Consider the following 288,358-nt stretch of genomic DNA (forward strand, 5'->3'; position numbering starts at 1 on the left):
AGAATTCTGCATTTTTGTCTCCATAGAAGCTGACAGACCTATTAAGTTCCTCCAGCACCTTCTGTTTTGATTTCAGATTCTTCAGACGTAAAAAGGTTTTTCTCGATTTAATTGAATTCAGAACTTAATGTTTCAAACATATTAAAATAATATGGTTAAACAGAGGGTATATTTTAAATATCTTCATTCTGGATCATGTCATTGCCCTGAACAATACTTTGGGCTCTCTTTCCAATCTATTTTTCAGACTCTGTATTTTGCCATGTCCTGATCACAGTGCAGACTTTTCTGGTAGTTACAAATTCCAACCTCTTTAATACTGATTGTATTTCACTCTGTAGCCTTCTAATGTCTTTTCAGCATTGGCTGTTGGTTTTTCCATGATCTATTATCTTCCTGCAACGGTGCATCTTTGTGCACTACACTTTACTTGTCTCTTCCATACCTGTATCAATGATAGTTTTTCATATTTTTCAGTAGTCTCTGCTCCTGCACCATTAAAGTTCTTTCTCAGGCAATGCATTTCAGATTCCTACCACCTGTTGAGTGAATGATTTTTCCCAATTCTGCTCTGAATCTCCTGCCTCGATCCTAAAACAGTGCCTCCTTGTGATTGACCCCTCAACTAAGGGAAACAGTTGCTCTCTATTCACGTTGTCCTTACCCCTCCTAATCTTATACACCTTAATCATGTTCCCACCCAGCCCCTACTCCCCTTTCTATAGCCTACAATCATTTTCTTCATTATTAACCGCTCTACCAATCTTGGTGTCATTTGAAAATTTACTTATCATTCTCCCCACATTCTCACCCATGTCATTTACATATATAAAAAACAAAGGTCCCAGTACTGATCCTTGTGGTACACCATTGAACACTGGCCTCCAGGCACTCAAACAGCTTTCTACAACTACACTTTTTGTCCTATTACTAAGGCAGTTTCTGATCTATCTCACCAAATTTCCCTCAGTTCCATGTGCTTCAACCTTCTCAATTAATCTCCCACATGGGACCTTGTGAAGAACTTTGCTAAAATTCACATAAACTACATTAATGGAACTTCCCTCCCCTCCCATACTTTATTCCATTTTCAAAAAATTCCAACAAATTTACTTGGCACGACTTCCCTCTGATAAAGCCATGCTGACAAGCCTGAATTAACCCATGCTTTTCCAAGTGGGCATTAATAACTCTTCCTCAGTATTTTCTCCAATAATTTCCCTACTGGCAACATGAGACTTACCGGTCTATAATTTCCCGGTTCTCCTCTCCCATTCCTCTTAAAAATTGGAACCACATTTGCCGTCCTCCAATCATTGAGTCATAGAGTCATACAGCACAGAAACAGACCCTTTGGTCCAACCAGTCCATGTCAAACAAAATTCCAAACTAAACTATTCCCACCCGTCTGCTCCTGGTCCATATTTCTCCAAGTCTTTCCTATTCATGTACTTATCCAAACATTTTTTAAACATTGTAATTGTACCCACATCTACCACTTCCTCAGGAAGTTCATTCCACACACAAACCTCCCTCTTGTAAAAAATTGCCTGCCATGTCTTTTTTAAATCTCTCTCTTTACTTGGAGTACTGTGTACAGTTCTGGTCACCGCATTATAAGAAGGATGTGGAAGCTTTGGAAAGGGTGCAGAGGAGATTTACTAGGATGTCGCCTGGTATGGAGGGATAGTCGTACGAGGAAAGGCTGAGGGGCTTGAGGCTGTTTACATTAGAGAGAAGAAGATTGAGAGGTGACTTAATTGAAACATATAAAATAATCAGAGGATTAGATAGGGTGGATAGGGAGAGCCTTTTTCCTCGGATGGTGACGGTGAGCACAAGGGGGCATAGCTTTAAATTGAGGGGTGAAAGATATAGGACAGATGTCAGAGGTAGTTTTTTTTACTCAGAGAGTAGTAGGGAATGGAACGCTTTTCCTGCAACGGTAGTAGTTTCACCAACTTTGGGTACATTTAAGTCGTCATTGTACAAGCATATGGACGTACATGAAATAGTGTAGGTTAGATGGGCTTGAGATCGGTAAGACAGGTTGGCACAACATCAAGGGCCGAAGGGCCTGTACTGTGCTGTAATGTTCTATGTTCTATGTTCCTCTCACCTTAAAAAATGTGCCCCCTAGTCTTGAAATCCCCCATTCTCAGGAAAACACAACTACCATTAACCCTATCTATATCCATCATTATTTTATAAATTTCTATCAGGTTGCTTCTCAAACTCCTTTGTTACAAAGAACAATGTCCCAGCCTATCCAACCTTTCTTAGTAACTCAAACCTCTATACCCAGTAACATCCTGTTTAATCTCTTCTGAATTCTCTCCAGCTTGATAGTATCCTCCCTATAACTGCACAACCAGAACTGGACATGGTATTCCAGAAAAGGCCTCAACAATGTCCTGTACAACTTCAACATGACTTCCCAACTCCTGCCCTCAAAGTACTGAGCAAGGAAGGCAAGTGTGCTAAGAGCCTTTTTAACCATACTATCTGTATGTGACACAAACTTCAAAGAATTATGTACCTGCACCCCTAGGTCCCTCTATTCTACAACACTACCCAAGGCCCTATCATTAATTGTATAAGCCCTACCCTTGTTTGTTGTACCAAAATGCAATACCTCACATTTTTCAAGATTGAACTCCATTTGCTATTTTTCAGCCCTTGCTGATCAAGACCCCTTTGTAATCTGAGAAAACCTTCTTCACTATCTACTGTGCCACTAATTTTGGTGTCAACCACAAACTTACTAACCATGCCTTTTATATTCTCATCCAAATCATTCATATAAATGAAAGACAAAAAGAGGACCCAAATTCTATCCCCATAGAATACTCCTGGTGACAGGCCGCCACTCTGCAAAGCAACCCTCCTCCATTACTCTCAGCCTCCTGCCATTAAGTCTTTGTATCCAATTGGCAAGCTCACCCTGAATCCCATGTTACCTAACTTTACTAATTTGTCTATCATGCAGAACCTTGTCAAAAGCTTCACTTAGAGCCAAATAAACAAGGTCTACTGCCCTGCCATCATTAATCTTTTTGGCGACTTCCTCAAAAAGCTCAATCAAGTTTGTGAGACACGATTTGCCTCACACATAGGGGAGGCAATGGCCTCGTGGTACTATTGCTGGACTGTTAATCTAGAGATTCAGATAGCATTCTGGGGACCTGGGCTTGAATCTCAAACCAGAGCAGATGGTGGAATTTGAATTCAATAAAAACATCTGGAATTATGAATCTAACGATGGCCATGAATCCATGGTCAGTTGCTGGATAAACCCATCTGGTTCACTAATGTCCTTTAGGGAAGGAAACTGCCATCCTTACCTGGTCTGGCCTACATGTGGCTCCAGACCTGTAGCAATGTGGTTGACTCTCAACTGCCATCTGGGCAATTAGGAATGGGCAATAAATGCTGCCTGGTCAGTGATACCCTCATCCCGTTATTGAATAAAAAAGACATGCTGACTATCCCTAATCAATTTTTCACACGTGAAAAGCCCATAAATCCTATCTTTTATAATCACCTCCAACAACTTACTCACATCCAAATTCAGACTCACAGGTGTCTCGTTCCCCAATTTCTCCTTACAACCTTTCTTATGCAAAGGTACAACATTAGCCACCCTCCAATCATCAGAAACCTCATCCAAGGTTATAGATAATGCAAATATTTCTGCAAGGGAACTCCTTATTTCCTCCCTTACTTCCCACAACATTCTGGGATACAATAGATCAGATTCCAGAGCTTTATCCACCTTTATATTTTCTAAAACTTCCCAAACCACCTCTTCTGTAACGCGTGCTGTTTTTAAAACATTAATGTTTATTTCTCTGCATTTTCTAGCCTCTATTTCTTTCTCCACAGTAAAAACTTACATAAAATATTCATTTAGTATCTTTCCCATCTCCTGAGGCTCAACGCAAAAACGAACTCCTTGATCGGTAAGAGGCCTAACTCTCTCTCATTATCCTTTTGCTCTTAATATATTTGTAGAATCTCTTTGGATTATCCTTAGTGTTACCTGCTAATACTTCTCATATCCCCTTGCTGCCTTCCTGATTTCTCTCTTAAGAATGCCCCTACACTCTTCATATTGATTAAGAGATTCATTTGAACTAAGTTGTCTCTATCTAAAATAAGATTCTCACTTATTCTCGACTAGAACCTCAATATATTTATTTGTCCATTGTTCTTTAATCTTACCAGTCTTAGCCTTCACTCTAACAGGAACAAAATGCCCCTGAACTCTCGTCAGCACACTTTTCATGTCTCCCACTTGTCAGCTGTCTTTTTACTTGTGAGCAGTCTAGTCCAATCAACTTTTGAAAGCTCTTGTCTCATAGTATTAAGATTCGCCTTGCTCCAATTAAAAACTTTAACTTTTATGGAAAGTTTCTCCTCTTCCAGAACCATTTTGAAACTAAGAGATTTATGATTAATGGGCCCAAAATGTTTTCCCCACTTTTACTTCAGTCGCCTGCCCTGCTGTATTGCCCAAAAGAAGGTCTAGTTTTGCTCCTTCCCAAATAGGAGCAACCATATATTGATAAAGATTTTTTTTTGAACACATTTGACAAATTCTTCACCATCCAAGCCATTAACACTGTGGCGGCCCCAGTCAATGTTTGGAAGATTAAAATCCCTCATTTTTGCAACCTTTTTACGCTTACATATATCCCATCAAATCCCATCAAAGTGATCTTTCCTTTCTTATTGGTAATTTCTACCCTTATATTTTCGCTGGACGATTTTTCTGAAATACCTTCCCTGGTTACAGCAATAATGTTTTCCTTAATCAAAACTGCCATCCTGCCCTCCTTCCTTGCCTCCTTTTTGATACCCTCCCTTTGGAATCTAAAACCTTGAACGTTGAGCAGCCAGTTTTGTCTATCTGTCAGCCAAGTTTCTGTAATAGCAACGACATCCTAATCCCATGTTCTTAACCATACCCTGAGTTCATCAGCCTTACCTGTAAGACCCATTACATTGAAATAAATGCAATTTCATTCTTCAGAGTTAAACATACTCTGAATCTTCCATATCTTTCTTTTCTAATTGACGTGCTCTCCTCATATTCAGAGCCTTACCCATCAATCCTTCCTCCGGCACTTTCCTTCTGACCAGAGAGGAATTAAAAAATAGTGTCAGAGCTCCTGCAATTTCCAGATGCCTCCCACAGCAGCCTGGGGTGCAATTTATCTGGGCCAGGGGATTTGTCTGTTTTTAAGCCTGACAGAGCCTCAAATACCTCCCCATCTCCTATATCAAACAATGTAAGTTCCTAACAGTTCCTTTGCCTGAATTCCATACCTACATTCTTCTTTTCCACAGTGAAAACTGAAGAGAAGTATTCATTCAACACCCTTCCAATTATCTGCTGCTTCACATACAGGTTAGTTCCTTGGTCATCAATGGACCTTACTCTTTCCCTGGTTAACACTTCCCTTCAATGTATTTATAAAATATCTTAGGATTCTCCCTAATCTGGTTCACAGGTCTTTTTTCATGGCCCATTTTTGCTCTTCTAATTGTTTTCTTAAATTCTCTCCTTCACTTCTTTTATTCCTCTCGGGCTGTTTTTGGATTTTCTACATCCCTACTCTTCTTCCTCATCCAGTCTTGAATTGCTCTAGACGGCCAGGGTTCTCTGAACTTATTGCTCCTACATTTCCTTCTGAAGGGTGCATCTTGGGCCTGTACTCGCTGCAGCTGTTTTTCTGAATGCCCTCCACTGCTACACTGGAGACTTACCTGCAATAAACTGTTACCAGTCAATGTGGCTAGATCCTGCTTTATTACCATAAAATCTACCTCGCCCCAATCCAAAGCCATATTTTGTGGCCACCTTTTCCTTGTCCAGAACATATTTGAACTGTATTGCATTGTGGACGCGATTGCCAAAATATTCCCTCACTGCCACATTGAATACTTGTCTGACTTCCTTCCCCAGAACCAGATTGGGCACTGCACTGTCCCCTGTTGGGCCCTCTATGTCTTGATATAAAAAACTCCTCTGGTTATATTTCAAGAAATTTGCACATTTGAATACTGTGACTAGTCCAATTTATGTTGGGAAAGTTGAAATCCCCAAGTATAATTACACAGTTATTACTCCAACACACCTCTGTGAGCTTTTTGTATATTTGCTCCTCTATTTCCTGTTGAATCTTTGGGGGCCTATAATACTATCCCAGGAAAGTAGCTTCCTCCTTAACATTCCTAAGTTCTACCCACAAAGTTTTATTTGAGGACCCTTCCAAGATATCATCTCTCCTTATTGCAGTAATTGACCCCTTAATTTATAATGCTACACGACCACCCTTCTCACAACCTTCTCTGTCTCATCTAAAGAACCGATACCCAGAACATTGATTTGCCACTCCTGTCCTTCCCTCCACCATGTTTCTGTGATGGCAACAATATCACACTGCATTGTGGTGATCCACGCCAATAACTCATCAGTTGTATTTATTAAGTTTTGCCTTAGTCTCTTAGCGCCTCAACATAGCTGAAAGCACTGTGGCTTGCTTCTTTTGCACTCGCGAACCTACCTGTAAGGATATTGGTCCCAGGGTGGTTCAGATGAAGACTGTCCCATTTGTACATGACCCACCTTCTCCAAAAAATGGTCCCAGTGATCCAGGAATCTAAAACCTTCCTTCTTGCGTAAACCCTGGAGCCACACACTTACCTTGTCCTGCTTACTTATTTCTAATCTTGTTAGTGATTGGCACCAGGAGTAATCCAGAGATTACAACTATTGAGGTCCTGCTTGTGAATCCACCACCTAGTTCCTCGACCTCATTCATCGCTTTGCCGATATGATTGGTACCAACATGTACCACAACCTCGAACCCATCACCCTCCCTTTCAGGAGTCCTGTAGCTGTTCAGTGACATCCCTGATGCTGGCACCAGGGGTTAACATGTCACCCTGGAATCACGTCTTTGGCTGTAGAAACACCAGTCTGCTCCCCTGACTAAAGGATCCTCTATCACTGTTGCTCTTCCTTTCTTCTTCACTGACCCAGACATTCAAGTTGCTTGTGGTGCCAGAAGGTTGGCTGTGTTTGCACTCCTCTGTGGTACCAGCACCTGCATCAGCTTCCAAAATGGAACACTGGTAAGTGATTGGGAGCCCCGGGGTCTCCTGTATTATTTGCCTGTTCTTTCTTGACTGTCTGTTGTTCACCCTTTCCCTTTTTTCATCTAGTCCCTTGAGCTGTGGTGTGAGCACCTCTCTAAACATGCTATCCAAGTAACTCTCAGCCTTGCGGATATGCCACAGTGTCTCCAGCCACTGCTCGTGCTCCAAGACCTGGGGGTCCAACTTCTACAGCTAGGAGCGTTTTCTTCACATCTAGGAAAGTGACAGCATCCAGTGGTCCCCACATGGTACAGCTTACACATTCCACTCAGCTGGCCTCTCATAACATTTCTTAAATTTACAATTACTGCCTTAGACTAGAATTATTAGCCTTATTTTGTTAAACTTCCTACTCCGTCAGTAAGTTTATAAGAAGATTAACTGTAGCTAAGTTCCCATGACTCTAAATCTGTAGGATAAGAAAGAGTTAACCTGTAATTATCAGACAACCAGTACTCACCAATCCAGAACCTTCCTCACCTTTTGAAGTTATGATGTCACCAGGAGCCATATGGAAGATTCCTGCGGTGTTCCTGTTTTATCTGCACTGTGCTAGATATATAAGCTTACCTGTTATGGTGTCCCTGCTTCCCAGCTGCTGCTCCAAACTAAGTGCCTTGTGAAGACTAGACCTAAATCCACACTGCGTTAGATTTATAGGCTTATCTGTCACTACACCCCCGCTTCCCAGTTGCTGCTGCAGGGTTTCCACTATGTTCCCTGTAAAGTCTTTGTATCTCTGCATTTGACATTATAAAAGAGTGAAAACTAAGGTTGCCATCGTATTACCAGACCATAGGGCTGTTCTCTCATTAGCGACAGAGCAGGCTGGTGGTGGTTTAAACTGAGAGTCACCACACCTCAGGTAAGGGGAGATGTTGAGAAGAAGAATCCTTCATGTTAACCTCAGTTGGTGCAGGAATTGAACTTACAGTAATGGCACCACTTTATCTTGTAAACCTGCCATCAGGCAACCGATCTAACGGACTCCCTACACTGTGAGATACTCACTTGCTGAAATTCAGGTCAAACCTATTGCTGCAGAAGTCAGAGTTCAGTTTCTATCCCCATGTATTATGATCAAAACCAGCTTCATTCAACTTTTCAGTATTTCCCCCTCCACAACCACTGGGGCTCAAATTCTTGTTCTCATTCCCTTCCAAAACCTCTAATGACTCCTTGTGAATCTTCCCTGTACCAGCATTCATAAAGTTGCAACAGCACTTTGAAGTTGAATTTGAAAGTGGTTGCTGCAGAATTTTGATGTTTCTTGCACGTAAATGTTTTGAATAAAAATTCTGCCTCACGATGATCTTACAGCCAGTACTTGCATGAGTTTTGTTCTTAAAATGTCATTATTTCTTCTTTTAATTCCTTATTATTAACTATTATGCTCCAGGGGATAGACAGATATATAACTTGTGTCCAAGCACATGTGAACTGAGTATGGAGGTGGTAACATCACGGGGTTAAGAAGCCAAAACCATCATCTAAAGTTCTCAGGGCATTGGCTTGATATCCACCATGGCAGATGGAGGCATTTCAATTCAGTGAAAACTCTTAATAGAAATCTACTTTCTTAGTGACCACCAAACTGCTGTTCCTTTTTGTAAAATCCCACCTGGTTCACTAATGTCCTTTTACAGAAAAATATCCGCCATTCTTAAGTGGCTTATACGTGACTGAAGATACACTACAATGCAGTTAACTCTTAACTACCCCCGGGCAGTAAATGTTGGCCGACATCGCATAAAAATATATTATAAACAACAAAGTAAAATGTTTCTGTGCAGATTGTCATTCATATCACTACCGCAATTACTGTTGAAGCATCTAAAAGCATTTTATACAATGAGTTAATTTTCAAAACAGATTAAATAGTGTTATCCAGAAAGGAGAATACCAAAGTGGATTGACTTCTCATGTTATATCTGTGCATTTCCTAATTCTGATGGGATAAACTGGTGTTGGTAATTAGTGTTATTCCCTATTGAAGTACTACTGAGAAATTGTTTGTACAATTTTTTTTTACCAAATCTGAGTTTATTAGACCTAAATATGATCATGTCACTATGTGTGTCATTTATATTACTGGAATGATCCTTAACTCATTACTGTTGCAGATCATACACACGGATAAATGTAATAACGTATGACTGGAATTGCTTGCAGGATTATTTCACACTGATATTACTCACTGACAAAACACTGAAACTTTCCAATTTTTTCTGATTTGGTTGATTTCCAAAGACAATTCACACTTTTTCAATTTTGAACACTGTGGTAGATGAGCTCTACCAGTAGCATCCCTCCTATCGGGACAAGATAAGGAACAGTTTTGGAGAAGTTGGAACTGCCTTAGATTAAGATAAAAGATTTTTAGAACAAAAAATCACTTTCTACAGAGGCAAAAGTTATAAATTAAAACTAACAAGAATTTCAACTTGTAGAGAAGCTTACCTTCTTGACCTAAAAGTACAAAGACTCTTATTAAAGTTCCCTGTGGGGGAGTTAACAAGGCGAGTAAGTAGGTACAACTTTTAGGAACTAAAAGCTTTTGCAAGAAAAAGCAAATAAATCACTGCACATCCAAGTGTAATAGGAAACAGATTTCCTTGCGTCACATCTGTTTAATGTCATCTCTGAAGCTGAAACCAGTGCAAAATCTTTATTATGCACTTATCCTGCCACCTTGACTGGTCCAGCACCAGAATGTTACTCAGGAATTGTATTTCTTTTTACTTTGTTAATCGGTTCCCCTACAATATTATTGTGACTTTTTTGTTAACATGATCTGAAGATTCTTCCAAGTCCCCAAGGTTTTCGCAATGGAAGTGTAATTTGTAAAGTTACACAGAAATATCTTAATTTTGAGAGAAAACCCTGCATTTGCGTTGTTGATCATTTTAAAATGATAAAGTTCAGTGAAGTTCATCTCTGAAGAAGAGTCTAGGCCTGAAATGTCAGCTTTCCTGCTCCTCTGATGCTGCTTGGCCTGCTGTGTTCATCCAGCTCCACACCTTGTTATCTCAAAGTTCAGTAAACATTGAGTTTTAATTACTTATTTCACGAAAGGGGCACAAGAAAATGTTTACCTTGTCATGACACAGCAGTTTCACTGAAATTCCTCCTGAGTTGGGTTAGGGTGAGGGTTGGATGTAAAATTAATGTGATTTGGGTGAGCAGGTGAGGAAAACCTGATATAACGTGTTCATCATAACAAAGTGTGGAGCTGGATGAACACAGCAGGCCAAGCAGCATCTCAGGAGCACAAAAGCTGATGTTTCGGGCCTAGACCCTTCATCAGAGAGGGGGATGGGGAGAGGGAACTGGAATAAATAGGGAGAGAGGGGGAGGCGGACCGAAGATGGAGAGTAAAGAAGATAGGTGGAGAGAGCATAGGTGGGGAGGTAGGGAGGGGATAGGTCAGTCCAGGGAAGACGGACAGGTCAAGGATGCGGGATGAGGTGGTAGGTAGGAAATGGAGGTGCGGCATGAGTTGGGAGGAAGGGACCATGGATGTCCAGTCCCTATACACCTGTATTCCTCATGCAGCTGACCTCAAGGCCCTCCGCTTCTTCCTGTCCCGCAGGCCCAAACAATCCCCCTCCACCGACACCCTCATCTGCCTAGCCAAACTCGTCCTCACCCTCAACGACATCTCTTTCGATTCCTCCCACTTCCTACAGACAAAGGGGGTGGCCATGGGCACCCGCATGGGCCCCAGCTATGCCTGCCTCTTTGTAGGTTACGTGGAACAGTCCCTCTTCCGCACCTGCACAGGCCCCAAACCCCACCTCCTCCTCCGTTACATTGATGACTGTATTGGCGCCGCCTCTTGCTCCCCAGAGGAGCTCGAACAGTTCATCCTCTTCACCAACACCTTTCACCCCAACCTCAAGTTCACCTGGGCCATCTCCAACACATCACTCACCTTCCTGGACCTCTCAGTCTCCATCTCAGGTAACCAGCTAGAAATTGATGTCCATTTCAAGCCCACTGACTCCCACAGCTACCTAGAATACACCCCCTCCCACCCACCCTCCTGCAAAAATTCCATCCCCTATTCCCAATTCCTCCGCCTCCGCCGCATCTGCAGGCGGAGGCATTCCACTCCCGCACATCCCGGATGTCCACGTTCTTCAAAGACCACAACTTTCCCCCCGCAGTGGTCGAGAACACCCTTGACCACGTCTCGTGCATTTCCCGCAACACATCCCTCACACCCCGCCCCTGCCACAACCGCCCCCAGAGGATCCCCTCGTTCTCACATACCACCCCAGCAACCTCCAGATACAACGTATCATTGTCCGACTCTTCCGCCATCTACAATCCGACTCCACCACCCAAGCTATTTTTCCATCCCCACCCTTATCTGCCTTCCGGAGAGACCACTCTCTCCATGACTCCCTTGTCTGCTCCACACTCCCCTCCAACCCCACCACACCCGGCACCCTCCCCTGCAACCGCAGGCAGTGCTACACTTGCCCCCACACCTCCTCCCTCACCCCTATCCCAGGCCCCAAGATGACCTTCCATATCAAGCAGATGTTCACCTGCACATCTGGCAATGTGGTATATTGTATCCATTGCACCCGATGTGGCTTCCTCTACATTGGGGAAACCAAGCAGAGGCTTGGGGACCGCTTTGCAGAACACCTCTGCTCGGTTCGCAACCAACAACTGCACCTCCCAGTCGCGAACCATTTCAACTCTCCCCCCCCATTCCTCAGACGACATGTCCATCTTGGGCCTCCTGCAGTGCCACAATGATGCCGCCCGAAGGTCGCAGGAACAGCAACTCATATTCCACTTGGGAACCCTGCAGCCCAATGGTATCAACGTGGACTTCACAAGCTTCGAAATCTCCCCTCCCCCCACTGCATCACAAAACCAGCCCAGCTCATCCCGTCCCCCACGGCATCCCAAAACCAGCCCAGCCTGTCTCTGCCTCCCTAAACTGTTCTTCCTCTCACGCACCCCTTCCTCCCAGCCCAAGCCGCACCTCAATTTCCTACCTACCACCTCATCCCGCCTCCTTGACCTGTCCATCTTCCCTGGACTGACCTATCCCCTCCCTACCTCCTCACCTATACTCTCCTCTCCACCTATCTTCTTTTCTCTCCATCTTCGGTCTGCCTCCCTCTCTCTCCTTATTTATTCCAGTTCCCTCTCCCCATCTCCCTCTCTGATGAAGGGTCTCAGCCCGAAATGTCAGCTTTTGTGCTCCTGAGATGCTGCTTGGCCTGTTGTGTTCATCCAGCTCCACACTTTGTTATCCTGGATTGTCCAGCATCTGCAGTTCCCATTATCATTATGACGTGTTCATCAGTTTACTTTTCTCCCCATTGACAATTCCAGCATTTTCTCTCAACCAGTACAAGATACATATGGGAAATCATAGCATAGCTAAATGTAGAGAAGGGAAATCTGTCATAATTCCCAATATTCACCCCAGACCCATTGAGTACAAGCGTGTACATATTTTCATCAGGATTGCTCAGGGAATTTTGAGAGACAACTTTCACCAATCGAGTGAACCAAGTCAATTGCATGCTAAAATACAACCTTTGTGGTTTTGACTGATTTAAGCCATGGCAAGTATCTCTAGAGTTTTACCTTCAGCTGTCTACAGTGACTAGTTCAGGATTGTAAAAGACACCAATGCATTCCCAGATATGAAAACAGACCAAGTTGAGGTGGCAGCTGACAATCTTTGATATACTCCTCCTAAATTCATACCCTTAAACGGTAATTTATATAAAATAAGTCTGTGAGCCAAGCCGCCCCATTTCCACCAGGGTGGGCTTGGTTAATGTCAGGATACACATTGTCGTATATGGGTCAGAAAGAGATTCTGGCGATTAGTATTGAGGAGTGCCAAATGCATAGCCCACTATAATAATGCAATAAAAAGTTTTGGGAAGAACTGCTCAAAACTTCTATAACATCCACAATATCAACATCAAAGCATGAAATATACAATTCCTAATAAATGCAAGACTCCTCTAGTTAGATCTACAGTGATTTCTCCTGCACCACTCAGAGCAAGCAGGTGCTGTAGTTTCTTACATTTAAAGAGGTTGGGAGCAGATACCATCATCATGAGCAATAGCTCATACAGTGTCGTGAGCTGATATGACCATAAAAATATGGTGGGCAGTGATGTGGATTTGATTTGATCCCTCATGGTGAACAACAGTGTGAGATCTTCAGACTCAGCTTTAAGCCTACTTATACAGAACAGTCAGCAACAGAGAAGAACCCAAGACTTAAAAGCCCTGCAGAAGAAACCCCACCATAAGCATTGACAAGGAATAATACTTTACAGAATAGTAAAAGAATTTCAGACCTGGTAAGCGCTGTACTGCAAGAGGAAAGCTAGGAATGCCCTGGAGTAGGGGAATGAGTAACCCTAAGGCAGAAACAGGTTGCAAAGTCAGGCAGGTATCTTTGGGAACTGTCCCCATTCAAAGATCAACCATGAGCAAGCAGACATCAGAGTCTCTATCAGCAAGGTTTAAATCCCTGAAGGAACAGTGGGAGATTTTAAAAAGGGCAATAATTTGAGCTGGAAAAGTGAGAAGTTAAAAACTTATTTGCTTCATACTGTGTGGATACCAGCATAACTACCGAATGGAGGTAACGGGTCATGAAAGAAATAATAACCTGAGCTTGTGTACCCTGGGAATTTTACAAAGCCCGTAGTTAAAGTGACAGTATTGGACAGCCTAAGCAGACTGGTTCCAATGAGGACGCAAGGTTTAGGAGGATTTATTCAGACCACTGAAAAACCAGAAGACCCTTCATAAGAGATGCAATAATGGTTGGATGAATTTATTCCATAACAGACAGCAGGAATCAATCAAACTATGCAAGAAGTGGTATTCAACAATTAAGCTACGAACAGAGGGATTTGTGTAGTGAAGCTGCAGAAAATGTGACAATGATCCGTTTTTATCTGTGAAAGATGGAAAACTTCCATTTTAGGTGTAAAAGGCAGATATCCTTCATTTTACCTGTCAGAAGATGGGTATCCCCCATTATTAAGGGGAATACATTAGTATGACAGCAAAGAGCAGTGTGAGTACTGTGACTGCAAAATTAAAATTGTCAAACTAAGCCAAATGTATAATCACATTAGAAGACATTGCATCAGAAATAATATTGCTGGACAGACTCAAGTTCAGAGATGGACCAAATAGAAGATGTCATTCAACATTGTGGTGAGAAAAAAAAATCCCTGGTGCTAAAGGGTTTCCAAATTAACTAAATCGGAAGCTGAATAAGTATCTGTAACTCAATGCACAATTGGAAGTGTAGCTGATGAAGATACTGTTCACCAGGGGGCAGGTCCAACGCCAGAATATTTGACCTCCTTATCTTCCAAAAAGAAGTTATTAATAATTGTGAAAAAGGACAGGCTGAGCAAACCTCAAAATAGCAGAACTGAGGAATGAACCTGTTGGTTTGACCAATAACGCAGCAAGGGGAGAGCCCAAACCAATCAACATACTTCAGTAAAAGGTTGATGTGCTCCAGCACAAGGATATAAGTAGATGAAGAGTAAAAATGATTATGGAAGATGTGGTGTATTCAAATCTGTGAAAATCATCACTAAGAAAGAACAACCAACGTCAGCGATTCAGCATCACTCAGAAGCACGGATGAGGTGAGGACCCTGAGACAGGAAGGTAGCAGTACGAATGGAGCAGGTGAGAGGAGTACTCCAAGATAGGCAGTGATCATCCCCAAGAGGAGCAGGTCGAGTGATGAAACTGAGACAGGCAGTCAGGGTCACTGAGAGAAAGAGGTGAGAAATGTAGCCTTTGGCAGCCAGTTGGGGTTATGGCTAGATTCCTTGGAACTGGTTAGAATTTGTTCTTGCTCTACGACAAAGAGAGCAGCCAGCTGTTTTGTGAGTCCTGGTAAGTAGTTACGGTCTTTTCAGGTTTTGACTTTAAACATAGTGCTGACAAAGGCCGGTGTGCGGAAACAGTCCCAGATGAAGTTTACCTTGGAGAAGCGGAGAGCCAGTGCGGAGAGGTCTGGAGGCTTTGAGTGGAGCAGGGCCTGGCCTGAGTGGCCAGACCGAGTGTGGAAGCCCTTTCGCTGAGCTACTGCAATGTAATGTTTATGTATAATTTGTTTATCTGTCAATCTTTTTAACTTTGTCTTATTTCTAACTTATTTGTTAAACAATGTAAGGTAACTTCTTTCTTCTTATTCCTCTTCTGTATTTTAGATTTGCTCCTAGGTACTTGTACCTAAGATAGTGCCATAAGAGGCAGCATTGTAAAACTTTTCACTGTATTCCTGTACTTCTGTGCTTGAGTATATGTGATAATAAATGATATTCTATTCTACTCTATTCTAATTGGTGATAAACTTACTAAAATATGTAAGTGCTATAATTAAATAATTAAAACTCAATTTTGAATGATGTGTGAATGCTGTAGCATGTGAGAATTCCTATGATTTGAAGCAGGTTTGAAACAAGAATTTAAAGTCTGTCCGTAAATGTGACCCCAAATTCCTGTTGCCTGCTATTTCAGCACATCACTGTGCTCTTTGATCAACATGTCTGTCTTGGGCTCATTGCAGTACTCCAGTGAAGGTCAGTGCAAGCTGGAAGAACGGCAATTCCTTTTCTGCTTGGGGATCCTGCAGCCTTCAAGACTCAATATTGAGTTCAAAGGACCTGAGCACCTTCTCCCATGTCCTTATCACAGCCCCCATACACCAGACCTTTGTCAGCACATTGGCTGCTACCACAAACAACTCATTGCCAGTCACTAATAATCCCCATTAGCAGCTATTCATTCTCCCAGACTGACCTATATTGCTCTTTTGATTTTTCCCAACTATTTTCCTCTCTCTCCAGTCTCCATCTCCACCTATCATTTCCTCCTCCTCCCATCTTCGGCATAAATGCCAACCTTATCCTATCAACGGTCATTGGACACGAAATGTTAACTCTGCTTTCTCTCCAGAGATGCTGCTAGACTTTTTGAGTTTCTCCAGTTACTTCTGTTCCTGTTATCGAAGATTGTGCAGTTCCGGTTGTGATGAGGCCACACTACAGACACTGCGACACATCAGTGAGAGAGAAAATTACCTGGATTCTTTGTACCAGGACTCAGTCTCACTATTTACAATAGACTTGTCTGTTTTGGGCAGTCGTCAGCAACAGGTTTGTGTGACAGTCACACAATGAGACTGATCAAGGGGCAGGAGTGTCTGTCCCTATAATTTCCAAGATGTTTCAGGGCTCCTCAACTGGTGTAGATGACAGAAGTTCCCATAGGGTGGATGTGAAAATGGACCATGGCACCTCGGTGCAGGAAACCATTTAAATGGGGGAGCAGCAATAATATTTCAGACAACGATTCACACTGTTCTCTGCAGTAAAGAACAAGAGCTAAGACAGCTGTGTTATCAGCCAAGTGCCAAGGTGCAAGACATCTGCTCAGGGCTGGAAAGGAACTTGTACTGGAGAAGAGTGGAACTTCTGTGGTTGTAACTCATTTAGGTTCAATGTAAAGAGAATGTGGGGATCTAGGCGTTAAATTAAGAGGCAGAACTCCAAAGTTTATAATCTCTGGATTATTGCCTTAGCATCAAGCAAATTGGCATGGGGTGCATGACCATTTTAATTGAATTTTATGACCGGGACAGTTGACACCAAAGCCATTCTGAGGCCAGTGTTCTCAAAAACTGCATAATGAGGGAAGTTTTGAGAGTTTAAAATTAAATAGTTTGAGAACGATGTCAATTTTGGAAAGCTTTAATATATCAAAAAATAGGCATAAGGCAAGGGATAAAGGCGTTGATGCTTTTAATTAAGGTCAGAGATTAGCAGGAAGGGGCAGAGAGTTAAGATAAAACCTAGAAACACGCCAGCAACCAAGACTGAATATCACAAAGATACCACAAAGACAAAGCTAAAGGCCCCATTTCTGAATATGCACAGCATTCAAATCAAAGCAAATGAATGGGTAAAGCACATTGAAGTAAATAAGTACAATCTGATAGCTATTATGGAGATTTGGCTTCAGGATAACAAGGATTGGGTCCTGAATATAAAGCCGTATATGGCAGTGAAGAAAATTAGGAAGCTAGGTTAAAGTGGAGGGAATAACACCATCAACAATGGATGGCATTTGTGCAAGAGTTAGAGATGACTCTGGTTCAGGTCAGGGTGCAGAAGCAGTTTGGGTAGAGATGATGAATAATAGGAAAATAAGTCACTATTGGACGTGGTATACAACCATCTAACAGTAACAGCAATGTAGGACAATGTTTACAGAGGGACTGATAGCACCGTTGTAGACCAATACTAGTGTCATTTTGACTGAGCCAGGAGATCTGGGTTCAAGTCCTAACTGCGTCACAAGGCATGCAATATTACCTCTGAAGCTGGTGAACCTAGTCAGACCAAGTGTGGAAGCTTCCTGTGCCTACTGGACATCCTTTATAGCAAGATTGTCCTGTTTATCTTTTTAAATTTATTTCTAATTTTTCTAACTTATACTATGAATAACTGTAATGTAACTTTTGTTTCTTTATTTCTCTGTTTGGTATCTAAGATTTATACCTAGACACTTTGTACTTAAGGTAGCACCACATGGGACACCATTGTAAGCTTTTTCACTGTACTCCTGTACTTGAGCACATGTGACAATAAACCTAATTCTAAGAACAAGTTGATTAAGAAAATATCTACAAGAATAATTATTGGACACATCTGATAAAGGAAGGCCGTAATCATGCGTGACTTTAATTTGCATATAAACTTGAAAAATTAGATGGGCAATATTAGCCTAGATGAGGAGTTTATGGGTTGCTTTTGAGGCAGTCTTATTGAGTAGGTTATTTAAACATAGTAGAGTGAAATGCGGCAAGATTAATGAATGACTTCACAATTAAGGCCCCCCTGGGTAGCAGCAACAACAATGCTTTTGAATTTCATGCCCAATTGGAAAGGGAGAAGATTGGGGCTGACTAGAATCTTAAACCAAAATAAAGATGACTGTGTGCATTTGAAAGTTGGACCAGCTGGAGAGAACATGCATCCTGGGCAAGGGCAGAGATAAGCAATGGTTCAGTGGCAGACATTTAGGCAACATTTCAAAATACCCAGAATAAACATATTCCTACTCTGGTGAACAATTCTAAAGGAAGGGCCTAGTAACTGTGATAGATTAAAAAAATTAGGAAAGCATCTAACTTAAAGGAAAAGCATTTGAATGTGTGGAGATGTGCGGCAGTTCAGATGAATGATCAGAATATAAAGAACATGAGAGAATTAATCAAAAGTTAACCAGGAAAAAGAAATTAACTCATGAGGAAGCTAGTGAGGAATTTAAAAACAGATAACAAAACTTTCTACAGGTTTTCTAAAACAATTCAGTAACGTGAATATTGGTCCTCTAGAGAGTGAGAATGGAAAGTTAATAGCAGATAATCAGGAAATGGTTGACAAAATGAACACTAATTTTACTTTTCTGCCTTCCCTGCTGAGGATACAACAAAATTACAGTCATAGCTGCAAAGCAGAGGTCAGAAAGGAGCTTAGCTAAGTTGCAATAATGAGGGAAGTGTTCTAACAAGCTGATAGAGCTGCGCCCTGACAACTTGGAACACCTTGATGCTCTTCATCTGAGGGTCTTACAAGAGGTTGCTAACGAGGTGGTCTTGCATTGATGCCAATTTTCTGTAACTTCCTAAGGGAATGAAAGGTTCCGTAGAAAGCAGCAACTGCGTCCCCCTACTCTGCAAGAGATAGAAGCAAAAAAACAGGACACGACAAGCTAACAAAGTGCGGAGCTCAATGAACACAGCAGGCCAAGCAGCATCTCATGAGCACAAAAGCTGACATTTCGAGCCTAGACCCTTCATCAATCTCACTGCGAAGCCTCTTCCAGGGATGCCTAACCTGAAGAAGTTACCCTCCTCCCTCAGGATGTTCTCTGATGAAGGGTCTAGGCCCTAAACGTCAGCTTTTGTGCTCCTGAGAGGCTGCTTGGCCTGCTGTGTTCATCCAGCTTCACACTTTGTTATCTTGGATTCTCCAGCATCTGCAGTTCCCATTATCACTGACACTACAGACTATTTGGCTGGACATCTACCATGGGGAAGGGAGTTAGAGTCGGTTGTTAAAGGGGTTATTGCTGCACATTTGAAAAAACTCAAGATAATCATGAAGAGTCAGTACAGTTTTGTCAAAGAGAAATTATGTGTAACCAATTTATTGGCATTCTTTGAAGTATACAAAACCAAGAAAGGTAGGAAAAGATATTGTGAAGAAGACATGAGCAAGTTGTAGATAGGTTGAGTGAATGGAAAAAGATCTGGCGCTGGTTCATAATGTAGGAAAATGTGAAATTGATCATGTTGGTAAGAAAGAAGATACAGAATATTGCTTAAATAGAGAATGACTGAACAATACAACATGCAACTGGAGTTAGATGTTCTAGTGCAGGAAACACAAAACGTTAGTATGCAGGTATAGCATTTAACAAGAGGCTAATGGACTGATATTCACTATAATGAGTGGAATTTAATATTTAAATAAGGAAGTTATGATTATATTTAATTATACAGAGGTGTTACTGAGATCTCATTACAAATACTGTGGGCTGTTTTGCCTCCTTATTTAGGGAGGAGGTTCACTAGATTGATATGGAATGAATAAGTTGTATTTTGTGGATAGGGTGGGAGGGGCTGGGCTTGTTTTTATTGGAGTTTAGGAGAGTGAGGAGTGACTTGTTTAAAGAACATAACATCCTAAATGGTATTGATAAAGCGAACATGGAAGAGATGGCCTGTTAGGAAATAAAGAGTCTTGTTTTAGATTTAATTATCACCCTTTCATGTCAGGAATGAAGGGAATTTTCTTTTTTCTCCCAAAGGGCTGCGTGACTTTGGAATTCCCCAACTACTCAGATAATAAAATTCTTGTTAGAAAGGAAAATCGAAGGCTATTGGAATCGATAAGAATCTGAGATTTGGAATACAAATTTCAATTACAATCTTATTGAATGATGGAGCAAAGCTGGTTAGACTGAATAGCACACATCTGCTCTATTTTGTACATTCATATGCTTGAAATTTAAAATAGAAACCATTTCCAATAACCAGTCAAGCTACCTCAGGCGAAAATGTTCATGAACATTGAAAACCTTAGGATGACTCATCTGGTTTATGGTCTCCTACCATTAACATCACTGGGTGCCCCATTGCACTTAAAAAAAAATCTTCTTGGATCTGGATACAAGTTACATTTCCAATGAATTTTTAAAAATCTGCGCTTACAGAAAGATATGTCGAGCACTATCTTTTTGGGAATCAAAGAAATATAATTAGGCTGAAGAAAATACCCACAAGACCACAAGTACAATTTGAAAAAAACTATTGGCCTTCTTGATTTCATCGTTAGAGTGATGTTAAAATTAGTACAGTATTCATACAGATTTGTAAATTCAAATCAGCAGAGCATGAATTCATTGTGTGCATTCCTGGAACAATATGTTTTGAATCCAAATAGGAATCAGGCTATTATGAATCTGGTAAAGTGTTATGAGGCAGTTTTAATAAAGGATCTCAGTGCAAGAGATTCCCTACAGAACAGACACCATAACATAGTTGAGTTTCGCATTTAGTTTGAGAGTGCTGTAATCAACTGTGCTTCCCTTAAGTAAAGATGGGCAGATAGGGATGAGAGCTGATTTAGCTAGAGTCGAATCTGAAAGGGGATTAGCACAAATGACAGGTGAGGAACAATGGTAGACAATTAAAAAGATGTTCATGACCACAATAATGATGTTTCCCAATGAACCATAGAACTCCTATAGTGTGGATGCAGGCCATTCAGCCCACTGAGTCCACACCAATCCTCCAAAGAACATCCCATGCAAACCAACCCTGTAACCCTGAATTTTCCATGGCTAATCCTGCTAGCCTCCACATCCCTGGGCAATTGAGTGTAGTTAATCCAACTAACCTGTGAGAGGAAACCAGAGCACCTGGAGGAAACCCATGCAGGCACCAGGACAATGTATAAACACCATGCAGACATTCCCCCAAGGATAGAATGAAACCCAGGGTCCCTAGTTCTGTGAGACAGCTGTCCTAATCACTGAGCCACTGAGCTGACAATGAGGATGAATGTTTACAAGAAGGGATAAAGGCAACAACCCTACTAATGTTAAACAAGGAAGGTATCCAATTGAAAGAAAAAAAACGTATATTGTGGCAAGGATTAGTGGTAAAACAGAATTACCAGCATTTTAAAAATGAAAACAAGATGACGAAAAAAATTGAGAGGAAGAAAACAACCGATGAGGGCAAACTAGTATGTAATAGAAAAGAGGGCAGCAAAACTTCTTCAAATAAATATATGAAGAAAGAAAAGTGAGCACAGGCCCCTTAGAGAATGAGGGCTGGGGAAATAATAATGAGAAACCAGGAAATGGCAGAGGAGTTGAACAGCTATTTTTCATCAGGTTTCATGATACATAATATTAATAGCATTCCAAAATTATTAAATAATCAATATGCATAAAGAGGTCGTGTGAGGGAAAGTAATGGAGCCAAAAGTTAATAGTTCCCCTGGAGCTGATGGGTTGCATCCTAGGATTTTAGAAGAAATGAAAACATAAATAATGGATGGTATCTGGTGATCACATTCCCAGAATCCTTAGATTTCAGAAAAGTCCCAGAAGTTTTGAAAATTGCTATTGTAACACACTTCTTCCAAGAGAGAAAGAAGCAAGTAAAGCTATTTACAGGCTAGTTAGGTTAACACCTATCTTTGGTAAATGGTAGCCTTTGAAGCATTAGCAGAGCATTTCTAGCTACACTATATGATCAAACAGAATCAATGTGGTACCATAGAGGGGCAATTATGCCTGACAAATGTATTACAGCTTTCTGAGAGGTAACCAACAGGATAGATAAAGATGAACCATTTGATGTATCTTTTTTATTCACCTCATGGCAAGTGGGCATTGCTGGCTGGGCAGTATGCATTGTCCATCTCTAGTTTCCCTTGACAAGATGGTGGTGAGCTGTCTTCTTGAACATCTGCAGTCCACATGCTCTAGGTTGACCTACAATGATGTTCGGAAAGGAACTCCAAAAGACATTAGACAAAGTAATGTAAATAAGGTTACTTAATAAGTTCTCATGGCACTGAAGGTATTAGCATAGATTGAGGATTGGCCAACTAATACAAGACAAATTTAGGATAAAAAGGGCATTTTCAGGATTGCAACCACGTAATTGATGGAGTGCCACAGGGATCAACGTGAGACCACAACTATTTACAGTATATATAACGACTTGGTTGATGGAAGTGAATGTATTGTTGCCAAATTTGCTGATCAAGAGAAAACAGTTGGGAAGGCAAGTGGTGAGGATGACACAAGAATCTACAAATGCACATGGACAGTTGAAATGAGTGGATGAAAAATGCAGATGGAATATAATGTGGGAAAACGTAAGGCTATGCACTTTGGCGTAAAGACTGGAGCAGCTGAATTTCATTTAAAGAAAGAAAACTTCAACACAAAAGTATTTCAGGATCCTTTGTGCATGAATCCTAAAAAGCTAACATCCAAATTGTGCAGGTACAAGAAGGTTCACTGGGTTGATTCTTAGTATGCAGGGAATTTCTTATGCGGAAAGGCTGAGCGGATTCTGCTTGTACTAATTGGAGTTTAGAGGAATGAGAGGAGACGTTATTGAAATGCAAAAGATTGTCAAGGGGCCTTGACAGGATAAACACCGAGAGCTGGTTACCCATTATGGGAGAGTCTAAGACCAAAGAGTGAGGAGGAGGAGCCATCCATTTCAAACAAAAATGAGGTGGATTTTTTTCTGAAAGCTGTCAATCTGTGAAATTCCTTATCACATAGAGTGATCAAAGTCGGGTCATTATATACAATTTCAATGCTGAAATTGACAGAATTTTAATTAATAAGGCAACCATGAGTTATTAGGATATGGCAGGAAAGGGGTGTTGTGGATTATCAGATAAGCCATGATCTCGTTGAATGGCCAAACAGTCTGCCTCTGCTCCTGCTCCTATATCTAATGGTCTTATGAAAAGCACGTGAATTACTTTCCATCACTTTTCAATTCCAACTTTTCTTCTTTTTTGGTTTGACATCCTTCCCCCGTTCGATAAAACTGGTACTTCTTCTGTCTACAGATCTTGTATTTCTCTAATTTCCTTGTGCATTTCTGTATGACCATTTCCCTACTGATGATTGTTTAGTACAGATTATATAGATATCTGAGGTATCTGTTAAAACTGTTGCTTCTCTGATCTTGAATATTTCATGCTCATCTAAATAGGATTTCAAATTTGTGGGAATACTATTTCAGAATTCTTCCACAATCATAATTTCCCTTATTCTCAGAACTTTTCTCTAACCTGAGTGATGTAAACCACTAATCCCACAGCAGTTCTTTCTCCCTGGCAAATTCCACAAATATCTTATTAGCATTTTTATTCTAGTTGCTCCAAATTTCAATTGATAAGCTTCAGGCAAAAGCTCACAAGCATTGAGTATTGCCTCTTTGACAGTTTCATTATCTGCAGATTGTTCTTCTGACAATCTGGCATGCCTGAGTACAGTTATACCTGTCAAAGCACATAGCATTAAGTTCCAAATACCTTTGACAACTTCATCCATCCACCTATCTTGTCAAATTAGGTAAAATACCTCTTATCCCCATCCTCATTATTTGTTGTAGAGATAGCAGGAACTGCCAATGCTGGAGAATCTTAGATAACACAGTGTGAAGCTGGAGGAACACAGCAGGCTAAGCAGCATCAGAGGTGTAGGAAAGTTGACATTTCGGGTTGAGACCCTTCTTCAGAAAAAGGGTCTCGACCCAAAACATCAACTTTCCTGCTCCTCTGATGCTGCCTGGCCTGCTGTGTTCCTCCAGCTTCACACCATGTTATCTCCATCTTCGTTAATGTTCAGCACTAAGCATGGCCTTTTGAGTAAATCAGATCCCTTGTTGTGAATCAAATTATCATTGAAACTGCTACCTCTTTCCTCCACCGTTGTTGAAAGATTTTTCTTTTGCTAAATCATGATCTCTAATTAAGTTCAGAAGAAGCGTTACACCAGGCCTGAAAAGTTGATTTGTTTCCCTATTCACAGATGCTCCTGAAACCAGACCTTCTAAATTTCTCCAGTGCTTTCTGTTTTTATTTCAGTTTTCCCATGTTTGCAGAATTTTGCTTTCATGCCTCTAGCTTCTTTCCCTACTAGGAGTTTAAAAGTTCTTAAATCCATTTGTCTCTCTGTTATTCAAGCATTTTCTTCGTCCTTTTGTTTCATTGCTCTCTGTTTCTCATTTTCTTTATTTTTTCTAATTCAAGTCTTTATATTTCTATCTCTCCCTCTCTCTTAAATCAGTTTTGTACTCATTTTGAATTGTAGTTCAGCTATTTTCAGCTGTGATATCTCAATTTCATGTACATTTTCTACCAATCCCTAACTGTTGTATAATCACTTGAAGCCCTTCATCCTTACAAGATCTTGCTTTTACTACTATCTTTAATGTACCTGCTGAATTCCCCAGTTTGGCTTTCATCAAAGATGTTAAATAATTTACTGTTACAAAGTTAGAAACATAGAAAATAGGCGCAGGAGTAGGCCATTCAGCACTTTGGGGCAGCATCACCATTCATTATGATCATGGTTGACCATGCGATTTGGGTCTCCCATTCCCACTTTCTGCCTATACCCCATGATCCATTTTGCCCCAAGGGTCATGCCCAGCTCCCTCTTGAATATATCCAATGAACTGGCCCCAACAGCTTTATATTTTCCAATTTCAGAAAACTCTCAGCAACATATGAACCTATCTTCAAATTTTTGCAATAAATTTCACCACAGAACTGTTTTATGCTCAGCACTACACCATAGTGATTACTTTAATAAGAAAGATTCCTCTTAAATCCAACAAATTCTAAAATCCTGCCAAGCACCTGCACTTATGATCCCAGTTAATTTTATTAACAACCAATTTAAATCCCAGGTAGAAACCAGACTTGATCGATCATGATTTGTTTTTAACTTTTGGTTTTAAAGAAGTAATCTCTTACTGAAACATAAGCACTGTAGATTTATCAATAAATAAGGAGATAAGGAGAAACTTTTTCCAGACAGAGAATGGTAAATCTATTGAATTCATTGCCACAGAAGATATGGAGGCCAGGTCATTGAGTATATTTAAGACAAAGATAGGTAGGTTCTTGATTTTCAATGGAATCAAGGGTTACTGGGAGAAAGCAGGAGAATGGTGTTGAGAAACCAACCAGCCATCATTGAATGGATGGCAGACTCAATGGGCTGAAAGGCCTAATTGCTGCTCCTATGTTTTATGGTGTAATGGTCTAAAACATATGCTATTGAGGTATGAAGTGAAGGTAAAACAGAATTGTATACAAATAATTTTATTTTTTCAATCTTGCATTAAAAATATAATCTCATTATTCTAAAAGCACTCCTTTATAAATTGAAAACAAACACAACAGATTTCAAATAGTACCCAAAACACCAACAATACAATACTCACAGCAGATTCACTGCATTCAACACCTCAGCAGGCTCTGAATAAGAATCATACGGGACCTAAAATATTAACTCTGTTTCTCTCTCTATGGGTGCCAACAAAATTTCTTGAGAATTTTTTAAAACATTATTACATTTAAATCACTATAACTTCATCTTTTTTGTCGACAGGAACTACAGATAGCTCCAGAAAGAAGCTATCAAACATGTATTAAATATATGCTGATTAATATAACCTCTTCAGGGTTTTACCCCAACACCCGTGATCTGGGACTAATATTAACAATTCACACTAAGGTAACCTTTTTTATCATACAAATGTGCCTTCTCAGCAATGCAGGTTTATAGAATCATCCTATTCCAAGAAACATTTGACTCAAATAAAACTGAACCTAAAAGCCTCTCTCACTGGGGTGTGGATGTTTCCCTTAAGATCAAAGACAAACAAGAAAATCTCTAACAAACTTTGAGACTCCATTATTTACCATTTTGTGTCGCATAGCAATCGAACCTAAGCATTAGTATAGTTGTATTGCACAAAGCCCATTTACTCCTAAGCCAGACCTCAAATCATTTTTAAAATAAATCACCATAGCTGCAGGAATAGTTACAGATTAATTATTAACATCAGATACACAGAAAGCCCACTTCTTTCTAACTTCAATGCCAGGAACCCAAAGCAACTATAAATGATTATTTAAAAATATGTAAGTATCACATAGTTTACATCATACCAACTTTCACTACTCTGCTTCCTTAAAGGAAAAGGGTACCTGAGTTCAGGTCAATAGATACATCGGCAGCTGCCAACTTCTGCATGGAGGCAACCAGACATGGCATTCCAGAGGAACCATGCAACAAATTATGTTGTTTTACTCCTCCAACCCTTGAGCCAATTGGCTAAGTGCCTCTGATAAATCCACCTGCTGCTTCTATGTCAATGTGCACACTTCAATGAAGTGGCAAATGCTAGGGCTGAGCAGGTACCTGGTCTCCGGAAATTCTCAGGCCCCTAGCACCCTAAGGTGTTCCTTCCTTGATCAGCTATAGAGACACACCAGTGAGGTAATCACAAGAATGTGCTTCTGACTGGGTGGTTGATATTATACCCACAGAGGTGTCATTCTCGGAACTGGTGACAAGCACAGGAGACAACATTGCCAGTTCTTTCTCTATGTGATCTGAAGTTTCTTCCTCAGAGATAAAGACAGGAGTGCTGGTCTATACCTGGCGATGACTATACACCTGTAACTGGTGCTACAGTAGATGAGAGAGAGTGAGTTGTAAAATGGGGGTAAATGTTTGAGCATCTCTTCATTGGGCTCATAGGAGCGTAGCACAATACACGACAATGAATCTTACTTGGTGCTGAGACTTGGAATTCTTGGCATCATTATATGAATGTCATGGTTGTCTCCACTAGGGAAGGGTTCTCTCTTTTTCTGGGCTTCGAAGACAATGCCAAGCACCCCATTGCCCATCTTGGATCTCTCTGTTCTATTGTGGGGCCTTGTTTCTTGAAATTGTTATAAAGGAATGGCTGAGTTGTGGCAGAGTTCTTAGTTCTGGTACAGGTGGAAGAAAAGTGGTGGGATGCTTTTTAGAGTGAGTAGACAGAGGGGCATATAGGGTAATATGTCGGGGTGTGGAGTGAATGACATCAAATGAGGAAAGATGTGGTAGGCCATGAAACCTGGTCTGACAAAATTCAGTTTGGATTAGTGTGATTGTTTAGTTACAAAGTGGAACACTCAGCAGACCAGGCAGCATCTGTGGAGAGTAAAACAGCATTCACATGTTATGTTCATTACAACTGTTCTTGAGCTGAACTAAGTTGCTGTATTACTTAGAAGGTGCTTTTGGGGTTTTGGACAGTGAGGAGGGAGGAGTCAAATGGGCAAGTATGAAATATGTTCCAGTATTGCATGGGAAGGCACTGTGGTTTTGGGGAGGATGGCAGTAGTATTGAAGAGGTGTTGAGGGTGACAGAGGAGTGGGTCTGGGAAAGGCCCCTGCTGGTAGTGAAGGTGAATGGAAAATGGCTTTGGTGGTGGCATCCTGCAGCAGGTGGGAGAAATAGCGGAACTTTTCAAATGCAGAGTCTTATGAGAAGGCTAGGGAGCGTACTGATCATGCCATTGACTTCCAGTTCAAGCAGGTATTGCTGATTAAATCAGAGGGAATGCTGCTCATGTTCCTGAAAACTTTGGAAGGAAAAGGTAATAGTTCTGAAGGTATTGAATGAGATAAAGAATGAAATGGAACTGAAGATCAGAAGATAGTGCGAGGTAGTGCAGGTGGGGAGAGGCAGGGAGAGAAAGAGGGAGAGACACTGAGAGTATGTGTAACGGAGCATGATGTTGAATGTGAATTTCTGGATGCAACAAGAACAGCCGTCTGAGGAACAATGAACCTGTAATCCCTGAGTGCATTTCACACACTAAGCATAGTTCTTCAATCAGAGTCCACATGGAGTAATTCAGAACCAGAGGCAGTTAGTGAAGAAGGAAATGAGTTAGGGTGAAAGCAAAATGTCAAACTCTAGGAAGGAAATAGACAGAATTGAAGGTGAACAAGCTGAAAGATTCAAATGGGGATCCTGTCAGAAAAAAGCGGGCCGTCCTTAAGGTAAGCATACCAAGACGTGAAGTGTCAGTGAATTGAACGATATTTAAATGAAACTTGAGGTTAATTTGCTGAATTGTTTTAAGGTGTCTCATTCTGACAGGTTACTGGCTGTAATTGGTATTCCAACCTCTGAGGGGGATACTGCCGGATTAGACGTCTACTGCCTTGGAACAATTTGGTGTGAAGCAGTCAGTTTTTGTAGAACAAATGGGACATTCCACGGTGTCACAAAGAATAGAAAAATGAGTCATTGCCAGATTTCATAAGGGCTCAGATACTGGATACATATCCCAACACAGTGAAAGGATTAAAGGCAAGCAATATTAGGATAAAAGTGCTTTTGTAGAAGTGGCTTTAACAACAGAAGGCAGAATTGGAAAAACCACAACACATCACTGAATCCCCAGAATGCTAAATAAACAGCTAATACGTGCTTCAGATGTGAGCTGAAATCCCTTTGTGCAAAGAATTACCCAAACAGAGAGGCAAGGTCCTCAAAATGATGCATAACAAATGAACTCTGAAGCAGAAAATGAACATAATAATAAACCCAACTAACGTACACTGGTCACGAGGAAATTTAATCTTCCATTGAATGTGTTATCCATGGATGAGTTTACATTTGCAATGCTTTGACTTTTATATTTCAATCAATTTGTTCCCTGTATTATTATTTTGATTCACTAATAGTCAGAGTATGAAATAGAAAAATATGATTTACTTTGGATTTGGTGATTGCAATTCACTGAAGTGACTAAAGAGAATTGTAGTTCCATGGAAAATAACTGGAGTAAGCCTTTTTTGAGTCGTTGAAGCAGATTCTGTTAAGATACCTGTGAGAAGAGCACAAATAAAACTTTTACAGACCGTGAAGAAGTTATTTATGGAAAGACATTGGCTCTGCTCTTTATTACAGCAGACCATTATTATATCCTCTTAAGGAAACTAAATAGCCCGGAATTTCTGACTAGTAACAGCACTCTTCCAACAGGTGCCAATCACAGGAAGAAATATCCAATTATATGCCTGTGTTTTTTTGCATTCAGTCTTCTGACACTGGTCTCTCCCTGGGGCTTCCATCACAACAGGCTCAGTCGGCCTCGATACAGTGAGAGGAAGCTGAACCATGCTCCCCACTGATCCTAAAGGAGCTGGGAATGCTTTTTAAAGGTAGCAGCAGGCAGCGAAAAGTAAGTTTAATTAAATATCCATTGCAATGCTCAGTTAGCACTTTGTTTTTTTTTCCTTTAAAATCTGTTTCTTTTAAAGATTTAACACTATTTATATCAATTAATTCCAAATAGATTGTCAATCTTTTAGTGAAATGTTTAGAGGTATTGATGTTTAATAATGCTAAGAATTTCTTTTTCTTATTTAATGCTCATGATGATTGATAGCAAATGAAAGTAGTTGAGAGAGGTAAGCATGTAGGAGGGGAAAGGCCTGTAGTTAAGTGAGAGGGTAGCCCCTTGGGTATTCATGTAGCTGGGAAGGGTGATAGGTGAGTAAGGTGTTATATTGCTAGGACAGTAAGTTGTCAAGTGGGTGGAGGGGTAGAGAGTTGGGGTGGTACTGTCAGGTCGGGCGGGTAGAGATGGGTGAGGTGGCAGGTGTGTAGGGTGGCAAGGAGCTGTGGAGACATAGCTTGCGAGTTGCTGTAGAGGTAGCTGGGTTGGTGGGAATCACACTGGGAAGGTGTGCTGGAGGATTGGAGGGGTTGTTGTGCTTAAGTTGTTCATGTTTGGTCATGTCAATGGGGGTGGTATTGGGAGGTTGGGTCAGAGACCCAGGCAAGGGTTGGGACGGGGTCAGAATTGAATCAGATCATAGATAGGAAGTGAGGGAGAGAGTTTGCTGAAGCATAGGTGAGTTCCGGAGGTCAGTAATCTAGTTACACAGCACTCAGAGCATGTTTAAATCTCCTAAATATTTCCTTCGATACTTTCTAGGAAATTGAGTCAGATCCATCAAAAGTCGCTAACTGTGTCTCAGAACTGGAGACCTCTTTGCATGGTTACTGATACCCAGTAATTGCCCATCAGAAGTTAAACTTCCCACATAGTCAGGTTCACTGGGATTCCTGCACAGTTCTAGCGTGCATCTCCAGTTTACAATAGCACAGCAACTTTCTTTCCATTAGTAAGTTTCTTGTTATGGCACTAAGCAATTATTAATGACTATCAATTGATACAGAATCAGAGAGGTAAATGCAAATTGTCCCAAAGATTCATAGACAAATTTGTCATCTTCCTTTTCAAAAAAATGAAAAATCCTGCTAAAAGAAGCAGGTCAGGTTGATGACAGGTATAGTGAAATATACAAGATCTATAAGAGAAATGGTAGGGTGCTGCTATGTTCTATTGTACAATGTTAGTAATGGAATCATAGTTTTGTGGCAATACCGATGGACTAGCAAGCCAGAAATCCAGGCTAATACTTGGGAGACAGTGGCCGGGGGTGGGGGGGGGGGGGGGGGGGGGGGGGTGGTGCGGTGGTGGTGCAGTGGTGTCAACTGCTAGAATTTAAATTAAATTAATTAATCAGAAATTAAAAGTAAACTGTCAAGGTGACCATGACATTTGTAATGGCTGTAATGTTTAACTTTTAACTGTGTTCTTTATTTCTTTCTAACCTGTTCTTAAGAGTTTGTGCCTAGGTATATGTACCGAGGATGGTGCTGCATGTGGCGCCAATTTCTCTGTACACCTGTACTTCTGTACTTGAGTACACATGACAATAAAGTTTAAATCTAAAAATCTAATATTTCATGCAAGTTTGATAGGTTAGACACTGGGGAGGTTTTCTTTTGTAGAGAGAATAAGTTTAAAATAAAGGTGAACCATTAAAAACTGAGATGAAGATAAATTTCTTTTCTGAGAGGATTATTGGTATTTGGAATTCACTTTTTCAATGAACATTGAGTGGAGGCTAGGTTACTGATATATTCAAGTCACCATCATAAGGTCCAAGGAAAACTGAACAGCTAAACAATATAAAAGACCTTGGATTGGTAAAGCATGAAGAATTCCCAATTATTTCCTGGATACACTTTGCCAATAACATATTGGGGATTGATCGACGTATTTTTCTAAGTCTCAAGTGAAGTAATTTCAGCAATAAAGAAGTTTATGAAGCAAATGTTGATAGTTCTGTTCACCTTGATTGTTTTTTCATAGTCAAAATATGAATAACAATTATTAAAAGTCAAAAATGGAATTAACTGTTGCCCATCTCACTCTAGTGCCAGCAGGGACACATCCACAAGTGTGAGCCCTCAGCCAGAGATTTGCAGATGACAAATTTTTTTTAATTGTCAAAGGTTTCTTATGAGATTGAGTGTAGGAAGTTATGTGCAATAAATCAGGGCAATTAATATGACATTTGTTTGACCATTGTTTGCCTGTCTGGAAATGTAATTTTAAATCAGCAGTCTTCAGAAAAGGAAGAGTGGAAGTGGCGTGTTTGTAGCAATTTTATTACGCATTGGCTACTTTAAACAATATTGTTATTTTGGTGACTAAGTTTAAAGGATGGATTCATTTGCAAATTACTAGTTACCAATTCTCCACAGCTTTTACTGCTAAACAAACACATTCAAAGGATAATGCTATGCTATCAAATAAATGATTATCCTTAAATCCCATGTTCATTTTCTTCTAAGTATGAACTTCTTGTGATTTCTACAACTAAAGAAATTAAGCTTCATTCACTATGAGGTAATTACAGAGGAATGTTAGCATTTAACAGCAACCAACAATTTTCTTTTTAATCCATTAACAATGATCATATTGAACAGCTGTCCTCCAGGGAAAATTCTACTCTTCAACCTGCAATCCACTTATTGATTTACATGAGATAAAGAAAGCCCCTTTTGACACTTGTCATTGTCAGTAAGTGGCAATTGAGATGTGACATGTTCCATTGCACTCAAGAGAGTAAAAAGCATGTAAGGCTCTGCCTTTGTATAATCTTGTTTCCTGATAAAGTTCGGGGTGGGTTTTGGCTTTGGTGGAGAGCACTGGCTGTCAAGAAGATATATCTGTTGCTGGTTATGGGGGTTTCAGGTGATTGAGGAATATTGATGGGAAAAGGAAGGCAGAACCAAAACAGTGGATTCTTGTCGAATTTAAAGTGACATTCCCCTCTCTGTCAAAATCACTAAAGGATCTTACGTAAGCCAGAGGATTCTGATTGGCAGACTTTAAAAGATGTACCTACTGACTAAATAGCAGGTACAGATTACCCTGGATAACAAAGTGTGGAGCTGGATGAACACAGCAGGCCAAGCAGCGTCTCAGGAGCACAAAAGGAGAAACCACTCTCTCCGTGACTCCCTTGTTCGCTCCACACTGCCCTCCAACCCCACCACACCCGGCACCTTCCCCTGCAACCGCAGGAAATGCTACACCTGTACCCACACCTCCTCCCTCACCCCCATCCCAGGCCCCAAGATGACATTCCACATTAAGCAGAGGTTCACCTGCACATCTGCCAATGTGGTATACTGCATCCACTGTACCCGGTGCGGCTTCCTCTGCATTGGGGAAACCAAGCGGAGGCTTGGGGACCGCTTTGCAGAACACCTCCGCTCAGTTCGCAACAAACAACTGCACCTGCCAGGCTCAAACCATTTCCACTCCCCCTCCCATTCTCTAGATGACATGGCCATCATGGGCCTCCTGCACTGCCACAATGATGCCACCCGAAGGTTGCAGGAACAGCAACTCATATTCCGCCTGGGAACCCTGCAGCCATATGGTATCAATGTGGACTTCACCAGTTTCAAAATCTCCCCTTCCCCTACTGCATCCCTAAACCAGCCCAGTTCGTCCCCTCCCCCCACTGCACCACACAACCAGCCCAGCTCTTCCCTCCCACCCACTGCATCCCAAAACCAGTCCAACCTGTCTCTGCATCCCTAACCGGTTCTTCCTCTCACCCATCCCTTCCTCCCACCCCAAGCTGCACCCCCATCTACCTACTAACCTCATCCCACCTCCTTGACCTGTCTGTCTTCCCTGGACTGACCTATCCCCTCCCTACCTCCCCACCTATACTCTCTCCACCTATCTTCCTTACTCTCCATCTTCGGTCCGCCTCCCCCTCTCTCCCTATTTATTCCAGTTCCCTCTCCCCATCCCCCTCTCTGATGAAGGGTCTAGGCCCGAAACGTCAGCTTTTGTGCTCCTGAGATGCTGCTTGGCCTGCTGTGTTCATCCAGCCTCACATTTTATTATCTTGGAATTCTCCAGCATCTGCAGTTCCCATTATCTCTAGTACACAAACTAATGCTGGTTAAACACTAAGATGCTAAACTGAAAAAGTTACAAGTATTTTGCTTTCTCACAAATCTGAAATCAAACCTAATTATGAGCGATCTTTATATATCACTTAGATTATAGGTAACATGTCTTGCATGACTTTGGTCATGAAAAGAAAGAAAAACAACAAAAGCTGCCAAATTTTTAATTGGGAAAACCAAAAATAAACTTGAAGTAAAATTTAACAATGTCATTTCACACTGTATCAGACACACCTTCGCACTCCAATCTGTCACTGTAAGTTTTGGAAGGTAGTGCACAAATACTTCATACAGGTAATCTTCCTAAATCGCTCGCCATACCCGGTCTGGCCTACATCTGATTGCAAACCCACAGCAATGTAGTCACCATCTGAAATATTCTAACAAGCTATTCAGTTATATTGACCAGTGTAAAGCAAAACAAAAGCATGGAAATGGATCCCACATGACATCAACAAAATCACCAGAAATTACAACTGCTGAAACAGCCCTGTCGATCCGGCAAAGTCTTCCTTACTAATATCTGGGGGCTTGTGCCAAAGTTGGGATGCTGTTTCACGGACTAGTCAAGCAACCGCCTGACTGCCACATTCATGGAAACATACTCTAGAGACAATGTTTCAGACTGACATCAGTACCATTGCTGGGCATGAGGAGGACCGACCCAGCAGACCCAGTACAGTGGCATACTGTCAGGAGGGAGCTGCCCTAGGAGACATCAGACCTCATGCAGTCTCATGGCATCACATCAAACAGGACAACAAAAACACTTGCTATAGATCCACAAACGCACTCCTCCTCAATGATGGGTATGTCCAGCATGTCAGTGCCACTGCCGCATCCCCCTCCCTTCGCCGTTCAGAACCAAATGCAGTAAGACATGACCAATATGCAGGCTTGGGTTGACAAGTGGCAAGTAATTTTCATGCCACACAAGCACTGGGCAAAGACTACCACCAACAAGATGTATTATAATTATTGTCCCTCGAGATTCAATGACATTATTATCACTGAGTATCCCACTATCAGAATCGTCGTGTTCACTGTTGAAATGTGAATTAGACTAGCAATCTGAATACTGTGGCTCCAATAACATGACACCAGAAATCCAGCAGCAAGGACCACACCTCTGATTGCCCAAAGCCAGTTCCCCATTGACAAATCACAAGTCAGGAGTGTGACGGAATATTCCCCACTTGCCTGGATAAATGCAGCTCCAACGACACTCAAAAAGATTGGCACCATCCAGGACAAAGCAGCCCGCTTGATCAGCACTATATCCACAAACATTCTCTCCATCCATCACCTACGGTCAGTAGCAGCAGTGCATTTAATCTACAAGATGCACTGGAGAAATTCACCAAAGATCATCAGACATCTCCTTCCAAACTCATAACCACTTCCATCTGGAATGACAAGGGTAGCAGGTACATGGGAACACTATCTGCAAGTTCCCCTCCAAGCCACTCACCATCCTGCCCTGAAAATATAGTGCTGTTCCTTCACTGTTGCTGAATCGAAATCCTGGAATTCCCTCCCTAATAACATTTTGGGGCTACCTGCACCAAATGCACTCGAGCAGTTCACTACCACTTTTCAAGGGTCAGCTAGGGACAGGCAGTAAATTCTGACCCAGCCAGCAACACCCAACTTTAAATAAACTCGGATCAAGATGTCATCACAGCACACACATTCAGCCCGGGTGCAGATAGCAGCATAAGTCCATGCTATAGCTCCTAGGAAGGGAATGAGAAACGGGACCAGAAAGAAGTTAACAATCTCTTGCATTCTGTAAGGATAAGAAGCTCTGTGGATCATCACATTCACAGGATTGTTGCTCACTCTGACTCTATCACAAAGCACCAATCTCATCAATAGCGATAAACCCTGCCCCTGTTAAGGACAGGGCAACAATAACTTGTTACCCCCTCTTTGAGACCACACCATCCCCTGCAGCATACCACATTCTTCTTGACCTACTGTTTATAACTGCTTCCTATTTATTTTGACCATTTCCTGAACGACTCAAGCCCTGATGTGCCCACAACTCTGATGGTGTCATGAACTGACACCAGCAAAGCCCCAAGTTCAGGTTCAGTACCCCCTCCTCCCTTACTAACCATCATTCACTCTTCCTCACTGACCATGACGCTCTCTCCCTGACTGATCATGAACCCCTCTCCCTGACTAACCATTGTCTCCACTCTCTGATTGTGACCCACTATCTCTCACTGACCATGACCCCTTCTCCCTGGCTGACCATCGCCCATTCTCCCTGACTGACCATCACACCCCTCCCTGACCGACCATCACCCACTCTCCCTGACTGACCATCATTCCCCTCCCTGACTGACCATCGCCCCCTCTCCCTGACTGACCATCGCCCCCTCTCCCTGACTGACTATGACACCCTCTCCCTGACTGACCATCACCCACTCTCCCTGACTGGTCATGACACACTGTCCCTGATTGACCGTGAATCCATCTCCGTGACTGACCATGATCCCCTCTCCCTGGCTGACCGTGACCCAATCCTGAGCTGCAAGGCAAACAAGCCTACTCCCATATTGTAAAAAATGCCTTCTATGTCCTCATCTCATACCAAAGGTCAGCAGTGGGAATATTGTTTGCTGATTGTGCAATGGTTAACATCATTCACAGTTCCTCAGATCCTGGATTTTGGATCCATGACCATATGCGGCAGGGCCTGAACAAAATCCAGCTCTGAGGAAGGGTCACTGGGCCCAACATATTAACTCTGATTTCTTTTCATCACAGATGCTGCCAGACTGCTGAGCTTTTCCAACAAATTCTGTTTCTGTTCCTGATCTACAGCATCCACAGTTCTTTCAGTTTTTAGTTTATTTAGCGTTGAGGAATTTTGCCGTGAGCAACTTGTCTTCTGACTCCTTAAAGCCTGTAAGTCATCTATAAGACACAAGTCAGGAGTTTGTTGTTGATGTACCTATACTATAGGGACTGTAGCAGTTCAAGAAGACAGTTCATCATCACCACCTTAAGCGCAATTTGAGACAGGTAGTAAATAAATGCTTAGTCAACAATGTCCACATTCTGTCAATGCGTTAAAGAATTGATGGTCAATATTTTAAAGTAACCAGCAAGAAGTACTTGCCAATGCTACTTCAACACCATCTTTAATCATCCAGTCTGCAGCACACAGAAGGACAAAGACAGCAGGCATGTGGAATTTCACCATCTGTACATTTCCCCCCAGCAACATGACATCCTGACTTGCAACTCTATCAGGCTACAAAATCATAAGAAATAAGAACATAACTAGGCTGTTGGGCTCCTCAAACCTGCTCCAACATTCAATAGATAATAAAATGTGAGGCTGGATGAACACAGCAGGCCAAGCAGCATCTCAGGAGCACAGAAGCTGACGTTTCGGGCCTAGACTCTTCATCAGCTTTTGTGCTCCTGAGATGCTGCTTGGCCTGCTGTGTTCATCCAGCCTCACATTTTATTATCTTGGAATTCTCCAGCATCTGCAGTTCCCATTATCACCACCATTCAATAGAATCATGTCCGATCCAACATTCTTCTGCTCCACTTCTCTGCCTTTTCTCTGTAACCTTTACTGATCAAGAAATGAAGTAGGGAGGATGTGTGCACCAAGCCTGCTACCTTCGCATACTAAGCAAGCTGTTTACCATTTGAGCTAATCCCCTGGACACTGTTGGTCCCTCATTGCCCCTGGGTCAAAATCCTAACAGCTTTCTCCACACAAAATGGACTCTATATATATATATACACACCATCTTCTGAAGGACATAAGGCCAGATGATAAATGCCAGCCTTACAAGCAACAGTCACATCCTGAGAATTACTAACAACAAAAACAAAGGTTAAGCTTTTACAAAAATGAAACCTCAGAAGATTCCTTACAGGAGTACTACAAGATCAAATATATTGTCATGCAACATATTGGGTCAGATGAGGAACTGTTTTAACATAACAGCACAAACTGGTTCAACGTCTCTGTGTTCCTGTACTGAGATGTCAAGATGACACTACAGTAAACATTTTGAAATAGGCTGGACTGTCAAATAACTTTAGTTAATCAAACATAACAGTTGAATAGGAGAGAGATAATGGGAACTGCAGATGCTGGAGAACTCCAAGATAATAAAATGTGAGGCTGGATGAACACAGCAGGCCAAGCAGCATCTCAAGAGCACAAAAGCTGACGTTTCGGGCCTAGACCCTTCATCAGAGAGGGGGATGGGGAGAGGGAACTGGAATAAATAGGGAGAGAGGGGGAGGCGGACCGAAGATGGAGAGTAAAGAAGATAGGTGGAGAGAGTATAGGTGGGGAAGTAGGGAGGGGATAGGTCAGTCCAGGGAAGACGGACAGGTCAAGGAGGTGGGATGAGGTTAGTAGGTAGATGGGGGTGCGGCTTGGGGTGGGAGGAAGGGATGGGTGAGAGGAAGAGCCGGTTAGGGAGGCAGAGACAGGTTGGACTGGTTTTGGGATGCAGTGGGTGGGAGGGAAGAGCTGGGCTGGTTGTGTGGTGCAGTGGGGGGAGGGGACGAACTGGGCTGGTTTAGGGATGCAGTAGGGGAAGGGGAGATTTGAATAGGGGACAGTTGAATAGTGGTGGGAGAGCAAACATTCTCATGTAGCTGAATGCATGCTGAGAGTCATTAAGAGAGGGCGGTAAAACACTTGCATTTACAAATTTGTAATTTTATTGAGCCTCTGAAGTGGGCTAAAATCTTGAAGCACACTTCCAGCAATCTCCTTGCACAAGTTTTTCTTACTGCAAGTGGAATCAGTTCTGAAGATTCCAGCTAAACACTGGGAAATGTGTTTAAGAGAATGAACATATATGAATTCCAAATTGTTGCTTGTAAAGTAAGTTTAGTATTTACAGTAAATTGCTTTGTTAATTGTCTTATACTGAGCAAAGCATATGTACCTCTGATAAACAGTGGAAAATATTGAATGTTGTGATTAACTGTAAACAATAGCTGAAAAATTTGAATGCATTATTTAGCACGGAATCTTTAAATGAATTGTTTAATATTTGTAAATAATTAAATAAAATACAGTGTGTCCATCTGATTAAGAAGTTTATCATGCATATGAGCTTAGATTTTATCAAAACCACATGGTTATCCAGTGTTGAAAACTAGTTGTATGCTAGAAAAGTGATAAAGTCAGATTAAAGTGATAACATCAATAAAAGTGCATTGTTATTCTGAATAAAATATTGATTTATTTTAAAAAATCTTTCCTTCTATTATAAATGGATGGAATATGATTAATGCAACATTCTGTTTTTTAAATGAAAATGAATTTATTATATTAAAATAAAGGCCTGCTGTTGGAATGTTGATATGCAAAGGGTTTAGTCTGTTTTATATCAGAAGATACACTAAACCCTAAGGCCAATTTCAGAAAAAAGTAAATATTAGTTTAACTTACCCAGCTGCTGTTAAAAGGAGTTGTAGCTGTTAAATTCACACATCTCAATGTATAGCAAATGTTGACTAACAAATTAATTTAATTTTTTTTTGTTAAGGTTTGTTTAATGCAGAATATGAGTTGATATTGTTGGCCAAAATCAGCAACCTTTTACAATAAGTTTTCTGAAATAAAGGATTGGGTACATCTATTGGAAGAGTGACAGTTAAAATTATGATTTATATTGTTAAAATTTCATTTATTACATTTGAAAGTGTATCAAATGAGAATGCAAACATTTCAGTATCTCTGCCCAGGACGTAGAAATACAAGATGATAGGGGCAAATGGATGGAAAATGTGTAATCAACTCAACAAAGTCCAGCTCACCTTTGTATGAATTTTATGTTAATATTTATTATAGGGTACCGTTTTATCAATATTAACCATTTTTATTAATATCATTAACAATTTTGTTTTTGACATATAATTAACATTTTAAAATAAATCCAATAACTAATTGTAATATGTTCCTCATTATAATCTTTAAATAGCACAGTGCAATTAAACTGAACAAAATTTCTAGTTTACCTTATTTGTAATCCCTTTCTCTCTTTGACTGAGACTTTACTCCGCTTGAAATATAAATATGTTTACATTGTAAATATTTTGCAATGTATTTCTGTCATAAATTTCACAAGACAGATTAAGAAATTAGTTTCACATAAATTGTTACCTGTTCCAAAACAATGAGGACCGGGTATAGAAACATATGGTTGTTATTAATTTTTGCTTTATCATTTTTCATTTTGACATAAAGTTGTTATGTAGTGAGTTTCACACACTGTGCTTTGTAAACTATAATATGAAATGAGGCTTATGCCTTCATGCCAAAGGAAATGTGATACAGAAATAATTCCAGCCAACTGTAAGGTGATGCGGTACAGAATACCAGAAGCTGTTGAAACTTTCAATATGACTCCTGGACAATATAATACTTACTACAAAGAGACTCATAAAATAAGTGAAAGCCACCCCATCTCCCCATAAATAATTTGAGGATGCTCTAATCTTTAGGACTATACATTCCATTCTGAATTCAAACTATTCCTCCTCTGCACATAATGTCAGGAGTTAAACATGTTTGCTTGGAAAAAAGCAAATTAGTTTCCTAATGTACCTTAAAGTAAATGATCATTAGCAGACCTGATTTTTACACCATTACACTATTAAGTGTCATTTGACATGATATAAAATGAAAGCTGAAATGGTGGAGTTCGTCAATAACTAGCACTAACATCTTTGTATTAATTTTCAGGCACTATTTCATACTTAACCATTAAGTTATGTTCTCAGAAAAGCAGGCATTCTATTTTAAAAATGCAATAATACTGTAATGAAGGGTTACAACACCTTATTTTCTTTCTGATTCTGATCAACTTTCTGTACATTACCAATGGTACACGTTTCCTCTTTCAGATTTGCAACATCTGTTTTTGTCATTCTGTGGGTGTTGTGACATCTCTTTGTCAAGGCCCTTGTCAGCTGTCTTGTATGGTGGGCTCGCAAGAAATGATATTTTAGTGATAGCTGTCTCTGGTTTTCCAATTGTTTTCCTTTTTATTCTTTGTCTCCTAAATGCATTGACCTCACTGCAGGGATTCCATAGCCTCTCTTATGAGCGAGGTCTTGCTGAGGGGTTGGCATCTCTCTAGCTGGTAAGCTGGTGAGAGATCCCTGCTGCCTTTTGTTGGCAAGGCCAGTGAATTGCTCAGGCAGTGATGATGCCAGTGACAGACCTCATGACATCAAGACCCCAGGGACAAAAATCTCACCCACTGCTGGTCAGTCAGAGGCCAGTAGCTTTGTGATCAGCAGCACCACAAAGGAGGCTGAAACTTCTGGCTGAGCAACAGGGTCCAGATTCCCAGCAGTGCGGAGCAACGCCAGCCCAGAAATACATAAGGTCAGGGGGATTTTGTTGTCTGGGATCTTGGGAGAGTGTGTAGAGTTGGGGTCATGCTTGCACACTGACTGGAGGTGTTCTGCAAAGTGGTCACCCAGTCCGTGTTTGGTTTCTCCAATGTAGCGTAGGCCACATTGGGTGCAGTGAATATGATACACAAAATTGGAGGAGGTACAGGTGAAACGCTGCTTCACCTGGAAAGACTGTTTAGGCCCTTGTACGGTGAGCAGGGAGGAGGTGAAGGGGCAGGTGTAGCACCTTCTGCAGTACCATGGGAAGGTGCTGTGAGAAGGGGCGTGGTGATGGTGGTCAAGGAATGGACTAGGATGTCCTGGAGGGACCGATCGCTGTGAAATGCAGACAAGGGGAGTGAGGGAAAGACGTCTTTGGTGGTGGTATTCTGCTGGAGTTGGTAGTGAGGACATGGTGTGCAGAGTGTCCAGGGTCCCCCACACTTCTCCGTTGAGTCCGTCAATCAACCCTTTTCACGGACGCTGATAAGTTAGTCAAATGGTTGTCGTTACCATGTAAGCCAATTGGCAGTAGGCACATGTACAGCTGTGTAAAACTATGGACAGTGGAGTGAGACCCTTAAATGGTCAGGGTTTGGCTCAAATGTCACGAAAACTAACATATGCCTTCCTATAGAGGATATAATATGGTGGGGGGGCGGTTGTGGGAAAGGGGAGTAGGGGAAAGATGTCTTTGGTGGTGATCTGCTGGAGTTGTTTGAAATAGCCGAAAATGATCCTTTGAAGGCAAATGCTGATGGGATGAAAAGTGAGGACAAGGGGAACCCATCATGCTGTTGTGAGCAATGAGAAGGGGCAAGGGTGGAAGCATGGGTAATAATTCAGATACACTTAAGGGCCTTGTCAACCACACTGGGTGGGAAATCATGTTTAGGGAAGAAGAAAGCCATGTTAGCAGCATTGTTTTGGAAGGTGGCAGCATCCAAACAGATGCGATGCAGACATAGGTTGCAGGACACAGATCTGTCACCAGCCCACTGAATTATATACCCTTCCCTCTTCCAGACGTCCCACCACAGGGAGCAAAAGATTCTACTTTATCTCTCACTGTACCACCTTGATCAGTAGGATCATGAATGAAGGAAAATAGAATAAGATTTCAACTTACTATCCTCACTCATGACCAAGAACTACCATCAGTATAGAGACCAAAAGCATGGTCTAATTTCTAGTACAAGGTCAGTTTATAGCAATTATGATATTTTAACCACCACCCTAAGAGCAACTACTAGGGCCCAGAAATCAGACCTGGAACCTCCTAAATTGTAAAGGTTACACAACACATTATTCCACAAAATGATTTGGGAAATCTGGTGATTATTGTCCTTGTGAACCAGAAATTGTTAATTTAGCTCTAAAATAAAACAGCCTTGCTATCTCTGAATTTAGTTCCAAGTTTTGTTTAGTTTTCCTTTGTGATTGCTTACCATTGTTTTGATAAAGTTTTTTTTCTGGAATCGCAAAACCACAATGTAAAATGTTTGCTGCAACATAATGTAATGCTGCAACCCACTCAGGATTACTTAACAATGCAATTTTTAAAAGGCCCTCTCATTTCTCTTTGTGAATCTTCAGTCCGATTACGGTACTGCTTCATTTTATAGATGTTGATACAAACATTAGGATGACACTCAAAGCTAATGGAAGCATAGAATTGTCAAAAGTCAAATACCTCTTTTTGCTGCTTATCAACTACTTGTCAAAACAGCAAGCTGTTGATATTGGCTACATAGATCATCTTTTACAAGAAAAACTAAACAAATATTTAGCTCTTAGATGGTTAGAGATGGTGTCATCTTTTACCAGCAAAATTTCACCACAGAAAATCCAAACTCATGAACATAGAAGCCATTATGCAACTGGTCTGCTGCTTTCTTAACATTGACCTTGATAACAATGGCATGGAAATGTTATGTCACTTTTGTTTATTTCTGACTAACTAACAGCTATTACTTTGAGACAACAAGTTGTAGAGCTGAATGAATACAGCAGGCCAAGCAGCATCTTAGGAGCAGGAAAGCTAACGTTTCGGGCCTAGATGCTGTCTTGGATTCTCCAGCATCTGCAGTTCCTATTATCTCTAGCTATTACTTTGTACTGATTGGTTAGTCTGCAGTTGTTAACATATGTAACATTAGTTCATTTGAACCTTCACTGGAAATTCTGATTAATAAAATCTATCTCTCTTTTATTTTGTTTAAAGTTTGAGTTCTAGCTAGGAAGCTGGAAGAGAGGAAGGAAATTTTAAACAAAATCACAAAGAGAAACATATGAATGTTCATGAATCAATTTGGTACTGTCAAGCTATTGATAAATTTCCTAATCAAATTGACTCATGCAGAATGCAAGACATTTGGCAGAAAGTAGCAATTAACCAATGGAGATAGCAAGAAAGGTGACCATCGTTCTGCCAATCTGAGTTTTCTAGCTTAGATTTATTTTCATGAAAAATCTTTTTTTTATGGCACATATAAAACCAACAATTTCAACACCTAACGAGAGACAAATTCAATCATGTTCAGACATTATATGATATTGTTCCCCAGTGTCACTACTTACATTCACTTGATATAGAATTAAAATCTTACTTTGTTATGATTGAATCCTACAAGAATACTAGAAAGTGCTGCTTTGATTTGAAATTTAAGTCAACTTTATCATATACATTCACATTGCTATTTCCCAATATAAATAGTTACGTTGGTAAATCAATGAGCCTCATATGCATTGGTGAGTGTTAAAATTTCACAACGTAAATCTTGTCAGTGCAATTATACTGCTCTATTACTAGGAATGACCATTTTGTAACATATGCCCATAGAAATTTATGAGTATGACAAATAACCACCCTCTTTGAAAATAGTGCAAAAGAAAATTTATGGGTATGACAAGTAACTTATATTACAGAAGAGGTCCAATTTAAAACACCTGCTACATCATAATGCTCATTAAGGCAAAAGCATAGCATAAAACAGAGCCATATGTGGTAGATGATTTTGGGAACTGTGTAGGTGATACCCAGTAGGCTCTGTATGACCTAGTTGAAGTAATCATGCTTTTCAATATGAGATATAGAAGGGATAATGTAACAACGATTAAAGAAGAAGCAAAAGAGAAGAAATAATAAGTACATCTGTGTTATTCCAAAGGCCAAAAAAAACTCTTAATAGTAAGAAAAAATTGCATTCATTATGTAATTTTAAACTTTACCACATGAGTGGTACAATTTGGAAAGTTAAAAGGAAGCTGGAAGCAAATGTTGGAAGAGCAGGAAGAGTTTTCGCAGATGTAGAAGCAATATTAAAGGTATCAGGGCAGTTATCCAGAACTGTGTGATAACAGTGCCTGCTAAAAAATGTAATAAGTGATGGGTTCTTTAGGTAGTGAACAGGAAGCAATCACATTGATTTCTTTGAGAATCTTTTGTGAATTTTGTAGTTTATGAATTTCTGTCGTGTTCCACCAAATTATTCAAGACATTTTAGTCGGACAATAAGTACTAATAGTATAAACAGAATACACCACAATCTTCATAATAATGACTACTTTCATTTAGTTTCAGCCATGTAAGATTTAGGATATTTCAATAGAGATTTTTAGGAATTTCATTCTACATCAAATTTTCATTTAATCTGAAAGCTAAGAGTCACAGCCACCAGGAGCAGTGTTAAATATTATAAATATCAACACATATAGATGTTGGGATGCAGGTGGAGATGAAACAAAGTATTTCACTAGTGATTAAAGGTTAACACAGAGAGTTTAACAATAACTTATAAGTACCATACTGACTTGATATTCTATGGAAAAGTGAATGACAATCAAAAATGACTTCATTGATTAAATTATAATGAAAGGAGACATGGAGCAGTTCAAGAATGCTGAATGAATAAGCAAAGTAATTGTTGAAAGCTGAAATAAAAACAGAAAGTACTGGAGAAACTCAACAGATCTGGTAACATCTGCGGAGAGAGAAACAGAGGTAATGTTTCATGTCCAGTGACCCTGATCCAGTCAAAGGTTCTCCAGCATTTTCTGTTTTTGTACAATTTCCAGCATCAGTAGATATTTGATTTGTTTTAATTGTTGAAAATTGTTGTATTCAGGTTCTGGGCTATTTTAGCCCTGTTCCATTGGGCTGTTTCTGGAATTATGGAGGGAGTCTGCTGGATTTTCAGCTCTCTATTATTTATTGAGATGGCAGGATTGTGGGAAAGTGAAAGAAATGTTTTCTTCCATAACTTCTCCTTGGATCCAGAAAGAAGAGAATATGTAATCAGAGAAATTTAGAAATTTACTTTATTGTGTACCATGTTGCTACATGATGGATGCGTTTAACGTTTGCGTTCGGCTTGGTATAAATCGTATGGCATTTGGTGGAATGAGGCCAAGTGAACTTTCTCAAGAAATTGGACCAAACTTGCAGCCCTATGGCATGTATCATGTCCAATTTCTAGACCACCTTATCAAGTGCCATTCCTGGAAGAACATGCCACTCAGGAGATTACTGTCCCAGGAATTGAAATGCTTGCTTCCTCCTCATTTCAGAATCTTCCCTGGAAGAGTGCTGACATCTGGGAGCTGTCCTGCTTCATCATGTAACTGCTGAGGGGAGGTGCCGGAGGAGGGGAGGTTGCTAACTTGCTTCTTAGATAGAGCCATGCTTGTCCTGGCGGAGAGGCTGGTAGAGCAAAGAAATGTTTTCACTACAGAATCAGTCTGCCAATGATGCATTGGACATCATCGCTCAGAAGCAGCAGCAGTGCGGGTTTGTCCAGGGTGACAGCTGCCATGAACGGATAGGGTCAGCACCCTGAGGAAAGCCTCAGACTCCCGCAGTCTGTCTCCTTGGCCATTGCTCCTCAGGACCCGAGGTAGGGCAAGGGTGTGGCAGGGAGCCTCAAATTCAGTGTAGGCTCCCCAACCTCACGTGGAGACAGGGCAGGGCCAGGAGGCACCCGTCAGAGGAAGGGTGTCACACATTTTGGATGTGTTCGACAATATCACAGCCAGAATCTTAATAAGGTGGTACTAAATACAACTCTAAATAGTAATTGTAGATATTACAGACTCTGATCTTATAGCTACGTTCAATAAGGACTCACCTATATCCTTCATGTGTTCATGTGTATGTGCTCTCAAGATTCTCTCTCTTTAAGAGTTCTTGAACTCCATTCACACTGTGACGTTCTTTCTCCGTGATCTGAGAACATTGCAATCTTGTCCCAGGGCCCCGAACCGTTTTTCAATCATAATTTTCAGTAAGATGCCAATTTCACTGATCAAAACAAAATCACATGTAGAAAAGATCTAAAGAACTGCAAATAATCTTATTCTTTGCTCTATAAAGTATTGGCATGTACCATTTATTTATTGCAAAATAATAGTTTTTTTTCTGTATCTTTCAGGGTTCCTTTACAGCCCTGAGCGATTTGTTTTGGCAGCATGATGGCTGTTTTCCAAATTCAAATGCAAAATATGCATCAACAATTTATATACTGTCATTTATTATGTAAACTATATTTTGGGGCAAGTTTGGCTTGTAATGAAATTACCAAAGCATTGCTTTCTGTTTGAACCAAGATGCATAATTCTTCATCGACAAGTATAGTGTATCACTCAGTCTTTGCTCAATTTGTGCAATCCTGGAAAATGGATAAAAATAACATTGGCTGGTTTTGTCCTCATGTCACCAAACACTGAAATGAAGCTGTGTTTGGCTGAAGGATGCCTCAGGTAATCAGCCTTCACAATCATTGCATCTTTAAACAATTATGGATTAATTGGATATGCCGCTTTAAGATCAGAATGCATACCATACTGGCTCTTAATGTGGAATGAATTTTACCAAAAAAAAAATCCTAGTGTCAATTCCAGATAGGTTTGAGAGGGTTTCTCTCATGAGTTGTGGAGAGTTGTCTCATACAATTCTCATTTACTCATCTCATGATGTATTCATCTCAAGTCCATGACACTGCATTTGCAACATCCCTCACCAGCAGGAAGGTGCTGCCACTCGGCCCACATTTAAAGACCAGCTGTGCATGAGGTCAAACACTGTCAGCCAGAATCAGCTCTTCACAGCAGATACCCTGGAAGGGAAGCAAATCAAAAAGCTTTTGAGGGCGTAGAGATTGTTTGCATGACATAGGAATGTAGGGATAGGAGCAGGGCTGGGCAATCCAGCCCTATGGGCTCGCTCTGCAGGTAACATGATTGTACCTGATTTTATCCTGGTCTCAACTCCATTTTCTTGCCTGCTCTCAACAGCCTTCATCCTGCTTTTCATCAGAAACATGTCTATTTCTTTCTTAAATCTGTTGATTGATGTTGCCTCCACTTCACTCTTGGGTACTCGAGCTTTGCAGATTCACAACCCTCAGAGAGGAGCTGTTTCTCCCCATCTCAGTTTTTTACCTACCTCCTCTCCCACTTGTTTGAGACTGGCCCACAAGGGGGGAATATCTGTTCAATGTCTTCCTTATCAGTCCCCTTTACCATTTTATATACCGCCATCAGTTACCCCCATCATTCTTCTGAGCTCCAGTGAATACAAGCCCAAGCTATTTAAGTGATCCTCGTACAACAACTCATCAGAAGCAAGGGTCATATTTGTAAACTTATTGTCATTTTATGTCCTCATCTCACATTGTAGTATGATAGAGTCATAAAGATATACAACATGCAAACAGACCCTTTGGTCCAACTCATCCATGCCAACCAGATGACCTAAATTAATCTGGTCCCATGTGCCAGCATTTGGCCTGTGTCCTTCTAAGCCCGTCCTATTCATGTACCCATCCAAATGCCTTTTAAATGTGTAATTGTACCAGCCACCACTTCCTCTGGCATCCCATTTCGTACCACACCACCCTCTGCACAAAGATGTTATCCCTTTGGTCCCTTTTAAACCTTTCACCTCTCACCTTAAACCTATGCCCTCTAGTTTTGGGCTCCCCTACTATGGGGGAAAGACCTTGGCGGACCTTCTTTGCTTCAATAAGCTTGCCACTTCTTCTTCTACGTTCTACTATCCTGAGCCGCTGAAAAACTGATCTACATTCTTTGTGTTTACTGTGTATGTTGCTGGCATTTTGTGTGGTGTGACATTGACATATCAAGATGCTATACAACAATAGGTCCACAATTTTGACTGATCACTGCTGGAAACCATAGAAACCACCTTGCTTTGTGCTAAAATTACAGTAAGGTTATAATTTTTGAACGATGCAACAATGTGCAAAAAGGCCAGGGATGTCAGAGATGCTGTGGGTATCCAAGTAGACACAAAATGAGTCAACATTAACAGACCAAACGAAAAGCCCAAGACATAACCATCTCTAATGCATGAGATGAGTTTGTGTCACTGCGCTTAAAGTGGTCTGGCATTGCAATGTAAAGTATCGATGAGCCCCAAAGTGTAGTATTGGAGGAATGAACAGTCTTAAAACTAAGTCCTAAATGTAGCAAATTAAGATGTTCTGCAACTGGTGTGTATCTAATGCTAAACTCTGGGGACAGTGGGAGCAGCTTGTCACTATTCACAGAACATGTCCTGCGATATTGGGGATTACTGTCCAAGGCTGTAGTTTTGAGGAGCCTATGGTAAATTAGAGCTGCTGCGTACCCACTCCGACTTTCACTTCAGCAATTGGCCCTACCGAGGTTCTCTCCTCTGCCTGGGAAAATTGCAAACTTCATGGAAAGTTGATGAAATGAGCTAAAGATGAGATGTGTACAGACGCAAACAAGCTCCTCACTGCTTTGGGGTGAACTTTTAATTTTAATGTTAAAACCTTGAGTAGTAAATTAGATATTTTTCAACAAAAGCAGACATTTCTGGAAAAACTCAACAGGCCTGGCAGTGCCTACGGAAATAAAATTAATACTTTAGGTCCAGAGTCCTTTCCTCAAAACTAGACCCAAAATGTTAACTTTGCTTTTTCTCCACTGATGTTACTAGACATTCTGAGTTTTTCCAGCAATTCCTGTTTTTGTCTCTGATTTCCAGCATCCGCAGTTCTTTGGGCTTTTTTGTCTATTGGACTTTTTCTTATCTCAACATTGAGAAGCTTTTTGATCAAATCTTGTAATATTTGACAGACAAACTCTCCACTGGCCACATTGTCTAGGAACCTCAAGATAATAAAATGTGAGGCTGGATGAACACAGCAGGCCCAGCAGCATCTCAGGAGCACAAAAGCTGACGTTTCGGGCCTAGACCCTTCATCAGAGAGGGGGATGGGGAGAGGGAACTGGAATAAATAGGGAGAGAGGGGGAGGCGGACCGAAGATGGAGAGTAAAGAAGATAGGTTGAGAGAGTATAGGTGGGGAGGTAGGGAGGGGATAGGTCAGTCCAGGGAAGACGGACAGGTCAAGAAGGTGGGATGAGGTAAGTAGGTAGATGGGGGTGCGGCTTGGGGTGGGAGGAAGGGATGGGTGAGAGGAAGAACCGGTTAGGGAGGCAGAGACAGGTTGGACTGGTTTTGGGATGCAGTGGGTGGGGGGGAAGAGCTGGGCTGGTTGTGTGGTGCAGTGGGGGGAGGGGACGAACTGGGCTGGTTTAGGGATGCAGTAGGGGAAGGGGAGATTTTGAAACTTGTGAAGTCCACATTGATACCATTAGCCTAATGGTACCAATGTGGACTTCACGAGTTTCAAAATCTCCCCTTCCCCTACTGCATCCCTAAACCAGCCCAGTTCGTCCCCTCCCCCCACTGCACCACACAACCAGCCCAGCTCTTCCCCCCCACCCACTGCATCCCAAAACCAGTCCAACCTGTCTCTGCCTCCCTAACCGGTTCTTCCTCTCACCCATCCCTTCCTCCCACCCCAAGCCGCACCCCCATCTACCTACTAACCTCATCCCACCTCCTTGACCTGTCCGTCTTCCCTGGACTAACCTATCCCCTCCCTACCTCCCCACCTATACTCTCTCCACCTATCTTCTTTACTCTCCATCTTCGGTCCGCCTCCCCCTCTCTCCCTATTTATTCTAGTTCCCTCTCCCCATCCCCCTCTCTGATGAAGGGTCTAGGCCCAAAACGTCAGCTTTTGTGCTCCTGAGATGCTGCTTGGCCTGCTGTGTTCATCCAACCTCACATTTTATTATCTTGGAATTCTCCAGCATCTGCAGTTCCCATTATCTCTTGTCTAGGAACCTCGATGATTTTGCCCTGAATCTGCATGTTTTTTATGCTTAGGTTCAGAGTGCTTTCAGCTGTTTTCTTACATTCACTTACAGTAGATGCCTTTTCTTTCTGAAGTTGCATTCATTTTACAAGCTAAGACACATGTACCAACAGGTTCAAGAACAGCTTCTTCTCTGCTATTATTAGACTTCTGAATGGCCCTCTCAAATTTCAATGTTGATCTTGCTTTTTTGTATACTTTCTTTGCAGCTGTAACTTTGCAATCCTTGCTCTGTTCTATACCCAATGATCTTCGTATGACATGAGCTATCTGTACTGTACACAAAATAAAACTTTTCACTGTACCTAGGTACATGTGACAGAAATAAATCAAATCTAAATCAAATCAAATGACAATTTATAGATAATTGTTTCTCATTTCACATCTTCCCTTGAATGACTTTTATATTCTTTCTTAGTTTTAGTGAGACCAAACACTCGAGAAACCATTTCTATTGAAAAATCTACAGAAATTATCCCTACGAGTATAGGGGAGGGGAGGCAAAGGGCTAATGGTATCATCACTGGACTGCTAATCCAGAGACTCAGATAATGTTCTGGGGACCTAGGTTTGAATCCCGCCACAACAGATGGTGGAATTTGAATTCAATAAAATATGAGTCCATTGTCAATTGTCAGGATAAAAGCTTCCTTGTTCATTAATGTCCTTTAGGGAAGGAAACTGCCATCCTTACCTTGTCTGGCCTACATGTGGCTCCAAACCCACAGCAATGTGGTTGACTCTCAACTACCCTCTGGGCAATTAAGGATGGGCAACAAATGCTGCCTAGCCAGCGATGCCCTCATCCTGTTCATGAATAAAGGAAAGGAAGATTAGTTCAGTTGTTACAAGTAATTTTGCACTGATCTAAGAGAAGGATGCATGAAAGTAGGGGACATTTTTTATCCATAATCCAAGATCTCCAGGTGGGCTTTAGTGCAATCAGCTGCCACGCCAAATGGATTTTGCTCTTTTCAACAATGCGTTTCTAAATGAACAGTTCCCAGTGCAACAGTATGATATTTTTTCTCTCTTTTCTGACAACAGCTACTTAATGAGCTCCCTGTGTGAAATTTCCAATCTATGCCTAATTAGGGGCAATTTTTTTGCTGCAAGCCCATGCCCATTCAGGTCTAAGTTCAGACGGTCCAAACTCTCTTCATAGAAGATTCATTTCACCAGTAAACAGAGGAGACTTTTATTACATTAGTGCATGATTGATTTGGACACAGGCCCTAAAATGAAAAGCTATGTCTAACCAACCCGAGTTTTCAACCTCCTTCTCTCCTGTCGCAATCCATCTCTCTAATTATACATCCTGTTACTAGGTAATGATGGGATGTAGTCCACAATTGGTAATCTTCATCTTTGGACTGCCAGGAGTACCCAGGGTCTTTCTGATTTTTGTTCTACCCAGGAACAATGTTTTTTGCTTCACTTTGATTGCACAGCCAAAGATAGCAAAATCCCATCAGGAGGACAGCAGGTATAAATTCTGCAAATATTATAATTTAACAGTAGGTTTATTACGCACTGACACTGTATGCTTGAATATCATCCACTCCAAGCTATTTTTGAATTTATTGCTCTATTTTATGAAAAAAACAGTTAATTGTAAGGGGCCGCTGGAGATGGGTCCACATTGGTTGAACTAAAGCTTTTCATCATTATTGTTATGTCACCATTGAACCAAAAGATCATATGGCTGATTTTTTTGCCAATATTGCCACTAAAACAACTCCACAGAGGCCAGTATTCTGTTACTAAGTCACTCTTCACTGCTGGGTCACAATAATAATATTGTCAGGCTGGTCTTGGTATCTCACCTTTCCATAGTTATGTGGGGCACGGCATTGCTCACCTTATTAATGAGGAATATAAAAGTATTGGAGGTGGTTCAGAGATTTACTCGACAAATGTCCAGTACGAGGATATTGTCTTATGAAGAAAGATTAGGCAGGATAAGCTTGTGTCTGCTAGAGTATAGAACCATAACAGGTGACTTTGTCAAAACATGGAAGACATCTAAGCATGTTGGCAGGATAGACGTGAGGTGGATGTTTTCTGTTACGGGAAAATCCAGAATTAAGGGTCACTATTTAAAAACCAAGGGTCACCCATTTCAAACTGATGAGGGTAATGTTATTCTCTCGGTCATGAGTCTTTAGAGTTCTCTTCCTGAAAACAAGATGGAAGCAAAATCCTTTAATATTTTTAAGGCAGGGTGTGATGTAAGTTACAGATTTAATACAGTTTTAGTTTTTTGTTTCCTTTGCAGAAACACAAAGGGAAGTGAGTTTTCATGGTTCTGATTCTCAGTGAGGTAAGTGTGTGATCCCCTCACCACTGCCCTCCTTCGCTTTCTTATGAAAATGGAGAAAAGTCTGCATTTTCATGGCTTTGCCCTTTTTAATGAATGTTGATGACTGCTAATATTAAGACAACATTGATAGGTTAGATGTTAATCAGAGGGTAATAGGAAATCTGATTATTTCTTTCTGAAACCAAGCCGGAAGTGGCACATGAAGTTGGGAAGGAAATCTCATGGGAACATGGAGTGGGCATCGACAATGCATCTCTTTGAGGCTACAAGAAGTATTAATTGGGACAGATCACAATATCGATCTGTCCCACAGATGTTTTCAAGTCATTATTCCTCCTGGTGACACTTTCTGTTTTTGTCTTCAAGAATAACACTTTTCATTTAGATTTTTCTACTACTTGCAGCAAATCTGAAACATGTTTTAATAAGCTTTCCATTTCTAATTTCTCTGTCCTTTTTTCACATTGTACTTTCATTAATACAAGAAGATTGGAAATAAATGCATTCAAAGCAGAAAGAAAATTCAAATCAACTTTTTTTCTTTTCTTAGCCCTTAAGAATCATTAGCCAAAACAAAGATGTCATGTAACAGCGTTAAGGGAATAGAGCAATGGCAAATTCTGCTTTAGCTTTCTGCATCATTTTAATAGACATGATAAGCTGACTTGCTGACAAATGCAGAGGGCAGACAAAGTTTAGGAAGTTCAGAATTTTTTGACATGAGCTGTCTGTTTTCAGTTAAAGTGTCAAGTCTTGTTACATTTTCAAAGCTGAGCAACAATATGATTAGGATGGAAATAGCTCATTCGTATCATTTACTTAGGCAATAATGAATGAGAAAACATGTGTTCCTGGAGATTTTTTTTTATCATCCCAGTGATTGTCTTGACATAAATGAAAGCTGAGTGCTGGAGAAAGCCTTGGTTCAATAAAATCTGCAGCTCACACATGCCTATTCTCAGAAAACATACCCTATTTACTGATAATCAAATCAAAGTCAGTCATTGTCATAAAATTTAAACACTAAGTAAACCTCTAAATACAGACATGACGGCCTACAAAATTACCATTGCTGGTAATAGCTACTTAATGCTGTATGTGTTCACATACCATTTCTAGACTTTCTATTTCACCAGAAGAACTTTTAAAATAACAGACTAGTTCCATAGTATTTATCGTGAGCTGCCACTTGTTAATCGGTATAAAAGACATCTAATAAATTACTATCTTATTGTTCACTGGCTGAATTGTTCACTGCAGTTATGAACTGAACATTTCAAACTTCCTATTTCACTAATTGAGAAAGCAAAAGTGTATTTAATTTAACAGACTGTATTTCAACAATGGAAAATACACCATCATGCAACTTCATTCAGTCATTGACATTGACAATTAGAATTTCCATGAAGCTGCACTTTGAATTAAAATTTAGAATGATATTCAATTAATAGTCCTTGCTTTTAATAATACACTTTTGTGTCTTCAATTGGAAAGAATACTAGCCAATCAGAAATGTTTATTCTCTCAATCAGTAGTATCAGAATATGATAAATCGACTTTACTGAGGCCAGGCGCTGCATGCATATTTGTGCTGTTCATAATATTAAATTTATCACACACATTAACCCTCGAAATGAGAGTAATGGTGTAGTTTCCTTATTTTTATCTGAATCTTCAGCGAATATCCTATGCATCTCTCAGAGTAACACTAACGATGTATAGGGTACAGTCGATGGTTGCATTGATAAACTTGACTGTCTACATTCAGGTGGAGGATCTGATGACGTATCTGGTCTACAGCACAAGCCACACTCATGCAGCAGTCTTCTATCCCGCAAGATTATTGCTTATGCTTTGGGTTTTCAATTCTGTCATGGCCATCTTCCAGTGTGGCTCAGGAGTCCCACTCCAGAATGATAATCTCTGTTGAATTTGCTGTAGAACAAGACTGTGGACAGAGGAACGTCAGGACACGATGGCCTTCACCTTCTCTGAATCTTTCTTATAGAAAATGGACATCCAATGAATGTGAGAAAACAAGGTGTAGAACTAGATGAACACAGCAGGCCAAGCAGCATCAGAGGAGCAGGAAGGCTGATGTTTCAGGCCTAGACCCTTCTTCAGAAATGGGGGAGGGGAAGGGGGTTCTAAAATAAATAGAGAGAGGGGGGAGGCGGATAGAAGATGGATAAAGGAGAAGATAGGTGGAGAGGAGACAGCCAGGTCAAAGAGGCGAGGATGGAGCCAGTAAAGATGAGTGCAAGTGGGGAGTTAGGCAGGAGGTAGGTCAGTCCAGGGAGGATGGACAGGTCAAGAGGGTGGGATGAGGTTAGTACATAGGATATGAGGGTGGGGCTTGAGGTGGGAGGAGGGGATAGGTGGGAGGAAAGACATGTTAGGGAGGCGAGGACAAGCTGGGCTGGTTTTGGGGTGCAGTGGGGAGAGGGAAGATTTTGAAGCTTGTGAAACCCACATTGATACCATTGGGCTGCCGGGTTCCCAAGTGGAATATGAGTTGCTGTTCATGCAAACTTCGGGTGGCATCATTGTGGCACTGCAGGAGGCTCAGGATGGGCAAAACATCTGAGGAATGGGAGGGGGAGTTGAAATGATTCGCAGCTGGGAGGTGCAGTTGTTTATTGCGAACCGAGTATAGGTGTTCTGTAAAACAATCCTCAAGCCTCCGTTTGGTTTCCCCGATGTAGAGGAGGCCATAACAGGAACAATGGATGTAGTTTACCATGTCAGCAGACGTGCAGGTGAGCATCTGCTTGATGTGGAAAGTCTTCTTGGGCCCTGGGGTAGGGATGAGGGGCAAGTGTAGGGGCAGGTGTAGCACTTCCTGCTGTTGCAGGGAAAAGTGCTGGGCGTGGTGGGGCTGGAAGGCAGTGTGAATGTCATCCACTATTTCAAATTCTTTTGCCTCCACATCATCTGCTCCCAGGATGGGGCATTTCACTCCTGGATGTCTCAGATGTCTTCATTTTTCAAGGGTCGCAACATCCCCCCCCCACCTTCAGTGGTTGAGCACGCCCTTGACGGAGTCTCCCAGGTTTCCCTCAACTCAATAACAATGGCAGTAACAACCAGAACAGAATCCCCCTCATCCTCACATACCACCCCACCAGCCTGCAGATCCAATGCATCATCCTCCGATACTTCCGCCATCTGAAATCCGACCCCACCACCAAAGACATTTTTCCCTCCCCAACCTTACCTGCTTTCCAAAGGGACCTCTCTCTCTGTGACTCCCATGTCCGCTCCACACTCCCCTCCAGCCCCACCACACCTGGCGCTTTCCCCTGCAACCGCAGGAGGTACTACACCTGCCCCTGCACCTCCCCCCTCATCCCCATCCCAGGCCCCAAGAAGACTTTCCACATCAAGCGGATGTTCACCTGCACATCCACCAATGTGGTATACTGCATCTGCTGTACCTGTTGTAGCCTCCTCCATAACAGGGAAACCAAGCAGAGTCTTGGGGATCACTTTGTAGAACACCCACTCTCGGTTTGCACTAAACAACTGCACCTCCCAGTCGCGAACCATTTCAACTCCCCCTCCCATTACTCAGCCAACATGTTCATCCTGGGCCTCCTGCAGTGCCACAATGATGCCACCAGAAGGTTGCAGGAACAGCAACTCGTATTCCGGTTGGGAACCCTGCAGCCCAATGGTATCAATGTAGACTTCACAAGCTTCAAAATCTCCCCTCCCTCCACCACATCCCAAAACCAGCCCAGCTCGTCCCTGCCTCCCTAACCTATCCTTCTTCCCACCTATCCCCTCTTCCCACTTCAAGCCCACCCCCACCTCCTAACTACTAACCTCATCCCGCGCCCTTGACCTTTCCTCCTCCCTGGACTGACGTATCCCCTCCATACCTCCCCACCTACACTTATGTTTACTGCTCCATCCCCACTTCTTTGACCTGTCTGTCTCCTTTCCACCTATCTTCTCCTCTATCCATCTTCTATCTGCCTCCCCCTCTCTCCCTATTTATTTCAGAACACCCTTCCCCTCCCCCATTTCTGAAGAAGAGTCTAGGCCCGAAACGTCAGCCTTCCTGCTCCTTTGATGCTGCTTGGCCTACTGTGTTCATCCAACTCCACACTTTGTTATCTCTGATTCTCCAGCATCGGCAGTTCCTACTATCTCTGATCTTATTAATGTGTTTGAGCCAGTGCAGATCCTGTTGGATTACTAATGAGCTTAAACATTGAGTGCACATCAATAGGACTAGCACACTCTAGATCTCAGAGTTGCTAAGCTTGATGCTTTCTGTTTAGACTAAGTTGTCTAGCTCTCACCACTGTAGAGGAGTGTTCTGAGGAGGCTGGCATTTTGGTGTTGATCCACTCACTAATTGACCATGGATGTCAGAGAAATTGCCAATTTTGTCATCTTAGGATAAAGTAGTTACAGTTAAAAACAAGAGTTCAAATTGAAGTAACAGAAACAAAAGGAAAAGAAAGGTTCGAATTACCAGTGTCACTGCTGCAGGAGTCTTGAACAGGGCTTAACAATGCTGTTAGTGCTGGGCCCACCTGTGCCATGGTGCTGCCACAGCTGAAGCTGCCTTGAGTCTTGCATCTCACCGCCAGGCCACTCTGCCCAAAGGTACAGGCTCCCACTATGCATGTTAGGCCTCTTACCCACCGTCTGAGTGTTCACGCTTTGCACCTATGGAGGTTGGGGGGATGCTGCTCACAGCATCTTTACCTCGCCTTCCTTTTCTTCCTCTTTGCACATTGTGGTCTCATTCTGAACTTGTGAGACTTCTGACTCGCTTTGCCTTTTACAGCAGAATCAAAGCCAGGCAGTGTATCATGTTTGCCAGCAACAATCAGTCAAGGGTGCACAGCACTGTGCTACATCAATGTCACACCTGAAGCCTGTCCTAGCAGTTTACCTGGCAAACACAACAATTGTGCATCAACCAAATGGCCCTAGTTCCAAGTGTAAGGAGATTATTCCTCAGTCAAGCCAGGGGCTACTAGAACAGAAAGTCAGAGCATCATCCAGCGGTTTGGTCATAGTCCATCAGCCTATTGGGTTGTTTAGGATCAGGAGTTCATATTATTACCATCTGGGAAATGGGCCATTGTCATCCCGTAGGTCAGGTTCCAGTAGATTGGGTTCCACCATTCTGGGGCTTGACAGTAACACAGTCACGGAGCTTTAGATTTTAGTCAATGGTCGGGTCACTCATCAAATGTGACCATCTGTCTAAGTCAGACAGGGCAGGAAGGCAACACTCCATCCTGTAGGTCTATTCACAGAAATTCAAGGCTGGTTATCAGGGACCTCTGCTGTGCCAATGAAGTTAATGAGGTCAGATATGGTGTTTGCTGGCTGCTTGCTGGGGTGCAGAGGGGAAAATAAATGTGAAGCGCGATTGGGGTGTGGGGGGAGATTTGAGTGGGTATGTGGAGATGGAGCCCAGACAGAGAGAGAGAGACACACATACAGAGAGATGTGAAAGGTATAGGCAGATGAGGGGATTATTGATAGTAAACCAGGACAAAAGAGAGGATGAATAAGTGAAAATGAGGATTAAAAGTGGGAGAGAATGGATGGGCAATTTTAAGAGGAATCCATGTCATGAAAGAACTAGGGTGTGGTCAATGGATAAAAATTGTGGAAGGATGGAATTGGGCTCTAAAGCTATTGAATGTGATGCTGAACCCTAGAGATTGCAGGATCCCCAAACAAAAAATAAGATGCCGTTCTTTGAGTTTGCAAAATCTAACAGTCTCCTTTGTTACCAGGTTATCTCTTGTAGCTGCCTGAAAAGGTCATGTTAGTTGTAGAGTTTCTGGTCCTGAAACAATACCTAGAATCAGCTTAGTTCAATGTGGCCCAGATCTACCATCTGATATCTACAACACAGGCAAAGTGCAGCAGCATGATTTCTCAACAGTTTTTGGACTCTCGGTAATTGTTCTTGTGCTTGTTCAGGGTCAAAATATTTGCCTCAGTCATGTATTGGTCCCATATATGTTATTCACTCCCTCCAGCAGAGAAAAAGAATTTGGGACAACTACTGCAGGAAAACTGGTTTCCAATGGACTCAGGTTTCAACACCTAGAGTGTCACATGTAGCAAGTGAGCATCCTTGCCAGGCTGTTCCACTTCCAGTATCGACCTTTGTTAATGACAAGCAGATTCTGTATGGTGTTTAGGCTGTCTTCAATGTATAGCAGATGGTAACATATAGCTCAAGATAGTATTGCATCAGCTGTCCGTAAATGGGGGTTTAGTTCATGAGTGCTGGTGAATGTCCAATGCCAGTGGGCCTGCACACTAAATTGCCAAAGTTCCTTAAGGAATCTCTAAAGCTTCAGGCAGAGGATGCAAAGAACCCGGCTTCTGTGTTGCCAGGACGAGACACAACTGAGGACTTGCTTCAGAAAGGCATTAGCAGGAAGATCTTACATATTTGCCTTCATTTAACATTGTGGTGAGGTAACTTTGGGGCTGAAAATGAGAAGAAAACTAGCACATTAAAGAGAAAAGCAGGCTGAATCTCTTCATCCACACAAGCAACCCATCCCATCAACCCCTGTTGGACACACATGTACCAGGTTCATGTCCATCTTGACAACCCCTGTGTGGCATGCTGTAATTCCCCAAATCAATTCCTAATTCCTTTCACCAGTAATCTAGTATAAAAGCTCTTTCCCTTTTAACTTAATGGTTTTCCTCTGTCCTCTATGGAGTTGATTATATGCGGAAGGATGGCAGAGCTAACAGTTTAATTCATGCAGTGAAAGTAATTGAGTGGTGAAACTGTAAGACAAAAACACAAAACATAATTATCTGAGAAAAAAGACAATAGGATTTTGGTGAAAAAAGCATGAAATATTTTAAAACATAGGTAAAAAAGGGTTTAATAGAATCAGAAAACTACATTCATCTGCTGACTATGCTGAGGTCAAATCTTACACATGTAAAATGCAGTGTGTGCAAGATGGGATCAATTAATTGGTATCAACCGAACAAGCAGGATTCTGAAAATTGTTCCATGCTGTGGTAAGATCAATAATATTAATTTCCACCAAGTCCATGCCCAATGATGTGAGTTATTGTGGTAATATGAGACTAGAGCATACTTTCCAAAATTCTGCTCAGTGAGGAATTCATAAGACCCAATTTGTGAAATGATCTAAAGCAGAGAGAGATTGCATGCTATCTCTTTATTTATTACAATGTTATAGTGCCATCCAGCCTTACCATAATTACTGACAAGAGGGGTATTTTTCCCAGCTATCAGGAGAAAGATATCTTGACAGATTCTAGGAAAATTTGATCAGTTTCCTTTCCACAATTTTCTGATATAATCATCAGGAAAATTGAGTCAGTGAATGTGCCTAACATTGAATATACAGGCAGTCATGTTCATTTAAATTTACACCTTAATTAAGTCCAGAACATTCCACTTAAGTCACACAAGTGACATCCTTTTGCATGTAAGCAATGGGAAATAGTATTTAATAAGACAATAAGGAATGGAGAATTTAAAACATTATACTTAATGCCCTGGCAGCACATTTTGTTAATAAAACTTCTGGCTGCAAAACAATGCAAATTGCTATACCTGAGTTATTGTAGTAATATGAAACTGGGGCATTCTTTACAAATGAAATGGCATCATTTGAGAAGAAAAGAACAGGTCATAATATTTTGACAAGTCCATTTTTGAAGAGAAGCTATCAATGTGAAACAGTAACTCCGTTTCTCTCTCCTCAGATCATGTCAGATTTGATGGGCATTTTTTGATTTGAGATTTCGAGCAACTACAATTTCTTCCTTATGATAATTATATTTCACATACTAACACCAGATTGAATGTCTCTACAAAACCTGGCAAAAGTGTTAAAGGGGTAACAAAGTGTGGAGCTGGATGAACACATCAGGAAAGCAGCAGCTAAGGAGCACAAAAGCCGATGCTTCGGGCCTGGACCTTTCATCAGAAAAGCTGGTTTTACAGCTCCTGCTATGTATGATATGGATGTGAGTTTGCTCGCTGAGCTGGAAGGTTAGTTTTCAGACGTTTTGTCACCTTTTTTTTTATTTGAAAAAATATACTTTATTCATAGAATGTACAAAAATTAAAACGTTTCTACACCTACCCAGTCATGCAAGCCACTCCGGGTTACCCGGGGGTACGTACACCAACTAAAGGAAAAAAAACAAAACAGAGAAAAAAAAAACAAAGCAAAGGAACCGCCCCGGCAGTCGTCACCCCGCACAGTCCCAGTTGGCCCCCTGACCAGTTGGGGAAGGCGCCAGCTGGGCCCAGTTACCAGATAGGATTCTTTTCCCTTTTCTGGATGAGGGGGCTCATACGGTGGTCTTTCCCCACCGCGCCTTGGCGGCGGCTGCCCCAAGCTTTAGCGCGTCCCTCAGCACGTAGCCCTGGACCTTGGAGTGCGCCAGTCTGCAACACTCGGTCGGGGTCAGTTCTTTCAGCTGGCAAACCAGCAAGTTGCGGGCAGACCAAAGAGCGTCTTTCACCGCATTGATGGTCCTCCAGGCGCAGTTGATGTTGGTCTCGGTGTGCGTCCCCAGAAACAGCCCGTAGAGCACGGAGTCCCGCGTCACGGAGCTGCTCGGGACGAACCTCGACAAATACCACTGCATCCCCCTCCAGACCTCCTGCACACAAGCGCACTCCAGAAGGAGGTGATCGACAGTCTCGTCCACCCCGCAGCCACCTCGAGGGCAGCGTGCGGTGGCGCAGAGATTCCGGGCATGCATAAAGGATCTCACTGGCAGAGCCCCTCTCACCGCCAGCCAAGCAATGTCCTTGTGCTTGTTTGAAAGTTCTGGCGATGAGGCATTCTGCCAAACGACTTTGGCAGTCTGCATGGGGAACCACACGACGGGATCCACCCTCTCCTTTTCCCGAAGGGTCTTGAGGATACTACGTGCTAACCACTGCCTGACGGCCTTGTGGTCAAAGGTGTTTCCTTTCAAAAATTTCTCCACGAAGGACAGATGGTACGGGACGGTCCAACTACTCGGAGCGTTCCACGGCAGGGAGGCCAGGCCCATCCTTCGCAACACCGGGGACAGGTAGAACCTCAGTAAGTAGTGACACTTGGTGTTTGCGTACTGAGGATCTACGCACAGCTTGATGCAGCCACACACAAAGGTAGCCGTCAGGGCGAGGGTGGCGTTCGGTACGCCCTTTCCCCCATTTCCCAGGTCTTTGTATATGGTGTCTCTGCGGACCCGGTCCATCCTCGACCCCCAAATGAAGTGGAAGATGGCCCGGGTGACCGCAGCAGCGCAGGTCCAGGTAATAGGCCAGGCCTGCGCCACATACAACAGTACCGAAAGCCCCTCGCACCTGACAACCAGGTTCTTACCCGCGATGGAGAGGGACCGGAGCGTCCACCTGCCCAGCTTCTGCTTAAATTTGGCGATACGCTCCTCCCAAGTCTTAGTGCATGCCCCAGCTCCACCAAACCAAACACCCAGCACCTTCAGGTAGTCTGTCCTGACAGTGAAGGGGATGAAGGAGCGGTCGTCCCAGTTCCCGAAGAACATGGCCTCGCTCTTACCCCTATTGACTTTGGCACCCGAGGCCAGTTCAAACTGGCCGCAGATGTCCAACAGCCTACTCACCGACCGACGATCGGTGCAGAAGACGGCGACATCGTCCATGTACAGGGAGGTCTTGACCTGAAGGCCTCCGCTGCCTGGGATGGTCACGCCCTTCAGGCTCACCTCCTTCCTGATGGAGGCGGCGAAGGGCTCCACACAGCACACGAACAAGGCAGGAGGGAGCGGGCAGCCCTGCCTGACTCCAGATCTAACAGGAAAACTGTCTGATTCCCACCCGTTGATCGAGACTGCGCTAACGATGTTAGCGTAGAGCAGCCGGATCCAATTGCGGATGCCCTCCCCGAACCCCAATTTGGAGAGGACGTCCCTCATGTAAGCATGAGAGACCCTGTCGAAGGCCTTCTCCTGGTACAGGCTGACGAGGCAGGTGTCCACCCACCTGTCCTGTACGTAGGCGATCGTATCCCTGATGAGCGCGAGGCTCTCAGCGATCTTCCTGCCCGGCACAGCACAGGTTTGGTCAGGGTGAATCACTGACTCCAAGACAGACCTGACCCGGTTGGCACTGACCTTGGCCAGGATTTTGTAGTCCACGTTCAAAAGTGAAATGGGACGCCAATTCTTAATTTCCTCCCTCTCCCCCTTCCTCTTGTAAATGAGGGTGATGATGCCCTTCCTCATGGACTTGCACATTTCCCCTGCCCGAAGCGCACTATCGTACACCTCCAGCAGGTCCTGGCCGACCAGGCCCCACAGAGCGGAATACAGCTCGACCGGTAAGCCGTCGCTTCCGGGAGTCCTATCCCTCTGCAAGGACTTGAGGGCTCTGGCCAGCTCGTCCAGGGATATCGGCCGGTCCAGCCACTCCCTCGTGCCGTCGTCTAAGACCTCCGTGATAGGCGACAGGAACGACTCGGAGGCCGTGCTGTCCGTGGGCTTCGTGTCGTACAGTCCGGCATAGAAGGATCTGCTGATCCTCAAAACGTCGGGCCGAGACGACATCACCAAGCCGTCGTCCTCCTTCAGCCGGCTAAGCACAGAGCTCTCTTTGTGCACCTTCTGAAAGAAGAAACGCGAGCACGTCTCGTCCTGCTCCACGGAGCGGACCCTGGGCCGGAAGATTATCCTGGAGGCCTCCGCGGCGAAGAGCGAGGCTTGCTGGCCCCTCACCTCGCGGAGGTCCTCCGTGACATCGACCCCCATCAACTGCAGAAGGAGCAGGTTCTGCACCTTTTTCTGGAGTTGCGACAGCTTTCCCCGCCTCTCTCTTGCCTTCTGAACACCCTTAAGGACAAAGAAGCTCTTGATGTTCTCCTTCACCGTCTCCCACCAGTCGCCTGGAGACTCAAAGAGGGGTTTCACGGTTCTCCAACCGGCGTACTCCCTCTTAAGCTCCTCGACGTTCTCTGGGGTCAACAGAGTCGTGTTGAGCTTCCACGTCCCCTTGCCGGCCGGCTGGTCGTCCTGTAAGTGACAGTCGGCCAACAGGAGGCTGTGGTCAGAGAAGAACACCGGCTCGACACCGGTGGACCTGACTGAGAACGTCCGTGACACAAACAGGAAGTCTATCCTTGAGCGGATAGACCCGTCTGGCCGCGACCAGGTGTACCTCTGCTGCGCTCCGTCTGCGGGGGTGCTGAAGACGTCGAGCAGCTTGGCGTCCTTCACCGTGCCCATCAGGAATCTGGACGTGACGTCCAGTTGAATCCCCCCACCCGCTGTCCCCACGCCGGATCTTCCATCTGCATCGATGATGCAGTTGAAGTCTCCGCCTAGGATGACCGGCCTGGACGTAGCCAGCAGGGGTGGAAGCCGCTGCAGGACGGCCAACCGCTCACTCGGTACCACTGGGGCGTACACGTTGATCAGCCTCAGGGGAGCATTCTTGTAGGTGATGTCAGCCACTAGGAGGCGCCCCCCCCACCACCTCCTGAACTTGAGAGATGGTGATGTTGTGCCCCCGCAACAGAATAGCCAGGCCCGTGGAGCGACAGTCGTTACCCCCCGACCAGATCGAAGGTCCACAGGTCCAGGCGCTGGACCATTTCCCGTACCTGCCGAGGTGCGGTATCCCGCACTCCTGCAGAAACAGGAGGTCCGCCTTGATGGTGGTCAGGTAGGCCAACGTGGACACACATCTCGCGGTTGACTTGACACTGCGCACATTAATGCTTGCCACTCGTACCCCCATTGTGGGCAGTGACCGCAGGACCCTCCCCAAGTCCAAGGTCCAGCCCCTCCATCTGTCCCTTCATGCCCATTGCCCGGGCTAACTGCTGGACGCTCTCCGGGCTCAGGAAACCGTCCGTGCTGCCTTCCGGGTGGCATCCCCCCGTCAGGGGTGCGGAGGCAGGAGGGTCCGGCTCCGGGTCAGGCTGGGGACGCGCTGTTTCCTCCTTCCCGCCTGGAAGTTCCGGGGGGCCCTCCAGTGCTCCAGCGGCACTTGACTGGGTGTCGGAGCGAGCCTCAGGACGCCTCCCATCACCTGGAAGCGGGGTGCTGCTTTCCTTCCCCCTCAAGACCTTTAACTTCTGCTTCGGGTGGGCCCTCTCCGAATCCTCCTCGTCAGAGGAGCTCTTATAACCCCCCTGTAGCTGCCTCTTCCCGCCTGATTGTTGCGGTTCCTGGGCCCGTCGACGCACCTTCCTCCTTGCTTTCCGGACTGTTGTCCACTCCCCTGGGTCGCCTGTCGCTGCCTCCATTGGCTCCGGGTTGTCGGGGGGGAATCGGAGCCTGCAGGGGTGCTTTGCTGGCCTCGGGCCCATCCTGCACGGCCTGGCCCTCCTGCACATTAGTGGGGCCCTTGCTGGGCCCTGGTGCCTTCCTCTCCTCCGGGGGGGCTGGCCCCGCATTTCCCCTGCCGGCGACCTGGGCGTAGGTGGCACCCCGCTGCAGGCATGCCCTATAGAAGTGGCCCCCTTCCCCGCAAAGGTTGCAGCTTCTCTCTCGTGGGCAATCCTTTGCAAGGTGTCCCTCCTCCCTGCAGATGGTGGCTTTGCAGTCGGCCGCCATGTGACCTGACCTACCACAGGCATGGCAGACTTTAGGTTGCCCTGCATAGGTCAGGTAGACCCTGCTCCCGCCGATCGCGAAGCTGGACGGTGGGTGTGCGACATTCCCGTCTGCGCCCATCCTCAGCGTCACCTTGACCTGCCTCTTACTCGTCCAGATGCCAAAGGGGTCCACGATGTCAGTTAGATCCCCTTCCACCTTCACATACCTTCCGAGGAAGGTCAGGACATCAACTGCTGGCACATGCGGGTTGTACATGTGTACAGTCACCATACGGCTCCTCTGCGCTGGCATCACAAACAGTGGGACGGCGGTCAGTACAGGGAGGGGGCCCTCACCTCCTTTCTCCTTGAAAACCTCCAGGAAGCGCTCGCAAAGCTTGGCACTCCGGAAGGTCACGTCGTAAAAACCTCCTCCGGGGAAATCCTGCAGGCAGTAAATGTCCGCAGCAGCAAACCTGCAACAGTCCAACAGGACCCTCTTCACGAAGAAGGTGCAGTCCACAGGTGCACCTTCATCCACCTTCTTTATGGAAACACGGATGGTGTTCCGGACTCCCTGACCTGGGGCACGAGCACTTGCCGCAGCCATCGTTGCAGGTTGGCTGCTCCCCTGAACCAGCGTTAGGCCGAAGCCAGCATTAAGATCCACTGGTCGCAAGGGTGCACAGCCAACCCGACGTCCTCCTTTCACCTCCAAGACAGCACTCTCGTCCTCTCTGTCCACAAGAGAGTGGGTCTTTATTGTGTTCCAGATGTAAGCTAGTTCACTGAGCTTGCCGGTTTGTTCCCAGATGTTTCGTCACCATTCTAGGTAACATCATCAGTGAGCCTCCGATGAAGCGCTGGTGTTATGTCCTGCTTTCTATTTATCTAATTAGGTTTCCTTGGGTTGGTGATGTCATTTCCTGCGTGGTGATGTCATTTCCTGTTCTTTTTCTCAGGGGATGGTAGATTGGCTCCAAATCAATGTGTTTGTTGATGGAATTCCAGTTGGAATGCCATGCTTCTAGGAATTCTCGTGCGTGTCTCTGTTTGGCTTGTCCTAGGATGGATGTGTTGTCCCAATCAAAGTGGTGTCCTTCCTCATCTGTATGTAAGGATACGAGTGATAGTGGGTCATGTCGTTTTGTGGCTAGTTGATGTTCATGTATCCTGGTGGCTAGCTTTCTGCCTGTTTGTCCAATGTAGTGTTTGTCACAGTTCTTGCAAGGTATTTTGTAGATGACGTTCGTTTTATTTGTTGTCTGTATTGGGTCTTTTAAGTTCATTAGCTGCTGTTTTAGTGTGTTGGTGATTTTGTGGGCTACGCTGATGCCAAGAGGTCCGAGTAGTCTGGCAGTCATTTCGGAAATGTCTTTGATGTAGGGGAGAGTGGTTATGGTTTCTGGGCCCGTTTTGTCTGTTTGTTTGGGTTTGTTGCTGAGGAATCGGCGGACTATGTTCATAGAGTACCCATTCTTTTTGAATACGCTGTATAGGTGATTTTCTTCTGCTCTTCGTAGTTCCTCTGTGCTGCAGTGTGTGGTGGCTCATTGGAATAATGTTCTCATGCAGCTTCATTTGTGGGTGTTGGGATGGTTGCTCCTGTAGGGTCTCTCTGATGAAGGGTCTAGGCTCGAAACATCAGCTTTTGTGCTCCTGAGATGCTGCTTGGCCTGCTGTGTTCATCCAGCTCCACACTTTATTATCTTGGATTTTACAGCATCTGCAGTTCCCATTCCCAGTGTTTATAGAGTTATTTTAGCATCCTTAAGCAGTCTTGGCTGGATAAAATTGTTGTTTATCAATGTTTGCATTTTGTAAACTTCTACACATCCTACTAGGAATTCCATGTGACATTTCTATTGTCTCCTTATAATTTCTGGGAAATACCATGAGTTAATAAACAATGTTCTACCCTTCAGCAACAGTGCCTCTACTTCCTTAGCTTTTAATACAATGCCACTCTAGCTTCAGTGTGAACTAACTATACGAGCTTCTTTAATTCTGAATCTGCTTCCTGGGCCCTCATAATTAGACAAATGTCAAACACTTCTCTTGAATAATCCTCATTTTAAAGACAGTTTTGACTATCCTAACATCTGCCTACAGTATTATTGTGACCTCTGATAAACTTTGTTCAGCCATCACACTGGCCACAACGTACCATGGAAAAATACTTGGAACCCGTTTTGCAACTGTTTGTTCTCTTTAACCTCCTTTGCGCTAGTGAGTTTTGAGAAGATTTTGAGAAGACCTAGAAGCATGGCATTCCAACCGGAACTCCATCAACAAACACATTGATTTGGAGCCAATCTACCATCCCCTGAGAAAAAGAACAGGAAATGACATCACCACCCCAAGGAAACCTAACCAGATAAATAGAAAGTGGGACACAACACCAGCGCTTTGTCGGAGGCTCACTGATGATGTAACCTAGAATGGTGACGAAACATCTGAAAACTAACCTTCCAGCTCAGCGAGCAAACTCACATCCAGCTCCTTTGGGCTTCCCGTGATAACGGGAGAAGATATAAATTTAAACTAACCACTCCTCGGAAGTAATTCCACTTCATCCACGGGCAATTTCTCAACTACCCCGGTTACCACTCGTCTACACAAGTCAAGGATTCTATTGGGAAATCAAATTGGTAAGAATTTTGTCACAGTTTCTGGGTTATATACAGGACTGTTTTCCACACTGATGCAGGAGAGAGCCTAGACTGGGTGTTGTGTGATGAGAAAGGAATAATTGGCAATCTCGTTGTGTGACAACCCTTGGGGTGATTGACCATCATATATATGCAAATTAAAGTCACCCATAATAACAAATGTCTCTATTACCTGTGTCTTTAATTTCCTGTTTAATGCCATTCTTAACATGACCCCTACAGCTTAGTGGTCTTTATTCAACCGCCACTTGATATTTCTCAGCTCCACCCATACACATTCCACGCTGGTGAAGGTAATATCCTTCCTCATTATTGCATACATTTTCTCTTTAGCCAGCAATGTAACTGCACCATGTTTTTCTTTTGGCTGTCCTTCCTGAATGCTGAATATCCCTGGATGTCCGGTCCCCATTGTTGGTCTCCCTGAAGCCATGTCTCCACAATCCTGTTTTCAGCTTATTTGTATAATTAATTCATCCACTTTATTGTGATTTCTTCACGTATTAAGAATAAAAGTGCCAGGCTTGTCTTTTTAATGTGACTTGTACCATTCTCATTATTTTTCACTGTGGTCTATTTGACACTGGCCCTTGATTTCTCTGCTTATCACTTTTCTTTTTCTCCATTCTGTCATTAGTTCTCGCCTTTGATTTCATTCTTCTGACTCCTTGTATACATTTTCATCCCCTGCCATTTTACTGCAAAGCTTGCTCATCCACCCCTAACAAATATACCTCCAGGACATTAGTCCTGGTTCTGCCCAGGTGAAAATAATTTGTTTGGGCTCTATCTCACCCTGAACTGGTCACAATGCACAGGAATCTGAAACCCTCCCATTCACCCCATCTTTTCAGCCACATATTCACTTGGTATATCCTACTATTTACAATCTGACGAGCACGTGGGTTACTTCAAAATCCTGAGATCACTACCTTTGAGCTCCTGCTTTCCAACTTAATTCCCAAATCCCTATATTCTGCTTTTAGGACCTCCTCTCTTTTTGCTTTCAAACATGTCGCTTTGAGAGGCCGGCCACCAGGTCACCCTTTATTTACATGTGGACAGTACACTGGCTGTGGCCACCCAGCTCGGAGTCAGTCCCTGAAAACAGGACACTCTCTGAATCCAGTGCTTATACCTGTCATCAGAGCTCCCTGATTGGCCCAGATTAACAACCCCAATGAAGGACCTTATAGTCAATACAATCCATGTGGATCCAATCACTGCACATTTGCACCAATGTGCACCATGGCCACTGGCTGTTCACCATCGTCCTTCAGAATGTCCTGTACACACTTTGAGACATTCTTGACCCTAACACCAGGGCAACAACATGCTGTCCTGGGGTCTCATTTACCGACACAGAAACATCTACCAAATTCACTTCTCCTGCGCTCAATGCAGTGGTTATTTTTGGTCTCTTGCTTGGAGTTGAAACTACAATGTAATTTATGAAATATTCTTTTTGAGTTCCCTTTTGGAATTAGACGCTAACTCAGAGGCATCCAATATACATCTTTTTTATAATGTCATAATTTCCAGTAACCTCCTCTGACATGGAAGCATAAAATTTCCTGTGCTCTACTTATTAGTTTGCTTAACATGGGCAATATCAGCCAATCGTTCGTCTCCGTACTTTTTCAAAGGACATAAAAAATGCCTCCCTCTACATCCTTTGTCCTGAACATTGACAGAGTATGTGCTGTATTACAATTACTGCAATGGTTAACTTATAACTTTGTTCTATCTACTTTGTTCTTAAGATTCTGTATCTAATTACCTGTACCTAAGATGGTGCCTTGTGTGGTGATGTTCTACACTTTTCACTGTACTCCTGTACTTTTGTGCTTCAGCACACATGACAATCAAATCAAAATCAAGTTAAATATTTCTGCACTGGACTTCATATTATGATCGAGAGTCTTCCCATCAGAGCTCTTTTCAGCTTCTTGGCTCTTGTTATGTAAACTACACCATTTGAAATTTAAATTCCCAATCACTCTCCTGCCTTTCCCACTCAAGTTCAAGTTCTAGCTTTCTAAACGAGCTTTGCTTATCTATCACTTGCTTTTGCTCATTTTTCTCTACTCTTTGGAAGTTTATCTCTAACTTTTTTTTACCTTGGTCACTGTAATTTTTCTCATGGGCAAGCTTTTCAACTGCAAGTCAATATTCTTAGATTCTTGCACTACCAAAAATATATGACTGCTCCTGTATTTCTACTAAAACCAAATGCTACTCTAGCCATTTCATCATGTCTGTCTTGTCAGTTTTGGTAAGCAATTCCAGTCCCAATTTACTTGCCAATTCAGTTAACCTGGTTTTTGTAATGTCTTTCACATTTGTCAGGGATAACTCTAACAGCTGCAGGAACTCTCTAGCAGACACCAACACTATTTTCTTTCTGTGGCAAAGAATTTTGTGTTTCTCTTAATCCTTTCTAGTTTACTAACATAAACATAAAACTTTGCTACAGTGTTCCAACAAGGCTCAACGCAAAGTGGAAGAAGATCATTTCATGTTCTGTTTGGTGATCCTGCAGCCTTCAGGACTCAACATCCAGTTCAATAATTTTAGGGCCTGAAGATCTTTTTCGATGTCCTTGACCCAACCTGCACCCCTGTACTAACATAGACTGCTTTCAACATCACCTACCCGTTTTCACCTACTTATGGCCCTCATGATCAGTGCTCCTTCCACTTTAGCTTACCATTATCCAAAACTTTGCCTGCCCAACTGTGTGTCTCTCTCTTTGCCTCTGAGTTCTAAAGAGTCACTGGACCTGAAACATTAACTCTGCTTTCTCTCCTCAGACCTGCTGAGTTTCTCCAGCAATTTCTGTTTTTCATTTAGATTTGCAATACGCATAGTTTAGTTTTTATTTGAATAACCCCAAACCTTTGCTTGCTCTGCTTCAGCTATGCCCTGGATCTCTTCAGACTTTCGCTAATGGGTCACGTCAATATGCAAATATCTCAAAATACTTGTCATTGTAAATGATTCATTATTACCATCGTAACATCTTAGAAAATTAATAGTTTAATCTGAATCTGGCAAAATCTTTTTCTTCACATATCTATAGATAATTGGAGCATAATTCAATAGCATTTTATTTAACACGTGAAAGTGGCTTCACAGGTAGACAGGGTGGTAAAGAAGGTGTCTGAAACATTCGCCTTCATCGGTCATTGCACTGAGTTCAGCAGTTGGAACATCATGTTATTGCTATACAACATATTGGTGAGGCTATTTTTGGAGTACTCAGTGCATTTCTAGATGCCCTGCTATAAGAAGGATGTTATTAAACTGGAAAAGACACAAAAAAAGATTTACAAGGGTGTTACCGAGACTGGGGGGTTTGAGTTATGAGGTGAAGCTAGATAGGCTGACACTTTTCCCCTGGAGAGTCAGAGACTGAGGCCTGACCTTATAGAGTTTAATAAAATCATGAGGGTCATGGATAGAGTGAATAGCCAAGGTCTTTTCCCCAGGGTAGAGGAGTCCAAAACTAGAGGGCTAGGTTTAAGGTAAGAGGGGAAATATTTAAAAGATACAAATTTGGCAACTTATTCACACAGAGGGTGGTGCGTCTATGGAATGAACTGCCAGAGGAAGTGGTAGAGGCTGATACAGTCACAACATTTAAAAGAGATTTGGACAGGTACACAGACAGGAAAGATTCAGAGAGATATGGACCAAACATAGGCAAATGGGGCTAATTCAGTTTAGGAAGCCTGGTCGGCATGGGCGAGTTTGGTTAAGGTGTCTGTTTCCTTGCTTTATGACTCAATGACTTCATTTTGACCTGTTGGTATCCTTTTAACAATTCACTGTGATCCCCCAATGTGATAGATGCTAATTCCCTATTGAATACGATTTCGTAACAACATTCTGCTTTCAGCTTTCATACATTTTCACCATAACATGTTTAGGCTCTATGTACGCTTTCAGACTTACAGGTCCTCGGTGTTAAATTGATTGATTTAGTGATAATTTTTCAGTTAAAGAGACTTAATACAAGTTAATTAACTTTCTTGATTCATAACCCATTCAGAGTTATTCGCTCATCCTGCACGGTTCATACTTTTGTCAGTCTAAATGCAAGACTGTTGAATGATATTGATAGTAAAATCTATTTATTTATGTGAACCATTAAAAAACTACGGCCCTAAAAATGTTCCAACATCTGCCTGTGTTTAAAATGAGTGCAATTTAACTATCTTTGCTTGAAATAGGAATTTTACAGAGATCTGGTATAAATGTATAAACAAATGAACAATTCCACCAGCTGGTTCTGCAACCCATACCTTTTTGTGGTGTGTATTAATTATTAAGTTATACATCAACCATTACTTCTGTTTCTCTTCGTTTTCTGATTATGCTATAGGGAAAACATCCTGTGCTCATTGATTTGTTTGACCATGAGATTAATTGCTGTGAAAGACTTTCTGAGCATAGTAATTACTTATTAAATTCCGTGAACTGAAAGCAAGAAAGTTCTTCAAAGAGTGAGATCATTTCATATTACCATTTTTACAGTACCCCGCTTTTTCACTTGCAGCATGAAATCTATACTCTATCCTGAATATCAGGAGGAAGAGTTCATTCAGAGCATTACCAAAAGAAAAAAATGTTTTTATTCTTGTCAACTGATGTACTCAGGCATTTTAATAAAGTTGTGATAAGCAACAGAAACAAATCATTTAATTTGGACCTGAGGGCTTTGGTAATTCACTTTCTATAAGTTATCAACAATTACACTACTCCCAAATATTACAACTGCTCTGCTGAATTGATAAAATCATATTGCTTCTAAGTTCAACTGAATGCAATTTTTTTCCATTTATGCGATATGAGTGAAATTTGAAATATCGTCCTATATTATTGTTCCATTAACGAATAACCATTCCTTCAGAAACAAAGAGTTGATAAATACTCTTCAGTTACATTTGACACGTTATTCAGCTATATGTGTTTATTATTTGGCTGAAATCCACAACTGAAAGATAAACTAGCACACAGAGACAGAATTCTGCTTGAGATCTTCTCCTTAATTGTACAGGTTTTCAGTTTGGAGCCTACAGCCAGCAGATTGAGCACTGCTGAATTGGAAAGAACTGAATTAAAGCTACTGTAACAAAGGGCCTAAATTTTCCATGCATACATTTACTGCAACAAAATAAGATAAAACATTTGTGTCTTAGAGTTGAATTTTCCCACAAGTTGTCTAGTTGGCAATTTTCAGGAGTTTCAAAGAGGATTTCTCTTCATGAACTCCAGCAACATTTTCCCACATTATTCTCCACAGCCCATTTCATTAGTTAGTGCACCACATCTCTAAGGTTATCTAAAATTACAAAGAGATCTTGATTAATTGGGTCAATGGGCTGAGAAGTAGCAAACAGAATTTAATTTGAATAAATATGAGGTATAATATTTTGGTAAAACTAACAAAGCCCAGGCATATACAATAAAATGTAGGCCAGTGGGCATTATTATAGAACAGTGATAACTCAAGGTTCAGGTACATTAACCTTTGAAGATTGCATCACATATAGAGAGGTGGTGAAGAAGGCATTTTATGTGCTTGGTTTCATTGTTCAGTCCCTTGCGTATAGGAGTTAGGATGTCATATTGAGTCATACATGAAGTTGGTGAGGCCTCTTCTGGGGTACTGTGCACAGTTCTGCTCTCCCAGATATAGAAAGGATATTGTTTAGCTGATGAGGTTTCAGAAGAGATTTTCCAAGATGTTACTAGGAATGGAGGGTTTGAGATATAATGCTAGGCTGAATAGGCTGGAACGTTTTTCACTGGAGCATAGGAGATTGAGTAGTGAATTTATAGAAGTTATAAAATCATGACGGATATAGACAAAGTTAGTTTTAGGTTGCTTTTCCCTCGGATGGGGCATTTCAAGACAAGGGGATATATTTTTATGGTGAGAGGAGAACGATTTTTAGATGCAGTTTTTTTACACAGAGTGTGGTTCATGTGTGGAATGAACTTCCAGAGGAAGTGGTGGATGATGGTACAGCCACAATGTTTAAAAGACATTAAGATAAATGAATGAACAAGATATGTTTGGAGAGATATGGGCCAAATGCAGGCAAGTGGTACTGGTTTAGTTTGGGAACATGGTCGGCAAGGACTGGTTGGACCGAAGGGTCCGTTTCCATGCCATATGACTCTATGACCCCTACATTACTCAGCCCATGCCATCAATGCATCAAGCAATGGCAAGAGTACTAACCACTGTCAGGGCATCCCAGGATTTCAGTTGCTGGCACTCTGCACCATGTCCAGGAGCTGCCCTTCGCAGTGCACACAGTGGGTGCAGAATGAAGAAGGAAGGCTTTTGAGTTCACAAGGATGGTACGGGTGATGGTTCATTGCCAATATGAGCTCGAAATCATAAATACATTGTTACTTAACATCATCATCTGTCTGTTTGACTGCCATTATAAGCGAAGCTACAAGAACCAAGCTACACTGTTATATATCCTTTCTGTCACCCCCATCTCATCTTAGAACCATGTATGAGGGCTACTATTTCCCTAATGCACAGCAGAGAATAATTCCTTCTCATTGCTCATCAAGGGAGCATCTCATATTGGAAAGCCTGAAAACAGTTGAAAACATTCACTTTCAAAAGCCAAAGCAAAAATAAAAAAAACAAAAATAAATGTGGTTGCTTCAGGAAATAGACAGGGACTATTTGCTTTTCAAGCTGCAACAAATTTATACACATGGTGTTCTTCACAGCAGCATTGCAACGAGATGTGCCCCTCAAGCTCCAAAGTGAAGCATTGAAGAGAGGACCTATATTCATATGATGTACTGAAGCTTGTGTACATCTGATGCTAACTTCCATGGGTTAGCGTACAGGAATTAACTGTTCAAAAACAAAGTTGCTGGAAAAGCTCAGCAGGTCTGGCAGCATCTGTGGAGGAGAAAACAGAGTTAACGTTTTGGGTCCGGTGACCCTTCCTCAGAACTGATAGTGGCTGGGAAAACATCAGTTGATATGTAGAAAATAGGGAGGTGGGTGGGTTAGGGAGTAAATGATAGAATAGAGCCCAAAGAGAGAGAAAGACAGTTGGACAGACAAAAGAGTTGCTAATGATCAGGTTCAGACGGTGAATAGTTGTTAACAGGGACTGTTAGTGACAACAATAGGGGGGGTGTCGTGGCAGTCTATGTGGTAACAAGGCCTGGTGTGTGGGGTGGGGGGCTGGGACATGGGGGAGTTTAGGCCCTAAAATTATTAAACTCAATATTGAGTCCGGAGGACTGTAGGGTTCCCAAGCGGAAAATGAGGTGTTGTTCCTTCACCTTGCGCTGGGCTTCACTGGAACACTGTAGCAGGCCGGAGACAGAGATATTGGCCAGGGAGCAGGGTGGTGCTTTGAAGTAATGTGCAACAGGTAGTTCAGGGTCTTTTTTGCGAGCAGAATGTAGATGTTCTGCGAAGCAGTCGCCAAGCCTACACTTTGTTTCCCCAGCGTAGAGGAGACCACATTGTGAGCAGCGAATGCAGTAGACTAGATTCTTGGAAGTGCAGGTGACATGTTGCTTCACCTGGAAGGTATGTTTGGAACCTTGGATACTGGATACTCACCTATCATCCCACCAGCATCCACATCCAGAAGATTGTCAGCTGCCATTTCTGCCACCTCCAACGAGATGCCACCACCAAACACATATTCCCCTCCCCTCCCTTGTCCACCTTCTACCGGGACCGTTCCCTCCAGGATACCCTGCTCCATAACTCCTTCACTCCCAACACCTCCCCACAGACCTACGGCACCTTCCCCTATAACCAGCAAAGGTGCAACACCTGCCCATTTCCTTCACCAGTCCCACAAAATCAGCCTGGTAAACCTTCGCTGCACTCCCTCAAGAGAAACAGCACCCTTCTTAGCATGCAGCTCTTACACATTAATTAAACATGTAGTTAAGTGGATCAAAATGAAGGAACTGATTTGCACGTGCACATTATACACACAGGTAACAAGTTTAAGATGGAGAATATGCCTGGTATAAGCAGGCAGAATAAAGACTGTGCAATCCTTAGTCTCATTTTTGTGTTAGAATTTTAACAGAGTCAACATTGGCATAATTCTTGACTGTTATCATTAGTGGTAACAAAGTTTCTAGATATGTTTGAGTTCTCAGTTAATGGTTGTTTCCCCCAGTTTCAATTCTCACCAGTTACTGACTTCCAGAATGTTGAAACAAAAGCAAAAAGTGATTTCTAGCTACTATTGTTACAAAATCATTTTTTTCTCTCTCTTTGTTCTGCTGTGTGTTTGTTATCAACGTCACAAGTTGACTCCATTGTCATTCCAAATTAGTGAACAAGTAAGCGAGCCTTTCATCTCCTATTATGTAAAATTGCTGTAAAAATATGGATTGAAAATGGAGATGCATGTTTCTTGACACTGACTCAGTTGTTTGGTTTCAATGACTTAAGATAAATGTCAATTTCAGAACAAAATGTTTCACTTCTTACTGATTGGTCTCCTTTCGTGAAAAATAAAATTATTTTTGTCCATGGAAAGTATGACAATCAGATGATGGAAGATAAAATTTGTTTATGCATATTTGCCAAGATTATAACAAGATGAACATTATAAAGTTGGATATTCAGTCGTGTAAGGAGACATTAGATAAGATAATGAAAATATTGGTCCAAAGGGCTAGTTCAAGGATTTTTTTAATGGAGGGATGTGAGAGATAGAGTATTTCAGAGCAAGAGGAAATTAGGCAACTGAAGACAAGACAATTGAGAATGCTCAAGAAACCACAATTAGAAGTATACGTATGTAGCCAGCATAAATATCAGCAATACTTCATTAGGTATTCACTTCATTCAGGGAGGTGATGGCCTAGTGGTATTATTGCTGGACTGTTAATTCCATGACCCCACTAATATTCTGGGGACCCTGTTTTGAATCAAACCATGGCAGATGGTGGAATTGGAATTCATTAAACATCTGGAATTAAGAGTCTTATGATGACCATCAGTCCATTGTCAATTGTTGGGAAAAACCCAATGTCCTTTAAGGAAGGAAACTGCCATCATTACCTGGTTTGGCCTACATGTGACTCCAGACCCACAGAAAAGTGATTAGCTCTTAACTGCCCTCTAGGCAACTAGGGATGGGCGATAAATGCTGGCCTAGCCACTGACACCCACATTTTATGAGTGAATAAAAGAAACAAATTAGGCATGAAACAATCAATAGAGGCATCTCTCTTGTAGAAAACAGAAATCCTGAACTTGATGGGCAGGTACTAAACAACATTATTTTACCGGACATTACATTATAAAAGAACTTCAACTTCTGATGTTATTTATTTTTGTAACTTGCATTTTGTTACAAAGGACAGTGCTGTATAGTGTTGCCACTCTCTCACGTCATCTTAAAACACAGAAAAATAAACCAACACACAGAATATAAAGGCAGAAGGATAAAGAAACAAAGAGAAGAAGTGTTCAGCTTTACAGTCCTTCTTATTAACTGCTCCGCCATGAGTCATGAACCTGGTGGCCAGGCACAAGCCCCCTTCACTGCATCACTGCTGTCACCACTCTTTGGCGCCATCTTGCCTGCACCAAAGTCCTTTCTGCTGTGAGTCCTCACTAGACCTTACCAATGCAGATGCCACCAAGACCATTGGGTATAGCACCAGTCCAGGCTCAACTTCACACCTGCCAAGGGTCTGCTTTAGGTCCACCTCACCAATGTAGTCACCACCAATGCTGCATAATTTGGCATGAAGAAACAATGGATTGTAGGGAGCATTATCTACAATTATTACGCAGCTGTAGATAAGCTTATCATTTAAAAGGAGTTTTATGGAACTTTATTCAATTTTCCCTCATTTTAACACTTCAAAAATTAGTAAGTTTGACATGATAACGTAGATTATATTAACAAATGACTACATAGGCTATACAATTGCTGTAAGAAAAATCAATAGTAATGTATGCAACATGGTCTATTCTATGTGATAAAATATCTGTGTTCAAAGTTCTAAATCTTTTGCATTGAAAATGAGAGCTGTACCAGCAAAAGGAGAGCAGATAAGGTCCAACATTTCAACTGCAGAATGTATCTAATTTGAATCTTTGAAAGAAAGCAGGAGCTCTGTTCGTCCTGTGAGGGTACCTTGTGTTACCGTGAAACTACACATGCTCAGTATATATTATACCACTCATCCATCATTTGGTTGCAAGTAAATCAGCCGAACTCAAACAGAGGCAGCACACTGTGAAAGCTATAGTTTCTTATGTTTGACCTGGCATTAAATGTGAAAAAAGCAGAGCCTATTGGTCTTGAATTACAGTTGCAACATTTAGTGTTTCTTATTAATTCTCAATTCTTTTGACTATGTGGTTTTCATTTTACAAACACAGGGAAAATGAATGACTATATATCACTGCCTTGTCTGTCACCTTTTCTATTTGCTAGAAACTCCAACAGCAACTTCTTCAAAGGAGCTTGGATAGACCTGGTCAACTCTCGACCTCTGAAATTGAGGTGAGGCTGCACTGATTTCTCAGGAGATCAAAAACGTGTAGCTATGGCAATTTTTGTAGGATGACTGAAATCCCAGGTAAAAAGCAAACAAAATCCTTCCAAACATTAAAAAGCAGCCTGTGAGAAAATCAGCAAACATCTCTGGAGAAAACTAACAACTCTTATGCTGACTGCTATGAGAGATAACCGTCCTGGTGAATGGAAGATTTTCAACTTGTGCATCTGACTTCAGTTGTGGGTAAATTGTTGGAGGCAATTATTAAATATTGGATTTATGGACGCTTTGAGAGGCAAAAATTGATAAAGGATAGTCAGCATGGTTTTGTGTGAGGAAAACCATATCTCACAAACTTGGTTGAGTTTTTTTGAGGAAGCTACCAAAAAGGTTGATGATAGCAGAGCAGTAGGCATTGTTTATTTGGATGTTAGTAAAGCTTTTGAAAAGATTCTACATGGTAGACTAATTAGTAAAGTTAATTCACATGGGATTCAATGTGAATTTGTCAATTAGATACATAATTGGTTTAATGGCAAGAGACGGAGAGTAATAGTGGAGAGTTACTTTTCAGTCTGGAAGACTGTGACCACTGGTGTTCCACAGGGATCGGTTCTGGGTCCTCTTTTGTTTGTCATTTATATAAATGATTTTGATGTGAATATAGAAAGCATAGTTAGAAAGTTTGCAGATGACACCAAAATTAGTGGCATAGTAGACCGTGAAGAACATTTTCTGGGATTATAAAGGAAATTTGAACAAATGGGTCAAGAGCTGAAAAATAGCAGATGAAGTTCAATCTGGATAACTGCGAGGTTTTGCATTTTGGCCCAACAAACAATGGTAGGGCTTATACAATTAATGGTAGGGGCTTGGTAGGGTTGTAGAGTAGAGGGACCGAGGGGAGCAGGTACATAATTCTTTGAAGTTTGCATCACATAAAGACAGTTTGGTTAAAAAGGCATTTGGCACACTTGCCTTCATTGCTCAATCTTTTGAGTATGGGAGTTGGGAAGTCATATTGAGGTCGCACAGGACATTGGTGAGGTCTCTTCTGGAGCACCGGGCAGTTTTGGTCACCCAGTTATAGGAACAATATTGTCAAGCTGGAGAAGCTTCAGAAGAGATTTACCAGGATGATCCAGGTATGGAAGGTTTAAGTCATTAAAAAAAGGCTGGATAAACTGGTACTTTTTTTAAACTGGAGTGTAGGAAGTTGGAAGGCAAACTGAAGTTTATAAGATAATGAAGGGGTATAGATAGGGTTAATGGTAGTTGTGTTTTCCCTAGGGTGGGGGATTTCAAGTCTAGGGGCACATTTTTAAGGTGAGAGGAGAGAGATTTAAAGAAGACATGAGGGACAATTTTTTTACACAGAGGGTGGTTTGCGTGTGGAATGAACTTCCTGAGGAAGTGGCAGAGGTAGGTACAATTACAAGTTTAATAGGCATTTGGGTAAGCACATGAATAGGTAAGGCTCGGAGGAATATGGACCAGGAACAGCCAGGTGGCACTAGTTTAGTTTGGGATTATGTTCGGCCTGGAGTGATTGGATCAAAGGGTCTGCTTTCTTATTGTATGACTCTATGGCCCTGTGGCTCTATAACTTCTTCACCTTAACAATTTAGATCGTGCACAAAAGAAACAGAGCTATTTGCAACTCTGTGAAATGTTATGAATATTTAAGATCAATAAAGGAACATTTAAGGTTTTAACAAAGATCTGTAGCTCGGGTTGTAGAAGAGTTTGTTGACTTGCTCTCTGGGCTGGTTTGTTTTTGTTTTGATGTTTCATCACCATGCTAGGTAATGTCATCAGTAAGGCTTCCGATGAAGCATTGTTGCTCTACTCTGCTTGGAATTTATACTGTCTGATACATTACATTGAGCACTATCATTTCTGGTTTTGATCTGTATGGGGTCCAACTCTATTTTTGTTTTTATTGGAGTATGGGTGGAGAACCATGCCTCTAGGAATTCCTGTGCTGATATTAAGGGGAGTTTGTCATGTCATTTTGATGCCAGCTGATGTTCATGTATCCTGATGATTCATTTCCTTCCTGCCTGTCTAATGTAATGTTTTCAGCAGTCATTGCATGACTTCAGCTAGCAGCAAAACAATATGACAAACTTTCTTTAATTTTGGTACATTTGGACAATGAAGATCATCAGTTTAACTGCGACAGCGTAGCTACAGTAACCCAAGCCAGACACACGCACAGAAATTCCTGGAGGCATGGTTCTCAACCCATAATACAATCAACAAACATGTTAAATTGGACTCCATATACAAACCCATACAGAACAAAACCGGAAATGATAGTACTCGCCATAACGGACCAGACGGTATAAATTCTAAGCAGAGTGGAACAATATCGCTTCATTGGAGGCTCCACTGATGACATCACCTAACATGGTGTTAAAATGTCTAAACGAAAACAAGCCAGCTTGGCAAGCGAGTCAACCATTTCACCAATAAGCGAACACTTTGAAAGCAGCATGAATATTGAGTTTAATTCTAGACACCACACTTAGCTACAGCAAAAATGCTCGGTGATATCAGCTAACTCCACAATGGATTTGATTATTTAGCCCAATCAAATATCGTGGAAGTGCAAAGGCTCAGGCTTAAAATGGGAAGAGTGCTACTCTACTAGTATATTCTGTCCAGTGCAACCTGTTAATTGCTGATCAGTAACATTAGTCTGAAATGTAGTCGCTTAATCCTTAGCTTTCAATCAGTTTTAGAGTGACACTGGAATGCTGTGACTATCCTCTTCAAGCATTTCTACTTCAAACATGCTACTAATTGAAAAGTAAATAAAGATGATTGTCTGCCATATCAGCACATCAATTATGGCATGACCTTAAACCTGGACAGCTCTTTCAAAGTTGAAAAGGGAGCAATTTCCCACTTCACATGCAAATAGTGCTGCAGATGCCTAGGTGTGTGGCTGGCCATTTGTGTGAAGTTTCTATGTATTTGACAGTAATTAATCTTTACTCAAACTGCCCTTTTTTTATCAAAAACAACTAAAGTCAAATGGGAAACAAAAATCTGTTTTCCTGGCAATAAAAAAAAGTTAGATTTTATGCAGCTGGTTCAGTGAAGTCCATGAACCTCATTTATAAGAGAGTTCCTCATTACAATACATGCTTTGGCTCATTTCCCAAACTGAATTCTAAGGAGAGTTTGTGGCAATGAAGTTGTAAAAGATCATGGCAACAGCTTGTTAAACTCTATAATTACATTGTAAAGGGGTCTGCACAGGACATTTCTCGTTATTTTGCTGAAGCTTTACATTATGACTTCATTGCACCTTAATTGTGGTTGCTAACATATACTATGTATTGTACCATTCATTGTGCTCAGTATAAAGGCTTTAATATAAATGTTATTCAGTGTGGCACAGCTTACAGGTGATTCCAGGAACCTTAGAGTGTTCAGATGTACCACTGAGTTTCCTTGCAGAATTATTAGCTTTCAGTCTCCAATCTGGATGCAGTTTAGCCAATAACAGTGAGAAGTAAACTTTAGATTTACAAAGAAAGAAGTCTGCTGTTTGCATCAAGTGTTTGGGGTTCAGCAACACTTCATGCGCAGTTTTTGACAAGTGTGGTGAATATACTGGTGGTAAGCTTTTGACACAAGTTAGTGGCATTTAAAGACAAGAAGACAATTAAGAGGAAAGGGGCAGAAGACGGTGGCAAAAGTTCTAGCTCAGAAGCTATCTTAAACTTCAAGTAATTTTTATAAGGCTGGAATTGAAAGGAAATAGGAATTGACAGGATTAAATTAGAGGAATGGAAACTTAGATACACACATGGGTTTGCAAACTTACATTCAAACATACAAAGTAGGTGCAAAGTAGGCCATTCAGCCCCTCAAGCTTTCTTCACTTTCCAATAAGATCCTGACTGATCTACTTATGTTTTGATTTCCATGTTGCCATTTACTCTCAATAACCTTTGATTTTCTTGGCTGACAAGAATCTATCTATCTCCATCTTTAAAATATGCAAATGAGCGCACCTCCACTGTTTCTGTGGTGAAAAGTTCCCAAGTTGTACACTCTCTGATTGAAAAATTTTATCTCTTCATTTCAGTCCTGAAAAGGAGCAACTTTTATTTTTTTTTAAACAGTGCCCCCTAGTTCAGGTTTATCCAGAAGAGGAAAAGAAAACTCTTTCCACATCCACCTTTAAGGAACTCATAAGCGTCAATCAAGTCAATTTCTGTTTTTGTTTCACACTCTAACTTAATCTTGAAAAAAAATTGTAATGGTGAGGATCAGAGGAACTGTTTGTCACTGGTACTATTTTGCATTTTGCATTTGCACCTTTCCTTCGTTCAGTGCTGATTCAGAACAAGAATATCCAGCCGAGTGAATAATTTATGGTAGAGAAAGAGATTATTCAGCCCATTAAGTCTATGCTAAACCTCTGTGCAGCAATCCAGTTGATTCCATTGTTGCTCTAAATGCAAGTAGCCCTACAAGTTGACTTCCATCACATGATCATCCAGTTTCCTTCGAAACAATTGATTATTTTCACTTTTACTAACCACATGGACAGTGCGTTCCCAGGCCACGGTCACTCACTGTAAGAAGTTACAGCCCCACACATGACTTGAGACAATTTCCATCCATTTAAAATCTTTGTCCCTTACTTCCTATGCTATCAGCTAAGGGTAAGTTGGGGCACCAGGTAAGTGGGCTGACATTCACGTTGAGAATTTGTACCCTCTCTTTTGTTGGAGGGAAGTGGAGGAGAATGGGGAGCTGCATAGAAATGAAGTGAGATGGCTAATAATGAGATACAAACACAGTGAATTATATTAGTTGCCACTAATTAGCAAAATTCAGAACTTCACATCAGGGGAAATTTGGAAAACAGTTTTCAGGAATCTAATTGTTTTATTTACACTGTATGTTCACAGGCATGGGAAAATCACAACCAATATCTCTAGCTATGAAGCTCTGGTTCCCTATCCTCTCCTAATTACCCTTCTGATAATTCTAGCACTGTGCATATGACACACCCAGGAACCTACATTCCTTCACTCTTTGGAACTATTCAAATAAGTTTATACTTTCTTTCTCTATCCATTCTGTCAAAATCACTTGCATCCCTATTCTCCAGCCTGACTTTGTTTTGTTGCAGTCACTTTGTATTATTTTCTCAGTTGGCCACACTTCCAAGTTTGGTATTATTGGCAAATTTTGAAAGATTACTCTGTTTTGCAATATACATGTCACTGACATGCCAAAAAAGCAGGGGTTTTAGCATTAACATTTAGCATTAGGGGACCCCTGTGTCTATTATCTTTCAGTCAGAAAAATAACCATCCACCATGATTTGCCTACTTTTTCTCCAAGTTGACTGATTTTCCTAATCCATGAGTTACAATTTTACGAATCAGCCCTTTGCACAGTACTTTGTCAATACTTTCTTAAAGTTCATACAAATATCCTTCATTTGCATTTTCTTGAACATCTTTCTCTGACACTAAGGCAAAAAATTTAATTAGGTTAATTTTGATGATCCAAGACAAAGTTACCCAAATAACCAACGAAACAGACACTTACATCCAAATAAATCAAAGAATCACGGATGCTGGATATGTGAAATAATAACAGGAATTGCTGGAGAAACTCAGCAGGTCTTGCAGCATCTGTGGAGAGAAAGCCATGTTAAAGATTCAAGTCTGGTAACCCTTCTTCAGAAATGATAGTAGCTAGGAAAACGTAACATACGTGCGAAGACATGGATTGGGGGTGAGGGGGTGGTGACATGGGGTGTGTTATAATTAGTGAAGGAGTTACCAGACAGGTGAACCCCAGAGACAAAGAGAATGACAGTTAGGCAGACAAAGAGATGAATAATGGTAAGCCAGGATGGATGAAAAACTGATAAAAGGGACCATGAGTAGGTGAAAATGAGTTGGCTGCACTGAAAGTAGCCCATAACATGAAAGGACAGATGAAGGACATCAAAGAAGCTGTTCAGAATCTAAAATTGTTGAAGTCGATACTGAACCCTGAAGCTTCCAGGGTTCCCAAGTGGAAAATGAGATGATGTTCTCCTAGCTTACACTTAGCTTTGCTGGTGCAGTGCAGCAAGCCGAAGGCAGGGATGTTGGCCAGGGAACACGGTGGTGTGTTAAAGCTGCAGGCAACTGGAAGTTCAGGGCCTTTTCTTTGGACAGAACATAGGAGTTCTATAAAATGGTTACCCAATCTGTGTTTCCGCTCCTAGAGCAGAGAAGACCACACTGTGAGTCGTGAGTTCAGCAGTCTAGATCACGTAAAGAGCAGGTAAAGCGCTGCTTCACCTATAAGGTGTGTTTGGGCCCTTGATCAGGAGGAGGGAGGAAGTAACCAGGTAGGTGTTAAACCTTCTGCATTGTATGGGAAGGTGCCATTGGGGTGAATGGGGTGTATGGGTTGGGCAGGGTTGGTGCTGGGAGTGGAGAAAGTGCAGATGAAGGTGTCCCAGAGGGATTGATCCCTGCAGAATGCTGACAAGGGAGAGGAGGGGAGATACATCTGGTGGTGGCATCGTGCTGAGGTGGTGAAAATGGTAACTAATGATCCTTTGCATTGGATCCTTCCAATACCTCGGGAGTGCCCTGTGAACCAAAGAGGTTATTGAATGAAGAGATCCAGCGCCATCTCTAGTGTGTTGGTGCAGCCTTCAACCACCTGAGGAAACTGGTGTTTGAGGATAACAACATTAAACCTGGCTCTAGATCATGGGTTACAGAGCTGTGGTGGCTCCTAGGTGGGATTGAGGTTCACAAGGAAGAGGTATTAGAAATCCTACAGAGTGTGAAGATAGATAAGTCCCCTGGGCCAGATGAAATTTATCCTAAGATCCTCTGGGAAGCCAGGGAGGAGATTGCCGAGCCTTTGGCATTGATCTTTAACTCGTCATTGTCCACAGGAATAGTGCCAGACGACTGGAGGATAGCAAATGTGGTTCCCCTGTTCAAGAAGGGGAGTAGAGACAACTCTGGTAATTATAGACCGGTGAGCCTTACTTCTGTTGTTGGTAAAGTTTTGGAAAAGGTTATAAGGGATAGGAATTATAATCATCTAGAAAAGAATAATTTGATTAGGGATAGTCAGCACGGTTTTGTGAAGGGTAGGCCGTGCCTCACAAACCTTATTGAGTTCTTTGAGAAGGTGACCAAACAGGTAGATGAGAGTAAACTGGTTGATGTGCTGTATATGGATTTCAGCAAGGCGTTCGATAAGGTTCCCCACAGTAGGCTATTGTACAAAATGCGGAGGAATGGGATTGTGGGAGATATAGCAGTTTGGATCGGAAATTGGCTTGCTGAAAGAAGACAGAGGGTGGTGGTTGATGGGAAATGTTCATCCTGGAGACCAGTTATTAGTGGTGTACCGCAAGGGTCGGTGTTGGGTCCACTGCTGTTTGTCATTTTTATAAATGACCTGGATGAGGGCATAGAAGAGTGGGTACCCAGGTCGACAGGGCTGTTAAGAAGGCATACAGTGTTTTAGCTTTTATTAATAGAGGGATCGAGTTCCAGAGCCATGAGGTTATGCTGCAGCTGTACAAAACTCTGGTGCAGCCGCACTTGGAGTATTGCGTACAGTTCTGGTCACCACATTATAAGAAGGATGTGAAAGCTTTGGAAAGGGTGCAGAGGAGATTTACTAGGATGTTACCTGGTATGGAGGGGAGGTCTTATGAGGAAAGGCTGAGGGACTTGAGGCTGTTTTCATGAGAGAGAAGAAGGTTGAGCGGTGACTTAATTGAAACATATAAAATAATCAGAGGGTTAGATAGGGTGGATAGGGAGAGCCTTTTTCCTAGGATGGTGACGGTGAGCACAAGGGGGCATAGCTTTAATTTGAGGGGTGAAAGATATAGGACAGATGTCAGAGGTAGTTTCTTTACTCAGAGACTAGTAAGGGAATGGAACGCTTTGCCTGCAACGGTCTTAGATTCACCAACTTTACGTACATTGAAGTCATCATTGGACAAGCATATAGACGTACATGGAATAGTGTAGGTTAGATGGGCTTCAGATTGGTATGACAGGTCAGCACAACATCGAGGGCCGAAGGGCCTGTACTGTGCTGTAATGTTTTATGTTCTATGTTCTATATTCTTGTCTGGCTTGCAGACGTCACGGCACAGGAGCAGTACCACCAACGCTGCCAGCGGGAAGAAAGACACAGCAACACCAGCACCCTTGACCAGGCCCAACAATGCCAGCATCGAGGCACTGACCACCTTTGACCGGCTACAATGGTCAAGGCACATTGTCTGTGTAACCAAGACCAGCCTCCCGAAGCAGGTGCTCCACTCCCAGCTTCAAAAACGGAAGCCCCAGGTGGAGAGGGGAAGTGTTTCAGTGATACCCTCAAGGCCCCACTGGCAAAGTGCAGCATTCCCACAGACACCCGGGAATCACTGGCTCAAAACCATCTAAAGAGGAGGAGGAGCATCTGGGGAGGTGTCAAGCACCTCAAGGCTTGCCGTTGGAAGAATGTGGAAGCCAGGCAGAAACAGCAAAAGGAGCGCACTGCCACGCCAATGTCCCACTCACCCCTTCCAGTGACCACCAGCTGCCCCAAGTGTAACCACTTATGGACTCACCCTGAGAGTGGGAGCTAGTCATCCTCATCGGGAGGAACAGGGAAACTCTGCTGCTGGGAGGGAAGAGAAGGAGTGAGGGCTGAAGTATGGAAAATAAGTTGGATACAACTAAAAGTCCTATCAACCACAGTGGTGTGAAATCCTTGATTGGTGAGAAAGGTGGATCAGCAATTAGAACTGCTTCCTCACATGCCAGAGACCCATGTTCAATTCCAGCCTTGGATGACTTTCTGCTTGAAGTTTGCACATTCTCCCTGTGTCTGTGTGGGTTTCCTTTGGGCACTCAAACCTCCTCCCACAGGAAGATGTGCGGATTAGGTGGGTCAGCCATGCTAAATTGCCTCATAGGTTCAGGGTTGTGCAGGCTAGGTGAGTTACCTGTGGTAAATGTTGGATTACAGGGAGAAGTTGGGATGACCTCCTGAGGGTCAGTGCAAACTTGATAGGTCAGATGGTCTCTATTTGCACTGTCGCGGTTCTGCGATTGCTGACGTCACTCAGTCTCATAACAGATGTATCGGGTTCCTCAGAAACCGACAGGGCAGGAAAGAGTTAAAAGAAATTTAATTGTATCTGGGTTAAAATTCCTACCAGTTACGTGCAGGTCATTTTCAAGTGCCTACCCCAATAGGACAAACAAACTCGTTCAGGGGAACAGATACTATTTGTTAAAGAATTATAATAAAAGCACTCTGCTAGAAAAAGACTACTCTACTGATTTTGTCGAGGAACTGATAACTGTAGTACTTTGTATCTGGTACAATTTAGCATAAAAACAAGCCACATCTACTGTCTGTAAGAAATAGAGAGAGAAAAGAGAAAGAGAGAGAGAGAGAGTTCCAGCTCGAGCCTAAAGCTCAAAACCAAGTAACAGCAAGCTCTCTGAATAAAGGCAACTGAAGGCCATTCTACCATTTCTCTATCTCTCACTCAGGTTCACCATGCAAGAAGACTCTCTGTAAGAGGACGGACAGAGAAACTGGGAGATTGGAAAGTATTCTTTGCAGGAAGTAGGGTCTGAGGATGTAGAGTCGAGGTAACTGGGGAAGTCAGTAGTTTTGCACTGGATTTGATGGCCAGCCTATCCTCAGAAATGGAAACAGAGATGTCTAGAAGAGTAAGGGAGGAATCAGAGATGGATCAGGTGAAGGTGAGAGCAGGGTGGAAATTGGAAGTGAAATTCATCAATATTTCAAATTCCAAAGAGATGGAAGCAGCACCAATGCTGTCATTGGTGTTTTGTAGAAAAGTTGTGAGTGGAGACCCGAGCTGGATTGGAATAAGAAATGTTCCACATACTTCACAAAGAGATAGGCATCACTGGGACCCATGCGGGTACACACGGCCATACCTTATTCTGATGAATGTAGGTAGAGTTAAAGGGAGGATGATCTCGGCCTGGCGCTAAGCCCGAAGGCTAACCCATTGGGTAATGGGTTAATAAAGGGATTGTATGTCCATGGTAAAGAGGAGGTGACTGGTGCCTGCAAACAGAAAATTCTGAAACTAACATAAATTGTCAGAGCATTCACAGATGTAAGTGGGAAGGCACTGGGCAGATGTTGAATCAAGGTTGGAAGAGATAATTTCCATGGGGCAGAAATGGTGGGTCAGCCTGAGCAGTCCGGTTTTTAGAGTTTGGAAAGAAGATAGAATTTGTTAGACTGTTCATCGAGACATGCAGGTAATGTTCTGGGGACCTGGGTTCAAAACCAAACATGACAAATAGTGACAGAGCTAATGGGAACCGCGCTCCAGCGATGCTGCTTGGCCTGCTGTGTTCATCCAGCCTCACATTTTATTATCATGACAAATAGTGAACAGAGATAAAGGCATCACGGCAAATAGTGAAGTTTGATTTCAACAACAATCTGGAAATAAGGGTATAGTGATGACTGTGAAACCACTGTTAGTTGTTGGGAAAACCATTTGGTTCATTAACATCTTGTAAGGAAGATAACCACCGTTCTCACACAGCAATATGGTTGACTCTACCATATTTGGGCAATTATGGGATGGGCAATCGATGCTGATCCAGCCAGTTACACCTGCATATGTAAATCAATAACAAATAAAAAGAACAGTATGGAGTTTGTAGGCTGTGGGAATGAGCCAATTTCTGAATTTAGACAAATCCCAAACTGAGCCGAAGTGAAACAGAATTAAATTGCTCTCTTTTTAAAAGCAACCTGCTCAGGTTGTTATGGCACATCTCAGTTGCTGTTCTTGTCAACCATAAAGGGGCTGCATTTCTAACATTAAGTCCTTGATGCCCATCCTTGTGAATCAGTAATCTCCAAATGCTTCTTGACATTTTCCCCATTCCTAATGTTAAACTGACTGGCCTGTAGATATGAGGACATTCTGTATACTTGTCGAATTTTCATCTTTGAGGTCAGAATCACACTCCGGGACATTCCCTGATGTCACGAGCTCAGGATGAATAGTCCATCCCTCACTCCTACACCCCCCTCACTCTCTCCACCCGACCACTGCAGTGTTATGATCGGGTGGCACAGTCGCTCAGTGGTTAGCTCTACTGCCTCACAGTGACAGGGACCCGGGTTCAATTCTGTTCTCAGGCAACTGTCTACATGGAATTTGCACATTCTCCCTGTGTCTGTGTGGGTTCTTCTGGGTGATCCAGTTTCCTCCCACAGTCCAAAGATGTGCAGGCTAGGTGGATTGACCATGCTAAATTGTCCATAGTATTCAGAGATGTGTAGATTGGGGGATGGGTCTGGGTGGGATGCTCTGAGGGTCAGTGTGGATTTGTTGGGCCAAAGGGCCTGTTTCCACACTGTAGGGATTCTACAGTGTCCATGGTGAAGAGTATCCGGTGAAGAGGAGGAGACCGGTGCCTGCAAACAGAAAATTCTGAAACTGACATAAATTGTCAGAACAATCACAGATGTAGGTGGGATTATCATAGGTCATCATATGATCTATGAGGACCCCATTCAGTGTCATGTGATCTTCACTGCTATTATGTCCTATACTTTCCAGGGCCCCTCATCTCCTCAACTTCCCACAATCCACTTATTTCAGTATAAATAGTAAATAGCAACATATGAAAGTCTTTGAAAGACCCAAAGATCGGTCAAAAGTAAAATGTATTATGTAAGTAGCCAACTTTACAGTATCTGTCAAAATAATCAAACATTTTCTGAAAATCACCGTTCTCTTAAAGAGTCATAAATCTGCCAAAATTAACAATCCACATTTCCCTTCACAGGTGTAGCCAAAATAAATCTCTGAGCAGAATAAATCACTTGATTTGAAGGTGGGCAACAATTCATTGTGCGAGTCCACCAAACAAATATATAATTAATCCTTTTGACTCTTTAGACCTTTGTCACAGTTTAAAAACAGCCAAACAGATGGGTGAGGTAATGTCAATGAAAACATTAACGTAATAGGGAAATTGCACACGATCAGATCTGAACTCAAAATAGTGTGCATTGCAAATGTAGCATGTTATTCAGTGGATCACGCACTCTAATAGATCTAAAGGCTTTTCCTGTTGCTGGTTGTGAAGAGTAATAATTTCATAACGACAGTATTTAGTCGACATTTCCCTTTTTAAAAGATGTGAATAAGTTAAATTAAAAAAAGGTCACAATTCATTCTGAAGAATTTCATTAAGATATGTGGACTTGGTGATTCATTTTGTATTTACCTTTCCTATATCTAATCCATTATTAATCCACAATCATGACTCTCTCTGCTGGTGTGATTAATTTTGCCTACAAGAGCCCATCAGAATTTTAGAAGCTTAGAAATAGCTCATATTACAGTGGTGCCAACAACACTGAGATTGCCAAAGATTCCTGCTGTGCACGTTTACCCTGTGTCATTGAAAATTGCCAGGGATAGAAATGTAGGGGGAATCTGCGATTTAGGTTTTATACACTACTTTTTAAAGCACGCTTTAAGTCCTCCTACTTCATGTCAGGGTGAGAGAATACACTGTCTTGCTCTAATAAAGGTGCATATTAGACAGCTTCCAATCTTTTGGCACCTCCCTCATATTTATTATCGCTGCTTCTGCTTCCTTTAGCTACCTGGATCCCAAACCATCTGAACTGATATCTATTACAAACAAAGCTAATCATTCCAGTACATCATTTTTCAGCTCATCTATTTCTACTGATACTTTCTCAGCTTCACTTTTCTTGGTAAAAATGGATACAAGGTACTCATTAAGTTTTCTAGCCTTGTTTCTGTACATATATTCACATTTCTGTTTCATTAATAGGACTCACTCCACCTTACTATTTACACATTTATAGAAGCCTCCTGGATTCCTTCTATTTAGATTGCCATTTTATTCTTATATCATGTCTTTGCAAGTCATACATTTCCTCTTCATTTCTGCTCTTGCCTTCAAGCATTCAGCTTGCTTTGTGCTTGAACAGTTCACCTGACATATAGCACACGTATTTTTCTTTTATCATGTTCTCTACATGATTCATTCACAAAGGAGCATTGGCCTTACTTCCCCAACTTAATTCTCATTGGAATGCTGCACCTAGCTTGAACCTGAAGCTTCTCAACTTTAAAAGTTATGACTATTTCATTATGATGTTTCCTCTCAGGTCTTTTTGTTCCATTTTGCTGGCAGAATCCCTTCTCCAAAAATTAACCAGCTTCCAATTTAAATGTTTTAATTTTTATGTCTATCTAAATTCCATGGTATAATGACTACTGTAACAGAAATAATCCCCCACTGGCACTTCATCACTTGACCTATGTCATTCCCCAGCAGAATGTCAGCAATACTTCTTCCAGGCTGGGTTAAGTCAATAATAATGGTCAAAGAAGTTCTTCCGATCAATGAAAAAAGATAGGATGGTAGACACAAATTACTGCAGGTACTTGAATCTGCTCTGACCATGTAAAAAGCTGGACATTTCAGTGAGTCAGGCAGCGTCCAAGAAGAGAAAGCCAGCTTACATTTTGAGTCCAGATGACTCATTGTGATCTCCAAGATGGCATGGCATATTGGTTTGCTCCTCCATCCTTCCAATCTGAGGACTTACTGCTTTGCTAACAGAAGGTAAGGGTACCATTGTTCTGTCTAATTACAATTGCAATAGTGACATGAACAAGGAGAGAGGTCTTGGCCTCAGTTTTTGGCTATAATTGACGTTAAACTGAATTCCTGAACCCTTCTGAAGGAGTTTTTCTCTCCTTTCCAGGTGTGTCAATAGATTTTCTAAACCGTTCCACTGAACTCATTTATTACAATGTAATGAAGAAGTTGATCCAACATCAGGTGTGACAAAGAGGTATTGTTCAGCAATTATGAAATATATTATTCAATAATTTAAAGTAATGCACCGGTTGCACCACTTACAATAACAATCTGATTTTCATTATGTGCTGTTGGCAAGTCACTAGAGCTAAGATTTTGGTTTAATTATTTCTTTAAATATTGACTTACTGCTCAACTGAAAATAAATGTCACCCTGCCACATCCCTTGTATGCTCATTGCCTAAACAGGCAGGTTTGTTTGACCAGTGCTTGGATGTTGCAGTTTCTGAAATGGGGAATGGGAAATACAAACTGGATGAAATAGCGTAGCATTTTTTTATCTGTAGTAGAACATGTGGTAGACCTTCCAAGATGGCGGTGAGCAGGTCAGCAGTGTCTGGCTCCTGAGCACGGGGCTTGGCCACTCATGGCTCATGCGGCGAGTTCTGCTTTATAGCTGTCTCTCCAGCTTAGAAACTTTTTTTAAAATTTGTTTTTGTTGGCCTGGGGCCTCTTCCTGATGTAATTCTGCAGGAAGGCCTAGGGCCCATGTATCTCCATCCCCACTCCATCTTGGGCAGTGGCTTTGAAAGGCAATCTAGGACCACCTCGGTCAGCTCAGAGACAGGACCCTACTGGTCGACTCAGAAACAGGGCCCTATTGGTCGGCTCAGAAACAGGCCCCTATCAATTGGCTTGGAGACAGGCCCCCTCGGTTAGCTCGGAGACAGGACCCTATCGATCATCTTGGAGACAGGCCCCCTCGGTCAGCTCAGAGACAGGACCCTTCTCATTGACTCAGAGACAGAGCTCCATTGGTCGGTTCAGAGAAGGGCTTATCAGTCAGCTCGGAGAAGGGCCCCATCGGTCTGCTTGGAGACAGGCCCTCTCAGTTAGCTTGGAGACAGGACCCTGTCAGTCAGTTCGGAGATAGGACCTTGGTGCAGTAAGGGGTGTATTTATCAATATGAACTATATGCCATTGAGGTTTAAAGTCAATGTCCTTGCTCTCGTTAAAGAAACATTTAAAGGACTAACAATGATACAGCTGTAAATGGAATGCCCACACTTAATTTGTATATATGCCTGATGCACTGCGAAATTCAACAGGATGGCCGTACTATAGAACTATAGATCTCATTTTTAACTTTAAGATGTAGCTCCTGTGCCAGGTTCCGGATAACCTCATAAACTAATTGAACATCCTACTCAAACTCAACACGAAACATTAACTCTGATTTCTCTCCACAGGCGCTGCCAGATCTGCTGAGCTTTTCCAGCAATTTCTGTTTTTGAATTTATTGAAGCCCCATGTGACGTTGCAAGCACAGGTTAATCTATCAGCGTCACTAATCGTTTTAAAGAGAGATACAGGTGAGTTTTTATTTTAGTTAACACAATGTGGAGGTGATGAAGGGTCTAGGCCCGAAACGTCAGCTTTTGTGCTCCTGAGATGCTGCTTGGCCTGCTGTGATCATCCAGCCTCACATTTTATTATCTTGGAATTCTCCAGCATCTGCAGTTCCCATTATCTGTGGAGCAGAAGGGACCCCTTTTTGTTGCAGTCTTACTCAGGAATGAAAGAAAATAAAACAAGATTACTGAAAATAGGCAGTAGCATAGAGTGTATAGATGGGTCTGTATCTGAGGGAGTTTTAAAGAATGAGAGGTGATCTCATTGAAACCTGCAACATATTTAAATGAATAAACCGGATAGTTATAGTTAATATATTTCCCCGATTGGAGATTCTAGAACCACACGGTACAATATAAAAATGAGCAGGATGCTGCTTTGAGAATTTTTTTTTGTTTTACTCAGAGAGTTGTGAACCCACAGAGAACTGTAGAAGGCCAATATTTGAGTATGTTTAAGGTAGAGATGGATAGATTTCTCGTTGACTGTGGGATACCAGATTATGGGGATGGACTAAGTAAATGGGAAGTCAGAGGAAAACGCTCCTCTGGTTGGAGTCATACCTGGCACATGGGAAGATGATTGTGGTTGTTAGGGGTTAGTCATGCCAGCTCCAGGGCATCGCTGCAGGAATTCCTCAGGGTAGTGTCCTCAGCTCAACCATCTTCAGCTGCTTTATCAGTGACCTTCCTTCCATTAGGAGTGAGATTGCTCACTGGTGATTGCATAATGTTTAACACCATTTATTACTCCTCAAAAACTGAAGCAGTCCATTGCCCCGATGCAGTAAGACCTGGATGATATCCAGGTTTGGACTAACAACTGGTAAGTAATATCTATGCCACACAAATGCCAAGCAATGATCAAATGTAATGAGAGAGAATCGAACCATTGCTACTTGACATTCAGTGGCATTATCAGCACTGAATTCCCATTAACAACATCCTGAGGATTGTCACTTGAATAGCTGCAGCATCACCGAAAGATCACGTCAGAGGATAGGAATACTACATCAAGTAACTCACCTCCTGACTCCCCAAACACTGTCCACCATCTACAAGGCACAAGTCAGGAGTGTGATGGAATACTTTCCACTTGCCTGGATGGGGGCAGCTCCAACAACACTCAAGAATCTCAACACCATCCCAGACAGAACAGCTTGCTTTGTTGGTACTACGCCCACAAACATTGACTCCCTCCACTACTGACACTCAGTAGCAGAAATCTGTAACATCTAAAAGATGCACTGCATAAGTTCACCAAGTTCCTTTAGACAGAAACTTGATTGTTCTGTCCTTCTCAGGCTCCCACCCACAATCCTTACTCTGGTACATTGATGACAGCATCAGTGTTGCTTACCTCTCTCGTCAGAATTGGGAGAATTAATTCAAGTTTGTCTGCAGTTTCCACCTTGCTCTCACCTTCACCTGGCCCACATCTGACTCCTCCCTTTCTCCTCGACATCTCTGTTTTCTTTTCTGGGGATAGGCTGGCCAGCATTATCCACTATAAACACATCGATTTCCACAGCTACCTTGACTATGCATCCTCACACCTTGCTTCCTGTAAAGACTCTATTCCATTCTCTCAGATCCTCCATTTCTGTCATATCTGTTCTAATAACACCAACTTCCACAGGTGGTAACGGAGGGTGCGGGGACGGGCGGGGGGGTTGGGAGGGAACCCTCCGAAATGTCCACCTTCTTCCTCAACTGACAATACTCAGCACCGTAGTTGACAAGGCCCTCAGCTGCATCTGACCTATCTGCTGCTTTCTGACCCTCAGCCTTCTGTTCCCTCCCACAACAGGGATAGTGTCCCCCAGTGCTCAATTACCACACCACCGGTGTCCAAATCCAGGGAATCCTGTAACGTTCAACATGTTACCTCCACCAGACACATATTCCCCTCCTTTCTCTTGACAGCCTTCCACAGGGATCATTCCCTCCAGGACACTTTATTCTGTTTCTCCTTCACTCCCAGAACACCCCCATAGCCCTACGGCGTCTTCCCCTGCAACCGTAAAATGCAGAAGGTGTAGCACCTGCCTGCTTACTTCCTCCCTTCTGTCTATCTCAGGCCCCAAACACACCTTCCAGGTTAAGCAGTGATTTATCGGTACTTCCCAGAATCTAGTCTACTGCATTTGCTGCTCACAGTGTGGTCTCCTCTGCATTAGGAAAACAAAGTGTAGATTGGATGACCACTTCACAGAACACCTATGTTCTGTCACTGAAATGACCCTGTGCTTCCAGTTGCCTGCCATTTCAACACACCACCCTGTTCCCGCGCCAACACCTTTGTCTTAGTCTTACTGTTGTGTTCCAGTGAAGCCCACACAAGCTGGAAGGAAAACACCTCATTTTCCTGTTGGGGATTCGGCAGAGTTTAGGACTCAACATTGATTCTAATTATGACAGAGCATAGACATCCTCCTCCATGTTTGTTACCCTTCCCCACACCATGAGATCCTGTTTGCCAACCCATTTTCAACTGTTTACACTTCCTGTTTAGCACCCATTCCATATTTATCTCTTTCCTGGCTTATCATCAGCAATCTATTCATCTGCTTCTCCATTTCTTTTCTCTCTCTCTCTCTGGGCACCATCTCCATTTCTTCGACATGCTCCTTCTGCACCACCCCTACCCCGCTTCGACTCCACCCCCATCATCCACACAAGTACCACCATTTCTCAGCTGCTCACAGTTCTGGTGAAGTGTCACTGGACTCAAAACTTTGAGTCTGTTTCTCTCACTAGCAGTCCCACAGAGTTTCTCCAGCAATTTTACTTTTTGTTTCAGATCTCCAGCATTCATATCTCGTTGTTTAGTTTTAGGGCAAATCTGTTTCTTTTCATCACAGTCATGGTATTATTTTAGGTGGATCAATACATTTGACTGTAATGTGGAGGTGGTTATGGAAATACAGGAGAGCAGTATTTTCTCCATATTTATATTATTGCTTCATAACTTGCAGCTTCATCACTAATTGTTTTGGGACCAATTAACTCAATTAACCAGGTGGCCAGAGGCTAGGTGAGATTAACATAGTCATGGGATTTGATCTCTGTTATAGCTGAAGCAGACTCACAATCTGCTTCCTTATCCCACCTGCAGTTACGAAAAAAGCACTTTGCTGTGGTTCAGTGCATACTCACCAGGGCCTACCTTCAGCCAGAAAGCTAAAGTAGAACTATTTATTATTAGGAACATAATTACTGTTGCATATTTCCATTTGAACTACAATCTTTGTTTTGATTACATGTGTTGCTCCAGCTGGCTTTTTTGAGTAAAACACATTCCTGATATTGTCCATTTGAATTGTCAAACAAATTACATACAATCTTAAAAAGAAAGACTAAAACCTTCATTACAATACATATGTGGAATTTTGGAAACTACTTTTTACGTCACCTTGTTAAACAAATGCTGTAAATCTTCGCGGACAGGGGTTACCATTTTCAGAAAACATGCATTTAAGGATATGTGCACGGAGTTCAAATGTCGTCCACACAATTTCTAATAAGGCATTTATGTTGCGAATGACATTTGTACAAATTCTGCAGTCTGTATTTAATGAAAACAGGATTGATTGATTACTTCACGATGATCTTTTTTTCCATGAGCAATGGCACAACTTACATCAGATCCAACTTGCTATTCTTCAAATAAAACTGTTGTAATTAATAAGCATTTTTAGGATATTAACTGACTAATTCAAAGCAAATTATAGTCCTCTTTCACTTGCCTTTCTAGAATTCCCTGTACACTTCAAGGTTAGCCCTTTTCCATAACTGTTAATATTCTGTAATTTCCGCACCAGAATCAGAACATAAGTGGCATAATATTAGTTAAAGAACAGGTAGACTATGTCTAACAAAATGGCTAACTCATCAATAACTTTAGTAACAAGTGTTGAAAAATGGAAATTGCTCTTAAGAAAGGATCATTATGTGATTTCAATGAATTAGTGAGGTCTAGGCAATCCTGAAGCATGAATAAGCCTGTAAGATATCGAAGCAGAATTCAGCTGTTCAGGCCATTAAATCTGCTTCACCATTCAATCATGGCTGCTATGTTTCAAAAACCCATTCTCCCTATTACCCTTGACCCCCTTACTAATCAAAAACCTATCTATCTCTGTCTTAAATACAATCAGTGACTTGATCTGCAGAGCCTTCTGTGATAACACGTTTCACTGATGCACCGTCATCTGGCTGAAGAAATTCCTCCTCATTTCAGTGCTAAAGGATCATCCCTTCACTCTGAGACTGTATCTTCAGGTAATAATCTCTCCTCCTAGTGGAAACATCTTCTCTATATCAATCTATCCAGACCTCTCAGTGTCCTATAAGTTTCAATGAGATACTCCTTACTCTTTCAAACTTTATCAAGTACAGACTCAGAGTCCTCAACTGATCATTGTTTGACAAGTTTTTCATGCCCAGGATCATTCTTGTCAACCTCCTCTGGACTCCCTCCAAGGCCAGCGCTTCAGTTGTTAAATATGGGACCAAAATCTGTTCACAATATTCAAAATGTGGTCTGATCAGAGTCTTATACAGCTTGTGTTCTGTTCCTGCTACTAGAATTACATGTGAGACAGTCCATTTTACTGACTTTGCCTTTGCCAACGGTGTGCTTATGGGATGTTACTATATTGGAACAGTTAATGATAGTTTATTATTTTAAGTATTTTGTTAGAGTTACAGTTAAGCCAGTTATTTTTTAATTTTTATTTTGTCTATATTTTAACTATAGTGTTTGAATGAAGTGTTTTGCTTCAAACCTGGTAGTTTGACCAATCAAATTGCATCTGGAACACAAAGTCTACCACTTGCCTTTAAAATAGGGGAACATTCGGGTCTAGGTTATCTCCTTATCTGTCATGAGGGGAATGGGTTTGTTCAGAGCACTAAGATATGGAATTGAAGAATAAAGGATTCTTACAGTTGTACTTGTTGCTGTTGTGTTGATAGTAATATTGGTAATATTATTTGATAGAGACACAGTTAACCTTAGCTTTAGAATGTTTAAGATTTCATTTCCAAATATGCTGCAATACTATCCAAACCATTTTAAAGAAACTTCAGTATTATTTATGCACATTCAACATTCTCTCAGAACTTACTTATTACCACTAAGGATTATAATTTTAAAATTCATCTTATGTTTAATTGCCTTGATTGGCACAACTGAACAATGCAAAGTTTGACACTAAAAATAAGCATAATGAAATACAAACATGTGAATAGCCTTGACAACTAAATCAATATTTTAATCTTGTCACAACCATTTCTCAACAATACTATAATTCAATCATTTTTGTATGTAACTATGCACAAGGTCAGGCAAAAGAATTGGTATGCATTTTGCTCATTTTTTTGTAAAGTATAAAATGGGCAGCAAACATTTCAATTTAGCAGTGTTGGCCTGTTTCCAACTCCCAAACACCCAAAACAAATATGTCATTAAAGGCCATTATTCCTGTTAAAGATTCCTGCTAGAAATTTCTACAGTGTGCGCAAATGAAACATACCGTTGTTAAGGCTTGCCACACTCAAATATTCAGCAGTTCCAGTGCCAGACACTCAAAAGAAGGATCAATGAGAAATTTATTTCATAAAACCTCTACTCATGGAGCTTGTAGAACAGGATTGAACCTTCCACTTTGCTGAATCAAAGATTGCCAAACGCCAACTTTACTCTGTTCCCATTGTAGGCCCCTATAACTTCCTGCCCAGGACTGTTATCAACTCTTCAAGTGTTCAACATTACACAGCATTGAGTCTGAACCCAAAAACCAGTCCAGAATAACTCTGTCCCATCTCGTAAACTAAAAAACCTCATTGTTACTCCGTGTGCCGCATGTTACTGAGGCTAGGAACGGAAACATGGTACACTTGAACACGTGGCTAAAGGGCTGGGGTGGGGGAAGGGTTTCGGATCATTGGGATGTCTTCCAGAGAAGGTGGAACCTGTACAAGAATGTTAACTAGAGGGACAGAAATATTCTGGCAGGGAGGTTTGATCGCACCACTTGGAAAGCTTTAAACTGGTGTGGCAGGGAGTAGGATGCCTGAACCATAGGTCAGCAAGTTTAAGAGACTAGAGAAGAGTGTGAGATTAAGAAGAGTTTGGGAAGAGTTGGTAAGGGAAGAGTTTGAAATTAAATGTGGCTAAGAGGAAAAGCTGTCAGGGAAAGGTGGCTGAGCTCAGCGGAACTGGAGGCTTAGACTGTGCTTACTTCGATACAAGAAGTTTAACAGGTGAGAAGAATGAACCTAGATTAGTGCATGCAAGTATGATATTGTTGGTATCACAGAGAATTGGTTTAAAGAGGGACAGGAATGGAAGCTTAACGTTCTGGGATTAGAGTATGGGATAGCCATATTCCTGTGAAAATGAAGGACAGGAATAGCAGGATTCAGGAATTTCAATGACTGAGGAAATTATCAGTTTAGTCAAAAAAGGGGGAGCATACCAAAGATTTGGGCAACTAAAAATAGACAAAGTCCTTGAAAGGTACAATAAAAATTAGGAAGATTAAATGGGGAGTTAGAAGAGCTAAAAGGAGCTATGAAATGTCATTGGAGAGCAGGGTTAAGAAGAATCCCAAGGCATTTTCTACATTTATTAGGAACAAGAGGGTAGCTATGGAAACAGTAGGCCCACTTGGTGATAAAAGAGGGAGGTTATGCATGGAGCTAGAGAAAGTGGGTGAGATCCTGAAATGAGTACTTTACATCGGTATTGACCAAAAAGTGGCATGTAAGACATGTTGAGGTTCAGGAAAGGTGTGTGAATACTCTCGAACAGGTCAACATGATGAAGGAGGAAGCGTTGGCTGTCTTGAAATGTATTAAAGTGGACAACCCCCAGGGCCAGATGGGAATTATCTCAGGATAATGCGGGCGGTAAGGGAGAAAATATCTGGGGCCTTAACAGATATCTTTGCATCCTCTTTGGCCTCAGGCAAGTTTCCAGAGGACTGGAGAATGTTGTTTCTTTGTTTAAGAGGGGAAATGGAGATGATCTAGATGATTAAGAGCCTGTCAGCCTGATGTCAGTGGTGGGGAAGATGTTGGAGAAGATCCTGAAAGACAAGATTTATTCACATTTGGAAGTAAGTGGACTTGTTAACAATAGGCAACATGGGTTTGTGTGGGGAAGATCATGTCTCACCAACTTGTTTGAGTTTTTTAAGGAGATGACAAGAATGATTGATAAGGGAAGGGCAGTGGATGTTGTCTATATGGACCTAGTTGAGGTATTTGATAAGGTACCTCTTGTAGATTGGTACAAAAGGAAAAGTCTCATGGGATCCAAGGTGTGCTGGCTAGATGGATACAAAATTGGCTTGGCCATAGAAGTGCTGTTGTGTTTTCCTGTCTGGTACTTAAACTCTGAGAACTCCAGAGTTTCATTGGAGCCTGCTCTGATGATGTTACCTAGAAGGGTAATGAAATTATCTGTGACCTAACAAACCAGCTCAGTGAGTGAACCAACCACAGAATTAACAGTCCCCTTTTGGCATCTCTTTTGGGACGCTATTTAGATATTTAAACCGGGCAAGTAGGACGTGAACTTTCTCAGTCTTCTTTAAAGGCTGACTGAACCAATTGCGTCTGACCATTAGAATTTTCCATTCAGCCATAGGACTGATCTTTGTTATGGTTTGGATTTCCAGGTAGCTGCATCTTCTCTACAAAGGGCTGGTCCATGTTTGTAGAAAGATGAGTTTGAAAGTTGATTGAGGCACAGGATTTTACAGTGATTAACAAAGACAATTCTTTGTAAAAGTATCAAAGATAATGGGAACTGCAGATGCTGGAGAATTCCAAGATAAAAAAATGTGGAGCTGGATGAACACAGCAGGCCAAGCAGCATCTCAGGAGCACAAAAGCTGACGTTTCGGGCCTAGACCCTTCATCAGAGAGGGGGATGGGGGGAGGGAACTGGAATAAATAGGGAGAAAGGGGGAGACGGACCGAAGATGGAGAGTAAAGAAGATAGGTGGAGAGAGTGTAGGTGGGGAGGTAGGGAGGGGATAGGTCAGTCCAGGGAAGACGGACAGGTCAAGGAGGTGGGATGAGGTTAGTAGGTAGCTGGGGGTGCGGCTTGGGGTGGGAGGAAGGGATGGGTGAGAGGAAGAACAGGTTAGGGAGGCAGAGACAGGTTGGACTGGTTTTGGGATGCAGTGGGTGGGGGGGAAGAGCTGGGCTGGTTGTCTGGTGCAGTGGGGGGAGGGGACGAACTGGGCTGGTTTAGGGATGCAGTAGGGGAAGGGGAGATTTTGAAACTGGTGAAGTCCACATTGATACCATTAGGCTGCAGGGTTCCCAGGCGGAATATGAGTTGCTGTTCCTGCAACCTTCGGGTGGCATCATTGTGGCACTGCAGGAGGCCCATGATGGCCATGTCATCTAGAGAATGGGAGGGGGAATGGAAATGGTTTGCGACTGGGAGGTGCAGTTGTTTGTTGCGAACTGAGCGGAGGTGTTCTGCAAAGCGGTCTCCAAGCCTCCGCTTGGTTTCCCCAATGTAGAGGAAGCCGCACCGGGTACAGTGGATGCAGTATACCACATTGGCAGATGTGCAGGTGAACCTCTGCTTAATGTGGAATGTCATCTTGGGGCCTGGGATGGGGGTGAGGGAGGAGGTGTGGGGACAGGTGTAGCATTTCCTGCAGTTGCAGGGGAAGGTGCCGGGTGTGGTGGGGTTGGAGGGCAGTGTGGAGCGAACAAGGGAGTCACGGAGAGAGTGGTCTCTCCGGAAAGCTGACAGGGGAGGGGATGGAAAAATGTCTTGGGTGGTGGGGTCGGATTGTAAATGGCGGAAGTGTCGGAGGATAATGCGTTGTATCCGGAGGTTGGTAGGGTGGTGTGTGAGAACGAGGGGGATCCTCTTGGGGCGGTTGTGGCGGGGGCGGGGTGTGAGGGATGTGTTGCGGGAAATACGGGAGACGCGGTCAAGGGCGTTCTCGATCACTGTGGGGGGAGATTGCATTTCCACATTGACTTATTAAAAAATTCTTCTCAGCCATAGTTGGAGAGTGGAAAAGATGCACCATTAAAGCCATTGTGTATATTGTATCAGCTTATGTCCTTTAGTAGGAAATCAAGTGAACTTTATCATTACAAAATCCCTTAGCCATTAATGTTATTTCTTTCAAAGTCTTTTGAAAACTGAAGACTGAAAATGATAAAGAAAGTAGAAAATGAAAGGAAAGGTGAACAAAAAAGAATCTGTTAAAATTTATCATCATTGTTCAGGGTTTTGAAGGACTATTTATTTTAATAGTGTGGCGTTTGTTTAATGCCCAGAAACTGAGTAGGATTATTACTTCGATATGATGTTAGAATTAACAGTAATAAGCCTGTAACCAATAACTAGCCCATGTATGTTCGAATTGATGCAACCTAGCAGGTAGGTTAGTGGTTAACATGTAAGAAAAACATTTCAGCAATTTACTCTGTGACTGTGCTGCAAAGTAATCTCAATTTATTACTTGCCATCACTTATTTAGTGTAGTTAGATTGTGATACGTTAATAGTGAGATTGTTAGACTTTCCATTTTTTATGCATGAGTTGTGCATATATGATTATAAGCCTGGAAAAATAAAGTATTATTTAGCATGCTAACATTGCAGTTTAAGGAGATTTATTTGAAAACAAATTAATACAGAAAGCAAAAATATAGAAAATGCCTTTTATGCTGTCCATAATGCTTCTAAGCATGTCTGGTGACTGTACAGTTTAACACGTATATCCTCAAGAATGAAACCTTCAGTGACATGACATTGAGCAGAGACCGGTATTGGCCAACTGAAAAATGTTACTTACCATAAGGATAAAAGTTTGCAACCAACACTATCTCACCAATGTAAAATGGCGCATGAGGAACATTTCAATGTTATTAGCACTTCACGAATCGACAAAGAAGCTAACCTGGACATCAATGTTAATCACTCAGACTTACTGAAAAATGCGAAACTGTCTGATTTTTGTTTAATATTGACAGATATCAGCTCCAGTTAATTAGCAACCAATTGTCAAATTTTGTTTTATCAAATCTTTGTGAAATATGCTGGTTTTTTAATGATGTTGAAGGTTCTATATGATGTAAACTATGTACAGACTATTTTAAAAATGCAGTTTGATTTATGTATAAAAGGTCATGCCTGAGTAACTTGGTTAAATGTTTTGAGGTGGGGCTATGAGGGTATTGTTTTTGATGTAATCGATGTGGATTTACTACGGTTTCTGAACAAATCCTGTATGGCAGGAAAAATCAAATCGCATGGTTCTAAAAGGAAGTGGCAATTTGGATCCAAACTTAATTCATCAGGACAAAGAAAATTCATTTGTGGATGAGGGCATCACTGGCAGGCCTGCACTTCTTGCCCACCACGAGTTGCCTTGAGAAGTTGGTGGTGAGCCGCCTTCTTGAACTGCTGCAGTCCACCTCCTATGGGTTGACCCACAATGAATTAGGGAGGGAATTTCAGGATTCTTACCCAGTGACAGTGAAGGAGCGGCAATATATTTCCAAGTCAGGATGGTGAATGGCTTGGAGGAACTTGATGGGGCTGGTGTTCCCGTGCATCTGCTGCCCTTGTCCTTCTAGGTGGAAGCCATCATGGTTTTGCTAGTTGCTGACTGAGGGTCTTTGGTCACTTTCTACATGGCATCTTGTAGATAGTATACGCCGCTGCTACTGAGCATTGGTGGTGGGGGGAGTGGATGCTTGTGGATGCAGTACCAATCAAGCGGGCAGCTTTGTCCTAGATGGTGCCAAGCTTCTTGAGTATTGTTGAGGCTGCACTCATCCAGGCAAGTGGGGAGTATTCCATCACACTCCTGACTTGTGCCTTGTAGATGGTGGACAGGCTTTGGAGAGTCGGGAGGTGAGTTACTTGTGACATTATTCCTAGCTTCTGACCTGGTCATGTAAACACTGTGTTTATAAGGCAAGTCCAGTTGAATTTCTGATCAGTGGTAAATCCCAGGATGCTGATACGGGAGGATTCAATGATGGTAACACTATTGAATGTCAAGGAGTGGTGATTAGATTGTCTCTCATTAGAGATGCTCATTGGCTGGCATTTGTGTGGTACAAATGTCACTTGGCACTTGTCAGCCCAAACCTAGATGTTGTCCAGATCGTATTACACTTGAATGAGGACAGTTTCAGTATGCTGATGCTGAACATCATGCAATCTTTGACATTTTACATTGGGCAGCACTCAGCACAGAACCCTGTGTTCGTTATAGTGTAAAAGGCACATAATTAGAAACTTAGTAGGCAATATAAAAATTCACTATGTAGTCAATAGGGAGAAAGAAATTATGCATTGTTGAAAGTATTAATGAACTGGATGGTGGTCAGGAAGTGGAGTTCAATCCAGGAAAGAGTGAGATAATGCATATGGGAGGTCAAATAAAACAATCTTACACGAAAAAAAGTACAATACTGAGAAGTGTAGGTGAACAGAGGCACCTTGAAATAAAAGGAGAAAATTCTGGTGAAGTTTAATTGGTCTGGGAGCAACTGTGGAGAAAGAAACAGAGGTAACATTTCAAGCCCAATATGACTCTTAGTCAGAACACCTTGAAGCATATGTGCAGAGATTCCAGAAGGTTATGAAACATACACATAAATTAGTTAAGAAGGCACACAAAGTACTTTCCTGTTTATCTGAGACATAGAATTTAATAACATTGAAACATATTGGATCCTTAAGGGGCTTGATTGAGTACATGCTAAGAAGGTTTTACCCCTTGTGGACAAGTTTCAGACCAGAGGGAAAAGTCCCAGGGTAAAGGGATCAATTTAAGACTGAGATGAGAAGGAATTTATTCTCTCAGAGGATTGAGAGTCTTTGGAGCTCTTTGCCAGAGAGAGCCATGTGGGCAGAGTTCTCATGTATATTTAAGGTTGAGATGGGTAGATTCTTGATCACTCGAGGAATTAAGAATTATAGGGAAAGGACGGGAAGGTGGACATGAGGAATGTCAGATCAGTCATGGACCTTTTGAATGGTGGAGCATGCTTGAAGGACTGAAGGGCTTATTCCTGTTCCTATTTCTAATGGCCTTGTAGCAGCATGGGGGTTATGTTAAATCTATGTCTGTGGCCATATGTTTCATAAAGTACATTGTAAAATTCTGGTCACGGCATACTGGAAGGATTTGATCATATAGAGTAGACAGAAGGGAAATTGATAAGGATCTTGAGTGGAAAAGTGTGTTTTCCCTTTCGGTATGGATTAAATAAGTCGTAGTTGTTTTCTTTGAAACTGACAAGACTGTGGGGAGATTTAAACGAGTGTATAACATTACGAGGGTCCCAGATAGGGTGGATAAAAAGATTAATTTCCCTTTGCCGACAAGTCAATAATCATGGAGAAAGAACTCATTGTAATTGATGGACAGGTTAAAGAAGATTTGACGAGAAACTTTTTTTTTCCCAGATCGAGGGCAGAGCCTGGAGTTCACGCCCAAAAGACAGGCACAGGCAGAAGTGTGCATCATGTTTATAAAAGTTGCAGCTCTTCACTATGAGTGTTGTAATCTGTATGGTGAAAGTATAAAACAAGTTCTGATAATTGGATTGAGTCTAGCTGCTCCTTTCTTAGTTATAATTGCTTTAATTTAACCTTATTATCAGCAATAAGCTCAATGGCCTCTTTCCATACAGTATTTTATCTGTTTCTAAGTGCATTTCCTTGAAAAATTTCACCAGCCAACATATTCTCAGGATGTCACATGCTTTTATCTTAGAAATATTCCAAAACATATGTCTACCAAGAGAAAAGCTCATTCCTGCTGTGTTATAGTTATTTGAAAGGTATGTTTCATTCCCATGTAATAAGCACAAACATAAAGCCACTCATATTTTGTAATGGCAGTATAATAATGCCATTTGCAAGTGAAATACGTTACTTACTTGACATTACATGCTTCACAACTTCTAACAATTTTCACCTTGTGGGAAAAAAATCAAATTTCACTTCACAACATGGATTATCCTGTCTGACATTATAATGTATTTTGAAAATGTTTAAATGAATAACAGGTGATATTAATAGTTTGTTGTGGGGGGTTACACTGGCTAAGCAGCTTTTATGACTATCATTCCATCTGAGTTTTACAAATTTCCATCTAATACACTTGGATTGCTTACTGCATTGAAATTAAGATTTGTCATGGTTGCCTCCTGTAGTTTTGTCATGACTAGGACCCTAGAATGTTTTATACTTGTTGCAGAATCTAAGAATCTTGCAATACCAGCAATCATTTAGCCAGTCACAAATGCTGACAATCAGAAAGAATTATCTGGTTTTGTCCATTTTTCAAGTTAGTGAGAATGCTTACTTCATATTCATTTCTGGTATGGTATTTAGAGTGCTAAAAACTATGGAGAAGGAACTTCAGTTACTTGGGTCAACATCAGTCAACATGATACAAATTGTGAAAGGTTTTGATAGAGTAAGTAAGGGGAGATTCCTGACCCTATCATTGAGTTCCTGCATTGTGGAAGCAGGCCATTTGGCCCATTGAGTCCACACTGGCCATCCAAAGAACATGCCATGCAGGCCCAATCCACCTATCCAATCCCTGTCATCTGCATTTCCCATGGCTGACCCAGCCAGCCTGCACATTCCTGGATACTATGGGCAATTATCATGTCCAATCCAACTAGCCTGCACATCTTGGGGCTTAAAATATTAGTTAAGAAAAGATTGTAACAAATGTGCACTAATGTAGGATCGGTAGCGAAGGATGCATCAGGGAAGTGAAAAAGAATATAATTCATGCAGTAATTTGTTACAATCTCAGTGCAGGACTTGAAAGGGTTAGAGACACAGATTCTCTAGCAATTTTCAAAAAGGAATTGGACAAGCATTTGAAAAATAAATACTGAGCTGTGAGAAAAAAAGCAGATTTTAAGTAGGGCATCATCCAACCATGATTACCCAGGGAAGTTAATGACAGCATTGAATTGAAAGAAAAAAAACATACAATGTGGCAAAATAAAAAAAACGAAAGAACTCCAGATGCTGTAAATTAGGAACAAAAGCAAATTTACTGGAGAAGCTCAGCAGGTCTGGCTAAGTCAGAGCTGAGGAAGGGTCAACGGACCCAAAACATTAACTGTTTTCTCCTTCACAAATGTTGCCAGACCTGTTGAGCTTTTCCAGCAACTTGGTTCTTGTACAATGCGACAAAGCATTGGAAAATTTTTTAAAATGAACAAGTTACCCAGAGAAAAGGATGTAAATAAACATTGAAGATAAGTATAAGATCAGGTGGACATGCAGAGCTTCTTTAAATATGTCAAAGGAAAGACAGAGTGAAAAGTTAACATAGGTCCTTTAGAAGTTGAAGAAATAATGGGGAACCAAAAAAATAGTAGAGTTGTTGAATAAATACGATAGAAGACATGAGTAGCATTCCAAAAATAAATACATAATCGAAGACCAAAAGGAGGAAAAATAAATATAATAACTGTCACTCAGAAAACTCCTGCGGCTAATGATCATAAGACCTTGGACCTCATAGAATGCATCCTAAAATGTTAAAAGAGTAACTGCAAAGACAGTGGGCAGACAGATAGTAATGTTCCAAGACTCCATAAAATTCCAAAAAGCCCCAGAGGATTTGAAAACAACTAATGCAAACACTTTATTTCAAAAGGGAAGGAGACAAAAGCAATTATCCATTGTCCAACTAACTTACCATTTGTTATGGGGAATATTTTAGTGTTTGCTGTGAAGAATATAGTTGTAGAGTATTTAGAAATATATAACATGATCAGGCAGAATCTATATAGCATCACAAAGGAGAAGTCATGTCTCACAAATGTATTAATTCCTTGAGAAGTTAATAAGCAGGATAGCTAAAGGGAAAGCAATGGATGTAATGTATTTAATTTTCAGACGACATTTGATAAGGTACCAAACATTAGACCACTCAGTAAGATAAGAGCCCCTGATGTTAGAGGCAGCATATTGACATGGATAGACAATTGCCTAACTAGTAGATGACAGGGAGTTAGGATAAGGGAGGCATTTTCATGATGGCAACCTGTAACTCATAGAATGCCGCAGGGATCAGTGCAGGTGTCACAATTATTTCAAGCACCTTTACAAATGACTTGGATATGGAAGTAAACGTACATAGCTAACTTTGCAGGTGACACAAAACTCAGTGGAAAGGCAAGTGGTGGGAATGACACAAAGAGTCTGCAGAGGGATATAGACAGATTCAGTGAGTGGACAAAAGCTTGACACGTGGAACATAACACACAAAAATGTGAGATTATGCACTTTAATAGGAAGAGTAGAGGAACTAAACATTATTTAGATTGAGAAATACTACCAAAAGTGTAATATCATATTCCTTGTTCTGTCCTACTATCCTGATGCATTTTTGTATAATATGATCTGCCTGCACTGTGTATAAAACAAAACTTGTCACTGTTCCTAGATACATGTGAAAATAATAAATCAAATCAAATCCAATCAAATAAAAAATCTGACATACAAGTTCTGTGGGTGGTAGGGGAGGGAAATAGAATTTTGGCCTTTACTTCAAAGGGAGCAGAGCATAAAACATTAATGACCACTCCTCCATCATAAGGTCAGAAGTGGGGATGTTCACCACTGATTGCACAATGTTCAGCACCATTCATAACTCCTCAGATACTGAAGAAGTCCATGACCAAATGCAATTAAGGCCTGGGTAATATTCAGAGTAGGTTTAATAAATGATAAGTAACATATGTGACAGATGATTGTCACTGTCTGACACTTTCCACAAGTAAGAATCTAACTTTCTCCCCTTGATGTTCAGTAACATTATCATTGCTAATGCTCCCACTATCAAAATGCTAGAGGTCAGCATTGGCCTGAAACTGAACTGGACTAGCCATAGACGTACTGTGGCTACAAGAACAGGACAGAGGCTAGGAATCCCGTTGCAAATAACTCACCGCTTGACTCCTCAAAGCCTGTCCACCACCTGCAAGGTTCAAGGCAGGGGTGTGATAAAATACAGTCTACTTGTCTGTATGAGTGCACATTGACAACAACAAAGAAGCTTGACACCCTCCAGGACAGAGCAGCCCATTTGACTGACAACCCATTCACCACATTCAACTACCTTTATCAATGATGCATTGTGGCAGCAGTCCCTACAATCTGTATGATGCCCTGCAGTAACTCAGCAAAGCCCTTCCAAATGCCTCAACCATACCTCCCAGAGGAATAAGGACAAAAGATACAAGATATCATCACTACCAGCAACTTAGCCTGATTTGGAACTCTTTCACCATTTCTTCATTGTCACTAGGACAAAATGCTGGAATTATGATCCTGCTAGTATTGTGGGTACCCCAAGAACAACCGTGGTTCAAGTCAGCAAATCACCAACTATTTTTGCAAGGGAATTAGGGATAAATAATTAGCTGTGGTCAAGCCAGCAGTGCCAACATCACACATACAAAGGAAAAGAGATAGAATTGTGATGATTTATGTTGCTTTCAGTTTGATCATGAATTTCCAGCAGTCTGCCATTTTAATCAGTCTCTGAATATCAAAAACTCACTTTGTAAAAGGAACCGATTTCCCTTTGGCATGCGACAGGTTTGCAAAGTCTGTTATGAGGGTTAAAATTATCTGCACACTGAGAGCAAGAAGCACCAAATTTGCATAAGATGAAGTCACAATTGTTGGAAAAGAGTTAATACAGTGTGGAGCATGAAACAACATCTTGGAAAGGGAAATTTGTTTTGCATAACATTAAAGTTTTGAGGGCAGGAACAAATTTGCCTGAATTTAAGCAACAGGAGTTAAAGTGAAGCATCATTTTTGAGAGGGGGGGAGTAAGGAAAGGAAATTTAAAGAATGTTTGGGTATTCTATCACATGGCCATATTCAGGCTAAGAGACATGAAGGTAGAGTTCATTAAATTACCGCTCGGCCTGACTCTGAAAACTTTCAGAAACTTCTCGTGTCAATTTCTACAGCTGCTCCCCTTCCTTACTGACAAGTTCCTAAAAGTATACTCATTCCACTGACCTAACTCACGTCAGACATTTCACACCTTTCATCACCTCTTGTTTGTATGATTCAGTATGCTGCATTATACCTCGCCATTAAGTTCTCAAATAAGCTGCCCCCTGAAAACTTTAATGGGAATTTTGGAGCAATGAGCATTGCACTTTCAACTTATCAGACAGCAACCTTTTGATACTGAGAAACAGTGAAATAAACTAAGTCAGCAGCCAGCAGAATGGGCATAAAAACTTCAGCAAAGGAAAAATTTGAGACGTGTATACCAGAAACTTAAGAAATAAATTTAAAGAGCAAGAAAGATTAAAAAAAATAGTGTGTATTCAACAGTATTCAACCTGGTCTTCTTATAATTTCCTTTGCTATTATTCTGTACATTTTGCTGTTTACATATGCTTCAAATAAAATATTTCAGCCATTTAATTGTTTCCATACAGATCATGGGTGACTAATGAGTTATCAGTGATATACCTCGAAAGGAAAATATAAACCATCAACAAATCAAAGACAAGCACTGTAAGATTCAATTCTCATAACAACCTAGGGTAATACTGTTTCTGAGACATTTGTAAGCTTTAGGAATTATTGAAGTCAGCCTCATCTACCCCCAGCAATGCAAGCTCAGAGCAGGATGTATGTCTGAAAGTTGGAAAATCTATGAAAACAGTATCGCAATTTGAGAGGTGATTTTAGTCACTGTTTAAAAAATGTGGAGCATTATTTATTGCATTAAAAATAACTGCTTCTGTCTTTAAATTCAAAGTAATATGATCTTATCTATTAAAAATCTTCCTAAATTACTTCTTAAATTCAATTTACTTCAAAGACACAATTTCTACATTCAATCTCTAAGTTTAACCCTGACTTCAAATTCACTTAGAAATTCCCTGTGGCTACATTGGGCCAATAGTCTCAAATTTGATTTGTATATCTGGATCCAGCATTATAACTTACAAATGCCATCTGCATTAATTTTGACTATTTTATTTTCAGTTTTAGTTTTTAATTTCAAAGAGCCTCCTTTTCTGACTTGAATTACCAGGGCGTTTTTATGAATATTGTTGAAATGCGTGTTCAGTTTAGTACAAGGCATATATTGTGCCTCATTTTCTGAACATGGACTGAGTGTTTGGGACTAGTCGTATATGGATCACTGATTTGTGTGTTGACAGGAAGTTCAGAAAAACCCACAACCTTGATTACTCACAAGGGAATATAGTTATTCCTTTAAAAAATAGAAATTGAATCTAAATATACAATAAATATAAAATATTTTATTTCAATCACAAATTGAGTAAGTAAACATGATGAAGAATCATAATATCAAAACTACATCGGTGGGAAAGCAGGCCATTCAGCCCATCAACTCCACATTGAACCTCCAGAGAGCATCCCACCCAAACCTACACCCCTACCCTATCCCTGTGACCCTGCAGGCTTTTCGACCTAGCCTGCACATCCCTGGATACTGTGGGGCAATCTAGTATGGCTAATTTACCCAATCTGCACATCTTTCGACTTTTGGAGAAGATCAGGGCACCCAGAGGATACCCACGTGGACACGGGGAGAATGTGCAAACTCCACACAGACAGTCTCCTGATGGTGGAATCAAACTCAGGCCCCTGACACTGTGAGGTAGCAGTGCTAACCAATGTTTCACTGTGCCACTGAGAAGTAAGTATCACGTATATTCGAAAGAAATGACTTTTTGAATATATGTTGCCACCAGGGAATCTTTCACAGTAAGAATATACATTGACAAATTACAAGCATACTCCCTAAAATGTTGTCTCCTTCCAATTAGCACTAGGCATTTGTAAACGCACAGTTATAGATAAGAAAGGGATTGATGATCTCATGAATTATGAAATTTTTATCACGTATGGCATTAATGGGGCTTGTAAAATATGGGGCCAGAGTTCAAAACTGTGATTCATCTTGCTGGCTGATAACAGGTTCTCCGAAAAGAATGGTTGTTTTTCCTATTTATTGAAACTTTTTCTTGCAAAATTATCCTTCAATGACCAGATGCATGGGAAAGCCACAGCCTACAAGTTCCGTTACAAGGGACTCAACATTCTGAGTCTGGGCTATATCATTTTCACCATCCTTCATTGTCACTGTGTCAAAATCCTCAAACTTCTCCGACAACTGTCCTACAGTTCATGGACTTCAAGAAAGCAGCTCACCATTATCTTCCGGGGACAGTTAGGGAAAGACAATAAATGCTGATGATGTTCACACCCTGTGAACAAACCAAAAAGTAATAAAAATCTGCATTTGAGTTCATTCAAGTTGGACATTAAGACACATGCTAATATGTTAAATCAAAGGCTAGTTAAAAACATAGAAAGGAAATTGATCATGCTGTTCTCTTAGTAATATAATTTTGGAACTTTATATTCACATCTCAGAACATTTCTATGCCCCTCTGTCAGTAGCTGTGCTTTCTTACAGCTAATTAATTCTCACTTATTACCAACTGTAATGCCATGTTTTGTTTGTACAATTTTATTCAACACGAGAGAACGCCAATTGTCTACCTACTGTGTAAGGCTACATGATTCCGACAGACTGGGAGGATCACTTGTTTGTGATTGCATTTCAATCTGAACAAGCTCAGTGACTTCAGCGTCAATTTTAACTCTACCTGTCCATGTAGGGAGTCAAAAATTACTGGCTCACTTCTCTTGATGCCCTAAACATGATCTTCAAATTTACATGCTATTTCAAACAGCTGGGAAAAGTATCAGCAGAATTAAAGGGATCCTTCATTTAAGATATAAGGTTTAATGGCACTATCAAGCCCATATGAATTTTAAAATCTGGTCAGTAGAGTGAAATAGATAATGTTTCATTCTTGTGTCCCAAGAACATTGGAAGAACATCCAACATTATAGAGTCTCAGATCATATCTGAGTCATAGAGTCATAGACATGTACAGCACAGAAACATACCCTTCAATCCATTTCATCCAAGGTGACCAGATATGATTAGATTCCCTTTTTTTTAGATTAGATTCCTTACAGTGTGGAACCAGGCCCTATGGCCCAACAAGTCCACACTGCCCCTTGAAGCATCCCACTCAGACCCATCCCTCCTATAACCCACACACCCCTGAACACTACAGGCAATTTAGCATGGCCGATCCACCTAGCCTGCACATCTTTGGACTGTGGGAGGAAACCGGAGCACCTGGAGGAAACCCACGCAGACATGGGGAGAATGTGCAAACTCCACACAGACAGTCACCCGAGGCGGGAATCGAACCCGGGTCCCAGGCGCTGTGAGGCTGCAGTGCTAACCACTGAGCCACCGTGCCGCCCCTAAATTATCAGGCCTTGCACAATTTCTCAATTGTTATTTTTGGAATAATTGAAGGTCCTTAGGCCCAGAGGCAAAATTGGTCCTTATCATAAATTAATATAGTCCCATTTGCCAGCATTTGGCCAATATCCCTCTAAACCTTTTTGTTCATATACCTTTCCATATGCCTTTTAAATGTTGCACTTATACCAGCCTCAAACAGCTCCTCTGGCAGCTCATTCCATACATGCGGGTGTCTCAGGTAAACCAGTTCTATACACACTCATGAGTGGCCTGATGACAGTTTAAGAATGTCATACAGAAATCAAGGAATCCTGAAAAGACGGGACATCCGATTTACTTCACTTAGATTTATACAGCCGATACAACGGCCTCAGTAGTGGTTGACCATAAATGGACATGCCTATTTCTTAAAAAAAGCAGTATTTTCACTTGGGGTTAGTAGAAGCAGAATTCCTCCTATTATTACAGAAGAATGTACCCTGGATATACATTTGGAGACATTTTCAGGATTTAAATAGGCAGCACATGAAAAGCAGGAGGTCCAGGGTGGGAGAAGGTGAAATCAGATGTAGTTAACACAGTGCCGTGACTGCAGTGTGGAATGTGATGGAGTCAAGGCTGTGGTACTTCAAGCAGAATGTGTTGTTGCGGCAGCTATATCTTCCAGGTCGGCGTCCCTGCTTCTATTTCTTTTCTATGGCTAGAGGGCTCCAAGCTCCCTGTGGAAGGATGATTCCACTCCTTCCTTCTACCTTAAGGCTTCTGGAGTTCTGTCAGGGGAACCTGAAATCCCTGTGTCTCCTCTTTCTTCCTTCAGAGAAACAGCGCAACAATCTTGGGCAGTTCCTGCATTCTGAAGACACGTCCCCTTGAAACGGTGCAGACTAGCTTCAGAAAGAACTTGCTGTCTTCAAGTGATGTGGGCCAGATCCAGGCCTCCTGCTGAGCATGTAGCTGTGAGCATAGCACTGGACTGTGTGTCACAATTACGGAGATAAATGAGTGGCATGACGTTTGGGTGCTACCTACATCAATTCATCAGGCACAATGTAATCGTACATCACATTCCATGCCTCCATTATCAGGCCTTGCACAATTTCTCAATTGTTATTTTTGAAGTAATTGAAGATCCTTAGGTCCAGAGGTAAAATTGGTCCTCGCAGTACAGAGCTATGAATGATAGATATTATTTCAAGTAAAACTGTAAGATCTCAGGCGCAATAAAATTAGGCACTGAAACTAGAACTAAAAATTCTTACCTTTGACATAATTTTAAGGCCAACCGGGTGGAAAGTTGGCAGAATCAGGCTGACACAAAGGCAGTCTGTTTATGTAGCCACTTTATTTGATCAATTTGACTAAGGGGGTGTTAATTGGATATCATTCACATTATCAGCTTAGTGTAGTAAGAACATTGACAGAATTTCTCAACCTGACAATGAGTGGGAAACATTAACATTCATAAAGTTACAATCATAAATCGGTTTTCTCAGTGTGGGGCTTTGAATGTTCCAAAACTATATTGTTAATTGTGCTTTTCATTTTGAACACCTACATACTAGGATTCAATCGCAGTTTCTCAGTTCACCTTAGACAAAAATATTCTAAAACTTTACACAGGCTAAGTAAAACAAATGCACATTAAAGTTAATTATAATTCTTTGCAACCATTTAACTTGTTAAAAGTGGTCTTGATGGCAAGACTCCCTTTATAAACAACCTGTAATGACTTTGGGCTGGCAAATATAATGAGTTTTGCTAGCTTGAAGTTCAGATGATAAAACTTTATTTTGAAAATATTTTGGCTACGGACAACCATCATTAGGGGATTTTGTGCTTGGAAAGGAAATGTTGTAATAAAGGTTATAATCTTGGAAAGCTGAACATAATTATGCATGCGTACACACGGTAGTATCTCATTTAACACCCTACATTGCAAGGCTCAATTACATATCCTGTTTTTTAGTATCTGGCCAACTAAAAAAAATAAATTTAGTTAAGGCTTGACTGTGGTCCAACAACATCTGGACTATCCTCTGCACATCCCTAAACATACCTAAAACAGCACAAAGGGACAGATAAATATTCAACTCTTATCCATATATTTTCCCATATGCTTCCTTGTGTTTATTTTTGTGGATATAAGTTATCGCAAATAAAGCACTTAAGTCTTCAGAAGCCAGATGTAAGGCTGATTTGTGTTCATTTAAAACAAACCATATGCCATCAATAAATTCAAGGTGGTGGTAGGAGTCAGGGGTACAATTTAATAACACGGCAAATTAATAGTGATGGTTATTTCAGAAAATGTTAGTACGGCTATTTTCTATGACTCTGTGGCTGACTAACTTTATTTTTACACTTTCCCTGGGAAGGGAGATTCACTGGAAAACTCATTGTCCTTGAGAAGGTGGTTGAGAAGAGACGGTTTCAGTTCATAGAACTGTAGTATCATAGAATGTCTGCAGTGCAGAAAGAGACCATTTGGCCCATCAAATCTGCAGCCAACCTTCCAAAGAGCATTGCATTCCGTTCTAGTGGTGTCGGCATGTCCACAGTGTTGTTGAGGAGGGGGGGGGGGGGAAGTTGAAGGAGTTTGACCCAGTGATGATGAAGAAGCTACAATATTCTTCCAAATAAGGATGGGACTTGGCCTGGAGGGGATCTTGCAGCTTCTGAATTTCCCATGTGTCCTTTGTCCTTGCCCTGGTTAGTGGTAGAATTTGTAGGATTGGAAGATGCTGACAAAGGATCTTCTGCCCTAATCATTTCTACGGCATACACTGCTGTCACTGTGAACCAGTGGTGAAGAAACAGCATTTGAGATGGTGGATGGGATGTCATTCAAATTGGGTGCTTTATCCTGGTTGAAATTGAGATACTTGAATGCTGTTGGAGATGTCCCTTCAAGCCAAGTGGAAAAAATCTCATGACCCTTCCCTAGTAAATGATGAATAGTCTTTGGGTAGTTGAGGGGTGAGTAATTCTCCACAGGATTCCAAGTCACTGAATTGTCATCATAATAATTATGGGACCATGACCATGAAGTCCGCCTGGACCTGGAGATGTGTTTATTTGCCATTCTGTCTGTTGTTTAGGAGCTTTCCTTGTGCTTGGAATTTTAAGTTCCTCTCTCTAGGTTCATCCAAGAGGTAACTACAGAGATAGTGGATGAATTGGTCATAATTTTCCAAAATTTGTTGGATTCTGGAAAAGTAACGGGTAGATTGTAAAATTGTGACACGCTATTCAAAGAGGGAGAGAGGCAACAGTGGACTACTTTAGACCAATTATCTTCATATCTATTGTTGGAAAAGTATTGCAATCAATTATTGGGGAATCATAGCAGACCAATCAAAAATTCTTAATTTAATAAAGCAGAGTCAGAATGGCTTCATGAAAGGGAAATTGTGTCTAACTAATTTGTGTTCATCAAGGAAGTCTCAACTACAGTGGATGGAGGGCAACTAGTAGATATTTTGTATTCGGACTTCCAGAAGGCATTTGGCAAAATACCTCACAAAAGATTAAGTTACAAGATACGTGCCCATGGTGATGGAAGTAATATACTGGTACAGACAGAGAGTTGGTTTATGGGCAGAAAACAGTGGGGATTTTCAGATTGGAAACCTGTAATCAGTGCAGTTCACAAGGATCAAGTGCTGGGTTCACAACTGTTGACAAGATATATCAAAGACTTAGAGGAAGAAAGTGAATGTACTGTAGCCAAATTTGCAGATGACATTGAAATAGATTGCAAAGGGGATGCAAGCACTTAACAGATATATATTGATAGGCTAATTAAACAGGCAAAATGTTGGCAAATGGGTATAATGTGGGAAAATGGGAAAACTATTCATTTTAAAAGGAAGAATAAAAGAACAGAGTATTATTTAAATGAAGAGAAACTACAGAAAGCTACAATCCATAAGGGCTTGGGAGTACTTGCATCTTTAACACAGACTGCTAGCACATGGGTGCAGTAGGTAATCAGGAAGGCTAATGGAACGTTGGCCTTTCAAGAAGTTGCAGTAGAAGTGTTGAGAAATCCTACTGCAACTGTGCAACGTGCTGGCGAGACCACATCTGGAGTTCTGTGAACAGTTTTGGTCCCCTTATTCAAGGAAAGATATTATTTAATCTGAATTAATTTAGAGAAGGTTCACTAGGATGATCTCTGATGTGGAGGGACTGTCTGGCAAGTAAACACTAAACTGGAGTTTAGAAGAATGAAAGGTGATCATATTGAGACATGTCGGATTCTTAACAGTTTTGACAGCGTAAAAACTGAGAGGATGTTTCCCCTCATGGGAGACATGATGAACAGAGGGTGTAGTCTCAGAATAAAGGGGCACCAATTTAAGACTGAGATAAGGGCAAATTTCCTCTCTCAGAGGGTTGTGAGACTTTGGAACTCCTTGCCACAGAGGGCTGTGGGGATCAAATCTTTGTATATATTTAAGGTTGATGTAGACAGATTCTTGATCAGTTAGGGAATCAAGGTTTGTGGATGAAAGTTTGCTCGCTGAGCTGTAAGGTTCATTTTCAGACGTTTCATCACCATTCTAGGTAATATCTTCAGTGAGCCTCTGGTAAAGCGCTGTGTTATGTTCCGCTTTCTATTTATGTGCTTAGGTTTCCTTGGGTTAATGATGTCATTTCCTGTGTTGATGTCATTTCCTGTGTTGGTGATGTCATTTCCTGTTCTTTTTCTCAGAGGATGGTAGATGGGCTCCAAATCAATATGTTTGCTGATGGAGTTCCAGTTGGAATGCCATGTTTCTAGGAATTCTCGTGCGTGTCTCTGTTCGGCTTGTCCTAGGATGGATGTGTTGTTCCAATCCCAGCGCTTCACCGGAGGCTCACTGATGATGTTACCTAGAATGGTGACGAAACATCTGAAAACAAAATCTTCTCAAAACTCGCTAATCAACATTTATGGAGAAAAGACAGGAGAGTGGATTTGAGGAATGTCAGATCAGCCATGATCGCATTGAATGACAAAGTAGGATCGAGGGGCTGAACAGCCTACTCTTGTTCCTCTTTTTTATGATCTTAGAGTGTCTGCCTTCTACCTCCCGACACTTAACCACTGGTGATTATTTTCTGTGAAGACAAAAGCAAGTTATCTGTAAATTTCATTCACCATTTCTTTATTATCTGCTATTAACTCCCCATTCTCATTCTCTAGACAAACAACACTCCACTTTCCTTTTTTGTTTTCAAATAATTATACTGACTCTTGCCATTAATTTCTATGCTCCAATCTAACTTCTCATATTTTAATTTCTTCCTCCTGATTGAATTTTTAGTCATTCACTGTCTTTCTTTATATTCTGACAATTTATCTGACTTGCCAGTTGTGTTCACACAGTTAGATGCTGTTTCCTTCAGGTGATGTTTTCCATCATTTCTTTCATTTATTGAGAATGGCCAGTCTTCCGAATAGAATTTTTCTTTATGGAGGATTATGCATATTGTAAGCATTCAGAATTTTTCCCTTACATGCCAGGCATTGTACTTCTGTTGCTGTCTCCCCTAGTCTTGTGTCCTTGATCACTTCAACTAACGCAGCTTTCATGCCAATGTTGTTGCTCTTATTTAGATTTAAATTAGGAGTCATAGATTTAATCTTTTCCTTTTTGAATTGGTTAATAAGGCAGCTGACTGAGGGATGATTGTGAATCATTGTATCCGACTCGGGTACAATCCAAAGATGAGAACATTTGGCATTTCACATTACAGTTCCCAGCTCCTCATTCTCTCTATGCAGAGCCTCTTTTCTGGTTCTACCTATGTTATTGTTATTTATATGAACAACAATCACTAGATTGTTAAAAATCAATCCCACTGCAAGTTTCTGTGCAGTCCCCTGAATGGACAGCTTAAACCCTGGCACAAGGCAGGCAACGGAGCCACACGGACGCTCACTCTCTGCCGCAGAGAATGGTGTCATTCCCTGTCAATATATTATCCCCTGCTACTACTTTCCTTAGTTCTCCCTGCACTTGAAGGAATTTCTGTGCCGCAGTGCCAAGGAAGCAGTATTAGGCAAAATTCTGATACTCAGAATTGACAAGGCACTTGAACGAGATGAGATGCATCCAGCGTATTGAAAAAAATGAAATTGAAAATTGAAGAGGCATCCTCTGTAATTTTTAACTCTTCTAATTCAATCTTTTCAATGCACTGAACTGTTAACTCCACTCCTCCCTGCCTTATAACCACCTTTCACCTCAGCTCTTCAATGTAAAGTTGTGAAACCTCATTAAAATGCATGAACATAAAATACTTCCAGAACTCTTGTCCCCACAGCTCCAAGCTCCCAAAAGAAATTCTAAAAAATACCTGAGCATTTCTCTCCCTTCTTAACATACAAAACGTAATTTAAACTGAATGTTATACATTGTTCTGAACATGTTGAACAGGTAGGTCCTGTATCTTTTGCAGTTCAATCGAATGGGACACAATCTTATAAAAACTTGTAAGATCTGGAGATTTGTCAAGGTGGATAAAGAAAGGATATTCCTCCTGGGGGTATCATTCTTCTTTGAACCACTTCCCAATCAACAAAATCATTATTCATGTGTAAATTAAATAGAAGATGCAGATTTCTTGATGACAAATCAATTGCCTCGTTGTGATGTCTATAGATAAAATGATGATCGCAATGTAGAAAGCTCTATTTGTTTCACATGCATCTCACAATATGTACCTCAATTCGTGATCAGGTGACCACTGCAGCCATTTTATGGCTATGTTTGTATCTTCTTTAAAAACCTTTGCTGCAGCTGCATGAAACTTTAGTTAGGCCACATTTGGAGTACTGTGTTCAGTTCTGATCATCACACTATGGGAAGGATGTTGAAGGATTTGGAGAGGATATTGCCAGGAGTAGAGTGCTTTAGCTGTATGAAATAGCTGGCCAAACTTGGATTGTTTCCACTGGAGTGTTGGAGGCTGAGGGGTGACCTGACAGAAGCATATAAAATTGAGGCTCGGATATGGTGGATAGTCAGAGTCTTTTTCCCAGAATAGAAAAGTCAAATACAAGGAAGTGTAGGGTCAAGGTGAGAGGGGGAAAGTTTAAAGGAGATGTGTGAGGCGAATCTGTTTACACAGTGGGTAGTAGGTACCTGGAATGTGCGGCCAGAGGAGGTGGTAGAAGCAGAAACAATAACAATATTTAAGAGGTATTTAGACAGACACACGAACAGGCAGGGAATGCAGGGATATGACCAGATGGGATTAGTTTAGAATGGCACTGGGGTTGGCGCAGAGTCAGCACCCTGTTCTTGGTGCTCACCTGTCTCACGACAGGTCTCGGCTTGGTCTCTCAGTGGCACATCCCTGACTGGTCTCTCAGCAGCTTTCAGCCTGAACTCTCAACAGTTTATTGGCCGGTCTCTCGGTGGTCCATGGTGGGATCTTGGCTCGGTGTGAGAGTGGATCCTGCCTGGGCATATTCCCTGAGCAACCGGGAGAGCAGATATTTAGGAGTTTCAGCAGCAGAGATGGGATCTTTGGCAGTGGCATCAAAATCAGACAACACAGCGAGATAAGCGGAGAACTTACCAAAAGATGTCAAACTTTTAACTTATTCCTTTATTCTCATGGTTTAAACTACAAAAGACTTTAATATTAACTATTATCTTAATTCTTTATTTTTCTGTTAGTCTCTGAAGTAATGCTTCACTTTTCAGCTCTTGTTTCTCCTATTACATTGCACCTCAGTTCTTTGTAACTAGGTACCTTGGTATCTGAGATGGTGCCATGTGGGTTGACATTATACACTTTTCACTGTACTCCTGTACTTCTGTACTTCAGTACACCTGGCAGTAAAATCTAAAATCAAGATCTGTTCTGTGCTGTTCCATGTTCTTTGAAGTCCATGGAAGATCTCAGGTATAACAATTAGATGATGGAAATTAAAACTTGATTGTCCATTTTTATCAGAATGGCAACATAATTACTTTCAAAAATTATTTTAGAAAAAGAAATGTTGATTCAACAGGAATTGCAACACATAGAGATGAGAGCAATGCCTTGTGTAGTGTATGAAAGGTTAAAAGTACAATATTCAGTGAAGCACAAAGTCTATACTACTCAATGGCCTTTCAGTCAGGAGGCCTGCTTATGCTTGTCTCTATATATTTTTGTTACAATACGGTCAAACTGTCTAGTTTATTGCTCGTATATTCTCTTCAAGGTTAAGAATTGTTTTTACTAGGTATGTTCAGTGTTGTGTCAAGTGAAGGTATGTTCAGTGTTGTGTCAAGCAGGTCAGTTATTTGTAACATCCAATATTAATTAACACAGTGTTCCTGGTGCCCATTCTGTGAAATATGTTGCTTCGGCCTTCACAGTATTGAATACAACATAAATTCCAGTGAGTGTTATAAGTAAGGAGATGTAAGGAGGAATTGGCAAAAGTACAATGACTAAGGAAGTGTACTGAGCAAACTGATAGAAGTGCAGACTGACAACTCCCTAATGGGCTTCACCCTGGGGTTTTAATGAGGTTACTAATAAGGTAGTGAATTCCATACTGGATGGTGTTCAGTTTACAAAATCTACTAACTCTTCGGAAAGTTTTCTTAATCTGGAAAGTAGCAAATATAACCTATTTTTTCAAGATGAGGGAGAGCAAGATAGGAAAACTATAGGCTAGATGGCTTGAAGCTGTCAAATAGGACATTTTAGAATTGATCATTCAGGAGGTTAAAGCTGGGCCTTCTGAATAAACTCAAGGTAGTCAGGAAGACCAGTAAAGCTTTGTGAAAGGGAAATTACATTAAACCAATTTATTGGAGTTCTCTAAAGGACTACTATGCAGTGTGGATAAAGTGGAGCCTGAATAATGCACTAGGGGTAAAAGTGGATCCTGTAGACATTCTGGATGTTAATTTCTACACAGCATTTGTTAAGTTGCCACAGAAAAGATTATTGTGCACATTGGGGGCCTGTAGTATAGACAGTAACATGTGAGCATTGATAGAAAATTTGTTAGCTGGCAGGAAACAGTGAGTGGCAAAATGAGTGGAAAATTAAATATAATATGGAAAAATGTGAGGTGATCCAGTTTGATAGCAAAAACAGGAAAGCAGATTATATCTGAATGATAATAGATCGGAAAAGGGAGAAATGCAACAAGATCTGGGTGTCCTTGTATACCAGTCACTGAAAGTAAACATGCAGATGAGCCAGATAATTAAGATGGCAAATGGTATGTTGGCCTTCGTAGTGAGAGAATTCAAGTACAGGAACAGGAATGTCTTGCTGCAGTTACATAGGGCCTTAGTGAGACCACACCTGGATTACTGTGTGTAGTTTTGGCCTTCTTTTCTGAGGAAGGATGTCCTGCTCTGACCACGTCTAAACTACAAACTTCAGGTTCCAGACACCAGAAACTTTCGATACAATAAGGCAGCTGGTTAGTTAAGTGACCAAAAAAATCAGCGCCGTGGACGTTGGAAATCAGGAACAAAACTGGAAATTGCTGGAGAAATCCAGCAATCCAAGCAGCATTGTTGACAAAAAAGCAGAGTTAATGTTTCAAGTCTATCATTGATTCATGAACGTGATTTAGAATTCCTAACAACTACTGCCATTTTTTTGGAATGGTTCTCTGAAGTGGTGAAAATCCACCCGAATCTTTGTATGACTCAGTGTGCTGCTCATGCCCCACACAGAGTGATGCGCCATAACTTCTCTGGGAGCAGCATCACTTTCACTGGAAAAAAACCCTGAATCCAAGACTCAAAGACACCATGCAGTGAGAATGTACGCTGTATGCAATCTTTCATTGTCTGTGGTTGACCGTGAATCAAAGCCTAGGACAAGTCTCAGCAGCCTCTGATGTTCCAGCTTACCTTTCCTTGTGTTAGATGCCTAAAGCTTAGAATCACTGAACACACTAGCTTTGACTTTTTCCACTGGAGAGCAGGACGTTGAGGGGTAACCTTATGGGGGTTTACAAAATCATGAGGGGCATAGACAAGGTGGGTATCCAAGATCTTTTCTTCAGGGTAGGAGAGACTGAAACTAGAGGGCACAAGGTTAAGCTGAGAGGGGAAAGATTTCAAAGGGACCTGATGGCAACTGTTTCATACAGAGGGTGGTGCATATGTGGAAGCTGATAGAGGAAGTTGTGGAGGCTGGTACAATTACAACGTTTGAACAACATTTGGACAGACACGTGGAGAGGAAAAGCTTAGAGGGATAAAGACCAAACACGGGCAAATGGGGCTGTTTCAAGTTAGGAAACCTGGTCAGCATGCACGAGTTGGGCTGAAGGGCCAATTCTTTGCTGTATGACACTATGACTAACCCTTCTCTTACTGCTATTCACTCATGAGATGTGTTTCACGCAGTGGTCTCCACTTGAAGTTCGATTGAGGCCTCACCCTTTGGATCATGACATTCAAATGTTGATGTTGAGCTCCTCAGAGAAACTTGTGCTCAGTTGTACAATCTGGGGCTAACTGAGGGTCCAGGAATAGAATTAAACGTTTGTTCTGGTAAGGATAAAAGAACACTGAGATCTTGATTTTCCCACCTCACCTGTAGTGCTGGTTAATGTTGGGTTACAGTCCTGTTACCAGGGCCTTTGGCAATTGCCTTTCCATATGTTATCACTGAAGAACTTTCTGCACTGCTGCTTTAATGAATTCCCAGCATCCAACCTCTACTACAAGACCATCCATCCAGAGCATTTCAGTTTGGCTTGGGAGTTTACATTTCCTCCCAGAGATAGTGTGTATTAAAGCCTCGGAAGAGGCATCCAAAAAAATGTAGAGTCGCTTGGAATCATGGCCCCAGGCCACCTGTGGGTCTCTGAAAACTCTGCAGCTCCATTGCTTCAGAAAAAGGCAATCAGTTGCCATGATATTTGCCGTTTGCTGTCTGACATTGGCCTCCAATCTTAAGTCCTATCTCCTGGCTACTCCTAGCATCAGCAATTAGTCTCTGAACATGCCTCTAGTCTAATGAGAGTTACTGTGTTTGAAGGTTGTGTCACATTCTCTGATGCTCAAGTGATGTGACTGCGTAACTGGGATCGATGTGTTCTCTAAGCCCCTTCAGTGTTTCATCAAACAATAAACTTTGAACGTCTGTGAAAAATTATGAAAATACAGGAAAGACTCAACAGATCAATTAGTCTTCTTGAAAGAGTAAGATAAAATAACATTTCGAATGCGACCCCATGTCAAGATTAGTCTGGTCAAATTTGTGAAGCCACTTATTTTAGACTGCATACCCAAGAAAAATAAATCCAATCTGTTAACTGCTTTCACACAGAAGCAGATAATGGGTTTGAAAAGTTATTACTAATGTTTAAAAACTAAAAAGAGACGTAATGGAAAGTAACAAGTTCATCCCAGAAATTATATATTATTCTAAATGCATGAAATTAAGGTTTGTTTGCGCGGAGTCAATATGAAACCTCCCTGTTAGGTTTGTTAGCAATGTATAATTTATTTTAATTGGTAAAAATAATCACTTGGAGTTCAAGAAATTTAAGACTGCCTATGTTTTGTGAAGTGGGCGTATTTGCATTTGTATATGGTTTTGCTCTGTTTAATATGTGCCTTACTTTGCTAAAGGCATTTTTTTTTCAAAGAACAAAGCATGATTTAATATGAATGACTTTGGCAGCATACCAGAATAAATTATAATGCTAGGAAATCCCTATCCCATTTGTAGCATCATATGTGCTGAACTGTTTTTTGACAAGCACATTGAATTTAGTGTTCTGGAAAAAAATAATTACATCAATCTCAGTTTGCCTTTTTGGAAAGTTCTTGGCGGTAGGAATTAAAGGTCAACAAAAAGCATGACTGGAGTGCTTATTTTGCAGTTCAAACTCCATCGTTGTTATCAAGAAATAAAAAGGTCAGTGCAAAAGTGCCAAGGTGGTGAATCATACAATGGTACTTTTCCACTTTTTGGATTTTCAGTTTTGTGATGTCAATCAAACTAATGATGCTCTTGAAACCCACCTGAAAGAGATTTCCAAAGATGGATTTTTCTCTTATGCAGGTACAGAATATCACATTTCGGGAGCACTCGCCAGTAAATTCAGTTTAAATGCATTCAATGTACTTGAAAAAATATTTGTTCCCACCCTGTTGCCAAGATTTCATCTTTTGAACTTATGAGAAAGCAAGCTACACACAGCTTTAACAATTACATTACATTTTTGATATTATCGATGCATACAGAAAGGCATCAGATATACTGGAGCGTTGCAAAGATGTGAAAGTGCTGGTGTTGGACTGAAGTGAACAAAATCAAAAATCACACAACATTAGGTTATAGCCCAAAAGGCTCATTTGAAATCACAGCCTTTCGAAGTCATGATTTCAAATAAGCCTGTCAGACTGTAACCTGATGTTGTGTAATTTTCGACTTGAAACATTTCAAAGACTTAAATGGTGGAAAACTGTTTCAGTGTACTCCCCTTGTAATACCAATAGAAATGTCCTTCACACCGCATTTTAAGATGCGGCATCCACTCCCTGCCAGAAAGTTTGGGATTAGATAGTACAGGATTTGCTCAGTTATCACTCTGTCCTTCAGATGAGTTGTTACATGGAAATTCTGAGGCATAATTTGAGCTCAGGGCCATTTGCTTTGAAGATCACTGTGGTAGAGTTCATGGCAACAGGAGATGGGTTACAACCAATGTCTGCACAACTCAGTAACCCTTTGGATACTCAAGGCCTATCCGTAGGACTATTCAGACAGGACTGTGAAGGCTTAACCTGCTTACCTGAAATAAGAGAATGGTGATGTGTTACAGTTCATGCTGGGAGCCTAGGTAGTGGGGAAAACGTACTTTTGCACGCAGTTTGGATGAATGGGTAGCAATGGTTGAGGTTTAAACTTTCTTTCATCAAATGGCTGACCATGAATCTCAACAACTCTTCCTGTCTGCCATTGGCATATGTTATAAGGCTTTGCAGGTTGTTATTCAACTTGTTTGGTCATGTTGTGAACACACTTGATCATCATCTCCCAGGATGGGGCTTGAACTCACAGAAAGTGAAGCTACACTTTGCCATATGACAGAGGATCCCTTAACAGGTGTAAGCTTGCCTAACAATAAGGCTGGAGTTCTGGACTGAATGGAGAAATAAACAATGAGTGCGTAAAGCATTCTTCAGTGAAGTACACCAGCCAATGAGTTACCTGAGCAGCATTGCGTCAGAAATAGAAGAGGTGAATGTTGAGGCTAGTGTGTTATAGCAGCTGCATTCAGCCAAGAAAGTAAACAGAACATAATCCTATTCCTGACTTGTGATTTACACATGGTGCAGAGGAGTTAGAAGTCAGATCTAACCTCTGGCCTCACATGTAATGGTCATATAAATGAATCATCAAGTCAATTTGTGGTTAACAGTGACTCCCAGCTGATGATGGTAGGGGTGTTAGTGTCATTCAAAGCCAACAAGAGGTGTTCGGACATTGTTCTGTTAGTTTTGCAACCAGTTTTTCTATGGGTTTACGGTTCTACGTTCCAATTTCCATAAGTGAATCGAAACCTTGATTTGTCTCCACAGATGCTGCCAGGCCTGCTTAACTTTTACAGCAATATCACTTTTAGTTTCTGATTTCCAGCTTTCACATGTATTTTGGTTTTTTTTTAGCCTTTTTAAAATGATGTTTGTACCAGGAAGTCCCGGTCATCTCAGCAGTGGTGAATACTTCCATGTGCATGATGGGAAAAATTGGGATAGCATCAGATGAGGAGGGCACGATAAAAGTGTGGTACCTGGTTAATAAGACAGGTTTGGAACAAGAGTGAGAGAAAACTCTCTAGCCCTCCATGAAACTTGATAAGCATGCCACTTAACTGATTCCTGGTAGGATTCAGCTCATTGTAGCTATACAATGAAGATTCACACATATATGTTTTATTAATGAGCTTTCTTTGAGGAGAAAATCAAAAAAATCTAATCAAGAACAATTTTAAAAGCACAAAGGTGAACTATTAGAGATGATGGGAACTGCAGGTGCTCGAGAATCTGAGATAACAAAGTGTGGAGCTGGATGAACACAGCAGGCCAAGCAGCATCTTAGAAGCACAAAAGTTGACGTTTCGGGCCCAGACCCTTCATCAGAAAAGGGGGATAGAGAGAGGATTCTGAAATAAATAGGGAGAGAGGGGGAGGCGGACTGAAGATGGATAGAGGAGAAGATAGGTGGAGAGGTGAGTGTGGGTCGAGAGGGAGGGAGGGGATAGGTCAGTCCGGGGAGGACTGACAGGTCCAGGGGGCGGGATGAGGTTAGTAGGTCAGAAATGGAGGTGCGGCTTGAGGTGGGAGGAGGGGATAGGTGAGAGGAAGAACAGGTTAGGCAGGCTGGGACGAGCTGGGCTGGTTTTGGGGCATCCCTCTCTCCCCTTCTCTCCCTATTTATTTCAGAATCCTCTCACCATCCCCCTTTTTTGATGAAGGGCCTAGGCCCAAAACGTCAACTTTTGTGCTCCTAAGATGCTGCTTGGCCGGCTGTGTTCATCCAGCTCCACACTTTGTTGTTAAGGTGAATTATTAGCAGTCCATAGTCGTCATTGACAAGTTGTGATTAATTTTTTAAAAAATTCATAACCTGGCTTTGATTTAAGTCAACAGTTTCTGTCTTCCTAATGGTCTACTACTCCCTTCTACTTATGGTGTTGCCAGAAAAAGCAGCCAAACTGTTCATTTACCTCACCAACTAGCCAGTAATTAGACTGCATAGTTTAGATAAAGGTCTACACAACTACTGCACATTTTCAACAAATGGAACACTATTTCAGAAATCACTTACTTTCAGTTTTTCATGCAGAAATTGTACTTATTAGATTAAAGACTGGATAACATTTTACAACTTTGACAATGAATAAAAATATACTACCATTTAAACTATGGTGATAGATTTATACATGATCCTTAAACTGTTAAGATTCATACAAGCCTTTCTGCACTCATTTTTGTCATTGAGTGTGATGAAGGTACAATCACATAAACACACAAAGTAGGTGCAGAAGCAGATCATAGTCAGTATGACTGAACATTTCCATCCAGTTTGAAAGGGAAAGAAATGGGCGTAAGACTAGTATTTTAAGGTTAAGTAAGGGTAACCAAGTGGATATGAAAGTCAAGTTAGCTGAAGTGAACTGGAACACTGACCCAGAGGATTGATCAGGAGCTTCTTTGAGAAGCAGTGGCAAAAAATTAGAATATTTCAGAGGACTCTAAAAAACTTATTTTCCAACTTTAAAGACAAATTGTAATGGGAGGATAGATCACAATTTATTATTTAATGAGGAGTTGGTTGAGAGCTCTGGGGAGCTGGCATGTAAGAGAAGTTGAGGCCAGGCCAGATTAGCCACGACTTATAGAACAGCTGGTAGACTCAAGGGACTGAATGGCCAGGTGCTGCAGCTATTTCTTAGAACTCAATACCTGTGATTAACTAAAGAAGTTAAGGAAACAATCAAACTCGAGGAGAAAATAAATAATTGTGCAATGGTGAGTGACAGATCAGGTGATGAGATTACAATGTAAAGGACTGCAGAGAATGACTAAAAGATTGATGAGATGAAAGAAATTAGTGTATGACAGGATGCTAGCTAGAAGAATAAAAATAGATAGCAAGAGTTTCTACAGCTATTCCAATCAGGGAAAAAAGTTAAGTAAGTGTTGGGGAACAATTAGTCAATAAGAAGGAAATGCTAGATGAAATGAACAAATGATTTGGTTCTATTTTCATTGTTGAAGATATAAAGAAACATTTCAGTAATAGCTATAAATCAGGAGATAGAAGCAAGGGTAGTAGATTCGCCAACTTTAGGTACGTTTAAGTTGTTATTGGATAAGCATATGGACGTACATGGAATATTGTAGGTTAGATGGGCTTGAGATCGGTATGACAGGTCGGCACAACATCGAGGGCCGAAGGGCCTGTACTGTACTGTAATGTTCTATGTTCTATGGTTAAACCTGAACTCAATAGAGAAATGGTAGTGAGAAAACTGATGATGCTATTAGCTTAGGTCCTTAATTCTCGAAGACTTCATCCTAGAGGAGATAGATGATAAGCTAGTAGATATGTTGAAGTTTATTTTTCAAAATTTGCTAGATCCTGGAAAGGCTGCACCAGACTGGAGAGTAGATAATATAACACTGTTCTTCAAGAAGGGAGAGAGGTGGGCAACAGGAAATGGTAAGTCAATCAGCTTGACTGCTCGGGAATGGTGTTCAACATCAATCACTACAGAGATTATTGCTGGATAAATAACTCGGCCAAAGTTAATTGGTAAAAGTCAACATGGTTTTGATAGACGGTTACCCCATTCAATCACTTCAGTAGAGGTTTTTGAAATGGGAATCTGTGTTTTGGAGAAAAGAGAGCTAGTAGATACATTGTCCATAGATTTTTAGGAAGACCTTGGACAAAGCGTTACATAACAAGCTATGCAATGTAAAACCTGTGGTGCATAGGTTAATTTGTTAACACAGGTAAAAGATTGGCTGCCTGGCTAGCACTAAACAGAGTTGACATATATGGGTCTTTTGCTGATCGCCAGGTTATGGCCAGTAAGGTCCTGCTGGGATCTGTGCTGGGCCCCCAATTTTCTATATTGATATTAATGGTGTCAGTGATGGCAAAGAAGGCATGTCCAACAAGTTCGCTGATGACACAGACACAAGTAGAAAAGTATGTTGTAAAGAGGAAATTAGGAGGTGGCAAACAGATATTGCTGGATTGAATAAGTGGCAAAGAATCGGGAGCTGAAGTATAACATGGGAAAATTTGAAATAGTTCACTTTGGCAGCAAAAACAAAATAGCAGAGAATTACTTAAACAGAGTACAGCTGTAAAATTTCCTAACCAGGGATCTAGGTGTCCTAGTGTATGAGTTAGAAAAATTGATATGCTGACCTATAGGCAGGGACAACAAGTAATTAAGAAGGCTAATGGAATGCCACCTTTTATTACAGGAAAAATTGAACATGAAAATAAAGATCAAAGCAAAATTTTGCAAGGCTGAAGAGCTGAAATAAAAACAATTTGTTAAAAACATGTCGAAACATATCTTTAAAGGGCATGAGGGCTAATTAGGTAAAGTTAGGTCACATGGGATTCAGGGTGGAGCTTGCCAATTGGATACATAATTGATATAACAACAGGCATTAAAGAGTAATGGTGGAGAGTTGTTTTGTGGAGCGGAGGCCTGTCACCAGGAGTATTCCATGGGGATAGCATTTGGGTCCTCTTTTTGTCTTTCATTTATATAAATGATTTGGATAAGAATACAGAAGGCATGGTGAGTGTGTTTGTGGATGACGCCAAAATTGGTGGCACAGTAGATTGTGAAGAAGGTTTTCTAAGATTATAAAGGGATTTTGATCAAATAGGTCAATGGTCTGAAAAATGGCAGATGGAGTTCAATCTGGATAAATGTGCGGTATTGCATTTTGGTAAAACAAACAAGGGCTTTTCAATTAATGATAGGGCCTTGGGTAGTGGTGTAGAACAGATAGATTGAGTGGTGCAAGTACATAGAACATAGAACATAGAACAGTACAGCACAGAACAGGCCCTTCAGCCCACAATGTTGTGCCGACCATTGATCCTCATGTATGCACCCTCAAATTTCTGTGACCATATGCATGTCCAGCAGTCTCTTAAATGACCCCAATGACCTTGCTTCCACAACTGCTGCTGGCAACGCATTCCATGCTCTCACAACTCTCTGCGTAAAGAACCTGCCTCTGACATCCCCTCTATACTTTCCACCAACCAGCTTAAAACTATGACCCCTCGTGCTAGCCATTTCTGCCCTGGGAAATAGTCTCTGGCTATCAACTCTATCTATGCCTCTCATTATCTTGTATACCTCAATTAGGTCCCCTCTCCTCCTCCTTTTCTCCAATGAAAAGAGACCGAGCTCAGTCAACCTCTCTTCATAAGATAAGCCCTCCAGTCCAGGCAGCATCCTGGTAAACCTCCTCTGAACCCTCTCCAAAGCATCCACATCTTTCCTATAATAGGGCGCCCAGAACTGGACGCAGTATTCCAAGTGCGGTCTAACCAAAGTTTTATAGAGCTGCAACAAGATCTCACGACTCTTAAACTCAATCCCCCTGTTAATGAAAGCCAAAACACCATATGCTTTCTTAACAACCCTGTCCACTTGGGTGGCCATTTTAAGGGATCTATGTATCTGCACACCAAGATCCCTCTGTTCCTCCACGCTGCCAAGAATCCTATCCTTAATCCTGTACTCAGCTTTCAAATTCGACCTTCCAAAATGCATCACCTCGCATTTATCCAGGTTGAACTCCATCTGCCACCTCTCAGCCCATCTCTGCGTCCTGTCAATGTCCCGCTGCAGCCTACAACAGCCCTCTACACTGTCAACGACACCTCCGACCTTTGTGTCGTCTGCAAACTTGCTGACCCATCCTTCAATTCCCTCGTCCAAGTCATTAATAAAAATTACATAATTCATTGAAGTTTGTGCCACATATAGACAAAATAGTTTAAAAGACATTTGGCATGCTTGCCTTCATTGCTCAGTCCTTTGAGTATAAAAATTGGGAAGTCATATTGAGGTTGTAGAAAACATTGATGAGGTCTCTTCTGGAATACTATGTCTAGTTCTGGTTACCCAGTTATAGGAGGGATATTATTAAGCTGGAAAGGGTTGAGAAGAGATTTACCAGGATGTTTCCGGGTATGAGAGGCTTAAGTTTTAAAGAAAGGCTGGATAAGCTGGGGCTTCTTACACTAAAACATAGGAGGTTGAGAGGTGACCTTATAGAAGCTTATAAAATAATGAGAAGTATAGATAGAGTTGCCTTTTACCTAGCGTGGGGGATTTCAAGAGTAGAGGGCACATCGTTCAGGTAAGGGGAAAGAGATTTGAAAAAGACTTGGGGGCAATTTTCATTTTACACAGGGTGGCTCACATTTGGAATGAACTTCCTGAGGAAGTGGTGGATATTAATATAATTACAACATTTAAAAGACTTTTGGATAAATATCTGAATTGGAAAAGTTTGGAGGGATATGGACCAGAAGGAGGCAGGTGGGACTAGTTTAATATTATGTTTGGCATGGACTGGTTGGATCGAAGGATCTGTTTCCATGCTGTATGACTCATTAACTCCATGACTGGGAAAATTGAGAATCTGCTGTTGCAACATGACAGCCATCATAGTCTGCAACACTCCTAATCATTGGAAGGTTTTCCTTGTCCACCTATTGTACCTTTAGCAGTTGAACTATACACTGTCAGAAAGGATGCTGTATATTTTTGAGGTGGATAAACAGATTTCATAAGGAATGGTATCCCCATTTTCAATAAGATCGCCTGGTCATGAATTACAACAACACATGAAGTTTTTTTTCAATGATGTTATTGAAAGTTGATACCTGCTACTCTAATAGCTCATTGGGTAAGCTCACTTCCCATTAAACCAGCAAGACTTGGTACTTTTGGTTTAGTTGGTGTGACCTGGCACAGTAATGGGAATGTCACAGTTGATATTAAGATGCGCCAAGCAGGGGAAGGGTGAGTCCACAGAGAAGATTCCTGCTCTTAATTCCTTCTGGAAAATTTACTGTACTACCTGTTATTTGAGAACAGCAGTGAGATCCTAATTGAATAGCCTCTCAACAGGCATTGTGTGGAAGGCATTGTTCTGGCAATAAACTCCTGCAGTATGTGAGGATGTATCAGCTATTGAGTAACAAACAACATGATGGGAATGAGCGTTTGAATTATAATGAATATTTACATAAATTGGTAATACACTCACTACAAATAAAAAAATTGTAATGTGATACTTCAGAGACTTTTAGAATTATAAAGTCATAGGAAACATAAATCATGAAAACAGGATTTCTGCTGACCAGAATGTTAAACAATGTAGTCTCTGCTTCAAGGGGAATGATGCCAGGAAATAACAGAGACAATTGTACTCTCCTTTGCCCTGCAGAATGATGACCTGAGGATTAAAATCATTTCAGAGTTCCTACCTTAGTTATGTTAACATTCTGATGTGGCACAATTTTAAAATGTAAGGAGCCTACTCTGTACAGGAATGAGTTTGATGACCAATTAGTGACGTTTGAATGGCCCTTGACATGACAATTTGAAACAGAAAGCACTTTGAAAAGGCAAACAGCAGTCACAAATATGTTTGCCATTCACTAATGTAATGAAGCAGCAGAATCATAGATTCGTGGAATCCTTACAGTATGGAAGCAGGCCATTTTGCCCATCAAGTCCACACCACCGGTCCGAAGAGCAGCCACCTGAACCCAGGCTCAACCTCCGACCCAATCCTTATAACCCTGCAATTCCCATAGTGTACCCATCTAACTTGCACATCCCTGGGCACTATGGGCAATTTAGCATGGCCAATGCACTTAGCCTGTACAGCTTTGGAATGTGGGAGGAAACCAGAGCACCCAGAGGAAACCCGTGCAGACACGGGGAGCATGTGCAAACTCCACACAGACAGTCGCCCGAGGCTGGAATCGAACCCAGTGCTAATCACTGAGCCACCTTGAGACCCAGAAGGCCAGTGCCCACATAAGCAGGCACCCCTAGGTAAGTTTCAAATGTTTCAAATGCCTCAATTGAGGTTTTAACGGATGTGGTCTTTGACAGGAAAGTATTCCATTCCCAGAATCCAGAAGAAGTAAATCTATCAAAAGCAATCAAGAGAACTTGATGGAGATGACAATGGAGGTCAGCAGCTGGGCAAATCTGTGGTGAAATTAGAAAACATACAGGAAATTCTTCAATGGGCTGATTGGTGCATTATGTGGTACTCCTGAAGGTTAGATGCTTCATGACAGCTGCCTGGAATCATGAAGACGTGTTTCCTGTCAGCAGGGGCTTGTTGGGTATTGAGTGAATGCAAGCCTTTTCTGTTCAGGAATTGGAATGGCTGGTCTATCTGTACCTTGATGGCTGGGTGGGTGCAGTCGGTGATCATCTGGATTTGAGGGAATCTGTCAGCATAGCACAATATCTGCTCAGCTTACACTTGCATCTGTCTCAAAATGGGTAGAGTTCTCCAACCTATGAAATAGGGCATCCATGGTGCTCCTGATGGTGGGATCATCCAATGATGACAAAATGCCACTGAGGTCTGCACCTAATCCCTGGAATGACCTGAATGTGAAACAATTCACGATGATGGTAAGGAACTGTCATGAGCTCCATGAAGCATTGGGTCACTGTGAAGGATAGCACAAACCCCTTACATCATTCCCCTGGAAATCATACATCTGATGTCATTGATAGCACCATCTTCTCCTAGTAAGTGGCTTAGTGAAACCTCTTAAAGGTCCACTCAATTAAATGAGTAGGTAGTTAAATCAGAGGTTTCCAGGCAAGCCCTGCGTTACCCTTTCACTCTCCCAAGGAAGTTTGCCTGGGGGTCTAAAGGCAGTGGCTTCCAAAGATCCCCTGTTATTTGCGAAATGTAATTTGCAAATTGTGCCACACTATCAAATGAAAATTCGGCTCACTGAGTTAATAAAGCACGAAGCAAGCCATCCAGTCCTTTGGGTTCATGACAGTACTTTGTAGAGCCCAAATATCCCCACTTTATCGCTGCAACACTGGCCAATTTTGACATTCACGAATTGGTCAACATGAAAGCTGGCTACTAATTTATTGTTACAAGTTTTGCAAGACTGTCTAACATAATATAATTCTCTATGTCACTTCAGAAGAGCAGATGAGAGTTTTAAACAACTCTTCAGGGCAGGTAGGGGAACATTGAAAGTGAAAACACATGGCTTATTTTCAATGTTCAACAGTGATCAGTTTGGATTTAATACAAAATGTTATTGATTAAATTTAGAGGTTCTATAGCATTTAGTTTTGCTTGGTAATATCTAATTTTACACTGAACTTAAATATGTTGTTTCTACCGTCTGAGAAGTGGTACTTTCATCCTTTGAACAATTTGGAAGTGAATACTCATGCAGCATAGAGAAAATCTGAATGGACCAATAGAAGTTACATTTAAAATCTAAGTAGTTGTCTCTTTCACATAAATTTCATGCTCCTCTTTAGCTGCAGAAATTAAAGAATTCATGAATCCATCACTGTCAAAGCCTACACAGAGCAAGTTGAATTGCATATATTCCATGTATGGGAGTTAGAATAAGTTAACAATTCATTGCAAAATATCAATCTGAAGCACAGCAGGATATATCTTTTTCTTCACATAGGTGTAAATAAAATGAACACAGTACAAATTAGAAACAAAAAACAGAAATTGCTGAAATACACAGCAAGTTGTCATATCCGGATGTGTGTGCAATGGAGTAAAATTTTCCTCTGACCCCATATTTTCATTTTTGTTTTTGTTCAACTTTTGGTATGTTTGACATAGCAACAGCTCAACATTAAAAAGAGGCTCTCAGAGGAGAACAAAGTTTGCGTTGCCTTTAAGGAGTAACCTTTCCGTTTCCCAACATGAGAGTGGGCCAATGAATTTTAATCTGACAGTGTTTGTTCAACCATATTTCCAACAGACTGACATGCGTTTTGGGCCAACCTGCCAGCAGGGTTGATTGATTCAGAAGAATCTGAGGTTTTAATGAAAATGTCTTAATACAAAAACCCTAATGACAACTCTGTTCTTTTACATATTTTTCTCATATGCCAAATTAAACTCCAGTGCTGATCTTAATCTTTGATGCCTAAAGGTAAAAAGGGCATCATACTCCAAATTTTTAGTTTTTGACAGATGGTCTGATTCAAGTGGAATTGGTGATAGGGAAGATAGCAGGATCTGCAAAAGTAAACAGCACCAGGCCATTAGGCTCCTAATGAAACAGTTGGGTTCAAATGGACCCTTACGTGAGATTACCTTTGGCCACTTTTATGCTCCTGATACTATCTTTGCAAGCAGTTGAGAAGGATTGGTGCCACAAAACTAATAACATACTCTCCCATCAAGTATATTACATAAACTGCTTTTCTAGACATTTTTAATAAATGCTTGCATTCCTCAAATCTATACCATCTTGTTTATATATCTATATTTTGGAAATGTATGGCAATTTAAGCTTTTTGCCTTCAAGAAATAACTATTAATGAGAACTTAGGAACTGCAGAGAGAAGGTGCAGTCTGCCAGTCTGGGAAATTCAGTAGGGAGAAATGTGTTGTTACGACAAACATTAAAAAATAAAAACTGCCCGGAATATTATGAAGATCTAGCGGGAAGAGAGGCACTGAAGAGTCCACAGGCTCTGAGAGCTCAGAGAGAAGGGGAGATATGGAGCAGCTGTTCTATGACTGAGAAGAGACAAAGATGAAGAATTAACATTTCTGCTGGAGAGCTAGCTGAAAATCATTCCAAAAAAGTGACAGATTACTGTTAAAACAATTCTCATAAATCAATTGTTTTCCCACAAGTATGGGTAAAAGAAACCTTTCTAGACCTAACATGCTGATGAAGTGATTGCAATTTTTAAAAGAAACTTGTTATGTTGAATTTTGAACATGTACCAATGATCTGTAACAGCAAGGGCATGTTGTCGAATCTCATTACAACAAATCGAGTACTGACTGAGCGCCAGTAAAGTTAAGATAAAAGTTCAAACCTCAAAAGCAGAATGCTAGGTCAACAAAAAATGTATCTCCACAACTGCCAGCATGTTTAACCTTAATCACGGAAGGAAAATTGTCCTATTCACACAAAAGACTGCCTCTGGAAACTTGTATGTACCTGATCACAATGCCCAAGAATTGCAGAAACTATTCAAATAGAATCACAGAAGTACGTCAATCAGCTCATTACAGAGGAAACAGAACAATAATAACCATTAATTCTAGAGGTGCCTCTGTGTTAGCTATTTTCAACATTAAACATTAAAAAAAGAATGAGGGCAGGGATAAGTCATTGAGCTCCTAAAACTTGCACTGGCTCTCAATAAGAACAGGTCTGATCTAATCATAGCCTTACATTCATAGTCTTGTCTGATGTTCACCCCCTCATCGCATAAGCCTTGACTTCTTTTGCCATTCAAAAATACATCTAATTCATTCTTAAACATGTTCAATAACCCAGCCTTTAATGCTCACTGGGGAAGAGGATTCGAAAGACTTGAAACTCCCTGTGAGAAGATATTCATCCTCACTTCCATCTTAGATGGGTGAATCCCTAATTTGAAATGGAAGCTTCTTTTCTGGATACCCCACAAGAAATAATATCCTCATAGGTTCTAACTTGTCAAGACACCTCAGAATCTTATATGATAAGATCACATCTCATTCCTTTAAACCGCAGAGTTTAGATCCAATCTGGTCAACCATTCCTCTTAAGAAAACCCTACATCTTTGGAATCAGTATGGTGAGGCTTCTATGAATTGCTCACAAAGGCAAATAGATACCTCCTTAAGGAAAGAAGCTAACACTGAACACAATATTCTTGGTGCAGTTTCGCCGATGATCATCAAACTCGTAGAAGAACTCATCTATTTGTAAATTCTATTTTGCTTGTGATAAAGTCCAACATTCCAATTGCCTTTGTAATTTCTTGTTATTGCTGTATGAGATTGCTACAATCCCTTCGGAAGTTGACAAACCAAAAGAACAAAATTTACTAAAATAAGCAACTGAGAAAAACAAAGGACATTCATTTATTAATCAAGAATTAACTTTAACTACCAAACTCAAAATCAGCATTAATTAAACATGAATTCTCAACTATAAATCATACATTAAATGGCTGGCACAGCTATTAATTGTTCCTTATGATTTTGGGATACAGGCATCCCTGACTAATCCAGAACTTATTGCCCTTTCCTAATTGCCCTTGACAAAGTGGTCTTTAATCACTGAATTCCTGACAGGTAGGAACAGCCACAGCACTGTTAGAAAGGAGTTCCAGCATTTTGCTTTAACAACAATGAAGAAGTCACAGAATCACAGATTATGTTTACCGTGCAATCAGCCCAGTGTCGTTGCATGGCTCTCCAACTGAATATTATGACCTAATCTTTGAAATTTACAAGCAGAAAAAACACTTTTCAGTCCATCAAGTCTACAGTGATAAATGACAGTTGGTGTCATTTCCTGCCTTTTCCCTGTGACGCTGAACATTATTTCCTATTCAAATAATAATGCATACAAGCATATTAATTTACAGCAGAGTTAGGTTACTTTGCCCCTCAAATCTGTTCCTGCATTCAGTAAGATCATGGGGGTAATCTGATTATTCCAGATTCTTGCCTACCCAGAATAACCTTTCACTCACTTACTTATCTAGAATGTATATAACACTGCCTTACAATATTCAAAGATTTTTCTTCCATTGCATTTTGGGGAAGTGAGTCCTGAACACTACCAAACTGCTAAGAGAAAAGAATTCTCCCAAGTCTATCTTAAATGAGTCATCCCTTATTTTTAAACAGTGATCTCTAGTTCTAGAAACTTCCACAAGAGAAAACAGCCATGCCTCATGAACTCTCTTAAGACCCATCAGGATCTTGCAAATTGCCTCTTACTTTTCTAAATTTCAGTGCGTACAAGCCTAGCCTGTCCAAAATTTCCTCATAAGACAATATGCCGATTAAAGATATTACTGTTGAAAACTTTCTCTGAACTTCTTCTAGTGTATTTATACCTTTCTTTAAACATGCACATCAACATGGTGCACAATACTCCAGATGTAGTCTCATGAATATGTAATATAGCTGAAACATAATCCCCCTAGTTTTGTTTTCAATTTTGTTTGTAATAACGGTAGGTAGGAAAGCAAGTGGTGAGGAAAATAAAAAAATGCTGCAAACTGACATTGATATGTTAAGTTAGTGAGGAAAGAGTTGGCAAATGGAGTGCAATGTAGGAAAATGTTAAACTGTTAATTTTGGTGAAAAGCATAAGAAGGAGCCTGTTATCTAAATGATGAGAAATTGCGCAGGTCTGAGATGGAGATGAATCTGCATGTCCGAGTACATAAGTTGTAAAAGAAGAGTACAAAATCATAATAGTAATTAGAAGAGTAAAATATAATAGAAGTTCTTATTCATCCAAATCATGTACTGAAAAATGTTGATTTCTATGTCACGTAATTTGTTGCACATTGCTAACTAGCACTTGATTAATTTATGCTTACTCTAGGCTTCCTGTTAACTAGCCAATATTTAATCCATGTCAATATGTTAACCCCATAACACAAGCTCTTACTTTCTGCAATAACATTGATTTCGCACCTTTCCAAAGGCTTTGGGAAATCTAAGCACAATACATTCTGTTCTATTCACAGCAGATATTACTTCTTCAAAGCCTCCAATAAGTTGGCTAATTATGATTATCCTTTCACAAAACCATGTTGACTCTGCCTTGAAACTCATTAGTGTCCTGCTCTATCATCAAAGCATCTATCTTAAACATGTTGTACCGTCTACAATACCTCAATTAAACCTGACTCCACGACATTTCTGGAAAGTTCATTCTAAACACTAATTACTCATTGTGTGAACAAGGTTTTACTGACATCACACATACTTTGCTTGCAAGTTATTGGAAATTTGGGCCCTCTCATTCTCAATGGTTTTACAAGTGGGAAGAATTTTTCTTTCCAACGATTGTATGCAAAGCCCTCATGATTTTGAAAATTTCAATCAGACTTCCTCCTAGCCTTCCCACTCCAAGAAAAACCATCCCAACTTCTTCAATCTACCTTCACAACATAAGATTTTCATCTCTAAAAGACATGAACGTATGGTGAGAGCTGCAAGAGGACAAACCAAGACATCCAATACATCACTTGAAAGTCAGCTTTCTTCAGAAGACGGTGTGTCAGTGTTGTGTGAGACTGTGTTTACCCAGACAGCTCCTGTTGGATGTGAATTATCCGGCCCACAATGAACTACTGCCTTCCAGCTCTGATAACAGTCTGCAATCTAGTACTGATCTGGTGGCTAGGTTCCAATCCATGGTCCAATGATTTTATACTCAACTGATTTTCCCATATCTTTCTCACTTTCACTTTCATTCTCAGATTTCAGATGTTGTATCAGAGTTAATGCTGCCCTGTATAACATTGGTCTAATTCCTAATTAATAATCAACAATACTAAGCATCGGAAAGCACAAACACTCAATCTCAGCATTACTGCCACATTGCCACCTCTCAGATATTTGAGACCTTTATATATTGCTACAGAATATATAACAGAGTAGTTTTATTTAAGTAGGATAATAGGTTGGCACAACATTGTGGGCCGAAGAGCCTGTACTGTGCTGTACCGTTCTATGTTCTCAATATGAATCTTTATTGGCAATTTTTAGAAATATAGCCATCAAGTCACAGAATATAAATTTACTAGAAAGAGGCATTAAGTCAAAGATTTTATCTATTACTGGCTCTGCACAACACGAAGTGGCCAAATGGTTGAGTGAGATATTGCACCCAGTTTTAATGAGGTCTCCACATACACTGTTAAAGGACACTTTCACGTTCACAAAAACCATTCAAGGCTACAAACTGAGATCATGTCCATCTGTGATCTTGTGACATTGATAGCTTATTTACCAATGGCCCACACAAATAAGCTGTTGACATCTGTAACATGCCACTGTTTTTTGATAATCCAGGTATACTTCCAATATTTAAATCTGTTTTTATTGAGCTCATGAACTTAGCAACTTCGGCATTTGAATTTAGTTTCAGCAATACCAAACAGATGCTGTTGGCATGGGATTGTTTCAGACCCAGCTCTTATTTATATTATCATGGGTTACTGTGAGAAATGCATCTTCAATGGAAAGGCCACTAACCACTGACTCCTTGCATACTTCCAGCAGTTGTATGGCATGTTTGTGATATTTGAAAATGCAGCCATTTCAAAAAAATTCTTTACATAGCTTAATAAACTCTGCCGTTCACTCATAATGTACCACTGAGATGAAACTAGCTCCCTTTCCTTGATGTATTAGCTGACATGTCAGCCAAAGATCTCTCTACCACTATCCAGCAAAAGTGTTTGAAAGAAGAGCTACACAGGACTCGAAACTTAACTTTGCTTTTCTCTCCACAGGTGCTGCTAAAGCTGTGCATTTCACAGCACCTTTTGTTGTTATTACAGATTTTCAGTATCCACAGTGTTTTGCTTTTAATGTGTCAAACATTCTAGTTCCCTGTATGTGTCTTGGAAGAATGCACTAGTGTACTGTCAATCATTGTTGAACACAATTTGTGGATGTATACCAAATATGCTGAACATGATGTTGAGAATGCGTACAACCATTGCACTAACGGTATCATTGATTTGTTGTGCTGGGACACTTTGGTAAAATAGTGAATCATCGTAATGTAGTTGTGACTTTGGACAAAGAAATTATAAGCAGCAACCTTGCACCATGGTTCCGAAAGAACCTCATGCAGGATGAAACGGTTTCCTGATGGTTGTTGATAATGGATTTGACATGATTCACACACTTGTTTATTTGTTAGATGTATCTCCTTCTTAGGATAAGCAGACCAAAACTATAAGTAATCACGAGGAACAGTTTCACCAAGGGGCTGTACAATTGCAACAAGATATCTTTACTTCTGTGATCTAATCCCCTTATGATGAAGGCAAACATACCATCCAATTAGAGCATATTTCAATATTATAATCATAGCAACCTCTCTGGATTCATCAGAGGTTCATCAGACTTATCCCAGGAATAGCAGGATTTTCTTCTGAGCAGCAATTGAGAACACTCGGCTATTCTCTTGCGTTTCAAAGAATGAGAGATGACCTCATGGAAACTTAACAAAGTTCTGATAGGCAATGACAGTGTAGTTAGGACGTTTTCCCTCACTCCCTCTCTGAGTGTTTAGGGAGTTTGCTTCAAGAAATACATTGACATTTGTTTGACATTCCTCCCTTTGAATCAAGAGAAAGCACTGAAGGCATTGCTGATGGAAATTCTTTGGCACTCTCATGTGTCACTCATGCACATTCCTAGTCTCACTGCATTACCAGAGTGTGGAGAAAAGTAGCATGCAGCAGGAATGAGTGTTAGGATCTTAACTTTTTTTAATTTGTATAAATGACTTGAAGGAGGTAGCATTGTCAAGGATACAGAGGAAAGTAAGTTGCAAAGAGGGCACAAAGGCTACAAAAGGATATTTCTCACACACCACCCTACCAACCTCCGGATACAACGCATCATCCTCCGACACTTCCGCCATTTACAATCCGACCCCACCACCCAAGACATTTTTCCATCCCCACCCCTGTCTGCTTTCCGGAGAGACCACTCTCTCCGTGACTCCCTTGTTCGCTCCACACTGCCCTCCAACCCCACCACACCCGGCACCTTCCCCTGCAACCGCAGGAAATGCTACACTTGTCCCCACACCTCCTCCCTCACCCCCATCCCAGGCCCCAAGATGACATTCCACATTAAGCAGAGGTTCACCTGCACATCTGCCAATGTGGTATACTGCATCCACTGTACCCGGTGCGGCTTCCTCTACATTGGGGAAACCAAGCGGAGGCTTGGGGACCGCTTTGCAGAACACCTCCGCTCAGTTCGCAACAAACAACTGCACCTCCCAGTCGCAAACCATTTCCACTCCCCCTCCCATTCTCTAGATGACATGTCCATCATGGGCCTCCTGCACTGCCACAATGATGCCACCCGAAGGTTGCAGGAACAGCAACTCATATTCCGCCTGGGAACCCTGCAGCCATATGGTATCAATGTGGACTTCACCAGTTTCAAAATCTCCCCTTCCCCTACTGCATCCCTAAACCAGCCCAGTTCGTCCCCTCCCCCCACTGCACCACACAACCAGCCCAGCTCTTCCCCCCCACCCACTGCATCCCAAAACCAGTCCAACCTGTCTCTGCCTCCCTCACCGGTTCTTCCTCTCACCCATCCCTTCCTCCCACCCCAAGCCGCACCCCCATCTACCTACTTACCTCATCCCACCTCCTTGACCTGTCCGTCTTCCCTGGACTGACCTATCCCCTCACTACCTCCCCACCTGTACTCTCTCCACCTATCTTCTTTACTCTCCATCTTCGGTCCGCCTCCCCCTCTCTCCCTATTTATTCCAGTTCCCTCTCCCCATCCCCCTCTCTGATGAAGGGTCTAGGCCCGAAACGTCAGCTTTTGTGCTCCTGAGATGCTGCTTGGCCTGCTGTGTTCATCCAGCCTCACATTTTATTATCTTGGAATTCTCCAGCATCTGCAGTTCCCATTATCTCTGATAACTAGGTAATGTGTTTTGGCCAAGATCTGTTGAATGGAGTGTAATAGGAGAAAGAATAAAAAGAAATCTAAATGGTGAGATAATGCAGCTCTCTGAGATGCAGAGAGATTTGGGTGTTCTAGTGCATAAATTGCAAAAGCTTTGTTTTAAGGTGTGAGTAATTGGAAAAGTTAATTATTGCTTACTGCAGGGAATTGGATAGGTAAGGACATTAGGTTTCAGTACAAGCATTGGTGAGACCACATCTGAAATGCTGTGTGCAATATTGATCTCATTATTTAGAGAAGGATGCAAATGCATTAGAATCAGTTTAGGGAAGGTTTATTCAGCTGATACCTGGAATGAGCAGGTTGTTTTATGAGGAAAAGTTAGACTGACTATGCTAATATCTGCTGCAGTCTAGAAGAGAAAGAGGCAACTTCATTGAAACATCTAACATTTTGAGGGGTCTTGATATGGTGGGTGTTGAAAGAATATTTCCTCTTGTGGGACAATTTAAAGCTAGGGTCAATATTTAGGAATAAAGGGTTCTCCACACTGCCCCCACCCCCACCACCTCTGCTCTTAAATTAGATTTAAAAACAGGATCATGAGTCTTTGGAACTCTCTTCCTCAAAGACAGCAGCAGCAAAATCCCTGGCTGTTTTTACATCAGAAACAAATTCTTGATAAAGCAAGCAAGCAAGTGAAAAATTATTAAGGCTGGATGGGAATGTGGAACAATCAGATCAGGCAGGATCTTATTGAATGGCAAAACAAGTGAGAGGGGAAAAGTGGTATCAGAGATAATGGGAACTGCAGATGCTGGAGATTCCAAGATAATAAAATGTGAGGCTGGATGAACACAGCAGGCCAAGCAGCATCTCAGGAGCACAAAAGCTGACATTTCGGGCCTAGACCCTTCATCAGAGAGGGGGATGGGGTGAGGGTTCTGGAATTAATAGGGAGAGAGGGAGAGGCGGACCGAAGATGGAGAGTAAAGAAGATAGGTTGAGAGAGTATAGGTGGGGAGGTAGGGAGGGGATAGGTCAGTCCAGGGAAGACGGACAGGTCAAGGAGGTGGGATGAGGTAAGTAGGTAGATGGGGGTGCGGCTTGGGGTGGGAGGAAGGGATGGGTGAGAGGAAGAACCGGTTAGGGAGGCAGAGACAGGTTGGACTGGTTTTGGGATGCAGTGGGTGGGGGGGAAGAGCTGGGCTGGTTGTGTGGTGCAGTGGGGGGAGGGGACAAACTGGGCTGGTTTAGTGATGCAGTAGGGGAAGGGGAGATTTTGAAACTGGTGAAGTCTACATTGATACCATTAGGCTGCAGGGTTCCCAGGCGGAATATGAGTTGCTGTTCCTGCAACCTTTGGGTGGCATCATTGTGGCAGTGCAGGAGGCCCATGATGGACATGTCATCTAGAGAATGGGAGGGGGAGTGGAAATGGTTTGCGACTGGGAGGTGCAGTTGTTTGTTGCGAACTGAGCGGAGGTGTTCTGCAAAGTGGTCTCCAAGCCTCCGCATGGTTTCCCCAATGTAGAGGAAGCCGCACCGGGTACAGTGGATGCGGTATACCACATTGGCAGATGTGCAGGTGAACCTCTGCTTATGTGAAATGTCATCTTGGGGCCTGGGATGGGGGTGAGGGAGGAGGTGTGGGGGCAAGTGTAGCATTTCCTGTGGTTGCAGGGGAAGGTGCCGGGTGTGGTGGGGTTGGAGGGCAGTGTGGAGCGAATAAGAGAGCCACGGAGAGAGTGGTCTCTCCGGAAAGCAGACAGGGGTGGGGATGGAAAAATGTCTTGGGTGGTGGGATCGGATTGTAAATGGCAGAAGTGTCGGAGGATGATGCGTTGTATCCGGAGGTTGGTAGGGTAGTGTGTGAAAACGAGGGGGATCCTCTTAGGGCGGTTGTGGCGGGGGCGGGGTGTGAGGGATGTGTTGCGGGAAATACGGGAGACGTGGTCAAGGGCGTTCTCGATCACTGTGGGGGGAAAGTTGCGGTCTTTAAAGAACTTGGACATCTGGGATGTGCGGGAGTGGAATGTCTTATCGTGGGAGCGGATGCGGCGGAGGCAGTGGAGGGTTGGGAATAGGGGATGGAATTTCAATCATGACCCCACACCCGAGCACCAAACCATCATCTCCAACACCATTCACGACCTCATCACCTCAGGGGACCTCCCACCCACAGCCTCCAACCTCATTGTTCCCCAACCCCGCACGGCCCGTTTCTATCTCCTTCCCAAAATCCACAAACCTGCCTGCCCTGGTCGACCCATCGTCTCAGCCTGCTCCTGCCCCACCGAACTCATCTCCACCTATCTGGACTCCATTTTCTCCCCTTTGGTCCAGGAACTCCCCACCTACGTCCGTGACACCACCCACGCCCTCCACCTCCTCCAGGACTTCCAATTCCCTGGCCCCCAACACCTCATATTCACCATGGACGTCCAGTCCCTATACACCTGCATTCCGCATGCAGATGGCCTCAAGGCCCTCCGCTTCTTCCTGTCCCGCAGGCCCGACCAGTCCCCCTCCACCGACACTCTCATCCGCCCAGCTGAACTCGTCCTCACCCTCAACAACTTCTCTTTTGACTCCTCCCACTTCCTACAGACTAAGGGGGTGGCCATGGGCACCCGCATGGGCCCTAGCCATGCCTGCCTCTTTGTAGGTTACGTGGAACATTCTCTCTTCCGCACCTACACAGGCCCCAAACCCCACCTCTTCCTCCGGTACATTGATGACTGTATCGGCGCCGCCTCTTGCTCCCCAGAGGAGCTCGAACAGTTCATCCACTTCACCAACACCTTCCACCCCAACCTTCAGTTCACCTGGGCCATCTCCAGCACATCCCTCACCTTCCTGGACCTCTCAGTCTCCATCTCAGGCAACCAGCTTGTAACTGATGTCCATTTCAAGCCCACCAACTCCCACAGCCACCTAGAATACACCTCCTCCCACCCACCCTCCTGCAAAAATTCCATCCCCTATTCCCAATTCCTCCGCCTCCGCCGCATCTGCTCCCACGATAAGACATTCCACTCCCGCACATCCCAGATATCCAAGTTCTTCAAGGACCACAACTTTCCCCCCACAGTGATCTAGAATGCCCTTGACCACATCTCCCGTATTTCCCGCAACACATCCCTCACACCCCGCCCCCGCCACAACCGCCCCAAGAGGATCCCCCTCGTTCTCACACACCACCCTACCAACCTCCGGATACAACGCATCATCCTCCGACACTTCCGCCATTTACAATCCGACCCCACCACCCAAGACATTTTTCCATCCCCACCCCTGTCTGCTTTCCGGAGAGACCACTCTCTCCATGACTCCCTTGTTCGCTCCACACTGCCCTCCAACCCCACCACACCCGGCACCTTCCCCTGCAACCGCAGGAAATGCTACACTTGTCCCCACACCTCCTCCCTCACCCCCATCTCAGGCCCCAAGATGACATTCCACATTAAGCAGAGGTTCACCTGCACATCTGCCAATGTGGTATACTGCATCCACTGTACCCGGTGCGGCTTCCTCTACATTGGGGAAACCAAGCGGAGGCTTGGGGACCGCTTTGCAGAACACCTCCGCTCAGTTCGCAACAAACAACTGCACCTCCCAGTCGCAAACCATTTCCACTCCCCCTCCCATTCTCTAGATGACATGTCCATCATGGGCCTCCTGCACTGCCACAATGATGCCACCCGAAGGTTGCAGGAACAGCAACTCATATTCCGCCTGGGAACCCTGCAGCCTAATGGTATCAATGTAGACTTCACCAGTTTCAAAATCTCCCCTTCCCCTACTGCATCCCTAAACCAGCCCAGTTCGTCCCCTCCCCTCACTGCACCACACAACCAGCCCAGCTCTTCCCCCCCACCCACTGTATCCCAAAACCAGTCCAACCTGTCTCTGCCTCCCTCACCGGTTCTTCCTCTCACCCATCCCTTCCTCCCACCCCAAGCCGCACCCCCATCTACCTACTAACCTCATCCCACCTTCTTGACCTGTCCGTCTTCCCTGGACTGACCTATCCCCTCCCTACCTCCCCACCTATACTCTCTCCACCTATCTTCTTTACTCTCCATCTTCGGTCCGCCACCCCCTCTCTCCCTATTTATTCCAGTTCCCTCTCCCCATCCCCCTCTCTGATGAAGGGTCTCGGCCCGAAACGTCAGCTTTTGTGCTCCTGAGATGCTGCTTGGCCTGCTGTGTTCATCCAGCCTCACATTTTATTATCTGAGAGGGGAAAAGTGGCCTACTCTTGTTCCGAGGTAACACAGTGTGAAGTTGGATGAACACAGTGGACCAAACAGCATCAGAGGAGCAGGAAAGCTGACATTTCGGGTCGAGAGCCTTCTTCAGAAAAAGATCTCGATCCGAAAGTCAGCTTTCCTGCTCCTCTGATGCTGCATGGCCCGCTGTGTTCATCCAGCTCCGCACCTTGTTATCTCAGATTCTCCAGCATCTGCAGTTCCTACCTACTCTTGCTTCTAATCCATATATTCACATGCATGAATTGATCAACAATTATTCTGTCAAAAAATTTCTTACTTCTGGTGAAAAGAATGTGCAGACGAAAAGATAACTTCAACTCAGAATGAACCAGAAACAATACAAGGAATGCCCAAAATAATAGTTACATTGTAGCAAAGCTGTTTGTTTGATGATGGATCTCTGTGTGCCTCTCTTTGAATTAATCAATGGTCGTATTTGAGCAGGCACAATGACCAAATAATCCATTCTTCTCCTAATATGTACATTTAGTTTTTGACATATACCTGTAATTCAGATGTAGCTACTTGAGAAGCAGTAAAGATTTACTTTTTTACATGGCATAGTTCTCTAGTTGGGCTCCAGGAATCTCCCAGTTGGTGTAGTTTAGTAGTTAATAGCAATGATTAATTATTCAGTTGCAATCAATTTTCAGAACCTTCAGCTAGACTTCCTTAGGCTATGTACAATCGAGTTTTTCCTCATGTTCCCTGATTTGATACTTCTGCGATTTGAATTATTAGGTAATCACAGTGCTCCATACAGATGGCTGCAGTTAGTTAAATGATTAAACCTTTTGGTAAACGACCAACATTTTTATTAAAAATGCAGGCTGCTTGAAACTTATTCACACACTTCTTTCACAATTCCCCAAGACATCTGAATTTACCCCATAGCCTTTAAAACCGTATCTTACCCAGTGACAAAACTTCATGAAAATACAAGTTGTGTGATCTATTATGGGGTCAATGTACATTACATAAGTACAAGCTGTTTCGCTAAAAAGTTGAAATGTAGAACACGTCAAACCCTGGGGCATTCAGTCTAATGGCCTCATTATGCTGTGTCTCAAAACTCAGTACAAGTATTTGCCTTTTTATCCTGTTGCAGATACAGGAGGATCATGCCACTTTTGGAAGCTTCCATATTATTGCAACTTTGTTTCAAGCTAACATTTTAGTGAACAAACGAGTGACTTTATCCAGTACCTTTCCGTTATAGCAGTGCCACTATTCCCCTTGGATTGTGAATTTACTGACATAAATAAATACCAGTGCCTATAACAGCGAAGCAAAACTGAAATTTCTGCATTTTCAATAAATGTGATTATGGCTTGAAACTGTATCTCATTTGTATCTATATTGCAGGAAAAATATAAAAAGCCATAGACAGAGCCAAAAACATCCTTCTCGAGTACTTTTTAAACTCAATTGTTGAATCCCCAACAGTGTGGAAGCAGACCATTCAGCCCATCCAATCCACACCAAACCTCCTAAAAACATCCCACCCAGACCTAACCTGTCCCTATAACCCTGCATTTCCCATGGCTAATCCATCCAGCCTGTGCATCATTGGATACTATAGGACAATTTAGCATGATCAATCCACCTAACCTGCACATCATTGGAGTGTGGCAGGAAACCAGAGAAAATTCACACAGACACAGGGACAATGTGCAAACTCCACACAGACAGGCACCCAAGGCTGGAATTAAACCCAGGTCCCTGGTGCTGTGAGGCAGCTGAGCTAACTGCTGATCCACCTTGCCACCCAAAGTAACCAAACAAATTCTTTTAATTTTTAACAGGGTAATTATTAAAAACACCTTTCAATAACAAATACGTACGTAACATTTTGCACATCCCTAAATGAGATTTTCAGTCTGTATATATTTTGCTATGCAACAGGCTTCAGTTCTGCAAGTGACTATTATCTGTTAAAATGTGCTAGCAGCTGGTTTTAAAATCTTGGAACTAACTTGATACCAGCAATTACTCAGCAGCCCAGAAAAAAGTCTGGTGTAATTACCAGTACTTTGTCTTTGCTGTTTAAAGCATTGAAAGAAATGAAAATAGCTTCCATTCATTTGGCTCCCTGAGACATTGGAATGTAATAAGGTCGCCTAAGGGATATATGTGAAGAATGATACCTCTGGTGCAGAAGAACACATCTTTGTCATTGCCAAAGTGACATACCCCATTGCTCCCACACCTTGTATGCAACAATAGAAAGATGAACCATTTGTTAAAAGGTACCAAGTTCAGAAATGGAGCTTTGAAACACATTCTGCTTATTTGGGTTAGGCAAAAAAGAATATTTTACAATTCAAGGAACTGGCATTACATTTATGTGAACATATGGGTTCGCCGAATACTTCAACAGTTAATGACGGTTTTATCTGAGTATTTGCAGGAAGTACTGCAACTCTTCAAACACAATCCTAAAAAGTCTTGTGCTTCTTAAAATTGTGACTGTGAGTGAAACAACATTATGTGAAACTGAATCAGTGATAATGGGAACTGTAGATGCTGGAGAATCCAAGATAACAAAGTGTGGAGCTGGATGAACACAGTAGGCCAAGCAGCATCTCAGGAGCACAAAAGCTGACGTTTTGGGCCTTGACCCTTCATCAGAGACCCTCTCTGATGAAGGGTCTAGGCCCGAAACGTCAGCTTTTGTGCTCCTGAGATGCTGCTTGGCCTACTGTGTTCATCCAGCTCCACACTTTGTTATCTTATGTGAAACTGACATTGTCATTAAGAATCAATTAAAATCAGAACTAGATTCTGTCAGAAACTTGTTGCATGGAAGAAACAGTGTACAAGCAGAAATACTGCACTGTCTAATTAGAGTGTTGTACATTCCTGCATAAACAAATTGTGAAATAGAATAGATCACTAAATATTAAACCAATACTGCTTGCATTCAAATGAGATAACACAACTCTGATAGTAAAAGCTGCTGATGCTGGAGTCAGAGATAGCACAGTGTGGAGTTGGAGGAACTCTTTTCTTGGGCAACCCCTTGGGATTAAGTATGTTTCCATTCCAGTTTGACGAGTTTTGGGGTCAGCTAATCAGTCCTATGTGTAATCTGCAGGCCTCAACTTGTGGGATTGGTGTTACTCGGAGGGTCTGATAGAGGAGGTCTGGGCTTTCTCAGGTGCGCTTGCTTCACTTCTACTTGTTGCCAATAACATATCACAATGTGTTCAGTGCCTTTGCCGTTTTGGTCAGGGACCATTGGAGGAACTGCATAGTCTGACATGTTTTGTGTATGGAGGTGGGAAGTCTTGTGATTGCTGCAACATTAACCACTTACCATCTTATGGTTGGTGTAAATGGCTGCCCATTTCCTCGATGACTGTGAATTATATAAACTCCAACGCTAGGTATCATAAAGCAAACCCAGACAGAAGAAAGCCAAGTGGAATAGCAACCAGAAAACTTTATCCCAACAGAGAGAGCATGAATTTACAAAGGTTACATTTCAATGGGAATCAGCATCTACAGTATTTGCCCATTTCATACTGAAATGATGTCTGATGAGATGTCTGTTGTCCCAACAGGATAGGGACCATTTTAATGTTGAATGACTGAGCTTGTTCTTGTTTTTGAAGAACTCTTCCCCGATACATTGATAATGTTTTTACAGATGCTTCCCGCTCTCATCCAGAATTCAACTGCTTTGCTTCCATATTCCATCCTTCTATAATCTTTAACTCGTCCACCTTTGATTCTTCCCTTCTTCTCCATGATATCACCGTTCCCATTTCTCAAGATTAGCATATGTCAAGAAGCACTACAAACCCACCAATTCTCACAGCTACCTTGACCCTACTTGAGCACACCCGTTTCCAGCAAGGATCTATTTCATTCTTCCAACTTCTTCAAATCTGTACCAACTATTCTGAGAATGGCATTTCCCACAAAAATGTGTTCAATGTATCCTCCTTCTCCCTCAACCAAGTAATACCCCCCAACCTGACTACCCCCACAATGAATTAGATCAGAGGCATGAAGTCCTGTGATTGGACTTCTCACCTCTATCATTAATTGGGGCTCTTCAGTAGCCAATAAATGGCTAGTTAAGGAACCTATCCAATCACAATGGTACAAACCTATTTCCAAGTGGTTTGTCAAACTTTGTCATTTTCCAAGTGGTATTGTTCGAACAGGCAAAACTATGTGCCCCACTTGTGGGGGGATCTTCTTCAAAGACATTCAGTATCTGATTGAGAAGCATTGTCTTGTAGTTGATGTTTTCTCCGATATACCTTCTAGTAGGGATAGCAGATAAAGAAAGTGCCATTCTTGAAATTGTGCCCCATTGTCCTTATTTAAACACCAGATGATGTATCGACATTCCTCGCAATAATCTCTAAGTCTCAGATGTCCTTGACTGATTAGCTACTGAGGGATTAAGCTTGAAATGCAGTGTTCCCATCAAGCAGAACAGCGAGACAATCTCTAATGGTTTTAAATCCTGACACCGCATTGGAGAATTATGTTTCCTGAGTAAAAAAGCTTCCAAAAAACCTTTGCCTTATCAGCATTAAAGGTTGGCTTAGGGCAGTCACCATCTTCTTCAATGATTCTTTCTAAATAGGCAGAGAAATCATCTATTACTTCTAGATCCTTTGCCAGTCATGCATATGGGAACATTTCTTTGAAAAAGTTAAACCAACCACAATTAAATTTCTGATGTAAATTCTCAGCCTCCTCATTGTGTAAGTCTCAGTACAGGGTTTTAGCTTTAACTTGAATGGCTATTAAACTAGGAAGCACCTAGCACTGGTTTTGTTATCAATCAAAACTGTTGGAAGACTTTTTCTATTTTCCATGATGCTGTTTCTAGTCTTATATACATTGGTAATACTTAAAAGTACAACAATTTTCACAATTTGTTTGATTTTGATAGTGTCCCCACGGATTTTTCTTGCCACCATCAGAGTAGCTCAAGTATGTTGCCAACATCAAATGCTGATTATCCAGCCTTGAAATGTTTTAAAGTCTCCAATATCATTGCTAAAGTGGTAGCTTTCTTCTTGTTTTTCTCGAGCAACAGATTCATTCCAGTCACTTGGTGACTATCATGTCTAAGGGTGATTCCAAGTGGCTGAAGTACTGAATCACAAGCCTGAAACAATCTCAAAGGAATTGCATTGGCCTCTCTACCTGTCTGATGCAAAGTTGAACAAGAATCATGCTTGGAACTCCAGAAGTAATCTGTAGTTTGCAGAGTCAAGCCCGTTCCTGCCAAAATGTCTTGTAATTTTTTGGCCAAAAGAAGTCCCTGAGCCAATGTCAGCATAACAGCAGCTGACAGCGAATGTTTGTCTCATCAAAGATAGACAATACAATTTCAACCCAGTTGTAAGGTTTAATGTGCTTGATGTTGCCATGGGACAAAAGGCAGAGGAAGTCAATTGTAAGATCGGGTTGCAGGTTTCCCAACAAATCAGTGAAGATTACAGCCAGACGGCGATCCTGTTTGGTCAGGAGAGGGAATAAGAGGTTTATTTGACATTGTGAGCCACCACAGCTGGATGTGGATGAGTGATGCATTCTGCAGCCTTCTAGGGGTTGCAGGAGGTTTGTTCTTGCATGGCTGGGGGGGGGGGGGGGGGGGGGGGGGGGGGCGGCGGTGGTGGTGTGTGGCAGGGACAAAAAAAAATCAGGATAAGCTTTATTGCTAGTTATTAGTTTATAAAACTCTGAGAACTGAGAAAGGGCCCCAAGCCAGTAACTCAATGTTATTACTTTGCACTGGAAGGATACAGAAACCCATTGGAAGATGGGAGTAACCAAGGACTATTTGAATAAGGATAACATTTCTGTGGAGACTGTGATAAGTGTAAAATGATAGTATTAAGCACAAGCTGTCTGCAAAAGGAAATAGTTTTTAGTTGTTTTTTCAGTCATTTGTTACATTACATGTTTTAGAGAGTGAAATTTTGGGTCATTCCTTCAACTACCAACTGTAATTTCCAATCACTTCTCAAAGTTATGAGCCTCTACAGGGATGGAAACATGAAATAATTACACGGAGGTCGGTATCCCATCACCAAGTCACCCTTTATTTACATGTGGACAGTACACTGGCTGTGGCCACCCAGCTCGGATTCAGTCCCTGAAAACAGGGCACTCTCTGTATCTACTGTTTATGTCTATCATCAGGGATCTCTGATTGGCCCAGCTTAACAGCCCCAATCAGGGAACTCATAGTCAACAAGTTCCATTCACTACATCACAGTACAGGTATTCTTCAACAGAACTAAACTCCGAAGTTTTAAGAAAATGTTGCTGTTCCTTTGGGTGCAATCAATGTCTCTTTTAGTTGCTGCTACAAAATAGCTCTGATTGGTCACACAAAGGTGTGAAGGTCCAGTCACAAAACAACACCCCTGTGGAAATCTCAACACTTGACACTCATACGGGCCCCATTATACCTTAACATTAAAGCAGAATACACTGATCAAGGCAACCATATTGCTGCAACATTCACTTTAATGGAGTACATGATGAGGAATTCATATATGTTTCAATGTTCTGTAATTATTCAGCAAAAGTGAGTACAATGCTTCAATAAAAGTTTGTTCAAACTGCTGGAAATTATGTTCCCGTTTGCTGCAGCAGTTTAATAGCATTGACTACATGCACTAGCCAATTTGCAATACTTGTTGACATTTGGCTTGTTAATAGTCTGCATATTTAAAACACAACTGCCCAATATAACTTCCAGAAACCAGTTGACGTGATTTGAGTGCTAAGTGGGAGGTACAGCAATAGGTTGATTACTTTAAGAAGGCATAATTAGTGGTTAAAAGAGGAGAGAAGTGTTTTCACAAAATGGGAGTGTTTTGTGGACTGGACAAGTGGCACTATTTTAGTGAGATCATTCTCTGTTTTAATGGCTTTTTGATACCATACTTAGAGGAGAATTGGTTGAGCCAGACATTTTCAGCACAAATCACCTGTGACACTGTTTGAAAATCAGAAGTTATGCGGTTGCAATGTGGAGTTAAGAATTGAAAGTGGTGAAGGTCAATGCTAACAAAGTGTTCTTCCTGCTGCACTTTCCATTCTATTTGACCACTTTTTATATTTAAATTAATCTTCAAACTCTGATCAGTTCTCCAAAATTTACATCCATTAAAATTTAATGAAATACGCAAAAGAGCAGGCTATGGTATTCAAACATGAAGTTTGGAGCTGGTATGACTTTACAGCAGTTTTAGTGTTTCTCATGATTTTGTTAACATATGAAAAAATAAATGGCTCCTTACTTTCAATATGACTTTTACTGCTTCTTTTTTCAAAAATGGGGTAACATACAAAAGTCAATAGACTAGAATTTTAGGCTAGTCCATAATTTTCCGGAGTGACTTTGTTACTTACATTCACTGGTTTGGAAATAAAATACTGTTTGTAATGCTTCATGCTTTTGCAAATTCTGGAACAAGACCACAGCACCTGAGGGACTGAAGGATGGGTAGGCGTAGAGAGATCAGCAGCAACAGCAAACTTCTGGTTTTCTGATGCATCGGGGAATTTTTTACGTGACACATTAGAGGCTCAAAGGGCTGTATTCCTAGAGGCTACAAACTACAAGTTTCCCAAGTGAGTGGTATGAGCATTTACAAGGGAGAATGCAAACAGTACAACCTCCAACACCCTGCAAATGGAATAAAAAGTTGACTTCAAACAAACATACTATTCTCGTGTACATCCTGGAAGACTGACAAACTCATAACTTTTACCACCTTAATAATTATGTTTCATGGTTTGTGTTATTAAATAGGCATTAGAAAAGCTGTGGTATTCACAAGTAACTTCTAAAAGTGGATATCACATCTTGTTAATTCCATATCAAGGTGCAAGCTTGGTGCTTGCCAAGAATAAACTGTGCTAACCATGAAGTCAATTACGCACTTAAAGGGAGACAGCACCTGCATGTATTAAAATACTGGATTTATAAAGTGGTTAAACAGAAGTCCACATAAAGAAAACTTTCATAATTTTAAAATCCTGGAAGATGATGCTAAGGATGGAGACAAACAGTCTGATCAATTCAAGCTGAACATCTTCTGGCACATTCTCCCTGGCTCCATTACGGCCTCTAACATATGCCAACACCCTAAAGAAACCTTTAGCTATAGTAGTTAGACAGAGCTTTCATAGCATGACCCAATTATCAGGGTTTTAGGAAATGCCTGTCTTTAGATGAGGAACATAGGAATTGAGACCTCAGGGGCTCAGCCTACAGGAAAGCAATACTTCATCAGCATTGTCTTGATATGGCGACAGTTGAGATGGTTTCCATAGAGCTAAGGTGATGTGTAAGTGTCTGAGTGTCTGGTGTATGATGCAAGAAAACTTTCAGTGTGAAGAACCCACAGGAGAGTATGGCATCCAAGAGCAATTTGCAATGACAAGGCGCCAGGATGAAGTACTGAGACATTGTAGATTTCAAGTATGTTTACTGCCACTTCTTCAATGATGCCTTCAGGGTCAACTTTAGCACAATATTCACACAGGCGTCCAAGACTTAATTGGAACCAGAGTGAATAAGTTCTCTAGCCCACTGGGTAGGCACTGCAGTTAGAAATAAATATAGTTAGTGTTCAAAATAATTGGGGAGAATCTTGTATTGGGAAATAAAACTTAAGTAACATCTTAAACATTCATATGGTTGAGTTTTCTGATATATATCCCGTTGTGGACCAAGTTGATGAAATATAAAATTTAACTTTGAAACTGAAGAAAGAAAGAACTTCCTTTTTGTAGGATTTTATGCCAAAATGATACAAAGCACATTATAACCAATGAGGAACAATTGTATAGTCACTGTTGTAACGTATGAAATATGGCTGCAAGTTTATATGGATAAAGGTGGCCACAGATAAAGAGACAAATAGGCAGGTAATCTGTAGTTCTGGTTGAGAGAACACTATTGACCAGAATAACAAAAAGCAAGTGTTGTTCATTGATATAATGCTATAGAATCTATAAGTGGCCAACTTAGAGGTTAGACCGGACCTTGGTTTACTGTCTAATCTAAGAAGCATCATTTTCATCAAATCATACATTCTTGTTGTTAGGCTGAAGAGTTAGTCCAGATGATTTTCTGAAGTCTTGTGGAAAGGAATTTCTGATTTAGATATGAAAGACCATTTTCATGGACAGCATTAGGGAAGGATGATTCACTTAACAACATTAGGTAGCACACAGCCAGCTGTCTAAAGTCTGAATGCACTTTTTGTGCCGTTCTGCAGGACTCCATCAGTTCCCACCAGGCACTTAAAATTTCTGCAAGCAAAAATAAGCAGGCAGATTATTGTTTGAATGGCTGTAAATTGAGAGAGGGAAATGTTCAATGAGACCTGGGTATCCTTGTGCAACAGCCACTGAAAGTAAGTAAGCAAGCCTAACCAGAAAAAAAAGAAGTCAAGCTGTATGTTGGTCTTCATAGTGAAAGGATTCAGGAGCAGGAACAAGGATATCTTGCTACAGTTGTACAGGGCACTGGTGAGGCTGAAATATTGTGTGCAGCTTTGGTCTCCTTTTCTGAAGAAGGGCGTTCTTGCCATAGAGGGAATGCAGCAAAGATTTACCAAGTTGATTCCTGGGATGGCAGTAATGACGTAGGAGGAGAAATTGAGTCAGTTAGATTTGTATTCACTAGAGTTTAGATTAGATTAGGTTCCCTACAGTGTGGAAACAGGCCCTTTGGCCCAACAAGTCCACACTGCCCCTTGAAGCATCCCACCCAGACCCATCCCCCTATAACCCACACACCCCTGAACACTACGGGCAATTTAACATGGCCAATCCACCTAGCCTGCACATCTTTGGACTGTGGGAAGAAACAAGGAGAATGTGCAAACTCCACATAGACAGTTGCCCAAGGCTGGAATCGAACCTGGGTCCTTGGCGCTGTGAGGCTGCAGTGCTAACCACTGAGACACCCCCAAATTATTTAGAAGAATGATGGGGGCCATCTCAGAGAAACCTATGAAATTCTAAGAGGACCAAACAGGATAATCACAGAAAGGATGCTTCTGATAGTGGGGGAGTTCAGAAACAGGAGCCATAGTTTAAAGGTAAGGGGTAAACCTTTTAGGAGTGAGATGAGGAAAGATTTCTTCAACCAGACAGTGATGATCCTGTGGAATTCACTATCACAGAAAGTGGTTGGGACCAAAATATTGTGTGTTTTTAAGAAGGAGGTAGATCTAGCCCTTGTGGCTAAAAGGATCAAGGAAAAGAGAGTTTAGAGTATTGTGCTCGATGATGAGACGTGATCGTATTGAACGCTGGAACAGGCTAGATGAGTTGAATGGCTTACTCTTGATCCTATCTATTCTGTTTCTATGTTTAGAGTGCCAATGATCATTTATGTTAAATTTGTGTGGACCCAAAACCCTCAATGTATTTTTTCTCCCCATTCAACATTTGTGACTGCAGACATTATACTGTAGTTATCAGTATGGCTACACAGGATAACTGCGACCACCAGTCAATCATATAGGTATATCAGTTGTAGTGATTTGGATTGGTATTGTGGATAGTTGCATGTTAACGGTGGATTATGTGCATGAGAAAAACAATGAGCATTGTACACCAGCAGCTCACGGATAGAAGCAAATCATTTCTAACCAGTGAATTTGAGGGTTATGGTTTTGCCCTTTCAGACCACTGGCACTATCAATTACACCCCAATGAGATGCAATAAGGTGGGTTGAGAGTAAGTGACCATCCACACCAGGAATTCTTAGAGTAACTTTGAATGGTCATTTTGTTTGCGACATTAAACTCCGTATTCTTCTTTTGAACACTGTTATAAAAGAATATCCAATGCAACAAGCTTGGGAATAACTTTATAATCTGCAGATTTGCAACATAGTGATTATTTTGACTGTATGATGACCTTCTGCCCCACGTGTAACAGAGCCTGAGAAAGCCAACTACAGACTCACCCTGAGAGTGGAAGAGCGTCATCCTCATCTGCAAGGGACCACCGATGAATGACATATATGAAAGACTGTCCCTTTAACCGATTGTACACTATTTAGTTCTGAAAATATACAAAGTTAGAAATTATTGCACTCTATTTGAAATCTTTCATGGTCTTATTTCATGGCTACCTTTACAATTAAAGTACATGATAGACTCAAAACCTACAAATTATGGATATTACCAGTTTAGCATTTAACACATGCTCATATAAGCAATTGTTGCTACTTTATCAAGGGTCAAACAATTTGAAATCGATATCAATCAATATTAGTACCCCTTTATTGTTGCGTGTTTATTGGGTTAATTCCTCCATTGAAATCATTGGTAAAGTAAGTTTAGTCAGGTGGCACAGTAAAGTCACACAGCAGCACTTTTAGTCTTAAAATGCAACAGCAATATGAGTACTACATGTCGTAATAGCACTGCTATCGATGAATTGGAAAAAGAGTCCCCATGAATATTATAAACAGTAACAGTAAACACTACTTCCTGCACAGAGATCTTTTCAAAAAACTCATACAATGTCCATTTAAATCCATCTAGGTTTCGTTTTCACGTTTTATCATATGATTAAATTGCAGTCTTGGACTCAGTTCCAACTATCTATTATTCCAGATTTATTTCCAAAGATAATTGCCTGAAGAAAACTCTTCATGGTGTTGATGTCCACATTGTCTCTTTCTGTCTTCCGTTCTTCCCTCATCCATGAGCCAACATCAATTAAAATGTCACTGAGTTGCTTGGTTATATTGGTGTAATCAAGCTCAGTGGTATTATTGTAGGCTTTGATGTGCTTCACTGTATGAATGTACCAAGACATTTCCTCAAAACCTCTTTCATCGTGATATCATGTACTCAATTTTGGATTCATCCGCTAACAGAAGAAAAACAAATATGCTCCAAATTATTCATGTGAACCTGGTCGTTCAATGGTATCTACCAACAAAGAGCAATTTGTTTCCAGGACAATGGTATGCATTTAAGTATTATTATAGCTGCCGTACAATGTCAAAGTTAATCAGTGAATGTAAGATGAAATAAAAATAGTAATATAAGCACATTCAAACTGATCAGTCACTTTAGTCACCCTTCTAAACTCCTCGTCTTCACTACTGTGTTTCATAAAAAAGATGGTCAGATTCTGCTGTAACCTGAACCATCATATATTACCGTACTTCAGGATATTAAAGGCCTCATTTAATTTCTTCAGAGCTCTCAGGGGAATTAAATGTAAACGTTTTGAAAAAAATTTCTGAGAAAGATACCTATGTATGTTTTCACTGGAAGAGAGCTGGAAGCAATACTGTTAGAAAGAAATAAACATGCACTGGCAATTTATGCTATCTAAAGGATCAATTAGTGTAGGACTTTATCAGAGCCTAGATCTGAAGCAGGGTCACAGGACATGAAGTGTTAACTCTGTTATGTTCTCCGCAGATACACCAGACCCACTGAGTTTCTCCAGCAATTTAAGATCTTTCTCCATGTGTTCGAACTACATGTGATCTGACATCATTGATGATGCCTGCTAACAAAGCCATCATAAAAGCCATTAATTCATTATAGTACCCCTTCTTCCACGTTTGTCATTCTAGCCATGAACTATTTACAATATTATACAATTCCTATTCTGCCCCACTGCTCACCCAGTCAAACAACTAGAACATTCATGCTAGATATACCAATTTCCAACTCTGTTTTTGGCTCAAAAAACAGAATTTGCTGGAGAAACTCAGCAGGTCTGGCAGCATCTGTGGAAAGAAAGCAGAGTTAAAATTTCAAGTCCAGTGACCCTTCTTGCTCTTTTGGAGAGTGTTTAGGATTTATGTCTTCTCCCTCAAAGGCATTGGCATTAGTATATTTCTGCCTCTGACTCACTGTAGAAGACTGGTAGATGGAGATTTTCACCTGTGCTGCTTTCTCTTTCTTCCTTTCCAGCAGACTGAGCAGGGGTTAAGCTGCTAACTGCTTATACTTGGAATGGTAAAGTACAGTCAGTAATAAAGAAATTTGTCTATTCACCTGCAGCAATAAATGAAGAATGGACCACTGGCCTCTTCCACGACTAAATCAGGTGAATGAAGAGAAGAGCAAAGAATATTCCAAAGATGAAATTACTGTATGTCTTTCCTGCTAATGCTGTAAGAATGTTTCCTTCTTTGTTCCTTCTGCAGGTTTTCCTTGAAGATTCTCTTCAGTGAGAATCTATTCCTCAGCAGGCAATATTACAGATGAAGCTAAAGCAAGATATTTTGTATCATTAACATCAGTGAGGAAGCAAATTGAGAGATTAAATTATTCTTTCTTACAAGAAATTTACAAGATAATGTATGGTTTAGAAGGGGTGGACGCTAGGAAGTTGTTTCTGTTAGGCGAGGAGACTAGGACCCGTGGGCACAGCCTTATAATTAGAGGGGGTAAATTTAAAACTGAAATGAGACGACATTTCTTCAGCCAGAGAGTGGTGGGCTTGTGGAATTCATTGCCATGGAGTGCAGTGGAGGCCGGGACGTTGGATGCCTTCAAAGCAGAGATCGACAAATTCTTGACCTCAGAAGGAATCAAGGGCTACGGGGAGAGTGCAGGGAAGTGGAGTTGAAATGCCCATCAGCCATGATTTAAATGGCGGAGTGGATTTGATGGGCCGAATGGCCTTACTTCCACTCCTGTGTCTTATGGTCTTTCCTCTGCATAGATGTGAGGATCTGTAATAAACTCATCTGTATTTTCTGATTGCAGACTTGCAGGTTGCAGATTTAAGAATAAAGACATTTGTTTTACAACAGTCAAGTTATCAATAGGAATAACTTCTCGTTTTGTTACTTCTTTGTATAAAGGGTTGTTGTATAAGTTTGTCATTGATCTCTTAACCAAACAGAAGAGACTAATTTGTATTTTTGTCACTTTTTTGAAGACTATACTGATTTCTTCAGCAAAGATCTATGATTATCTTGTCTACACGGTCTTCAAAAAATGAACAAAAATTCAGGACTGCTGCCTGTGTTAAATCATTAATATCAATTGCATTTTGATTATCATTCTCTCCCACTCTTTCTGAGAAGAGAAAATACTTAATTGGGAGTATTGATTGGACTTTTGTTTTTAAGAATGATGTTTAGAGTGCTCTTGCGGCGCAGTCGTCGTGTCTCAACCTCTGGTGCAGAAAACTACATTCAAGTCTCACCTGCTGTACATCTATATCATAATACTCTAGAAGAGGTTTATTTTTTAAGGAGCTGAGTTCTTACTAACATTACTAACAATGTCATCACTTTTTCCCAATCTTGCCTCAGCTGTATTCCTCGATGCATTCACAAAAAAACTTCCTTTTCTTCTTGCATTTAAGGATTTGTATTGAAAAGCAGAATAAACAAATATATTGCTCTTCTGTTAGATTCTCAACGGTCACAATAGAGGATGTTTAGGTCAGTCATTTCAATATTCATATCGTGAATTGTTCAGTTCCGATATCCCATACATTGCAACAAGCTAATATTTCTTTAAATGGTACAAGAAAACTTAAATGAAATGACACCTAAAATTCAAAAGAACTGCGGATGTCGTAGATCAGAAACAAAAACAGAAATTGCTGGAAAAGCTCAGCAGGTCCGGTAGAATCTGTGGAGCGAAATCAGAGTTAATATTTCAAGTCGAATGACCGTTCCTCAGTACAGACTGAGTTCTCAGGAAGGATCACTCAACCTAAAATGTTAACTCTAAGCTTTCTCAGCAATTTCTATTTTTCTCTCTGACACCTAAACTTCATTTGATTTCACTTGTAGTCTCAAATGCAATGTGCCAGAGCAAGGAATAAAACTGTACGTACTTATCCACAAAAGGTTTACACAAGACGTTCAAAATTTAGTGAACCCGAGGACAAAGTGATTGGATTTTTAAATGCTGCGAAAACTCCTTGACTTCTGAGAGCACGGAAGACAGGAAAGGGTTTCAAGTGATTTCAGTCTTTGCTTTTAGGTGACAATGACTAATTGGAGCTGCACAGCAGCAATGTGTTATATGGCTGTATAAGACACAGGTTTGACAATCATTTCGCGCAGACAATCCAAAGAACCCAGAAAGACCTGGTCCTCAGCTGAAGAATCTGCGAACAGCATGTCCGAGTTAGGATAGTTTTCAGCCCATGGGAGTTACAGTGGAAAGTATCAGAAACTAACCATAGTAATAAAATGTGAGGCTGGATGAACACAGCAGGCCAAGCAGCATCTCAGGAGCACAAAAGCTGACTTTTCGGGCCTAGACCCTTCATCAGAGAGGGGGATGGGGTGAGGGTTCTGGAATAAATAGGGAGAGAGGGGGAGGCGGACCGAAGATGGAGAGAAAAGAAGATAGGTGGAGAGAGTATAGGTGGGGAGGTAGGGAGGGGATAGGTCAGTCCAGGGAAGATGGACAGTTCAAGGAGGTGGGATGAGGTTAGTAGGTAGGAGATGGGGGTGCGGCTTGGGGTGGGGGGAAGGGATGGGTGAGAGGAAGAACAGGTTAGGGAGGCAGTTCATCCACCTCACGAACACCTTCCACCCCAACCTTCAGTTCACCTAGGCCATCTCCAGCACATCCCTCACCTTCCTGGATCTCTCAGTCTCCATCTCAGGCAACCAGCTTGTAACTGATGTCCATTTCAAGCCCACCGACTCCCACAGCTACCTAGAATACACCTCCTCCCACCCAACCTCCTGCATAAATTCCATCCCCTATTCCCAATTCCTCCGCCTCCGCCGCATCTGCTCCCACGATAAGACATTCTACTCCCGCATACCCAGATGTCCAAGTTCTTCAAGGACCACAACTTCCCCCCCACAGTGATCGAGAACGCCCTTGACATGCGTCTCCCGCATTTCCCGCAACACATCCCTCACACCCCGCCCCCGCCACAACCGCCCAAAGAGGATCCCCCTCATTCTCACACACCACCCCACCAACATCCGGATACAATGCATCAATGCACAATCCAACCCCACCACCCAAGACATTTTTCCATCCCCACCCCTGTCTGCTTTCCGGAGAGACCACTCTCTCCGTGACTCCCTTGTTCGCTCCACACTGCCCACCAACCCCACCACACCCGGCACCTTCCCCTGCAACCGCAGGAAATGCTACACTTGCCCCCACACCTCCTCCCTCACCTCTATCCCAGGCCCCAAGATGACATTCCACATTAAGCAGAGGTTCACCTGCACATCTGCCAATGTGGTATACTGCATCCACTGTACCCGGTGTGGCTTCGTCTACATTGGGGAAACCAAGCGGAGGCTTGGGGACCGCTTTGCAGAACACCTCCGCTCGGTTCGCAACAAACAACTGCACCTCCCAGTCGCAAACCATTTCCACTCCCCCTCCCATTCTTTAGATGGCATGTCCATCATGGGCCTCCCGCACTGCCACAATGATGCCACCCGAAGGTTGCAGGAACAGCAACTCATATTCCGCTTGGGAACCCTGCAGCCTAATGGTATCAATGTGGACTTCACCAGCTTCAAGATCTCCCCTTCCCCCACCGCATCCCTAAACCAACCCAGTTCGTCCCCTCCCCCCACTGCACCACACAACCAGCCCAGCTCTTCCCCTCCACCCACTGCATCCCAAAACCAGTCCAACCTGTCTCTGCCTCCCTAACCTGTTCTTCCTCTCACCCATCCCTTCCTCCCACCCCAAGCCGCACCCCCATCTCCTACCTACTAACCTCATCCCATTTCCTTGACCTGTCCATCTTCCCTGGACTGACCTATCCCCTCCCTACCTCCCCACCTATACTCTCTCCACCTATCTTCTTTTCTCTCCATCTTCGGTCCGCCTCCCCCTCTCTCCCTATTTATTCCAGAACCCTCACCCCATCCCCCTCTCTGATGAAGGGTCTAGGCCCGAAACGTCAGCTTTTGTGCTCCTGAGATGCTGCTTGGCCTGCTGTGTTCATCCAGCCTCACATTTTATTATCTTGGATTCTCCAGCATCTGCAGTTCCCATTATCTCAGAAACTAACTATATTCTGCTGAAAAATAATCCACACAGACTTCATGTGCTGTGTCATCAGAATAACAGAGAAACAAGCTTCATTCATTCCCCTAAGGAGCTGCTGAGTCCACCACCACAGACAAACACCAGTCATTCAACTACAGAAGCCATTGCAGCTGCTGAACATAACTCTTTGACTTAAATCCTTCTTTCCAGAAAAGCAACACTTCAATAGTAAGTTGCAGACTTTGTAATGGACTGACTTTTAGCTTGTTTAAGATTAAAATTTTATTGATGGTTATTTTTAAACTGAGGCACGCAGGAATTAAAAGTTAGCTACAAAACGCACGCACACGCACACAGTTCATTCCGTGGTTACAAAGTTGGCTGAGTGGTAGAAACAGAGAGTAATGGTGCATAGATACTTTTCAGGTTGAAGGAAGATTTGTAGTGGAGTTCCCCAGGAGTTGGTATTGGGATCCTTGCTTCTGGATTAGATTGGGCTTGATTTATTTATTGTCCCATGTATTGCACATACAGTGAAAAGCGTTATATAGTGTCACGTCCAACTGGCACCTTCTCGAAACTCAGAAAATAGAGCAAGGCACACAATATAACGCCAAAAAATAAAGCAAAAAAAAATGTTCACCCTCACATTTCCTTCCTGTTACCGCTCACACAGCCATCGCACCCACAACATCTGCAAGTACTCCCTGGGCTCCTGCAACTTGGCATGGGCCTGGAGTTAACCACTGCCAGCTCACTGCCACTGCCACCATACGTACTGCCCTGGGCCCCCCAATACCACCACTGTTACCACTGCCAGCTCACTGCCACACCAACCATGCGTCCAGTGCTGAGCCCCTATCATTGCCGCCGCTGAATCTGCTTTCCTGTACCATACCCCGTGGACACCATCTTTTCCTGACTTCGGTAATGATTTGGATCTCGGTCTGCAGGGGACAATTTCAAAGTCTGCAGATGGCACGTGTCTTTCAAAAATTATAAAATGTGAAGGAATGGTGTGCAAGTCCAAAGTGGGCAGGTCAGTGACAAATGAGGCTGAGCAGCATGACGTGCATGCTTTGGTCAAGATAACGTTAAATGGCAAAATAAAGTAAGGAGTACAATTCAAACATGGTGCAGGAGCAGAGGGACCTGGGTGTATATGTGCACAGATCATTGAAAGTGGCAGAACAGGTGGGGAGAGGAGAGTGCAGAGTTCTTGGCTTTATTGGCTGGGATCTAGAGTACAACAGCAAGGAGATGAATCTGTATATTGCACTTGTTTGATCTCAGCTGGAGTGCTGCAAAAGATGTAAATATTTTGGAAACAATTGACAATACCAATTCCAGGAATGATAAACTTTACCTCCACGAGTTATTTATTGTCACGTACGTCTAGAAGGATACAAGGAAAAGTATTTTGTCTCCACAAACCAGTGTCATTTTGCATTACAAAACAAATAAAATGAAATGGTATAATTAGAGCTCACCTTATGTACAATATCCAGGACTTTGACAAGGCCTCTGCAAGGTGTGCCAGACTCAGAGTCCCCACTATGAGTAATGACCCCACCAAAAATCCACGTTTCAGGCATGCTGCTGCCATGAGGATAGTTTGAAGAAGTTGGGACTATTGTCCTTGGAGAGAAGAAAGTGAAGAAGACACTTAATAGATGTTTTCAAAATCATGAGTGAGCTGGATACCACAGATAGGGAGAAGCTGTTCCCACGTATGAAAAGAAACGAGAGGGCATTAACAGACGTGCAAACAAAGCAAGGGTGATGCAAGTGAAAGCATTTACACATGGCGAGTAGTTGGAGTATGGAGTACATCGCCTGGAAATGTGGGGGCAGGTTGGTTCTGTTGAGGGATTGAAGAGGATATTGGCTCATTAACTGCATAAAGATGATGTGCGGGGATGTGGGGGAAAGGCAGGAGATTATCATAGATAATAAAAACGGTGCAGGTAAAATGGGCTGAATAGCTTCTGTCTACACTGTAACAATCCTGTGATTGTCATTTTGTTTCCCAGTCTTCATGCTATGTGCATTGAGCCACTGTACTCTGTTTGCCTCAAAGAGCCAACACAATGAGCTATGGCAGTGAGTTCCTATCAGATGTAGAGATGAAGATACATCTCTCTGTGATACGTAGGAAAATGGGCCAAAACCAATCAGAAAACTTGGTTTCTGCTTCACATCATCTGGCTGTGTGGATTTAAAACCTGTGTACAAGATATTATGGTTTTGTGGTTGCTTACTTCATTTGTTCAGTGCTTTCAAAGTTATACATGTCCAAACTGCAGCGCGGGAGTTTCAGATTTTTATCCAGGGTCAATGCACAGAGAGGAACTACTACTCATAAATCCCTTTGATAGCTACAAAAAAAAGAGTTCCAGGATGCTTATGTTGATTTCCTTGAAACAACATCAGATCAGGCACAGTAGATGGAAATAGACGGCCCCAACAATCCTCAAGATGTCTTTGGAACAGGTTGTGAGCACAAACAATCCAATTAACTATTTCTTACAATGGACAGCAAATGCACGCACATGTTGCAGACTACCACAGCCCAAACTCTTAGCATGGGCCAACCAGCCATTTATATAAGGTTACCAACCTAAGCTTTTTATTGCTTTCACTGTTTTACAGGGTTTCCATGACTCTTCTACCAAACGTATGAGTCATGGTCAAGCAAGTAATCCTCTTTCCCAGCACCTCCCAGCCTGCACTCCACAAATTCTCACATCAAGCTTTTGTTTTTGAGTTGAGATTGTGTGTCAAAATTTGAATTTCTATCCTGGATGTAAAAGCTGCTTGACAGAGACTACCATTTTCATTTCTTACGATAACCAGGCCTGCTATTTGAAAAACTAGGATAGAGCTCATAAATGAAGCCTCTTGCTCTGGACCATCATGTTCAGTAATTATGAATAATATCGAATGGTCCTGTAGGTTTGTGGTACCTGATAACTAGACATCCATGCCTCATGATTTCGGTCATACAAAATAATCTCAGTCTCACAATAACGGGTAAGCTATTCTGGACCGAGATAAGGAAGAATTTCTTCACTCAGAGAGTTGTAAATCTGTGGAATTCTCTCCCACAGGCAGTTTTTGGCCCTAGTTCATTGCACATATTCAAGAGGGAGCTGGACATGGTCCTTGTGGCTAAGGGGATTACGGGGAGAAAAGGGGAGCGGGATACTGAAAATGCACGATCAGCCATGATCATATTGACGATTGTACAGGCTCAAAGGGCTGAATGGCCTACACCTGCAACTATTTTTCATGTTTCCATGTCTCTTGACAGAGCTTTCATTCTGAAGATGTATTTGCAGTTGGTAAATTGGTCTGCTAATGAAAGGATAATAACATTCGGTTTGTGTTGCTGCAAAGCTGATGGTGCAGAGTTCTACTCTGAAAATTGCAGAGATGAAGGCAGAAGTCACATGGCACCAGGTTATAGTCCAATGGGTTTATTTAAAATCACAAGCTTTCAGAATGTTGCATGAAGGAGCAGCTCTTTGTAAGCTTGTGATTTTAAATAAACCCGTTGGACTATAACCTGGTGTCATATGACTTCTGACTATGTCCAAATTAACAGGACCACTGGTTCAGTATCCAAAACTGGACAGGCAGAGATTTTTCCCAATTAAATATTAGAAAGTTTGGAACCATTATCTCAAGTCTCCTTGACAAAATACATGCCTTAGATACTGATTTCAGCCCTCTGGGGTTGAACCAGACAGTTCTAACCCTAAGATGAGCTTCCAAGCAGATATTTGTGCTATCAGTAAGATTGTCTTTTTCTACTAACTTGATCCAATAACTGTCTCTGTGTCACACATTGCTTCACCACAGTCATGTGTAGCATGAACATTTTATTACATTAAAGCCCCTTTCAAAAGACAAGATGCTGGATGGTACATAAGAACTTTGAATTACTGTAATTGATTTCACCAAACCTATAGTGGCAGCCATAACCTCAAACTAATTTCAATGATTTTTTCTAAAATGCAGATTGTTGTCTGGTTTTACAAAGTTTGCTGAAGGAAAATTACAAGCCGAATATTCTATGTTTTCTGTCATCACTATTGTTGAGGCTTATCTGCAACCACACATTACTGAATTCAAATTACCTTTGCTGGTTAATTAACAACCTTAGAGAATATAGAGACAAGGGCACAAGTAAAGGAAAAGCCTATTATCCAAGTTTCATAACTCAGAAAATGAATTTGGCTCTCTCACGTGCAGCAGAACTATCCGCACACACATATTACTCCAGAAGGGAGAAACTTTCTGTCTGACAGTGCACAATAAACTCTGAAAGGGAGCTCTCGCCAGTTCTGATCTTTGGGGAATCGAGGAGAGCAAGAAAAATTAGGGTTGCTCAGAGCTGTGTTGACTTGGAAAGCAGGCACCATTGGCAGGGGGAAGGGGAGATAATCGCCTAACAGCTGTACTTCTGCTTAGCACTTGCCTACTGTGCTCTCTGGAAACTGGCTGCCAGCTGCCTGGTTTCCTCCCAATCAGGGATGTCCTATTTGGCTTCTTTGCTCTCTGGGCTACACTCAGTCTCAGAACATCAGATCCCCTGAACCCATTCTTTGCTCATGTGTCGCATTTGATCAGGCTTCGTCTGCTAGCTTAATGCTTTGACATCGTGTCCAAAATCTCAATTTATTGGTGCTCTCTGTACACACATATCCTGCTACTAGAATCAATAGCAAGTCATTCTGTTGTTTCATTCAGAAGGTTAGAGTCACTTTTTTGAATGTTTAAAGTGTGATGTATTTCAAATGTAAACTGATGGGGGAGGAGGACAAAAGAAAAGGGAAGATCCCAAAAGTTATATTTTCATCAAATTACCTACATTTTTCATACCTACAACCTTCAACTTCATTGTACCATCTGACATTATGTGCCTGCTGCTGATGTTAAGACCATTAATCTCGTCACCCTTCCTCACATCAACTTTCCCCCTTTGACTTCCTGTTTTCAGATACCCAGGAACTCCTATCTTTCCAGCCATAGGAGCCTGATCAGGAAGTTTGAGAGCACTGAATAAAAGTCTTTGCCATTTGATCAGACGTTCACAGCCACCAGCTCAGAGATTGGCAATTCCCATACTTTGGATGATCTGCATCTGAGGAGTCACTTGGTATCAGTAGACAGTAGCCAGCTAAGGGAAAAGGGTAATATGTTTGTCAGCTTCCCAGGGGGTGAATTTGCAGTTGGTTTATGCTACAGATGAATCAATAGGTTTACAGAGATGGGAGAGCTGAATGGACATACATACCAAGCTGCCATCTGCACTGGTTGACCTGTCAGATAATCTCCTGTCACAGTCAGAGAACATTGAGGAGTCTAGCCCCAAGTAGGCAGTAGGCTGCTCCAACTCCTTGTCATCCTGCACAATGAAAACCCCTGCAACCGCGCTTAATGCAGCTTGTGTGAGGATACTTCCAAATAACAAAGCATTTGTGAGGCTTGTGTCACCTACAAGTTAGACCCCTTTTTCTTTAAATAGCAAAATTCCCGAAGGGACATCTGGCAGGTTAATGCTTTTTCTTGACAAATTGATAAGTAAATTTGTTAAAAGATCCAAATCACATCGTGCACTGTCACCATCAGCTGCTATAGCTGTGTGGTATTATAATAGCGCCAATTCAGAAACATGAAGAGATGTGGACCACTTGTGGCTGCTCGCTCGCAGTCGAAAAGTATCTCTAACTCATCCTTGAAATAATCCAACCTCCACTGCTGTCTGGAGTATGGAATTGTAAAGATAATCAAATATTTTGAGTGAATAGATCCCTCCTCCATTGTAAACACCTTATTTGAAAATGTGTTCCCTCATTCGAGATTCCCCCACAAGAAACATCCTGACATTTACCCTGACACCATTCCCAAGAATCAGATCTGTTTCAACACGTTCATGTTCCATTCTTCTAGATGCCAATGTGTATAGGTCAAACCTGCTCAGTCTTTAATTATCCCTGGTTCAATCTATAGATCTCCCTCCCTCATGGCACTATGAAAGGGCCTGCACAACATGGACTACATCAGTCAAGAATGTCTTCTGGCTAGGGATACTAAAGGATGGGCAATAAATGCTGATTTTGACAGCACTACCCCATTGTCTGGACAAATAGCAGAACATTCTAATATTTGCTCACCACAATTCATTCTGATACAAAACACAATGTTCTTGAGCTTATGACTTTACAACTGTTAATGTTGAATGAATGGAAAAGTGCAGGCTGAGGAATCTCAGAATTAGGAAATTCTGGCCTCAAAGCATTTTTTTTAGTTGACAGCTACTGATTTTCATTTATCCTTAAAACAAATGTGGTCATAAGAGAGTGTCTCACCTTTCCTGACCTAGAAGGAGACAGAATTATGAAAAGGGAAAGTTAACTTTGGCTGTTCTCCCACATGCCTTCAATGTACAGATGTGTAGCTTTGTCCTTATATAGTACTCTGTCTGCATACCCCTCTTGGTGTTACTTAAGAAGAAAATGTTTAGCTGCCAAAAGATTAGTTGAAAATCTGTCAGCAAATTTAGGCATCGCATGGATGGAATGAGCGAGCACTGTGAAACAGGCATTTCATGAAAGCTTAAGTATATTATATCTGTGATAGAAAATTGAAGTTTTTGTAAGAGAGAACTGATCAACATGTGAAAACTTCTCTCTTTATGTGAATTGTATAGGGAGCTGTTGAAATCACTCCTGTAGTCACAAAATCTACACCATTATGTTGATAATGACAGCAACAAAACAATTACTGCTTCCATGTGTTCCTATTTACAAATCTGATATCTGTCACCAACCACAAAACACTGCATTGGAAAGGATTAAAAATCCATATAGACTAATGTAGGTAACAGCATATGCTCAGTGCAACTGATTGTGGTTAATTATATTAACAGATCACATCAAAGCCCTACTGTCCAGCAGACTCCTTCAATCCATGTTAACTAATATATATCTTAATCAATGTATGCATTTTCTTCAGTAGAATAAGCTCCAGGCTGCACATGTTGTTCTATATGTTAGATGCTCCAACATGGATTCTCGTACATAGACTAAGAGGAACAAAGTTTCCAACCCATTCACATCATCCCATCTTTTAGCAATATTCAACAAAAGACTATGTGGATGGAGTTGAACAGACTGGATACTGGAAATCACCTCAATGTCCTAGCTATATTGCTGAGGGTTTGTACTCAGACTTTCTGTACCTTTACGTAAGCTATTCCATTAAGCTATAATGCTGGCGTCTACATGAGAAATACATTCAAGATAATTACTACTGGCTGTCAATCATCAAAGTGATGGAAGGTGTCATCAACAGTGCTATTAATAACATGCAATTCAACAGCAACTTGCTCACTGATGCTCATTTGGATTGTGCCAGGGTCATTCAGTTCTGGGCTTTATTATAGCCTTGGTCCAAACATAGAGAAAAGAGCTGAACTTCAGAGGCATGGTGAGATGGATTTGATTTGATTTATTGCAGTTGTGTATACAGATGTACAGGGAAAACCTGGACTACCTATGACATCAAGAGCATCAAGGACCCCTTGTACAGCTGATGTCAATGAGAATATAGAGAAAATTCTTCATAAGCTAGAGTTATGCCTGGTACAAAGAAAGATACTTGTGGTTGTTGCAGATAAATCATCTCAGTCCCAGGACATCAGTGCAGGAGCTCCTCTGAACTTCGTCACAAGCTCTAACATCTGCAGCAGCTTCATCAGTGACCTTCTCTCCATCATCACATCAGAAATTAAACTGTTCATTGGTGATTGCACAATTTTCACCAGCATTTATAACTCCTCCGATATGGAAGCAGTCCAAGTCTGATTAACAGCAAGGCCTAGGCAACATTCCGTCTTGGGTTGACATCCTGCAGTAACATTCTGTCTGAATTGTGATAAAATGTCCATCCCCAACCCGGGACAATTCTAACCATTTCTACATGAAATGACAAGTTACCATCAACATTCTGGGAACTATTATCAATCAGATATTGAAACAGTCCAGTGACATACATACTATGTCTAATACAGCAGATCAGAGCCTATGAATTCTGCAGCAAGTCACTCAAGCCTGATTCCCCTAAACTTTTTCACCATTGACAAGGCCCAAATCAGGTGATTGGATGAACTTGCTTGAATGGTGCAACTCCACTAACACTAAAGAAACTCACCATTATCTGGGCCAAAGCGGCCTACTTTACTGGTATGTCATCTACAATATTAAACACTCATTCCCTCTACCACTGAGACACAGTGTCTGCAGTGTGTACCATCCACAAGATTCTACCGAGAGCGCCAAGGACAGCCAATGCATGAAGACACCACAATCTCCAGGTCCCATCCAAACCACACATCATCCTGACTTGGAACTGCGTCAATGTTCTGATCTTATTGGGCCAAAACCCTGGAACACCCCTCTCTGCCCTGAAAACAAACAATGTGTGTGTGTCTGTGTGTGTGTGTGGGTTTGAGTGAATGTGAGAAAGTGTGTCTGTGAATGTGTGTGTGTGTGTGTGCGTGTGTGTGTGTGTGTGTGTGTGTGTGAGTGATTGTGTGCATGTGCAAGTAAGTGTGTGAGTGTGTTTGCATGCATGTGTGTGTGTGCAAACAAGTGTTTGTGTTTGTGTGTGTGTGTGTGTGTGTGTGTGTGTGTGTATGCTACTCACTACCATCTTTTCAAGGGCAGTTATAGATGGGAAATAAATGCTATTCAGTTCACTAAAGCAGCATCACATGGACGAGCAATAGAGTGGAATATGTTTTAACATCTTCATGTTTCCAGAATCAAGAGTGGCAACAATGGCGATTACTAAAGTGAGCCATGTGTCAATTTCAGTAGTGGGTGCATGGCACACTGATTTTCAATCAAATGAATAGTTGGGTAAAACCTACATCACATCAGGTGTAAGTTTAAACATATTCCATTAGCATAACAGTGAATGACTTAGCAGAAGGTTCGGAGTTGGAATAAACCCATTTTACAGTGTCAATTAGTTCCAACTGATAGCAGAGTTCTGGTATCTTCCTTCAAATGAATTACAACATTTGTGATGACTATTTCATATCCATTTTGGTTTCCAAAGTAACAACTATATATCTTTATTCTTACACAAGTATTAATTAGTGAATGATTGTCTTGCACGCACTTTCACTCATTTGTTAGAGCACATTATTGATTAAGAGACTGGATGAAAATTATTTTTGGAAGACCCAGATATATTTCTTTTGGCATTGTTTAGACGAACATTCCATGGGAGCAGTAACTTGCTCAAGGGGTGCATTTTTTTCATGTATGTGAACTCATAGTTAGAAAAATTACTAGGCTATTATTAGAATCTGTTGGAATGGTACTTTCATAAGCAAAATGTGCCTGTTAATGTAAATGATAGCATATGTTTTATCATCTATTTTAACCCACTGTAAAAGCCTATCCAGAAACCAGAATTGCTCTGTAGGGGATAATAAAGTGGTGTGAGGCTGAAGCTCCTTGACCACAATGGCTCGAGCAGATGTTATAGGACTCTACCAGGAAGGAGGACGGTGATAGTAAATCTACCAATCACCTGAGGATTTCACCAGAGGAGACAAGCTATTGGACGCAATCATTTAGACAACGCGATCCTGGCTGAGCAGAGAACTCCCAGGCATAAACTTACCAAGATACAAGTGGAATAACTCTAATTTTGTCATTGATCATTGAAGGATGTTAAGTGATGAGGCAACCCTTTGTCAGCGAAATAAATGCTATCACTGTTAAACTGGGCAAGTAGTTCAGAAACAGAAGGAACAAGATGTTAAGTGGATTCCTTCCATTTTTGTCTCTCCCTTTAATATGCAAGGCTTTAATGCAATCTGCCTATTTTGATTATCCAGGTGCTGCAGACAGAGTTAAGCAGCAGAACCCAATACGGTGCTGCAGTCTCCAGGACACGTACATTTCTGCTGACAACTTTAAATCACATTAGTGCGAAAAGCTATAGGACACCAAGTGAAAATAGTAGGACTTACCAAGTTCAACTTTGAACCATTCAAATTTCTGTATATCAGTTTATGTTTGCTGGACTCCAAATTGTGTAACATATCCCCCCCCACACTATAACTTGTGGGTGTGAACACCAACAGTGTGCGTGCATGTGTCTGTGTGCAAGCAAGTGTGTACGCCTGTGTTTGCACATAAGGTCATTTGCAGGCATGTGCATGTGTGTGAGTATGCATGTATGTGTATGCATGTGCACTTGTGTGGTGAGCATGTGTCTGTGTGTCTGTGCGTGACTGTATGGTGTGTATGCGTGCTTATGAGATAGAAAGTTGGAACATCTTTCTTTTACTTTTCTTCGATTGGGTTAATACAATTCAAAACAAAAACCCTCTTTTCTGAACAAAACCTGATTTATCATGTATGCTATAACCATGGCATGCAAACTGTTAAACATTCATTGAATTGGCAAGTATGCATATTTTAAAATATATTGACAGATGTCAAATGAGGAAAGGGAAAAAAGTGAAACTATTCAAACTTTCCTCACTTGGTTGTAATAAATATTTATACCTACAAATGAAGCTGGTTCCTATGATTCGACTGTCTACAGTTTTTCTTTCTACAATTTCTAAGGATAGATAATTTGGAAGAACATAATTAGAAAATTACCAGCAATTACAGATTTATGTGCACATTTTGTGCACCTCTTCCATTTTCAGCATCTTAAATAAATGGCCACAAATCTCCCAACTAAAACAGGTGAGAACTTGATTCTAATACTTCAGTGAAGGTTGATGACATAAGTTCAGCATGTACCCAATATCCTGAAGATCTAATATGCCTTATGCTGAAAGATCTTAATAATCAGACATAACTGTTGCCCAGGCTTGCAAGAGATGCATTTATATGAAGGGAAGCCTCTGAAGACATCCAACAGTTATTTTTCGAGTGTTTCTTTATTTGTTTTTCTAGTAACTCATATTTTCACGAGTGTTTGAAATGAAATGACTCTAGAAAGTTCGGTATCCTATCACCAAATTAACTTTTGTTTACACCTGGACAGTCCTTGACACTGATCCAGCTCTCTGACTGAACAGAACCTCTGACATTCCTGTTTTTATCTGTCAGCCAGGGCTCCCTGGTTGGACTAGATTAACAGTTTAAGTCAGGGAATTCATATTCTGTGAGATCCACTTGACTAACCTCATTGCAATCGTTACAGAAACATGAGGAACAGATGAAGGCCATTCAATCCTTTGTGCCTGTTCAGACATTTTGTCAAGATTATGGCCTATCCATAACTCAAATTCATTCAGCCAACTCTGACTAATATCTCTTGATAGCCATACTAATCTGTCAATCTCAGTCTTGTGCTGCTTTCCCCTTATATTCCTCCAGCTGTGCCACAATGAAATTTGCAGTTGGATTCATCCCTAGTTTTTCCAGAAGGAAATGAGAAGAATATACAAGGTACCTCCCAAGAATATTTGTTTGAGAGAGTACAGCTTAAAGGAAGCTGTAATAATTCAGGGTGTATGAAATCATGTGGTGAATGTATCCCCATTGTTGACTTTTATCCTCAGGATTGCAGAAACAACATAGCCACTAGTGGTGCCAGTCATATGAATCTCTCAATAAAATGTTTGCTGAGTAAATAATATTGATATGGAGTGTTTTTGTAACTGTATTGCCAGTTCCTATGTTAATTTAAAATGTGACATTGTTATTCGTCTTTATTGTTAGTTGTGGAGAGAAATCACAGTCAATGTTAATTCTGCTTTCTCTCCACAGATGTTGCCAGACCTGCTGAGTTTCTCCAACAAGTTTTTTTATGATTTCCAGCATTCACAGTTTTTTTAATTATTTTTTAAATTGTGCTGGTTTCTAATTTACCTCGATGAGGAGTGAATTTCTGATCAGGAAATGACTTGTTGATATTGCTTTCCTGGCTGGTTTTAGGTATACCCATTGAACTTTTACAAGGAAATTTAAGTGACTTACAAAAACCAATCACTCTGTGTAAATCTGATGTTAAAATTAATGTTCTGACCAAAACAGTGTTACGAAATAGTCCGGAGCATGTCCTGCTAGATTGTAAAGGGACATTGAAATGTCAGGCTGAGGAGGTAAAGTTAACATAAAACAAACAGATGCTAATCCTGGAGATCTGAGACAATAACAGAAATTGCAAGAGAAACCCAACAGGTCTAGTGGCATCCATAGGGAGAAAACAGAGTTAACATTCTGAGCCTTCATCAGAAGTAGTAATGGTTGAAGATGAAGACAGCCTGAATTTAAAATGAAAAGACGTTGTTTACAATAAGGAAGGAAAGTTGATAGAGGTGATATTACCAGCTAATGATAAGATCAAGCAAAGACTTGCTTTAAAGGGGAATTAATCTAGTGTTGGTATACACCCACAAGGAACAAATGCATGCTCTTGAATGCACATTGGAAATTCAAAGACAGGAGGAGCTAACATTTACCAAAACAAAATCAGGCAAAACATGAATTAGGTAGAATGCCATGAATTTCACAAGCCTGCTGAATTGTTATAGTGTAGAAGCAGTCTATTCAGCCCATCGTGCAGGCCCTGGCTCTCTGATGATTTTGGCTGCCTGCCAATCTACTTTCTCTTCTCCATAACTGAACATGTGTCTTTTAAAATAATCATCCAATGTTCTCTTTAATGTCTTAAATAAACCCATCTGCATCACACTTGCAGGCTGTGCACTCCATGGCTAAACCATTCGATGTCTGAAAATGTTTTCTCTCACCTTACATCTGTTTCTCCAGTGGAATACTGAAGACCTGTGCCCTCTAGTTCTCAATCATTTTACAAGCTGCAACAGTTCTTCCCTATCCATTCTGTCCAGACCCGTCATGATTTTGAAAACTTCCATCAAATCTCTACTTAGCTTTACCCTCTCCAAAGAAAACAGTGCCACATGCTTCAACCATTCCTCATAACTGATGTGTCATATCTTTGGAACCATTCTCATAAACCTCTTCTGCAGTCTCTCCAAATGAATTTACATCCTTCTGACAGAATGGTAGTCAATATCTCAGTTGATGTTTAACCTGTGTCAGCATAACTTCCTTGCTCTTCTATTCAATGTCTCTGTTAAAGAAGGTGAGAGTTCTGTGCAATTTATCAACAGCCTTCTCTGCCTGTCCTGCTTCTATGCCTATATATATGTATCAGTTCCTCTGTTGATGAAAGTCTTCAGAATAGTACCCATTATTGTATGCCCTATCTCCATGTTCTTTGTACCAAAGTGTATCACCTCACACTTCTCCATAATAAGCTTCATCTGTCACCAAACTGCCCCTTCACCAGCCTTTCAAAGTCCTTTGAAATTCTACTCTATTTTCCTGGCAGTTTAGCGTTTATCAAGTTTTGTGTCTTCTGCAGACTGTGAAATTGTCCCCTGCACACCATGATCCAGATTGTTTATGTAGATCGGGAAAAGCAAAACTGAACATTGCAGGCCCCACTTTAAAACTTCTTCCAGCTAATTCTGTATCCATGTTGCTGGAGTTTTGTTTCATTCCATGATCTATAATTTTTATTAAATAATTTAGTGATAAAATCAAGAATGGCTAGAAAAGCTCAGCAGGTCTGGCAGCATCTGTGGAAAGAAATCAAAGTTAACATTTTGGATCGAGGGACCTTTCTTCAGAAATTTTCAGCAATTTTTTATTTTTCTCTCTGATTTACAGCATCCACAGTTCTTTCCGTTTTTATTCTAGTAAACCATTTCTGTCCCCTCTCTAAAGCCTCCATATCCTTCTGGTAGTGTGGCAACCAGAACTGCATGCAACATTCCAAATTTGCACTATACAGAGTTCTATACAGCTACAACACGATGTGCCAATTTTTCTACTATATGCCGCGAACTATGAATGCAAGCATATCACATGCCTTCTTGACCGCCTCAACCACTTGGTTTGTCACTTTCAGAGAATCTGTATCCCTCTTAACGTTAATAGTTCTAAAGGTTCCACTATGACCTGTACAATGCCCTCCTGCATTAGACCTTCCAAAATGTATCACCTCGCATTTGTCTGGATTAAATTCCATCTGCCATTTCTCTGCCTGTGCTGTTTAGAAAGGCCCACCTTATGGTTAGTTGTCAAAATAGGTATCTCTTTGTAGTGCTGTCTTTCTGTTGTTTCGACCGAATGTACTGGGACGTGCACCATAGGAACAGAAAGAGGCTGTAGGACCCAGAATACATCTGTTAATACAATTTTCTTTGCTGAAGATGTTGCAGAAAGCTGAAACTTGCAACATGAAGGCATTGTGGCAAATATATGTTCTTGCAGAAATATTGAGACTGTTACTCTGACAACATTATTCAGCAAAGGCACAAAATCAATCCTTTACCACTTTACCATTTAAAATTTGATTTGCACTTTTAGAATGCCTAAGTTTACCGTCAAAAACTATCTTACCTTAGCCATTCAGATTACATTGATCATTGTACCTTTAATCTCCCATCAGAATCCAATAGAAGGCTGCTCAGTATGTCACTGTAACTCTGCAGTAAGTTTGAGATTCCTATAAGTTGGGTAGGCTAATTTAGGACTGGATTCTCTTAAAAAGAAGTCACATTAACGGTATTGAAGGGACAGTCTGTTGGATTCCCTGCAATGTGGAAGCAGGTCATTCAGACCATTCAGTGCACACTGACCCTCTGAAGATTATCCTACCTAGAACGACCTCCGCACCCCATTCCAGTAACCCTTTGTTTCTTATGGCCTACCCACCACCCTGCACATGCCTGAACACTATGGACAATTTAACATGGCTAATCCAGTCAACCTGCACACCTTTGGACTGTGGGAGGAAACTGGAGCACCTGGAGGAAACCCATGCAGACACAGGGACAATGTGCAAATTCCACACAGACAGAAACATGAGGGTGGAATCAAACCTGGGTTCCAGGTGCAGTGGGGCAGTAGTGCTAACAATTGAGCCACCGTGCTGCTGCTTAGGAGATCCTTATGAGCTGAAATGGATCAATATTTGTCTCAAGCTGATGGAACATGACTTTACATCACTGTTCTATTCATCACTTTAAGCTATGATTTTTTAAAAAAATCAGAAGTAGAATTTTGTTTATTGTCATATGCACTCAAGTACAGAAACAATGGAGTTCAGGGAAATATTTACAATGTCACCCCACATCTTCAACATAAAGTACCTATGTGTGAATCTTAGATACAAAGCAGAGAGATATAAAAAAATTTGTTACCTTACAATTATTCATAGTATAAGTTAGAAAGAAAAGAACTAAAATCAAAAATTTGTCCACATTGTAAATTCCAATACAGTTTAATTGGTATCAGCTGTAAATTTGCCGAGAGCTGTTTGCACTCTCATTATAATTTGATCTGACCTGCAGCAAAATTCAAGGTCAGTATTTAATGGAATAGGCAGTTTCTCCCTGCCTATTCTCCTACATTATTCCCTTTTTGCAAGCCACATTAAAGCCCAATCAGGCATGGAATTGTGCACTTAAAAGCCTCAATTGGAGATATGGTGAGAAAGCCTTTCACAAGTTTATCATCTGGAATTAAGTGGAGCAGTGGGGCAGAGATGGTTAGGTAACAGCTTTCCAACCTGTTACCTGCATGCTGCTAGCAAACACTCCATGGGGAACAGCATTAAATTCTGTCTTTTGTCTCTGTCTCTAAGTGAGAGTTCTCTCTATTTCTAGTGAAGTTATAGCAGTGAATCAGAAACAGATCTGAGGAACTCCTGTCTTTCATGTTCATTTTTTCAAATTTTACAGAACATTGTCTTTTGAGCTGAACCGACAACACTGAGCCCTCCACACATCTGACAAAGTCACACCAGGTTAAAAGAGCTGCCACAGATGTGTGATGAAGACTCTTGTTAGGAGCTCTTGTGTGGAATATTCACTGGATTATGCTTTGATGCTAATCATTTCACAAACTCCTTAAATTGAAATGGCAAGTGATGTAGAGCTCTGTTACAGAAAGTTCAATGATCAGATTGCGCTCCATTAGCAGATCATAACCAGGATTATAGTAAGGGCACTACGATTAGAATTCAGTGGCCTGCGTTAAGGAAGAAAATTAGTCAGTGTTCCCACACCTACTTAGTTTAGTGACGTTATGAGACACTTACAAGCAAATAGATAACACGGTAAGCTCAGCTGTGGTGGATAAATACACTTCCAACATGAATCATTCAGCTCAGATCTGAGAAATAGCTAGTTTGTCATGGTCAAAGAAATCACACAACGCCGGGTTATGGCCGAATGGTTATTTGAAAATGCCAGCTTGTGAAGCTTTGCTCTTCCCTCATGTGTAGTGTGAAAGAGGAGATATATGGAGGCAGAATTTAGAAGCAGAAAGGTAACAATCCTAAAAATGGCCCTCTGACCACCTCCTGTTGACTCTTTAGTCAGTTAGATAGGAGACCCAGGTTTCTATTGATTCAAATGCAAATTCCAGAATTTCTTTCATGCCAAAGAGATAACAAGGTGTAGAGCTGGATGAACACAGCAGGCCAAGCAGCATCAAAGGAGCAGGAAAGCTGACATTTCAGGCCGAAGCTATGAAGAAGGATCTAGGCCTGAAATGTCAGCTTCCCTGCCTCTCTGATGCTGCTTGGCCTGCTGTGTTCATCCAGCTCAACACCTTGTTATCTCAGATTCTCCAGCATCTTCAGTTCTTACTATCTCGGGGACAAGTTGGGCTGGTTTTGGGATGCAGCAGGGAGAGGGGAGATTTTGAAACTTGTGAAGTTCATATTGATACCATTGGGCTGCAGCGTTTCCAAGCGGAATATGAGATGCTGTTGCTGCAACCTTCGGGCGTAGCTCTTCCTGCAGTTGCAGGGAAAAGTGCTGGAGGTGGTGGGGCTGGAGGGGAGTGTGGAGCGGACAAGGGAGTCATGGAAAGAGTGGTCCCTCTGGAAAGCAGATAAGGGTGGGGAGGCAAAAATGTCTTTGGTAGTGGGGTCCGATTGCAGATGGCGGAAGTGTCGGAGGATGATGCGTTGGATCCGGAGGTTGGTGGGGCCATACGTGAGGATGAGGAGGATTCTCTTTTGTTTGTTATTGCAGCGAGGGGGTGAGGGATGAGTTGCAGGAAATGCAGGAGACATGGTTGAGCGTGTTCTTGACGACTGAAGGGGGGCCATTGCGGTCCTTGAAGAGCGAGGACATCTGAGATGTTTGGGATTGAAATACTTCATCCTGAGTGCAGATGTGGTGGAGGCAAAGGAATTGGGTATAGGGGATGGCAGGAAGGTGGGTGGGAGGAGGTGTATTCTAGGTAGCTGTGGGAGTCAGTGGGCTTGAAATGGATATCAGTTTCCAGGTGGCTGGTGGGGATGGAAACAGAGAGGTCCGGGAAGGAGAGAGAGGTATCAGAGAAGGTTCAGGTGAACTTAAGGTTGGGGTGGAAGGTGTTGGTGAAGTGGATGAACTATTCAAGCTCCTCGTGGGAGCTCAAGGCGGCACCGATACAGTCATCAATGTAACAGAGGGAGAGGTGGGGGACAGGACCAGAATATCTATGGAAGAGAGATTGTTCCACGTAACCTAAAAAGTGGCAGGTATAGCTTGGGCCGATGTGGGATGTCCAATCCCAATACACCTGCTTGCCCCATGCAGATGGCCTGAAGGCCCTCCACTGCTTCCTGTCCTGCTTACCCTAACTCGTCCTCACCCATAACAATTCCTCTTTCAATTCCTCCCACTTCCTACAGACAAAGGGGGTGGCCATGGATACCCGCATGGGCCCAAGATATCCCTGCCTCTTTGTCGGTTACGTGGAACAGTCCCTCTTCTGTACCTACACTGGCCCCAAACTCCACCTCTTCCTCTGTTAGACCGATGATTGTATCGGCACCGCCTCGTGCTCCTGTCACAATCCGACTTCCACCACCTGCAATCCAACCCCATCACCAAAGACATTTTTCCCTCCCCACCCTTGTCTGCTTTCCAGAGGGACCACTCTCTCCGTGAATCCCTTGTCCGCTCCACACTCCCCTCCAGCCCCACCACACCCGGCACTTTTCTCTGCAACCGCAGGAAGTGCTACACCTGCCCCTGCACCTTCCACCTCACCCCCATCCCAGGGCCCAAGAAGACTTTCCACATCAAGCAAAGATTTACCTGCACATCTGCCAATGTGGTATACTGTATTCGCTGTACCTGTTGTGGCCTCCTCTACATTGGGGAAAATGAGTGGTGGCTTGGGGACCGCCTTGTGGAACACCTCCGCTCAGTTCAAAATAAACAACTACATCCCCCAGTCGCAAATCCTTTCAACTCCCACTCCCATTCCTCAGATGACATGTCCATCCTGGGCCTCCTGCAGTGCCACAATGATGTCACCTAAAGGTCGCAGGAACAGCACCTCATATTCTGCTTGGGGACCCTGTAGCCCAATGGTATCAACGTGGACTTTACAAGTTTTAAAACCTCCCTCCCCCTACCGCATCCCAAAACCAGCCCAGCTTGCCCCCGCCTCCCTAATCTGTCCTTCCCCCCCAACCTACCCCCTCCTCCCACCTCAAACCCCATCCTCATTTCCTACCTTATGGCCTCATCCCACCCCCTTGACCTGTGCATCCTCTCTGGACTGACCTATCCCCTCCCTACCTCCCCACCTACAGTCATCTTTACTGGCTCCATCTCCACCTCTTTGACCTGTCTGTCTCCTCTCCACCTATCTTCTCCTTGATCCAACTTCTATCCGCCTCCCACCTCTCCCGATTTATTTCAGAACCCCCCTCCCCTCTCCCATTTCTGAAGAAGGATCTCAGCCCGAAACGTCAGCTTTCCTGCTCCTCTGATGCTGCTTGGCCTGCTGTGTTCATCAACTCTACACCTTGTTAGCCAAGATCCTATTTGAGGTCGTCCTCATGGGTAATGAACTTGGCTATCAGTCCCTGCTCAGTGACACGCTCGCTTTCAAACACACACATACACACTCTCTCTCTCTCTCTCTCTCTTACACACACACACACACACACACACACACACACACACACACACACACACACACACACACACACACACACACATGCAGTCACACACATACATATAAATATAAATATATGGTGTGAATTATTTCATCCAAGACGTTTGCATTCTATTTTATCCAAATAATAAAATCAATCTGAATCCAGGCAAAAACACAGACAGATTCTTAACAAGGCCTCACACCTAAAATGCATTGTAAAAACCAAAAGAACTGCGGAATGTTGTAAATCAGGAACAAAAACAAAGTTGCCGGAAAAGCTCAGCCGGTCTGGCTGCATATGTGGAGGAGAAAACAGAGTTAACGTTTCGTGTCTGGTGACCTTCCTAAAATGCATTGTCTGACTTCGTGTATAAATTGATAAACCTTTAGCTATCTCAGGACAATGACTTGAAAGAAATTCTGGGATTTGCATTTGAATCAATAGAAACCTGGGCCTTCTTTCTAATTGATTAAAGATTCAACAGGAGGTGGTCAGGGGGCCATTTTTAGGGTAGTTACCGTTATGCTTAGAAATTCTGTATCCTCATCCACACTACACTGAAGAAGGAGCAGATCTCTGAAAGCTAATGCTTTCAAATAAACTTGATGTCATTTGATTTTTGACCTTGTCCATCCCAGTCCAACACCAACACCTCCACATCATAGATAACAAAGTGTAGAGCTGGAAGAACACATCAGGCCAAGCAGCATCAGAGGAGCAGGAAGGCTGACGTTTCAGGCATAGACCCTTCTAAGGGTCTAGGCACAAAACATCAGCTTTCCTGCTCTTCTGATGCTGCTTGGCCTGCTGTGTTCATCCAGCTCTACACCTTGTTATCTCAGATTCTCCAGCATCTGCAGTTCCTACTATCTCTGATACAATTTTAACTCCATCCACATCACAGTTTTGGCAAGATCATCGAGGAAGATGTGTGCACAGAACTATACCCATTAATAAGTGCAAGAGGTTTCCAGAAAGGATGGCAATGAGAGTGCTCACATGGAGAAGAGAGAGTCACGCAGGTTAATATGAACTAACAATAATTTCTATAAAAGTTTATATTTACATAAAATTCCTGGCATTCCAAAAAATCCACAGCAGAAGCTTCGGTTAAAGTACAGTCCTGGTTATATATTCATAAGTGCCATATGCTCCTGAAATATACAAAGGTTGATTATTGTTAACACTGTTTGAAGGACATGAGTTAGAACACTTATTACAGTGCGTATGTAACTTCTGTGGTGTGGCTATGAAGATCAATATTTGCGCCAAGAGAGACATGGTTTCTTTGGTGTGAAATGCAATTTTGCTAGGAAAAGAAAAGTCTGCTTTCTGATTGTCTTTGTAATGGGAAAATAACACTAGAAGTGAAATTTCTCAAGCCAGCTCTATCCATGAATCAAGAAGAAAATATCAATGCTCAATCTGAGATAATAAAATGTGAGGCTGGATGAACACAGCAGGCCCAGCAGCATCTCAGTAGCACAAAAGCTGACGTTTCAGGCCTAGACCCTTCATCAGAGAGGGGGATGGGGAGAGGGAACTGGAATAAATAGGGAGAGAGGGGGAGGCGGACCGAAGATGGAGAGTAAAGAAGATAGGTGGAGAGGAGAGTATAGGTGGGGAGGTAGGGAGGGGATAGGTCAGTCCAGGGAAGACGGACAGGTCAAGGAGGTGGGATGAGGTGGTAGGTAGGAAATGGAGGTGCGGCTTGGGCTGGGAGGAAGGGATGGGTGAGAGGAAGAACAGGTTAGGGAGGCAGAGACAGGCTGGGCTGGCTGTGTGGTGCAGTGGGGGGAGGGGACGAGCTGGGCTGGTTTTGGGATGCTGTGGGGGGAGGGGAGATTTTGAAGCCTGTGAAATCCACATTGATACCACTGGGCTGCAGGTTTCCCAAGTGGAATATGAGTTGCTGTTCCTGCAACCTTCGGGTGGCATCATTGTGGCACTGCAGGAGGCCCATTGCAATGGTTCGCGACGGGGAGGTGCAGTTGTTTGTTGCGAACCGAGCGGAGGTGTTCTGCAAAGCGGTCCCCAAGCCTCCGCATGGTTTCCCCAATGTAGAGGAAGCCACACCAGTTAGAATGGGTACAATATACCACATTGGCAGATGTGCAGGTGAACATCTGCTTGATATGGAAAATCATCTTGGGGCCTGGGATAGGGGTGAGGGAGGAGGTGTGGGGGCAAGTGTAGCACTTCCTGCGGTTGCAGGGGAAGGTGCCGGGTCTGGTGGGGTTGGAGGGGAGTGTGGAGCAGACAAGGGAGTCGCAGAGAGAGTGGTCTCTCTGGAAGGCAGACAAGGGTGGGGATGGAAAAATGGCTTGGGTGGTGGGGTCGGATTGTAGATGGCGGAAGTGTCGGAGGATGATGCGTTGTATCTGGAGGTTGGTGGGGTGGTATGTGAGAACGAGGGGGATCCTCTGGGGCGGTTGTGGCGTGGGCGGGGTGTGAGGGATGTGTTGCGGGAAATGCGGGAGACGCGGTCAAGTGCGTTCTCGACCACTGCGGGGGGAAAGTTGTGGTCCTGGAAGAACTTGGACATCTGGGATGTGCGGGAGTGGAATGCCTCACCCTGGGAGCAGATGCGGCGGAGGCGGAGGAATTGGGAATAGGGGATGGAATTTTTGCAGGAGGGTTGGTGGGAGGAGGTGTATTCTAAGTAGCTGTGGGAGTCAGTGGGCTTGAAATGGACATCAGTTACAAGCTGGTTACCTGAAATGGAGACTGAGAGGTCCAGGAAGGTGAGGGATGTGTTGGAGATGGCCCAGGTGAACTTGAGGTTGGGGTGAAAGGTGTTGGTGAAGAGGGTGAACTGTTTGAGCTCCTCTGGGGACTAAGAGGCGGTGCCGATACAGTCATCAATGTAACGGAGGAAGAGGTGGGGTTTGGGGTCTGTGCAGGTGCGGAAGAGGGATGGTTCCACGTAACCTACAAAGAGGTAGGCATAGCTTGGGCCCATGCAGGTACCCATGGCCACCCCCTTTGCCTGTAGGAAGTGGGAGGAATCGAAAGAGATGTTGTTGAGGGTGAGGACGAATTTGGCTAGGCGGATGAGGGTGTCGGTGGAGGGCGATTGGTCGTGCCTGCAGGACATGAAGAAGCGGAGGGCCTTGAGGCCATCTGCATGCGGAATGCAGGTGTATAGGGACTGGATGTCCATGGTGAAAATGAGGTCTTGGGGGCCAGGGAATTGGAAGTCCTGGAGGAGTTGGAGGGCGTGGGTGGTGTCACGGACATAGGTAGGGAGTTCCTGGACCAAAGGGGAGGAAATGGAGTCCAAATAGGTGGAGATGAGTTCGGTGGGGCAGGAGCAGGCTGAGACGATGGGTCGACCAGGGCAGGCAGGTTTGTGGATTTTGGGAAGGAGATAGAAACGGGCCGTGCGGGGGTTGGGGAACAATGAGGTTGGAGGCTGTGGGTGGGAGGTCCCCTGAGGTGATGAGGTCATGGATGGTGTTGGAGATGATGGTTTGGTGCTCGGGGGTGGGGTCATGGATGGTGTTGGAGATGATGGTTTGGTGCTCGGGGGTGGGGTGTCAGCTTTGGGAGTAGGACGAAGAGGATACACATACTGAAATTCATATAGGCTGAGCAAAGGTACAGTGTTTTCAGGATCTCACTTGGACTTTAGCAGATTAGCATTTGTTTGAAACTGTAACCATGAGTTCCTTAACAAACATTAAGATTGACAAGTCGCCAGGCCCGGATCAGATTTGTCCTCGGCTGCTTTGGGAAGCGAGAAATGCAATTGCTTCGCCACTTGCGAAGATCTTTGCATCCTTGCTCTCCACTGGAGTCGTACCTGAGGACTGGAGAGAGGCAAATGTAATTCCTCTCTTCAAGAAAGGAAATAGGGAAATCCCCGGCAATTATAGACCGGTAAGTCTCACGTCTGTCGTCTGCAAGGTGTTAGAAAGGATTCTGAGGGATAAGATTTATGACCATCTGGAAGAGCATGGCTTGATCAAATACAGTCAACACGGCTTTGTGAGGGGTAGGTCATGCCTTACAAACCTTATCGAGTTTTTTGAGGATGTGACTAGTAAGGTTGATGAGGGTCGAGCTGTGGATGTGGTGTATATGGACTTCAGTAAGGCATTTGATAAGGTTCCCCATGGAAGGCTCATTCAGAAGGTCAGGAGGAATGGGATACAGGGGAACTTAGCTGCTTGGATACAGAATTGGCTGGCCAACAGAAGACAGCGTGTGGTAGTAGAAGGAAAATATTCTGCCTGGAAGTCAGTGGTGAGTGGGGTTCCACAGGGCTCTGTCCTTGGGCCTCTACTGTTTGTAATTTTTATTAATGACTTGGACGAGGGAATTGAAGGATGGGTCAGCAAGTTTGCAGACGACACAAAGGTCGGAGGTGTCGTTGACAGTGTAGAGGGCTGTTGTAGGCTGCAGCAGGACATTGACAGGATGCAGAGATGGGCTGAGAGGTGGCAGATGGAGTTCAACCTGGATAAATGCGAGGTGATGCATTTTGGAAGGTCGAATTTGAAAGCTGAGTACAGGATTAAGGATAGGATTCTTGGCAGCGTGGAGGAACAGAGGGATCTTGGTGTGCAGATACATAGATCCCTTAAAATGGCCACCCAAGTGGACAGGGTTGTTAAGAAAGCATATGGTGTTTTGGCTTTCATTAACAGGGGGATTGAGTTTAAGAGTCGTGAGATCTTGTTGCAGCTCTATAAAACTTTGGTTAGACCGCACTTGGAATACTGCGTCCAGTTCTGGGCGCCCTATTATAGGAAAGATGTGGATGCTTTGGAGAGGGTTCAGAGGAGGTTTACCAGGATGCTGCCTGGACTGGAGGGCTTATCTTATGAAGAGAGGTTGACTGAGCTCGGTCTCTTTTCATTGGAGAAAAGGAGGAGGAGAGGGGACCTAATTGAGGTATACAAGATAATGAGAGGCATAGATAGAGTCGATAGCCAGAGATTATTTCCCAGGGCAGAAATGGCTAGCACGAGGGGTCATAGTTTTAAGCTGGTTGGTGGAAAGTATAGAGGGGATGTCAGAGGCAGGTTCTTTACGCAGAGAGTTGTGAGAGCATGGAATGCGTTGCCAGCAGCAGTTGTGGAAGCAAGGTCATTGGGGTCATTTAAGAGACTGCTGGACATGCATATGGTCACAGAAATTTGAGGGTGCATCCATGAGGATCAATGGTCGGCACAACATTGTGGGCTGAAGGGCCTGTTCTGTGCTGTACTGTTCTATGTTCTATGTTCTATGTAATATTCCAGGAATGCCTCACAATGCTCAATCTGACTCTGCAGTGCAAACATTTTTTGACATAATTATGTAACCTGATCAATTTATGAAACAATTTGTTGTAGCATGGTTGACAAACAAAACTTTAGCAGCATGCCACTTTATTATCATTTTTGAATATTTCTAAAATAGACCCTCCCACTTCAAGCTTTGGGAGTAGGACAAAGAGGATACACATACTGAAGTTCATATAGGCTGAGCAAAGGTACAGTGTTTTCAGGATCTCACTTAGACTTTAGCAGATTAGCATTCGTTTGAAACTGTAGCCATGAGTTCCTTAACAATATTCCAGATTCTCCAAAATAAAGTTAATTTTCTAGCTAAATATCATGACAACATTCTAATACTTTTAAAACTGACTTTATGTCGGACTATTTCAGACCTTTGATGTTAAAATATTTAATGTGTTTACTATCCAAGTACAGAAGACACTTAACAAATACTTATATAAGATAATAAAATGTGTGGCTGGATGAACACAGCAGGCCCAGCAGCATCTCAGGAGCACAAAAGCTGATGTTACGGGTCTAGGCCCGAAACGTCAGCTTTTGTGCTCCTGAGATGCTGCTGGGCCTGCTGTGTTCATCCAGCCTCACATTTTATTATCTTGGATTCTCCAGCATCTGCAGTTCCCATTATCACTAACAAATACTTATGTTCTCTTTAAGAACCCTGCAAGCTGCAATTTTGTGTTGCCTGAAGTTTAGTCAGTGCAGTGCAGAGCTGAAATTGGTGCAAATTTCTAAAGAAAACATCAACTAGTTTCACTTTCAGAAACAGGAAAAGCGATACCTATCCAGACATTCACTTTTTGATAGCTGCATATGTCTAAGAGATAATATATATGTGGGCATTGCATATTTAACACATCAGAGCTCACATCAACTCCCCAGGAGGCTGTTAGATTTAAGAAAATCCCAGTCTATAAATAAGCACTATCTGACACAGTAACTCACCAGGGCTGTTTGCTGACTTGAATTTTCACTGCTGCGTCCAAATACCGCTTTAATTCAAGGCAAGTTCACATAGTGTCAACCTTTTCTCTACTTGGCTTTCACTACCCAAAAGATTACAATACCGATTTTAACTTACTTTCAGATTAAACAACTTCACAGAATAGAACACAATGGCAACACTGTCCTAATTTCAAGACACTAATCCGTTTGGCTACAAAGAACTCCAGGAGAGGGGGGAGAAAAAACTGGGTGTTTCCTCATACATGACTTTAACAATTGCACATTGTCAAGATGTTGACATGGAGTAAGATAATACACACACTACACCCATCACACTGCTCTTTTCCATTGAAGCTCGATTTTCTTTATAATGTGCAGCACCTTGTCACCGTCTGCCATAAGAGCAAAGGAAATGACATTTGAAAGGTTGTTTTTATTTTTTGCTGTTGAACCACTCGGACAATTTCAGAGGAACTACTGAAACCTTTATACAGTTTCACAGACGCCTTTAAGCAACATGATCAAAAATCACTTTTAAAAGTTGTCTCACATTCGGCCATTTTTCTCACAGTATGGAATCTGTGCATGCTATTGTCAGCACACTGAATTTTAAAAATAATAAACACTGACTTTTTTAGAAGGACGGACTAAAGCGTCAATGACATTTTGGCTGCCCTGACATTTTCTATCAGTCGCTGTATTTGCATTCGGTGCTTAATTTGTTCAGCATGCCTTGCTAATTTGGTGCTGTTTGCTTTGGCACTGAAAGCATAATGCAGCTGCTGCAAATGTCCCACTCAGTTCTTTATTTTTCAAATGGAGATTTAGATATGAAAAGCAGCAATGTCATGGACAGAACTGAGCTTCCTGTTTATGAGTCAACATAAATATGTAAGGAGGCAGTTGACATTTCTCAGCTGCATCTTCAGCAGGAGCGTAGCTCCCAAGCAGGGTGGTCCCTTTATGCCCTTGTAACCTCATAAAATGCTATGCAATGTCATTTCACATTGTAATCTAGGCCTAAAACACACCAATAAACAGTTAACATGTCAAAAAGAAAATTCACCACTTGTGCATCTTTAAGGAAATAATAACTTCTTCTGTTGTGATATGTTAATTTTGACTATCCCTCTCGTCCTTTTCTAAAGGCTTTGTTGACACCATTCATGGATTGATGAGTATTTTAACTTTGGGATGAGAGGTACTGTAAAGATAGATCACCATATATTTAATCTGAAAAGGTCAAACTAAGTGCAGTTACAGAAGGAACATTTTTCAGTTGGACTTGGAAAAATAAAGGTCCAGGTTTACAGCTAAAAAAAGGATTGAGCAGGATACAAGGGCTCACAATTTTTCAAAAGAAGTCCATTGAAGCCTTTATTCAAATTATTCAAAATTTTTGGAAAAATCAACATGAACTGTTTTGAATATCTTGTTACAATGTGAATTCTTTGTGCCCTATTCTCTAAATTGAGGATGAATAATATTTACAAATACAATGACTGCAGAAGTGGCTCTCAAAGTGGGGTTTGCTGATCACTTGGAATCCACTGAGATATTCCAGGGATTGACAAGCAAGTGGATGAGCAGCAGCCATGACCAACCTTAGTGCCAGCCAAAGGATTGGGATGGGATGTGGTCACCATGTGTGCAGTACAGAGAAAAATGTCTGTCTCATATAGGAAGGGACTGTGCACAGAGGAGCATTAGGAACAACACAAGAATCACCAGTTAGACCTGCCATTACCAATTAATTAGTTGACATCAGATGAGTTACACTTTGTTCAAGAGAGATGGATATTTTAAATATTTAAGTAAGGATTACTGAAATGAATACCTATTTTCTTAAAAGCATTATAAAAATATTCTTTGCATGCAGTACATTTATGTTATGAGTATCATACAATTTTATGATATAATTGGGAAGTTTCTGTGAATGCTTAATCCATTCGAAAAAGATTTTTAAAACTCAGACAAAAGAGAAAAGCTGAATTATAGAACAATAGGTGATAATGAAATATGGAAAGGATTTTTTTTTTGGATATATCTCTCTTAGCATCGGTCAGCCAAGCTGCAAATGTAGGTCAGCAAAGATAGTCTTTTGCACACAAGTGTTCCAATAGGCTGCAGAATTGCTGGCTACTATCTTGTTTAGTAGTGTCAATCATGCAAAGCCACATTAGCATAGATTTTTTAATAGGAGTGCACAATAAAAACATGAAGTAAGATGAATTGGATGCTTTCCGAGTTGTATTCAACATTAGAGTTAATCAGGATTGACATCACTTAATGATGGCATTTTCTGAACTTCTTAGGGGAGCTCTCTCCATCTCCATTGTTCATTTTCCAGAAGTGAAATGCAGCCATCGTTCTCTGTGGATGGGGTTGCACAGGCCACTGTGGGTCTTCCCAAGTACACCAGATTGTAGGATTCAAATATAGGAATCCATAGGTCACAGCAATTCTGCTGATGGGATCAGAAATGAGATTCTTGCACAATTTTAATTACTCCTTCAATGTTAGTTGAGTTCCCACTGGCTCTATTAACATTTCAACGATTAAACTGTGATTTCTCTCACTGGCAATACAATTCAGACCAGGTAGGATTGAATGGCTCTGGAAGACGATAGTATCATAGTCTTAGAGTCATAGAGTCATACAGCACAGAGACTGGCCCTTCAGCCCAAATCGTCCATGCCAACCAGGTTTCCTAAAGTGAACTAGTCCCATTTGTTTGACAATATCCCTCTCAACTCTATTTGGCCCACATTCCTCTAAACCTCTATCACTTACTAAGACAGCAGCATGAAATTTCCCTCAAGATTTATTTCCATACAATGCACCTATTATTATATTCTGCAGTTAGCAGCCAAGGAAGGCAGTGGGTGAAATTTTTCCAACACCTGAATAACGTGGAAATGGCAGGACAATGGGAAAACACAGTGAGAATCGGAGAATGACAGTCTCAACATTGAGGAAAAACAAGTGTATTTTTCTTTTTAACATTTGAACAGGAAGATGAGAATCTCACTAGTAAATAGCAAAGGGCCTATTTGCACATATTAATCTCTCACTTTGACCTAATCTCATCTCATTTATACATAAAATGATCTGTTCCTGGTCATCATAGGGAATTCAACACCATTAATTCCTGATATGTAAGTCAGAGCAGTTACCTGGCAACTGGCATCTGCTCCAGCATCCACCTTGGCCAACATTCCCTAACATTTCAGCAAAGTCTCACTGACGCAATCACATACAGCCTGAGTTCAAATTAGATTCAGCAAGCTGTCAACCTCACCTTATCATCATGGCTCATCTCAGACACAGTAATAGCATAGGACACCACATTGACACTGCACTTGTACACTTGGGAGCTCACATTGTAATGCTGCGCCAGGTCACTTTACTCGCAGGGACACCACATGCATTAGAACAAGGCACATTTCAGTCCTCTTAGCTTGCTTAACAAAAAGAAATGATGAACAAAAACAGAGATAGCTGGAAAAACTCAACAGGTTTGGCAGCATCCGTGGAGAGAAATCAGTGTTAACGTTTCACATCCAGTGACTCTTCTACGCAATTTACCTTGCATTTATGATTGTCACTCACTTTGCACATACTTCATCTCTCTGTTGTCTTGCCTTGTTTCTTGTGCACACCCACATCATTCAGAACTTACAGGCTCAAAATAGAAGTGTCATTCTTGGCTTTTCAGTGCAGACAGAAACAGGTGGTCACATTTGCCAGCAATGATCAGCCAAGTGGTCATGGACATGTTGCTACATGATGCCATGCTACATCAATATGATACCTACACCACACATCAGCAGCTTAGCTGGCAAGCATGCTGAACGTACTTCAAACAAACAGCAATATGTTGAGGTGTAACAGTTCTCAGAGGTTGTACAAGGTCTAGGATCTGTTTTCCTCACAGCTTAGCCTGAAATACTTCTATATCCTTGCCTTATTTCCAATGCTGCCTTTTTTTGGAGTTGGGGAGAAGGTATTGTTCTTTCTACCACTATTACAACCTCCTCTTCTCAGAATGCCATGTGGCCTGGGCAGTATACATCTGAACAAGGCCCAATGTGTAAAATGTACATGTAGAGGCATCCCATCGCTCTGTTTGTTGGAGATCTCAATGTTGAGATGAGAACAATTAAATGCCACTTGTATGTGCTGTGATTGCGGAATGATCATTTTACTGAGGTGCTGTTTCGTTTCTGAGATTCCCCACATTGGCTCATTGGAATTGTTCCTAATGGATCCAGGCACAGAAGCTGTTGTAGTATCTTTGCTGCACTACAGCATCTACAGGAATTAATGAGAATACGTTTGTCTGGGTGCCCAGGACCAGCAGCAACCTCCAGCTATTGTGGTACAGCTCCTAATGCAGAGCTTCCAGAAAGACATAACCTTATGATGCAGGGAAAGTGTAGGCGTTTTTGCACCAATGGCTGAAACAATTGAGTGCAGGTACTGAGCCACTGTACTGACTTTGGGTGGCGCCCAAGAAACTTGGGTGTGTTAATAATACATTCACAAGTGTGGTATTGGGAGAACTGCGCAACACTTGACAATGAACTTTGTTTGGTTACTGATACAGCAAGGTTCACCATCAACACATGAGAGGTTGTGACCATGTCCTGCTGAGGCAAGGAGTCTCTCCTTGGACAGGGTGACCAGATGAATGTCAGGCATGCTACCACCCATTTAGCATTCTCTACTGTGGGCCATTTACTCCAAGGATAAAACAATGGCAGGGGCTGAACGGATTGAATGAATGGCTGAGAGAGCTGTTAGAGTTGATGTAAATGGGGGAAGGGTAGTGAGGTCTCCCATGTGCCTGAGCGGGTGCAGCAGAGGATAGGAAGGGTGACTTCATTCAGAGGAACAGGGTAGATGAGAGAAGACATTGCAGGCAACAGTGGGAGGTTGGCGCAATTCCAGAGCGAGAGTGAGTGTGAGGTAGCAGAGAGGAGAGCACCTTTCACTAAGGACATTAATGAGTTCCTGTCTTTACTAGTATGCGATAGAACAATGATGGCTGGTCTATCAGCTGATTTTTAATGGAGCTATATCTACAAATGTTTCTTATTGCCTCTCTACTTCCCTTCCTATTAAATCTGGAGAGCATTAATGCTGTGTTTGAGGAATTGTATTATGGAAGAGAGTCAAAACCTAATGCCCAAAATTGTATCAAACAGACTTTGTGACCTTCACAATGTTTGGAGAAAAGCAAAATAAATGATCTTCCTATTCTCTGAACTATAAAGTCTGAAACTTAAAAATACTACCTCCTGCACTGTAACTTCCAGGTTTAAGGCTAATCTGGCCAAGAGAATCTTCAAGAGTGACAATTATGGCTAATTTGCAGTCTCCAATTTTCTTCCCACTTCCTAAGACGTGGCATTTTTATCTTTATTCTCCTTGGTAGAATGAAAGACTGTTTAGTCGTGCCAAGCTTTAAATCCAAGGCTTTCTGGCTTCAGTCCAAAGCTACCTGCCCTTACATTAAGAAGCTCCATGAAACAAGTGCTCTTGTGTTTTTTATTTGTCTCCATTAGACATCTATTTAATTAAAGGCTTGTTTTAGTTGACTTGTAAAATATCAGATTTCACATGTAATGAAGTGTGTAACTGAATTAATTCCCAGAGGTATTTATTTGAGCGGGTGATTTTGGCAGCAAAAAGCAACATTATTTGTTAATACACATATCTAGGACAATGTTGGTGAGCTAGTATTTTCCTCATCCAAATACAAATCCAATACTCCAATAAGCCTCTGAATAGCCATTCAAGAATGTGTAAATACTTGCCCAGAAGTGTTCTGGCAGTGTAGTGTCCATTTAAGTAACTGTTGTTGACAGTAAGGAAATGTTCAAGAGCATTAAATGCCTTGGACTTTTCACCACTGCCGCTAGAAGCTGGAAAGATGGCACATAGTTTGGTAATTCCTCTGGCAAACTGACTGCCTGTTAGCATTCAACCATTGTCTCTATCACTAACGTCTGCAGGAGAAATCAATTAACTGGCACACATCATTAAAACCAGCTAAAAGTCAGTTTGAAGTTGGATATTGTGCTTACAGCCATCAACTGCAAAGTAATCTAATCTCAAATTATTTTCATAACTTTATATTCTTTTAATTATCGTTTGGGATAATAACTTCCTTTAAATGAAAACCACCAGTGATTTGTTTACTTCCAAACTGAAAAATACTAAAAAAACATTAATTTGTGCAGTTTAACTTTATGGGTGACGTTGAAGACATTTTCCAACTTCCAACAAGAGAAATACAAACCATTAAATAGTTCCCAACAAAAGGTAAATGATCTTATTCCTTCAGTTCTGTTTGCCACTGCTGTTGAAGTCTAATATTGAAATGTTTTGACATGTACCAAGTCCAACCCGAGGGAGGTCAAAGGAGATGTCAAATGTAGCAGCTCAGCTTATTTTCAGAGCAGAATGATTGGATGTGGTATTGAACATGGGGGCAAATGCTTTGGAGCCCAAATAACCGAATATAACTAACTCTTTCCAGTCATTGTCTTACATTATGGCTGTATTGGAATGCAATGACTGTGCATGTTGCTTGTCAATGAATGAAAAAGGATTACATTTACATTGCACCTAATGACACCATAATAATAAGTGTGGTCTCTGCTGTTATGTAGGTAAAAACAGTAGCCATTTTTCACACTACAAAGCCCACAGCTTCCAATTGGAATCAATGACCAATGAACCTTATTTGTTTTGGTGTTGATTGAGGGCGGAATATTAAGTGAAAACTGTAATTGAAGTCTGTTGAAATATAATACTTACAGCTATGTTATTGCGACATGCCATGACAGAAATAGAAGTGATTTTCTGGCAAAATAACTATCTGCTGATCATGGGAAATTCAGACCGTTTGATAGGGTAAGCACAGGAATGAAGGGCCTGAAAATCTCAACCAAAGAGATAGCATTTGAAAGTGCAGACCAATGGTATCATTCCAGTGGTGCTGCCAGATCTTAGTGAGTCTGAAATCCTCTGACAAATGTTTTCAGTCCATTAGAGCTCTGAAGCTGTGATCATTGCATCGCACTGGGATTATGTGACAAAGAGACCAAGATCCTTCTAGATTAACCTTTGTTAAATTAATTAATTCACAAAACAAATAAATCTTCCAAGAAAGAACATGAATAAGAATGCAACAGCCAACAAAAAGACTGAGAATATTGGCCAGATACAAATGCTGTCAGGCAGAGGGGAATCATGATAAGACTGCAGATGGTAGAACAGGTTCGAGAGGTTGGATGGCCTACTCCTGTTCCTATGTGAGTTGCCTCCACCAAGTCTACTCCCATGTAGAATTAAAGGGAGAAGCATGATGAAAACACGTGATGGATTCTAAATACGTTACAACAGGGTCAGTACTAGGAAAAGCATTTGATTCACTTTCTCAGGGAATCCAACAGACTATGTTTTTTTAATTTAGATGCCAATTCTGGCAAATCCCTTAGTTAAAAGAATATGCTCCCCTTGCAACATAGTAAAGCGCTGGGGAATTTATATTTCAATTGGCTTTAATTTGATAAACTCTTCAGCTGCAGAAAACCTCCAGAGATGCATACCAATGTTGGCAGAGACCTTCCAAATGGTTGGATATCAAATGACATTCTAACATTTAGAGAGTCCCAGTCATCTTCTTAAAGCAACTTCTGTATAGTTATATGAAATAAATGCAAATTCTGAAAATACAAAAACAAAATTCTGTGATATACAATTGTTTTGGCAAGAATTAAAATTACTTTGGCAATACCAGGCCACCTTCAGAATGAAATGTGTGCATTCCCACTTAGTAAAGAGAATCAGCCTTAGAGGAAGTTCCTGAGAAAAACAAACCTGCCTGTATTACAGAGGCAGGCACAGAGAAGTTGAAAACTGTTGTAGATGCTATCTCTACAATGTTAAATGGTCCATAAAAAAAAACTGGTTCTGCAGATGGTTCCCTGTGTAAGTAAGAGGTAATAATACTAGAAATTCCGGTATTGACAATGATTATTATAGGGATTGGAATGAGGGCTGGGTGGATCTCATTGAGCATGGAGATCCTTGTTTGGGGTTGTTAAACTAGGCCAATCAGCGGGCATTGGCTGACCGATGAGAAACAGGAGATTCCATAAGCAGGTAAGGAGAAGGGGCATTGGAGCTAGGCTATTTACTCAGAAACTCAGCTAATGTTCTGGGTGCATTTTTAGGTTATCTCAGTTGGTTAGCATGAAGTGATAGCCATGTCACAGTCATGGTTTCAGTCCCCATACTGCCCAAGTCTAAACACTTCCAACCACATGTTCAATGATGCAAGTTTTCTCTTGAAGCACATTGTATTCAACACTACCGTGTGGCCATCCCATCTATTCGCCTCTTGTGGCACAGTGGTAGTGTTCCTAACCTTGGACTGAGAGATCTGTGAGCACATCCCACCTGCACCAGAAGTGTGTAAGAACATCTTTGAATGGGTTGATTAGAAAAAATGGGCTAAATTTTAAAAATGTAGTCAAACAAGTTTATTTGAATTCACAAGGCGAGGTCCACTTCACCTGATGAAGGAGCCGCATAAAATCTCCTCAGTCTAGGGACTGGCTTTGAACTGGCAGGTCAGAGCCCATATACTATGCACGTGTAAATAATGGGATACCAGCCCTTGGGCAGTTATGAGACCATCTATCACCAAGCATCAAGGAAGGAAAGCGCACAGTATCAGAATAAGAAAGCCAGTTCTTGCTATTACTTGAAAAATGGAAGATTTATGAGAAGCTTTTCAGAAAATTGATTCATGTGTTGTATGCCCAGCAACCAAAAATATGTCTGATAGTCCCTTAAAAGCATTGAAAAATAGGAGGATATAGTGAAAATGAAAGGTGTTGGCTTATTAAAGAGGAAACTGTGTAATATTTTGTTGAAAGCAGTTGAGACACATAAGAAAGTGCATGAGATGCTATGGAACATTGAAGGCAGTCAAACTGACTGCAATGGTGCTTTCCTTCCTAATTCCTGAAAGAATAATTTGTCAAATTCCAGGAAAAATAGTGACTTTACTCTCAAAACAATGGGAAAACAGACAGTGATGTAAATTAGTGAAAAAATAAAAAACCCACACTTATCTCTTTATAATTATGACCTCACGCCACAAAGAGGTTAGAATTTAATTTTGTGCCACTGGTTGAGATTGAATTTTACCTGCAAATGATCTGTCAGCATATTTATTTAGTTTAAAGCAATAAATAATTTCTAAGCTGTCTCCTTCAAGGGAGAACTCCAAGAGTGTTTCAAACTTGCAAGAGCAATCAAAAAAAATAAAAATAATGTATACTATATATATAATATATATAACAAATAAATATATGCATAAAGAATATAATAAATTGTAACAATCTTTAAAAACGTATTTGAGGGAGGATCTAAAGTAAGTATAGGTCCCATGGAAGCTGAGGCAGGAGAAATCATCATCAGGAATGAGTAAATGGATGTTGAAAGAAATATTTTATCTTGTCTTTACAAAGTGGGTAGATTTGCAGTGAGTAGCAATCTCATGCAGTTGCCTGTTAGGCCCCACCTTCTTCACAAAAGAAGGGAGCTCTGCATTTCTGGGAGTATATTCCATGCCGAACTTCCTCAGAAATTTGGAGGTGTATTTCCATTCTGGCTGTTCCATGAAACACAGAGCTGTCAAGACAAACCAGGTTCCCTTTCCGCAATAAAATAATAAAATGTGAGGCTGGATGAACACAGCAGGCCAAGCAGCATCTCAGGAGCACAAAAGCTGACGTTTCGGGCCGCAGGAAATGCTACACTTGCCCCCACACCTCCTCCCTCACCCCTATCCCAGGCACCACAGGAAATGCTACACTTGCCCCCACACCTCCTCCCTCATGCCTATCCCAGGCTCCGCCAACTACACTCCGACCCCACCAACCAAGACATTTTTCCATCCCCACCCCTGTCTGCTTTCCGGAGAGACCACTCTCTCCGTGACTCCCTTGTTCGCTCCACACTGCCCTCCAACCCCACCACACCCGGCACCTTCCCCTGCAACCGCAGGAAATGCTACACTTGCCCCCAAACCTCCTCCCTCACCCCTATCCCAGGCTCCAAGATGACATTCCACATTAAGCAGAGGTTCACCTGCACATCTGCCAATGTGGTATACTGCATCCACTGAACCCGGTGTGGCTTCCTCTACATTGGGGAAGCCAAGCGGAGGCTTGGGGACCGCTTTGCAGAACACCTCCGCTCAGTCCGCAACAACAACTGCACCTCCCAGTCGCAAACCATTTCCACTCCCCCTCCCATTCTTTAGATGACATGTCCATCATGGGCCTCCTGCACTGCCACAATGATGCCACCCAAAGGTTGCAGGAACAGCAACTCATATTCCGCCTGGGAACCCTGCAGCCTAATGGTATCAATGTGGACTTCACCAGTTTCAAAATCTCCCCTTCCCCCACCGCATCCCTAAACCAGCCCAGTTCGTCCCCTCCCCCCACTGCACCACACATCCAGCCCAGCTCTTCCCCTCCACTCACTGCATCCCAAAACCAGTCCAACCTGTCTCTGCCCCCCTAACCGGTTCTTCCTCTCGTCCATCCCTTCCTCCCACCCCAAGCCGCACCCCCATCTCCTACCTACTAACCTCATCCCACCTCCTTGACCTGCCCGTCTTCCCTGGACTGACCTATCCCCTCCCTACCTCCCCACCTATACTCTCCTCTCCACCTATCTTCTTTTCTCTCCATCTTCGGTCCGCCTCCCCCTCTCTCCCTATTTATTCCAGAACCCTCACCCCATCCCCCTCTCTGATGAAGGGTCTAGGCCCGAAACGTCAGCTTTTGTGCTCCTGAGATGCTGCTTGGCCTGCTGTGTTCATCCAGCCTCACATTTTATTATCTTGGATTTTCCAGCATCTGCAGTTCCCATTATCCCTTTCCGCAATGGTCAGCTGCTGTGCTCTGAAATGTAACGGCCCCGATATCCCATTTGACAGCTCCTTGCAAACCATAACTACATAATGTTAACTACCCGTGTTAGGATGCTTAAAGCTAGAGTCCCAGATGGGGACAATGTCCTCTGAGTAGGGTGTGAGAATGCCATGCAAGTAATAGAGATAGTAGGAACTGCAGATGCTGGAGACTGCAGGAAAGCTGACGTTTTGGGCCTAGACCTTTCTTCAGAACCCTTCATTTCTGAAGAAGGGTGTAGGCCCAAAACATCAGATTTCCTGCTCCTCTGACGCTGCTTGGCCTGCTGTGTTCATCCAGCTCCACACCTTGTTATCTGCCTTGCAAGTAAAGTGTGAGATTGCTGGGTACCACCTAAGGAGTACATAGTGTGCCACTGTTAATATGCCAAGTAAGGGAAGGTGGGTAACTGCCAGGTAAATATCACGCCAACTAGGCAGTGTTCCAGCTGAATTAGGGGTAGGCTACCACGTTGGTAGAATATCAAGTTCAGGCTGCCAAATGGATCAGTTGTTGGGCTGCCAGATGCAATTGTAAGTAATGTAACATTTAGCATGGGTCAGGGTGGGTGAGAGAAATTGGGCCTGGTGAGGGGTAAGGAGAGTCAGACAGAGGTCTGTGGTGAGGGAAGGGGTTTGCTTTCTGCTAGGTTGGGCCAGATCTGGCAAGCAGGGGTGGAAGAGGGGAATTTGATGCTTCAGGTCTAGCAGGGATGATTTCAGTTGGGACAGATCTTTTTGGCAAACTGGTCAAGTCTGGTGTGTTCTTGCAGTGGAGGGTGTTCAGATTGGTCCATGTCTGGCATTGGGGAGAAGGAGAGTTTCGGGTGCAGAGACAGGGTATCTGGCTGGATCCAGGGGTGGGGGAGGGCCTATCAGTTCTGGAGGTGGGCAGGACACACTCTTGGGCAAGTGTCTAGGAAGTACAAGGAACCTGGGGCAGTATAATTGGGAGTGTGTTACTGTCCGTATAAATCACTTAATGGTCACTCAGGAGTTAGACAATGTACTTAACAGTCTAACTTTTCCGGAGAAATAATTTTAACTAATTACATTTGAATCATCCCAAGTCTCTGATTTATGTGGAGACTCTCAGAAGGTTCCAGGTGTAAAGGAATTGCCCAGTGGAAAATTCAATTTCCTGGACAATTCCTCCAGCGAGTGCTATGATGGGGATTTTGCACGTTCCATCCAAATTGAAATAACAACTGCCTGGCTAATGAAAAATCTGGGCCAGTATGTAGAAGGTAAAACAGTGCAATCAAACATTTTATGAGGGACTTACATAAGGCAATTCATAATGTTGCAAGCTTCAGGAGTTAAAACCCCACAGGTGATCTGAATCTGATAGCCTACATGCTTCTCCCTGAAAGAGATCTCCACAAGGATAATAATCACACTGATTGTGATCTTCCAATGTTTCTTAGATTTTACAATGCTCTGAGCAAATCAGAAATGAGAAAATATAGCATCTCTAAGAAAAGGGAGAGAAAACTACAGGTCAACCTGATATTTGTCATCAGGAAATTGATGGAATCAATTATTAGGAAATTTTCAATGTGGCACTCGGACAAGCTTAATATAACCAAGCATTATCAACATGATTTTATGAATGAGAAATCATGTTCGATATACTGAGATTTTTTGTGTATATTTGTAGATACATAAAGAGAAAAAGACATTTGATAAAATACCACACACAAGATAAGGTGTTGCAGAGTTGTGTGAAATATACTGACATGGGTGGAAATTTAGTTAATAAACAGGAGGGAAGGGTGATGCAAAACAGGGCACTTTCAAGTTGAAGGGTTTAACTATTAGAGGGCTGCAAGGTTCAGTACATAGGCCTCAGCTATTTATAATCTATTATATTTACAATTTAAAAATACACCAAAAGTAATATATCCAACTTTGATAATGATGCAAAGATAATTGAGATTGCAAGAAGGTAGCTAAATAACACTTCTATTTTAAAAAGATAATAATGGGAATTATAGACTAGTCAGCTTAATGTTGGGACTGAGAAAAATGCTTGAGTCTGACATAAAAGATTTAATAGCTGAACCTTGGAAAACAGTGGTGGATTCAGCATGAATTTACTGAAATAAAAATCATGTTTCACAAAATCCACTGGAGTTGTTTGAGAATGTGGCTTGCAGAGTTGATGAGGGGGAACCAGTAGATGTGGTTTAGTTGGACTTTCAGAAGGTTTCTGACAAAGCCCCATTTAAAGGGTTGCACTCTAAAATTAAAACACATGAGATTGACAGTGATGTATTGAGATGGATGGAGAACTGATTGACAGACAGGAAACAAACAGCAGGTATAAACAGATTTTTTTTCCAAATGGCAGGCAGTATTTAGTGGGGTGCTACAAGGATCAGTGCTCCGACCCCAGCTATTCACGACATATGTGAATGATTTTGAAAAGGTAATATTCCCAAATTTGTAAATGTCACAAAGCTGGGTGGGAGGGTATGTGTGAGGAGAATGCAGAGATGCTTCAGTTTGATTTGGACAGTCATAGAGCCACAGAATCATACTGCATGGAAACAGTCCAACTCATCAATGCAGACCAAGCTTCCCGAAGGATTCCTATCTGCCTACTTTGGACAATGTCGCTCTATACCTTTCTTATTCGTGTAGCTGTTGAAATGTCTTTTAAATGTTGTAACCGTACCTATCTCTATCATTTCCTATGGCGGTTTATACCACATACGAACCCCCTACTTGTGAAAAAGTTATCCCTCAGGTCCCTTTTAAATCTTTCTCCTCCCACTTTAAAACTATGACCCCTAGTTTTGAACTCGCCCACCCTAGGGAAGAAGCCCATGTCATTCACCTCATCCATACCCCTCATGCTTTTATAAACCTTTATAAAGATATCCCTCAACCTCCTATGCCCTAGTGAAAAAATGTACCAGCCTATCTAGCCTCTCCTTATAACTGAAACCCTCTAGTCATGGCAGCATCTTTTTCTGAACCCTCTCCAATTTAATAATATCCTTCTAATAGCAGAGCGACCCAAATTGTACTCAGTACTCCAGAAGAGGCCTCATCAACATCCTGTACAACCATAACATGACATCCCAACTCGTGTACTCAATAATCTGAGCTACAAAGGCAAATGTGCTAATCACCTCCTTAACCACCCTATCTACCTGTGATGCAACTTTCAAAGAATTATGTACCTGAACCCCTAAGTGTCTCTGTTCTACAGCAGTACCCAGGGACTTATTATTAACTGCACAAGTCCTGCTCTGATCTGCTTTACCAAATGTGTCTGAAACATTAACTGTGCTTTCTCCCCAAAGATGCTGCCAGACCTTGTATATGTTAATTCTCAGAGAGACTTGGGTTTACTCATACAAAGAGCACCATAAAGCAGCCTGCAGGAGCTACCAACTCAATTAAGGAGAAGTAAATGACATGTTCACTTTTAGTGCAAGATTACTGAATAAACAAGTCTTGCTGCAGAACTTTGGGGAGATCATACCTGAAGAGCAAAACACACCCATGGTCTTCATTTATTAAAGAAGAAAATAATTGTTTTCGAATGAGATGCTTATCCTATGATGCGAAGCTATGTAAATGGGATCTATATTCTCTCAAGTTTACAAGAATAAGTGATACCATTGAAACATACAAGATTCTTGCTAAGAAGTTGCTTTCTCAGGCTGTGTGCTCTAGAATATGGGGACTCAGGATAATGGGTCTATCATTTCAAACTGAGACAAGGAAGAATTTTTCCCCTCCAGGTGTTGAGATTGTGAATATCTGGAACTGTCTACCACAGAGGGTCTCGTATATTCCATCAATTATTTTTAAACCTGAGAGTAACAGATCTTTGGTCTCTCAGGAAATTGAGGGATGTAGGATGTGGGCAGGAAAGTGGATTAGAAGTATATCAGCCATAATGATATTGAAAAATGCAGCAATCTTGCAGAGCTGTCTCGTCTCCTCCTGTTGGTTTCTACAACATTTCTGACCATTTGCAATGAATTTATATAATAGCATTTGCTTTGAATTCTGGAGGCTCAGAAGTCTTCTTGTCCGTGTGTTTTAGTTCAAAGATGATTCATTGAGCTACTGTTATATAGAAATACATTTTGCCAGGCTCCTCCTATTACAGATTGCATCCTGAAAAATTGTGAAATACATACAAAGTGAAGCAGGGTCTCAAAGCTTCACCCACATAGCAAAGTGTATTCGAGGTATAATTTCCTTTAAAATCTCAGTTAGTTTAATTTAAGTGGAGAAAATAACAATAAGAAAAATATTAAGATTGCTAACTCGCCCCCTGGAAGCAGAAATTGCTGTAGGAGGATATGATGTAATTACATTGACAGAAACTTGGCTCAAACTAGAACAGATAATTAATATCCTGTATTATAAGGCTTTTAGTAGAAACAGGTTAAGTGAAAAGGGATTGTCTTGGTCAAAGGTAATGTTATTGGCCTTGAACAAGATGCAATTCCTGAAATAGAATCTATTCTGTTAGACGTGAGAGGCAGGAAGGGAGCAGTGAGCTTGTTGGTTATTTATTATAGACTTCCAAATAATGGGGCAAATGTAGAAGAGAGCATTTGTTGGGTAGTTATGGAAATCTTCAGGACAAGTAGGATTGTGATGATTGGTGATTTCAATTACCGTAGGGTAGGAAGGGAAAAAGGTTTGGATTGGATATGGAAGGGGAGAAATTACCTCAGATTATGCCAGAGAACTTTCTGGAAGAGAATATTTGCAGTCCTAACAAGGAAGGGGCTATGCTTGGTATGGTTCTAGGAAATGAAAAAGGCAAAGTGGTGAACATCAAAATGGGAGAACATTTGAGAAACAGTAATTGTAACATAATAAGGTTCAATATTAAGTTGTAAAGGATACAAATTAGTCAATAATTAAGGCCTCGGACTAGAAAATTGCTGGTTTTAGGGTCTGAATTTGAACTGGGACACATTGGCTGGAAATGCATTGAAGGAGATAAAACAGTGGATGAGAAATGTAAGAATTTCAGAAGAGAGTGGAATAGGGTGTAAGCAAGGTACATACCAATGAAAAATAATTACTGGGCATTCAAAACTAGACTACCTTGGATGATATTGAAGAGAAAATAAGGAAGAGAAAGAAAGACTGTGATACATACTAGGATACTAATAGCAACAGAAATCAAAAAGTGTATCTCAAATGGAGGAGGGAGGCTGGAATAAGGAAGACTAAGAGGAAGATTGAGGAAAAGATGGCAGATGGCTAAAACAAATAGTAAAATGTTCATCAAACATGTTAATAGTAAAAAATTAGTGAGGGATAGTCTGAGGCTCATAAGGAACATCAGGTAAGCTGCTAACTGAAGCAAAGGATGTAGCAGAGGTACAAAATGAATATTTTGCTTCTATCTTTAGAAAATTAGAAATTGAAAATATGAGTGTTGAGTGATTGAGTAATATAGTGAGAGGTAGAGAAGAGGTGCTGAAAAGGCTGGCAGCATGCAGCTATAGTAGTGACCAAGCCCCTTTGGGATGTGTTCTGGATTACTGAGAGAGGTAAAGGTGCAAATTGCACAGTCATTGACAGAAATGTTCCAGGTCTCTCTGAACACAGGATTCGCCCCTGTGGACTGGAAGAGTACAAACGTGGGACTTATTTACGAAAGGGACAGAGGATAACACGGGAGATTGTATAGAAGTCAGCTCAACATCGATAGTGGGCAAACTGATGGAGTCCATAACATAGGATCAGGTAAATATAAACTTTGGCAAAATAAGTTAATATGAAACAGTAAACGATGCTTTGTCAAGGTCAGGCCATGTCTGATTCAATTAAATTTGTTCTTTGATGAGATGCCACAAGCAGGCGATAAGTGTAGTGCTGTGGATGCTGCATATTTGGGCATTCAGAAAATATTTGAAATGGTGCTACATAGCAGGTTGGATAGTAAATTAGAAATGTTTAATTTTGATGAGTCCTTGGAAGCCTGCACTGCCTAGGACAGTGTTGAAGGTGAATTTCATACAAGGTTTCAATAGAGAGCTGGATATATATTTGAAAATGAACGTAGATGGCTATGGAGGTAAACTGGAGAACGGGGCGAGCTGGATAGCTCTTTTGGCAGATGGCACAGAGACAATGGGTTGAATGGCCCCTTCTATAATGTAAAATTCTGATTCTACAAGTTTCAAACAATTGCCCAGCTAGATACAGAGAGCTCTAAAGACTAAACGAAGTATATATGGGGGTCAAAACATTAACTCTGTTTCTCTCTCCATACAGGTTGTTGGATCTGCTGAGTTTTTCCAGCATTTTCTGCAGCAGATTTATCTCCTCACAATTTAACCTCAGCCTATCTGTAAACACTACTCTTCACTACACTGGCTAAAAGTATTAGTAATTGTTAAGAATATGCAATGAAGAGCAGAAAACAGATATCGTGAATAATTTATATAACTAAATCAATGTCTTAGCGAAACAATTGTACTAAGATATGAAATACTATTTTATTTTATTTACAGCACTGAATAGTAAATATTCCCACATTGGTGTGATTGAATGTCACTTTGGGAACATCTCCATACATAGCAAAAGACTCAGTGTAACGACAATGGTGCAACTGCTTCTCGCTGTTTTCTTTTTCAGATGCATATGTTTTTGCTAACAGCAAGCTTACGCCTATTAAGCCAGCCCAAAGAAAGGTTCTTGCACTGTCTTCAATAATGGGCTATTATTGTAAAGCAACTATTTTATTAAATATTATTGAAGAGATGAATCTATTGTGATTTGAAATAAAACAAATCCTCCTGATTAAACAGCCACAGCAGCAATAGGAAAATATGTTTTTTAAACTAAATGGAAATTCAGAGCAAGCTTTAAAATCAATCTTCCTGTCACATTGCCTGCAGCCTCAGAGGTTACTTTCTCCTGAACTCACTTTCACAACACTGCCTGGGTGTAAGGCATGATATTCACCCACCATGCAATCTTCCTCATGTTGCTTTTAATTGTCCTATTTCTTTTGAGACTTGCAATCTTGCACTATTTGGAATCCACAATGTGCTTATTTAACAAGCTCACTGCTTATGTTCATTCTGCTGTTATGGCACTTATGCAACAAACAGCACTGATAGATCCGGTTTAATGCGTTTGATCCAAGGTGACGTGAATATTTCAGTGATACACTGATACTTGAAAGTGGGAGCAAGTAATAAGGAATGTTTATAGCAAGGGTTTCATCACTGTCAGTAAAATGTGCTGCATTGTTAGTACAATGAGGAAATACTGGCAGGCAGTTCTCACAGGAATAACTCTGAAAGCCCACCAACATAAGTTAACATGTTACATAACATAAACAAAAGCCACTTGATCAACATTTTCCATGTTCTACATCTCTCATTTGCCTTGTCTCACTTCCCCGTTCTGAAAGCCGCATGTGAGTTGCAACTGAGGGTTAAATTTTCAGAGGTTGACACTCAGGAGGCTGGGAGATCACAGCAAGCCAGGCAGCATCTGGAGGAGGGGAGCAGTCAACATTTTGGGTATCACCCTTCTTCAGGGTTGGATGTGGGAATACGGGGGATCTTCAGAAAAAGAGAGCAGAGTGGGTGTGGAGGCAGAATGGTGGTGATAGGTGGACATTGGTTGTAGATATGACTGGCTGGTTGATGGGAGGATGAATCCAGTCAGTGGCTGGAAGGGAGGGTCAGAAGTTGAAATGGAAGGGAGGAAGTGGGGCTGGAAAGGTCAACCAGGGAATGGGTGGGAAGGTTATTTGAACTTGGACAACTCAACGTTGAGTCCTCTGGGCTGTTGGGTGCGGCATCGGAAGAGGCTCGAGACAGACGTGTCGGAGGGGAGTTGGGGGGGCGTGAGGGGAGTTGAAATGGGCTGTGACAGGGATGTTAGGTTAGCAGTCACAGACCAGGTGAAGATGCTCAGTGAAACAGTCTATGCTTGGGCTCAATGATGCAGAGAAGGCTACATCAGGAACACCAGATGCAATAGGCTAGGTTGGAGAAGATGCAGGTGTCACTTGGAAGGACTGCAGTTAGGTTGCTGAGAATCTCCAAAGCTTAGCAGAATCCACAATGTGCTTATTTAACAAGCTCACTGCTTATGTTCATTCTGCTGTTATGGCACTTATGCAACAAACAGCACTGATAGATCCGGTTTAATGCGTTTGATCCAAGGTGATGTGAATATTTCAGTGATACACTGATTCTTGAAAGTGGGAGCAAGTAATAAGGAATGTTTATAGCAAGGGTTTCATCACTGTCAGTAAAATGTGCTCATAAAGTGTCCTCTTTGCTTAAGAACAAGGCAACATGACTATTGTTGCAAGATTAGACTGAGTCTTCTGTTACTCTAGTTTGCTACATTAGAATACTAAGGAACAAAACTCCAGAAAGCACTTGTGTGGTAAATTGGACAGATGTACTGTCTGTGAGAGGGGAGGTGAATATTTAATTAGCTGCATGGAAGAAAGGTTCATGTGTAAAGAAAATTGTGTTATTATGCTGTGATGGATGAATGATGGTGAACTAACCATATAAAAGTAAGGAAGAATCAAGAGATACAATAGCTTAATTTTGTTGCTTTGGTGAGATACTACACTTCTTCCACTACTACAAAGGAACTTTGAGAGGGCGGGGGGTCAATGCAATGATATTTGTTTCCATTATCACCTCCCTCCATAAAGTCACTGCATATTTTCCAGGTATTCATCAGCTCCAACTCCAAATAGACTGTCAATCCCAATCCATGTTTTCAGATAGAGGTCTTCCAAGTTCACTTCCATGATACTTGCTGCTCACTTCTTCATTGCTGCTCACTTCTTCCACTTGGACAACCAGCTTTTAATTCTGTCATCATCCTGACAGTGTCTCATCCAGCTCCTGCATCTTCCCACCACCCCTTTTTGTCAGCAACACTGCCCCCTTTGAGCCCCACTCCATCTACACACGTTTGACAACTCAACCCACCCCCAAGCCACTAATCCAATGCCTCTTCACCACTGCAATTCCAAGCTGAATTTCTACCGCTCTTCTTATCGCAAGATAGCAGCTGGCTATGTGATGTCTGCATTACTGCGCATATTGTCAAAATCCACAATGTAGGTTATGGTCAACCCAGAGAGAAAAATTCACCCAGTATCCACTGAAATTACTACTTTCAGTTTAATGTTGCAATGAGGGGGGGGAGCAAAAGAAATTGTCAGAAATCTCCCATGTTTACCCTAATCCACCAACACACAAGAAAGGCTGGAATTCTACAAAGGTCGCATTAATTTTTCTTATCCAACTTGGACCTCCGAGAAGATGGTCCAGCTGAATGTAAGAGCAATCTTCTTTCTGTCTTCCTTCCTGCATACGAAGCATAAATCCAGGATTACACCTAGTCCTTGTTCTGATTAATCAACGACAGTTATCGTTTAATAATTAGCAACTTCACTAGTCTTTGTACACAACAGGACCCCACCAAGTGGGAGAAGGAGGGTGTGGTTGGAGGACATCACTCAGGCAGAGTGAGTTGGTGCAGTAAAATGGACTTCTGTTCTCCCGAAAGAGTGAGTTTGGTTGCAGAGAGGGCTGATGGGAAGGCAGGGAGACATAGGAATTCCTCCGCAGTCGACATAATCTCTCCAAATACAGGTAGTAGAGGTGTGGTTTTCTTTAATTTCCCTTTATGTTTGTAACGATATAATGTCAGTGGATAAACAATCCTTGATCATGATTTTTGTGCCGTGTGTATGCTCTCAGTTCTGAGGAAGGGCCACGGGACCTGAAACATTAACTCTGTTTTCTCCTCCACAGATGCTGCCAGACCTGCTGAGCTTTTCCAGCGACTTTGTTTTTGTTCCTGATATAGAGCATCCGCAGTTCTTTTGGTTTTCAACATTTTACTGCAATATGATCGACAACTTGACCAGTTTCCAGACTAAGATTACAATGTAGGAGCAAAGTTACTGCAGTTGCTGGAATCTGCACTGAAAACAAAAAAAGCAATTATCATGACCTGTGCTACTGATGTCTTGAGCTGTATGAATGGTGGCAGGAACTATATTATCTGCTGGCCTTAGTTCCCACAGTTCACTGGCCCAGGACAACTGGTTTCTCCCGAGTGTAAATGTGACATTGTGAGGGAAAATGCTACTCTCCGTTGTTTCTGGCAGGGAACTCTCAGAATTTCAGTACATTTGTTTTGATTACTTCAACAGATTAGCCATAAATCATCTGTGATTTGAAAAATTTCTAAAATGTTTAAATATGTCATATTTCTAGTTGACTATACGAAGAAAATGTAATCACTTAAGGTTATCTCTATCCTTGAACTACTCCAAGCTGATTGCAATCTTTCCTGCCTCTATCTGTCTTATCTACCACTGAGGCCAATGCTTTATAAACTTCCTCTCTCAGATCCAAAGATTCAATCCCCACTCTGAACTGTTCCCCGCAGATCCAGAGTGTAAAAATTAAGCTTTATCACACATTTTTCCAAAGGCTTTAAAGCTGTGGCATTCCTTACCATTTTTTTGGAAATTCCTTTCTTTGATCGTCTTCAGGGGTTTTCTTCAAACATTAGTTCATTGTCGCCAAAACAATACATCCTGTGTTGCATCATCGGCATGTCAACCTTATTGGTTTCAGGTGCTTTGTGTTTGAGACCGTCACCCTGTTTTCTCAATTAAAAAAACCCATAAAATGTTATATTAAAGTAGACAGAATCTCCGCAGATGTCCCTTCTAAATTTCTAGCTATGTGAGTAAGGCGGACCCACTTTTGAGAATGTATTCATGACAGATGTTATTTCAAAGCAGGATATTGGCTACATACGTCCAAACAGATGAAATAAGTAACACAACCAAAACTATTTGCTTCATGTTAAAGAAGGAAGATGAATCTTCAGTAATTATGGAGACCAAACTTGCCTTGAAGTGACATTAACAGAGACAAAATTCAGCCGAGAAGTCTGGCAGACTTCCACCTTCAGAAAAGAAAGAGTCAAATGGGTAATGACTGAACCCAGGAAAGCTTTCAGACCTCCATGGTAACTGGTGCTGCCAGGCAATACAGAATTAGCTTTCATGCATCTTTTGGGTATGAAGTGGGAATCTTGTGAATGAAATGTTTAAAAAGAGAACAAATCAAAGCAGGGACTTAACACACATTTTCTCTTCTTTTTTGAAAAGGGGCTCAGGGAACTTTCAAAACAAACAGGAGGAAAAGTATTGCAAACATATTGAATGAATAATTACTGTCAGTAAATAGCTGTGGAGGCCTTTAAGCACAAATTATACGTAAAACACCATGAAAGTAAGGCCAAAAGGATTGTGTTTTGGTTTTCAATAAAACAGTTACACAAGCAAAAGTTCTGAGCAGCTGTTTTAATAAGAAGATAGTACTTACAATATAAACTTCTTTTTTGAATATCATTCCAACTCCTCCAAATTGTAGTGCTCTAAGCTCAGCATGTTGTTTTAATGAGAAGTGTAGTTTGAAGGGGTAAGCTATCTGGCAGCTCAGATTACTTTTTAAAATTAATGTTATGTTATATATCATCTCAATGTTATTGTAATATACCTCGCAGTGCTCAATGCTATCAATAACAAAATGTTTAAACAATTCTGAAGAATATAGCAATTAAAATATACCTAACCGTGGTTCCATGAAACAAAAGCTTCCCTACGATTTCCCCTTACACTCCATTGTGATGGTACAGAAGCAACTTACCAAATTAATGGGAAAAAAAAGTCAGTTGAACAAAGCACTGTGAGCCTGCACCCACTGACAATGGTATTATATTGGTCAGTATTAGAATCACTGGAGCAAAGGTTGAGGTACTTCTGAACATCAATAATACGAACAAGTCACAGTGTGAGTGGGCTAATATGATTGGGGTGGAAATTACCATCGCTGTCTTTTCTTATGACTTGTCAAATATAGCAGACAATATTCATAATTTCCATTACTAAAGTCTTTAACTTCTTGATTGTTGTTAACTATTGCTATTCTGGCCATTGTATTTTAATGGAACTATAATAGATGAGGTGACAAGATTACTGCTTGGTCTTAAATAACACAGTAAGAAAGATATAAATAATGCTAAATAGACTGTCTTGAATTACCCCTACTTTATGCTCTGTGGTGAGTGAGCAGTCTGATGAAGTAAATATTTAGTACTAGATGATATAAATTTGTATTCTTTCTGTCTGAATGAGGAAATGGAAATCAAAGGAACAATTTGAAAAATGGAGTCTCTCTTTGGAACAAAATAGATTGCAGAGCAATATAAAGGAGGCTTTTGAAAGGGATAGAGATTATAGATTGAAGCAGACCTTTTCTAGTAATGTTTGGTCAGGATTCAGAATGAAACATAAGATATTTAGAATGGACAGGAGAAATGTTTTGGTGTGTTGTGAAGCTGCGGAACTCACTTGTAAGGTTAATAGTTGAGGGAGAAACTATGTTAACATTCAGGATTACATTGGATAGGTTGATGAATGTGAAAAAATTAAAGCGTTTTGGAAACTGAATATACATGATAAAAACTGTTTGATTGGGCAAATGTTGATGAGGACTAGTCAGGTCAAATGGTCTGTTTTCATTTTCCGCTTACTTTGAGGCCCAGCAAGGTTGACATGTTTATAGAAGTGGTGTAAATCAGGCATTTTGAACTCCTGTGTTGCTTGCCAGGTGGACTCGGTAAAATGTATGTCAATGCAGTGCCTAACTTCCACCTTTCAAACTCTGTGCACCTTCTTGTAGATAAGCAATATGTTGTCGTTGTAGTCAGGATGAAGGCCAAGATTAATATTGTGTGATAGGCCATTAATAAAAACAATGAATTATGTTTGCAACTTTGAGCTTTTGGGTGGAATGATAAAAGTATAGGTTGGAAACACGTCTGGGTAGTTTGTCCCCAACTGCAATTTGCTCCGCACCGAACCTCCTTTAATCAGCCAGCTCAGTAATTTCCTGAAGTTGAAATTATGACCAAACTGATCGTTATGTTGTCAGGTAGAGAATTGCTCCGCCATATCCGAAAAATCCATATTATTCTCCAAAGATGTCTGCTACATCCTGCTGTTTCTGACATGCACCCAGCTGCTGCCTTTATTAGTCTCCCCAAGCTTGAGTACAGCCTCTTCCTGCCCAGCACTGCTATTCAGAGGAATAGGAAACAAATATAAATGAGTGCAGATTCCTTAGGGCACTTGCAGTTCCATTGAAGGCTTAGTTGGCCTCATTGGATAAGGACACCATGAAGTGTAATAATAATAAGACAGAATTGCAGCAGTATTACAGTACTAGAGGAGAGGACATTTAGTGCAAGCTCTCCAAATGAGCACCAAGTCTTATGCCATGGTGACAGTTGGCCTATACACGCTTGTGTCTTGTTTCTGTTTAAATAATTATCAAATGCCATCTTGGATGCCTCAACTAAATATGTCTCCACCACATTTCCAGGCAGTGCATTCCAGACCCAAAACACAAGGTTGTGTGAAAAATACTTACCTTGCTCTCACATAACATTTGCTGCTTATGTAAACCACTTTAAATCTGTGGTCTTTTACTTTTGATCTTCTTCTGAGGGGTGGTGAGGGTTGGGGGGTGGCGTCGTTCCTCCGGATCTGCTCTATCCAATCTCCTCATGAGTTTGAACATCCTTCATCTCGTGATGGCATGTAGAACTGTACGCAATGCTCCAGCTGAGGTCTAATGAGTGTCTGATAGAAGTTTGTCACCTCTTTGTTTTTGTACATATGTCCTAGAGCCATGTCCACAGCAACAGAAACACTTGAATATTCCCCTAAGTAATGAAACTAATACCTTCACCAATCCTGCACAGCTGAGCCACATGGCACTTTCTTAAGGAACCATTGTCCCCGTTCGCTTTCAAACTGGAGATCTGATTTGTGAGAAGGAGTTGAGGGAAGGGCTACTCCATTGCTTGTTTCTCATGGAATGCCTGCTGGTGTCCGTTCTCTTTATTTCACCAGGACTTAAAGTTGTGGTGTAGGTCGCCTTTCTGAAAGTGTTATCGATGTAACGCATAGCCTTGTAGATGTATCACAATGACTCCAGGGGCCACATAAAGTCTGCAACATTTCATGTGCACGTAGTAGCCTAGAACTATGATAGGGTGCTTGACTTCTCATATAACGTAGACCACATCTTCCACTCAACAGAGGTGTATTGTTGTGTGACACCAATAAAGTCCATGCTCTGAGATGGCTGTAGGAGCCATGCTAATAGGTTGGTTTTCTCACATTGAGCTGCATGAAGTTTAGTTCCTACTTGATTGTATTTTAGACAAACCAATCAGCCCGATAACGTAATAATTCTGAAATCTACGGCAGTGAGTCTAGGGGTAGAATTGGGTGGCATCAGTACAAATAAATTTGTCTTGTATTTTATGAATTTGTAGGTAAGTAAACTGTTTTCTGTATAAAGGAATGTCAACCTAATAAATGGCGTCACTATAATCAAGAGGAAAATTCAAAAAAGAGGTAGGGAGTCTGAAGCCGGCACACGATTTTAAAACGTGTTTTGGGAACTGAAATTTGCGGGGGGCAAGACTAGCTTAGTATATCGGGGCATATCACACTTTAGACTGCATTAATGCTGAATAGTGTTTTCAGTTTGACTGTCATCAAAATTGTTGACTTGCATCCAGAGTTGCGTTGACTTTTCACAGTGATGACATAAATTCCATTTTATTTCTTTTACTCTCGTATCCCCTGAGGCTCCGCCCTCCACAGGTAAGTGATTTAAGAAGTAATTAAATACTTCAATGATAAGATGTTAAGTTTCAGTGAAAAAATGTATTTATAAATGTTCCTGTTGTGATACCAAAGTGTCCTTCATTTCAGTAGTACATGCTATCACAACAAATGTCTCAAATTATATGTTCTGTGAGACCAACGTTCTAGTTCAGGTTCCTGTCTTTCTTTGAAGGGTGACAAGAAATGTCCACGCATGAAATAAAGTGATTATGCTTGCACAGGTAAGAAAGTTTTTAACAGAAACTTGAAAGGTACCTATTAGCTTCAAGTTTAATGTTGACCTCCGTCCTACCTGTACACTTAGTTTTTCTGTGTATGTAACAGGTATAAAGCTGAAGCAAAAACAGAAACTTCAGGTGAAACTCAGCAGGTCTGACAGCATCTGCTGGAAGAAAACAGAGTCAACATTCCAAGTCTGGAGATTCTTCGTCAGAACTGTGATGTCTAGCATTTGCAGTTCTTTCACGAACAAAAACAAAAGTTGCTGGAAAAGCTCAGCTGGTCTGGCAGCACCTGTGAACAAAAATCAGAGTTAATGTTTCAGGTCCATTGACACTTCCTCAGAACTTTGCCCTCAGTTCTTTGGCTTATTTCAGGTATGGAACTGATCTGTGAACAAACACGCAGCTACTGCTCCACATATTTTGAAACCTGGCAACATTGCAAAAGTCTACATAAAATTATAAACAAAGTGTTGCCTTGAGAAGTTGTAAACCTTTATAAACCATTGTAATAGCAAACTAAAATAGTTAAAATTTTAATGCCATTTATTATGTAGTTGAAATTGTGAACTTAAGTCGCACTTGTACTAAAAAAAAACGTAAATAACTGTCAGCATTATTGTTGTCTGATTGTGTGACACATTCCTGAGAAATTTTTGTGCTATTTCATTAAGTATTAAGCTTATTACATTGAATAAGCTACTATCGCCATTGCAATAAAGGAAAACTTTAGACAAAGTGACAAAAACATGCATTTGTATGAAAGTACTACTGAGAAATTAAGTCAAGCTTTATCAATAATGCTTGAATATTTTTAAACAAATCAGTGATCTGTTTCATAAAGCAGCAGATACAATACTGTGGCTATCAGATAGATGCCAATCTGAGATCCAGAAATGTTAGGGATGTCTCAACTTGGCAAACTAATCTCTGCCATCAACTACATGGTTGAAGTTTAAAGCTGGAAGTTTGAGGATCAGCGTTTAAGGGAGCCAACTATTTTATAATAATTTCCTTTGCCAGCTTTCATGTTGCATTGGATGCAAAGCTATTGTCTAAAACACTGACAGGCTGAAGGTGTTCTAATAACTCACTTTTCTAAAATTAATTGATACGCAAATTGCTATACAATGATATGATTCAGCCTCAATTCGCATTGTTACATGCTGTATAATTTAATTGGTTTGTCATGAAACTAATTATATTTTATTAATAATCAGTACTGGAATACACAGAACACAATTAATCACTTTTTCCTTATTAGTATTTCCCCATCTCACTAAAAAAAAATTCAATTTACCTGACCTCCTACAGAGCTGTATTTCATCCAGTGACAGCTAATAACCCACAAGAGTTGATAATGAGTGCTGGTAGATCATTCAGTTGTGGCTGCATTTGAGAGTAAGCATGTCTTGTGGTCATATCCACACATGCACACTTTCGTGGGTGTGCATTGCAACAAAATCTAACAAGGACCTGAGCTGTTGTCCTGATTCAAGCCTGTTGTGACTAATTGCAGCAATCTGTCCATCTCCTGCCTAAGATCAGTTAGTTAACACAGACCCTATCTAATACTTGAAACTGAGCCGTATGTGCAATGAAGCTTCAGTTATTCATTCAATAAACTCAGTTGGCTAACAGACTGCTAATTTAACAGTCAAGGACTGTATATTAGTTTGGATTCGGACCAGTAGAATGACTGTAATCTTTCAGTGTTATTTTACATTTCATAAAAATTAAAGCACAAAACAAAGTTATTCATTCTGACTTGCATCTGCCAGTAATTACATTTTATATGAGTCTCCCTGTACATTAATTCACTGAAATTTATTAGAATAACCTTCTCTTCCTTTCTCATGCATGTACTTAACATGAATGCAACATTTGACCAAAAGTTACATCAAGGAGCCTTAGTGAAACTCAAGTCAATGGGAATCATGAGAAAATCGCTCCACTGATTGGAGTCAAACCTTGCACAAAGGACGGTGGCTGTAGCTGTTAGGGGTTAGTCATCTCCCAGGGGATCTCTGCATGAGTCCCCCAGGGTATTTTCCTCGACCCAACCATCTTCAGCTGCTTCATCAATTAACTTCTCTCCATCATAAAGTCAGACATGCAGGTGTTCACCAATAGCTGCACAACATTCAGAACCTTCACGCCACCCAGATACATAAGCAGACCATGTTAAAATGCAAAAGGTCCGGGCTAACACCCAGGTTTGAGCTGTTGAGTGACTTGTACCACACAAGTATCAGACGATGGCTGTCTCCAACAAGACAGAATCCAACCATCTCTCATTGACATTCAATAGAATAGCAATACCATTGCTGATTCCCTCACAAAGAACATCCTGGGGATTACAATTGGCCAGAAACTGAACTGGCTATCCATTTAAATACAGAGGCTACAAGAGCAAGTCAAAGACTGCGGGTTCTGCAGCACCAACTCACCGCTTAATTTCCTAAAGACTGCTCACCATTCACAAGGCACAAGCAAGAATTGTGATGGATCCTCTTTCTTCCCTCTTCATATCAAAAATATCCATTCAAAGTATTCGCTCATGGGAGAATGAACCAAACAGAAGTTAATTGATTTTTTGAACATCACTGTGCAGCTGTGAGTTAAACAGAGCTAACGTTTGGAATGCACAATGAACACTTGAACTTCTGATAACAGTTAGACCGAATTAATATGACCGATTAATCTTAGTGGGCGCTTACCAAGGAGAAGTTGCAGTAAGAACATCACCAGTGGCTCTGAGCAGAAGCTCCTGTTCAGATTCTGGGAATTCTGCAGTGAGCAACTCATCTCCTGACTGCCTGAAGTCTGCTCATTGTCTATGAAGAAGTCAGGATTGTGATGAAATACTCCATACTTGGCTGGATGACTGCAGTTCCAAAAATCTCTCAAGAAGCCTGATACCCAACCAAGACAACGCAGCTCACCCGATGGACAGCACCTCCATGAGCGTTCACTCCATCCACCTTTAAATCTCGGGAGCAGCAGTGTGTAGTCTGTACAAAATGCATTGCAGAAATTTGCCAGTGATCCTTAGCGCCTTCTAAGCCTATAATTACTTCCATCTTGCAGGACTAGGGTAGCAGATACATTGGAACACCACCACTAGCGAATGCTCCTTCAAAACACTCACCATCCTGATTTGGAAATATATCGCTGTTCCTTCACTGTCACTAGAATTCCCTCCCAAACAGGATTGTGGGTCTACCAACAAAACATAGACTGCATCAATTCAAGAAGGCAGCTCATGACCAACTAGTGATAAATAAAAAGTTTGCTGAACCAGCAATGCCCATGTCCCATGAATGAATTAAAAGAAAGAAATAAAGAGTAGCTGAAGTGGGTGTGGATCACTTGCTGGATGGTATTAAGGAATTAATAGGGACCTGAAGGATAACTAAAATTAATATTTTGCATTGGCTTCTGTAGTGGAGGACTATGTCAACATCTTAAAAAGATAAAAGATCAGCAGCATGCCAATCTGGGCAAGCATTTTTCACAGTTTCTATCACAAGGGGTGAAAGTATTCAATAAACTAATGGGACTGAAGGCAGGCAAGTCACCAGGACCCAAAGGTCTGCACCAATGGGATTTGAAGGAAGTCCTGCAGAGTTGGTGAAGGCATTGCTTAAAATATTCCAGAATTCACTGGATTCCAGAAAATCCCTAATGGATTGGAACAAAATAATGTGATGCCCTTGTATAAAGGGAAGGGAGGCAGGTCAGTTAGTCTAACATCTGTCATTGCGAAAATGTTAGGGTTTATTTATAAGGACAGAACATTTAGGAAAGCTTAACATATTGAAACAGAATCAACTTGGTTATGTGAAAGGGAAATTGTATTTGTCAGATTTTCTAGTGTTCTTTGACAATATAACAAGAAGTGCTGATAAAGATGAAATGATAGACAAGGTATATATAGATTTCTGGAAGGCTTTCAAAAAGGTGAAAACAAGGAAGGACTATTGCACAAGGTCGGAGCTCATGCTATTGGAGTAGTAGATTGAGGATTAGGTAACATGCCAAAAAACAGAGAGTCAGATTAATACATCTTTGTCCAGTTGAAAAGGCATATATATAAAGATCAGTCCTGGGGCTCAATTATTTGCTATCTATATGTCTGTGTAGGTTTCCTTTGGGTGCTATGATTTTCTCCCATAGCCCAAAGATTGCATAATTTACATAGGACATGTTAAATTGCCCATAATGTTTAGGCTAGAAAGGTTAGCCAGAGGAAATGGGGGGTTATAGGCTGGGTCTGGGTGTGAAGCTCTTTGGAGGGTAGCTGTCAGCTCAGCAGGCAGAATAGCCTGCTTCCATGCCATAAGATTCCATGAATACAGACTTAGCAGGTGTTACCCAGCTTTTTATACATTGTAGATAATAAAGTGTGAAGCTGGATGGACAGAGCAGGCCCAGCAGCATCTCAGGAGCACAAAAGCTGACGTTTTGGGCCTAGACCCTTCATCAGAGAGGGGGATGGGGAGACGGAACTGGAATAAATAGGGAGAGAAGGGAGGCGGACCGAAGATGGAGAGTAAAGAAGATAGGTGGAGAGAGTATAGGTGGGGAGGTAGGGAGGGGATAGGTCAGTCCAGGGAAGACGGACAGGTCAAGGAGGTGGGATGAGGTTAGTAGGTAGGAAATGGAGGTGCGACTTGGGGTGGGAGGAAGGGAGGGGTGAGAAGAAGAACAGGTTAGGGAGGCAGAGACAGGCTGAGCTGGTTTTGGGATGCAGTGGGGGGAGGGGACGAACTGGGCTGGTTTTGGGATGCGTTGGGAGAAGGGGAGATTTTGAAGCTTGTGAAGTCCACATTGATACCATTGGGCTGCAGGGTTCCCAAGCAGAATATGAGTTGCTAGTCCTGCAACCTTCAGGTGGCATCATTGTGGCACTGCAGGAGGCCCATGATGGACATGTCATCTGAAGAATGGGAAGGGGAGTTGAAATGGTTCGCGACTGGGAGGTGCAGTTGTTTATTGCGAACCGAGCGGAGGTGTTCTGCAAAGCGGTCCCCAAGCCTCCGCTTGGTTTCCCCAATGTAGAGGAGGCCACACCGAGTAGAATGGATACAGTATACTACATTGGCAGATGTGCAGGTGAACCTCTGCTTAATATGGAAAGTATACTGTATCCATTGTACCCAGTGTGGCTTCCTCTACATTGGGGAAACCAAGCGGAGGCTTGGGGACCGCTTTGCAGAACACCTCCGCTCGGTTCGCAATAAACAACTGCACCTCCCAGTCGCGAACCATTTCAACTCCCCCTCCCATTCTTTAGATGACATGTCCATCATGGGCCTCCTGCAGTGCCACAATGATGCCACCCAAAGGTTGCAGGAATAGCAACTCATATTCTGCTTGGGAACCCTGCAGCCCAATGGTATCAATGTGAACATCACCAGCTTCAAAATCTCCCCTTCCCCCACCGCATCCCAAAACCAGCCTAGTTTGTTCCCTCCCCCCACTGCATCACACAACCAGCCCAGCTCTTCCCCTCTCCCCACTGCATCCCAAAACCAGCCCAGCCAGTCTCTGCCTCCCTAACCTGTTCTTCCTCTCACCCATCCCTTCCTCCCACCCCAAGCCGCACCTCCATTTCCTACCTACTAACCTCATCCCACCTCTTTGACCTGTCCATCTTCACTGGACTGATCTATCCCCTCCCTACCTCCCCACCTATACTCTCCTCTCCACCTATCTTCTTTTCTCTCCATCTTCGGTCCGCCTCCCCCTCCCTCCCTATTTATTCCAGTTCCGTCTCCCCATCCCCCTCTCTGCTGAAGGGTCTAGGCCCGAAACGTCAGCTTTTGTTCTCCTGAGACGCTGCTTGGCCTGCTGTGTTCATCCAGCTTCACACTTTATTATCTTTTTATGCATTGTACTGCCATTTGGAGCCTTGTATTTTTTTCCTTTCTTTCTTAAATAGTATTAAACTATTCGGTTACCAAATACAGTGTGCTTCCTTCAGCATGCCCTGCTTCAAGTGGTCTGAGTTAAGATTGAGTGTGTGATCCTTTTACCTTTATGGCACATTCTATAATATCGTGATGATGCCATTAGCATGTGTGTTAAAGGTACACTGACAAAAACTTGTTACCGAAGACAATACTTGGTATATTGTCTGTTAGATATAACATAACAGTATTAGGGTTAGAAAGGAAAGTAGGCTTGAGGTCACAATGAGATCACCTATGATCTATCTTATCAAACACTGAGCAGGGGTAAAGAGACAGAATGGTCTCCTATCGCTCCTCTTTCTTATGTTTGTATCAGGGTCTTATGCTCCGGGGTCAGGTTGAGATTTGACTCAAATGCTAATTTCACATTGAAACCATTTCACATTAATTCAAAAACTGAAGTACTGTATAACTCAAAGCTGAATTGTTGCTTTGTTTATGGGTAATCGCTAACACATTGGAGATGAAAGGGCCAGTGTAGGTTGAGGATGAGGATAAGTTTGGATAAGCAGATGAGGGTGTCATTGGAGGGGGACTGGTCGGGCCTGTGGCACAGGAAGAAGCAGAGGTCCTCCTCCTACTTCCTACAGACAAAGGGGGAGGCCGTGGTTACCCTCATGGGCCCAAGCTATACCTGCTTCTTTGTAGGGTACGTGGAAGAATCCCTCTTCCAAAGCTACACTGACCCTATCCCCCATCTCTTCCTCTGTTACATTGATGACTGTTTTGGCACCGCCTGGCATTCCCACGAGGAGCTCGAACAATTCATCCACTTTGCTAACACCTTCCACCCCAACCTTAAGTTCACCTGGGCCATTTCTGACACCTCTCTCTCCTTCCTGGACCTCTCTGTTTGAATCTCTGGTATCCGCCTGGAAACCAATATCCATTTTAAGCCCACCGACTCCCACAGCTACCTAGAATACACCTCCTTCCACCCACCTTCCTGCAAAAAGGCCATCCCCTATTCCCAAGTCCGTCGCGTCCGCTGCATCTGCTCCCAAAATGAGGCATTCCACTCCCGTACATCCCAGGTGTCCTCTTTTCTCAAGAACCGCAACTTCCCTTCCAAAGTGATTGAAAATGCCCTCCACCGTGTCTCCCGCATTTTCCACAACTCATCCCTCACGCCCCCATCTGCAATAATAACCAAAACAGAATCCGCTCGTCTTCACATACCAACCTCCAAATCCAAAGCATCATCCTCCGACATTTCCGCCATCTGCAATCTGACCCCACCACCAAAGACATTTTTCCCTCCCCACCCTTATGTACTTTGCGGAGTGACCACTCTCTCCGTAATTCCATTGTCCGCTCCACACTCCCCTCCAGGCCTACCACCTCTGGCACTTTTCCCTGCAACCACAGGAAGTACGACACCTGCCCGTATATCTCCCCCCTCACCCCCATCCCAGGGCCTAGGAAAACTTTCCACATCAAACAGATGTTCACCTGCACATCTGTTAATGTGATATACTGTATCCGCTGTTCCCGTTGTAGCCTCCTCTGCATCGGGAAAACCAAGCAGAGACTTGGTGACCGCTTTGTAGAACACCTACACTCGGTTCGCAACAAACAACTGCACCTCCCAGAACCATTTCAACTACCCCCCCTCCCCAACTCCTTGGACAACATGTCCATCCTGGGCCTCCTGCAGTGCGATGATGCCTCCACCCAAAAAATGCAGGAACGGCAACTCATATTTCGCTTGGGAACCCTGCTGCCCAAGGGTATCAATGTGGGCTTCACAAGCTTCAAAATTTCCCCTCCCCAACCACATCCCAAAACCAGCCCAGCTAGTCCCCGCCTCCCTCACCATTCCTCTCACCTCAAGCCTCACTCCCATCTCCTACCCATTAACCTCATCCCGCCTCCTTGACCTGTCCGCCCTCCCTGGACCAATTTATCCCCCCCCCAACTCCCCACCTACATTCACCTTCACTGGCTCTAACCCCGCCTATTTGATCTGTCTGTCTCCTCTCACCCGATCTTCTCCTTTATCCATCTTCTATCCACCTCCCTCGTCCCCCTATTTATTTCAGAATCCCCTTGCCCTCCCCCAGTTCTGAAGAAGGGTCTCGGCACAAAACGTCAACTTTCTTGCTCCTCTGATGCTGCTTGGCCTGCTGTGTTCACCCAGCTTCATACCTTGTTATCTCAGATTCTCCAGCATAGGCAGTTCCTACTATCTCAGAAATGTAGATGTGTTTTGTTCCCATTTGCCTTAGGTCTGTTGAGGCCAAAGATAATCTCCTGGTGTGTATGTTGACTGAGGTCAACAGACTCAGAATAGAACTGGAAGCTTATGATCTCTATGCCTTGGCTTCATTCAATCTCTATAGTGTGGAAGCAGGTCATTTGGCCCATCATGTCCACACTGACACTCTGAAGAACATGCTATCCAGACCCACAGCCCCTACTCTTTCCCTGTAACCCTGCCCTTCCCATGACCAATCCCTAGACTGCACATCTTTAGACACTATGGGCAATTTAACATGGCCAATCCACCTACCCTGCACATCTTTGGGCAATGGGAGGGAGCCAGATCACCTGGAGGAAACCCACACAAACTTCACACAGGCAGTTGCCCCAGGGTGGAATAGAACACAGGTTCCTGGTGCTCAGTCGAGATATTGAGCCACTGTGCTACCCTTAACAAAAGCTCGCCCATATATTATCTGAAGCACCCAGGAAAGTCTCATATATTAATGTTAGTCAACTTTTTTGTTGTTGTACCATGAGAAATTGGGTCAAACATCTAAGCACGATTAGGGTAAGATTCTGCCTTTAACTCACTGCACTCTGTTTGGAAAGTTTATCCACCCACTCAGTAGTTTCTGTTTGTGAGAAATGGTTTTATTGAAAAATGGTCATGCTTTATTTAATCATTTAATGACATGAATATTGATAAAATGACTTTCAAAATAACCAATAGCAAACTGTCTGGGAATATTCTCAATTTGAGGTGTTGCGTGCCTGCCATTACTTTTGAGGAAGGAAGGCGTTTAAGTAATGGACTATTATTGTCATAGACACATAAGTTAGAGACTCCATCATGTATTCCCATTCTTCTGTTTTTCTGTCTTATTTCTGGGACAAATGAAAAGAAATTTGTCCAAAACGTTTGAAAACAGGACCTTTTAATATGCTGTCATGCTTTAAATTATTGATCATATTTTTCACTTTTTTCAAACTCATTGTGATATGTATATTCGATTAATAGCAGAAATGCTCAGGCAAATGACTAAACAGAAGAATTTATTTCTATTTGCATAAAACTTTACTACAGAACCGCAATAGCCCAAAGAATTTCACAAGCAATAAATTACCTTCCCTCCAGCCACTTCAACTTGCTAAATGCATGCAACCATTCTGTACTTCCCAAAAATGAAAAGAATAATTTTAACAGCAGCAATATAACAATAACCTGGAAATTTGAGACTATTTACAGATATGGCACAAATTTACAAGAAGAGTATGGTTATGTTGAAAATCAGAGGGTCAAATAAGTCACTGCAACTCTCTTGTCTCCGCCTTCGGTCCGCCTCCCCCTCTCTCCCTATTTATTCTAGAACGCTCTCCCCATCCCCCTCTCTGATGAAGGGTCTAGGCCCAAAACGTCAGCTTTTGTGCTCCTGAGATGCTACTTGGCCTGTTGTGTTCATCCAGCTTCACACTTTGTTATCTTGGATTCTCCAGCATCTGCAGTTCCTGCTATCTCTGGTCAAATAAGTTAACTACTTTTGTGACAATGCCTTCACAGCCCTTTTACTGAGAAGCTTTGAGCCATAAATCTGGGCTGTCTATTTGAAGTGAGTCAACAATTTGTGAGACCATTTTTTAAAAAGTTAAAACAATAGAAGCAGCATGAATGAGTGAAGTCGGGCTCCCACACAGCCAGTGTTGTGGTTTAGCTCAACAATCATCTTTATAACTTCCTCAATATCCTCAATCAAGTTTGTGATACATGATCTTTCCTGCATAAAGCCATGTTCTTTATTGTTAATTAATGCATATTTTTCCAAATGTGGCTAAATCTTCTCAAAACACCTGAAGAAGGGGCTACACTCTGAAAGCTTGTGTTTTCAAATAAACCCGTTGGACTATAACCTAGTGTCATGTGAATTCAAACCTTGTCCACCTCACCAGCAGCTCCACATCATGTACAGGGACTGAGTATTGGCAACTTCCAGACATGATATGCACCATTCATAAGGTCATCAACAAGCAAAATCTTCCTCAATAGACATTGCTCCTGAGCAAGAATTTTCAGCTCAATGCTTGCAGGTGATTCGAGGAACATTTACAAGTTGCGGTAAGATTTATCCAACATTGAAACAAGACCCTTCTGGAGTTCTAGTGTGATTCCACCACATTTCTCACCATAACGCGTGTTGTTCAGGCCTGTTGTAAGAGTTTACCTTGAACAGAACTTAGAGGTTTTAGGAGCAAGTTTGTGAATGTTGAAAAGCTGGCAAAAATCAGAACGCAACACTGGAGAGTGGAATATTTCTAAAGAAGGTGCCTTTTCTTATATCACTAGAGTTATTTTCTTTCAGGATTCAGAGGCTGTCTTCTGAGAAACATTGATTGATTTAAAAAATGTTTTGTTTGATTCCTGCTTTTTTGAACTGTTCTGCAATTCTCTCATGCCTTTTTTAACAATACCATTCAAAGTCAACTTAATATTAATTTAGAAAACTACATCCAGAAAACAAACCAAACTGGATGTGTCTGAGGTGAAACAAAAGAGTGCAAGGAACAGTGTTCCAAGAAAAAAATGTTTTGTATTCCATATCTATTAAATTAATCTGAGTTTTGACTAAGTTTTGAATCAAATACCTGGAAGACTTCATCCACTATATTATTAACATTCATTAGTCTTACATATTCAAAAGGAAATCATCACTGCTATTTCATTGTTCTCTCTGTACAATTTCTAATCATTAGATTTTTTGTGTAGTCTCATAGTTCTTCATGTTTAGTCTCAGCAGAGTGCAGGCATTCCTTCCTTAGGCTTTTTCTCGCAGTAGAAATTTTGAAAACCACAAAATTCACATGTGCCATCGCCAAAAAGACAAATGTGCATTACTGGTATTGAAAGAATTATCATAACTTGGTCTAAATGGAGTAGAAATCAGTCACATTTACCACAATCCTTCCACTCGAGTTGGGTAAATCCATGCATTGTAATGGAGAATTAAAAGTTCCATTGTCATCAACCCACAAGTACCAGATAATCTTACATCCTATTAATATTTTGAACCTAGAGCACTTTTGAAAGTTGTAAAGCAGCCAGAGCCTGGTTTAGTTGTAATATTGGGATATTGCAGCAGGTGCAGAATTATTTAAGATCAATTACTGAATCCCTTAAGATTTGCTGATGTTACGTACTCCAAATCGCCACCTTTTGTTTAATTATACAACTTCTGGGCATTGAGGCCCATTGTGTCCCTAATGCCTTTCTGCTGCTGCTGCTCCTCCCTGTGCATTTGTAAGAAGTTCTTTACTCTGAGGTCTCTTTACTTGGGAAAGGACGTACTGGCACTGGAGAGGGTGCAGAAGAGGTTCAAAAGGTTGATTCCAGAATTGAGCGGGTTGGCTTACGAGAAGAGATAGAATAGGCTGCGACTATGGTCATTGGAATTTGAAAGAATGATGGGTGATCTGATAGAATCACATAAAATTATGAAGGGAATAGGTAAGATAGAAGCAGGGAAGTTGTTTCCACTGGCAGGTGAAAATAGAACTGGGATCAGAGTCTCAAATAAGGGGGAGCAGATTTAGGACTGAGTTGAAGAACATCTTCACCTAAAAGACTGCGAGTCTATGGAATTCCCTGCCCAGTGAAGCAGTTGAGGCCACATTGTTGAATGTTTCTAGGGCAAAAATAGGTCAATTTTTGAACAGTAGGGAAATAAGGGTGACAGTGAGTGAGTGGGGAAGTGGAGCTGAGTCCAGGAAAACATCAGCCATCATCTTATTGAATGGCAGAGTGTGCTTGATGGGCCAGATGGCTTACTCCTGCTCCTATTCCTTATGTTCTCACATCCCGATTGTCAAAGCAGACAGGTTCTAGTCCTGCCTGGAGTTGTGCTGGTGCCTGATCTTGGGTAGTTCTCCAATTTCCAACAGCCCAAGGCATTGCCTTCTTCTGCTAGCTACAGAGCTGCTGTATGAAGTGATCACCAGACTATATTCCAATGCTGCCTACACCGAATGCACCCACTGAGGTGGCAGAATCCGGGCTGGTGGGGGCACAGGAGGCAGCCTTGGCTATGTTTCCTTTGATGACTCAGAGCTCCAGGGTTGCAGTTGGCCTGTGGCCTGCAATTTACCTGCAGACGCTATGGCAAAGCTTGTGGAATCTGCAACACAAGAGAGAGAGAAGACGTTGTCGAAGCAGTGTGCAATGATGAATGATTGCAGTAGAATTAAGGGAGAGTTGTAGAGGCATGCAGGCTGGTACTTATTTGTTTTGCACAGCTGCCTCTCAGAACACAGAGATTCCAATTGTGGTAGATGTGGCATGAGATGCTCAAAGAATATGTACAAGCAGATTGCACCGTACAGAGTGCAAAGTAAATAGTTCATGCCAAGCTAAGCAGCATCAGAGGAGCAGGAAAGCTGACATTTTGAGTCGAGACCCTTCTTCATTTTCTGAAGGAGGGTATCAACCCGAAACATCAACTTTCCTGCTCCTCTGATGCTGCTTGTCCTGCTGCATTCATCCAGCTCCACACCTTGTTATCTCAGACTCTCCAGTATCGGCAGTTCCTACTATCTCGTGCCAAGCTAACTTGATTTCAGCATGGGGAACAGCTGTTGCCATTTAAGTTCTGTTACAGTATGGGAAAATAAAATGCATTTGTATTTTCCTGATAAGCACCTTGCAATTCTGGTGGTAAATGGATTTAACTGAAACATCTTCTACATTTGATTAGTCAGCCGCTAGACGCACTTTGTATTAGCTATATTACAGATAGTGTCAAACTACTCAATGTAGTATTGAGTTGGTGCCACACTTTCATTGGTGTCATATTGACTGAGGCCCTGTTTCCTTTTTCACATGGAATTAAAAGAAGACAATGGGAAGTTCAACTGGTGTTCCGGTCATCATCTTTTCCTCAAATAATACCTAAAAGACAATCTGCTCATATGTTCATTTCCAGCTTGTGGGAGCTTGCTGTGCATATCTTAAGATGTTGAATACACTCCAATAGTACTTACTTGGCAGCTTGTCCTGAAATCAAGAAAGGTATTAAGTAAATACAATTATTTATTTATAAAACTGTCTTCTTGGGCCAGCCTTCAAAACTCAGTCGAGTGGTTTCACTGATAATGGGAACTGCAGATGCTGGAGAATCCAAGATAACAAAGTGTGGAGCTGGATGAACACAGCAGGCCAAGCAGCATCTCAGGAGCACAAAAGCTGATGTTTCGGGCTGAGACCCTTCATCAGAGAGGGGGATGGGGAGAGGGAACTGGAATAAATAGGGAGAGAGGGGGAGGTGGACCTAAGATGGAGAGAAAAGAAGATAGGTAGAGAGGAGAGTATAGGTGAGGAGGTAGGGAGGGGATAGGTCAGTCCAGGGAAGATGGACAGGTCAAGGAGGCAGGATGAGGTGGTAGGTAGGAAATGGAGGTGCGTCTCGTATTCCGCTTGGGAACCTTGCAGCCCAATGGTATCAATGTGGACTTCACAAGCTTCAAAATCTCCCTTTCCCCCACTGCATCCCACAACCAGCCCAGTTTCTCCCTTCCCCTCACTGCATCCCAAAACCAGCCCAGCCTGTCTGCGCTTCCCTAACCTGTTCTTCCTCTCACCCATCCCTTTCTCCCACCTCAAGCCGCACCTCCATTTCCTACCTACCACCTCATCCCGCCTCCTTGACCTGTCCGTCTTCCCTGGACTGACCTATCCTCTCCGTACCGCCTCACCTATACTCTCCTCTCTACCTATCTTCTTTTCTCTCCACCTTCGGTCCGCCTCTCCCTCTATCCCTATGTATTCCAGTTTCCTCTCCCCATCCCCCTCTCTGATGAAGGGTCTAGGCCCGAAACATCAACTTTTGTACTCCTGAGATGCTGCTTTGCCTGCTGTGTTCATCCAGCTCCACACTTTGTTATCTTGAGTGGTTTCACTGATTGGTTCCTTCACCTCAACATGAGAATCACACAACTTGAAAAAAAACATGTGAACTGTGCAGGTGGAATATGTCTATACCAGCCAAGCTACAGTGTGGGGTTGATCTTATACTTAATATTTTGGGATTTCAGAGCAAAAAATGCATTATGCTAGTTGTTATTCATATCAAAAAAAACAAATCTTAAAAAAATGTCAAACACAAAAGAGACAGTTTTACAGATGCATGCTGCCGAGGATGAGGGAAACATTCAATCTATTTTTGCTTGATAACATTCTTCAATGAATGGATGGAATATTCTAATGGATTGTTCAACTTTCAACTAAACTTTAGCTGTACATAAATGTAATAAATGGAACGTGGTGGATCTTGTTGACTATGAGGTCCTGATTAGGGTTGTTAACCTGTGCCAATCAGGAAGTCTTGGCTGACCAATATTAAGAGGGGGTTTAGAATCTCCTCAATTCAGGGGCCTGACTCCTAACTGGCTGGTCAGAGCCAAAGTTTGTGCGCGTGTAAATAAAGGGTAACTTGGTGACAGGATACCAGCCTCTGTCCAGTTATTTCAATAAATGAAGGAGGGCGGTTATTTTTCACAAACTGGAGTTAAAGGAGCTAACAATGTGTAAATTTTATCAGTATGAGGGTTAAAAAGGAAGAGTAGGCTGACTTCCTTCAAGTTTTTACAGGAGTGTTTCAAAGGCAAATCATAATGTGGCTCATTGCATTACACTCCAAGTTAATGCTGTGCTGGAACTCATACAATTAAACCAATCCACACATGAATTGCTGTGCATCCAGCTATCCAAGAATGTACAAAACAACATCTTCCTTATTCAGTGATAACAAACTGTGGAGCTGGATCAACAGTCGGCCAAGCAGCATCTCAAGAGCAGGAAAGCTGATGTTTCAGGCCTAGATGAAGGGCCTAGGCCCAAAACATCAGCTTTTGTGCTCAAAAGATGCTGCTTGGCCTGCTGTGTTCATCCAGCTCGGGTTCTCCAGCATCTGCAGTTCCCATTAAATCGTCTTCCAAATTCAGTGACTGGCCATCAATTACTCATAGAAGGAAGGAACAAAGATCTCAAAAAAAACTATGTTCAGTGGTCAAAATGTCAATTAAGCCTGGCTGTTCTGTTTGTAATCGTTGTTTATAAGTCTTTATCAAATAACCTTGGGAAATAAAATCCTGGTGTGTGGAGTTAGCAATAACACAATGGATGTGAGATTCAGTAATTACAGTCTTCTGACAGGCCGACAAAGGAGTGGTTTAGCAGACTGGCCTATTGCCTTTGAGGTGATGAAATCTGCCAGCATTTTTCTTTATCAATGATTACCAGATAATTGTATAGCCCTTAGCACCATTTCTTGGAGATTTGGAACAACTACATGTTGCTGTTGAATGAGGAAAAAACAGCCTTTAAATCTTCTCTATGCAGCTTTCTATTTAATGCCAGGTAATGGAATACATTATTCATGGCATACACTATTGATACTGTAAGTATTAGTTGTCCGGTTTCGGTGATGCAGAACCAAAGTATCAGTAATATTAGATCACAAGGTGTAGAGCTGGATGAACACATCAGGCCAGGCAGCATCAGAAGGGCAAGAAAGCTGACGTTTCCAGTATCGGCAGTTCCTACTATCTCTGTAACAATTTTAACCCCACTGCGAAGGCAGGGTCTCGACACGAAACTTCCTGGTTCTCTGATGCTGCTTGGCCTGCTGTGTTCATCAGCTCTACACCTTGTCATCTCAGATTCTCCAGTTTCGGCAGCACCTACTATCTCCCAATCAGTAATATCATCAGTTTGTAGCTGCACACTCTGAGTTTTGCTCTTTCAGGTCAGATGTTAAACAAAGGATTCATCTGTTCTTTAACAATCCCGTGGCACAATTTTGGAGAAGAGTAGTGTGGTTATCCCCAGTATCCTGGCTGAGACTTATTCCTCAGCTAATTGTACCAAATTGTTTATTTGGTCATTATCACTTTGCTGTTTATGAACTCTGCAGTTCTCATGCTGGCTGCTGCATTTTCTACATGTCAGATCAGAGTGATTGGCTGTAAGATGTTTTGCAATGTCCTGAGAATGCAAATCCTGTTATATAAATGCAAATATTTTGTTTGCTCTAACTGTAGAATGTGGATATTTGTACACATACCTCAATTCTAATCAGTGGTGGACAAATGGCAATTAATTATCAAAATTCAGAAGGAGTCAGTCGGATAATATGCTTTTTATTAATGTTAACATGTTTAAACATTGCATATCAGAACTTCCAAAGAATGATGAAGACAGTGATGGGCTTCATCATAGAAATATTGTTTTAAGCTTTTTTTTAAACATCAAACAGCCTCCCATATGTTTCTTTTTCTGCACTTTATTTGTCAGTTGGGCAGGAAACCCCTGTCATTTTTGCAGACACACAATACCTACTTTAAGCAGCAAGAACGGTTATTTCCCAGGGTGTGATCCAACTCAGTACTCTCCCTCCAAAAAAAAGTTAACAAAACAGTTGTGGAAAACTTGCAATTGTACTGAAGTCAATCGAAATGAATATCAAAAATAACGTATAATAGATAGCTAATCTGAATTACGTGGTCATCCAATTAGAATTATCATGAAAAGATATCAGGGAGAAGCCAGCGACAACACAGGTCCTCACATCTGACCCAATTCCAAATGTACACAACAGGTATTCATTGCATAAACTTAATGCTCAGTATAAACCTAGCCCTATCTGTTTACCCTGCCACATCGTGCTTTCAACTCTGTCATGGACGAATATTATCCAAATGATTAAAACTTTGCAAAGTTTTCCAACATATACTATTTGTAATGTAATGTGCATTAATGTCATACAATCTGAGATTTACAACACATGAAATCCAGCCTCATATCAGTAAAGTCAGATAAAGGGATTGGGGAAATTGCAAAATAATTTGGAAGACTGGTTACAGAACTGTCAGATTAACAGCCAGGAATCACCAACAGATGATGCTCTTCTCTCTAAAAGAGAACAACATAGAATGGGTTGGGGACTGCTTTGTGGAACACCTACGCTCGGTTTGCAATAAACAACTGCAGCTCCCAGTCACAAACCTTTCCAACTTCCCCTCCCATTCCTCAGACGACATGTCCATCCTGGGCCTCCTGCAGTGCCACAATGATGCCACCTGAAGGTTGCAGGAACAGCAACTCATATTCCGCTTGGGAACCCTGCAGCCCAATGGTATCAACGTGGACTTCACAAGCTTCAAAATCTCTCCTTCCCCCACTGCATCCCAAAGCCAGCCTAGTTCTTCCCCTCTCCCCACTGCATCACAAAACCAGCCCAGCTCATGCCTGCCTCCCTAAGCTGTCCTTCCTCCCACCTACCCAGTCCACCCAACTCAAGTCTCACCCTCATTTCTAACCCACCAGCCTCATCCCACCTCCTTGACCTGTCTGTCCTCCCTGGACTGACCTATCCCTTCCCTAACTCCCTGTCTACACTCACCTTTACTAGCTCCATCCTCATCTCTATGACCTGTCTATCTCCTCTCCATCCATCTTCTCCTTTATCCATCTTTTATCTGCCTCCCCCTCTCTCCCTACTTATTTCAGAATCCCCTTCCCCTCCCCCATTTGTGAAGAAGGGTCTAGAACCAAAACGTCAGCTTTCCTGCTCCTCTGATGCTTCTTGGCCTTCTGTGTTCATCCAGCTCGACACCTTGTTATCTAACATAGAATGGGTAATTTGGTCAAGGTCTTTAAAACTTAGGGAAGCATTCAATTTGATACATGCAAAACAAAATGTGGCAATGTTTCTAAAACTAGAACATGAAACAGCCAGTAATAAATCCAAGAAACAAATTAGGAGAAACGTATTATTTTATTTTATTATTTTCTTCAAACAGCAATGGACATTTGGAGATAATGGGAACTGCAGATGCTGGAGAATTCCAAGATAATAAAATGTGAGGCTGGATGAACACAGCAGGCCAAGCAGCATCTCAGGAGCACAAAAGCTGACGTTTCGGGCCTAGACCCTTCATCAGAGAGGGGGATGGGGTGAGGGTTCTGGAATAAATAGGGAGAAAGGGGGAGACGGACCGAAGATGGAGAGTAAAGAAGATAGGTGGAGAGAGTGTAGGTGGGGAGGTAGGGAGGGGATAGGTCAGTCCAGGGAAGACGGACAGGTCAAGGAGGTGGGATGAGGTTAGTAGGTAGGAGATGGAGGTGCGGCTTGGGGTGGGAGGAAGGGATGGGTGAGAGGAAGAACAGGTTAGGGAGGCAGAGACAGGTTGGACTGGTTTTGGGATGCAGTGGGTGGGGGGGAAGAGCTGGGCTGGTTGTGTGGTGCAGTGGGGGGAGGGGACGAACTGGGCTGGTTTTGGGATGCGGTGGGGGAAGGGGAGATTTTGAAACTGGTGAAGTCCACATTGATACCATTAGGCTGCAGGGTTATTTGGACATTTGGAGTTTGCTGTCCCCTAGAGCAGTTAGGTAAATATCAAAGATACATTTAACAGGAACCTGGACAAGTGCATTGCAATAAAGGAAAAGAGGGACATTTTGATGGAGCCAGATGAAGTAAGATGTGACAATGTTAGCGTGGTAAGGGTACAAATCTATAGGGAGAACTTATATTTGCCGATGCATTCTATTTTGTTCAAAAAGCACACAATTTATAGACAGTCAGTCAATTTAGCATTTCGGAAATTCCTACTTTAGAGATAAAACCAGTCTGACTCCAAAACCAAAACACAAACAGATTCGAAGCAAGGTTTCATGCCTAACATTTATTGTCTGACCCAAAATGTCACCTCTTCTTTACATGATAAAACCTTTAGTTCTCTCAGGGCAGTGATTTGAAAGGAATTTGGGGAATTACACATACATATTAATCAATTAAAAACTTCGAAATGATGAAAAATGTAACAGCATCTAAGATTTGTTGAGTACATCCTCATCAGTGATATGAACCTTTGATCTTTACGTATAAATTCTGTGTCCCTGCTGGACTATAACCTGTTGTTGAGTGACTTCAGTCCTGTACGGTCACCAGAAGAGCAGTCCTGGAATTGCTTATTATCAGTTAGAGAGCTGGAAAGGCAGCAGTCAGGGTTCTGGACAATCAAATCAAGAAAGCGGCCATTGAAGGCAGTCAGGGTTATGGGACAAATAAAGTCCTGCGGGACAATGCTTTGGTCATTGACAAGGATGTAAGTGAATTGCTACAGGGGCAAAGGTGCGCTCATTGCAAAAACTCAAATCTAGAGGGGAAAACAGAAGCATGTGATGACGTAGGATCAGGATAGTGATGGGGGAAATGGAAGGTATAAGCAGGGTAAATAGAACTGCATGGGAAGGTATGAGAAATGTGGGGATTATGTGCAGTGATCACCATGGCAGCTTCCACAGAAGGAGGGCAAATGACCAGGGTCAACATTCTTCACATGTAATGTCAGGGCTCAGGGATATGGTAACCTGTTGGAAGTGAAGTTCAAGATGGTGGATATCTACATGACAGTCTTGGGTGGAAATAGGCTATCGAGGTGGTGCAAGGTTAAAGGGGGCATGGATGCTCTAGCGGGGATATCAGACAAACTTGCCAATACCTGTCATCCTCTATATGGTAACTACAAATGGAAAATGGTTGAGCCAATGCCTAGGGTGGGCAGGGTTAGTGTTAGTTTGATGGGTGCAAATGAAGGATGTTGTCCCAAACATGACACCAAGTTAAACTAATCTTTTCTACCTATCATGACCTTTGGACTTTGTCAGGGCAAATATGTCAAGCTGGCATTTATAAAGTTCTTCTACATGTAATTTGCAATCATCCTTCACTGGCCTGCAATGGATGCATTGTGAATGTGCTCGGTGTTCAAAGGTGATTTACATCTTGCCCTTGCTCTCTGCTCTGAAGTTAGCAACAATGACTTATGAACAGGTAAATACTGGCCAAAACACAACCTATAATTTGTCAAACTTCTCAGGGTGCACTAGGAGGCTGCACATTGGCTCAGTGGTTTACACTGCGGCCTTCCACAGCCCAAAGGTATGTAGGTTAGGTGGATTGGCCATGCTAGATTTCCCATAGTGTCCACAGGTGTGTAAACTAGGTGGGTTAGCCATGGGAATTGCAGATTACAGCGATAGGGTGTTGGGGTCAGTTCGGGTGGGATCCACTTTGGAAAGTCAGTATTGATTGAATGGCCTGCTTCCACACTGTAACGATTCTATGATCTGTCAGTTAAGTATTACAATGGAATCTACTTAAATCATCAAAAAGTCAAACAAATGATGTGGGTCTGGAATAGGAATGGGAAGGGGGTCAGATCCCAGCAGACATTCCATTTTTAATCTCAAGTTTGGCTCAGTCAGCCATGCAACACCTTCACAGGGTTAATGACATTGAAGCTGGATGGCTGATGGAGACACTGCCTCATTACTGAGATGCTGCAGGTCTCACAAAACATAATCTTTTTCCCAATCAATCCATAGTCAGAAATAAAGTACAATTGAAAATGGGATTTCGACAGAATTTATGCATATGCAGGCATCTAGGAAGGGATGTTGGAGTTTCAATTAGTGAGTTTAGTGTTGATAACTCATAGTTGTATTTAGTTGTGGTTAGAATTGATTTCTTTGAATTGAATTGTAGTTTCTTAATAAGTACAGGAACTTCATGAGTGTGGTCTGGTAACCTGAGTTCATCAGGGCCATAACATTCTCAACATAAAAATGTGCCCAATCTGATCTGAAATGATATAGCAATTGCTGTTGATTGTCTCTTTCTGGTTCTTAACACACTTAATTTTGGATTCATTCCTTTAATTTCTTATTCATTTTTTTTTCATATTCAATCCCCTCACTTACCTTATGGATTGTAAGCTATATCTTCTGAGGATTTTTTAAAAATTCATAGTCGGCATAAAGGCATCTCCTGCAAAATCAACTTTTATTGCCAGTCCCCATGACTGTAAACAGGTGGTCAAGGGTTTTCCTCATGAACTGCTATAGATTTTGCAGTTAGATACAGAGAGAGATCCTGGAATTTTACACAGTAACAATGATCTACATTGTGTGACCTGGATGGTAATGTGGGAGTGATGGTATTCACTTGCACCCACTGTTACAAAAATGTTCAATTAGCATATTTTGAATAAAGCAGTCTAACTGTTTCCTCACTATGGGTGCCAGAGTACCAGGTTTAGAGCTCTTAACTCTCCTCTTCATCCTTTCTTAAACTATGGGATTACTTTTAAAAGGTGTCAAGGTGAGCCACTTTTACTTCACTTGTGGAATTCAGCTCTTGTGAGTTTTGAAACTATTCCTATCCATATCTTCTGGGTGTGTTGTGTTCTTTGGGCATTTGTGTGGTCTGGTTTACATGAAGGTAGTCACCACTTGGTCTAAGGAGAGGAGTCTTATGGAGAGTAAACAAAAGGTAGTTTATTACATCTCTGCAACGATCTATTATAAAAATAGATTCTGTAGTAGTACAGTAACTGGTGGAAGGACCTAACCTTAGACCTATTTCCGCTGAAATCCTACTTTATCCTCTCAAACAATCCTCATATTATTGCCTTGGTGGGTGGTACTTATCACACTCAATGAACTATTTAACCTCCCAGAACCTTTCAGATTCATATACAACTGTGTCCATGCTTTGGCCAAGGCTCTCATGTGGTTTCGTAGAAAAAAAACTATTTGTCAACAATTTGCATTTATGTAACATCCATAACAAAACAGGTACTAAATATTTCACATTAGTGTTGGGAAAGCAAAACCAGGCACCAAATCACAGGCTGTGATAACGTGGCAGATAGCGAACAGCTTGGTGAAACTGATAGGTTCTAAGGAACATATCAAAAGAGGAAAGACAGGGATTGAGAGACTTCAGAAGAGACTTGCAGATCTTGGACCTTGACAACTGGTGACTTTTAGAATTTAGAATTTAGAAATCATTTTTCTGTCACAATAAATGAGGTTAATGTGTTTTATTTCAAGTACACATGATTTTCCATCCATTGATGCTTTGGCAATCGTTGAATGAATTATTAATCAAATTTTGGCTTAATTTATGATTAAATAATAAATTAAGATATTATTTCTAGCCTAAATCCTTGGTTCTCAGTTAGAACTGCACCATTCGTTGCTGTCTGAAATGGCATGCAAGTAACCAATAGAGAACAAGAACAAAGATCAGAAATCACATGACACCAGGTTATAGTCCAACAGATTTACTTGAAAACACAAGCTTTCAACGCCTCCCTCCTTCTTCAGGTGTTAGTGAGAGAGGGAGTATCAGACATAGTATTCATAAATAAAAGATCAAAGGATCACACCACTTATGAGGATGGACTAGGCAAACCTAAGATGCTGTTAAATCTTTAAACAGTTAGAAGTTTTTAATTGATTCATATGTTTATGTAAATCCCCAAATTCCTTTCAAGTCACTGTCCTGAGAGAACAAATGGTTTAATCAGTGTAAAGAAGAGGTGACAATTTCAGGACATTTAAATGGTCGTTGGATAAACATATGGATGATAACGGAATAGTACAGGTTAGGTGGCCTTCAGGTTGGTTTCACAGGTTGGCATGACATCGAGGGCTGAAGGGCCTGTACTGCGCGGTTATGTTCTATGTTCTATGTTCCATGTGATGTTTTAGGTCAGACAAAGCTGGTGAGATCTAGTTTTGCGTCCCGGCCTGAAACATCAACTTCCCTGCTCCTCTGATACTGCCCAGCCTGCTGTGCTCCTCCAGCTTTACACTGTGTCATCTCTGACTCCAGCATCAGCAGTTCTTATGATCTCTTGTTTAGAATCTGCTTGTGTTTTGGTTTTGAGTCAGACTGGTTTTATTTCAAAAATAAGAATTTATAAAATGCCATATTGACTGATTATCTGTAAATTGTATCTGCAAATACAAATTCTGTTTGTTTGTGTGTGTGTGTGTGTGTGTGTGTGTGTGTGTGGGGGGGGGGGTCGGGGGGTGCATATGCATATGCATATGTGTGTGGGGGTGTGTATGCAAGTTTCTGTGTGTGTATGAGAGGGTGTATAGTGTGGTTGGGTCACCTGTACTGTGACATGAACCCAAGATCCCAGTTCTGGATGTCCTCATGGGGACAGAACTTGGCTATCAGCCCCTGCTCAGTGATCCAGCATTGTTGTGTATCCCAAAGTCCACCTTGGAGGATGTTTACCCAAGGATCTGAGACAGAATGTCCTTGACCCGCTGAAGTGCTCCCCCCCAGGGAGGGAACGTCCCTGTCTGGCGTTTGTTGTGCAGTGTCCATCCATCCATTGTCATAGCATCTGCCTGGAATCACCAATATACCAGGCTTGGGCACACCCTTGCCTGCAGTGCATAGGATAGACAACGTTGGTCAAGTCACATGAATATCTGCCATGTATTTGGTGGGTGGTGTTCACGTGTGTGATGGTAGTTTCCATGTTGATGATCTGACGTGTCTTGCAGAGATTACCATAACAGGGTTGTACGGTGCTGTGGTCGATGTTGTCCTGACAGCTGGGTAGTTTGCTGTAAACTATGGTCTGTTTAATGTTTGGCGGTTGTTTGAAGGCGAGAAGTGAAGGCTCAGGGAAGATCTTGGCGAGGTGCTCATCATCATTGATAATGTGTTGAAGGCTGTGAAGAACATGGCTTCATTTCTCCACTCCCAGGAAGTACTGAACAATGTAGGACACCCTAACAGTCGTATCCCTTGGCTGTCTTCTGAGGTCTTTACGGTTTCTAGCTGTGGCAGGTCAGAACTGGCAATCGATGAGTTGAGAATCGTATCCTTTTCTTATGAGGGCATCCTTCAACACCTTCAGGTGTCTGCCTCGTTCCTCCTCATCCAAACAGATCTTGTGCATGCATAGATAATAAAATGTGAGGCTGGATGAACACAGCAGGCCCAGCAGCATCTCAGGAGCACAAAAGCTGACGTTTCGGGCCTAGACCCTTCATCAGAGAGGGGGATGGGGAGAGGCTTCTGGAATAAATAGGGAGAGAGGGGGAGGCGGATCAAAGATCGAGAGAAAAGAAGATAGGTGGAGAGGAGAGTATAGGTGGGGAGGTAGGGAGGGAATAGGTCAGTCCAGGGAAGACGGACATGGTCGAGCAGTTTCAAGGCCGAAGAGGTCCTGAGATGCTGCTGGGCCTGCTGTGTTCATCCAGCCTCACATTTTATTATCTTGGATTCTCCAGCATCTGCAGTTCCCATTATCACTTGTGCATGCATAGAGCTTGCCATTAGGAGATGGCTGTTGTATTATGTTAAGAGTGGAAGCTAGAGAAATGCAACATCATCAAGTTATCCATGGGCTTGCGGTAGAGTGATGTATTAATGTGTCAGTCCTTGATGGCGAAGCGTGTGTCCAAGAATGAGACTGATTCTGAAGAGCAGTCCATGGTAAGTCTGATGGTGGGATGGAACTTGTTGATACCACTATTAAGTTGTTTCAGTGATTCCTTGCCATGAGTCCAAAGGAAGAAAATGTCATCAATGTATCTGATGTACAGCTTTTAACGGAGGTTCTATGAAGCAAAGAAGTCTTGTTCGAATTTGTGTATGAAAATGTTGGCTTATTGGGGAACAAAGATAATGGGAACTGCAGATGCTTGGCCTGCTGTGTTCATCCAGCTCCACACTTTGTTATCAGCAAATCTGGTCCCCGTGCCTGTTCTGTGTGTCTAGATGAAGAACTGCCTGGTGAAGGTAAAGACGTTGCGCTCGAGGATGAAATGAATGAGTTGTAGGATGGTGCTTGGAAATTGGCAGGCAAATTGGTGGTATTGAGTGCTGAGGCTGTGGCAGCGATGCTGTCATCATGGGGGATGCTGGTGTAAAGTGTTGAAATGTCCATTGTGATGAGGAATGTTCCTAGTACAACCAGGTGCTAATTTTCTGTAAGAAATCTGGAGTGTCGCGTTAGAAGCTGGGGGCTCCCTGTGTACAATGGGTTTCAAGATGCCCTCAACATAGCCAGAGAGGTTCTCATACAGGGCCCCATTGCCTGACACTAAGGGACATCTGAGTGTGTTGGCTAGGTGTATGTTTGGAAGGCAATAGAAGTCCCCTGTGTGGGAAGTATGCAGGATGAGAGTGTATTGGGTATTCTGAAAGCCTGGACCAAAGGTCTTGGCCAGTCTGTTCAGTTGACGATGTGTTCTTAGGCCAGATCAGCAGGTAGTTGTCTGTAGCATTCCTGGTCGTTCAGCTGTCGGTACACTCCTTACAGTTGTCTGTTCTATTCTGTATGACGATAACACTTCCTTTGTCTGCTGGTTTGCTGACAATATTGCCATTGGTCTTGAGAGCACGGATGGCACTGCATTGTGCCTAGTGACGTTTTGCACTACCTTGTGAGTGAGGCTGATAAATCCGGCGTTCACACATTCTCTGAAGGCTTGATCATACCTATTAAGCCCAAGGCAACAGCTCTCCGGAGGGGTCCAATTCAACTCCTTCTTTGGCCATTCCACCACAGATTTGTCCGTCATCTGATCTGATTCATTGTTTCTCTCATTGGGCTCTTGCTGCTGACATCTTGGAAGAATCCCCTGAGTCTCATTCATCTGATGAATTCCTCTGTGTCTGCTGCGAGACCAGTAGAGACTATTTTGGTGGTGGGGAAGAAACTGAGTCTTTGGCTGAGAGCTTTGATCTCGTCTGGTTGAAAGGTTGTGGTCAGATAAGTTGACGATTGATTTCCCCGTGATGGTACCGCCTCCAGTTGTGGTAGCAGGGGAGACTTGGTTATTGCTGGTGGTGGTGCCAAGTTTCTCCAGTTTCTTGTTCTTGAGATGATTGAGGACCTTGTGAGAGATGCAATGGCAAAGTTTCACAAAGTAATCAGTGTTGTCGGGCAACTTGAGAGGACTCATGATCTGTAGTCCTTTTAGGATCTTTTGCGCTCTCTTGCATTTCTGTAGAAACTTGATGTCTGTGCTGATATGCACAATCATCTTGGATATCCTCTCCACTTTGCGTCAACAGTTGGTGGTGTCGATGATAACCATGATGTGGAGTTGCCGGTGTTGGCATGGGATAGGCAAGGTCAGAAATCACATGATTTCAGGTTATAGTCCAACAGGTTTATTTGAAAGCACAAGCTTTTGGAGCCTCAGTCATTCTTCAGGTGTTAGTGAGAGAGGGAGTACCAGACACAGAATTTATAAGTAAAAGATCGAAGGGTAACATCATTGACGAGGATGTACTAAACACAAACAGATTCTAAACAAGGTCTCACACCTAACATGTATTGTCTGACCTAAAATGTCACCACTTCTTTACACTGATAAAAAACTTTAGTTGTCCCAGGACCATGATTTGAAAGTAATTCGGGGATTTACATATACATATTAATCAATTAAAACTTTCTAACTGATTAAAGATTTAACGGCATCTTAAGTTGTTTAGTACATCCTCATCAACTTTGATTTTTTACTTATGAATTCTGTGTCTGGTACTCCCTCTCTCATTAACACCTGAAGAGGGAGTGAGACTCCAAAAGCTTGTGATTTCACATAAACCTGTTGGACCATAACCTGGTGTCATGTGATTTCTGACCTTGTCCACCCCAGTCCGACACCGGCACCTCCACATGATAACAAATATGATTCTAAACAATCAAAAGGGGAAAAGTGTGGTGTACCAGTCTGGATGTAAAATATCCTAACGTTAAAATAACATTTATAAAGGGCTGGAACTTGACTTTTGCCATTTTGAAAGTCTGTGTCCCTGAGTAGATAACGACTTTGAATGAGGGGACAATCAACAATGTAGGTGTTTCTGCCTGAAATGCATTCCATTCCTCAAATTTACCAACATCTAATATATGCCTGCCATAGGCTTTTTTTGGTATGCACTTGTAATTCTTCCTTGATATGCTTGCAGTAACATTACGCCTATTGTAAATAATTTTATGCGAATACATCTTGCATCAACAACACAGAGTATGTTAGTAGTCAGGACTCTTGCTGTCGCCTTGAGCATAAAAATGAACGTGAATAAACAAAACGATTGAATAAATTTCATATTATATATTACTTTAGGAATAACAAATATCCTGCAGCTATTTCAAATTGGTAATTTAATCCCGGGGCTCAAATGACAGTTATAAACTGTTCATGCTTCACTTTGCGGTATATGACATCATTTGAATTCCCTGACGAGATTACTGCCTTATAATTACTCCCAGGTATCCGTTATTCTCTACTTAATCAACTGCAAGTGTTCAATGAAATCGTGAAGACTCTCGAATCAAGCTCTCCTGGCACAGATGTAATCATTGCTAGAGAATATGTGACCAATATTATTCTTTGTTGCTAACAAAGAGATGGAGGAAGTAATTATTTATTTTTGATACTGAGGGTAGTAAGGTTTCTGTTTGAAAGTTTTATTCTGATAACTCGGTTCCATAGCCCTTAAGATTAACTAGATGTCAACCAGCACACAGTTGAGGATAACAGTAAACAAGTAACAGTTAGCAAATACATAGAAATGAAAGCAGAAATTGCTGGAAAACGTCAGCAGGTCTGGCAGTATCTGTAAAGAGAAATCAGTGTTAACTGAAATTGTGAAGAAGACTGAACCTGAAATGTTAACTCTGATTTCTCTCCACAGGGGCTGCCAGATCTGCTGAGTTTCTCCAGCAATTTCTGTTCTTGTTTCTGATTTACAGCATCTGCAGTTCTATCGGTTTTTTTATTAAGCATATATATAGATCCAGGCCACAGAAATATTTTAGGCACATCCAAATATTCTTATAAATAGTAATAACAATGCAGTTTCAAGACATATTACCATGGTGAAGGATTTCAACAATTTAATCAGCAATATGAAAGGAAATTAACTGTGTGTGACATTAAATGATTTGAATACTGTCCGATTTGGGTTAAAAACTTATTTAATATTCATTGCCAGAGACATGGTTTCTACATCAAAAGTTGTAAGAGATATTGACTACTTCAGATCCAATCGTTTCCACGAAGGCTAAAGCATGGGTTGAATGATAAATATTTATATGCATTACAGGAAAAATGTGTATGATTACCAAAACTATAGAGAAATCTTTAGGGATGTCTAGCCCTAATGGTATTCTTCCCTTTCACTCATCAGCTATTCTTATTGCAAACATATGGTTAGAAACAATGCACGCAAATGTTTTGAATTTGCAAGGGACTGATTTGGCTTTAAATAAAATGCACACATCGTTTAGTGACTGCTTGAAATACTCTCATCTACTTTTTATTGAAAAGTCCATTAAAAATAGGTCATCAGTAAACTTTGAAAACTGCTCCTATTTATTTCAATACATGCTTAACATAGCTTTTTCAAAAGTGCCATTTCATTATAAACCAGAAAATTACAACATACATTTCAAATCAAATGTCCCAAATTTTGTCTTCTGGCTTTCTTTATTCTCTCCTAACAAAAGGAGTGCATGTCGCCACAATCGAATGTGTGATGCTTTTCTTACAATGTGGGACAACAGAACATCAATGGGCCAACATGGATGAAATATAGAAAAAGGAGTCTTAACTCGTCTCATTTGGTGAGAGGAGGATAGAGTGGGTTCATAGTTACAACGGTGACTATTGTTCAAAAGAACTTCATTGGTTGCAAGATAATAAAATGTGAGGCTGGATGAACACAGCAGGCCCAGCAGCATCTCAGGAGCACAAAAGCTGACGTTTCAGGCCTAGAACTCTGATGAAGTGTCTCGGCCCGAAACGTCAGCTTTTGTGCTCCTGAGATGCTGCTTGGCCTGCTGTGTTCATCCAGCCTCACATTTCATTATCTTGGATTCTCCAGCATCTGCAGTTCCCATTATCACTTCATTGGTTGCAAAGTACTTTATGACACCTGGTGGTCATGAGAGGCACCATGTAAATGTAAGCCTTCCTTTTGTTATAAATGGTGCATTCAACTTTACCACACATTTTCTTCTGGGATCTTACTGGGGTCAGTTTTATCTACTTCCTGCAATTAACAGGTGGAGGCATCCACCAAATGTGTGAGTCATAAATTAATACAAATTAGGGCACTATACTTCCAACTGAGTGTTTGAATGTACTTTAACCTGCACCTGAGTAACTAAGTTTTTGTGGTGGCTGAAGAGAGGTTAGTAGCAGGTAGAAGAGTGGAGCCCCTTCAACATGACTGGAAATCTTTCCTTTACTAGGCCCAGGCAGAACAACAGGCCTCCAGACCATGACTTAGCTGTTTGCTGCCTCATAACAACTTCTGCTTGTCTCAACGTCTGGTCCCGCGCACTGGCCAGTTAGAGCTTTCTAGACATGGACTGTTCTCACGCGTGTGGGGCCCAATCTTAGGTCTGTGAGTGGGTAAAACCTCCTTCCATCTGCTTAAAACCCGCTGGGGATTAAGTCAAACCCAGAGTTTCTCCATAACCAAATGCAAATTGTAAATGATAAACATTATGAATTCTTAATTCCAATCAGGTTTGATTGTGCAAAATTAATCATTTATTTTCTACTTGGTCAACAAATTTGATTCTGATTTTTGGCAGTCATGCAGATGAATGTGAAGAATTCTCATAATTTTATTTCCTAACATGTAACAATAAAAGTTGTGGCATGCTACTTTACAGGCAGGAGCACACAAGAACAGGGTTACTTTTTCCAGATGTGGTATCAAAACTCTCCAAAGACCGTAATAGTTATCATAAGATTTATGGACGATAATTTATTAATCAACGTTTTCCTCAAACTTAGAGATCGACTCTGAAAGATTAAAGAGGAAGATAAAATAAGTCACTTAAAAAAATTGGAGGGGGTACATAACATTGTGTTTCCCTTCGAGCACAAATTACTTCTAATGACTGGGTTCCTAATATTCCCTCCTAAAGTCAATTCTAATCCTATGGTGCTGTTTGTGCCAGCAAATTCCTTAACAGTCAAAGTGCACGTCTGGTTTCCAACATTATGATCAATTTCAGACATTCGTTGCCTTAATTAAAGCATGTTGTTTCAATGTCTGAATTTTAATATTGCTGCATTTTTAATAATCTTTTCCCTGCAACTTTACCCTCTTGCCCAAAGAAAGCATGTTTTAAAATCACAACACGTTTTTAAAACTGTAATAATCCATTGAGTGCATTTTGTGCATAATGTCCATCCATTCAACAGTCGCTTTAAACTTCTACAATCACAACATGTGCGATCATTTTGTAGAAGCTCTCATCCATTTAATAGTACATGCTTCCTAATATTTTACAGATTGCTACAAACCAATAAAAGATAAAATGTTGCCATGGATGAAACTGCTCTAAATTAGTCAAGCTGTGGTCACACACAGCAAATTTATAGCATGTAAAAGATGCTTCAATTGCAATGACCAATTCTGCTCTTCACAACAACTTGCAAGTTAAAGGTATGTGGTATACTAATATGCAATGCTCGAAAATGCTCTGTATTTTTGTAAAGTACATTATTGCTGGCTATGGGGATAAAGTACAACATATTTACACTTTGGTATATGACTGATTTGATAAGATCAAATTTTATTCAATACATGTGGAAAATCTATCGCAATATAAAGCATCATGACCAAGGCTTGTCAGTAAGTTTGATGAAAGCTCACTGAATGGCTGTTTTTCGTCATCACTCTTAGATTGGGGATTTAGATGTCTACTGAAGTGGAGTCTTCAGCTGATCCAGTGCTGAGACAGTAATATAATGTACACCTGCAGAAAAGAAACAATGTGATCGATGTAAGTGACCAATGCAGACCCAGCAAACACAACCACTTCATCTTGATTCAAATATATGTTATTCAGGCCATTGATTTTACTCTCAATCCCATCTCACATTGTTAGAATCTATGGTTGATTTTCTTTCCGATTATTTTCCCGCCACTCCTTATACTCACTTAAAAATGTTGCAGACAATTCCGATTCTAGATAATATTGATTGCAACACTGGAAGGAAAACCATGATGAATGATGTATTACAGACAGTTGAATTATTTATTTTGCCAACATTTGTCCAAAGTAAAAATAGTTGGCCTTTCTCTTTAGTTCTCGTTGAGGTAATGTCATATGGACATCAAGATGCAATCCAAAAGTTGTAACTTTAAACTGATTTTGATGATGTTGGAAAACATTCAACCTTGCTGTCTTTCCTATTACAATATGTCTGAATTCAAAAGGGCACAAAATTGCAAATCAGCCAAAAGCAGACAAAGCAATTGTCCAGAAAATACTGATCCACACACATAAATTCTATTTTTAAGATTGTCAAGTTTCAACTCATTTAGTCATGTTTTCTGTATATTTGCAAGTGTTTCTTTTGGTGCAATCATAATCGACAAATTAGGCATAAAAATATCATGTTCAGTACAAATTACATTTAGTGCAACTCAGATTTCCATGACCAGTTGCATGGAGCTTGAAAAAGACTGCTTGAACAATTTGCCCACCCACTAAACAGGTCACATCGTCACATCTGAGATAACAAGGTGTAGGGCTGGATGAACACAGCAGGTCAAGCAGCATCAGAGGAGAAGGAAGGCTGATGTTTCGGGCCTAGACATCGTTACATCTATTTGCTGTACAAGAGAAAAGGAGGAACTGCGGACCAGATAAAAGAGCATGAGAGAAACCTGGGGCCAGAAGAAAGTGAGAGAGAGTAAGAAAAGAATCGGAGAGAGCTGGGACCGGATGAAAAAGCAGGAGAAAGTGACAGAGAGACACACAAGGTAAAGTAGCATGAGAGAGAGTGGCACCAGATAAAAAAGTACGAGAGGGAGTGAGTAGACACGAAATAAAACACTGCGAGGTAGACAGGATAGGTACCAAATAAAACTGCATGAGAGAGAATACACCCCATATAAAATAATGTGAAAGAGAGAAAGTGAGCTCGAGATAAAGCAGCATCTGAAAGAGGAAGAGTGGAGGGAGTAAATTATTGATCGTGAGCGACCAGAACAGGATAAAACAGTAGGAAGAGAAAGAGAAAAAGAGAGTGTGGATACTAGATAAAGAAACATGCAAGAGAACATTAAAACATGCGAAATCCGATCTGGAGTAACCCTTCAACACCTCAAGCCTAATCGGACAGTCCATTAAGTTATGACTTTCCTTCCTCTGGTCTCAACTTCTCTTTCACACCAGCTCCTCATACCCCTCAACTCTTTGATATTTCAAAAATATATCCACGTTCTCAATAAATATTTCCAGAGATCTAGCTTCCACAAACCTCTGTGGTAGAGAATGCCAAATGTTAGCTACCCTCTGACAGAAGAAATTCCTTCAAATGTTGGTTTTAAATGAATGTCCCCTTATTCAGCAGCAATATTCCCTTGTTCAATATTTTCGTGAATAGCAGGAACATCACAAAGTGCATTTTGTCAAGCCACCTGAGAACATTGTATGTTTCAATAAGAAAATTTTTCTGAATTCTAATGGGTAAGGGCCTAACCTGATTGGCTATTCTTGTTAAGCCAACCCTTTCATCTGAAGAAGCAGCTAAGTGAATCTCTTCTGAATTGCATCCAATGCCAGTACATACTATCTTAAATAAAGAAACCAAAACTGTATGCAGTACTCAAGATCTAGCCGCGTCATTGCACTGTGCTGTGTTGTACAAGAGTTCCCTGTATTCAAGATACAACCCCAGCAATAAAAGCTAAAATTTTACAACTTGCTGCACCTGTCAGCCAGCTTGTTTGTGTTTCACGCACAAGAATGCCAAGATCCCTCTGCGCTACACTTTATTGGAGTAACTCTCCATTCATATAACTGTCATCCTTTTGATTCTCTGTGCCATGCACTGTCCATGACCTCACTCTTTTTGATATTAAATGTCAGCTGCACAGTTTTTGTCCACTCAGTCCATCTATCTATATCTCCTTGGGGATTCTTAATGTTCTCATTGCCTCCCCATCTATATATTTGGATACAATACATTCTACCCTCCTCCAAATATTTCATATAGATTGGAAATAATGAAGACATTCAGATTGAATCTTGTGGCACTCCACTACCTACACATTTTCAGTCTGAGAAAGAAGAATTCATCCCAACTCTTTGAGACCTCTATGAATACATTACATCCAAGACCACAAGTTCCTGTCTTATACAAAACCCTTTTACCTGTATCTACCTGGGGGAGGTCAGCATTATTGCTCAGCTGCTAATCCAGAGACCCAGATAATGTTCTAGTGACCAAGGTTGGAATTCTGCCACTGCAAATGGCAGAATTTGAACTCCATAAATATGTGGATTTAAGAGTCTAATGATGACTGTGAATCCATTGTTGATTGTTGGAAAAAAGCCATCTGGAACACTAATGTCCTTACCTAGTCTGACCTACATGTGACTCCAGACCCACAGCAATGTGGTTGACTCTGGACTGCCCTATGGACAATAAATGCTGCCCAGCAAGTGACGCCCTCATCCCGTGAATGAACAAAAAAAAACTTACTGAATGCCTGCTGAAATTCGAAAGGCACTATCTATCAGCTCCTCTTTATCAACTTGCAATATTTACCCATTCAGAAGCTGCAGGATTTGTTGGCTGGGCCTATCCCAGGCTGGCATCAAGGAGGTGGTAATGAGCTGCCTTTTTGAGCTGCTGCAGTTCATTTGCGGTAGGTACACAATAATTCCATTGCAGAGGCACTTCCAGGAATTTGACCCAGCAAGAGTAAAGGAATGGAGATACACTACCAAATCAGAATGGTGAATGTTTTGTAGAGTAACTTTCAGGTAGTGGTGTCACCATGTATTTGATTCCACTGTCCTTCTAGACGGTAGTGGTCATAGCTTTGGAATGCGCTGTCAGAGTAGTCACAGTGAATCTCTGCAGTGCATCTTGTAGATGGTACACACTGCTGTCGGTGGTGGAGGGAGTGGACATTTATGGATGTGTTACCAATCAAGCGGGCTGCACTGTCCTGGCTGGAGTCAAGTTTTTTGAGTGTTGGAGCTGTATTTGCCCAAGCAAATGGGGAGTATTCTATCTCATTCCTGACTTGTGCCAAGTAGATAGTGGACAGTCAGTGGGAGTCAGGAGATGAGTTACTCACTGTAGAATTTCTAGCATCAGTGGACTAGATGGGCTTTTCCTGAAAATCACCGACAGTTTCACAGTGATCAAAGATAATGGGAACTGCAGATGGAGAATCCAAGATAACAATGTGTGAAGCTGGATGAACACAGCAGGCCAAACAGCATCTCAGGAGCACAAAAGCTGACATTCTGGGCCTAGACCCTTCATCAGAGAGCTCTCTGATGAAAGGTCTAGGCCCGAAATGTTAGCTTTTGTGCTCATGAGACAGTTTCACAGTCATCACTGGGTTCTTAATTCCAGATTTTCATTGAATTTAAATTCCATCATCTTGGGTTCAAAGCAGATAATAGAGCATGAGACAAAGAGCAGACACCATTTTAAATAATGCAAGGAGAGAACAAGCAGAAACTGAATAAAACAGTGCAATGATAGTAAAAGAAGTTACCAGATAAAACCATTTGAGGGCAGAGAGCGCGATAACAGATAAACTAGTGCAAAGGCAGAGAGAACAGTGTGAGGACAGCGAGTGTCCAGAGAAAACAGCACACAGACAGAAAAAGCAGACATCAAATAAAACTCTGTGTGTGCGTGTGAGAGAGAGAGAGAGAGAGAGAGAGTGGGGGCAGCACAAGATGAAACAATGTGTGAAAGAGGAAAGTTGTGAGTTGATTGGGTTGTTAGCTTTTGGGGATGTGTTTAAATTCCACTTTTTTGGACTTTTTTGCAAATTTATATTTCTGAACGAGCACAGGAAAACAAAGAGAAAAGGCAAAAAGAAAAAGCTAACCTTCCATTGATCTCCACATTCTAGTTCACAGTAAAAGAATATGTTTAAATTATGTAATGGTTAACAAGTATTAAAGTAACTAATGTAACTTCAAAGTTTAAGGTTAAGATATAGCATGGCAGCTGCTCTGAGTAGAGTGGCTATTCTGTGACATGGATGTTTCTTGTGATCACGACCAACCCATTCTAAGGAAGTGTCATCTGGCCCACAAGAGCTTAAACACTGGCTGTAGGCACTTCATCCAGCTTCACACCATGTTATCTCCCTTTGGACATGATCTGTTTTGTCAAAGATAGATAGATAGATTGATTTTTGAAAAGTAAAGGAATTAAGGGTTATGAGCAGAGATGGAGCAGATCCCATGAAAACATTGGCCATCATTTTATTTAATGGTGGAACAGGCTCAATGGGCCAGGTAGCCTACTACCATTCCTATTTCCTGTGTTCTTAGGTTCTTGATCACATTGTGTGAAGTTTAACAGCAGTTTTCCTGTTCAATCATATTTACTTCATTTTCCTCTTGACTATTAGAGTATAAATTATACCCATATTGTAGAACGTTTTACTATATAAGCTTCATGTAACGTTTGCTTTGTTTGTTAGAAACCATGGAATATTTTGTCTCTATTTTCTTATTAAGATCTGGCATCTACTTAAAACTGAACAAAACGTTACTGGTCCTTGATCAGATCACCCATATATATAACGGTCTCTTCCAGAATCATGCGTACAAAAGATCTTTTATTTTAATTTTGACATTGTAAGCTGGGAAGATTTCTGTGAAAACATGAATGTGGTCCTCACAACTATGTTTTTGTTTCTTCTACACATAGTATACAAGAGAATCTATGCACGAATTAGTTTAGAGGGACAGAAAATGGAGATTAGAAACAAATCGGTCATTTCCAGATTGGCAGGTTTTAGTTAGTCTTGTAACATAAGGTCAGGGCAGTGGTGTCGGCTACTTCGAACTTATATCAATGACTTAGATGAGAATAGCAAGTGCAATATGTCTAAGGTTGCTCATGATACAGAGCCAGATTGGAAAGTTAGATTTGAAAAGAACACAAAGTGCTGAAGATAGTACATGCCAGAAAAGTGGTTGATAAAGAATTTGGTAGATGAAGTACAATTTGTAGAACTGTGAAATTATGCACTGCAGCAGGCAAAAAGCAAAATATTTTTGAAAGGGAAATGTCAAGTTAACGTAAGGCTTCAGAGGGATTCCTGTGTCCTTGTACATGCATCACTAAATATTAATAGCAGACGCAACCAGACATCAGAAAGCAAAAGCTATGTTAGCCTTTATTGAAAAGAGTTTAGTTTATAGGAGTATAAACATCTTGCTGTAATTATACAGAGCTCTGGCAAGCCCATATCTGAAACTTTGTAAACAGTCTTGGCCTCTTTAACAAGGAAAGATATACTTAGATGTTGGACAGCAAAGATTCACTAGATCAGTTCCTGGGATCAGACTTGTTCTTGACTGAGTGATTAAGTCAAATTTTTATTTCAGCGCACAGCATTTTTCTGTCCTGATTGGTGATTAGGGAGGTGAAATGGAAAGCGATGTCTGGAAGCATGACCCTGTTTTTCAAATCACCAATCATTTTAATTTTCCACCTTGCTCCCAAATGGTTTTATTGTTGGAGAAACTCAGCAGGTCCAGCATCATTTGTCGAGAGAGTAAAAGAGTCAATGCCTCGAGACCAGTGATAAGGGCTTACTGCCCTTGAGACATTGACTTTGTTTGTCTCTCTCCACAGATGCTACCTATCCTGCTGAGTTTCTCCAGAACTTCCTATTTTTGTTTGGGATTTTCGGCATCCACAGGTCTGTGTTTTATCATCTGATGTTATTGTTCATGACCTGCTGCAGAATTCCAATGAAGGTCAATGCAAGTTTGAAGAACGGCCCCTATCTTTCAATTGGGAAATTTGCAGCTTGCTGGATCCAACATTGAGTCTAATCATGGTGGATTGTCACCTTTTCTCCTACTTTGTTTTATCCTTCACTGCTAGTTTGTTTTCTTTCTCTCTCTTGTGTTTCTCCTTTAACTTTTAATTTTTTTCATTCAGATGTTACTATTCCCTTCAGCCTCACACCATGAAACATTTTGTCACTTAATTTCTCCTGCACCACTCCCTCTACCCCAATGATCTTCTTGAAATAACTCAACAGAGGCCATTATTCCATCACAAAGCCACCCATTATTTACATGTGGAATATCTTTGACACTGATCTCGCTCCCTCAGAGCCAGCTATCAGAGTGTAAAGGAAGTCTGTCATTCCTGTTTGTACCTGGCAGCCAGGGCTCCCTGATTGGATCATATTTTGAGCCCCCACCAGGGAACTCATATTCTATGAGTTCTGCCTGGCTAAGCTCATTCCAATTATTGCATTTCCCTTTGATCTTCTCACCCTCCACATTTGAGTTGCCCAAAATTTATCACATTTGTCACACTTCTCTGATGAGTAGACATCCCTGATTTGAAATGTAAAATGCGTTCTTATCTTTCTGCAGATGTTGCTAAACCTGCTGTGTTACTGAAACTTTTTTTTTAATTTCAGACCTCCAGCACCTGCAGTAGTTTATTCTTCTGTCAGGTTGAATGGGTACATGTTCCCTGAACTTTATAAATAAAACAAATTCTGAAGGGATTTCACAGGATGGACCTCAGATGATGCTTTTCTTGCCTCGTGAGTCTCAAGCAAGGTACTCAGATTCATGGGCAGGCCATTTAGGAATTAGACAAGCTGAAATTTTGTCACTCAAAGAATTATGAACTTATTTGTTAACCTGAAAGGACTGTGATTGATCTGACATTGGTCATACTCAAGAAACCAATGAATTTTGGATTACTGATGGATTAAAAATAGATGGAGAGAATGTGTGAAAGTTCAGTTGACATGGAAGATCAGCCATTATTTAGGGCAGCCTGGTGGATTAGTTATTAGCACTGCTGCCTTACAACACCAGGGTCCTGAGTTTGATTCCACCCTCGACCAACTATCTGTGTGAAGTTTGTACATTCTCCCCATGTCTGCATGAGTCTCCTCCAGTTTGTTCCCACAGTGCACATTAGGCAGATTGGCCATGCTAAATTGTCCCCAGTGTCCAGGCACGTGCAGGCTTGGTGGATTAGCCATGGGAAATGTACATGAATTGGGTAGGGTGGGCTAGGTCTGGATGGGATAGCCTGCAGAGAGTCAGTGTGGACTTGATGGGCCAAATAGCCTGCTTCCACAATGTAAGGATTCTATGATGACCTAATTTAATTGTGGAGCAAACTCTAAGGACCACTTGACTGTTTTTCTTCTCATATATTCTCAAATAAATTGCAACAGGCTTACTAGCATGTGAAAATGTGTCATCAGCTAGTGCAGAGAGGTTCGGGTTTCTAACAGGTCTGGGGAAGAAGAGAAATCGCATCTTCACCTTTTAAACACTTTTAGAACCATGTTCTCATTTCCTGCTTAGCACAGGCTGGAAGAGGAAGAGAAATTAGTAGCAATTTGTCAGGAAATCTGCCCGACTATATAAAAGAGTTTGGCAAGACACCAATTCACAAACTCTGTTTATTACGCTCAGCCTGGGTTCCACGGGGCTATTTAGCTCTAGACCTCATGGTTCAAGCACAAGCAAAGAGCTGAATTCAGAAGATGAGGTAAGAATCATTTCCCTTGATATCAAGGTTGCATTTAATTGAGTGTGGCTTCAAGGAGCCCTAACAAAAGGGGAATCAGTGTGAATCAGAGAGAAAACTTTCTACCGGTTAAAGTTATACTTGGCACATAAGATAATGATGTTGGTTGTTGGAGGTCAGTCACCTGAACTCCAGTGTATCTCTATAGAAATTCTTCAGGGTAGTTTCCTCGGCCTTACCATCTTTGATTGCTTCATCAATGATCTTCCCTCCATAAAACAGTCAAAATGCAGATGGTTGCCGATGATTGCACAATGTTCAGCACCATTCATGATTCATTCATGAAACAGTCCACATACAAATGCAGCAAGACCAGGCTTGGTTTCAACGGCAAGTAAAATTCATGTCATACAAATGCCAACCAATGACCAAGAGAAAATCTAACTATCAACCCTTAACATTCAATTATATTACCATCACTGAATACCCATACTATCAACATTTTGGGGTTACCACTGACCTGGATTGCATCCCTCAGATTAAAACATGTGAACATCATGCAAATGCAAGTATATAGCCCCATCTCTGACTTTACAATGGAGGGACATCATTGATGAAGCAGCTGAAGATGGTAGGACCAAGGTAATTTTCCTCAGCATGTGTGAGGTCTCTTGTGGCACAGTGGTAATGTCCCTACAGAGGTGTGTTGCACATTTCTACACAGACTTTTGAGAAAATATCTACCTTAAGGGACTCTGCAGAGAGGTCCTGGAACTGATAATGACTAACCTTAAACAATCACAATAATGGCTGGTGCTCACACCCCAGAACATTATGGAAACCAACTCCCACCCGTAGACTCCATTTTCACTTCTTGTTGCCATGATAAAGTTGCCATCATCATCAGAAACCTCTCCTGCCCTGGTAATGCTCTCATTAGCACAGAGTTAGGCACCCTTGCCTCACAGTGCTTGGGGCTCGGTTTCGATCTCATCTTTGGGTGATTGTCTGTGTGGAGTTTGCACATTCTCCCTGTCTCTGCGTGGGTTTCCTCTGGGTGCTCTGGTTTCTTGCCACAGTCCAAAGATGTGCAGGTTAGGTGGATTGGCCAGGGGAAATGTAGGGTTACAGGAATAATGTAATGGGGACAGGTTCTAGGTGATATTGTCTTCAGAGGTTCAGTATGGGCTGAATGGCCTGTTTCCACAGTGTAGGGATTCGATGATTATTTTGTGCCAGGAATGACTCCATTCAGTGGATTCTTGCCCCAGTTCCCATTAACCATTAGAAGAACACCTTGATAGGAAAGGTTGCTTTGACATAAGGGCAATCACTCTTATCTCACCTTTGGAGTTTAAATGTTTTGTCCATGTTTGGGCCAAGACTGGAATGAAGTCAGAAACCAACTGGCTCTAATGAAACTCAAATTAAATGTTAGTGAGCAGATTGTTCCTTCACTAATGCTGCTTTGTAGAAGAGTTAATGGGCCTCTTCCATCAATTTGTTAATGATTGAGAGAAATGTGGATTGATTGATGTCAGGATTGATTTCTACTGCTTTTTGTGTTTTGGGATTCTGGACAATTTTCTATATTTCTCGGTAGATGCCACTGTTGTAAGTCGACTGGAAGAACTGGCTGGGATTGTGGCAAGCTCTAGAGAACAAGCTCCGTCAGAGTCCTTTGCCTTTACAACATATGACACCTTCCCCTTTTTCTTGATGTCTGTAGAAGGTGGTGTTCACACCCCAGAGCATCATGGAAACCAACTCCCACCCATAAACTCCATTTTCACTTCTTGTTGCCATGATAAAGTTGCCAACATCATCAGAAACCTCTCCTGCCCTGGTAATGCTCTCTTCCAACCTCTTTTGTCAAGCAGACGATACAGAAGCTTGAACACATGTACCAATAGGTTCAAGAACAGCTATTTCCCTGCCATTATTACACTGCTGAATGGACTTTTCTTAACTTCAAATAATGTTGATCTTGCTTTGGGTACCTCCTGTGAAGCTGGAATCTTGCATACCCTCACTCTGTCTAAGCACCCTATGATTCTTATGTCATTGTTTGCTATGATCTGCCTGTACTGCTCACAAAACAAAGCTTTTCACTCTGCTTAGGTACATGTGATTACATTAAATCAAAACATACAAATCAAATATCAAATAGAGTGGTTCCCAACTGAATGTGACAGTAGAACATAGAACATGGATCTATGCAGCACAGGAACTGGACCTTCGGCCCATGATGTTGTGTTGAACATGAAACCAATTTAAACTAATCCTTTCTGCCTGCCATTGGTCCATATCCCTCCATTCATTGCATATTTAAGTGCTTATCTAAAAGTCTCTTAAACACCCTATTGTATCTGCCTCCACTACCATCCCTGGCAGCACATTCCAGTCCCCTACCACTCTGTGTGTAAAAAACTCCACTGGAAGACGACATCCTGACTCTTATACTCAATCCCCCGAATGCCTGGAGAGCCTACAGCAGAGTCTAGATCTGATTTGGCTGGCAGGTAGTGCCTTATAATACAAAGGAGGGTTATCCTTCATGTGAAGACACAATGCCATCTCCACAATGACTGGTCACACAAATGGAAATGCCATGGACAGATGCGACAGGTAGATTATTGATGATGAGGTCTAGTAAGCTTTTTCTTCTTGTTTCCCTTCCCACATGCAGCATACCCAGCCTAACAGCTGTATCCTTTACATTTCAACCACTTTCGTCAGCAGTAATGCTGCAGAGCCAATCTTGGTGATGGATATCGAATCCCCAACTCAAGTACATACTGTATCCTTGCACATTCTCAGTGCTATTTCCAAGTGATATTCAGCCTGAAAGAATGATTGATTCCTCAGCTGAGGGTGGGGGTGGCAGTAGACCTGTTTTCTTGTCCATGTTTGACCTAATGCAATGAGACATCATGAAGGCTGGAGTCAATGTTGAAGACTGAGAAGGTAACTTGCTCCCGACTGTATTACACTGTCCACAGGTGGGGCAGGATATACTCTGCAATATCTGATGATCTCGTGAGAATGAAGATATCAAGTTGTTGATTGTCTGATCTGTAGCTGTTCCAGTTTTGGCACAACCGTCGAGATGTTAGTCAGGGACACTTGGATGGTTGACTGAGCTGCTTTTACTCCAGTCAATGCCAGAAGGTCCATCTAGTTTAATTCCTTTAGCTTTTAGGTTTTGCAGCATGATTTGCCTACTAAGTTACTTCAGAGGGAAGAGGTTGCTGACTTGCTCGCTGAGCTGGCTTGTGCTTGTACAGACGTTTTGCCCCCATGCCAGGTGACATTATCAGTGCAGCCTCCGATGAAGTGATGTTATTCTACTCCATTTGGAATTTATACTGTCCGATTGTTATGTTCATATACAAACACACACAGAACAAAACTGGAGATGACAGTATTCACCATAATGGACTGGACAGTATAAAGTCCAAACGGAGTAGAAAAACACCACTTCATTGGAGGCCTCAGTGACAATGTCACCTTGCATGGTGACAAAACGTCTGAACAAATACAAGCCAGCTCGGTGAGCAAGTTAATAACCTCATCCACAACCCGAGCAACAGAGCTGTGCCAAAATCTTAAATTTTAGAGGGGAGCTAAGTATCAGCTACACTACTGCAGGCTTAGAGGTATTTGTTAGATTAGATAAGGATTACCAATTTCTTTCCCCAAAAAGCATTAATGAAAACATCAATAATTTTGAGAACAGGCTTAAATAGCCCTAGACCTAATTATCGTCAGCTCTCTCGTGAACAGCCTTCTCTCCATCATTAGGTCAGAAGTGAGGATGTTCACCGACATTCACCGATGGTTGCACAATGTTCAGCACCATCCACGCCTCTGTTAGATACTGAAGCAATCCATGTTCAAGCAAAATGAAACCTTACTATCTCTGAGAAGTGGACAATATCCAGGTTTGAGCTGAAAGTGACAGGTAGCATTCACACTGTGTAAATGCCCCAGGCAATGATTGCCTGCAACCAGAGAAAATCTAATCATTGTCTCTTGACATTCAATTACATTACCATCACTGAATCCCCGACAATCAAAATCTTATGGTCACCATTAACCAGAAACTGAACTGGACTTGCCATATAAATATTATGGCTACAAGAGCAGGTCAGAGGCTAGGAATCCTGCAGTAACTTAACACCTGGCTCCCTAAAGCCTGTCCATCATCTACAAGGCACAAGTCAGGAGTGTGATAGAATACTCCCCACTTGTCTGGGTGGGTGCAGCTACAACAGCGTTCAGGAAGCTTGATACCATCCAGGACAAAGTAGCCTTTTTGATTGGCATCATGTTCACAAGCATCCGTTCCCTCATTCATTGAAATGAGTAATAGCTGGTCATGTCTCTGGTTGGTGTTCATGAATCCTGGTGGCTAGGTTCCTTCCAGTTTGCCCTATGGAACGGTTTTGGCAGCCTTTGTGTGGTATTTTGTAAATAAAAACCAAAAGAACTGCAGATGCTGTAAATCAGGAACAAAAACACCGTTGCTGAAAAAGCTCAGCAGGTCTGGCAACATCTGTGAAGGTAAAATCAGAGTTAACGTTTCAGGTCCAGTGACCCTTCCCTGGTTCTGAGGAAGAGTCACTGGACCTGAAACATTAATTCTGTTTTTTCCTTCACAGATGCTGCCAGACCTGCTGAGTTTTTTCAGCAACGGAGTTTTTGTTTTTGATCTTGTAAATAACGCTGGTTGTGTTAGTTGTGGTTGTTGGATCCTTAATTCTTGTCAGTGGCTGTCATAGTGTAGCTGTTGTTTTGTGGCCTACCATGATCCTTAGTGAGTGGAGTACTCGCTCATTTCAATACACATGGACAGAGAGGGACATCAACTCAACTGGGACAACATGGTCATCCTCGGAAAAGCCAAGCAAAGACGCACGGAAATTCCTGGAGGCCCGGCACTCAAACCGGAACTCCATTAACAAACATTTTGAGCTGGATCCCATATACTAATGACTAAGAAACAAATCCAATGCGATGCCACCCACCCCAGCAAACCAGGGCTCATTAATAGTAAGTGGGACAGCATAACGACGCTTCGTTGACAGCAGATCAATGATGTTACCTAGCACGGTGATGAAATGTTTGCGAACAAACTTACCAGCTCGGTCAGCCAGTAAACAACCTCAAGCAATAAATGCTGGTCCAGTCAGTGATTCCCACATCTCACAAATAAATAAAGCAAGAGAAAACAATAGAAGTCAACAATTGATAAAATATTTTTACTATTATCATAATGATAATGTTCTGACAGAAAGTGGACGATAGAGGATTGTCAAAGTACCAGAAGATGAATGTAATGTGTACTGCAAAGATCTGGAAGCAAAAAATAAATGTATAAAGTAGATTTTGAGACCTCACTAACCTGTGTAATATTTGTGAGGTTGAAAAACTGCAAAGAGAACACGGAAGCATAGTGTGTTTCACATTGTATTTAGGAGCCACCATAAATTTCGTATTAACACTACAATCTTAAAGGAAATCTGCTGGGGCCTTATTTTCCATCAGTCCTCTGATGAATTGCCTGTCAACAGTTCAGTCTGACATGGCAATTGTCATTAATGACCACAGCCCACTGGGAGTGTGGATGTGAAAAATTAACATCCAGAGAGGAAAAAGGACACATAATTTGCATCTGTATGTAGAAGTAAATATGTTTCAGAAATAACCAAAACAAAAACCTGCTTGGGTGAAAGCAAGAGTTAAGTCACTTGACGCAGATTTTTAAAACTTCATAATTCTTTGAATAAGCAAGAAACTTTCTATTTTACAACTTTTGCACTAAATGCAAGCAAACGTCTGACTTGTGATGCTTAAAATGGACCTTCAGCATGACATATATTTTCCAGAGGTTTTTCCCTTGTTTTAAATCAGCATAAAAACACGGAGAGCATTTTTTAAAAGGTGTAGTGGGCCCTAAATATGTAATGCAATTTTAACCAAATATTCAGCATAAACTCATACATTGGCTTCAGTCCACCATGAACAGTCTGTCTGATATAATGATTGCACTATTTAAATATGCCAGTATTATTATAGACTGATTTAATTTCCATGTTATTAGCTCATATTAAACCAGTATTTTAAACTTTTATACACATTGAAAACAAAATATCTCATGGGGCTCTACTCAAGCTTTTCATCTGCTGAGCACAAAACTTTGCATTTGGCTTCAGTCCATGATAACGGTCTGCCTAATGGAATGACTATAGTATTTAAAAGTCTATCAATCCATCTTGAAAGCTCTTGATCCAAGATCTTATACTGTTCTATATCCCTCTTGCTGTTTTTCTGAAATCGTAAAATGTTTGCAAAGGGAATTTTTATGAGACACCTTAGATGTCAGAATTCACAATCTGCATGGCATGAAGAGTTTGTCTAAGACTACATAAGTTGCTTTTGGAAGATTATCAAAACATACACCAAAGCAGTCCACCTCTTCTTCATACTGCTGCTGTTATTGTGTTTAGATTTGGATAAACTTTCTCTGGAAGGTGATCGCTCACAGCAGTTAACTTTAAACTTGCTCCTTAGATGTAGTTCTGTGTGTGAACAGACCTGTCATCATACATTCCAGGTTTCTCTCAGAAATGAATTTGTCTTTCCTCAACACTTCTCAATTCTTAGTCGGCAGACATTCCTGCTGCTTTGGATTAATCCAATTATTAAACACCTGCAGACATGTAATAACATTTTCTCTGCCAAGTTTCTATAAATGTGGTTTTATGGAAAAATGTATACTCTACTGTCCTACTATCAGGAGTCATGTTACACACCTGCCAAGCTATACACATTTTAAAAATATCACAAATGCATTGACCCATTTTGAGTGTGGAAGCTGTACTTAATGCATATTTTCAGGGATATACTTCAATTGTCCCCATCATGCTGCCTGCCAAATAAGCTATTACGATAATGTAAACTTTCAGCTGATTTTATAAATGTAATTTCGTTCTGTATTGTAATGTTTATATTAAAAGGGAATGTTTTACAAATTCTACTTTCAAGGGGCATAGGAATGAAATCAACAATGTCTTGTGATATTATCTACAGCTTTATTTTGTTCTGTTTATTTTTTTTTTCTGAGCAGTTACTGACATACAGCACATATTTTTACTTTAGAGCCAATGCCTATATGGAGATAATTTTATCTTTACTGTTAATTGACTAACATTGCATCATTTGACATGATATGCCCTACGCACAAACATGCTCTAATATAATGCACACAAGAAATGGTCTGATTACACCTGTATTTCATAATCCACACAGCCCTGAAGAATCATTAGAGAACACATGGTTCAATTCAACATTATGAAGTTAGTTTTTCCTAGCACAAGAAATTAAATGACTATAATTTAATTTGTTCAAATATTGGTTCAGATTATAGAAATACCTATTTATATAGCTGCAAATATCCCCTTCTAGTTATTGCTGAAAACAAAACATTACAAATTGTTTATAATTCATAAATTCGAAAGGATTAATAAAAAAACAGCCAATTTACACTTAAGAGTTAGCAACTCTGTAAGTTTCTTTCTTCAACAACTATCATCAATTATGTATGAAATATTTGTAATGCGCCATTCTGAGCAATGGAACAAACTGCCTGAAGAAGCGTTTTAATACACTCTGGTATTTTGAAAAAGCAATCGTGATTAAAAGTTTGAAGTAACTGGTGGACTGGAATCGTTGTGGAAGGCCTGTGTGGTGTATCTCTGGAATTCATTACTAAACATTAAAAAACTGAAATACTTCATTCTATGGTTTCTGGGGAAATGTTAATTATCCATGTAATTCATGCTAAATGTAGCCTCATTATCCTTTGTTACATTTTATACATGACATGTTACTAACTGATTTTTATCTACTGCTGTGGTGTAAAATTCACAGTTTGTACAGCTCAGTGTAGTAAATCTCTAAAAATGTTGCCAAAATGAACGAGATTGAAATGTCTTGCTCTTCTTAAAACATTTTCTTAGTGTAATGCGCCATGTGCAATTCAAGTGGCCGTACAGAGGGAAGGAAGAAATGGAGCAACATGATGTTGGTCTCCTCTGCTTTCTTGTACACAATCAATCAATCAGGTTTTTCCCTGGCCCTGAATGATGTGAGTAATTACAAGGCAGTTGGGAAAGAATGGTAAAAGCAGAAAAATTGACATTCTCGACGTCGAGAAGGAAAAGTCAAAGTTTCAGTGTCTAGATGAGAATCTTGCTTGCGAGCTGCCAGGACCCTAATCCATGTATTATCATCCCATTATTACTAATTTTCACCTCGTTTATATGCAGGCTGATATTTTTGCAGGCAGCACAAAGAAATTCGATAGCATCAATTCCTGACTTGGAAGTTCAAGAGTTTAGTTGGTTGGTCCAACCAGCCACCATCTTCTCTGGATCTCCACGTTGTCCAACATACTCCAACATATCACCTTATGAACCCTCTGCTCACTGAGAATGGCATTATTACATCATCATTGCACATCTCAGCCTTACCTATAATACAATTCACCGTTTCATTATAGCATGTTGGAGTTAACTAATACCTTACATTGCAACGCTGCTACCAGGGATCTTTGTGCAAAGGAATGTAAAACTCTTTTTCGGGCAGTTTGTTCCATTGCTCAGAATGGCGCATTACAAATATTTCATATATAATTGATGATAGTTGTCGAAGAAAGAAACTTACGGAGTTGCTAACTCTTAAGTGTAAATTGGCTGTTTTTTTTTATTAATCCTTTCGAATTTATGAATTATAAACAATTTGTAATGTTGTGCTTTCAGCAATAACTAGAAGGGGATATTTGCAGCTATATAAATAGGTATTTCTATAATCTGAACCAATATTTGAACAAATTAAATTATAGTCATTTAATTTCTTGTGCTAGGAAAAACTAACTTCATGATGTTGAATTGAACCATGTGTTCTTTAATGATTCTTCAGGGCTGTGTGGATTATGAAATACAGGTGTAATCAGACCATTTCTTGTGTGCATTATATAAGAGCACGTTTGTGCGTAGGGCATATCATGTCAGATGATGCAATGTTAGTCAGTTAACAGTAAAGATAAAATTATCTCCATATAGGCATTGGCTCTAAAGTAAAAATATGTGCTGTATGTCGGTAACTGCGCAGAAAAAAAACAGAACAAAATAAAGTTGTAAATAATATCACAAGACATTGTTGATTTCATTCCTATGCCCCTTGAAAGTAGAATTTGTAGAACATTCCCTTTTAATATAAACATTACAATACAGAACGAAATTACATTTATAAAATCAGCTGAAAGTTTACATATTTGTAAGCAGTGAGCAGTCAAGCATGTGGACATGTTGCTACATGGCACTGTACAAAGGCAATGGCACACTTTGTGCCAGCAGCTTACCTGATAAACACGTGGAATATGCTTCAAACGAATGATCATGTCTCAAAGCTTAAAAGGTGTGGTCCACAGTCAGGTCAAGGGCTCTCTGGTCAGCCATATCAGGACCCTAATCCATGTATTATCATCCCATTATCACTAATTTTCACCTCGTTTATATGCAGGCTGATATTTTTGCAGGCAACGCAAAGAAAATTAGTAATGATGGGATGATAATACATGGATTAGGGTCCTGGCAGCTGACATCAGTAGAGGGCTTGAACATGGTAAAGCAGTTGCTTTGTACATGTCAGACCTGGAGTTACATGTCATTATAGTCCGGGGATTTGGTCAGAGTCAGTCTTACGGGTCCAGTGCAACCAGCCTGGTTATTTGTTGTAAGGGAGCTTCATTGAGACCAGAGAAGGGGCTGATCACTCAATAGTCACTAGTTGAGTTGGAGTTGAGGCAGCATGCTGCAAAGTAGAAGGGACAAGCGTTGTAAAGGGAGAAATCTCAATCTGAAAGGACAGAAGACAATCAAGCATTGAAAGGCATAATGAATGGCAGCTGTTTGCGGAGGTTGGAATATGTGCAAGTGCTCACCGTCATCACGGTCTTACTGAGCACCTATGGCTAAAGTGACAGAATGGAGGTCTTTGCACATGTCCAGGACCTGCTCAGTGTACTGGGCCTATTTCTCCATGACAACCGTCAGCTTGTCCATGTGGAGTCAGCACAGTACAGATGGTATCAGTGGACTCTGCCAACCTCTGATCCACTTACCCACATGCCTTCAAGAATCTTGCCTGATTCTGAAATTTGTTAGCTTGAGCATTTTATTGAAGTTATTAATGTCTGAGGCTATGAGGTCCTTTCTTGCCTGTGTCATTGGTGCATTTGCTAGACTGTGCTCCAAAGACTAAACTAACTAAAGTATGGACTGAGGCTCGCAGTATCTGAGCTGTTGGAGGGTGCAGGTGACAGCACTGTCTGTGCTTCCTCTGAGGTATTTGTGTCTTCAAACTCAGGCATTTGAAGGAGATGTATTGACTGTCAGTAAAGCAGGTGCTAACTTGCTTTTATCTGCCACCCCTGGGGAAATTCTTTCCACACTGCAACTATGATGGGCTATTTCTAGATACAACGTCTGAACAGAGAACAGCAGGGCTTCAGTATGCTCCAGCTAGCAGCAGGGAACCACATTGTCCCGATAGTAGTGAGAATGCTGAGCAGGAGAGTTTGTTGTAGAGGCATGGCCCACAGACAATAAGGTGAGCAGCATAAAGTTGCATATGAAAATTTGCTACAATTTACGGAGAGAAACTTCCCAGAATCAGAAAGGATTTACAAGGATGTTGGAGGGGTTCAGCTATTGGGAGAGGCTGAAATGGCTGAGAAAAGGACAAAGGAAGAACAGGAGTAAAGTTTTTAAAAGAAGAACTAATGTTGGGTGTGAACTCATAGAATCCCGACTGTAGACATAGACACCATTCACCCATCAAGTCTGCACCGACCATCCAAAGAGCATCCAACCCACTCTTCCTATCCCAGTAACCCTGAATTTCCCATGACTAACCCAGCTAACTTGCACATCGTTGTGACTGTGGGTAGAAACTGGAGTTCCCAGCAGAAACCCAGGTAGGGACAGGGTGAACGTGTGAACTCCACACAGACTGGATTCCAACTCAGATCCCTGGCCCTGTGAGACAACAATGCTAACTACTGAGGCACCTGGCCACCACTGGAGGAAGTTATAAAGCTGGGACAAGACCTGGCAGAAGTGGACTTGTGACAGCTACTTGGGAAGTCAGTGTCAAACTGGTGGAAAGCATTCTAAAGTGAAATTCTACAGACACAATGCAGGTACATACTCGCAGAAAGGGGGTCCACTGCTAAGTCCTATGGTTTCCTGAAGTACACAGAGTAAGATAAAGCAGAAAAATGGAGAAATAACAGTTTCAAAAGATAAGAACACATTAGGTATTTTAGTGTTCAGAAAGTGTGGAGGCGAATTTAGAAAAGACATTGGGAAAGCAAAAAGAAGATGAAAGAAAATGTTGGCTGGATAACTGAAGGAGATTTCAAATATGTTTAAAGAGCAGACTAAGAGCATGAGGATGACCAAGAAAAGATTTGGGCCTATCACAAATGTATGCGGTAACTTGTACTTGGATGATGCAGAAGCTGTGGGCAGAGTTCTTTTCGAATATGTTTCTCTGCTTTCATAATAGAGAGGGATAATGCAGAAAAGGACTGTGAGGTGTACATTGGAAGTGATTTTGTGACCATGAATAATTCTGTACACAAACGCTGCAGGGCTCCATGCCAGCACCATAACTATTTTCTATTCAATTTATTCAGAATTGCTCACTGGAAGCAGGTGAGCTCTAAACCTGGGCCAGATGTCAAGGATCCGAGTTGGGTTCCAATCTATGTGGAGTTCGTACATTCTCCCTGTGCCTACCTGCGTTTCTGCTGGGTGCTCCAGAAGTCGGGACACTTCCACAGCACCACAGGAACCCCACACCAGGAGCCTGATGGCACATAACCAATCCTTCCCAGGTCCTCACTCGAGCTACACCAGATAGTATTTAACCTTGGTGTTGTAATACAAAAGAATACTAAATGCCATGGTCTATCTGTCATCAAAATCTTTTATTTCCACCTCTGCAAAACTATCAGTCTCCATCTGTCCTGCTGAAACTTTTATTGATGTTTTTGTTACCTTTAAACTTGACTTCTTCAGTGACCCACTCAGCAACCTATTCAACTGCAACCTACCCAAAAACTAATTTATTCAAAATTCACTGCCATTTCCCTGCTTCATTTCAAATTCTTGATTTTAACTCAGAAACAAAATTGAACGAGCAGGCAATGGTGAAAGCTCCAAACGCATTGACCTTAGAAGTTTCAGACTGTGACAATTGTAACTTTTAGGCGATATCTATGTGATGTTTGACAAAAGACTTAGAAACCTCCCAAAGATAATTGGAAATCAAGTGGTGAACAGGAAGGATTAACTTAAAACATTCACCATCATCAGGAAAAAAGGTACAGATAGAATTCTCAGATTTAAAGGATGACAAGCCCTCAGAGATAGATGGCCTATATCCTAGTGTCTTGAAGGCTAGTGGCTGTAGGAATAGAGGCATTAGCTATATTCTGCCAAATTTGCTTATATGCAACCTCATAAGATTGAAAACTAACACGCTAACTAATTAAATGTTAGTATAGCACTTTCATTCAAAAAAGGTGGAAGGTAGAATGCACGAATCTACAAACTTAACATCTGTCATAGAGAAATAGCCAGAATCTAATTTAAGGAGTAAATAACAGGATGGCAGAAAATCATACTGTGATCATGCATAGTTAAAATTTCCTTTAGACTGTGATACTAGGCTCATCTGAATTATTTGCATTTTTGACAAAGTAACAAGCGAAATGGATAAAGGGTATCCCGTAGAGGTGGTGATATGTAAATTTCAAAAGGCATTTGAGAGGATGCTATTTCAAACTTCACTTTTGAAGGAATGATCCTTTAAGTGATCAACATGCAAACAAACCCAGTACCTGGATTTTATCATATGACCACCCAAGGTACATGCTGTATCTGGAGATGTTCTGTATTGTATATGTTAGTTTATCTGTAACTGTATCTACCAGAAAAGTAAACTGAATTCACATGCATCATTTGTGTTACATTTAGGTAACACAGTATTATTACAGTCACTATATAAAGTAAAAGCTCACTGTCAGGGGTAACATTAAAGTAGATGAAGGAATTAATTAGTGAACCGAAAACAGAGAGGAGGGACAGGTAGTACAACAGCCTGGTGACTCAGTGGTTAGCACTGCTCTTTACAAGTGCCAGGGACCCAGATTTGATTCCAGCCTCAGGTGACAGCCAGCGTGGAGTTTGTACATTCTCCCTGTGTCTGAATGAGTTTCCTGCAGGCGCTCCATCTTCCTCGCGCTGTTCAAAGATGCGCAGGTGAGGTGACTACAGAGGTGACCATGCTAAATTGCTCAGAGTATCCAGGGATGTGCAGATTAGCCACAGGAAATGCAGGGTTACACAGATTGTTGGGGGGGTTGGGGGCGCGGTGGTGGTGGTGGTGGGTGGGGGTGCGGTGTGGGGTGGTAGGTCTGGGTCGGATGGCCTTTGGAGGATGGTGTGGGCTTAATGAGCCAAATGGCCTGCTTCCACACTGTAGGGATTCTATGAAATGTTTATCCAGTGGCAAGCTATAACTGATAGCTATAACTGATGGAACGCCAGATGAGTGCAGAGGACTCAATTATTTCCAATCCAAACCAATGACTTGATGAAAGGATCAAATGTATGGTAGCTAAATTTGACAATGAAAGCAAGACATTTAGTTAGGTTATCTAGAAGAGACAACGAGTCCACAAAGTAATATAGACAGGTTATGTGAGTCAAGATATTGACAAATGGAATGAGGGAAAATATGAACAAATGCTGCTTGGCAGCAAAAATAAAAGAAGCAGGATACTACTTAAATGGAGGGACTTTGAAGAAATCTATGGCACTGAAAGATTTGTGTGTGATCAAGCAACCAAAGCCCTAGAATTGGGCATTTTAAATTGACCTGCAGCTGGAGAAGTTGGTCCTGACAGAAAACTGGCCAAACTAAATTAAACAGCAGCTAGCAGACATCAGCTGCAGAGGACAGTGGAAACCAACGTCGATGAAGTCACAAAGATTGAGGAGAAACTACCTGCTGCCAGCCCAAACATTGCGTATTGGAAGAGTTTTGATCAGACTTTCAGCCAGTGACTGAGGAATGCTTTATATACCTTCCCAGTAATGGCAACAGTGAAGGATGTTGCTATGATCCCAGTAGATACTTTGAACCCAGCTCATGACCCCATTGGCCAAAGGCCACAGAACATTCTGGAAGGTCGGGGTGAGGGGAGTAAGGACACAGGCCAACCCCTCAGTGAACACGAGATAACAAGGTGTAGAGCTGGATGAATACAGCAGGCCAAGCAGAATCATTGGCCTACTGTGTTCATCCAGCTCTACACCATGTTACCTCAGATTCTCCAGCATCTGCAGTTCCCTTTATTTCTGATTACCCCTCAGTGGACACCCTCAGTGAAGACTTGCTGTGAGGACTCTTAGCAAGTCACGTTTCAGTGATGGGAACAAAGGCAGGGCATATACAGTTAATGGAAGAGTCTGAGGGAGGGTTGTTGAACTGAGAGGCCCAGTGGTGCAGGTTCTTTGTTCCTTGAAAGTGGCATTCCAGGTAGACAGGATAGTGAAGAAGGTGTTTGCCATCTTTGCCTTCATCAGTCAGAGTACTGAGTACAGAAGTTGGGAATTCATGTTACAGCTGTAAAAAACATTGGATTACTGCAGAAAATTCTTGTTGCCCTGCTGTAAGGAGGATGTTAATAAACTAGAAAGGGTGCATAAAAGATTTTAAGGATGTTACCGAGACTGGAAGGTTTGAGTTGTGGGGAAGGGTTGGATAGGCTGGGACTTTCTTCATTCGATCGCAAGAGGTTGAGGAGTGGCTTTATAGAGGTTTATAAAATCAGGTGTGCTATAGATACGGCGATTAGCAAAGGTCTTTTCCCTTGGATAAGGGATTTCAAAACTAGAGAGCTTTTTTTAAGGTGAAAGGAGAAAGGTTTACAAAGGACCTGAGGAAGAATTTTTTTCTCATACAGAAGGTGGTTCGTATGTGGAATGAGGAAATGGTAGATGCAGGCACAGTTACAACATTTAAAATACATTTGGACAGGTGCATGAATAGGAAAGAGTTAGCCCAAAATGGGCCAAATGCAGACAAATGGGACCAGTTCAGTTTGGGAAACATGGACAAGTTGGCTGAAGGGTCAGTTTCCGTGCTGTGTGACTCCATCACTCTAAGTGAGGAAGTCTTATTGCAGCTGTTCACGGTTCTTGGTGAAACCGCAGTCAGAGTACTGTGTACAGCTTTCATCCACTTAATTGAAAAAAATTGTCACGGTTTGGGGAAGGTTCATGCATCTCCTTCCTCAGATGAGGGGGTTAACTCATGAATAGAGACTGAATACATTGGATCTAAACATATGAGAGTTCAGAAGGATGCGCGATGAATTTGTTGAAGCATAAAAGACCTTGAGGGGGCCTAATTGAGAGCAGACAGGGAACATATTCCTCTAGTCGGCGAAATCAAAACGAGGGAATATACTTCTATATGAAGGTGTCCTTGTTCTAGAATGGAGTCATTAGTACATGAAATCATCTTTCCTACAAGGCAGTCAAGCCATCGTCGTTAAATTTATTCAAGCCTGAATATTTGATAGTTTTTTGACAGATAAAGAAGCCCAGCGTTATTGGCATTGTCAACAAGAAAGTGGAGACGAAACAATAACCAGATCAGAATGCTTTTTTAAAAAGGATGAGGGTGTTGCTGGCCAGGCAGCATTTATTGCCCATCCCTTATTGCCCAGATGGCAGTTAAGAGTCAACCACATTGCTGTGGGTCTGGAGTCAACATGTTGGCTGGACCAGATATGGATGGCAGTTTCCTTCCCTAAAGGGCATTAGTGAACCGGATTTTCCAACAAGTGGCAATGGATTCATGAAAATCCTTAGATTTTTAATTACAGCTTTTTTTAAAAAATTGAATTCAAATTCCACCATCTGCTAGGCAGGATTTGAACCTGGTTCCCCAGGACAATGCCTAGATCTTAGTGAATGGAGAAACAGGCTTGAAGTGCTAAAAGTGGCATTCCTGTTCCTAAATCTTACGTTCTTATGACCTGTTTAGTTCACTGACCAAATGCACGTTAAAGAAGAGACTCCATCAGCTCAAACCAAGGTAACAAGGTGTAGAGCTGGATGAACACAGCAGGCCAAGCAACATCACAGGAGCAGGAAAGCTGATGTTTCCGCCTAGACCATTCTTCAGAAATTAAGTGTTCTGAAGAAAGGTTTAGTCCCTGTTGTGTTCATCCAGCTCTACACCTTGTTATCTCAGATTCTCCAGGATCTGCAGTTCCTTCTATCTCATCAGCTCAAGCCAGATGCTTTTACAATTTGGTCAGCTGATTAGCTTTCCGATAGTGGTGTCGGTGAATGGCATTATGGATAAATATTTGCCTAGCCAAGTTCAATACACTGTTCATACACTGGTAGGCTAAAGGCTGCTCCTAATATAATCAAGGATGGAGAAGGTACTATCACATTCTAGCCCCACCACTTCACTGACAACACCACATAAACCAAAATAATTTGCCCAGTTACCGATCCAGCCAGTTATGCACCTTATCAATATTAGAACAAAATCATCTGTCAACTTGAGTATTGAGGAGGGGTCACTTGACCCAAAACTTTAACATGATGGCTTTCCACAGATGTTGCCAGACCGGCTGAGCTTTTCCAGCACTTTCTGTTTTTGTTTCTGATTTACAAAATCCATAGTTTGTTCAGTTATTATGTACTCTTTAACTCACAAGCACTTCTCTTCGAAGCATGCTCACCTTGAAGACATTTTGCTCTTCTCTCTGACAGGATTTCTGTCCAATCTTTGCTCTTGTCCACCATTAATAACTTCGCTGTTGTTTCTCGTGTTTGGCCAGGTATTTGCTAAAACTTGTTTCCACAGCCACATCACATTCCTTCGTGATTCCCTCAGGCTCAGACTCACCCAATTCTAAGAAAGGATCACTTGACCTGAAACATTAACTCTGACTTGTTTCCACAAATGCTACCAGACCTGCTATCATCTGGGTCTGTTTAATAAACAACATGATCAATTTATTACAAAACCAAACAAATGTGAGGAAGATGTAACTGGCATTGGCACACCATTTGAAGTACACAAATATTTAGCCTTCTGAATAACCCAATAGAAACTCACACACACACATTGTATAATGCCCTGTTCTATTATCCTACTGCGCTTTGGATGGTATGATCTGCCTGCATGCATGCAAAACAAATCTCTTCACTGAACCTAGGTATATGTGGCAGAAATAAATCAAATCAAACCAGCTAATGAACAAGAGCATTGAGATTTTCTGAGCAGGGATTAATGTTAGGAAAACACTACCTAAAATTATTAGTTCGTGAAGTTAAGAAGGATAAGGCTTGAAATGTTCAAAAAGGCTTTAGTCAGCATCCTCACACATGTGTATCGGTCTCGTCAAACACAAGCAATATCACTGATAACAAAGTGTGTAGCTGGATGAACACAGCAGGCCAAGCAGCATCTCAGGAGCACAAAAGCTGACGTTTCGGGCCTAGACCCTTCTCTGATGAAGGGTCTAGGCCCAAAGTGTCAGCTTTTGTGCTCCTGAGATGCTGCTTGGCCTGCTGTGTTCATCCAGCCACACAATTTGTTATCTTGGATTCTCCAGCATCTGCAGTTCCCATTATATCCGACAAGCAATATCACTGGGAGATTTGCAGATGCAGTTCTTTCAGGAAATATCAGGAAGAATTCTTTTGGTGACTTTTCAGGAGAACAGCTGATTCAAGGTTTCGATTGTGACACTGCACCATGAAAGGGTTTTCTCTGAAAGGCGAAGGAAGCACTCAGTAACCTTTCTCTCTCAGTGATCTGTACTCCAAATAATCACCGAACAATATGAAACAGAAAACGTAAATCCCAACAGATGTAAATCCAGACATGTGATTTCCAAGTAAATAAAACCAAGCAATTAGCTTAAGGTATGTGACTTCCAAGGTGTGTGTGTTTTTTCTTAATGTGTTTTTTCAGTGAATCGTTTGGAAAAAAAAAGGTATGGTCGAGGTAGCTCCTCAGTCTTTTCAAATGAATCACTGTCCACCACCCTTAAAACGTAAATCCTGAAATAAAACCAACATTAGAGAGACAAAACATCTCTTTTAAATGCAATTCATTACAAAATATGAACAACTGAAGAGTAGGAAACAGGTATTAATTATACAAAGGCCATCATCATATGCATGTTATTAGTGATAGCTAGAGATTCAAGACAGTCCATGATAAACCTCCAATCAGGGCATTGTATCTCCACTAACATGGATGTTGAACTGTTTACTTTGTATGGGTTGCTTACACAATACTCTAGTGGAAAAAACACTGTGCAGTAAACAAGATGTGAGTTAAACATTGGAGTAAGATTTCGAGTGCCTCATCTGACAGTCTGTAAGAATAGAATGAGTTCTGGGCCTTATGGATTAAACTGTGAAGAAAGAATACATAAATTAGAGTTCTATTCCCTGGAATGTAGAAGATCAAGGGACAGTTTCATTGAAGGTTTTAGAACATTAAAGACAAATATTAAAACATTTTCCCACAGTGACCATATTTTGAGACATGAAAAATGTGATGAGAGAGGAGGTAAAGACCAATTAGAGCAAAGAAAGAGAGAGTATTCTATGACTGCCTTGGAGCACACAATCTCAAAATTTCAGCTCATGACCCCACTTAGAGAAACCTCCATTAAGATAAGAGAAATAGAGGCAAACTATTTCTATCAGTAGAGGAATCTAAGACAAGGGGGCATACTTTAAAAATTAGAGCCAGACCTTTCGGGGCTGGCAACACCCTAGAAATGGCATTAATGTTACCTTTTAAAACTGCTATTGATAGATTCTAGTTAAAACTGTATGAAGAAATATGAGAAAAGGAAAGTATACAGAGTAAAGTTGCAAATTAACAATGATCTCAGAGAATTTCAGAACGATCTCCAGAGGTTAAACTGTCTTCTCCTGTTCTGATGTATCTCTATACCCCATATCCCTGGGTCCTTGTAAGTGAATTAACTTATCTCAGACGACAATTCAAATACCATAATTTCTGTCAGTGTCTCTGGGAGAGGGAAATTACAGAATTCCTTCCTTAGGATCAATTTTCAGCCATCCCTGCAAAAGTGTGATATTGTTGTTACGACAATGGACCCAAACCCTGAAACTGTGTGGGTCCGTTTAGCCTTTTATTCTGAAATGTTGTATTATCAATGAGGAATGGTGCAACAGTATATTGACTGCAGATGTAAATTCAGTGATTGGTTCGTAACAATTCTATATGGAACCAGGAAATGTAATACCCAAAAGAAACTTGAAATAGCCTGGACTATAATCTCTTGTGGCTAAAAATAATGGTCAGGAGCTTATGTCCCACCACCTCCCACCCCACCGCTCAACCACTCAACAATAAGTCACCTCCTTTTGATGAAGTTCCAAACTGTGCAAACATTTTGTGATTTTCCCTTTGGAGGATACACAAGTACATCAAAAGCCAGAAATAACTCTACTGGAGTGTACTAGTGGGCTGAATATTCTCATGTGGACCAGCCTGTGTTCAAAGGTTTGTTTGCTGTGAAGATCACCCATAATCACCCAAATGTTGCAGGTAAAGGACTTTTCACTTTGAGAGCAAAATGTTAGCTAGCTGGCAGCCAACAAAAGGAGTGTCTGAGTGTTCCAATTTAATCACCGTTGAAAGAAATGTGGGAAAATCTCAGCCAATCTGCAGAACTAAAAAAAGAAAACTGCCTCTTCGTCTACAAACATCAACATTACTAGGAACTCACATTCCAATGATAATATTGAACTATCCACTCTTGACAAAAGCTTCATAGACTGATTCATGGATATATTTTGGACTAATTTCCTGTTTCTGATCTGTAAGCATGTGCATTTCACCAGCACTTCTTCTTATATGCATTAATTAATAAGCTCAATATTTTAAAACATAATCTAATTTGGGTAGGGGAGAAAAGGGAAGGGATTTAGAAAAAAATCTTTTTACAAACAGTTGAGAGGAAGAATGATAATGGAGGGGCATCAGTTGGACAATAAGACCATAAGAAATTGGAATAGAAAAAGGCCATTCAGCTCCCTCAAGCCTGCTCTAACATTCAATAGAATCATGGCTGATATTCTCTCATGTCCATTTTCTTGCCTTTTTTGCCATAACCCTTGATTCCCTATCCGATGGAGAAACTGTCTATCTCAACCTGAAATCTATTCAGGACTCTGATCCCACAGCTCTTTTTGGCGAGAAGTTCCAGAGACTTATAACCCTCTGAACCAAAAAGTTCCTTCTCATCTCATTCTCAAATTGGTGCCCCTACATTTTGAGACTATGCCTTCCTCACACAGGAATTTAACAGTTAGCAGTATCCCATATGGAAGTCTTGCCTTGCCCAAGGTCTGATGGTAAAACTACAGATGTTGTTTGAGAACTAAAATATTGTCAGCTACTATGGTCACTATATTAGAATAACTTGCTGGTAGTTAGAGTGCAGGCTTATCAATGGACACATAGCTAGATATCAAGGTCGACGAGTGTTCATTAATTAAATTCCAAAAGGGTTCTATACCTCCAGAAGTGAAAACAATGATTGAAAATATTGACAAAAAAAGAAAGAACAGCAGCATTTTTTAAAAAGTTTGTATATCATAGTTTTTTTGAGTTTTGCATGAAGGATGCTAACATTGGGCAACTGAATCATCAGCTGTTAGGACTGGTTTATTTAAAGCACTTTTCTTCTCATGACAAGTTTGTGAAAAAGAGCGCTTTTGACAGTTTCTAAATCAGGCTGTACACAGTAGGTTAACTAAGGGAATATAATTTCCCTTCCTAAATGAATCATTTACCTCAGTAGTGTCACCGTACTTGAAGTCCAAGTTGGCTTTGAATCTTCAACATTGTCAGGTGTCATCAGCAGCTGCAGCACATATTTTTCGTATTAAATAAGAACCTCTAATGAAATATTCTTATGGCTCCTCTGCACTTCATCTTCCTGGGGTAACTTCCTGGGCTTGAAAATTTGTGATAGGTAATCCACAATCTCTTTAACAAATAAAACTTTTAATTCCTCATATTATTTGCAGACTCAGAATTATTATTGGCACAGAGGGAGGCCATTTGGCCCATCGTGTCCACGCTGGATCTCTGAGCACTTTAACTCATTGCCAATCTGCTGCTTGTTCCTACTAACCTGTACATCAGTTCCATTTAAATAACCATCAAATGCACCTATGAATGCCCCTGTTGAGCCTGCCTTTACCACTTCCAGGCAGTGCATTTCAGATGTTAACTACTCACAGTGTGAGAAAATATCTTTTCTCAGCTTAATGTTTGCTTCATTTGCAAAGCACTTTAAAATAGTGTCCCATGTTTCCTGATCCTTTTACTGCCTGTTCTTCTGCCTGTTTTGATAAACAATTAATTGAAAATTCATTTGGTTTCCCAGCCACTGTGCTGAGCCAGCCATCTCAGGTAGGACATCAGAGATTAGAAAATTTATTAGTGCCCCCACACTCCTGATCACTGTGCAGCAATGGAATGTATTCCTACAAATATCAGGACACAACTGACTTCCCTGCCATACTTAGTCCTTATAAAACTGTGTTACAGCAAAGAGTCAATGCTTTCAGGAGAAGGGAGAATAGAATAATTGGCAAGCAAAGTACAATTGCTCAGCCAACTACAATTATCTAACTGGATTTGCCTGTAGCTTTTGTCATGTAATTGGCATGATTAACATTTCACTGTTCAAAATGCTGCTCAGTTGTGAATATTCTGCCTATTAATTAGCAATTAGATAGATGCACTTGGTGTAGAAACTGGCAGTTACAGTACATGAGTGAAAATGTGATCATGTTCTAATGTGGCCTTTTTATGACCTTCAATGCTGACAACATCCAAAATCAACCAGAGGAAAAGAAAACATGTACTGATGAAACTTGTCACCATCTAAATAATGGTTCTGCCATATACTGCAGCATTTTTCTCGGAAAAATGAGATTACACTATGGAGTAACGCTCAAAGTCTTGAGTCCCTTCGGGACTCTGCAATGTTTTATATTCTGTAAGTTAGTAGACACATGACTATATCTACATAACAGCCTGAGCTCATGACATCATTTTCTTCTGCGCTGTGAATCTTTAACATACAGATGTGTGGACTGCAATACTTCTTGCAGATCATATTTCCTCCCAGAGTTTACTTTAAACCAGCAAGCCAACAAATGTTCTCCCACCCTACTATCTGCTTAAGCAAAGTAGAAACTGCCAAAGTACAATATCAAAACCCAGCAGTAATTAAACAGCACACAACAGTGAAAATGCTGCTAAAAAACACACATCAATAATGCACATCAAAGTAAGCACTGAGAGCAACTCAAAGTTTAGCAATCACATTTTATTTTGGGAACAGGGTATTGTAAACATAGATATGAATGAAGTATTTGACATAAATCACTGGGGTATTAGAAGTGTTTTATTTGGCTTGTGAACACCAGTACTGATAATCTACAGTGTGCTCTGAAACAAAAAAAAATTGGATGTACTGTAAAGCCACCTGCAGTTTATAGATTTGTAGCCAGTGTTGAGGATTACAGATATTGTTCTGAGACTCCCTCATCCAGCTGTAGTCATAACACTCCCTTCATTGGCCAGTAAGAGAAACTCAAAGCAACAACATATTCAGATTCCCACCCACAATCTCTTTAATTTCTTCATCCCTCACATATAATAACTCTGGCCACTGATAAGGGCAGAATTCAAACTAATCATATTGCCTAACTATAGCATAAACTATCTTCATGACTGTATAAACAGTACCCTAAGAGCTGGTTTTAAAATAGGTTGAATATCAATGCTGTACTTAAACCTTCTGCTAATCTGAAAAGTGTGTTTCCAAATGTATTGAATCATAAAAGATGACAGCAGTGCTAACTTTAGGTCTGCCTCATCCTGTTGATGTGATAAGTCAGCTTACAATTTCAATTGCACTTTACTGGCTGAGATTTTCTCCATTCATTGGTGACTGCAACATTATAAACCTGTTCTTTATAAATGTGTTCACAATTTAGCTACACTGTCACTCCCACAACATCCCTGCCCTATACCCAGAGAAAATGTTTCTCCTTTCTCATCCCGATATTGAGGCACTTCTGATAAAAACCATTCCACTAACGTTTTCAAACTTTCACAATCCTGTTGTAATTTAGTTGTTGAATTTCTACCTGACATATTCGCGTAGTATTCCTTAATTTAGAACCTTTAGATTCCAAAGGACCTTTGAGTGCATTTCTTATTCATATGGGTTAATAGTTCTGTAAACGTAGCAGAAAAATAAATTTCAGGCAATGGCATTAAATGCCATTGTGTTATGATTCCATACATCATTTATATAAATGGCTGGAATTATTTTCTCTATTCTCTTGTCGGATGTGGGCGTTGTGGCTGGCCAGCATTTCTTGCCCATCCCTAGATGGCCCTTGAGAAGGTGGTGGTGAGCTGCTTTCTTGAACCGCTGCAGCCCTCCTGATGTTGGTTGACCCACAAGGCCATTAGGGAGTGATTTTGATCCAGTGACAATGAAGGAACAGTGATATATTTCCAAGTCAAGATGGTGAGTGGCATGGAGGGGAATTTGAAGGTGGTAGTGTTCCCATATGTCTACTGCCCTTGTCCTTCAAGATGGAAGTAGTCATGGGTTTGGAAGGTGCTGTGTGAGGATCCTTGGTGAATTTCTGCAGCGCATCGTGTAGACAGTACACACTGCTGCTACTGAGCATTGGTGGTGGAGGGAGTGGATGGTTGTGGATGTAGTGTCAATTAAGTGGGCTGCTTTGTCTGGGATGGGATCAAGCTTCTTGAGTGTTGTTGAGGCTGCACGCATCCAGGCAAGCGGGCAGTATTCCATCACACTCCTGACTTGTGCCTTGTACAAGGTGGACAGGCTTTGAGGAGTCAGGAAGTGAGTTACTCATCACAATATTCCTAGCTTCTGACCTGTTTTTGTAACCACTGTGTTTATGTGATATGTCCGGTTGTGTTTCTGGGTAATGACAACCCCCAGGGTGTTGATAGTGGGGTTCCAGTGATGGTAATACTGTTAAATTCCATGGGGTAGCGCTTAGATTGCCTCTTATTGGTGATGATCATAGCCTGGTGTTTGTGTGGCACAAATGTCACTTTCCACGTGTCAGCCCAAGGCTGGATATTGTCCAGATCTTGTTGCATTTGAACATTGGCTGCTTCAGTATCTGAGGAGTCACAAATGGTGCTGAACACTGTGCACTCATCAGTGAACATCCCCACCTCTGAACTTATGATGGAGGGAAGGTCATTGATGAAGCAGCTGAAGATGGTTGGGCCTAGGACACTACCCCGAGGGATTCCTGCAGAGATGTCCTGGAGCTGAGATGATTGACCACCCACAACCACAACCATTTTCCCATCTGTCAGGTATGCCTCTAACCACTGGAGATTTTGCCTCCTGATAGTCATTGATTCCAGTTTTGCTTGGGCTCCTTGATGCAGCCTTGATGTCAAGGGCTGTCACTCCCACCCCACCTCTGGAATTCAGCTCTTCTGTCCATGTTTGAATCAAGGCTGTAATGAGGTCAGGAGCTGAACATCACTGAGCAGGTGTTGATGACACCTTCCATCACTTTACCGATGATCAGATGATCAGGAGGAGACTGATGTGCGGTAATTGGCCAGGCTGGATTTGTTCTGCTTTTTGTGCACAGGACATACTCGGGTAATTTTCCACATTGCCGTGTAGATGCCAGTGTTGTGACTGTACTGGAACAGCTTGGTGAGCGGAGCGGCAAGTTCTGGAGCACAAGTCTTCAGTACTATTGCCGGAATGTTGTCAGGGCCCCGAGCCTTTGCAGTATCCAATGTCTCCCACCATTCCTTGATATCATGTGGAGCGAATCGAATTGGGTGAAGACTGGTATCTGTGATTCTGGGGACCATGGGAGGAGGCCGACATGGATCATCCACTCGGCACTTCTCGCTGAAGATTGCAGCAAAAGCTTCAGCCTTATCTTTTACACTGATGTGCTGGGCTCTTCCATGGTTGAGGATGGGGACATTTGGGGACCCTCCTCCACCAGGAAGTTGTTTAATTGTCCACCACCTTTCACGACTGGATGTAGCAGGACTGCAGAGCTTAGATCTGACCTGTTGGTTGTGACATCGCTTAGTTCTGTCTACCACTTGCTGCTTTCACTGTTTGGCGTACAAGTAGTCCTGTTTGATGGGTTCACCAGGTTGACACCTCATCTTCAGGTATGCCTCGTGCTGCTCCTGGCATGCCTCCCTAAACTCTCATTGAACCAGAATGGATGCCCTGGCTTGATGGTAATGGTTTCTTATGTTCTTATCGGGATTAAGGCATATGGTAAGAGCGCGGGTAGGTGGATCTGAGTCCACGATAAGATCAGCCATGATCATATTGAATGGCAGACCAAGCTTGAAGGGCCGGACGGCCGACTCCTGCTCCGAGTTCTTATTATGTTCTAATGTTGAGTGGGGGATACGCCAGTCCATGAAGTTACAGATTGTGCTGGAGTACAATTCTGCTGCTGTTGATGGCCTCCAATGCCTCATGGATGCCCAGTCTTGAGTTGCTAGATCTTTACAAAGTCTGTCCCATTTAGCACGGTGATAGTGCCACACAATACAATGGAGGTTATTCTCAATGTGAAGGTGGGACTTCATCTCCACAAGGACTGTGCGATGGTCACTTTTACCAATTTTGTCATGGACAGATGCAACTGTAGCCAGCAGATTGGTAAAGATGAGGCCAAGTATGTTTTTCTCTCTTGTCAGCTCACTTACCACCTGACACAAACCCAGTCGAGCCTTTAGGACCTGACCAGCTCAATCTGTAGTACTGCTGCCAAGCAATTCTTGGTGGTGGGCATGGGATGTATGGTGAGTAACTTCACAGATGACACTAAAACTGGAGGTGTAGCGGACAGCGATGAAGGTGACCTCAGAGTATTATGTTATCTAGATCAGATGGGCCAACTGGCAAACAAGTAGTGGATGGAGTTCAATTTCATTCAATGTGAGGTGCTGCATTTTGGAAAGGGAAATCAGGCAGGACTTACACACTTAACTGTAAGGCCCTGAGGTGTGTTGCTGACAAAGAGACCATGGAATGCAGGTTCTTTGTTCCTTGAAAGTGGAGTTGCAGGTAGATAGGGTACTGAAAGAAGGTGTTTGGTATGCTTGCCTTTATTTGTTGGTGCATTGAGTGTCGGAGTTGGGAGGTCATGTTATGGCTGTACAGGACATTGGTTTGCCTACTATTGGAATATTGCATTCAGTTCTAGTGTCCCTGCTATAGGAAGGGCGTTGTGAAATTTGAACGGGTTTATAAACGATTTACAAAGATGTTGCCAGTGTTGGAGAGTTTGAGCTGCAGGGAGAGGCTGAATAGATCGGGACTATTTTTCCTGGATGGTAGGAGGCTGAGAGGCGACCTCATAGAGTTTAATAATTTCATGACGGGCATGGATAGGGTAAATAGGCAAAGTCTTCTCCCCAGGATGGGGGAGTCCAAAACTTGAGGCATACGTTTAAGACGAGAGGAGAAATATTTAAAAGGGACATAAGGGGCAACTTATTCATGCAGAGGGTGGTGCGTGTATGGAATGAGTTGCCAGAGGAAGTGGTGGAGGCTGGAAGAGTTACAACATTTAAAAAGCATCTAGATGGGTATATTAATAGAACGGGTTTAGAGAGAAAAGAACCAAATGTTGGCAAATGGGACTAGATTAATTTGGGATATTTGGTCGGCATGGACAAGTTGGATGGAAGGATCTGTTTCAATGCTGTGCTGTTCAATGACTCAATGGTTCCAATATGATCTGAGATAAATATTTGCAATTTGTATTTACTTTGATAGAGGAAATGTAGTGCAACAAGTTTTCACCACTAAGATGTACTATGGTTCATCTGAAAGCTCAGTTGATGTGCTCAGAAAAACATTATTGTCACCACAATGTTTAACAACCAGCCAATCGGTCTATTACAGTACAAGCAGCAAAGCTGCTTTACATTAATTTTGTTGACTTTTCTTATCAGATGAGCCCTTTGCTATAAATAAGAAGAAATTATCAGTTTGATTCTGACTGCTGGATATCCCTAAGGGATTTCCTGTGACATCCTAGTGCCTCAATCCAGAGTTTGCCCTTGGATCCCTACTGGAAAGTGTTCGTAAGTAATTAAGATTGTGATCCACTCTGATACACTTCATTTAGGCTCATGAGTGAAGAATGGTTATCAGCTGTTGAATCGTTCTTGAACCTAGACAGGAACCAACATTTCAATTGAACAGAAAGGTCAAAAATTTTGGATTAAGAGATGAGGGAATCACTAAAAAGCAAACGTTGGCCTATTTCAAGTTCCAGAGGAATAAGTGAGAAAAGGTCACGGGAGTAACGACAATACTGGCACTGAGAGAATATTGAAATAAAAGAAACATTGTGATGGATGGGTTGGAACCAAGAATTATAAGCAGGATCACCTGTCAAATGGCGTGCCTCTTCTTGTATCCTATCCAGGAATGCAAGTGAGTCATCACAGAAATAGAAAGAGTGTTAAATGACTTTTTGGACAGAAATAAGCCTTAAAGAGAGTTGTTGAAAGGAAATCAAGTATTGGGCATGGCAGAAGAAACTGAACCATTTGAAAGCTTTCAATTTCTGAACAGATTTTTGACAAACACTTACGCTATGATCATCTAACTTCTCATGTTTAGTTACCATTCTCTTACTATTTCTTGCAGAATTTCATTGCTGCACTCTTAAGTTCCATTGAGCTGTACCAGAAAACTTACATCAACTTGATATGACTTTCTCCTTCGATAAGAGAATTACCGAAGTGCTCTTCTTAATTGCCAATATTCAATGTGTCCTGTATGACACTAATCTCTTTAATAACTCCACCTTGGGTATAACGTCTCTATAAGATCTCAATAAAATACTGTACCTTTTTTATTAATAAATGAATGTAAGAAAGTTGAAGGTTTGTAAAAGAGTTTACAGTAGCCTCAGTCAAAAAATTAAATCATTCTGAGCTTGACTGGTTTAGACATATTAGTCAGAAATAAATTATCAACTCAAATCCTTGGGCTTGGCTGGAATCCAATAAAAATTATAAAACTATGAAAACAGAAAGGTGCTTGTCAATTGTGTAGCAACTCAAAATGATCTGGAAACAGATGTGTGCACTGCAAAGAACATCAGGCGCTGTGTGTGTCAGTTATAATTGCAACATTTTTTAACTTGGTCCTGACATTGTTGGGTTAGATTACAATTCTTTGGATTGACATGAGCCACCTAGATGAACTTTTATAGACCTAAACAAAAATAACTGCAAATGCTCGAAATCCGAAACAAAATTGAAATTGCTGGAAAAATGTGAATAACTGTGCTCTGAATAAGGGTCACTGGAACTGAAATGTAATGTCTGCTTCCTCTCCACAGATGCTGCTAGGCTTGCTGAGCTTTTCCAGAAATTTCTGCTTTGCTTATAGACATAAACAATTGTTCATCTTATGCTTAGTGACACAAGGGTGGATCCAGAAAGTTGTTGGTTTAAACAGTCTTGAATTTTCAAACGATGATGTTGAGACAAAGCTGACTTAATTACATTGCTAGATAATAAAATGTGAGGCTGGATGAACACAGCAGGCCCAGCAGCATCTCAGGAGCACAAAAGCTGACGTTTCGGGCCTACACCCTTCATCAGAGAGGGGGATGGGGTGAGGGTTCTGGAATAAATAGGGAGAGAGGGGGAGGCGGACCGAAGATGGAGAGTAAAGAAGATAGGTGGAGAGAGTATAGGTGGGGAGCTAGGGAGGGGATAGGTCAGTCCAGGGAAGACGGACAGGTCAAGGAGGTGGGATGAGGTTAGTAGGTGGATGGGGGTGCGGCTTGGGATGGGAGGAAGGGATGGGTGAGAGGAAGAACCGGTGAGGGAGGCAGAGACAGGTTGGACTGGTTTTGGGATGCAGTGGGTGGGGTGGAAGAGCTGGGATGGTTGTGTGGTGCAGTGGGGGGAGGGGACGAACTGGGCTGGTTTAGGGATGCAGTAGGGGAAGGGGAGATTTTGAAACTGGTGAAGTCCACATTGATACCATATGGCTGCAGGGTTCCCAGGCGGAATATGAGTTGCTGTTCCTGCAACCTTCGGGTGGCATCATTGTGGCAGTGCAGGAGGCCCATGATGGACATGTCATCAAGAGAATGGGAGGGGGAGTGGGAATGGTTTGCGACTGGGAGGTGCAGTTGTTTGTTGCGAACTGAGCGGAGGTGTTCTGCAAAGCGGTCTCCAAGCCTCCGCTTTGCAGAGCGGAGGCTTGGAGACCGCTTTGCAGAGCAGAGGTTTGGAGACCGCTTTGCAGAGCGGAGGCTTGGAGACCGCTTTGCAGAACACCTCCGCTCAGTTCACAACAAACAACTGCACCTCCCAGTCGCAGCGGAGGCTTGGAGACCGCTTTGCAGAACACCTCCGCTCAGTTCGCAACAAACAACTGCACCTCCCAGTCGCAAACCATTTCCACTCCCCCTCCCATTCTTTAGATGACATGTCCATCATGGGCCTCCTGCACTGCCACAATGATGCCACCCGAAGGTTGCAGGAACAGCAACTCATATTCCGCCTGGGAACCCTGCAGCCTAATGGTATCAATGTGGACTTCACCAGTTTCAAAATCTCCCCTTCCCCTACTGCATCCCTAAACCAGCCCAGTTCGTCCCCTCCCCCCACTGCACCACACAACCAGCCCAGCTCTTCCCCCCCACCCACTGCATCCCAAAACCAGTCCAACCTGTCTCTGCCTCCCTAACCGGTTCTTCCTCTCACCCATCCCTTCCTCCCACCCCAAGCCGCACTCCCATCCACCTACTAACCTCATCCCACCTCCTTGACCTGTCCGTCTTCCCTGGACTGACCTATCCCCTCCCTAGCTCCCCACCTATACTCTCTCCACCTATCTTCTTTACTCTCCATCTTCGGTCCGCCTCCCCCTCTCCCCCTATTTATTCCAGTTCCCTCTCCCCATCCCCCTCTCTGATGAAGGGTCTAGGCCCGAAACGTCAGCTTTTGTGCTCCTGAGATGCTGCTGGGCCTGCTGTGTTCATCCAGCCTCACATTTTATTATCTTGGATTCTCCAGCATCTGCAGTTCCCATTATCTCTTAATTACATTGCTATGTTATTTGGTTGACAGTAGCATTTAGTTAAGAAGTTAAAAAATAAGAAATTAGAAAGTGCATATTAAGGCAGATTGTGTGGTGTCCCTGTGCCCCATTTCCAATAAGCAAAACATTTAGTTACCATATTTAATTTAGGCTCCCTCAATGCAGTTGGGCACCTGGGTACGTACACAGTGGATTGGAGTCACATGAATTTATTTTAATTTTAAATCCCATCAAATGCCTTTGGTCCAATGTAGTGAAGGATTTCTTTTATTCATTCATGGGGTGTGGGTGTCACTGTCTGGGCCATCATTTAACATTCATCCGTAATTTCCCTTGATAAGGTGGTGGTGAGCTTGAATCACTGCAGTCTAAGTGCTGTACATAGACCAATCATATTGTTAGGGAGAGAATTCCAAGTTTTTGACCCGATGATACTGACAGAATGGCATGCATTTCAATGTCAAGATGTTGACTGTCTTAATAAAACTTTAAGACATAGGAGCATAAATAGTCCATTCAGCCCATTGAGTCTGATCCATCATTTAATGAGATCATGGCTCATCTGATAATCTTCAAGTTCAACTTCCTGCCATTTCCCCCATTAGGAGGCAATAGCCTCGTGGTATTATCACTGGACTATTAATCCATGGACCCAGGTGATATTCTGGAAGATTCGGGTTTGAATCTCGCCAGGGCAGATGGTGGAACTTGAATTCAATAAATTTCTGGAATTAAGAGTCGAATGATGACCATGAATCCATTGCTGATTGTTGGAAAAACCCTTCTAATAGGTTTTTCCCGAATGTCCTTCAGGGAAAGAAACTGCCATCTGCATGTAAGTCCAGGCCCACAGCAATGTGGTTGACTCTTAACTTCCCTCTGGGTAATTAGGAACGGGCAATAAATGCTGTCTCGCCAGCAACGCCCTCATCCCGTGAATGAATAAAGAAAATAACGCTTGATTTTTTCATTTATTAAACTTGAGTCAATCTCAGCCTTGAACAGACTTAATGACCCAGACCAGCCTCAGCAGTAAACAATTCTAAAAATTCACTACCCTTTGAGAGAGGAAATTTTTCCTCATCTCCATTATAAACGTGTGGCCACATATTCTGAGGTAATGCTCTCTAGTCCCAGACTCTTCCATTGGGGAACACAACCTTTCCCCATCGGGTTCCCTAATTGTTTTAAAGTCATCTCATATTCATCTACATTTTAACCAGTACCTCTCTTCATCAGGCAGTCCCTTCATACATTGTATACTCCTCTGGACTGCCTCCAGTACTAGTATATCTTGACTTAGATAAGCGGCCAAAAACTATTGATAGCATTCCAGCTGTGGCCTGGCCAGTGCCTCTGTACTTTTACCAAAACCTCCCTACTCTTATGCACCATTCCCTGTGAAATCAAAGCCAAATGTGAAATCAAAGCTAACATTCCATTTTGCCTTCTTTATTACCTGCTGAGCTTGGATGTTAGTTTTGTGTGATTCATGTGCGAGGGCTTTCAAATCTTTTGGGGGAACTTGCAGCTGGCTATGTTTCCATACATTGCTGCCGTTACCCTTCTAGGTGGTAGAGGTCCCAGGTCTCGAAGTTGCTCCCTAAGGAGCCAAGGTGGGCTATAAATGAAGCACATTTCTGCCACTGAAGGAATTGAATGTTGAAGATGGTGAAAGGGTCAATTTGTTTCGCCCTGAATGGTGTCAAGTTTCTTGGGTGTGGTGATCATCCAGGTAAGTGAAGAGTGCTCCATCAAATGCTGCTAATCAAATGCTGCCTTAATCAAATGCTATCTAGGACAGTCATTCTCTCTCCACCTCATTGGGAAATAGTGACCATAATATGGTAGTATTTCACAGTAAGCTTGAATCCATATTATTATCTTTGAAACTAGGGTCTTAAATCTGAAAAAAAGATATTGTGAAAGTGTGAGTGGCAAATTGGTGGATTAGGAAGATATGCTAGAAGATTTGATGGTAGAAGAGAAATGCTTAATAGTTAAATAAATACAACATAGCTTAAAACAGATATGCATTCCATGAAAACAGAAACACCTGAAGGATAGGTAGAGCAATTGTGGTTACCAAAATGTATTAAAGATCAAAAGAAGCTTCTTATAAGGATCCCAGAAAAAGCCATAAGACTTGGATTGGGAGCAATTTAAAAGTCCGTTAAGAAATTGATTAACAGACTGCAAAGAGAATACAAATGCAAACAGGTGATGAACACAGAAGCAAAATGTAAACATTTCTATAGAAATGTATGAAAGAAAAGATTAGGTAGGATAAATGTGGGCCCATTACAGATGTGGACAAGGAAGTTAATAATGTGAAAAAGTAAAATAGCAGATAACATAAACTAAACTGCATTTACACAAGATTTAGAAAATGTCCCAGAATTATTAAGCTATCAGGAGATTTAAGAAACTGAGGAACGAGATGA

The 288,358-nt window shown here is 41.6% G+C and overlaps 1 long non-coding RNA gene across 1 annotated transcript; it reads right to left on the reverse strand.

Annotated features, from left to right (window-relative positions):
• Positions 1-51,018: 51,018 nt before the first annotated feature.
• On the reverse strand, positions 51,019-191,117 carry LOC132209576 (uncharacterized). Its single transcript, XR_009445723.1, has 4 exons — positions 190,927-191,117; positions 185,760-185,847; positions 159,640-159,737; positions 51,019-51,127 (listed from the first exon to the last, which is right to left on the reverse strand). It is a non-coding gene; the product is annotated as an uncharacterized LOC132209576 (long non-coding RNA).
• Positions 191,118-288,358: the final 97,241 nt, after the last annotated feature.

The sequence above is a fragment of the Stegostoma tigrinum genome, chromosome 4, assembly GCF_030684315.1.
Source record: "Stegostoma tigrinum isolate sSteTig4 chromosome 4, sSteTig4.hap1, whole genome shotgun sequence".
Lineage (NCBI taxonomy): Eukaryota > Metazoa > Chordata > Chondrichthyes > Orectolobiformes > Stegostomatidae > Stegostoma > Stegostoma tigrinum.